The 223,948-nt window shown below is 44.0% G+C and overlaps 4 protein-coding genes across 6 annotated transcripts; 1 reads left to right on the top strand and 3 right to left on the bottom strand.

Annotated features, from left to right (window-relative positions):
* Positions 1-46,092: 46,092 nt before the first annotated feature.
* On the top strand, positions 46,093-72,701 carry LOC125458489 (protocadherin 18-like). Its single transcript, XM_048543781.2, has 6 exons — positions 46,093-46,485; positions 52,196-53,673; positions 62,214-62,302; positions 64,446-64,609; positions 65,243-65,735; positions 68,983-72,701. The coding sequence occupies exons 1-5, from the start codon at positions 46,131-46,133 to the stop codon at positions 65,731-65,733; spliced, it is 2,577 nt and encodes an 858-aa protein (XP_048399738.1). The 5' UTR covers positions 46,093-46,130; the 3' UTR covers positions 65,734-65,735; positions 68,983-72,701.
* Positions 72,702-73,427: 726 nt separating this feature from the next.
* On the bottom strand, positions 73,428-85,327 carry LOC125458561 (transmembrane O-methyltransferase homolog). 3 transcript variants are annotated; one of them, XM_059650561.1, is made up of 5 exons: positions 85,031-85,327; positions 84,059-84,492; positions 76,063-76,330; positions 74,340-74,536; positions 73,428-73,841 (listed from the first exon to the last, which is right to left on the bottom strand). In XM_059650561.1, the coding sequence occupies exons 2-5, from the start codon at positions 84,140-84,142 to the stop codon at positions 73,506-73,508; spliced, it is 885 nt and encodes a 294-aa protein (XP_059506544.1). In that variant the 5' UTR covers positions 84,143-84,492; positions 85,031-85,327; the 3' UTR covers positions 73,428-73,505. The 3 variants fall into 3 exon arrangements, with proteins under 3 accessions (XP_059506544.1, XP_048399907.1, XP_048399908.1); XM_048543950.2 differs by lacking the exon at positions 84,059-84,492 and having other exon boundaries at positions 85,031-85,324; XM_048543951.2 differs by lacking the exons at positions 84,059-84,492; positions 85,031-85,327 and adding an exon at positions 79,615-79,862.
* Positions 85,328-88,287: 2,960 nt separating this feature from the next.
* Positions 88,288-114,134, bottom strand: dele1 (DAP3 binding cell death enhancer 1). The gene is made up of 13 exons (XM_048543873.2): positions 113,920-114,134; positions 108,995-109,115; positions 107,761-107,872; positions 105,622-105,766; positions 102,037-102,195; positions 98,559-98,641; positions 98,346-98,442; positions 97,488-97,630; positions 95,809-95,967; positions 93,879-93,971; positions 92,926-93,085; positions 92,280-92,393; positions 88,288-90,257 (listed from the first exon to the last, which is right to left on the bottom strand). Exons 1-13 carry the CDS (start codon positions 113,948-113,950, stop codon positions 89,923-89,925), a joined length of 1,752 nt encoding a protein of 583 aa, XP_048399830.2. The 5' UTR covers positions 113,951-114,134; the 3' UTR covers positions 88,288-89,922.
* Positions 114,135-118,404: 4,270 nt separating this feature from the next.
* pdgfrb (platelet-derived growth factor receptor, beta polypeptide) lies at positions 118,405-211,645 on the bottom strand. The gene is made up of 23 exons (XM_059650560.1): positions 211,232-211,645; positions 172,700-172,761; positions 169,629-169,886; positions 168,341-168,607; positions 164,003-164,130; positions 161,010-161,169; positions 158,165-158,354; positions 156,855-156,970; positions 154,987-155,110; positions 153,360-153,571; positions 151,816-151,910; positions 145,418-145,550; positions 141,576-141,680; positions 139,938-140,048; positions 138,855-139,008; positions 135,250-135,416; positions 132,547-132,665; positions 129,441-129,563; positions 126,528-126,639; positions 125,520-125,619; positions 124,589-124,694; positions 123,549-123,793; positions 118,405-122,366 (listed from the first exon to the last, which is right to left on the bottom strand). Exons 1-23 carry the CDS (start codon positions 211,273-211,275, stop codon positions 122,231-122,233), a joined length of 3,267 nt encoding a protein of 1,088 aa, XP_059506543.1. The 5' UTR covers positions 211,276-211,645; the 3' UTR covers positions 118,405-122,230.
* Between the last annotated feature and the right edge of the window lie 12,303 nt (positions 211,646-223,948).

Here is a 223,948-nt window from a genome sequence, read left to right as displayed (position 1 = left end):
ATACTTCCCCACATTGTATTCCATCTGCCAATTCTTTTTGTTCCTATCCTGTTCAAGTCCTTCTGCAGCCTCCCCATTTCCTCAATACTATCTGTCCCTTTATTTAACTTTATGTCATCTGCAAACTGAGCAACAGTGCCCTTAGATCCTTCTTTAGCTTGTTAAAGTATAACATGAAGAGCTGCTGTCCTATTACTGACCCCTGTGGAACTCCTCCAGCCATCATGAAAATGGTTCCTCACTTTCTGCCTTGTATCAGTCAGCCAATCCCCTCTCCATGCCAATACCTTGTATCTAACACCACAGGATCAACTTATTTAGCATCCTCCTGTACAGCACTTTGGCAAAGGCTTTTTGAAAATCCAAATAGATCACATTCACTGGCTCTCCCTTTTCTAATTTGCATGATACCTCCTCTAAGACATCTAAAGATTTGTCAGACATGACCTCCCCTTGACAAAGTCATACTGACTTCTCCCTGTGTTACTGTGCACTTCCAGGTATTCCACAATCCTATCCTTAATAATGGATGGCAACATCTTGCCATTGGCTGAGGTCAGGCCAACTAGCCTATGATTTCCTATCTTCTGCGTCACTTCCTTCTTAGTCAGTGATGTTACATTAGCCATTTTCAGTCCTCTGGGGCCTTTCCTTATTCCAGTGATTCCTGAAAGATCACCATCAACTCCTCCACAATCTCCTCAGCTATCTCCTTCAGAACTCTGGGATGCAGTCCGTCTGGTCCAAGTGATATATCCACATTCAAACGTTTCACCTTCCCCAGCACATTTGCCTTAGTGATGGCCACAGTGCTTATCTGGCCACAGTGCTTATCTCTGCCCCTGACTCTCTTGTAGTCCTGGTATACTTGCTTGTGCCTTGTACCATGAAAATTGACGCAAAGTACCTATTCATTTCTTCTGTCATTTCTTTGTTCCCTATTATACTTCTTCAGCCTCTTTTTCCAGCAATCCAATGTCTACTTTTGCCTCTCTCTTAACTTTTATGTATTTTAAAAAATACTCTTGCAATCTTCTTTTATATCACTAGCAAGCTTACTCTCATATTTCATCTTATCTCTCTTTATTGCTTTTTTGTTGTCTTCTGCTTTTTTTTTAAAGACTTCCCAATCCTCAAGCTTCCTACTAATCTTCACCACATTCTAGACTGTCCCTGATTTCCCTTGTTGGCCATAGTTACCTCATCCTCCCCTTAGAATGTGTTTTCTTCCTTAAGATGATACTGTATTATAGTCACTGGCCCCAGGAGTTCCTTCACCTTAAGCTCTGCTATCAAGTCTGTCACATTACACATCACCAAATCTAGAATTGCCTGATCCTTGTGGTTTCTATCACAAGCTCCATAAAACATCTTATAGATACCATACAAATTCCTGGGCATCTACATCCAACTTGATTTTCCCAGTTCACCTGCAAACTGAAGTCCCCTATATCTATTGTAGTAGTGCCTTTCTTACATGCCTTTTCTATCTCCTGATTTATTTTCTGCCTTACATCCTTACTCATGCTAGGAGGCTTGAACATTACTCCCATCGGGGTCTTTTCTACTTTGCAGTTCCTCGACTCTACTTACACAGATTCTACACTTTCCGACCCTATATCTCTACTTGTTGTTGATTTATTTCATTTCTTACCAACTATGCAACATAGGCCCCTCCATCGGCCTGTCTTTTTGATAGGACGTACCTCCTTGGATATTTAGTTCCCAGCCTCGAACCCCATGCAGCCACATCTCTGTAATACCCACAACACCATACCTGCCAACTTCAATCTGTGCTAGAGGCTCATTTTACCTTGTTTCTATACTGTATGTATTTAAGTACAAAACCCTTCATCCTGTACTGACTGTCCTTTTCTCATAGCTGTCCCCATATCTGTTGTGCCTGAGGTTAGATTCCTGTTCCTTTCCTTACTCTCTGTCCTATTACATGTTCTGGAAACTTCAATAACCTTTGCTGAGCCCTGCCCCTTTCACTAGTTTAAAGTCCTTGGGACCATCCTATTTAGCCTTTCCACTGGGATCCTGTTCCCTGATCGGTTCAGGTGGAGCTTGTCCCAGCCATACCATTCATTCCTGTCCCAATACTGATATCAGTGAGTGGGCAGCACGGTGGCTCAGCGGTTAGCACTGCAGCCTCACAGCACCAGAGACCTGGGTTTGATTCTACCCTCAGGCAACTGTCTGTGTGGAGTTTGCACATTTTCGCTGGGTTTGCTCTGGTTTCCTCCCACAATCCATAGATGTGCAGGCTAGGTGGACTGGCCATGCTAAATTGCCTGTAGTATTCCGGGATTTGGGGCTTAGGTGGGTTATAGGGGGATGGTTTGGTGTGGACTTCATGGGCCAAAAGGCCTGTTTTCACACAGTAGGAATTCCACGATTTGAAATGAAATCCCTCTGTCCTGCTTTATTTCTTTAGCCACATGGTTACTTCCCTAGTTCTCTTATCTCTATGCCAGTTTGCACATGGCTCAGCTAGTAATGCACAGATTATAACCCTCAAGATCCTGTTCTTTCATTTTTTCTTCCTAACTCCATATATTCCCCAAACATGACCTCTTGCCTACTCCTGTCTATGTTGTTGGTGACATCACAAACCACAACAACTGGATTGTTCCCCTCCCTCTCCATTATCCTTTCAAGTCATTCCAAGATATCCCTTACCTTGGCACCAGGTAGGCAACACACCATTGATCCTGCTGACAAAAGAATCCGCTGTTATTGAATCCCCCCACCATTACCTCTTTTCATTTTGCTCCCTCTGCTTGAAGAGCTTCCTGTACCACAGCGCAACGGTCAGTTTGTCCATCATCTCTATACTCCTTTCCTCGTTCATACAGCAAGCAAGTGCTTCCTACCTATTGGACCAGGTCAGAAGCTGAGACTCCTCCAATGCTAATGTCAGGATCCCTCTGCCTGCCTCACTTGTAGTCATGCCCTCCTGTCCCTGGTCAATTCGAAGTAATTAACCTACAGAGTGTGACTTCTTCCTTAAACATATCGTCCAGGTAATTCCCCTTCCCCGGTGTGTCACAGTGTTTGAAACTCAGACTCCAGCTCATTAACTCTGAGCCAGAGCTCCTCAAGCAACAAACACTTGCGACTGATGTGGTCAGTCACAATGGGGATCCCCATCTCCCACATCATGCAATTACAACACATTGCCTGGCCCTCCATCTCCAAATTATTAAATTAGTTTTTAATTTGAAATTCCTACTGATATTTCATTTTTATTCTGTAAAATATTTCTCCAATTTACCTTTAATCTTAAAGCAACTTAGAATAGGCATTTGCCCTGGAAATAATGATTCAGATCCCCTTTGAAAGACTTGACTGACCCATATTCTCTGACAGTGCGTTCCAAATCCTGACATCAGAACGGTTTCATCTTGGTTCTTTTGCTTCTGCCTTTTAGCCCTAGATCTAATTCCTTCTTGAAGGTACCCAATGCATTGGCTTCAATCATGTTTAGAGGGATATTTGGAGTCAAACACATTGATATGGGTCTGGAGTCACGTATTGGGTAAACAGGGCAAGGGTGGCAGATTTCCTTCTTTAACAGACATTAGTGAATCAGAAGTACCATGGAATCCCTATAATGTGGAAAGAGGCCCTTGGGCCTAACAAGTCCAACCAACCCTCAGAGCACCCACCCAAACCCATCCCCTATAACCCAGCTAATCTACACATCCCTGAACACTATGGGCAATTTAGCATGGCCAATCCACCTAACCTGCACATCTTTGGACTGCGGGAGAAAACCCACGCAGACACGGGGAGAATGTGGAAACTGCACACAGACAGTCGCCTGACCCAATCAAACCTGGGTCCTTGGCACTGGGAGGCAGCAGTGCTAACCACTGTGCCACCCCATTTTTTAAATAAAATTTGACTAAGACCAGCCTTTAATTCTAGAATTTTTTTAATAAACTGAATACCGCCATCTACTGCTGGGCGATTTGGACACGTGGCTCTAGGGCATTATTCTGGGCCCTAGGATTATTGGGCGAGTTAAAGAACCAACAAACCACCATCTCCCCAGAAATTAAGGTTAACTAAGAAGGACTTATAAGAAGAAGAGTCACAAGGTGGGATCAAATGGATGAGTCTGATGCCTGGATTTGAAGATTATGCTCTTCCACTATTTAATATGTGCATAGGTTTATGGGCTAAGAAAATTCAAATCTTTTATTGGAAAAATGTTTATATCCATGAAAGAAATGGACAAATCGTTATGATCAAACACAAAACATTTGAAAGCATAGTGAACAAACTTTCAGGTGTCAAGATCATGTGCCGCTCCCCAGGGTTTCATTGAAAGAACAATATCACCATCTGTTGGTTGAATGTTGCTTTGTCTTAAAAAAGTAAAACACTTGAGCAAGACAAGGCCACTCAGCCCTGTATCTCTGTTACACAGGAGCAAGATGAGGCCACTCAGCCCTGTATCTCTGTTACACAGGAGCAAGACCAGGCCGCTCAGCCCTGTATCTCTGTTACACAGGAACAGGAAGAGGCCACTCAGCCCTGTATCTCTGTTACACAGGAACAGGAAGAGGCCACTCAGCCCTGTATCTCTGTTACACAGGAGCAGGACGAGGCCGCTCAGCCCTGTATCTCTCTTACACAGGAGCAGGAAGAGGCCGCTCAGCCCTGTATCTCTGTTACACAGGAGCAGGAAGAGGCCGCTCAGCCCTGTATCTCTGTTACACAGGAGCAGGAAGAGGCCGCTCAGCCCTGTATCTCTGTTACTCAGGAGCAGGACGAGGCCGCTCAGCCCTGTATCTCTGTTACAAAGGAGCAGGAAGAGGCCGCTCAGCCCTGTATCTCTGTTACACAGGAGCAAGACGAGGCCACTCAGCCCTGTATCTCTGCTACACAGGAGCAGGAAGAGGCCGCTCAGCCCTGTATCTCTGTTACACAGGAGCAGGATGAGGCCGCTCAGCCCTGTATCTCTGTTACACAGGAGCAGGAAGAGGCCGCTCAGCCCTGTATCTCTGTTACACAGGAGCAAGATGAGGCCACTCAGCCCTATATCTCTGTTACACAGGAGCAAGACCAGGCCGCTCAGCCCTGTATCTCTGTTACACAGGAGCAGGAAGAGGCCACTCAGCCCTGTATCTCTGTTACACAGGAGCAAGACCAGGCCGCTCAGCCCTGTATCTCTGTTACACAGGAACAGGAAGAGGCCACTCAGCCCTGTATCTCTGTTACACAGGAGCAGGAAGAGGCCACTCAGCCCTTCTTCAATCTTCTTACGCAGGGAATGGAGGAAGGCATTGAGCCCCTAACTCTAAGGAACAGGAAAAGGCCATTCAGCCCTTAACCCTGTTACATAGGAACAAAGTGATGCCATTCAGCGCCTCAGTGCTGTTACACAGGAACAGGAGGAGGCCTTTCAAACCCTCAACCCTGTTACACAGGAACAGGAGGAGGCCTTTCAAACCTCAACCCTGTTACACAGGAACAGGAGGAGGCCTTTCAAACCCTCAACCCTGTTACACAGGAACAGGAGGAGGCCTTTCAAACCCTCAACCCTGTTACACAGGAACAGCAAAAGGCAATCAAGAGCAGTTTGAGGCCATCAGCCCTTTCAAACTTCTGAAGAGAAACAGGATGAGGCCAAACATCTATTCATTAATTTGTCTATCTATCCATCTATCTTTTTAATTATCTCCCTATTTATGTGTCTGTCTAACTAACTGTCTGTCAATTCAACTACCTCTAGCTATCTGTCTGTTTAACTACCTCTATTAAGTATCTATCTATCTATCTGTCTGTCTGTCTATTTAATTACTTCTCTCTGTGTCTGTCTATTTCTTTGTCTCTGTCCATCATAAATATGTAACTTTATTCCAGTTGGGTCTGGAATCTCCTGGCCTTGATGCTTAGGAGTGCTATGTGGTTGGGTGATCTACTGCAATGAGGCAAAGTTCGGATCAGGGCAACACTCACATTCAATGAAATGAAAGGATTACATGTGGCAGCTTGCACTGTGCAAGCGATCAATTCTCCACCCTTTCAGATTGTTGAAAATTCACCATTTTTTTAAGGAAGGAAGTTGACAGTTTTTAAGGGAGGAGCACCGGGCCCTGGGGAACTGTCCAGGAGATCAAGAAGGAGACAAGGGAAGCTCTGGGTGGCATAAAGAAAGAATTGCATTTGTTTAGCACCTTGTACAGGGTACAGTCCTTTTACAGCCAATGATACAACTTTTAATTGTGGTTCTAGTTGTTATGCAGGAAATATGATGTCCAAATTTGCGTACAACAAGCTCTCACAAGCAGTAATGTCATTTCAACCACAAAATCTGTTCTTTATTTAGAACATTTGCAATAAATGAATGTGGGTCAACTATCGCTTTGGATATCAGGAAGAATTCCAAGCATTTCCGCTTCGAAATTGAGCTGTAAATCTTTCACTTGAGACAGCAGGACTCCATTTAGAGTTTATTCTGAAAAGCAGAAGCATCAGCAGTGCAGTGCTCCCTCAATATCAGAGAGACCTGTCCAATCTTGGTACTGGGACTTGAGCCCCTGTCTTCCTGAGAAGTGAGCGGGCTACCCAGAGAGCCATGGCTGCTTTTCTCCGATGCGAGAGAAAAAATTAAACACAAGACGATCTGCTCAAAGATAGGAAGAACTGCAGATGTTGGAGTCAGAGACAACACAGTGTGGAGCTGGAGGAATGCAGAAGGCCAGGCAGCATCAGAGGAGCAAGAAAGCTAACGTTTTGAGTCGGGACCCTTCTTCAGAAATGGGGAGGGGGAAGGGAGCTCAGAAATAAATAGAGGGGAGGGGTGGGCCAGGATAGGTAGGTGGAATGGCGATAGGTGAGTGAGGGTAGGGGGTGGTGGGGATTGGTCAGTGAGGCGGGAGGGGCAGATAGGTGGGAGAGAAGATGGACAGGTTGTGTCAGAGCAGGGCAGTGGGGATGAGAGGGAGGGTTGGTTATGGGATAAGGTTGGGGGTGGGGAGATTTTGAAACTGGTAAACTCCATGTTGAGGCCACTGGGCTCCCAAGGCAGAATATGAGATGCTACTCCTCCAGTTTATGGGTGGTGTCCATATGACACTGGAGGAGGCCCAGGGTATCACTGCGACCCCACCACTGCTGACCTGCACTCATCTACCACCATCCCACCTACCTTCCCTAGCCCCGCCTCTCCTCTCTCTATCTATTTCTGAGATCACTTTCCCCTCCCGCATTTCTGAAGAAGGGTCCTGACCCGAAACGTCAACTTTCCTGCTCCTCTGATGCTGCCTGGCCTGCTGTGTTCCTTCAGCTCCTCACTGTGTTATCACAGGATGTTCTGCTACTGTTTCAGCACCACCCCGACCACCTCCCCCTACCCCCACTGCCACACCCCACTCCACCCACCCACCACCTGCTTACAGACGAATGGTCTGTCCCATTTGTGCTGACAACCAGAATGCTGTGTGACAAAGATGCAGCTGGGGAGACTTGGATGGGTTGCAATGTTTCCTAAAAGCAGTTCTTCAACAGACTGGTGCATCAATGCTGTAATGACGTAACGACAATGCTAGACAAGGTCAGGCTCCTTGAACCTCATCCACCTGTTTGGACATCCTTGGTGGCTTCTGTCCATTGTAGGCAGGAACAACCGAGGCTCATTGGTTCTCTTTTTGTAAGGTGGAGCCAGCCAGAAGCAGTTTTGCAACCATCAGGCAAGAGTAAAAGATTTGCCATTCCCATAGCGCCGTTTTCCACCTCAAGGCAGCCTAGAACACTTTGCAGCCAATGAGCTACTTTTGCAGCACAGCGACTGTTGTAATGTTAGGAAATGTAACAGCTTGCAGCAAGATCCCACAACTAGGGGTTCTACGATTCTATGAATATCAATATGATAATGGCCAGTTCATCCAGATTTTTAGTGGTGCTGATTGAGGGAATAAACATTGGCCCCACAAGGTGACGGAGGGAGGGGGCAGAGGGGGTAGAATTTCCACGCTCTTTTTTGAAGTAGTGGCTTTGGTGTGGCATGGTGGCACAGTGCTTAGCACTGCTACCTCACAGTTTGATTCTAGCCTCAGGCAACTGTCTGTGTGGAGTTAGCACGTTGTCTACACGGGTTTCCTCCGGGTTGCTCCAGTTTCCTCCCACAGTCCAAAGATGTGCAAGTTAGGTGGAGTGGCCATGCTAAATTGCCCGTAGTGTCCAGGGATCTGCAGGCTAAGTGGATCAGCCATGGGCAATGCAGGGTTATAGGGATGGGTGGATCTGAGGGGGATGCTCTTTGGAGGGGCAGTGTGGACTTGCCGGGCTGGATAGCCTAATTCACCACCATAGAGATCCTATGAATGACAATGTGATACCAGCCAGATCATCTGTATTTTTAATGATGCTGATTGAGGGAATAAACATTGGCCCCACAAAGTGGGGTGTGGGGGTTTACAGAGGAGGTACAGTTTCCCTGCTCTTCTTTGAAACAGTGGCCTTATGGTAATTTGTACTCAGTGAGTAGGTAGACTCTTTTCAGGCAGGAAGGGATTTTGGGAAGGGGTGGCTGGTCCTGGACTCATGTACAAAGTTCAATTACTTATCAAGTTGCCTACATTTTAGACATTTTCCAGCCTGGGATTTCCACAAGGCAAAGAAAGAAGAGGCCCCTGTGAACTCTGGCTATCCCAGAGTGACCTGGATATGTGTCCTCGGGCGCATGTAGCCTGTAGGGAATTGGTGCTTCCTGAGACAGGATGTGGGTTAGACAGTAGCCAAGCGCAAAATTAAACAAACAGCTCTGTTCAGATCAGAGGAGGGAAGAGAAGGAATTGATCGAAGGGAGAGACACCAGGACTCCACTGAGGACAAATTGTAGGCGCAAAGGGAGTGCAACAGAGCAAACTGAGAAAAATATGGGCTAAAAGAAAGAAATCACAAACCTGAACTGAAACACAATCTGATTGTGAATCTCACTGAGCAATAGCAAGTTGCATTTATATAGCACCTTTAACACAACAAGAGTTAAGGTTGCCAATTGAGGCTGGTTGTATTTCTGAACCACAGGAATTTCAAACATGTTCCCCAAACCGTCCTCCTCATGGTGTTCTACGTATACACACACACACACATACACACACACACACTCGCCATGTGAAAGCCAATATGTACGTTTTATGGTGCCCTGCCTTCATTCACCAATTAGAGAGCAAACAGAGTCTTAGATATCTGGTCATTACTGATCAATCAATAAAGGTCCTCTTCATCCTCCTATGTTTTTCGTAGCAACCAAGTCAAAGAATAAGGTGCATAACTGTTCATACGCCTGATCGATTTTCTCCAGGATTATTCCCAGCCATGCCCAGGAGATGAAACTTCAATTCCTGGAGACGTGACAATCCTTAACAGAACACCCCAAGTATTTCAAGGGGGCATTACAAAATAAAACACCGAATTGCACATTAGTAAAGGAAAACTCAGCCTGGTTTAAGGAGCATTTTTAAACATGCATAGGGAGGCAATAAGATGGAGAGGTTTAAAGAGGAAATGCCAGAATTTAAGACCCAAGTCACTGAAGCCATGTGCCCCTCCCCTCAGCAGTGGAGAGGTTAAAAACGCAGCTTTCTCAAGAAGCCAGAATGCAAGGGGATTACATAGTCAGGGGATGACAATGAGGCCACAGAGGGATTTGTAAGAAGACTGGGAATTTTAAGATTGAGACATTACATGATGTGGATACAATGTCAGTCCAAGGGCACAGGGGTGGGATGGGAACAGCTTTTCTCTGACACAAACCCAGTAGGGGTTTGGACGACACCAAGTTTACAGAAAGTATGGTGTGGGAGACATGCCAGGAGTGATTTGAAATGCCCAAATCTGGGAGTTATTGAAAGTATTACAATTAGCGAATCCCTACACTGTGAAAGCAGGCCATTGAGCTCACATGGACCCTTCAAAGTGCATTCCAGCCAACACCCATCACGCCCTCCACCCTATCTCTGTAACCCCACATTTACTATGGCTAACCCAACTAGCCTGCACATCCCTGTACACTACAGGCAATTTATCATGACTAATCCTCTTAACCCGCTCATCTTTGGGAGGGAACTGGAGCACCCGGAGGAAACCTGTGCAGACACGGGGAGAATGTGCAAACTCCACACAATCGAATGCGGTTGCAATTGAACCCAGGTTGCACAAAGGTGATCCTGATGATCAGAAGCTCCTTTTGAGGTCAGATATGCCAAGTCTGGTTCAGTCTGGGGCAGTTGCCAGGGGGATCCGACAGTCAGGGAACAATAGGTTGGACCTTCCCAACATTTAATTGGAGAGAATTTCTGACGATTGATAATTGAAAGGCTGCAGAGGAGTCGAGAGCAGTCATAGACTCAGAGTCAGAGTCACAGCACAGAAACAGACCCTTCTGTGCGACTTGTTCACGCCAGCCAGATAGCCTAAATAAATCTAGTCCCACTTGCCAGCATTTGGCCCATATCCCTCTAAACCCTTGCTATTCATGTGCCCATCCAGAGCCTTAAAATGTTGCAATTGAACCAACTTCTACCATTTCCTCTGGCAGCTCATTCCATATTTGCACCACTCTCTGTGTGAAAAAGTTACCCTTCAGAACCCTTTTAAATCTTTTCCCTCTCACTTTAATCTATGTCCTCTGGGTTTGGACTCACCTACCCTGAGAAAAAGACATTGGCTATTCACTCTAGTGAAAGAATTATTGGGCATTCCATTCCAGGAATGGGGCCTGACATTGTGGGCACTTCTGGGTCTCACCCTGCAGTTTGGCATCAGAAGATGATTGGAACTTTTGGAATCAAAGAGCTGCTAATTGGCCACATTCATGTTCATTGACCGATTAGTGATGGCAGGAACAAAGGGTGGGGGTATAGGTCACAGGCAGCGATGATCTGGTTTTAAAGGCCGGTGGCAATTTCCACCTTTCTCCTTCTGCACCCCCGTCCAGCAGCCAACTTCCCATTGGTGAAGAATTTCAGTTGAGGCTCTGGGATGAGGCTCTGGGCCTCTGTCAAAAGTATCTGAAATTTGGTAGCGATTACTGAGACATGGTTACAAGGAGACCAGGTCTGGGAATTTGAATATCCAAGGATACTTGGCATTTCAGAAAGATAGACTGAGAGGAAAAGGAGGCAGTGTAGCTTTGCATGTGAAAGAAGGGATCAGTGCTGTAATGAAAAGTGACATAAGCACAGGAGATCAAGATGTGGAATCGCTCTGGGTAGAAATATGAAATAGCAAAGGGAAGAAGTGCTTGGAGTACTGTAGGACCCCTTACAGTAGTTCTGAAGTGGGGCACAGTATAAACCAGGAAATATTAGAAACTTGCAAAAAGGTATGGCAATAATCATAGGTGATTTTAACATGCACATAGATTGGAAGAATCAAATTGGCAAGGATAGCATGGAGGTAGAGTGATTGAATGTATTGGAGATTGTTTCTTGGAGCAGTCTGTTGTGGAGCCAACCAGGGTACAGGCTGCTCTGGATTAATTAATTAATTGGAGGAGAGATTAATTGATGATATCTTAGTTAAGGATCCTCGAGGGAGTAGTGACCATACTATGATAGAATTCATAATTCAGTTTATTGATGAGAAAGTCCAGTCCCACTGTGGTGTTCTGGAAATGAACAAAGGAAATTACATAGACATGAGGACAGATTTGGCCTGTGTAACTTGGTCAGGAAGGCTAATAGTTAAGACATTGGATGAGCAGTGGTAGTTATTTAAGGAGCTACTCAATACCTCACAACTAAAATATATCCCCGTGAGGAAGAAAGATGGTAAGGGGAGTAGAAAAACATCCACGGCTGAACAAGGAGGTCAGGGGCATATAACATCAAAAACTAAGTCGCAAAGGCTAGTGGCAGCAGGAGGATTGGGAAACTTTCAAATATTAACAAAGGGATACTAAAAAATAAATAAAAAGGGTTGTGGTAAATTACAAAAGAAATCCAGCGCAAGGTATCAGAAAGGATAGCAAAAGCTTCTATAAGTATGTAAATGGGAAGAGAGTCGCTGAGGTGAATGTTGGTCCCTTGGAAGAATAAACTGGAGAGTTAATGGTGGGGAACACTGAAATGGCAGAGATGCTAAATCAATAATTTGCCTCAGTTTTCATGGTGGAGAACAATAATACCATCCCTATTGGATGGGCAAGCCAGAGGCAATAGTGAGGGTAAAACTTAGAGCAATCAACTTCGATAGAGAAAAGGTAGTCAACAAACTGTTAGGATTGAGGCCAGGCAAGCCCCCCGGGCCTGATGGTCAATATCTTAGGCTATTAAAGGAAGTGGCCACAGGTTATGGGAACAAGGCAGGAACAGGATACTGATTGTGGATGATCAGCCATGATCATAATGAATGGTGGTACTGGCTCGAAGGGCCAAATGGCCTACTCCAGCACCTATTGTCTTTTGAGATAATGGAGCTATTGGGTACGATATTCCAAAATTCCCTAGCCATGGGAAAGGTTCCAGTGAATTGGAAAAATGCGCAGAAAGGAAGGGAGGCAATATGTGGGAAATAACAGAGCAATTAGTTTAACATCTGTTGTTGGCAAAGTGTTGGAATCAATTATCACAGAGGCAATATCAGGACACTTAGAAAGTCAAAACATTATCCATTAGAATCAGAATGGTTTTATGAAGGGCAAAACATATTTGACTCCTTTGAAGATGTAACAAGCAAAGTGGATAATGGGATTCCTGTAGATGTAATATATCTGGGCTTTTGGAAGGTGGATGATAAGGTGCCACAAAAGGTTAATTCACAAAGTCAGATCACATGGGATTAGAACATAGAACATAGAACAATACAGCGCAGAACAGGCCCTTTGGCCCTCGATGTTGTGCCGACCTGTGAACTAATCTAAACCCCTCCCCCTACACTATCCCTAGATTATCCCTATCTATTATAAGTAATTTATTAGCTTGGATAGGTGTCTGGCTGATGAACAGAAGGCAGAGAGATGGGATAATTTTTTTCTGCAAGGCAAGAAGTAACTAGTGGGGTGCAACAGTGTTTGGTCCTTGGACCCCAGCTATTCACAATCTATATTAATGACTTGGATACACGGATCGAAGGCTCTATAGCTAAATTTGCGAGCGACACAAAAATAGGTGGGACAGTAAATTGCAATGAGGAAATAAAACCCTTACAAATAGCTAGAATGGAAGGGTGGGCCAAAATGTGGCAGATGGAGTTTAATTTGGGTAAGTGTGAGGTTTTGCACTTTGGTCGGAAAAATAGGAAGGTGACCTATTCTCTGAATGGGGAGAGGCTTTGAGGTGCTCCGGTGCAGAGGGATCTGGGAGTCCTCGTTCATGAGTCACAGAAAACTTGCATGCAGCTACAGCAGATATTAAAGAAAGTAAGTGGAACGTTGGCTTTTATAGCTAAAGGAATAGAATATAAAGGTAAGGAAGTATTGTTGCAGCTATACAGGGCATTGGTAAGGCAGCACCCTGGAGTATTGTGCACAGTTTTGGTCCCCTTATTTGAGGAAAGATATTGTGGCATTGCAGGCAGTTCAGAGGAGGTTCACTAGATTGCTGTCAGAGTTGAAGGGTTTGTCATATGAAGAGAGGTTGAACAGTTTAGGCCAATACTCTCAGGAATTTAGAAGAATGAGGGGAGATCAAATTGAAGTATTCAAGATGATAAAAAGTATGGATAAACTAGATGTGGAGCAGATGCTTCCTTTTGTGGGGCATTCTCGGATGAAGAGTCATAGTCTTAGGTTAAGGGGCAGCAAATTTAAAACAGAGTTGAGGAGAAACAACTTCTCCCAAAGGGTTATGAATCTGTGGAATTTGCTACCTCAAAGTGTGGTGGATGCTGGGACAGTGAGTACATTTAAGGAGGAGTTAGACAAATTTTTAATTGGTAATGCGTTGAAGGGTTATAATCATAGAATCCCTACAGTGTGGAAACAAGCCCTTTGGCCGAACAAGTCCGCACCAACTACCCAGGCCCATCCCTCTATAACCCTCTAATCTACACAGCCCTGAACTGAGCAATTTAGCACGGCTAATCCACCTAGCCCGCATATCTTTGGACTGTGGGAAGAAACTGGAGCGCCCAGAGGAAACCCAGGCAGACACGGAGAGAATGTGCAAACTCCACACAGACAGTTGCTTGAGGGTGGAATCAAACCTGAGATCCCGGTGCTGTGAGGCAGCAGTGCAAACCACTGAGCCTAATGCCAACCCAAGAAGAAGGCCGGAAAATAGGGGTGAGGATCCCATCAGCCATGATCAAATGGCAGAGCAGACTTCGATAGGCCGAATGGCCTAATTCTGCCACTTTATCTTATGAATTTAACAAAAAAATTTCCAACACCTGTTGGTTCTGGAAAGAGTCACATCAGACTGGAAACTTGAATTGCATTCCTCTTTCCACAGATGCAGCCAGACCTGCAGACTTTCTCCGGCATTCTCCCAGGTTTGCCAGTGTTTCTCCTCCACCTCAGAACTGCTGCCTCAGAGGAGCATGAGAAACCATGACCCCAACATGGCTCAGATAGATGTAAGAAAGGCTGCAGGAAAGACACATGTAGCGCATGGGCCGCTGGTGAATATGTCTGTCCCTGTCAATATAGCCTTCTTTTCAGTTTTCCCTTGTGTGGTCATTCAAATGCAATGCATTTTACATGCAATATGATTCACCACAAGCACTCTCCCTGTGGTTGAGAGTTCCACATTCTCACCACACTCTAGGGAAAGTGGTTTCTTCTGAATTCCCCATCTGATGAGTTTGAATGAATAATTTATTGGCTCTCCATCAAGTGAAAATCACCCTAAAGTTCCATCAACTTCAATAGAATCACCAGGCAAATTCCTTTGATATTTCCCACTACTGCTAGTCACAACTTCAAATCGTTTGCAATCAGCTGCTAAGCTCTTCAATCCGGGGTTAATCTTCAATGTGGGAACAGTTCCCACATTTGGGAAAGCTGCCCAATGTTTAACAGATTGATATCCGTAGGTTGAATGAGGCAACAAAGGAAGTTTCAGAGATTTTCAAGGGTCTTATTGTGAATCTATAGCTTAGGCATAATCACCAGTTTCCTCTGTTCCCCTTCTGGACGCTTTCTCTGCCCTGCAGCAACTCTTCAATGGTGAAGAACCTTAGTGCTTTATTTTTAAAAAAAGCAAAAACTGCCCATTAGGGGGCATAGTAATGAAAGCCTAAAACAAAAACTAAAAGGAAAAACTAGGGGGAGACAAAGAATGCCGCTTTCTTTTTCAAAAGGATAAGCCCATTTAGCAACTAAATAAATTGCACAGATAACAAATAACAAACACTGCCTCAGCCCAGGGCTACCTCGTGGTGCCAGGGACCTGAGCCCGATTCCAGCCTCAGCTGACTGTGTGGAGTTTGCACGCTCTCCCTGTGTTTTTGTGTCTTTCCTTCATGTGCTCCAATTTCTTCTCGCAGTCCAAAGATGTGCAGTTTAGGTGGATTGACTAGGAACATAACAGGTTATGTGGTTTAGCCACGGGAAATGCAGGGTTACAGCATTAAACTAAAATCAAAGGTGGAATAGCAAGCAGGTTGGGACTTAATTGAAATAGTATTGGAGGGGGAAATACTATACCCCAGTCCATGGTGCCCGCCTGAATCTAAAAGCTTCAAAGTTACTCATGTGAAACATATAGTCCCTCTTCAAGGATACCCAGATACAGACATAGCCATGGAAAAGAGGTAGGCAGCTGGGAATCATGACCCCCTCCATGGCCTTCTGCCTGAACTGGTTCAGGAGCCAGGATCAGGCCCACAAGAAAATCTAAGGTCCCAGTTTCCTTTTATTTTAAGAGCCCACCACTGATTTATCAACTCAACCGATTAAGAGGGGCCAACCCCTGCCCACCAGCAGCAGTGTGAAAATAACGGAATTCAAAAGATGCATGAAAACAAGGAGGGGACAAATTCAAAATAGGTGCTATTAAGTGAAATAATGCACCCTGGTCTCCAGTGTGGTGCCCACTTATCTCAAAAAGTTTTGAGGAGGAACTCAGCTCGTTTTCTTGTATATTTGTAATCAACTTGTCCGGGCATGCTATGACGCACCTCTGGAGTGAGTGGAACCTGAACAGAAGCATCTATCCCTGAGGAAGAGACTCTAACAATACCCCGCAAGAACATGGAACCCAGCCGTTATTTTTTTTTGCAAGTAAAGCACCACCAAATCATTCGTTCGAGCAGTTAAAAGGATTTGGGGGAGAAACAATGCGACCCAGGCCTTGCAGTGCCCACCTCAATTCTCTAAATGGGAACCGAGCTGTCTTACAAAACCCACCACTCAATCGCCCATGTCACCAGGAAGTTGTTATTTTAACAAGCATTGTCCCAGCTGGGGAGAACCCAGCTCGTTTTTAAAATTAAACAACCACCAAATCATCTGTGTTATTTAACTAAACAAATAATGAATATTGTTGGCCGGGGCAGTGTAACAATACCAAATATAAAGCAGGGTAGGAAGAAAGGGAGGAGATTACATTGAAAAGAAGTTAGAGGGAGGAGCCCAGTTCTTAAATACAGAGTTCAATGAGCACACCGCCTCAATCAATTCTGGAGCTGTTCAGTTTGATCCTTAAGGAAACGAGCATTTCGAACACTGACTCCTTATGGGTGCAAAACAAAAACAGCTTAAAGGGAATTCTGGGCTGGAAGGGTTATCAGTGTGTGTGCATTGACACAACTCCCTTCAAATGCACACAGAGTAGGAAATGGAGCTTTCTCAGCTTTGACACAGGAAGCAGGTCTGTCGTGTCAACATTGGCCGGTGAAGCACCAGCCCCAGGTCCGGCTTCCTGTAGGCTGGGCTCAAAATTCAGCCAAAAAGCTTCCGACTCCTGATCCTGTTACTTTAGATCCATGAGCAGGAGTATTCCCAGGAGAAAGCTCAGCTGACTTTCCATTTACTTCTTAGCACAATATTTTCCAATTTCCATTTTTTTCATCCAAGGATTGTGGATGTCACTGACACTCTTTGACTCATTTCAGAGTTGGTGACGATGGCTGTCTCCTACAGCCACTGGATTGGCTGTGCTTGATACACTTCACACAGGCTTTATAGAGTTAGCAGCTTTGCTGCAGGACTGGAGTCACATATAGGCCGAGAAAGGATAAATTCAGCAGGCTTTTTTCACAACAAGGACAATAGTGTCAATTTCAAACTGATCCTTCTGCCCTTTTCCTTCTTGTTCATCTGGTACCTTCCTAATGAAGACCATCCCATGGCTTTGAGCGCTTCTCGATATATCCTACTTCAGGAGCTGGTAGTAACGCCAAGTCAGGGCACCTGCTCATAAAGTCAGAATGAAGTGCCCAATTTCTTATCCAGGTCTCAATTCCAAATTAGTTCCATTGCCCCATTCTTCCCAAAGACCTGTGATTAAAGTCAAAGATTTGCAAATGGTTAGAAGTGTATGAGCAAAGAGATTTCGGAGGGCTGGAAGAGATTACAGAGAAATGGAGCTGGAAGTGATTTGGAGAGAGTGAGGATATTGAAATCTACATGCCCCTGTACCAGGGGTTAAAGTAGGTCAACAAAGATCAGAGGGGTGAATGGGACTCAGTGAGTTAGGACATAGACAGCAGAGGCATTAGAGTCATTGAGATGTATAGCACAGAGATAGACCCTTTGGTCCAACTTGTCCACGCTGACCAGATGTTGTAACTTAATCTAGTCCTATTTGCCAGCACTTGGCCCTTATCCCTCTAAACCCTTCCTATTCATATAGCTATCCAGAAGCCTTTTAAATGTTGTAATTGTACCAGCCTCCACCACTTCTTCAGGCAGCACATTCCAAACCTGCACTATCCTTAGGTCCCTTTTAAATCTTTTCCCTCTCACCTTAAGCCTATACCCTTTAGACTTGGACTCCCCTATCAAAGGGAAAGGACCTTGACTATTCACCCTATCGATGCTCCTCATGATTTTATAAACCTCTATACTGTCACCTCTCAGTCTTTGATGCTTCATGTAAAATAGCCCTAGTTTATTGCTTTTGGATAATGTTTACAGAGTATGGAAGGCAGGAGACAGGTCAGGAAAATACTTGCAATAGCCCACTCTGGATTGGTGATGGTGGCATCTGGTTTGGAACTTCAAAGAGTTAGTATTCCTCCAGGGTGATGACTGATAGGTTATCCTCACTGGCTCTATTGTATTGGCAGTCCCTGCCTCCAGTGTCATGTTGGAATCAGAAACGTGGGGGTGGAAGTCAGAGTCCACTCAAGATAGGCAATAAATGCTGACATCCTAAGTATGAAGGGAATACATTCCTGCTGGGTAGGTGAAGAGTTTCCACTTGGGGACTATATGGTATTGGACAGAATGGGAACAGGAGATGTCCCTGTTAAGGAAGCAGGCAGGAGAGCTAGAGAATAGGGAGGCAAATTAGAGGAAGGGAATGGTGAAAAGAGCTGACCAATTGGAGTGGAGGAACAAAAAGGACTAGAGATTGCACTGAATGGGTGGAAGATCAATCAAATCATCGCTGATATTCTGGTACAAAGCAAGCAGAGGTGCATTAAACTGCAGCGACAAACTATATCTGGAATAAGTTCACAAGATCTCATCCGTTTGAATTATTCACAGATGAGGATGTTTAGGATTGAAACTGTGGAGGCAGATACTGCACAGATTTTTATTTTTAGCAATTTTGAATAAACAGGACATTAAAGTAAAGGCTGTAGCTAAAAATACCTCCGTCAGCAATTCACAAATTGTTTGTAAGCCTTTTTCTAATAAACAACCTCAGAAATCTATGAATGAATATCCGCCCATGCTTTTGCGTTTAGCTAACATTTTGTCCTTTATCCTGTTGTTGGTGTGTCTTTAGAATCATTGAATCTTACAGCTGGGGAAGGCTATTTGGCCCATTGAGCCTGCATTGGCTTTTGAAAAGGGTTAACTAATTAGTCCCACTGTTCCTTCCCCGTAGCCTGGTAATTTTCTGTCTCTTGAGTTATCCTATTCCCTTTTCAGTTTTGCTGCTAAATCTGCTCTACAAACTTTTTCCGGCAGCACATCCCAGGTCACTACAACACAATGTGTAAAATCACCTCATCTTTAATTCGTCTACGAATGACCTTAATTTGAGTATTGCTGTGAAAAAAAAACACTTCATCAAAGCTTCTTGTTTCATGTTTAACAGGACATTTTACACTCTAGAAAAAGTAATTGCTGATTGGTTGAGGTGTTAACATGATGAAGTACGAGTTAGATGATGGCAGACAGTTAGCTGCCAATTTTGTTTAAATTTAACCCAGGCAGCTTGTTCTTTATCGATCGATGCATTGCTATGAGAAATGAACCACAGAATGGCTGTCGAGATAATGGGAACTGCAGAAGCTGGAGAATCCAAGATAACAAAGTGTGAAGCTGGATGAACACAGCTGCCCAAGCAGCATCTTAGGAGCACAAAAGCTGACGTTTCAGGCCTAGACCCTTCATCAGAGAGGATGAAGGGTCTAGGCCCGAAACGTCAGCTTTTGTGCTCCTAAGATGCTGCTTGGCCAGCTGTGTTCATCCAGCTTCACACTTTGTTATCACAGAATGGCTGTACCCTATTTTGCTAAATTGACGTGGGCACAATGCATGTGAATGTTGTTTTTGTTTGCAAAGAGCAGGACACTCTATTTTCTGCATATAATCATTCCTGATTTCTGTTTACTCTGATTACAAATCATCCTGCCAATTAAAACTCTTTCTCTTTATTTACTCCTTCTCTTAGGGTTACATGGCCATTTTATTCTGTCATAGAATCATAGAATCCCAACTGTGTGGAAATAGGCCTTTTGACCCATCAAGTTACACTGACCCTCTGAAGAATATCCCACCCAGACCTACCTCATCCCTGTAACTCTGCATTTCCCATGGCAAGTCCACCTAGTCTGCACTTCCCAGCATACTGTGGCCAATCCATCTAAACTTCACATCTTTGGACTGTGGGAGGAAACCAGACCACGTGGAGGAAACCCACGCAGACATGAGGAGAACATGTAAACTCCACACAGACAGCAGTCCAAGGTTGGAATCAAAGCTGGGTCCCTGGCCCTATGAGGCAGCAATGCTAACCACTGAGCCACCGTGCTGCCCATCATGAGATGTGGGTGTTAGTGGCACATCTAATCAATGTTAGTTTTGTGTCAACTATTACTGAGACTAATGTCAGATTTATTGATTGAATTGAAATTAAACTAGCTGCTGTGGTGAGATTTGAATCTGTATTCCCACAGCATTAGTCTGGAGCTCTGGATTACTACTCAAATGGCATTAGCACCATGGGACTGCTTATCCTCCCTCCCCATTTCAAAGTAAAACTATTGTGGTGGTCATTGCTGCTTTATGTTGTGGAGAAAATTTCATGATTGCCCCCATTGAGAAGGTTACTACCCTGGCACGGATGAAGGTTTCACTAAAATTATGAAGAAGGTGGCTTAGAGTGCCGTGTGATTTGGAAAAGTGCAGATGCAGAAGCCCAATTCCCCCCACTACATTTTGACTGTAAAGAAAAATAAACCTGTATTTCTACAGTAGCTCGCTAACTTCAGGATGTGGCAAAGTGCTACTTTTTATGGGATCTAGGTGTTGTTAGCAAGGTAGTCCATTGTTGCCCTTGATCTGAGTGGCTGCCTTGGTCATTTCAGAAGGCAATTAAACATCAACCACATTGGTCTGGGTGTGGAGTCACATGTAGGCCTGACATCTTGTAGATTTCATTCCCTAAAGGAAACCAGATAGCTGTTTATAACAGTCAATGATTGTTATCACAGTCACCATAAATAGATAGCTTCATATTCTACATTTATTAATCTAATTGAAAATTCCATGAGCAGAATGTGAACCCATGTCCCTACAGCATTTTTCTGAATTACCAGTGACATGACTACTACACCACCATCTCCCCAACGTTTACAGCCAACAAAGTACCTCTTGGAGTGTAGAAACTATAGTAATGTAGGAAATTTGATGATCGGTCTGCACATAGCAAGATCCCACAAAGAGCAATGTGATAAAAAATATCTAGATAATCAGTTATGGGTGCTGTTGGTTGAGGGATAAAATGTGGGCAGGGCATGGAGGAACAAGTCCTGTTACTCTTCAGCATATGGTGACCATCTTTGACATCCAATTAAGAGGCAGACAGAGGGCCTTCATTTAACATCTAATCTAGGACAAGTGAAGCAGACACAGCAACATTAAACCTTACTACACTGGCCTGGGAAATAACTCAAGAATTCATGAATCAGTGATGCTGCCAAGTAATACAAGTGAACTGTCATTAATTGAGTATTGTCCAAGTGGTGTACAGAAAGACCTTGTATTGATGGTAAAGTGGAAACTGATGGCCTTCTCAACATTAGATTAGATTAGATTCCCTACAGTACGGAAACAGGCCCTTCGGCCCCACACCGTCACTTGAAGCATCCCACCCAGACCCATCCCCCTATAACCCACACACCCCTGAACATTACAGGCAATTTATCATGGCCGATCCACCTAACCTGCACATCTTTGGACAGTGGGAGGAAACCAGAGCACCCAGGGGAAACCCACGCAGACACGGGGAGAATGTGCAAACTCCACACAGACAGTCACCTGAGGCTGGGATCGAACCCAGGTCCCTGGCGCTGTGAGGCTGCAGTGCTAACCACTGAGCCACCATGCCACACTAGACTCTAGAACAGATCAATTGCAGAATGAGGGAATCACCTTCAGCTTTAGAATTACTTTTAATGAAAGGAATTTTGGAGAAATATCATTAAATTCCTCGTGACCTACATCTTGGGGTTTACCATTGACCAGGAACTGAACTAGACTAGCCATATAAATACTGTGACTACAAGAGCAGATCAGTGGCTAGGTATCCAGCAGGAATAATCTGACTCCTCAAAGTCTGTCCACTGTCTAGAAGGCACAAGTCAGGATGGTGATGGGCTACTTCCCACTTGCCTGGACGAGTGCAGCTCCAACAACATTCAAGAAACTTGACTCCATCCAGGAGAATGCAGCCCATTTAATTGGGTCCATATTCACAAACATTCACTCCCTCTATCACCGGTGCTCAGTAGTGGCAGTGTGCACCATAATAAGATGCACTGCTAAAATTCATCAAGGTTCTTTGGACGGAACCTTTCAAACTCACAACCACTTCCATCTGGAAAGACAACAGCAGCAGATATATGGGAACACCAACATCTGCAAGTTCTCCTCCAAGCCGCTCATCATCCTGACCTCGAAATATATCACTGTTCCTTCAGTGTCATTGGGGTCAAAATCTTGAAATTCCCTCCATCGAAGTATTGTGGACCTACCTACTGTAAATGGGACTTCAACTGTTCAACAGCTCATTATCACCTTCTCCGGCAATACACCCTCTAATCTTGTTTCTTGATGCACAGAACTCCAAGGTCTATGTGCAGCATTGGCATCTGAAACCGGAGGTCAATTGCCAGAAGAACCTTGGAGTACCAGTGTAGACTAGAGAGAATGTTGCCTCCACAGCAATTAGGAATGAACAATTAACCCTTGCCCAGCCAGTTAATAATAGGAATCAATGAATAAAAGGAAGCTACTGACATACAGTTAGTTTAATTTTAATGGTGGGAAAGTTTCCAGAGTCCATCATGAGATTGAATGAATGAGCCAATCAAAGAAGGCCAGACTAGATTTGTGAAGTAGTCATTTCGTAGTAAACAATTGAAAATTTTCAGGAGGGTGCTATATGGTGGATGGGGGTGAATGTGAATATTATCTGTGTTGATTTACAGACAGCATTTGATAAACTTCACACATGAACTTATCAGAAAAAAGAAGAGTTTGCATTTACTAGAAGTTTCAATGAGGCATGCCCAAAGTGTCTTATAACTAATGATATACTTTACTGTAGCCAATGCCATAATGTAGGAAACACAGCAGCCAATTTACACACGGGAAGGTCCCACAAACAGTAACAAGAGGATGACCAGATTATCTGTTCTTCAGAGTTCTTGTTTGAGTTTCAAATACTGGTCCAGGGAAAATTCTCATGGTCTTCTCTGAAATAGTGACTGAGGGTTCCTTGTTTGCAAGTGTAGTGGAAGAATGGTACCACCACAATGCAGCAATGACAGTGTCACATTTTTGCATGGAACTTGAACGCATGACTTTCTGACTCAGTAAATGCTGCGTGTCAAGCCCCAGCTGTGATCAAAAACAAAACTATATGTTCATGGGGTCAGAGATAATTCTGCAAAATGCGTTGGAAATTTCGTGAGAGAGCTAGATTAAGATAAAGATTAAATGCTCTGATTGGCAAATTTTGACGAGAAATCTTCCCCAGCGATTTGTATTGATGATTAATGACTTTCCCCACATACTTAAAAAGAATGGAGAACCATAAAAATAAATTTGCAGACATGTTAGAACGTGGACAGAATATGTGAGTGGATAAAACTACGGCAGATGGAATTCAATGTAAAGAAATATGAGGTTACTTATTTTGAACTCTAAACAGTTGAGTATTAAAGTATTTTCGTAATAATGAGTGGCTGTGTTCAGGAGCAGTTAGTTTTTTAGTGTCTATGTATACATAAATCAGTAAAAACCAGGACAGAGCTACAAGAGAGTAATGAAAACATTGAATGAAGTTGAGACGTTTATCTCAAAGTGGTGTGGGTTACAAAAATAAGAAAATTCTTCAATTACTTTGATTGGGTTGTGTCTGGTTTTTAACAAAAAGGTTCCAGCTAGCATTGCACCTCAGGAAGGAAGTGTTAGCCTTGTGGATGGGATTGGGCTGGAACACAGATTCACTGAAATTAATATGGAGCTGAAAGGGTTATATTATGTGCTGTGATTATCCAAAATGTTGAAATGTCCTCTGCACGTGTGCAAACGTGGCCCATGATGTCAGCTGTCCTTTTATTGGTTCATGGGATGTGAACATCACTGGCAAGACCCATATTATTGACCATCCCTAGTTGCACTGTTGGTGTTTGATCCGAGTAGCTCTCTAGGGCCATTTCAGAGGGCAGTTAAGAGTCAATAACATCGATTGTGGGTTTGGACTCTCATGTAGGGCAGAGCAGGTAAAGAAATTTCCTTCCCTAAAGGGCATTAGTGAAATAGATGGGTTTTTATACAATTGACAGTGCGTACATCATTGCCATTAATCCAGCTTTTAATTCCAGACCTTACTGGAATTCAAATTTTACCATTTGCCATGGTGGGATTTGCACCCACGTCCCCAGAACATTAGGCTGGGGTGCTAGGTTACTAATTCTGTAGTCTCGGGGCGAGGGGAGGCAGTGCTGACAGAGAGGAAATTCCCCTTCCTGCTGGTGCCTGTCCAGTAGGTCCATCTGGTTGCTCTTCCCTTGCTGTGCGTGCCCCACTGCAGCCGGACTGTTTTTAGCACTGTGTTACCCAGTCAGGAAGTCTACCTGGAGCTCAGAGGGTGTATCAGGAGCCAAGATCAATGCTGTTGCTGTTATGCCTGTTTCCTCAATCTACTGGACCCCCTCACATTGCTGTCGAAGGAGTGAACCACAGGCCAAAAGAAACAGTTTCTCTATATTCCAGTCAGAGACCACAAGGTGCATGCTGCAGTCACAGTGCAGTTCCTGTTAATCCTGTTATAGAGTCCTATTATAGTTCCTGCTATAGAGTTATAAAGCACAGAAATAGACCATTTGGCCTGACTTGTTACTGCTGACCAGATATCCCAAACTGATCTCTGCCCATTTTCCGGCAGTTAGGAAGGCAAATGTAATGTTAGTGTTCATTTCAAGACGGCTAGAATACAAGAGCAGAAATGTTGCTGAAGCTGTATAAGGCTCTGGTCAGATGGCATTCAGAATATTGTGACCAATTTTACATTGGAGGGGGTTCAGAGGATTGTAAGAATGAGACTGGAGATACAGGGCTTGTCACATGAGCAGTGCTTGAGGATTTGGTCTATACTTGATGGAGTTTAGAAGGATAAGGGGAAGGGGATCTCACTGAAACTGACAGAGTACGGAGACATATAGGAGGAGTGCGTGTAACAAAGGTGGCATACTGTTTAGCACTGCTGCCTCAAGATCCCAGGAATCCGGGTTGGATTCCAGCCTTGGGTGACTGTCTGAGTTGGAATTTGCACCCATGTGTGCATGGGCTTCCTTTGGGCACTCCAGTTTCCTCCCACAGTCCGAAGATGTGTAGGTTAGGTGAATTGGCCATGCTAAATTGCCCAAGTGTCCTGCGATATGCAGGTTATATGGATTAGCCATGGGAAACACAGGGATAGGGTCGGGGCCTGGGTCAACTACAGAGTGAATGGATGATCATTTACAACTGAGATGGGAAGGAATTTCTTCAGCCAGAGTGAATCTGTGGAACTCATTGCTGCAGAGAGCTGTGAAGGTTGAGTCATTGAGTGTAGTAAAGATAGATAGGTTCTTGAGTAGTATGGGGATCAAGGATTCTGGGAAAAAGACAGGCAAACAGGGTTGAGAAAAACATCAACCATGATTGAATGGTGGAGCAGACTTGATGGGCTGAGAAACATGAAACTTATCTATATTTATAATCTGATTCTAACCTAAACTTTATACTCCTACATATTCTCAGTAATCTCTCATAATATCACAACTGATGTGATAACCTCAACACCACTTTCCTAACTTGCCCCATCAACTTTGATTACAAAATCTCTCTATCTCAAGTTTGAATAGACTTAATGACTCAACCTCGATGGCCCTCTGTGATAAAGAATTCAATAGATTCATTATCCTTTGGGAGAATAAATTCCTCCTTGTCTCTGTTTGAAATGTGTGACCCATTATTCTGAGATTACGGATCCTGGACTCTCCCACAAGAGGAAACAACTTTTCAGCACATAACTTGTCAAGTCCCGAACACTTGATACGAAACATTAACTGTTTCCCTCTCTACAGAAGCTGCCCTGACTTGCTGCCTTTTTCCAGCTTTCTTTCATGATAGATTTGGATTTGGATAAAGTATTTAAGCATACTAGAGCTGAGGCTGGTAAATGGAGTCAAGGTACATAACAGCCATAATCTAATTGAATGGTAGAGTAGCCTCTAGATGAATGGCCTCCTCCTTATGCAATGCTTTACTGAATGTGAAGTTGAAGCTATTCTAAGAATCACACATAATAATAAAATGTGAGGTTGGATGAACACAGCAGGCCCAGCAGCATCTCAGGACCACAAAAGCTGACGTTTTGGGCCTGGGCCCTTCATCAGAGAGGGGGATGGGGTGAGGGTTCTGGAATAAATAGGGAGAGAGGGGGAGGCGGACCGAAGATGGAGAGAAAAGAAGATAGGTGGAGAGAGTATAGGTGGGGAGGTAGGGAGGGGATAGGTCAGTCCAGGGAAGACGGGCAGGTCAAGGAGGTGGGATGAGGTTAGTAGGTAGGAGATGGAGGTGCGGCTTGGGGTGGGAGGAAGGGATGGGTGAGAGGAAGAACAGGTTAGGGAGGCAGAGACAGTTTGGACTGGTTTTGGGATGCATTGGGGGGAGGGGAAGAGCTGGGCTGGTTGTGTGGTGCAGTGGGGGGATGGGACAAACTGGGCTGGTTTTGGGATGCGGTGGGGGAAGGGGAGATTTTGAAGCTGGTGAAGTCCACATTGATACCATTGGGCTGCAGGGTTCCCAAGCGGAATATGAGTTGCTGTTCCTGCAACCTTCGGGTGGCATCCTTGTGGCACTGCAGGAGGCCCATGATGGACATGTCATCTAAAGAATGGGAAGGGGAGTGGAAATGGTTTGCGACTGGGAGGTGTAGTTGTTTATTGTGAACCGAGCGGAGGTGTTCTGCAAAGCAGTCCCCAAGCCTCCACTTGGTTTCCCCAATGTAGAGGAAGCCACACCGGGTACAGTGGATGCAGTATACCACATTGGCAGATGTGCAGGTGAACCTCTGCTTAATGTGGAAAGTCATCTTGGGGCCTGGGATAGGGGTGAGGGAGGAGGTGTGGGGGCAAGTGTAGCATCTCCTGCGGTTGCAGGGGAAGGTGCCGGGTGTTGGAGGGCAGTGTGGAGCGAACAAGGGAGTCGTGGAGAGAGTGGTCTCTCTGGAAAGTGGTCTCTCATCTGACCCCACCACCCAAGACATTTTTCCATCCCCACCCTTGTCTGCTTTCCGGAGAGACCACTCTCTCCGTGACTCCCTTGTTCGCTCCACACTGCCCTCCAACCCCACCACACCCGGCACCTTCCCCAGCAACCGCAGGAAATGCTACACTTGCCCCCACACCTCCTCCCTCACCCCTATCCCAGGCCCCAAGATGACATTCCACATTAAGCAGAGGTTCACCTGCACATCTGCCAATGTGGTATACTGCATCCACTGTACCCGGTGTGGCTTCCTCTACATTGGGGAAACCAAGCTGAGGCTTGGGGACCGCTTTGCAGAACACCTCCGCTCGGTTCGCAATAAACAACTACACCTCCCAGTCGCAAACAATTTCCACTCCCCCTCCCATTCTTTAGATGACATGTCCATCATGGGCCTCCTGCAGTGCCACAATGATGCCACCCGAAGGTTGCAGGAACAGCAACTCATATTCCGCTTGGGAACCCTGCAGCCCAATGGTATCAATGTGGACTTCACCAGCTTCAAAATCTCCCCTTCCCCCACCGCATCCCAAAACCAGCCCAGTTTGTCCCCTCCCCTCACTGCACCACACAACCAGCCCAGCTCTTCCCTTCCACCCACTGCATCCCAAAACCGGACAAACCTGTCTCTGCCTCCCTAACCTGTTCTTCCTCTCACCCATCCCTTCTTCCCACCCCAAGCTGCACTCCATCTCCTACCTACTAACCTCATCCCGCCTCCTTGACCTGTCCATCTTCCCTGGACTGACCTATCTCCTCCCTACCTCCCCACCTATACTCTCCTCTCCACCTATCTTCTTTTCTCTCCATCTTCGGTCCACCTCCCCCTCTCTCCCTATTTATTCCAGAACCCTCACCCCATCCCCCTCTCTGATGAAGGGTCTAGGCCCGAAATGTCAGCTTTTGTGCTCCTGAGATGCTGCTTGGCCTGCTATGTTCATCCAGCCTCACATTTTATTATCTTGGATTCTCCAGCATCTGCAGTTCCCATTATCACTAAGAATCACACAGTTGGCCATACTTTAAAGACTTGGCCACAAGTTAACCCTAACCCCAACACAATGAGTTGTGCCAATATTTATTCCTCATTTAATATCACCGTTGATGCTTGCAGGAGCTTGTTAGGTGTGTAAAGGACCTGTTCTGTTTCTGACATTACAGTGGTGACTGCACTGCAAAAAGCCTTGTTTAATTTTGATCCATGACTGCATTATTAACACCTTAACATATTCCTTCCGATGTCCTGAGGTCATGACAGGCTCTATCAAAATGTAAGCCTTGCTTTGTGTACAGGAACCCTACGTGTTGCTGCAGGGAATGATTTTTATTTGCAAGCCAGCACCTGCGGGATGGGCACGGAACTTGATGTTTTAAAGATGGACAGCAGAATAATGGTTGCACACAGCTGTGCAGGAAGAAAGGACTTTGTCAAAGAGCCAACAGTGTAGTCATTGATAACATTTAAACAATAGTTTTTTTTTCTCCACGGTCCCTTTTAAGTTTTGTTGAATTTTTCTTTGCATAAATCACGACTGCGTTTAAAAATCCTGATCTGCTTTGTCCGCATTGTTCACCTGACAGGTCCCTGAGGAAGGGGTTCGGGCATAGGTGGGGGTGGGAGTTGGGAGAGAGTGAGAGTGCAGTGTGTGGGACACATTATTGCACCCCTCTAGCTTTCATGTTCAAAGCATTCTCCTTTGAATGTGGAAACTGAAGAGTGCTCAAGGACACAGGGTGGAAAAATAAAAGCTGGATGTGTTACCTGAGTGGTGTATTGTGTAATCCAGCTGCAAGATGAATGGTAAACTCTCACACTGCAGTAGCTAACAATGCTCTTCATGATCTCACTTCTCCATCTGTAACCCACCCCGCTCCAGCCTCACAACCCTCTAACATGTCTGCACTACTGTCATTTAGGATATTTTACCTTCTTTCCAATTTTAATCACCATATCAGTGGCTGTCGTGTATTCAGTCACTTGGTTATTAAACTCAAGACTTCTCTCCTTCAACCTGTCTTCTCTTCATTTGCCTTACCAACCTATCTCTTTGACAAAGCTTTTCATCGCTTTGTGTGACTCAGCTTTCAATTTTTGATTCCTGTTACTGTGGCACAGCAAAGTCAGGGTGATTTTTATTTTTATTAATTCACAGGATGTGACTATTGTTGGTTGGGCTTCTGTTGCCTAGAGGGCATTTAGGAGCCAACCACATTGCTGTGGGTCTGGAGTCATGTAGGACAGACCAGGTAAGGATGGCAGTTTCCTGTGTACCAGATAGCTTTTACCAACAATCACTCTTAATTCCAGATCTTTGCTGAATTTAAATTCCACCATCTGCCATGGTGAGATTAGAACCTGGGTCCTCAGAACATTATCTGGGTCTCTAGATTTATAGTCCAACAAAAATACCACTTGGCCATCACCTCCCTTAAAGCTACATGATAAATACCAGTGGTTGGTGAATCATTCACTAAGCTTCCTTAAATAGTTTGATTTTAGTGAAGATGTCTGCAATGCGAGGTGTTGTCAATGAGGCTTCTGTCAACTTTTCCTTCCCAGAATGCTTTGCAGGTAATGCCAAGGTGAGAAAGCTCATTACCCACGTACAGTGACTTGAATCTCAGCTATGAGATTAAAACCATGAATCACAGGATGTTCCCACTCCCAGAAGTTTGATTTTGTTGTGGATATTTAGTGTCAGCAGTAGCTCAGTGTGGAGCAGTTTCACCCCTCCCAGGTGTGAACTGTTGTGGATGGTGTGGGAGGTAAGCCCAGGGGCTCTGACACAATATTTTAATTCCTCTCTGTACACAAGGAAGATGACTGGAGGACAGCTAATGAGGTTCCACTTTTCAAGAAGGGTGGTAGACATTAACCAGGGAATTACAGACTAGTGAGTTTTACATCAATGGTAGGGAAACTGCTGGAAAATAAATTCTGAAGGAGAGAATTAATTTTTAAATGAAGAGGCAAGCATTGATCACAGATAGTCAGCACGGCTTTGTCAGGGGAATCCTATGCTTAAAAAAACTTGATAGAATTTTTCAAGGCAGTGATCAGGCATGTACATATGGTTGATGTAGTTTGTACGGATTTTAGCAAAGCCCTTGTCAAAGTGCCACATGACAAACTGAACAAAAGGCAAAAGCTCATGGTATCCAGGATAACTTGGTAAGTTTAGGCCAAATTTGGCTCAATAGTAGGAGACAGGGAGTGGTGGGAGAAGGCTGTTTGTGTAACTGGAGGCCAGTGTCCAGTGACATCCCACAGGGATCAGTGCTGGGTCCTTTATTGTTTGTGATAACATTATAGATGGGAATGTTGGTGGACGACAGGGAAGTTTGCCGATGACACTAAGATTAGTTAGATGGTTAATAGTGAGGAAGAAGGTCTTAGGTTACTGGAAGAAGTAGACAGATTGTTCAGATGGACAGATCAGTGACAGAATGGAGGTGTGTAATAGTGGTGCCTGACGGTGGTGTATAAGATAATGAAAGGTGTAGACAGGGTGCAGCTGTTCCCCTTAACTGAGGGGTCACTCATGAGATGGTGTAATTTTAAAGTGAAAGGCAGGGGATTTAAGGAATTCCTTTTTCACCCAAAGGGTGGTGAAAATTTTGAAATGCACAGCTTGAGGAGGCCTCACAATCTTTGAAAAGTATGTGGATGAGTATTTGACATGTCATAACATTCACGGCAATGGGCCAAGTGCTGGAAAGTGGGATTAGTGTTGATAAATATAGCCGATTGGGCTGTTATGGGCTAGAACAAACACCCTCAAAATATATTAAGAAGATGGCCTAGGCTCCAACTTATTCTTATTTTTACAGTTAAGTATAAAGTGCTGTATTGCAGAAACAATTCGATTGGTCAAACAACCACATTTGAAGCAAAACACACACTTTATTCTTATGCTTTAGTTAATAATAAAGGAAGGAAGGAATTAGAATAAATTAACTCTATTGGAAAACTGAACAACATGATAGATTATTTAACTATTAAACAGCAACTATTCCAATGTAGCAACATCCCATAAACACACCCCTGGCAAAGGCAAATTCAGCAAAATAGATTGCCTCACATGTAATTCTCCAGTCTAGGAGAAAAGAACATCAGGAAAAAACTATGCGTGGGAGAGAGAAAGAACTTGAGCATTTTTGGTGTAGCAGAATGAGATGTACAGCAGCTTCCAAAACCCGCAGCTACTGAAAAATAAAATGTATTTCCTGAAGAAATAATTTAATGATTCAGAGGCTGAAAACAATATAGGAAGCACTTCATCAGATGCTGCAATGAAAATGGGTCAATTCCATCGGAGAGCCTGCTAACAATCTAGTGTTTGGAAACTTGCATAAAAATCAAACACCCAATCTGATCGCTAGATCTCCAGTAATTGCTAGAGGTATAACACGGGGTGGGGAGGAAGAACCCCAACAATGAAGGATAGCCAAACAGCATTGGCCATTGTGGAGGGGTACCCTCATGAACCAGAAGAGAGAAAATATCTCCACAAATCACTTTTGTGTGTGTGGGTGTGGATTTCCTGTGAGAAAGTCAACTGCTATCTTATATGAGATAACAAGGTGTAGAGCTGGAGGAACACAGCAGGCCAAGCAGCATCAGGGGAGCAGGAAAGCCGACGTTTCGGCCTAGACCTTTCTTCTGAAGAAGGGTCTAGGCCCGAAACATCAGCTTTCCTGCTCCTCTGATGCTGCTTGGCCTGCTGTGTTCATCCAGCTCTATACCTTGTTTTCTCAGATTCTCGAGCATCTGCAGTTCCTACTATCTCTGATGTCTGGTACGGGTGGGTTGGCCCTGAAAATTCGTTGCGCTTATGTAGATGACTGTTCATGTGATTTATGGTCCTGGAGGAAAAAAAATTGGGCTTGTTGGGATGAAGGTGCCATTTCTTGTTTTCTAATAATAACAAAACAATTGCAGCATCTGAGTACTTTGAATGAGGTTATGTTTGTTATGAAGGAAGAAGAGAGACTCTTTAAAGTGTTAACTTCCTCCAGTTGAGTATTTCATTCAAAAATAAGACTTAAGGCAACATCCTGGTTTTGTTGCCACGTCACAGGATCCTTAGCCTCGGTTACTGTATCATAATTATTGTAAACTCATGAACAATGGCGCAGCTGGGCTCATGAGCTAAGCACCATGGGACATACACACATGCAACTATTAATTGACCATACTGAGCTCTTAACTAGTGGGAAACGCAGGAAGGCTTCTAGATCATCAATTTGTTTAACAGAAAATGAAGTACTTTTGAAATATAGTCTTAATTGTGAATTAGGGAATATGACATCTATTTCCCACAAGACATAAATAACGACTAGATCATCTGTTGGTTTTAATGGTGTTGTTTGAGGCATTAATATTGGCCTTGGAAAACTGCAGATTACACTTCTGGTCTTTGAACCAATGGCTTAGGTCATCAATCTAAGGAGGTGGATAGGACCTCAGCTTAGATAACAAGGTGTGGAGCTGGATGATCACAGCAGGCCAAGCAGCATCTTAGGAGCAGGAAAACTGATGTTTCGGGCCTAGACCCTTCATCCAGCTCCACATCTTGTTATCTTGGATTCTCCAGCATCTGCAGTTCCTATTATCTCAGGGCCTCAGCTTAATGTCTTATGCAAAATGCACCATCTCTGACATTGCAGCACCCCCTCAGTACTGCTCTGGATTATCAGCTGCAATTTGTTCTTAAATTCCTGGAATGGAACTACAACCCACAACTGGGTGATTGAAGGATAGTAAGTGCTGCCTGCTGAGACTCAGCTGTCACAAGGGGTTATGATCTGGTGATATTTCAGTTGACAAAGCACATCCAAGTGTTAACTATGATGTGGAGGTGCCAGTGTTGGACTGGGCTGGACAAAGACAGAAGTCAAACGACACCAGGTTATAGTCCAACAGGTTTCCTTGAAATCACAAGCTTTTGCTGTGCTGCTCCTTCTTCGTTGACTTGCAATTGTGACACTATGGGCTAAGTGCTGAAAAATGGGCTTAGAATAGTTAGGTGCATGTTTTTGACCGGTACAGACTTGACAGGCCTAATAGCCTTCTTCTGTGCTATAGATCTCCCCTTTATGGTGCCAGACCTGCTGAGCTTCTCCAGCACTTCAGAAGTTTCCAAAATCATGAGGGGTCTGGATAGAGTAGAAAAGATGAAATCATTCCCACTCATGAAAAGATCAAGATTTAAATTAATTTGCAAATGCAGCAAATGCAATGTGAGGAAAATGCTTTTCACATGACTAGTTTGTATCTGGAATACGTTGCCTGGAAGTGAGGTGGATGCAGGTTCAATTGAGGCATTAAAGAGGGAATTGGATAAATATTGAAAAAGAAACAATATGCCAGGTTATTGGAAAAAGGCGGAAGACTGTATTTATCCATGATCTGGCGAGCCAGTGCAGATGCAATAGACTGAATGGCTTGAGTCATAGATCAGAAGAGCATGGAAACAGACCCTTCGCTCCAACTCATCCATGCTGACCAGATATCCCAAATTAATCTAGTCCCATTTGCCAGCATTTGGCCCATTTCCCTCTAAACCCTTCCTATTTGTATACCCATCCAGATGCCTTTTAAATGCTGTAATTGTACCAGCCTCCACAACTTCCTCTGGCAGTTCATTCCTTATATGCACCACCATCTGTGTGGAAAACGTTGTCTGTTAGGTCCTTTTAAATCTTTCTCCTCTCACCTTAAACCTATGCCCTCCAGTTTTGGATTCCCCTGCCCTGTGGAAAAGACCTTGACTGTTCACCCTATCCATGCCCCTCATGATTTTATAGAACCCTATAAGGTCAACCCTTGGTCTCGGTCACTCCAGGGAAAAGTAACACTTCTGTGACTCTGTAATTACCTGATTCTGCTCTGGGGGAAGGTGCTCACCAATTTAACTTTATCTTGTCTGGTACCGTTTCTGAACTTTCTTTTTAAACTTGTTTTTAGCTGACATTTCACATGAGCCCTCCATAGTAAAATCTGAGAGGGAAATTCTACAAACATAATCTTTATAACTTTAAAATTGCAATGCTGTAACAGATGCAACGTGTTTAGCAGCCATTAAAGAAACCTGCAGTTATTGTCGTAATGTGAGAAACTCTGCAGTCAAATTGCAAACAGGAAGGACGCACAAAATAGCAATGTGATAATGGTCAGATAATGTGTTTTTAAGTGATGTTGATTGAAGGATAAATAATGGCAGGGGCACCTCTTCTGCTTTTCTTTGAAATATGACCTTTAAGATCCTCCTGAGAGAACAGTTGAGATCTTGGTTTAACACCTTATCCACAAAACTGCTTTTTAAACAGGGCAGTGCTTCTTCAGTACTGTTTATGTTAGGTGATTGTACCACTTGTGGGGGATTTGAATTTCTAACCTTCTGACTCAGATGTAGTGGAATTAGTTGATGATAGCTTTATAACATTTGATTGTCATAATCCAACACTAACAGTTCCATCAAATCATGCACCTCCTCAATAATGTCTTCTGAGATGGTGTTGCAGCCCAGGGCTTAGGTGCAAATGCAGTGTGGGACCAGTTTGTGCCTACTGGAACCCCACCCCAGCTACCTACTCAAACCTCTCCAGATTCATAATGAATCATCTCCAGCCAGACTGCATTATTCTTTAAGTTTCTTTATTCATTCATGGGATGAGGGTGTCACTATTTTTTTAGGCAGCATTTATTGCCCATCCCTAATTGCAGCTGAGAGTCAACCACATTGCTGTGGGTCTAGAGTCACATGTAGTTCAGACCACGTAAGGATGGCAGTTTCCGTCCCTAAAGGACACTTGTGAACTAAAAGGGATTTTCTGACGGTTGGCAATGGATTCATTTGATATCGATAGATTCTTAATTCCGATTTTTTAAATTGAATTCAATTTCCACCATTTGCTGTGGCAGGATTCAAACCCAGAATGTTATCTTGGTGTCTGGGTTAACGGTCCAGCAATAATATTACTAGGACATTGCTTCCCCTCAATTACAAGCTAAACAACAGAACTGGGATTCACTCCATTTTAAACAGCCACATCCTGCAGTGGGGAGAGAGAAAATGGGAACTGTAGATGCTGGAGAATCCAAGATAACAAAGTGTGGAGCTGGATGAACACAGCAGGCCAAGCAGCATCTTAGGAGCACAAAAGCTGATGTTTTGGGCCTGGAGGTGTCATGCTCATGTCACTGGGCTAGTAATCCAAATTGAATTGAATGATTTATTGTCACTTGGATTTAACAAATAAACAAAATGAAAAATGTAACAATGTTGCCACACTCCAGCACCATTTTGAGTCACCGACGATAGAACTAAAATCAGAGTTTTTCCTTCACATGCTCCACTTGACCTCAGAGATTGCAGAGTGTCTGGCTCTGGGCCCATATTCTCTATTCGGCCTCTGGGGTGGGTGGAGTCTCCACAACTGGCTCTGGGCCCACTAATGCCCCCGCATCACAGTTCATTCGAGGAGTCCCGCTGTCAGACTACTACCGCTGCCAAAGCTCCACACTGGGCCTACCACACTGCTGCCAAAGCAACCGCTGCTCCTGCCAATTCACCAGGAGTACCGATTCAGGCCTACGGCATTGCCACTGTTGACCAACACCGACCATAGATATCGCCTTCTTTGTAGACTGCAGAAAGACCCCTGGGTAAAGTTTTAATAATGAAACCAAAATACTGTGGATGCTGGAAATCTCAAACAAACGCTGAGAATATTAGCCATTTGAAATGAACACAGAGAAAGTTTTTAATCTCCTGGTAAGATCTAATAGTTTTATCAGGAAGTGTGTCCTGTTGAGCACTTGTACTTCTGTAGCACCTTACAGATCCTGTAGATGTCCCAGAGTGGTTTATATCCAACAAAGCTCCATTAATGTTGTAATCTAAGGAACTTGGCAGACAATGTGCACAGAGCAAACTCACACGAACAACACTGGTTTGAGTTTGGCCTTCAACAGGGTATTCTACCTCATAAGGCAATATAGTGGCATGGTGCCTTACAGTACCAGGACCCAGGTTCAATTCCAGCCTTAGGTGACTGCCTATGTGGATTGTGCGCAATCTCCATGTGTCTGCGTGGGTTTACTCTGGGTGCTCTGGTTTCTTGTCACAGTACAAAGATGTACAGGTTAGGTGGATTGGTTGAGTCTGGGTGGGGTGGTCTTGAGAGGGTTGATGTGGACTTGTTGGGCTGCATGACCAGTTCCCACACTGTAGGGATTCTACGGATAGAGCTGTACAGCATGGAAACAGACCCTTCAGCCCAACCCATTCATGCTGATTAGGTTTCCTAAGCTGAACTAGTCCCATTTGGCCCACATCCCTCTAAACCTTTCCTACATTATACAAACTCAGAAATTATTAGAAAAACTTGGTAGATCCAGCAGCATCTGTGGAGAGAGAAACAGAATTAAATTTCTAGTTTGATTTGACTCTTTAGAATTGAAAGGGGTTTGGAACTGATGGTTTTTAGGCCTTTGACAGAGGCAGAGGAGGAACCGAAGAACAGATGGTGCAGAGCCATAAAAATGTACAGTATGAAAACAGACCCTTCGGTCCAACTTGTCCGTGCTGACCACATATCCTAAATAAATCTTGTCCCATTTGCCAGCATTTGGCCCATATCCTCCAACCCCTTCCTATTCATATATCAATCCAGATGCATTTTGGGTCTAATGCAAAATACAAAGGATTTGCTATTTGGGCTAAAGAGAAATAGAGTTGTGAAATGAATAAGAATTAATGTGTGGAATGATCAAAATGACTGCAGGCAAGTCATTCTCTTAGGGGAGGGGAAGTAGAGAATGTAAGAGAAAATGTCTGAGGGTTAGGCTGCGAAGTTATGGCATTCCGTATTGATTCTGTGAAGCTGTAAAATCCCTAAGTGAAAGATGAGGTGTTGTTCCTGCAGCTTGCATTGTGCTTTGCTGGAATATTGCAGCAGGTCCAGGACAAAATTATTAGCATGAGAACAATGTGATTACGTTTATGTTATCCCTCATAGCATGACAAGCTGGATTTCATGGAACTTAAGAATCCAACAGACACATTGTAGTTAACAATTATGTCATTCTTCAGGTATAGAGCAACATTGCAGCTCAGTGGTTAGCACTACTGCCCCAAAGCATTGGGGGCCCATGTTCAATTCCAGACCATGGGAGGGTGTCAGTAAGTGCAGGTGCAGCAGGTGGTAATGAAGGTAAATGGTATGTTGGCCTTCATTGTCAGAGGTTTTGACGACAGGAGCAGGGATGTGTTGTTGCAGTTGCACAAGGCCTTGGTGAGACCACGCTGGAATACTGCGTGCAGTTTTGGTCTCCTTTTCTGAGGAAGGATGCTCTTGCTCTCAACGGAGTGCAGCGAACGCTGTTACCAGGCTGTTTCCACGGATGGCGAGCCTGATGTATGAGGAGAAATTGACTAGGTTGGGATTGTCTTTGCTAGAGTTCAGATGAATGAGGAGGGAATGTCATAGAGACTCATAAAATTCTAACAGGATTGGATAGGGTAGATGCAGGGAGATTGTTCCCGATGGTGGGTGTGCTCAGAACCAGGGGTCACAGTATGAGGATTCAGGGTAGAACATTTAGGATGGAGATGAAGAGACATTTCTTCACCCAAAGACTGGTGAGCCTTTGGAATTCACTGCCACAGGAAGTAGTTGATGCCAAACTATTGAATTTATTCAAAAGGCACTAGCTATAGCACTTGTTGCAAATGGGATCCAAGGTTATGGAGAGAAAATAGGATTAGGGTAAAAATGGTGGAGCAGGCTTGAAGGGCTGAATGACCTCCTCCTGTTCCTATCTTCTATATTTCTATGTTTCTATGTTCTCCCTGTGTCTGTGAGGGTTTGCACCAGGTGCTCTGGTTTTCTCTCACTGTCCAAAAAAGTGCAGGTTAAATGGATTGGCCATGTTAAATTACCCTCTAGAGTCTAGAGATATGCAGGCTAGGTGGATTAGCCATGGTAAATGTGCGTATAAGGTGGGATGCTCATTGAAGGGTTGATGCATCCTTGATGGGCTGAATGGCCTCTAGCTGCACTTTAGAGATTCTACATAAGTATCTGGTTTTAAACTTAAGCGGTTAGATTACACACAGAAGCTACTTCTAACAGACTGTCATGTTTCAAGAGATCCCACGGTAGGATGGAATCTGAAGCCTTATCCCCACAGGTCACATACTATGAATCAGTGATATTATCGTGAGGAGGTATTGCAAAGATATACTGATATACCAATCATGAGACAAAACGGCAACAACTGGTCAGATGATCTACTTTAGTGATCAGTATTGTCCAGAGTACTGACAGAATGCTTGTCTTTGAAATGGGTGTGGATTCTTTTACTTAATTAGAAGAAATTACTGTGGATGTTGGAAATGCAACATAAAAATAGCTAGTGCTGGAGAAACTCAGCATGTCTGGCAGCATCTGTGGAGAGTGAAACAGTGTTAACATTTCAAGTCTGATATGTCTCTCTTCAGAATTTGACTGTTTTACATCCACCTGAGATAGCAGGAAGTTCAACGTTTCATCAAGAAATAACATCCCCAATATTGTTGCACTCTGTCCTAGGATATTAAAGGAAATAGATACAGAGATAATGGAAGCACTGGTAGTAATCTTTCAGGACTCCTTAGAAGTCCCTTGAAGGTCCCAGAAGATTGGAAAACTGCCACTGTAACACCTTTATGTAAAAAAGGGACGGAGACAAATTCAGGTAGAGTCACACAGTCTACAACACAGAAACAGACTTTTTGGTCCAATTCGTCCTTCCTGACCAGATACCCCAAACTTACCTAGTCCTATTTGCCTGTGCTTGGTCCATATCCCTTGAAACCTTTCCTATTCATTTATCTGTCCAAATGTCTTTCAAATGTTGTAATTGTACCTGCCTCTATCACTTCCTCTGGCAACTCTTTCCATACATGCACCACCCTCAATGTTAAAAAAGTTGCTCCTTAGGTTCCTTTTAAACCTTTCTCCTCTCACCTTAAACCTGTGCCCTCTAGTTTTAGGCTCCCCTACCTTAGGGAAATAAAGACCTCAGCTGTTCACTTTATCTTTGCCCATCACGATGTTATAAACATATATAAGGTCGCCCATCAACCTCCGACACTCCAGGAAGAAAACTCTCAGCCTATCCAGCCTATCCTTATAACTCAAATCCTATAGTGCTGGCAACATCCTTGTAAATTATTTCTGACCCATTACAGTTCAACAACATCCTTCCTATAGCAGGGCAATCAGAATTGTATGCAATATTCCAAATATGGCTTCACCAATGTTCTATACAGGTGCAACATGACATCCCAACTCCTGTACTCAGTGCTCTGACTGATGAAGGCAAGTGTGCCAAATGCCTTGCCAGTTAGTTTAACGTCTGTTTTTGTGAAAATAGTAGGGTCTATCATAAATGGCATAATAGCAAAACATTTAGAAATACAAAATATGACCAAGCAAAGTTGGCATGGCATCATTAACGTGAAATTGTACCTGACAAATTTACTAGAGTTCTTTGAGGATGAAACAAGCAGCATAGATAAAAGGGAAACAGTGGATACAAAATGTTTGGATTTGGGATTGTGCTGGGAACATGATCATTTATAATATATGTCAGTGAAGTGAATGAGAAAAGTTGATGTACTAAAGACAAGTTTGTGGATGATGCAAAAACAGTTGGGATGACAAGTGGTGAAGATGACAGACAGAAAGATTCTGCAGAGAGATGTAGACAGATTAAGTGAGTGGGCAAAAACCTGACAGATGGAGAAATGCACTTTGGCAGGAAGAATAGAGGAGCTGAATATTATTTAAATGGACATAGACTGCAGGAAGCTACATGATTTGGGAGTCCTTGTACATGAGTCACAAAAAGCTAGCATTCAAGTCCAACGAGTAATAGGGAAGGAAAGTAGAATGTTGGCCTTTACTTCAAAAGGAAATGGAGTATAAAAGTAGGAGATTTTGCTAAAACTATACAAGGCACTAGTCAAACCAAAGGTTGAAATACTGTGAACAGTTTCTAAGGAAAGATATACTGCAATTGGAGGCAGTCCAGAGAATGTTCGCTCGGCTGACACCATATGTGGGGGAATTATCTTATGAGTAGAGGCTCAGTAGATTGGGCCTGTACCCGTTGGAATATTAACAAATGCTAAGCAACCTTATTGAAACATACAAGACGCTTACAGGAATTGACAGGGTAGATGTCCAAAGATTGTTTCACCTTGTGTAAGAGTCTAGGACCACGGGATATAATTTCAGAATAAGGGGTTGAATATTTTAGGCAAAGGATTGTGAATCTGCAGAATCCTTTTTTAAAGGGAGCTGGTGAGGTTGGGTTGTGAAATATATTCAAGGCTGAGTTAGATTTTTAATCAGTAAGAAAATCACAGGTTAACAGGGGTGGGGGGGGGGAAACAGGAAAGCGGAGTGGGGGTTTAACAAATTAGCCATGATCTCACACAATAAGCTGAATGGTCTACTTCTGCACCTTTATCTTATGATCTTACTCCATGGCTGTGTCAGCCTGGATCACATGCTCATGTTTCAAGAATGGGACTTGAACTCATGGATGTCATTCTCAGAGGGAACAGTGCTACCAACTGAGCTAACATTGACACCCAATCAGAGTAATTAACCATAATTAGTCACGGAAGGTCAATCTTTATACAATAGCTCTGTTTAGGCACACATTGCTTCACACTGGTAGAGATCGACAGTCCACACTTGGTCCCTCTGAACCACCTATTTGGCGGATTGCCAGTATAGACAATCTGACTAAGTCTCCTTGTTGTGTCTCTGACTTTGAGTCATTAACTTATTCTAATAGGTTTGGAGGAAAAATAACAATTCACACATTGTGTTTCTCAAATAGCTTCCAGCTCTAAAAACAAACCATCTGTCAGAATTAGAAATAAACCAATCACTGATCCTGCAATTAGAAGGATTATATTACAAGATCTATTCAACAAAGGGGGAACTGAAACAATTAGTAGATTTCAAGATAAGATTCTTAAAAGTTGTTATAAAACGTTTGTCAATTAAAGAAAGCTTTGTGTATATATAACACCTTACAAGTTTTCAGATAATCCCAAATAAATACAATACCAGATTAAATTTTTTACAGCTGTTTTAATATGGCAAAACTTCAAAAGGTGCAGAGTGGGAAGGTTTTCAAACAGGTTTTTGACATTATTATACATAAGGAGATATTATGGCAAGGCAGGAATAATCTTGTCATTTGTCAGAGCAGTCTCGAAAGCCAAGTGGCTTTTGTACAGGAGGCCAGAATTTGTAGCAAGAGCTGGGCTTTGAGGAGTTTCTTGAGGGTACAGGGAGACCATTCAGGGACTGAAATGCACAATTAAGGACCCAGACTGTTGAAAGCACATTTATGACTGGTCAGTGACAAAAAATTGGGGGATTCTCAAAAAGCCAGAAATCGGAAGAGATTGGAGAGTTGTTAGGCTTACAGAAATAGATAGGATTGAAGCTATAGAGGGAGGTTTTAAAATGCAGACTTTTAAAATTGAGGTGTTGCTGTTCGGAGTCAATGCAGATCAGTGAGAACAGGAATTGATGGGTGAATGGAACTTGATGTGAGTTAGAATATGGTTGGCATGAGTTTTGGATGAGCTATAGTTTATGCAGGGTGGAAGAGAGAAGACCGTCTAGGGGACAGTTGAAATAATCAAGTCTACAGATAACAAAGACTTGAATGAAGATTTTGGAAGGAGGTAGGTATGGAGTCAGATGATTTTATATACAAACATACAAATTAGGAGCAGGGGTATGCAACCCTCAAACCTGTTCTGTCGTTCAATAAGATCACGCTGATGTAATTATTACATACTCCCCAATCTCTGATAAACTTTCACCTCCTTGTTTAATAAGATTCTATCTCCCTTTGCCTTACAAATATTCAAAGACCGTGCTTCCATTGCCTTTTGAGACAGAAATTTTCAATGGCTCATAACCCTCCTTGAGAAAAAAATTGCTTAATTGCTGTCTTGAATGGATAACCCACTATTTTCAAACTGTTACTCATAGGTCGGGGTAGGATTTACTGTGATATCAAGATTCCAAGAGGTCTATTTCAGCCTCAGAAATTGCTACAGAGACGGCTGTCAATTAGATACTTTTGAAGTTTGGCTGCTATTTCAATATTGGGAACTTGGTAGTCAACTTGCACAGAGCAAGGGCCCATAAACAGCAATGAGACATGTAAGGAGACAATCTGTATTTAGGCATTAATTGAGGAATGAATATTAGCCAAGATGAATGGAGATGCTATGAATCTCAGTTTATAGTGAAATGTTTGAGTGTGGTAGGTCAATAATGTGGGAAACAGGAAGTAAAGGATCTAAATATTGTCACCATGTGCTCCTAAGATGCTGCTTGGGCTGCTGTATTTATCCAGCCCCACACTTTGTTATCATCATCAATGTGACAGCTTTCTTGGTTCTTGGCTCTTAGTCTCCGTATCTCTGTTATCAAGTCATAGAGTCATACAGCATGGAAACAGGACCTCTAGTCCAACACATCTGCATCGGAGAAGAGGAAGACAGAGGATGTCAGTGCTGGACGGCTTGAAAATTGAAGGAAGTTATTGGCGAATGAACAGACAGGCACAGCTGCATAGTTTCTTGAAAGTGGAGTCGCAGGTAGACAGTGTGGAGAAGAATGCATTTGGCACGTTTCCCTTCATTGGTCATTACATTGTGCATAGGGGTTGGGATGTCATATGGCAGCTGTACTGAACAGTGCTGAGGTTACTTTCAGAATGCTGTGTACAATCCTGATCACCCTTCTATAGGAAAGATGTTGTTAAATCTGACAGGGTACTGAAAATATTTACAAGAATGTTGAACTAACATTCTGAACCCAATCTGAACTAACCCCATCTGCCAGCATTTGGCCTTATCTCTATAAACCCCTCCTATTCATGTACCCATCCAGATGCCTTTTAAATGTTGCAATTGTACCAGCCTCCCCACTTGGTTTGGCAGCTCATTCCATACATGTACCATCCACTTCATGAAAAAGTTGCTCCTCAGGTCCTTTTTAAATCTTTCAGCTCTCACTTTAAACCTATGCCCTCTAGCCTTAGACTTCCCTGCCCTAGGGGAAAGACCCTAGCTATTCATCCTATCTATGCTGCTCATGATACTACAAACCTCTGTAAGGTCACCCTTCAGCCACTGAAGTTCCAGGGAAAAAGCAACAGTTTATTCAGCCTCTCCCTATAGCTCAAACCCTCCAATCCTGGCAACATTCTTGTAAATATTTTCAGTACCCTGTCAGATTTAACAACATCTTTCCTATAGAAGGGTGATCAGGATTGTACACAGCATTCTGAAAGTAACCTCAGCACTGTTCAGTACAGCTGCCATATGACATCCCAACCCCTATGCACAATGTAATGACCAATGAAGGGAAACGTGCCAAATGCATTCTTCTCCACACTGTCTACCTGCGACTCCACTTTCAAGAAACTATGCAGCTGTGCCTGTCTGTTCATTCGCCAATAACTTCCTTCAATTTTCAAGCCGTCCAGCACTGACATCCTCTGTCTTCCTCTTCTCCTGCTTTTTTCCTTTATAATGTCTGTTACACATCTGCTTCAGCTGCAAATGGAAGGTGTAACAAAAAACTAAGAACAAGGGAAAAGGCCTGCAAGTGACAAGAGACATTGGTAGGACAGCGGAATAAAAAGACAACTTCAAGTAACTTGGAAAGAGCTTGATTTGGAATAGCATTCAGTGTGGATATGTGATTTGACAGTTTTGGAAGGTGGAGGCCAACTTGTTAAGTAGTTTCAAGATGTCAGTTTGAGGAGAATGGAGAGGATAAACTAGATAAAAAAATGACAGGTTATGAAATGTAGAGAAAAAAATGAACAAAGAAATTTGCTGAACATTATTAAAAAGAAGGGGAAATCCTGAGATTTGAATGTCCCTTTAGAACCCTCAAAAACAATAGCAGGGTTCAAGATCTGAATGGAGAGTCCCTCGATCCATAAAATGGCCTATCTGATATCTACTCTTCCCGGAGACAGTGTCCTGTTCACAATAATCTCAAACACTCCCAGTAACGACCTCCTCCACCCATCGCTGTCATCCCCTTCAATATCCCCAATTAGAGTTATACAGATGTACATCATGGAAATAGTCCCTTCTGTCCATCTCATCCACGCTGGCCAGATATCCTAAATTAATCCAGACCCATTTGCCAACATTTGGCCCCCTAAATCCTTCCTTTATATACCTATCCAGATGTCTTTTAAATGTTGTAATTGTACCAGCCTCCACCACTTCCTTTGGCAGGTCATTCCATACAAGCACCGCCCTCTGCGTCAAAAGTTGCCTCTTATGTCCCTTTTAAATCTTTCAACCTCACCTTAAACCTACGCTGTCTAGTTTTGGACTCCCCTACCCTGGAGAAAAGACCTTGACTATTCACCCTATCCATGCCCCTCTTGATTTTATAAACTTCAGTCTCCAAAGCTCCAAGGAAAATAGCTCCAGCCTATTCAGCCTTGCCCTGTAGCTGAAACCCATCAACCGTATCAACATCCTTCTAGTCTTTTCTAAACTCTTTCAAATAAAACAACATCTTTCCTATAGCGGAGAGACCAGAATTGGACGCTGTATTCCAGATGTGGTCTAACCAATGTCTTATACAGCTGCAACATGATGTTCCAACTCCCATACTCAATGCATAGACTAATAAAGGTGAGCATGTCAAATGCCTTCTTTACTACCCTGGCTACCTGTGACTCCACGTTCAAGGAAGTGGAATTCTGAAGAATAGTCCCAACCCAAAATGTCAGCTTTCCTGCTCCTCTGATGCTGCCTGGCCTGTTGTGTTCCTCCAGCTCCACACGACTGTATCAGATCATTGCTCTGCGCCATTTTTATGTTTAAAAAAATTTCAAGGTTTCTTTCGGAATTCTGCAATCAGGTCTCCTTCAGAAACGCCTGGCTGTACTTTATATCAGAGGTGCAGGGTCGTGAGGGGAAAGCAAACTGTGGTCCCTTTTTCCACTGCTGTCAGTTGCCATACTCTGTGATTTAAATGTCTAGCATTACAGACAGCCACTTTAACAACTTCTGAGATAAAGGCAAGTATGTTAGAATGTGCCATGTACCTCGGGTGATATGGTGCCAGACAAGTGGACTGTCAGGCAAATACGGGGCCAGGTGAGTATGGTGCCAGGGCACGAGGGAAGGGGCACAGATAAGTGACAGACTGTTTGGGTTAGGTCAGGGTGGGTGGGAGATAACTGGTGCAGTGCAGGAGGGAGAATGTCTGGTCCTGGTGGAAGGGGTGGGAGTGTGTTAGGTCCTTGGCACACATGGGTGTAAACAGTGACAGCGAGTGGGAAGGGAGGTTTGGTTAGGAACTGAGAGAACAAAGGGGTCTGTGGGAAATGTGTGGTAATTAGTAGTTATCCAGCAGTTAAAACTTGTTTTTGGGGGGGGGGCACTGTTATCTCAACTGTAGCAAGACTGTCAGGATTCACAGATTTAAATGAAAATTGCTGGGAAAACTCAGCAGGTCCATCAGCATCTGTGGAGAGAAAGCAAAGTTAACGTTTCGGGTCCAGTGACCCTTCTTCATTTAAATGGATCCTCTGAGAGGGCTCCAGGCATAGGGGAATTGCTGAGCGGAATGTTCACTTCCTGGGACAATTCCCTGATACCATCAGGGCTTCAGTGGGCACTGAAAGTACAGGTTATTTATTGCCAGCAACTCCAATGTGAACTGAGGGGGGAGAGTAGCTGCTCGAAGCGGCCCCGCCCCTTGTCTTTTAAACCCCGCCCTTGCCTTCAATCTGCCCCGGGATTGGATCAAAGTTTCCCTTGGCTGGGCGCAGAGGCGCTGATTGGTCAGAGGTGCGGGGATGTATCAAAATTAAACTTTGGAGAAAGTTTGGGGCGAGAGGCGGCACCTGGAGGCGGAGATGGGGCGGAACGGTAGCGAGAGGAGGCGGAGCTGTCAGGTCCGGGGTACCGGTTCCTTCCTCGCATGGTACGGGGATTCCTGTCCCATTACCGAGCAGCTCAACTCCGGCACCGCCGTCATGGGACAGGCGCTGCTGCTCTTTTGCTGCCTTGTCATTACAGCCTGTCCTTGGGATGTGTCGGGGGCGGGGGCCGCTTACCGGCGCCATCACCAGCAGCGGGAGGACCGGGGGGAGGACGCTGGGGTCCGGCCGCTGTCCCCGACCCGGGAGCCCGCGGACTGGAGACGCCGAGAGCAGGAACCCGGAGCCCGGGAGGACGGTGGTCCCGCTCACTGCCGACTCGGCCGGAGAGGTAACGGTTTCAGCGGTCCTGAGGCTAACTGGGAGGGAATGGGATCAGGGTCCGGGCGGGGGATGTGGTCACTCGGAATTCTGCTGAAGAATAAAATCCCTTTCAATCAGACACCAAACCATCTGAAAGAACCCAAATTTTTTACCCACCTAACCCAGGGAATTTGCGACATTCCTCTCTCTTTCATCCCCCACCCAACTTCCTCCCAAAAATACCCCAGTCCCCAAGCACCCTCGCCCACCCCCAATCTAAGCCCTCTTCTCTTAATAACCTCACTCTTTCCCCACTTACCTTGCCGCCCTCCCATCCCTTCTTGCCAACTCTTTCAACCTGAGACTACCTCTTCCACCCCATTTCCCAGTAGAACATAGAACATTACAGCACAGTACAGGCCCTTCGGCCCTTGATGTTGTGCCGACCTGTCATACTGATCTCAAGCCCATCTAACCTACACTATTCCATGTACGTCCATATGCTTATCCAATGACGACTTAAATGTACCTAAAGTTGGCGAATCTACTACCATTGCAGGCAAAGCGTTCCATTCCCTTACTACTCTCTGAGTAAAGAAACTACCTCTGACATCTGTCCTATATCTTTCACCCCTCAATTTAAAGCTATGCCCCCTCGTGCTCGCCGTCACCATCCTAGGAAAAAGGCTCTCCCTGTCCACCCTATCTAACCCTCTGATTAGTGTTGGAAAGCCTGGGTGCGGATGGGAATGAGAGAGAAGCTGATATCAGGACAGAACAGACCGGGTCCAAGAAGGGACGCAGACCAATAGAGGGAGGACACCAATTTGTAATGGGTCGCTGATTCAGGGTTTGGTGAGGGTGGGGTGTCTGAGGCGCGGGGGCGATAAAACAGAGAAATGGCCAGATAATGGACTCTCAAAGTCAGCACGGTAACGCCAAGGGAAGTCTACAGAAGGCTTGTGTTTGTGGATCACTTGTCTGGTATAATTTTGTATGGAGTGTAAAGATAGCCAGGTGTTTCCTGGTAGTTTCGCAGTGATCGCTACCCGCCCACCAGCGACAGGAAATGCCCAGGAAATATCACTGACCTCAGCATGTGCTCGATAGCAGTAGGATCTTGTAGTCTTGCACTTAGGTGGCATTATCCAACCTATTGGGAAAAGCAATGCCCCATCTATTTTATGAAAGAGTGAACTTGGCACAGGCAGGAGCGACGCCCATTGTACACACCCACCTGACTTTCCATCAACTACCCTGTCATGGGATATAGGAACTCAAAGAACTTACAATTCAGAGGACTGTGACAGCCCGTTAAAGAGCTGTTTCAGGCATAAAAACAAATGCATTTGCTTTAAGTTAGGAAAACTGAGCAGAAGTGTTGTGCACATCAAGACTGTGTGTGTGACTGGCAATCTTATTGTTGGTGCTGCATGAAAGAGGACTGTGAAGAGAATACTGATGTACTAAATTTTACAAACCTGTTATGACAGATAATTCAATTGTGCTGATATCTTATACAGAGTACAGAAGACGAAAGATTTATTTCACATCTGACAATATATGTTGATATGGATGATAGTATACGGTAGGGGTGGGGGTTAGATAGACCTTAGGATTAGCGTAATAGTTCAGCACAACATCGTGGACCAGACAGCCGGAACTGTGCTGTACTGTTCTGTGTTCTATGTATGGCCACTAGATCTGTTAGAGGTCGTACCATCAGTAGGGACCCACCTTGATTTGATTTTGATTTATTATAGTCACATGTACCTAGGTACAGTGAAAAGCTTTGTTTTGTTGGCTGTACAGGCACATCATAGCAAACAAGGGCAGAAAAGATCGCCTATTGACTTAGTTTCCCAATACTTCATCTAACATCTAGTTTTACAAAAGAAATGTTATCGTACCATTCTTCCATGAAATTGAAGCTAATTGATGGAAAAGATTTTGGCTCAGGAATAAACAGAAGCATTACGATTAGCTCCTGTGTGAAAGATGTCAATAACTTATATTATCACAGTTAATTGTGTTTAACAGGCTAGGACATCTGGCAATAATTTTAAAATAAGTGTGGAGGAAAAAAGCTCCCATGTGCTGTACTGAGCTAGTAACGTTAGACCTCTTTTGTGTTTGTGCCAATGCCTTGTTGACCAAACAGTTTGGCCAGCACAGTAAATGTGTGGTCATTCAAAGTTTTGTTGAGGATATTTCCCACAAATGGAGAGTGAGACAAAGCTGGAATCGTTCTCCTTGGAGCAGGGAAGGTGAAGGGAAGGTTTAGTTATGACTTCTAAAATAGTGAAAAGTTTTGATTAGTTAAATCAAGGTAAAATTTCCAATAGCAGATCAGCAATGAAATCAGATTTAGTCAAAAGTATCAGAGATAATATTGACTTTTTATGATTTAATATGTCCAGTCTGGAAGATTATTCACTCTTAACTTAAAAGGACAAGTTTCTAAATGGTTGAAGAGGTCAGACTCCCTGACTATGGGGCAAGAATGGCTTACTTCCTTCAAATGGCATTGAGGTGATGGGCTGAACAGCCTCCTGTTTGTTTTGTACAATTCCTGATCCATACTGACCAGGAATATTTCATTGGATTGAAATCACAGCATAGATTTGGGAATTAACTGAGAAAAGTGCAGAAACCCCATTACCACTATATTTAGATTCTTCACTCTATATCCTGAAAGTAAGTGACGTTTCTGATGCTGACGTAGTCCAGGATTTCCTGCTCACTTTTAGAGACTCTGACTGCCAAGAAAAGTTTTTTTTGTCAACTTTTATGACCTTTAATGTACATTGCCAAAGGTGGAGCTATGAAAATCAGTCAGTTACATGGGCCCCAAGGTCTGGAATTCCTAGATGCTGGAATCAGAGATAACAATCCCTACTTGCACTCACCAGTCACCATCCCATCTACCCAGCTCCACCTCTCTTCTCTCCATTTATTTCTGAGCACCCCCACCCACCCCCCCAAATTCTGAAGAAACATTCCAACTTGAAATATCAACTTTCCCACTCCTTTGCTCCCTGGGCTGCTGTGTTCTTCCAGCTCCACACTGTTATTTCTCTCTCTTTCTCATTCTTCGTTTTAAGACACTCTGTTTCAATCTGCTTTGTTGACCAAGTTTTTGTCATTGGCCCTAATCTCACCATGTGTGGCTCTGTGTTAATTTTGCTGTGTTCATTCATGTTCATGGGCTGTGCTAATTGCATTGAGATGGTGGTAGTGCCTTGAACCATTTATGTTCATGTGCTGTAGGGACACTCTCATTATTGTTAGAAGGAAATTCCAGAACTCTGTACCCAGAAACAGCAAAGGGACAGTGACCTGGTTTCAAATCAAGATTGTGTATGAATTTCAGGGGAACCTAGTGGTGGTCCCATTGTTTCTGGGACCCTCTGCCTGTATCCTTATAGGTCATAGAGGTTGAGAGTTTAGAAGGTGCTTTCAAAGCAGCCACCGAGAGTTGCTGCAATGCATCTTGTTGATAATACACACTGCTGCTACTGTGTGTTTATGGTGGATGGAGTGTGTGTTAAAGATGTTGGCTAGAGTGGCAATAAAATGGGCGGCTTTGCCTCAGATGGCTTCAAGCTTCTTGGGTGGTGTTGGATTTGCACTTATCCAGGCAAGTGGAGAGTTTTCCATCACACTCATGACTGTGTCTTATGGAGGTGAACAGGCTTTGGGAGTCAGGGTGCGAGTTACTCATGGCAGATTTTCTAGCCCCTGATCTGCTGTTGAAGCAATAGTTGCCCTGTCAAGGTTTTGGCCATAGTAGCCTCTAGAATTTTGTGAATGAGGAAGTAGGTGATAGTAATATTACTGAATGTCAAGAGAAAGTGCTTAGATTCTCCCTTAGGATGTTACCATGGCCTGGTACAATGGTTATGGATTAATGGGACAGTGAGATTTAACCAATAGGACAGCACAGGTTTGGATGACCTCAGTTTTAGAAGGTAAGAAGTTGGTAGGAGAGTGTTTTGGGGATTCTTGGCAATTGTGTCTGTGGTAGGAGTTGGAAGTGTTACGTTGAGACTAGAACTTTGGGAGTTGGTGGGGCTGGTGTGCAGATGTGGCCAGGTTTGCTCAGTCAGAATTGTGAGGATAAGATGGCTTTGGTGACACAATTAGTGGATGCCTGAGGTTCTTTTTTTGGGGGGGGGGGGTCTAATAGGTCTTCATGCTGCACTTTCAGCCAATGTAGTTGACCAACCTGATTACTGCACTGTCTCTGCTAACTATTGCTTCCGTCATCTGTCCGCCTTCCCTGTTCGAGTCACCATTCTACAATGTCAACAAGTTGGTTACCTGGACCAAGAAGTGTTGCTAGCTCTAGTTGCAAATGTTCCTGGAGGTCTGGCCCTGGTTAACATCCCAGTGTACTGCAGTATGAGTACTGCACTGTTAGTGGTCTGTCTTTCAGATGCAAAGTTAAACTGCAATCTTGTTTGCCCTCAAAAGTTAACATTAAAGTTTTTGTGACACTGTTTTGAAAAAGACCAGTGGAGCGCTCAGTTGTGTTTGGCCACTATTTATTTCTTGGGCAGCATCTAATCAAGTCTGTGCAGTACATCTGAATGACTCTGACTCTATTGTCACTGTCTGAGGTTTCTGTCCCCCTTCCATATGGTGAGATTTTTATGGATTTTGTTTTGAGTGCAAACTAGCTATTGCATCTCCTACATTCTAATGTTGACTACATTTCCTAAAGTAACTTAATTATATGTCAAATTCTTGGGATAGTCCTGAGGTTTTGGTATATAGTGCTATAGAAACGAAAGCTGTTCTTTAAAAAGTTAAGGAAAAATTCGAAAGAGGACATTCAAAATCAGGAATGGCTTTGTTGGAGTAAATAAGGAGGAAACATTTTCGGTCAAAGGGTTGCAAAGTTAAGAGGTTCAGTAAAAGTGAAAAAATTGATGGATATGAAGAGATCCGTTTTAACACAGTGAGTTGTTTGATCTGGAATGTGCTGTCTGATAGAGCAGCATAAGCAGGAACAATAAGAACTCAAAAGGGAATTGAATAAAAATTATGGAAAAATCAGCTGGACCATTGCACCTGGCACTAATTTCTAACTCTTTGAAAAAGCTGATGCACGTGCAGTGGTTTGTTCTTGTTACATTGGTCAATGAGGGTTAGTAATGAGATGTATACAGACCATAATGGGAATTGAGCAGAAGTAGAATATGGAGGAAGGGCAGGGTGACAATCACGTTATAGAGGTCATACTTGACCTCTGTTGTACAGTGGCAGACCTGCACACTGGTAACTCAAGTGGAAAGTTTGAAAAGTGCACTCACCCACTATTGGACTTCGGGGATGTGTGCATATAACATCTACTACATTAAGTCTATGCAAATTGGCAGAAAATTATCACATCCTTCCTTCCTAATTCCTCGTCACTAAGATCCCCTTCAGATCCCTGTGTCCATCCAATTTAACCTCTTGTGCATCCCCGATTTCTATTACCTCCCCATCGTAGCCAATGTCTTCTGCTCTGGGATTCTCTCCTCAAGCCTCTTTTGTCATTCCCCTACTTAAAACTAACAACATTGTCCTCACCCAACTAGAAACACCTCCAACTCTCCTGATGTGGTTCATGTCAGCTTTAGTTTGACCATCATTCCTGTAGGACCTTGGGAACTGCTCTGGAAACATGAAGTACCCTTGTTAACTCAAATCACATCTTTTTGTTTTAATATGTTTCTATAATCTCCTAGCTCCAGGCGATGGAGTCAGACCGCCACTCGCTGGCCCTGAGATTATCATGGTGCCTGAGGGAGTTGCAGCAAACACAGCCATTGCTCTGGTTGAGGCTGGGAGCCGGTGGAAATGCCAGCTTGAGGTCCAGGGTGATTTTAAGCTTGTGGAAACTTACCAGGGGAACTACCTGATTGTGACCCAGGCCAGCCTGGACCGGGAGAAGACGGCTGAGTATCACCTGAGGCTGGTCACCCTGAAGGACGGGAGTCTAGTCTTCACCTCACCTGTCTACATTACCGTAAAGGTCATTGATGTGAATGATAACGCCCCAGTGTTTGGAGAGAGCGCCTATCAAGTGTCCATTCTTGAGAATGAAGCTCCCAACACAACAATCCTGACTGTGAGGGCCTCTGACAGGGACCTGGGTGCCAATGGCCAAATCACTTACTCCATTCTGGACTCTTCTTCCTCGGGGGTCCTTGTCTCCTCTTTGATTGGCATTCACCCCGAACTGGGCACCGTTTACACCCGGGTGTCATTCGATTATGAGCAAGTGAGCGCCGTGGACTTTGTGGTGGAAGCCAGAGACGGTGGTGACCCACCCACCAGGTCCACAGTGCCGGTCAGGCTGGACATTGGGGACCTAAACGACAACCGGCCAGTCTTCACCTCTCCGGAGACGCCAGGGATCACTGTCCCGGTCGGACCAGCAATGGCAGCGGCTGGGGAGTGCGAGCCAGGGACTGTTGGAACCCCGAGTGGACCGCCATCGCAGCGCAGCGTCTACACGGTGACCACGGTAAAGGCAGAGGATGCCGACTCGTCTGCAAACGGCAAGGTGCTCTACGAGCTGCTGGAAGGAGTGGAAGTCTTCGACATCGACAGGAGCACTGGGGAGATCCACGCTACCGTCTGCAGCCCCGAAAAGCTGCTGTCTGCAGACTGGGCCATCACGGTGCGGGCTTGGGACTGCGGGAGCCCACCCCTATCCTCCGAGGCTGCCTTCACCCTCTCTTTCGTGCCCGCCGGCGACCCAATGCTCGCAGGCCAGCGGCTAGGCTCTCCGACCGTCACGGTGCTGTCTCTCGGGGTGCTGGGGCTCACCCTGTTGCTGCTGTCTGTCCTGCTTGCTGTCCGGGCCCGGTGCGTGGCCGAGAAGCGGGACTCCCGTGCTTACAACTGCCGCCAAGCCGAGACCGCCTACCGGCTGCAACCGAAGAGGCCCCCCCGGCAGATCCAGAAGGCGGACATCACCCTCCTCCACCCGGGTGGGCGGAACAGGCAAAGGGCTGCCGCTGGGACAGCTTCTCCCCCACCTCCCCCTCCGCCCCAGCAAATCCCGGAGGAGAGACCGGAGCCGGAGAAAGCTTATCCCACCCTGCGGAGGGAACGGGACTGCCAGCACCGTCAGCTGCTAAGGGAGCTGGTTCGGTTGTCCATGGCTGGCTTCTCGGATTGCACCCTGGAGCTCACATCTGTCTCACCACATGTTCAGGTAAGAGAAGCTGGTCCCAAAATCGGACACCAACCGAGTGGGAATCACTGTCTAATTCATTGACGTTGTTACTGGACTTGAGCATCCCCCTGGTCCAGAGGTAGAGAACTTCCACAGCACCTTAAGAGTCGCTAAATGCTTACCAGTATTTTTATAGTCTGAGCAGTGTGCCCACTGTCTAGATATTTTCCATTCAGAGATGTTATGGCGTACCCTTTGGGTCAGATGGGACTTGACCTCCTGGCTCAGAGGGAGGGACACTGCAAGTGATGGACTGAGCTGGAAACTGCTGCCAGTGTGGGATCTGCATCTCTGATTGAGGAGAAGGTGACACAGAGGGCCCTGCTAAGCCACTACTCACCAGTCCCACCATACCAGCTGGTGAAAATTGAGTTCAATTAATTAAAGCTGGCCACAATGGTGACCATGACAATGATCGTTGATTTGTTGTAAAAATCTGTCTGCTCTGCCACCCTTACCTGGACAGGCCTATATGTGACTCCCAATCCACAGCGATGTGGTTTACTCTTAGCTGCCCTTTGAGCTGGCTGAGTGAGCCAGAGAGTTCAAGAACAACTAAGAAGGGGCAACAAATGCTCATATTTTCCTCCCATCCCATGCCAGAAAATGTGCGGCATGTATGAATGATATGTTTTGGAGTTTCAGATGCCTTTTTATGATGGGAAAGGGTTTTGAAATTCTGCAGCAATGATGCTGGTGCATGAAATCTCTGGGCTGGCTGGTTGTAGGCTTTACTGAGGCTTTATTATCACTATAATAATCACAACAGGAGGAAATGAGGGTATCCAGATTTCATCCTGACTTGACTTAGTGGATTTCTAATATTGCATGGTCTCTGTGTCATAGTGTGGTTTTTATTATTTAAAAGTTGTTAAATGGTATTTCAGTGTTGCCAGTGAGATTACCCCCCAGCTGCTTTCTCATAATCCTGTATAGAATTTACACATTATTCCTGTCTTGTTGATGAGCCTAGATAGATTGTTACCTTGCATTCTCTTTCCCTCTACATCATTTGAAATGAATATCAGATCATTGAAAATCTGGATCCATGAAGAGTCAAAGAAATGTGGAGATCAAGGGACACATCGCTTGTTCTTTGTATTCACAAAATTATATGGCCAGTCATTTCAATTCCTGGTCCATGGCAACTCTGCCTTTCTTTCCTCGCCTGTCTCTCTCTCTCTCTTTTGTTCCTCAACTGTCTCTCTCTCTCTCTCTTTCGCTCCTCGACTGTCTGTCTTTTGCTCCTCACTCCACCAAGGATATTGAGAGTGAAGAAGTCAGAGTTGGTAATATTTAGTGAAAGTCATTGGGGATTCACTTGTCATGTGAATATTTACAACATTCAATATTACTGTACTAAAAGTTAGTACATGATTACAAGCAGTAATCATGTACTAAAAGTTAGTACATGATTACAAGCAGTAATCAAAAGTACTGGTAGATTGTTGCGTCTAACTCCTGCACTGGAATGCAAAGAAGTGTTAATTCCCCATCCGAAATACAACATGCATTTCTGGACAGTGCCCTTTGAGAGGTTTGTTGACGTTGCACAGAATGCAGTTCAGAACAATTTACAGACCAGGACATGAAGACTGGCTTGTAGTCCCTTAAGTACTATAGATGAAGTGTTTAAAATGCTAAAATATTCAACAAAGATAAACACAATGTGGCACAAACTGTTTTTGAAGTAGTGTCAGGAAACACATCTTCACGACAAAATGGTGGAAAACTGGAACTTTCTTTTCCCCAAAAGAACCTGTTACTATTTGGATTCATCTGGCTTTTGACAATTGAAATGATTGGGTTTTTGTTGGGCCAAAGTATTATGGGATATGGAGCTAAGGTTAGAACATTTTAAATTAGAATTAGAACTTTTTAAAATCACTGTTGGGACGTGACATTGGCTGGGCCAGTATTTATTGCCCATTCCTGGTTGTCCTTGAGAAAGAGGTGATGAGTTGCAATTTTGAACCACTGCAGTCAATGTGCTGTCAGTTGACCCACTATGTTCTTCGGGATTTGACCCAGTATCGGTGAAGGAACGGCAATATATTTCCAAGTCTGGATGGTGAGTAGCTTGGAGGGGTACCTGCAGGGGGTGGTGTTCCCATGTGGCTGCTGCCCTTGTCCTTCTAGATGGAATTGGCTGTAGGTTTGGAAGGTGCTACCTAGGGATCTTTGTTGAATTTCTGCAGTGCAGTTTGTAGATAGTGCACATTGCTGCTGCTACTGCTACTGAGTATCAGTGGTGGAGGGAGTGAATGCTTGTGGATGTAGTGACAATCGAGTGGGCTGCTTTGACCTAGATGGTGTCAAACTTCTTCAGTATGAGACCTGCACTCTTCCAGACAAGTGGGGAGTATTCCATCACATGCCTGACTTGTGCCTCGTTAATTTGTAGACAGGCTTTGGGGGATCAGGAGGTGCGTTACTTGCCTCAATATTCCTAGCTTCTCACCTGCTCTTGAAGCCACTGTATTGATATGGTGAGTGCAGTTCTATTTTGGGTCGATGGTAACCCCCAGGATGTTGATAGTGCTCTCATCACTGAATCCCCGATTATCAAGTGGTGATGGTTAGGCTATCTCTTCTTGGAGATAGTTGTTGTAAGGCGTGAAACGTACTTGAAACATTGATTAGCTCCACCATTCAGTATAATCATGACTGATCAAGCACTTCAATGCTTTTACACTCTATCCCCATAATCTTTACGTGGTTAGTAATCAAAAAAATCTATTGATCCCCATCTTAGTTCAGGCTTTGAGTGAGTACATTTAAGGATCAGCCATCATCTAATTGATTGGGAGAACAAGCTAAATACAGCTCACTCATCTCCATTTTTTCCCTTGTACCTGCAATTTTATAGTTCATTCAGAGTACTACTGGCTGTAACAACTATTCAAGTTGCAGTCTGGAGCTATGAATTGTGATTGTCAAGGCTCCAATATCTTTCCATCTGATAATGGGCCAGGAGACTCTTCTGCTCTTGCTGTCTGCCATCAGAGTGTATTGTAACAACTTACAAGTTGATATTCAACCTGTTTGGCCTTTCCTTGTCTATCGTGTCCTGAGGTGGGACTTGAACTGAAAATGTCTGACTTGTGGGCAGCGATAGTACCCATTGCACTACAAGAACCCACCCCTGTTCCTGTGCGGCAAATGGAAAATGCTACAATGTCTGGTTAACTGTTTCTGGATGACATTGATGTTTGGAAAATCCCACCTTGATTCCAAATGCTTTTTTACTTCATCCGGTTTATTCACTCACTTCACTAACAAAAAACTGGCAGGATCCATGGTCAGGGAATTGACCCTGCGGGAGTCCTCGTACAAAGCAGGATATGCTCTCCACCTAATTCTCCCAGCAGTGAATCTCCACTCCAGATGTGTACAAATAAAGTTCTGCCAAGGCCAGTGGAGGTTAATTAAATTTCCTGCAGCTCATGGCCTCATGTCCCAGTGTCAACATTGCGCTGGCTGTGGGTATAGATAATCTAATTGAGGTGTTCAAGGTAATTAAAGGAGTTGATGGGTGGATACAGAGAAAGTGTTTCCTCTGGGGAGATATCCAGAACGAGGGGACGTACCCTTTAAATTAAAGCCAGGCCATCAGAGGTCATGTCAGGACGCACTTCTTCATACAAAGGGCAGTGGAAATCAACAGCACACTCTTTCTCACATCATTCCCCCCCTCCCTTCCTTTCTTTTTAAAAAAAACAAAAAGTTGTTAAAGTTGGGGGCCAAGTGTTCCCTTTGGTATTCAAGGGATTGCCAATCCAGTTAACGTGACCTGGCCTATATTTAATCTTTTTCGCGTTGGCATCAGTATGATGAACCACGTCCTTCTTGAGGCACAGTGCCTGGGAATGCAATATTCAGATGGGGCTAACCAGAGTTCTAAATGGCTTTAACACAACTTGCACCCATTGTCATATTTGTATTCCAGCCCCCTTTTTAACGTAAAACCCAATGTTCCAGTTGCTTTTTCAATTACTTCCCTTGCCCAATTGTACTTCACATTTTCTGTACGTGGGCCTCTTCCTACAAGGGTCACTAGAATTTATTGACCAGGTTTAATGCGACTCGTGAGGTGGATAATGCCACCTTTTTTAAAGAAGCAAGTTGAGGCTAACCATGATGAAAATATTTCAATGCCGGAGCTCTCACTATAGCCACCTCATCTGGATTGACTGACACTCTGATCAGAAACCATAAGAGATAGGAGCAGAATTAGGCCATTTGGACCACTTAGTTTGCTCCATCATTTGATCATGGCTGATATGTTTCTCAACCCCATTCTCCTGCCTTCTCATAACGCTTGTTCCCCTTACTAATCAAGAACTTATCTATCTCTGTCTTAAATACACTAAATTTCTTGGTCTCCACAGCCTTCTGCAGTAATGAGTTCCACAGATTCACCACTATCTGAAGGAGTTCCTCCTCATCTCAGTTCTAAAGGGCTGTTTCTTCACTCTGAGGCTGGGTCGTCAGGTCCTAGTCTCACCTACTAGTGGTGACATCTTTTCCACATTCTCTCTAACCAGGCCCTTCAGTATGCTGTATATTTTAATAAGATCTCCTCTCATCTTTCTAAACTCCTTTGAGCGCAGACCCAGAGTCCTCAGTTGCTCCTCCTGTGACAAGCTCTTCATTCCTGGGATCATTCTTATAAACCTCTTTTAGACCATCTCCGATGCCAGTACGTCCTTCTTTAGACATAGTGTCCGAGCCTACACTCACTATTCCAAACATGATTAGAATGATGCCTTATACAGCCTCAGCAGTATCCCCTGCACTTGCATTCATTTCAAGAGGGCTAGAATACTAATATTGCATTTGCCTTTCAATTGTAAACTGAATGCATGTTAACCTTTAACAGAATCCTTAACTAAGAGTTCTAAGTCCCTTTGTGAGTCAGCTTTCTGAAGCCTTTCACCGTGTAGAAAATAACCCATGCCTCTCATATGCCTATCAAAGTGCATAATCTCACACTTTACTACATCTGCCCACTCTCCTGGCCTGTCCAAGTCCTTATGTAGCTTCGTGGTCACCTCCACACTATCTGTGCTTCCACCTGCCCCTGTGCCACTTGCAAACCTAGCAGAAATACCCCCATTCCTTTGTCGAGATTCATAATGTATAATATGAGTAGGTGATGTCCTAACACTTACACCTGTGGAACTCCACTAGTCACCGGCTGTCATCCTGGAAAAGGACCCCTTTAACCCCACTCTCTGCCTTCTGCCCCTCAGCCACTCTTCCATTCATATCAGTACTTTATCCCCAACATCATGGACCCTATCTTATTTAGTAGCCTCCTGTGTGGTATGTTATCAAAGGCCCTCTGGAAATTGAAATAGATCATGTCCACTGACTCTCCTTTGTTTAACTTGCTCAATACCTCCTCAAAGAATTTTAACAGATTTGTCTGACATGACCTCCCTTGACGTACTGACTCAGCCTATTACAACGCACTTCCAAGTATTCCACAATCTCATCCTTAATGGACTGTCACATCTTACGCGGGTGGCGATGGCCTGGTGGTATTATTGCTGGACTGTTAGTCCAGAGACCCAGATAACATTCAGGGGACCCGGGTTCGAGTCCAGCTATGGCAGATGGTAGAATTTGAAATCAATAAATATCTGGAATTAAGAATCTAATAATGACTGTGAATCCATTGCTGGTTGTCTGGAAAAACAACCCACCTGGTTCACTAATGGCCTTGAGGGAAGGAAACTGCCATCCTTACCTGGTCTGGCTTACATGTGACTCCAGACCCACAGCAATGTGGTTGACTTCTAACTGCCCCCTGGGCAATAAATGCTGCCTGGCCAGCGATGCCTTCATCCCGTTAATGAATAAAGAAAAAAATAAAAATTTTGCCAATTATCAATGCCTGTTCTAACTGGCCCATCTTTTGCCTTCCTCCCTTTTTAAACTGATGTTATATTAACCATTTTTCTGTCTTCTGGAACTCTCCCTGACTCCAGTAGTTCTTGAAAGATCACCATCAATGATAATCCATAATCGCCTCAGCTATCTCCTTCAGAACCCTGGGCTGCAGCCCATCTGGTCCAGGCAGTTTATCCAACTTCCGGCCTTTCAGCTTCTCCATCACCACCTCCTTAGTGATTGCCACAACGCTCATCTCTGCCCCTGAGTCACATGAAGTCCTGGTATGTTGCTGGTGTTTTCTACCATGAAGACTGAGGCAAAGTACATATTCAGTTCCTCCATCATTTCTTTGTTCTGTATTACTACTTCTCTAGCCTAATTTTCAAGCTGCCCAATGTCCGGTCTCTTACCTTTCTTTCTTACAAAACTCTTGTGCTCTTATCTAGCTGACTATTATTGAGTTTGCCCTTGTATTTCATTGTCTTATTTACCCAAACCCCCACTGTGTTCTTTTTAAGTTATCCTCTGATGGTTTCTAAGGTCTTGTCAATCTTCTGTCTTCTCACTAATGTTCACCACATTGTATGCTTTTCCTTTGTGCTGTCCCTGGATTCTTTTGTCAGCCATGGTTACCTTCTCCTCCTCCTCCTCCTCCTCCCCTTAGTATGTTTCTTCTTTCTTGGGATGAATTTCTGTTATGCCTCCTGAATTACCTCCAGAAATTCTTGCCATTGCTGCTCTGTGGTCTTCCTTACTAGGCTACCCTTCCAATCAACTACCACCCTTCCCCCCCCCCCCCCCCCCCCCCCCCCCAGTACTTCCCTCATATCTGCTTGTAGGGTGGGTATTTGAAGGTTATCCTGTGTTTTTGGTGTATCCAACGTGGTATCAGACAGTTTTTGAACGAGCTTCTGCGTTTTGCCAAATGCTATTCCTGAATAGTGAGGGAGAATATGATGTGTTTTTCTGATTATCGCCTTTCCTGTGCAACTCGACACGATTGATCTTCCTCAATTCCTCAGTTTCCTTTTGAATTAAAAAAGATATAATGCTTTGAGTCATACTGTGAAAGGTCCTGTGTGAATTTAAGTGCTTTCGTCATGAGAGATTGCCACCGTGAGGTCGAGGTTTGGTCAGAAGGGATGAGCAAACTCGTGTGTGTGTGTGTGTATACGCGCGCGCGCGCACACACACACATTGTGTTCCTGATTTTTAACATCCGTTCCCTGTATGCAGGCTACACTGCTGCCAGTAATTTGATTTCCTTTTCCTCCCTTCATTCTCTTCCACCTAGCCTCTGGCTGTTCTTCTTGTTAAAAGGAAAATTTAATTAGGAGGATGGTAGAGTTCAGAACTGAGCTGCTTGTGGCGCTTTACCACCACCTTTGGCCAAAATAAAATGGATGAAACTAATTTGGCCCTGATTGATCTGTACGTTTCTTTTCTTTAGGAATTCATTTATTTTTCACTCATGGGCTCTGGGTGACGCTGGCTGAGCCAATATTTATTGCTCAGTCTCCAATTGCTGTTGAAAAGAGTGGCTTGCTGAGCCAGTTAAGGGAGGGCAGTTACAGTTAATCTCATTGAGGCTGGAGTCACATGACCCATAAGGATGAGACAGTATGTTGGCAAATTTACTTTAGTTAAGGAGACAGTGAAGCAGATGGTTATTTCTGAGAATCAACAACAGTTACCTTTTTAAATTTGTTAATGGACGCGGATGTTATGTTTTTGCCCTTCGTTGTGGTGAGCTGCCTTCTGAAATCCATATGCTGTGTGTGGACGCAATATGCTGCTTGGCAAGTACTTGTTAGGACGTTGACCCAGTGACGCTGAAGAAATGATGCTATATTTCCAAGTCAGGATGGTGAGTGACTCGGAGGGGAACTTTCAGGTGGTGCTGTTACCATGTATCTGCTGCCTTTGTACTTCCTGGTGGTAGTGGTTATGTGTTTGTTTTGTTTTATTGTTGCCATTTGACTAGCTTTTTAATTCCAAACTTTTATTGAATTCAGGTTTCATCATCTGCCATTGATTCAAACCCATGTCCCTAGAATGGGAGTTTGGGACTCTGGATTAACCCCATTGGTGTTATAACTGTGCCATTGGCTTCCCTTTCCTATCGGTAGTTACCCTCAGAAGGTGTTGGTGGGCCATACTCTTAAAACATTTGGTAGCAAGTTTGATTTCAGTCGTCTTACCAGATGTTAGGCAAGAGTGACACATGTTGTGTATAGCTGCAGTCCTTCATCAGATTCAGGCCAGTCTAGGTTCCTTCCCTAAATTGACATTAAAGAACCACCTGGGATTTAGAGACTATCCATTACTTCCTGATCACTTTGGATACCGCTGACTATTTTATTTCCACAATGTTTTTAAAGTTACACTTCCTGACTAACATGGTAGGATTTGAAATGCGGTCTTCTGGCTTGGGATTCTCCAGTATTAGAGATGGTTCCGATACATGGTAAGACTCATACCCACTCAGCTGCTCATTTTGAGCGTGCTTTTAAAAGGTAAGATCCTGTAAGGTTATTGTTTCCAGGAATGAGTAGGCTGTGTGTGTAGAGAGGGACATAGCAACATTTAATTCATTTTTTCCCTTTTCTGTTTTATAGCAAATCTCCCAGCTACTGTCCTTATTACACCAAGGACAGTTCCAAGCTAAGCCAAATTTTCGAGGAAATAAATATTTGAAGAACTACAGGTATGTTCTCCTATAAAATCTCCTTCCCTTTCTCTACTAAAAGATGCAACGCTGGAATACTTTTATAATTCAAGGAGATACAATGTGAGACTTACTCATATTGAAAGTGCTTAGGATATGGAATTATAATGCAGTGGCTAACAGGGCCCAGGATAGGGAGTATGTTAGGGCCTAATAATTGCAGCTCGGGTTGACTGTGGGGTTGCTATACTCTGATCAGGGGTCAGTATCCTGAACAAGGGCTCTCGAAATCTGCCCATGGTTACCTTGTAAAAGGATCTGAACTATTATTAATGAGTGCCACAAACAGCACCCACTCTGATGTTGCCAAATGGACTAGTGGGCAGAATACCTTGTGATTTCAATGGAGTAAGGCCGAACATCTGATCCATCACCAAAGTCTCTGTAATAATGTTGATCAGGTCAATGTAACCTGCAACTGCTTGCTAACATGCAATAAGCTATATCTTGTTTAAACCAGGTGACACTTCTAGTTAGATCAGGAAGTGCTTTTTCTCGACAGGAAATTAAGCAGACCCTGAAGTTGCTTATACTTTTAAAGGGGATGATAGCAACAACAGTTCAGACGCTGCCTTGATCTTGCATGCCCATAGAACAGTTACTGATTCAAGGCAACTACTGAAAGTGAGAGTAATTTTTTTAAAAAAATGGAGAGACAAGTTGCCGGGGAATGGGAAAGAGCGAAGCAGTGGAAGTAACTGGGCTGCAGTACGAAAAAGTGGGAACATGGGCTGACTGTCTTTCTTTTACTGTATTCTTTTGATTCCATGAATGGTTGTGTGGAACTTTAAAGAGTGAAGGTACTTTCAAGTGATGGCATTAGTCTTGGCTCACTGTCTCCTCTGGGTCAGAGAGTTAGAGGTTCAAGTCCCACTCAGACACTCCAGCTCATCATCCAGTTCCACCAGCCCATGAGGCTGTACTTTGTTGCTGGAGACACCGATGTTCAGATATGTTGCATCACTCCAGCTCCAGTTTGCTCTCCTTGAGTGTCCATGATAGATTCCATGTACGGGAATTCTCCCCAGTGTCCTGGATCAATATCTATCTCCCAAACAGCATTACCAAAAAAAAATTATTCAGCTGTGATCACATTGGGATCTTGCTGTGTGCCAACTTTGGCTGCTGTCTTTCTTGACTGTGAAATTCTTTTGAGAGCCCCTGATGTTGCAAAGTGATTTTAACCTACTCCAGGTTTGAGTTTTGGTTGGATGGGCGCGGTGTTGTTACAGCCACATTCTCTTTGTAGCTCTCAGACTGGCCGAGTTCCCTGTCGCACCTGCTGTGGAGAAGCTGGACAGAAATCCTGGGGTAACATGGAACCAACTTTGTCCTTGAAGCAAAGAGTGAGAAGAAGATTGTCCCCTTTTCTCCCTCTTCAAAGACATCCAGACTGGGTTTCGGCATATGTTCTTGGCTGCCAAGCAGCAGGTGCACTGCATTGCTGATAGGGTGAAAGACTTGCATTCATGTGGCATCCTTATCCAAAGTGCTTAGCAGGCAGTGAGGTAGCTTTGAAGTGTAGTTACAGTTGCTGTGTAGAGAAGCATAGCTGCCAATCTGCACACAATAAAGTCCCACAAATGGTGTTGAGATAAGTGATCAGATAGCCTGTTCTTTTAGTGATGTTAGTTGAGGGATAAATGTTGATCAGGATGCTGCACAGAATTCCCTAGCCGTGGGCATTAATTTCGTATTTAGTAGCATAACGGTATTTAAGTCACAAAGGGCATCTTCTGCAGGGGTGGTCACAGTGAGACATCCCTTTAACGTAGATATACTTCCCCTCCAGTACCTACCTGGTTGCACTGCCAAGGCCTGGTTCGATGTTCAACTGCCTACTTGCATCTGTGGAATGAAAAATCCTGTATAAACTCAAATTAGTTAATTAAAATGATAGAGCACAAAAACAAGCTGTATGGACCGTTGAAAGAGTAATGCAATTTGATCGACATTCTCTTTCTCCGTAGCCCAGCTCGTTCCCTCTTTCGGTTCACACACACACACACTCTCCTTTTACCCCTTCCCCAATTATTTTCCGGCTTTCCAAACTTTAAATCTCTTTTTTTTCCTGGTCTTGTCAAATCAAAGTTGGTTGTTGTCTCTCTATGTGTTGTCACAGGGCAGCAATGCAGGAAGCCGACAGGACGAGTCTGAAGGACAGCGGTCAAGGAGAGAGTGAGGAGGGAGACAGTGACTGTGATACTGGCAGAAACTCGCCCATTGACCGCCTGCTTGAAGAAGGACTGAGTGACCTGCTGTCCAGGGGAAGCTGGGCAACGCCAGGTGAGGGGAGTCTCTGGGTCGGCCTGACCCTGGCAGTCTTGCATGTGCTCCAGTTACTGTGGTTGAATTTGAACCCAGAGAATTGTTATCAAAATACTGAGTATGTTGAAATTCTGAAAAGCAGAATATAGGCCTGACAGTACGCATGGAGAGAGAAAGAGCTAACGCATCTGGGTTTGATATGAGACAGTAGGAACTGCTGATGCTGGAGAATCTGAGATGACAAGGTGTAGAGCTGGATGAATACAGCAGGCCAAGCAGCATCAGAGGAGCAAGAAGGCTGACGTTTCGGGTCTGGACCCTTCGTCAGAAAATAAAGAAATGTCCAGGCCTGAAACATCAGCTTTCCTGCTCCTCTGATGCTGCTTGGCCTCCTGTGTTCATCCAGCTCTAAACATTGTTATCTCTGGGTTTCATATAACTTCTTTAGAGCTGTTGGACTTGAAACATTCACTCTGTTTCTCTCCCAGCAGAAGCTGTCAGACCTGCCGAGTTTCTCCTTGCATTCTGGTTTGTACCCCAAAGAATTAGCCTGTGCTTTTAGAGTATTATTCCAATGATGTTCCTGCTATAGTGTCACCTTGGCATGTTTGGCCCCTTCCAGTTTCATTTATTCCATTTCTTGTGTTCCAGTACTGGGAGCGAGGGCCAGTACTGGTGAGGAGCTGAGTCTAGAGGAGCTATGTTGGATGTTGCCATCACCGTTACCCTTTGATTACAAGGAGAATGTCTTCAAGCCTGAGCCGACCGAGAATTCTCCACCCATTTGTGATGGCGAGAAGACCACCTTTTCAACCTTCGGCAAAAACTCGATGGAGCTTTATCCCGAGACAGGGGAGTCTGCTGTCAAAGGGTCCCTCTTGACTGAGATGAGTGCCCTTTTCCAGCTCCTGCTCTCGCAGAAAGCCGAGGCATACGCAGAATCGAGCCCTGAGCTGCTCTTCAATCTGTCAGGCCGTAGGAGTGTTTCCAGCAGCAGTGAGGGAGAAGGGAGTGGAGCGCCACCCGGGGGCAGGTTTCCTGGATGTGGTCATCCCAGCAGTGGAATCAAGCATCTCCCTGTGGTGCAGGAAGCCACAGAGCAGCGAGATGGAACAGAGCTGGACCTCCATCAGCTGGTTTAATGGTGAGTGAGTGATTGTCAAGTTACTGAGTATTTGCAGAATTCCCAGTCACTGGAACTGCGCTTACTCTCTTCTCTCGTAGCCAAAAAAAATCAGAAAGAACTGCAGATTCTGGAAATCGGAGACAAAAACAGGAATTGCTGGAGGAACTCAGCATCTGTGGAGACAAAGCAGAGTCAACATTTTGGATTCAGTGACCCTTCGTCAGAACTGTTCTGATGGGTCACTGGACTTAAAACATTAGCTCTGCTTTTGTCTCCAGAGATGCTGTCCGACCTGCTGACTGTTTCCAGCAATTTGTTTATTTTTAAATCCTCTTCTGTTTCAAAATGCATTTGTTTGCATTTTTTTGCTTGTCTTTTAAAACCAAAAAATAATTTTCTGTGATGTAGGTATAACCGGCAAGACTAACCTCTATTGCACATTGTTCACTGCCTGTTAAAGTGTTGGCCATCTTTACTTATTAAAATAAATTTAATTGCTTGGCTATCACTAGTATTTGTTGCCCTTTTCTAACTGCCCAGAGGGTAGTTAAAAGTAATCCCTGTTGCTGTGGGCCTGGAGTCACATGTTAGGCAGACCAAGTAATGCTGGCAAATTTCCTTCCTTGAAGGGCTTAGTGAACCGCATGGGCTCTGACAATTCGGTGGTTATGTGGTCACCATTACTGAGACTAGCTTTTACATTCCTGATTTATTAATTGAATTTAAATTCTGGAAGCTATGGTGGCTTTTGAACGAATGTCCAGTGGTATTCCTACTATAGCACCATTTTCATGGCTGGCAATGATCTTTATCAAAGTGCAGAGTTTGACCTGCTGATTGGTGTGGAACTAGTCATGTATAGGTTCAGGCCAGATAATGACAACTGATGTCCTTCTGAAAGGAAACATTTGTGAACCAGTTGACCTTCTGTCAACTTTGCAGGTTTTTTATTTTTGCTGAGGCTTTTTTTCAAAAAATATATATTGCCATAGTCTTTTTAAATGGCTGGAGTGAGATTTGAACTTGTGTTCCTACTTTCTAGAGCCATTACAGTGCACACTATTAGGCACTATCAGAACTTGCACAAATTGTAGATTTGGATTTGGGAGACAACTGAAGACTGTAGGATGAACAAAGAAAAATATTAACTTTTATGGGAGCAAGTTCACTTGAGATTTAGGACTCGTGACTATGCTTCAAATTCCCTTGCCCACTGGTGGAAAGGTGGAAGGTGACCTATCCTGTAAGTTTAAACTATTGAGATTCTCCCCAGTATGCAATCAAAATCAATATAATTCTTCAAATCAAGGATACTGTACAGAAGAAGTCTGCTTAGCTGATTGAGCTGTGCCAGCTCTTCACTGGAGCTCTCCATTTGGACCCATGCCCCACAGTTCTTTCCCCTTAGCTGCTTTTTCCCTTTCAATACATAATGACTTACGTTTAGTGTCAATGCCAGGTGTTTCCTTTGGCTCACTGAGGGTGTGGTTGTTATAGTCCTGTTGTCAGAATGGATGTGTTTTTGTCAGAGGTATTCTCACAGACAATCTGAGTGACACAGAAACAGTGCCTGTGACTTCCCACAGAGACTCTTTCCCACTGAAATGATCAAATTTACCTCTTAAAGCTTGTCAACATTTTCAAACCGGGCAGGTTGCCACTGTCATGTCAGCCTGTTTTGAATTCTCCTCCTTTTTCTAGTGACCTACAGCATTTACACTCCTGTTCCAGAGATGTGCCCCATGATCCAAGATGACACTCCAGTGCTGTGCTGTGAGTGCTGCACTGTTGGTTGAGTTGTTTTTCAGATGAGAAGTTAAACAGTTTGTCCTCTCTGGTGGATACAATTTGTGGCTATGGCACCTTTCTCTTCAATGAGGAATGGAGGATTCTTCCACCCCCAACCCCACTACCTCCTCACCCACCAACAATATATTCTGATCAATTTTACCACTTAATCTGTTAATTTAAAAATGTTAATTATCTAGTCATTATCAATTTTGTGGAAGCTTGCTGTGCAAAATTGGTTATCTAGATTTCCATATTACAAAAGTGATTACACTTCAAAAATAATTTATTGGCTGTAAAGCCCTTTTGTGACTCTCAATGGTCGTGATGGGTGCTTTGAAAATGCAAGTGTTTCTTTTTCTTGTTACTGCAGATACTAATTGCTGCAGCATTTAAGCAATTACGTCAACGACTACATTTTGTTGGCTGTGTTGTCTTTTGTCATATTCTGAAATAATGGAAGGAGCTTTCCAAATGGGAAGTTGGGTAAATGCATGAGTGAGAAAGAAGGACAAACTAGTGGGGATGGTACAAAGTGTAAAAAAGACCCATGATGTATAAATACTGGCCTGTGCTAGCGGGTTTTGAGAAGATTTGTAGCTCAGGTTGAGGTTCTGGATGTGAGTTTGCTCGCTGAGCTGGAAGGTTAGTTTTCAGACGTTTCATCACCATTCTAGGTAACATCAGTGAGCCTCCGATGAAGCGCTGGTGTTATGTCCCGCTTTCTTTATCTGTTTATTCCTAGAAGCATGGCATTCCAACCGGAACTCCATCAACAAACACATTGATTTGGAGCCAATCTACCATCCTCTGAGAAAAAGAACAGGAAATGACACCACCAATGCAGGAAATGACATCACCAACCCAAGGAAACCTAACCAGATAAATAGAAAGCGGGACATAACACCAGCGCTTCGTCGGAGGCTCACTGATGATGTTACCTAGCATGGTGACGAAACGTCTGAAAACTAACCTTCCAGCTCAGTGAGCAAACTCACATCCAGAACTGGCTTGTGTGCAGTTGTGCCTGTGCTACCCATTGTAGTCATTTTTTCTTAGCATAGGTATCAATGCCACTTAATATTGACATTCTACTTGTACTTTGGGGTGGCACGGTGGCTCAGTGGTTAGCACAGCAGCCTCACAGCGCCAGGGACCCGGGTTCGATTCCAGCCTCGGGCAAATGTCTGTGTGGAGTTTGCACGTTCTCCCCGTGTCTGCGTGGGTTTCTTCCAGGTGCTGTGGTTTCCTCCCACAGTCCAAAGATGTGCAGGCTAAGTGGATTGGCCATGCTAAATTGCCCGTAGTGTTCAGGGGTGTGTGGGTTATAGGGGGAATGTCTGGGTGGAATGCTTCAAAGGGTGGTGTGGGCTTGTTGGGCCGAAGGGCCTGTTTCCACACTAGATAATCTAATCTAAAAGTCCATTCACGTGATCTTGATCTTTTACGTTACTGATGTTGCTATTTTCTGTTCTAGATCTCATCAATCATTTGTTGTGAAGAGCCAAATGAATCTGGATGAGGTTGGGTGTCTATATCGAAGGTCATATCCGGTGTTCCCTGAGTGGTTTCTCAGGAAACCTTGGGCCAAAGAGATCAGATGGGGTTAACAATTGAGACCATAACCTTGCTGCTTGAAGTACCTAATCTGGACTGACACTCAATGACTTTCACCACCCTCTGGGGGCTCCTACAGTCTTGTTTATGCAGGGTGGTGTGTGCGCTTGTGAACTGATGGTTAGAAACAATGAAGATATCCACATGAAGTTTTGACCTTTGTGCCTCACTGCCCCAGTAGGGGGTTAAATGGTAGTTTTGTGTGCATTCATTGAAAGGATTTTGTAAATATTTCCCTGAATTTTACATTTGTTTGTCTATTACTGAAAGGAAGTTGTTTGGTGAACGTTTGAACTTACCCTTTGTCTATCACAGTTAAGGACTGCAGAATATTTTTCTACTACTATTTAATGATTTCTCCCTGACCCAATGATCGTGATGTTTTTATATGTGTGTTTCTGTTGCCTTCCTTTTATTGCTTGAGCTGCCTAAAGTATATTTTGTGCTTTACAATAAAACTTGTAGAACCTTTTCAGTAATTAAACTGTGACATGAGTTTTCCGGGAATATGGAAAATTGCAGTAAAGATCTGAAGCTATCGCCTGCTCATTCTGGTATCCTGACCACATGGCTAGTCCTTGCAGGAAAGTATTAGCAAAGCTACTCCCCTCTGGCAGCATCACAGTTGACATTACCTCCCATGTTACACAGAGAAATCAGACAAATCCAGAAAAATATTGTGCAGTGAGCTTTGAGCCCTGTTTTTCTATTGGATGCTATTAGCTTAAAGCCGAACTAGAGACTGGAAATATAATTGTCAGCTGAAATTTCATAGGGATGAGCATGCTTGACTAAGTTTATTGGATTCCTGGTATTAGTAAGGGTAGATGAGGCTAAGTGGCCGAAGTCAACATTAACTTGTCCGTGCAGAGGGCTGTGGACAGTCACTGTGCCTATTTGGCGGCTCCTCTTTCGTGATCATGTCTGTGGCCCTTTTGAGAGGGAGCATGTGGTGTTCAAGATAGAGGCATCGAGACCAGTGTACACTGCAGAGGCTGGAGTGACAATGTTATTTTGATTTGTTAAGTTTTCATTGCAGCTCTATAGGTTACTGACAACTATTCGATACTGTTCTTTTGTACAGCCCCACTAGGGGCAGTCTAAAATGTTAGTTTATTATTTTAAGAGTTATTGGGAATAATGAAGCAGACGTAATACACAGACTTTGAAAAGCTCTTTAGTTAATGCATTATGGACCCCATGACTTAGATCTGAGCATGTGCTGCTGAGATCAGACAGCTGAATGGATAGCAAAGTGTCAATAAAAATAAAAGCAGAGCAGAGGGATTTCGAGTCACTGTTCAGACTGGCAAAAGGTGGATACTAGTATTTTTAAAGGACTAATGCCAGGACAAAAACAGCTGTGGATGCTGGAAATCTGAAACAGAGAAACAAATTGATGGAGAAACTAAATAGGTCTGGTAGATTTTGTGGAGACAACTCAATGTTTTGGATTCAGTGACCCTTCTTTAGAACAGAATGTAGCTAGGAAAAGACTGTGTATATGTGCTGAAGACAGTGATTTGGGGGTTGGAAGGGAGGACAAGGTGTATGCAAAAGGTAGAGAGAGAGCCCAAAGAGAGGGAGTAGCTGTTGGGCAGGCAAAGAAATGGATAATGGAGAGTCAGGGAGAAACAAAAGCTGCTAATGGGTACTGTTAGCGAACGCAAATGTCTGTGGTGAAAGCAGTTCATGTTCACAATGTATGGGATGCATTTCCTAACTTCTGTTCTCACCCTTCCTCTTTCCCCTCATTACAGTGATTGGGTATCTCTAATCCTTATTTATCTCACCAGCATCCACATCCAGAGGATCATTAGCCACAATTTCCACCACCTCTAGTGGGATGCCACCACCAGACACACAATCTCCTCCCCTTGTCAGGCTTCTGCAGGGACTGTTCCCTCCAGGACACCCTGGTTTATTCCTCCTCCACTCCCAATACCTTCCCACACAATCAGAGAAGCTGTAAAATGTGCCTGTTTACTTCCTCCTTCACTATCCAAGGTCCCAGACATACATACCTTCCAGCTGAAGGACCAATTTATCTATAGTTTGTGCAATCTAGTCTACTGTACTCACTGTTCAATGCTGTCTCCTCTATATTGGACAGACAAAACACAGACTAGGCAACCGTGTTCGCAGAACACCTATGTTCTATCTGTTTAAAACAACCTTGAGGTTTGTTGCCTGCCACTTCAACACACCACCCTGCTTCCTGACAATACCTGTTCCTGACCTCCTGCAGTGCTCCAGTGAAGGCTGGAAGAACAACAACCTCTTTTCCATTTGGGGACCTTGCAGCTTTCAGGAGTCAATATTGGGTTCAAAACTTTGGCCTAAACACCTCCAATGTCCTTTACCCAACCCTCTCATCCGTAGCCATGTTATCTCATTGGCTGCTTTCAAAATGCTCCCTAGTAGCAACTTTTCTTCCTCCCTGGCCCACCATTATCCATTCCTTAATCTGCCAAACTGGGGGTGTTCTCATTCTTGTGCTCTCGCACTTTCTCCACCTTGTGCACTCTTTCTACCACCCCTGCCCCCATCCCAAGTGTATGTGCCATCTTATCAGTTCTGAAGAAGGGTGACTGAATCCAAAACATTGACTCTGATTTCTCTCCACAGATGCTGCCAGACCTGCTAAATTTCTCCAGCAATTTCTGGTTCTGCTGCTGGACAAGTGTTTTTCACAATTTGCATAACAAGTTGAACTTATTGGAAGGTCAATTTGAAAATAGGCATTATCTGAAAATTTAAGGTATCCATTCAATGGAAGATTGTGACAAAATACAGGGTGTTAATAACATTGTGGATGACTAATTTGGCAAATGGATTTCAACATAAGTGAGTTAGTAGATTCTGGTTGGTAGAAAAAGGAACCAACATAATTGCTGTGAAATAAGGGTCTAAGTAGGGTAAAGGTGCAAAGTGATTTTGGAGTTGCGGAAAAACAAGTCATAAAGTAGCAGTTCTGTTCATAGGACTAAAGAAAGTGCCAGAATGAACTGAAAGGCAAAGAAATTACTTTAATGTCCTATAGTTCCTTGGTTAAACCACACATGGAGTACTATGAATGGTTCTGCTCTCCACTTTACAAAACGGATATAGAGACCTGGAAATACAGCAAAGAACCACCACTTGGACAATACCAGAACTAAAAAGAGATACCTATCAGGAACTATTGAGCAGGCTGAAACTGGTGCCTCCAGGACTTAATGGGTGTCTTTGTCCTGATAAACCCTTCCATGATTTTAAAGGTAGAGAAGAATTTTATTCTTATGGGGAGTCCAAATCTTAGATCATAAATACAAGATTGTAACAAATAAATCCAGCAGTGGAGAGACTAACAATGCTGAGCCAGTAATTCAGAGGTCCAGTCTACGAATATTTGATGTGGGATCATGGGTTCAAATCCTACCACAGCAGCTGGTGGAATTTGAGTTCAAATTGCCTATAACCATTCGTAATGGTGACTGTGAAGCTGTCAATGATTACTGTAAAAACCCATCTGATTCATTAATGATGTTTAGGTAAGAAAATCGAATCCAGTCTGGGCCACATGTGGAACTAAACCCACAATACAAAAGTGTAAATGACACTTAATAACTGAGCATGGCACTCAGTTCAAGGACCATTGGATAACCAATGCTGGAATAAAAACAAACTGCTGATGAACTAGAGTCTGGCAGCATCTGTGGAGAGAAAACAGAGTTAATGTTTTGAGTCCAGTGACCTTTCTTCAGAACTTGGCAATGCCTCCCACATCCCAGGAGACAGCTTTGTTTTATATTTAAAAACGATTCTTGACTGAGTGAGAATGGGACTTTGGAAGGGATCGGGATGAAGACAGAATCCAGTTTGCCTGAGAGGAAGAAGCTGAATGGTGAAAGATTTTTTTCTAAAAATTTGTTTATGGGATGTGAGGTCTAATTGCCCAGAGGGTCAGTTCAGTCTCGAGTTAGCAGATTCCTTTTATGAAAAATGTTAGTGAGTCAGGTTGTCATTTTGTGGTTATGTGGTCACCATTAAGCCAGATTTCATTAAATTCAAATTTTACCATTGGCCACAGTAGGACTCAAACCCTTGGAACATTAGCCTGGTGTTTTTAATTGCTAGTCCAGTGACATGACCATTTCCTCAGTGAAGCTGCTGTATTAGTTTTCTATCGATGTCTGTATAGTGTGATGTATTTTGATTTTCAATATTTAAGGCACAAATATTTAAATGAAGGAATATTATCATGAATAACAAATGGAAGTTCTTACAAAGACTTTTATTTTAAGATATTTATTTTGAGCCATTTCTGAGAATGAAGAAAATTGCTCAATGAAAACATACTGACCACTTTTCTCTAGCTCCAGGAGAGATGTGAGGTACAACTTAATTTCTTTTTCCATCGTCCTTGAGGAAAACCAACTCTTCCATGCCATCTGTGATGTCCTTCTCGTAAGGAGCTGTACAGGGGTGGAATGAGGTGCGATAATGAGGGTCACCACGGACCGTGCTGAGGAATCCAGCTGCCCCTGAGTGAGTTACACTGTTGGCCAGGATCACCGAGCCTTTTGACAGCAGTCTCTCCTCCTCCAGCTGACACAAGTCCTTCAAATAGTCTGTACCTTGCCCCTGGTTCAGAAACACAAAATCGAACGTCCCCACCCCAAGCGATTTCTTGAATCGAGGAATGGCCTCAGAAAGAGATCCGGTGATCACTTGGAACTGGGGAGATGAGACACGTGTCAGAACTGAATGTACAGTGGGCCCACATTTACTTCAGTGAGCGGGGCCTCAGCAGATCAGCGCTTGACAGGAGATAACAGGATTCAGTGGATGGGAAGACAGAATTGTCAAGGTGGCTGGTTTCCATGGTTCAGGAAGCAGTGCTCGCCTCTCAGTCAGGAAGTCATGGGTTCAATCCCTATTCCAGAGATTGGAGCAAGACACTGCAGTAGGAGAAAGCTGCACTGGCAAAAATGCAAGTTTGATGTCAAGTTCAAATGAGACCCATATGTAATGAACAAGTGAGTGGAATGCCTTCCTCCTGTTCCTGAGTAACAGGCTTGACTGAGCTGAATGGCCTCCTTCTGCCAATGTTCCTCTTCATGAGAACTAGGAGACAGGACAGGGGTATGCTTTTATGATTAGCGCCACCCCACCCCAGCCCCAAAACCCCAAATCTCCAGCACTGGGACTCTGGTAACAGACGATCTTAGATACCTGTGTGTGTTTCAGTCCTGCCACCAACATCATTTCCTCAGCCACTTCAGCAGTTTTGGGATCTTGCTCCAATGTGTACAGCTTTGCTCCGGGCTGCAGTAGCCTCGCAATGCGAATGGCTGAGTAACCACAATTTGTTCCCAGCTCAAGAGCCCTGACCGGGCCACTGCGCTGTACCACTGATTCGAGGATCTGACCTGCAACACATCCACAATTACAAACAGCAGCCTGTGACCAGTTTTACACAGGCTAGAAGGATGCTCTTTCAGCCCATAATGCCTGTGCTGGCACTCTGAAAAAGCTAGTCATTTAAACTCACTTCCCCTGTATTTTGAGTGGGTGACACTGTCTTTCACCGCGAAGGCAGAAGGTTGTGTGTTCCAATCCCACTTTGGAGGCTTTGAGCACTGGAGGCTGATATGCCCAATGCAGTACTGAAGGAGTGCTGCACTGTCAAAGGTGCTGACCTTCAGATCAGACAACAAAGTGAAACCACAGTTGCTCTCTTAGGTCATGTGATTACTTTATGGAAAAGAGCAAGAATGTTCCCTGAACGCTCCAGGGCCAACATTAATCCCTCAGCCTGCATCAGTACAACTGCTTTGTATTGTACTGCTGTCTTTGGCAGTTTGCTATGCACATTATGACTGTGACCATCTTTATGGGGAAAATGGAATAAATATGAGGCATGGGAAGATACAAAACTATGGGGAGAAAACTGGGGCAGTGGGATTAGTTTGAGTATTAATACAGGTTTTGGAGAAGAGAGTGGGATAAGTTTTATGATTCAGATAGATTTATGGGGAGAGGGCAGTGGGATTGGTTTTTATGGGATGATGCAGAGCTATGGGAGAGTCTGGGATTAATTTTGTGATTCATATAGGTTTATAGGGAGATGGTGGGGTAGTGAGATTGACACAGGCCTAAGGTGAAAGTGAGGGACAGTTTGATTAATTATGGAATTGATGTATGGCTACAGAGCAATGGGATCAGTTTGGCATTGATCCAAGGTTATAGGGAGGGTGTGGAGCAGTGGGATCAATTTTGGAATTGCCATAGGTCAATTTTTTTTCCTTTTATTCATGATTGGAATAAGGATATCATTGGCTGGACAGCATTTATTGTCCATCCCTATTGCCCAGAGGGCAACGTCACAGTCAACCACATTGATGTGGGTACGGAGTCACATATAGGCCAGACCAGGTAAGGATGGCAGTTTCCTTCCCTAAAGGACATTAGTGAACCAGATGGGTTTTTCCTAACAATAAGCAATGGATTCATGGACATCATTGGATTCTTAATTCCAGATTTTTAAAAAAAAATCGAATTTCAAACTCCACCATCTTCTGTGGGCAGGATTGAAACCCGCGTCTACCGGAATGTTATCCGGGTCTCTGGATTAACAGCCCAGCGTTGATACCAGTAGGCCATTGCCTGCACAGTGGGGAGTGAGATTAGTTTGGGTTTCATACACAGAGTGTGGGACAGTGGGATGAGTCTGTGATTGAGACACAGCAAAGGGCTGTGGGGCAGGGGAATTATTTTGGATCAATACAAGGCTATGGAGGAAATGTGAGGCAGTGGGATTGTTTTGGGATCAGTCTGTAAAGCAGGGCTGAAAAGTCCTGAATAGTTTTATGGCCGTGTCATCTTCCGGGATAGTCGGAAGGTTTCGATACAGGGGTGTGTACAGGGATACCGTGACTATGTGAGTGGACCTAACCTTTGGCGGGGCCGGTGCTTGTCACACGCTCGTATTTGCCACACCACTCGTCCAATGTGCTTAGTACACTCTCGGGCTTCCCGTGTGTCGAGTTGGTCAAAACGTAACGGAACGCCCGTTCTTCCGGGGACATTCCGGTCAGGCAGGTCTTAAACCAGCCCAGGAATCGCTGACGGTAGAAGCGGATCAGCCGGTGGTGGCATCGGTTCGCCAGGGCAGTGCAGACAGGCACCAAGATTGCAGCCAGAACCGGAAGCCACATCTTCAGCTGAGAGGAGCAGGATACACGGAGCGTTATTAAATCTCTGCGGAAACTCAACATCCTGCAGCAATCATTCGCCAAATCGTTTTCCACTCAAAAGTATCCATTGTTGCTCGGTGAGTAGAACTCTCTCGCCCCCTAGCCCACAGGGCGTGTATTGCACATATGTTTAACTAACCTCAGATATCTTGCCTGTTCCTCCGGCTCCGCACTGTGTTACCTATATTTAACTAACCTGTTCAGATGTGAACAGATAGTCACATCTTGAATCTGTTCTGATGGCCGGACAGGGAGTACAGAAGATCAGAGGGACCTTGGTGCGTATGTCCGTGGATCCTTGAAGGACTTGTAGACAAAGTGGTTAAGAAGGCAGGGGGATTCTTGCCTTTATTAATTAAGGCACTGAATATAAGAGCAAGGATGTCGTGATGGAGCTGGAGTACTGTGTGCAGTTCTGATCACCACACTGCAGGAAGGATGTAATTTTACTGGAGAGGGTGCAGTGGAGATTCACCAGGATGTGGTCTGGCCTGGAGCAATTCAGCAATGAAGAGAGACTAGAGAGGCTAGTAGTTGTCCTGACAGCAGAGTAGGTGGGGTGACTTGATTGGGGTGTACAAAGTATGAGGGGCATGGGTAGGGTAGATAGGGAGAATTTTTCCCCTGGCAGAGGGGTCAGTAACCACAAGGCTCAGTTTTAAGTTAAGGAGCAGAAGATTTGAACAGTAAAGGAATTAAAGGTTATGGTGAATGGGCAGGTAAGTGGAGCTGAGTCTCAAAAAGATCAGTCATGATCTTATTAAATGGCGGGGCAGGCTCGAGGGGCCAGATGGCCTACTCCTGCTCCTAGTTCTTATGTTCTTATTTAGAGGGGATTTGAGAAAATGTCTTTTCACCCAGAGAGTGTTATCGACAACATACTGCCCATAAGGGCACTAGGGGCAGGAAACCTGGACTACAGGCCAAGTGCTAGAAAATGCCATTCAAATAGATAGATGTTATTGACTAGCACAGACACAATGGGCCAAAGTGATTCGACTGTAAAAACTTTGATGGTATGTGTTATGACACATCTCTCAAACAGGTGGGACTTGAATCTGGACCTTCTGGTTCAGAATTAGGGACACTAACATTGTACTACACCAACACACTTCCATGTGTAAAGACCAAAGGAGTGCTGCACTGACCTAGGTCAGTACTGAAGGAGTGGTTCATTGTTGATTTGATTTGATTTATTGTACCTCAGTACGGTGAACTGTTTTGTTTTGCGAGCAGTACAGATAGATCGTAACATACAAGGACACAGGGTGTTTAGACAGAGTGAGGCATACAAGGTTATGGCTGCACAGGAGGTACACAAAAGAAAGAGCAACATTAGATTTGAAATTAGAGAAGTCCATTCAGCAGTCTCATAAGAGCAAGGAAGAAGGGATAGTACTGAGACAGTGCTGCACTGTCAGATGGTCAGAACTGAGTGGGTGCTGCACTGTCGGATGGTCAGAACTGAGGGACTTCTGCACTGTCGGAGGGCCAGTATTGAGGGAGTGCTGCACTATTGGCTGGCCAACAGAAGACAGCGTGTGGTAGTAGAAGGAAAATATTCTGCCTGGAAGTCAGTGGTGAGTGGGGTTCCACAGGGCTCTGTCCTTGGGCCTCTACTGTTTGTAATTTTTATTAATGACTTGGACGAGGGAATTGAAGGATGGGTCAGCAAGTTTGCAGACGACACAAAGGTCGGAGGTGTCGTTGACAGTGTAGAGGGCTGTTGTAGGCTGCAGCGGGACATTGACAGGATGCAGAGATGGGCTGAGAGGTGGCAGATGGAGTTCAACCTGGATAAATGCGAGGTGATGCATTTTGGAAGGTCGAATTTGAAAGCTGAGTACAGGATTAAGGATAGGATTCTTGGCAGCGTGGAGGAACAGAGGGATCTTGGTGTGCAGATACATAGATCCCTTAAAATGGCCACCCAAGTGGACAGGGTTGTTAAGAAAGCATATGGTGTTTTGGCTTTCATTAACAGGGGGATTGAGTTTAAGAGTCGTGAGATCTTGTTGCAGCTCTATAAAACTTTGGTTAGACCGCACTTGGAATACTGCGTCCAGTTCTGGGCGCCCTATTATAGGAAAGATGTGGATGCTTTGGAGAGGGTTCAGAGGAGGTTTACCAGGATGCTGCCTGGACTGGAGGGCTTATCTTATGAAGAGAGGTTGACTGAGCTCGGTCTCTTTTCATTGGAGAAAAGGAGGAGGAGAGGGGACCTAATTGAGGTATACAAGATAATGAGAGGCATAGATAGAGTCGATAGCCAGAGACTATTTCCCAGGGCAGAAATGGCTAGCACGAGGGGTCATAGTTTTAAGCTGGTTGGTGGAAAGTATAGAGGGGATGTCAGAGGCAGGTTCTTTACGCAGAGAGTTGTGAGAGCATGGAATGCGTTGCCAGCAGCAGTTGTGGAAGCAAGGTCATTGGGGTCATTTAAGAGACTGCTGGACATGCATATGGTCACAGAAATTTGAGGGTGCATCCATGAGGATCAATGGTCGGCACAACATTGTGGGCTGAAGGGCCTGTTCTGTGCTGTACTGTTCTATGTTCTATGTTCTATGTTCTATTGGAAATTCTGACTTTTTAGCGAGGCATTGAGCTCAAGCCTCAAAAGGATATAAAACTGCATTTGCTAAACAATGGATCAGGACCCCATTGGGCTGGCAATGAATACCGCAGAGCTCAGATTGCTTATAGTTAGGTGTGAAACTGTTTTAAACCCTGGTATTTCTTTGTTGTTGGTGGACATGGCCTAATGGGTTATTCTCTGATATCCAATTGCTGCTGCAAAACAGCCAGTGAAAAGGATTCGTTGTTTCTTTCACAGAAACCCTGCCTGTACATTCACGTCCAAAGAGTTCAACCCTGTTCTCCCATATCCAGCCCTAGACAAGAACAAAGACTCCCGAAACCCCATCCACTTAAATCGGAGGCATTAAAATGGACGCAGGAAAATATTTTGTATTTGAAATAAAAAATCCTGTTTTGATGAAGACCAGAAATGTTGCTTGATCTTGATCCAGTTTCAGTCACTACACTGCACATCCTTAAGTGCTGAAATATGAAAATCTAACATGCTAACATGAACTATGTAACATTATGGTACCACAAAGTTTTCACAAGAAACTTGAGCCATTAAACAAATACTTTGTTACTCCCTTAATAGTAGAAGACAGAAGAAACATTACTGAAATAACGAGGAACCAAGCTGAACAAGATTAAGAGGCACATCAAGTCCTTACCCTGAACGAGATAAGAATATTCACAGAATAGTCTGTCAACCTTTACTCTCTCGCTGGCTGGGATTTGTCCTATCTGGAACAGTTTGGGTTCAGAAGCCAGTTTAATTGCTGTGCTTGTTAGCTCTGAGGACCCTTTCTAGCCTGCAAACCTTCAGCTCAAAGCAACATCAGGTGCAGCTGACAGCTAGTGTCGGTCCTTGAACAGAGATAACTAGCAATTCCAACTGCACCCACTGTGCAGTCTTTCACGAACAGAGTGAGGAATTGGACAATGAAAAGGTCATTTCAAACCCTTGGGTCTGTTCAAACATCTTTTTGGATCATAACTGATCTGTAGTTTATATCTATTTATCGCATTTGATTCATATTAATATCCTGGATGAGCAATAAACCATTTCATTCATGAATGCTGTAACTGAACACCAGTCTTTGCAGCTTTCTCAAGACAGACAGTTCCAGATTTACACAGTGTTCAGAATTCTTTTCTCTCAAGAATAGTGGGGGCTAGGTCGTTGAATATGTCCAAAGCTGAGTTAGATGGATTTTGGATTGTCAGGAGAATCAAGAGATACATGGGGATGGGAAGGCTGGTGGTGTGATAGACAGTAATGTGGTGTTGAGGCCAAATCAGATCAGCCATAATTTTAATAATGGTGGGGCAAGGTCAAGGTGCTGAATGGAGCCCTTCTGTCCCTATTTCTTGTGTGTGCCTGAGAACCTTGATCCATCTTGATCCCTAGCTAATGTCCCCACATGTAATGGTCACGTGAAACTCAAGATAGCAAGAAGATTTGTCAATCTAGTGGAACATCACATCCAAAGCCACCCTCTGTCTATGTGCACACTCCTCTGCAAGCAAGAGCACCTTGGTATTTGACCAGCAAGGTCATCTCAATAACATCTTTGACTTACAGAGCACCTTTCACATATTCAAGTCTCTCCAGGCACTTAACAGGACCGAAACAAAATTTGATTCTGAGTCACATATTAGATCAGGCAACCAAAATTTGATTGATGAAAGAGGTCATTTTTAATAAACATCTTAAAAGAGGAAAAAGGTAGAGAGATTTAAGGAAGAAATTCTTAAACTATGTCCCCCAGTTTTTAGATAACAAAGTGTGAAGCTGAATGAACATAGCAGGCCAAGCAGCATCTCAGGAGCACAAAAGCTGACGTTTCGGGCCTAGACCCTTCATCAGAGATGGAGATGGGGAGAGGGTTCTGAAATAAATAGGGAGAGAGGGGGAGGTGGACCGAAGATGGATAGAGGAGAAGATAGGTGGAGAGGAGAGTATAGGTGGGGAGGTGGAGAGGGGATAGGTCAGTCCAGGGAGGACGGACAGGTCAAGGAGGCGGGATGAGGTTGGTAGGTGGGAAATGGAGGTGCGGCTTGAGGGGGAGGAGGGGATATGTGAGAGGAAGAACAAGATGCTGCTTGGCCTGCTGTGTTCATCCAGCTACACACTTTGTTATCTTGGATTCTCCAGCATCTGCAGTTCCCATTATCTCCCCTAGTTTTTAGTCTAATTTTTGGAATAAGATGTCTCCCTCTTAAGATGGAGATGAGGAGAAACATTTTCTCTCAGATGTTTGATGGAGTGTGGAATTCTCTTGTTCAGCAGGAACAGAGGCTGGATCTTGAAATTTATCTAAAGTTGAGTTAGGTAGGTTTTGATAATGAAGGGAGTTAACGCTTACGGAGCTTAGGCAGAAACTTGAGCTTAGACAACAATCTGATCAACCACAATCTTATTGAATGTTGGAGCAGGTTCGAAGGGCCACGTGGCCTACTTCTGCCCTGTTTCTTCATAGGACCCAGGCAGTTGAAAGTGCAGGGCATTGGTGAAATCACACCTTGAATACAATGTCAGTTCTGGTCTCCTTATTTAAGAAAGGATAAGAATGCATTGGAGATAGTTCAGAGGAGCTTTACTCAATGCCTGGAATGAGTGGCTTAGAACACAGAACATAGAACAATACAACACAGAAACGGGCCCTTCGGCCCACGATGTTGTGCTGAACATATGATTCCGGATTAAAATAATCGCTTCTGTTGGTTCATATCCCTCAATTCCTTGCATATTCATGTGCTTATCCAAAAGCCCCTTAAACACCCCTATCATATCTGCCTCCACCACTATCCCTGGCAGCATGTTCCAGACTCCTACCACTCTCTGTGTAAAAAATCTACCCCCCCACACCCCCACTCACCTTAAATGCATTCCCCCGAGTATTAGACACTTCAACTCTGGGAAAAAGATTCTTACTGTCAACCTATCTATGCGTCTCATAATTTTATAGACTTCTATCATGTCACTGGCCCCTCCTCCTCAGCCTCTGCTGCTCCAGAAAAAACGTGAGTTTTTCTAGCCTTCCTTATAACTCATATCGTCTACTCCAGGCAGAATCCTAGTAGACCTCTTCTGTACCCTCTCCAAAGCCTCCACATCCTTCCTGTAATGTGGCAACCAGAATTGAATGCAATACCCCAAGTGCGGCCTAACCAAAGTCTTATAAAGCTGCAACATGACATCCTGACTCTTGTATTCGATTCCCTGAGGAATGAAGGCACGCATGCCAAAGCCGTCTTTAACACTCTCTCTACTTGTGTTGCCACTTTCAGAAAGCTAAAGACTTGAACCCCAAGATCACTGTGTACATCACTGCTGCTCAGGGTCCTGCCATTAACTGTATACTTTTCCTTAACATTTGATCTCCCAAAGTGCAGCACCTCACACTTATCTGGGTTAAACTCCATCTGCCATTTCTCTGTCCAAAACTGCAGCTAATCTATATTCTGCTGTATCATTTGACAACATTTTACACTATCCACAACTCCACCAATCTTTGTGTTGTCTGCAAACTTACTATCCCACCCATCTACATTTTCATCCAAGTCATTTATATATCACAAATAGCAGAGGTCACAGTATGGATCTTTGCAGAACACCACTAGTCATTGACCTCCAGCCTGAAATACACCCTCCCTTCACTACCCTCTGCCTTCAATGGGCAAGCCAATTCTGAACCCAAGCAGCCAAGTCACCGTGGATCCCACACATTTTTAGCTGCTGGATGGGCCTACCATGAGGGACCTCATTGAGATCTTACTAAAATCCATGCAGACATCATCCGTTGCTCTACTCTCATCAATTACCTTCGTCACCTCCTTGAAAAATTCAATCAAGTTAGTAAGACATGATCTGCCCCTCACATGGCAATGTTGACTGTCCTAATTAGGCCATGTTTATCCAACTGCGTGTAAATCCAATCCCCAAGAATTCTCTCCAATAGCTTCTCAACCACCAATGTGAGAGTTACTAGGACTTCTCCAGTGGCTAGCTAGGATGCAAAGATCTTGGTCAAGGTCCTAGCAATCTGCTCTTTTGCCTTTCTCAATAATCTGGGGTAGGTACGACGTGGAGATGCCAATGTTGGACTGGACTTCACCTGATGAAACAGCAGCGCTTTGAAAGCTTGTGACTTCAAATAAACTTGTTGGACTATAACACCTGCTTTCATGTGATATCTGACTTTGTGGTAGATACCATCAGGTGCTGGGGACTTATCTGCCTCAGTGCTCTTCAAGAGATCCAATACCACTTTTTTCTTGATCTCAAATGCCCTTGCATATTAGGATGCTCCACACTCCTGGGTGAATACCAATATGAAGTACTCATTTAGGATCTTGCCCACATCCTCTGCCTCCAACCACAAGTTCCCTCCTTTATCCGTGAGTGGTCCTACTTTCTCCCTCGTCATCCTCTTGTTTTTAATGTATGTATAGAATGCCTTTGGATTCTCTTTAACCCTATTTGCCAAGGTCATTTCACAGCCCATTCTTGTTCTCCAGTTTCCTACTTATGGGTTGTCTTTCGAGGACAGACTGGGCAGCCTGGGCTTCTTTCCTTTGGAGTTTGGAAGAGCGGGGTCAATTTAGTTGAAATGTATAGGCTCCTGAATTTCACATCGTGGGTGAGGAAAGAATGTTTCCTGTTCTGGGTCTGTCCCAAAACTAGGGGGCACTGTTTCAGGACAGAAATGAGGAGAATTGTTATTCCCTCATAGAGTTGTGTAACTTCGAAACTTTCTGCCTCAGGAGTCGATGGAGTTGGGGTTATTGAATAGTTTTAAGACAGAGTTGGATAGATTTCTGTGACACCAAGAGTTATTGGGAGTTGATGAGAACATGGAAATTGAAATAGAGATGAGCCATGATCTTATTGAATGGTGGACCGGGGGAGCATCAGAAGTCAGAATTGGTCAGCTGCTGATGCCTCAGAAGGCTGTAGAGCATGAAAGATGTGACAAAGATTAGGAAGGTTGGGAAACAAAAGGTATATGAACACAAAAGATTTTAAAATTTAAGATAACAAAGTGTGAGGCTGGATGAACACAGCAGACCAAGCAGCATCTCAGGAGCACAAAAGCTGACGCTTCTCACCCTCTCTGATGAAGGGTCTAGGCCCGAAACGCCAGCTCCACACTTTGTTATGTTGGGTTCTCCAGCACCTGCAGTTCCCATCATCTCTGATCACAGATTTTAAAATTGAGTTTTTTTTTTGGAGCAGGATTCATTGCTTTCCTGGGTCTTCCATCATCCAGACGAGACACAGAGAGATGTGAGATTGCCCGGCTGAAGATTCAGGAGGATGTACAATTTACAGAAGAGGTTCCCTTCCACAGTCAGGTGGAGGCTGGTTCGTGAATGGAGTGTGCGCATGCGCCACAGCCAGAGGGCCAATTCTCCATCGCACTGCCTTCTGGGATATGAAGTCCGCCATTAACACCGTGGGCAGGCCGAACAGCAAACATTCCTCCCGCTTTCGAAACTATGATCGTAGGACCGGAGCACCATCTGGAAGCAACTGCTGGACTCTTTAAACATTAAGTATTTTCATGTATTTCTAAATATATAATTTATACTTTCAATCCTATATAAATAAACATGAGTAAAAAAGAACAACGCTGTCAGTGGTACATAAAACAACTGGACTCAAAAGCAATTCTAACATTTCAATAGCCTTGCTGGGAAGAAGAGATCAATCTGACTGGATCAGGTTGGAGGGGGTGCTCACTTCTGTCATCAAGAGTGTTCAGAGAAAACTGCTCCTCGGATAATAGGAACAGGAGCAAACCATTCATTTCCCCGAGCCTGTTGCGCCACGTAACGAGAACTTCCCTGATCTATGGCTTTAACTCCAAATACCATGGACTATAGACCAACTCATGAACTTTCGCCCATATCCTTTGGAATCTTTGTTTAACATAAAAAAACCAAATTAAATTTTAAATTAACAATCAATCTAGCATCCGTTTAGGAAATCCCAAATTTAGATCAACTGGTAAAGATTAAAATTCATCTCTTGAAAATAACATTAAAACCTTTATTTAAAACTCGAAAGGAGAAACTTACCGTTTAGGTCCGGTTGCTACGGGGATTCCTCAGACGGAAGAGCCATGCAACATGACAGAGCGGAAGGCTTATCAAGTTAAAAATGTTCCGGGAACATTAGGCGCCCTCCAGCCGAAAATGGTGGAATAAATTTGTGCCTTCACGGCCTCTCGCGAATTTTAATTATTCTATAAAATGAGTGAATTAGTTTTATTGTCACTTATAATCAAAAGCATACAAGTGTACAACGTGACAGACCGGAAGGCTTATCAAGTTAAAAATGTTCCGGGAACATTAGGCGCCTTCCAGCTAAACGTGGCGGAAATAACTCGCAGAATCCTTATAGTGCAATGCAGGAGGAGGCCATTTCACATATCGCGTCTGTATCGGCGCTTAGCGTTTTAACCTCGTGCCAGTTTTCCGCCTTTTCCCCGCGAATCTGCACATTTTTTTTCTATTTAAATAATCATTTACACTTCGAGACAGTGCATTCCAAACCGTAGTGAGAACTTTCTGCACTTCCTGCATTTTTTTCTTTATTATAATCTTTATGATTGTGCTAAGATAATAAAATGTGAGGCTGGATGAACACAGCAGGCCAAGCAGCATCTCAGGAGCACAAAAGCTGACGTTTCGGGCCTAGACCCTTCATCAGAGAGGGGGATGGGGAGAGGGAACTGGAATAAATAGGGAGAGAGAGGGAGGCGGTCCGAAGATGGAGAGTAAAGAAGATAGGTGGAGAGAGTATAGGTGGGGAGGTAGGGAGGGGATAGGTCAGTCCAGGGAAGACGGAAAGGTCAAGGAGGTGGGATGAGGTTAGTAGGTAGCTGGGGGTGCGGCTTGGGGTGGGAGGAAGGGATGGGTGAGGGGAAGAACCGGTTAGGGAGGCAGAGACAGGTTGGACTGGTTTTGGGATGCAGTGGGTGGGGGGGAAGAGCTGGGCTGGTTGTGTGGTGCAGTGGGGGGAGGGGACGAACTGGGCTGGTTTAGGGATGCAGTAGGGGAAGGGGAGATTTTGAAACTGGTGAAGTCCACATTGATACCATATGGCTGCAGGGTTCCCAGGCGGAATATGAGTTGCTGTTCCTGCAACCTTCGGGTGGCATCATTGTGGCACTGCAGGAGGCCCATGATGGACATGTCATCTAGAGAATGGGAGGGGGAGTGGAAATGGTTTGCGACTGGGAGGTGCAGTTGTTTGTTGCGAACTGAGCGGAGGTGTTCTGCAAAGCGGTCCCCAAGCCTCCGCTTGGTTTCCCCAATGTAGAGGATGCCGCACCGGGTACAGTGGATGCAGTATACCACATTGGCAGATGTGCAGGTGAACCTCTGCTTAATGTGGAATGTCATCTTGGGGCCTGGGATGGGGGTGAGGGAGGAGGTGTGGGGACAAGTGTAGCATTTCCTGCGGTTGCAGTGGAAGGTGCTGGGTGTGGTGGGGTTGGAGGGCAGTGTGGAGCGAACAAGGGAGTTTATGATTGTGCTGTCTGGTTTTCGATCCTTTTATCAATGGAAAAAAGTTTCTCCCCATCAAATCTGTCCAGACTGCATGTGATTTTGAAAATTTATACCTAAACTCTAAATCTTCTCCTCCACTCTTTTCTCAGGGCTCACGTGTTTCATCCATGAAACCATTCTAGTAAACCGTTTCTGAATTCTCTCCACTGTTTTCATGTTCTTCCTATAGTGTCAACTTCAGAACTGTACATAATACCCCGGTTGAAGTCTAACCAGTGTCCTTTGTATGTACATCTTAACTTCAAAGTAGGTCAACTGGCTGGATGGGTGATTAGAGAAATTATAATGAAGAAATTGATAGATTGAAGGTTGATAAATGCCCAGGGCCTGATAATCTACATACCAGAGGACCGAAGGAAGTAGCCCTACAAATAATGGATGCATTGGTGGTCACCTTCCAAAATTCTTTTGACTCTGGATGGCTAGTTTGTGATGCTGAGTGATGCCAACAGCATGGGTTCAATTCTCACACTGGCTGAGGTCACCACCAATATCTCAACTGGAACAACTTGACCAGGACACAGCTAATTTTGAAACAGCAGCCTTCAGGACTAAGACAGATGTTTCCATGAAGGAGCCTTGCAGTTTTCCATGCCTTCAGCCAATCCTTGATATTATATGAAGTGAATTAAATTGGTTAAAGATACATTAGTGTCTGGCACTTGTGCAGCATGCATGTTATTTGCCATTAATCAACCCAAGCTTGAATGTTAACATCTGAGGGCTTGTAGATGGTAATAAATACTGAAATCATCAGCAAAGATCATTGCTGTAGATGCTGAATGTGTTTGGGCCTAAGACTCTACTCTGAGGAAGTTCTGCAGCAACAGCCTGTGGTGTGGTGATACTCGAGTTAAATTTTCCACCCTCTAATGTTAAAAATTTGTTATGCTTATGACACTATTAAATAGACCTCTCTACTAATCCTGCTTCCTTTAATGACTTGTGTACTTACACATCCAGGTCTTTCTGCTTGTGCTCACCTATTCTATGATTCATCTTGACCTCCTCCTGAGGTTCCAGCATCACTAATGAATCATTAGCCAAGTTGATTCACTTCACATAATATCAATGGCGATGGAAGCAGTCATCAACAGTGCTGTTAAACAATACTTGCTCAGTAATAAGCTACTCACTGATGCTTATTTCTGGTTCTACCAGGGCCACCTGCTTTGTTCAAACCCTGAAAAGATGTTGAATTGAGAGTAACTGCCTTTGACACCATGGCATCATTTTGACTGAGTGTGGCACGAAATAGCCAACAACAGTGAAGTCAATGGTAATTGAGGGAAGACTCTCCACTGTATAGAGTCATATCTAGCACAAAGGAAGACGGTTGTTGTTGACCAGTCTTCTGAACCCCTAAATGTTGCTGCAGGAATTCCTCAGGGAAGTGTCCTCAGCCACAACACATTCAGTTGCTTCATCAATAAGCTTTGTTTATGATTTCAGTATTTATTATCATTCACAACTCCTCAGAAATTAACATTCAGGCTTGGGTTGATCAATGGCAAGTAATGTTCATGCCACACAAATGCCTGCCATGACCATCTCCCCTTGCCATTCAATAGTATTACTATCATTTAATTTCGTGTTGTCAACATCTTTGGGTTGGAGGGATGTTCCTATCATTTAACAAGGACATAACTGGATTAGCCATAAAAGAATTGTGGCTCTGAGAGACAGTCAAGGGTTAGGTATGCTGCAATGAGTAACTCAATAAATTTTGCAACAACACCAAGTTGCATTTCTAAGCCCTTTAATGTCATAAAACTTCACAGGAGCAATTGTCAAACAAATCCTGATTAAAGCCACATAAAGACTTATTGCACAGGTAATCCAAAGCTTGATCCAAATAGCTGGCTTTAAGTAGTGTCTTAAAGGAGCAAGAGGGAAATGCAGAGGTATTTAGGGAGAGAATTCCAAAGCTGACAGGAGTTCAAATAAGGAAATCTCTTACTCTTACACAGATCAGTCTGAAGGAAACTCTTGTTCCACCAAGAGCCACATAATGAGCAATTCATTCATTTTGGTGACCTCTTCAAAGACTACAGACCAAAGCAGGAGTGCAAGATCACATCACTCAGCAGCAGAAATTCATCAGCAACCGTTTGTTACCACCAGGAGCTGAATGTTACAATTGAGAAGTTACAAAATAAATGTGCATGATTGGCATTCAGCATCAGCATTAGCACTAACAGTTATGTTTGATATTTCAACAGTAACCAAAATAGAAATATCTTATTACCCATAGGTATTCCACTACAGTGCAAACCATCAACAATGCAGCAGTTTTAGCACAAACATTTAATTCTAAATTCCAACCAAACTAATTGCTAGTGAAATTTTAGTTCAGATACAGTTATTAGGAACAAACGTGAAAATGCGTACTGCGTTCAACTGATGGAAGATATTCCAGGTTTGAATGGCACAAACTTCGTTTGATTACTTCCTTTCAGGGTAGGAATTTCAGGTCGCTGATTTGTTTGCCGAGCTGACATGTTTTCATTCAGACATTTCATCACCATGCTAGGTAACATCATTGGTGAGGCCTCCAATGAGGCAATGTAGTTCTACTGCACTTGGAATCTATACTGACCGGTCCGTTATGGTGAGTAGTGTCATTTCCGTTTTGTTCTGAATGGGTTTGTATATGAGGTCCAATTCTATATGTTTGTTGATTGCATTATGGGTTGAGAAGCATGCCTTTTGGAATTCCCAGGGACAATGAAGGCCATCAGTTTAACTGGGACAGCATAACCATAGTGGCCCAAGCCAAGTATGGACATGCACGGGAAATTCCTCCTGTGTATTATAGTTGTACATTATAATAAGACTGTGGACGTCAAGAAGTCTGGAAGAACCTGTGGGAAGAAAGCAGAGTTACAACTCAAGACCAGTCACTCTTCGTCAGAATTGTTCTGATGAAGAGTCACTGATCTTGAAATAATAACTCTGCTTTCTTCTTACACATACTCCCAGACCTGCTGAGTTTCTCCAATAATTTGTTCATGTTTCAGATCTCCAGCATCCTGAGTTCTTTATTTTACATTAAAATAAGATGCTTGAGTTCCAGGAAAGTAATCTTGTGTGCGTGTTGTGTTGTGCGCAAATCTCTGTGGAAAGAGCCATCTTGCTTCCCCAATAGCTAAACATGTACCTGTCTGCAGTCTGGTATTTTATAGCAACAGCTAGTGGCAGTCATGGCAGTATGAGAACATTTGTTGCAGGAAATCCCTCCACTCTGCTGCTCTTCAATAGTTGTACAATCTTTGGTGTTGGACAAGCTGTAAATACACTTAGAACAAGTGACCATAGGACATTATAAGCCTTGTGGCACAAGAACTGTCCAGTCACAGAACACAGAGCAGCATGAGGCCACCTCTCTATTCAGATCATCCCACGCCTGTGACACCACTGCGGCATGCTTGCCTGCCTGCCAGGGCTTCCGAATGACGGTGCAAGCAGATGGTACTCGCTGATCTCAGTCGCCCATCCTTGGAGAGTAGGCTTCTATTGCTAAGTGGTGAGACATGAAGACTGCCCATGCTCCACGAGTGTGCTAGATCTGAAGCCTTGCCTGCCTGCAGCTGGGAACCTCCCCAGTCTTCAATGACTCCACGTGGACGTTCCTGAGGGATTGGCAATCTGGGACTAGCCAAAGAAGGAAGACAAGGGGAGGACATCGCCGACCTCAGGACAGTATGCTCTTTGGAGAAACTGAAACTTCCTGGCAAGGAAAGATACATTATTGGTAACAACTAATTCAGTCTCCTCAGCCTTACTTATTGGAATTTATACTTGAAATCCCTTGGGTCTTCCATCGCTGTTCACCTTGAAAAATTATCCTTTTTTCCCCCCCTCACTTAACCTTTCTGGATTGGTCTGTACCCATCTCTTACCAACACCCATTCACAAAATACACATACACACCATGAAAAATCATCAAATGAGGTCATATGGGTAGAAGTATAAATCCCTAAAGAGACAAACATACTGTTGGGTGTTTACTACTGGCCCCCAAACAACCAGGGGGAAATAAGAGGGTCAAATGTGTCATCAAATTCCAGAGAAATGTAAGAATAATAAGGCAGTGATAGTTCCAGATTTTAAGTAAACAGATATTAACTGGGTTAGTTGCAGTGTGCAAGATAGGGAGGGAACTATATTCTTAACTTGCATCCAAGAGAACCTTTTTCAAATAAGCAAGTAAACCAACAAGAAAAGAGGCAGTTCTGGTTCTAATGTTCGGAAATGAGCTCAGGCAGGAAGAAGGCATATCAGTAGGGCCTTGTGTATATTTAAGGCTGAGATAAATATATCCTTGGTCTGTAGGGGAATCAAGAGTTATATGGAAAGGGAAGAAAAGTGAAAATGAGGAACATCAGATTAACCATGATCCTACTGAATGGCGGAATATGCCCGAGGGGCCAAATGGCTTTCTCCTATTCCAATTTCTTACAGTCTTATGGACAGTGACTTTGGCAAGGCTTTTGATAAGGTCCCTTGTGGTACACTGGTTAAGAAAGCTAGAGTCTACAGGTTAAGGGAAAGTGAATCGCTGGATCCAAAACTGACTGAGAAGCATAATGCAGGGTGTAGTGGTTGAAGGGCATTTCATTGACTGAAAGTCAGTTTCCAGAGGGGTTCCCTCAAGGCTCAGTTGTTGGATCCTTGCTGCTGATGGTGTATATTAACGATTTGGACTTAAATGTAGGAGGAATGATCGAGAATTTTGTGTACAACGTTGGAATGGGTGGGTGGTAAATAAGAGGAGGATAGCTGTAGATTGCAGGAGGATATTAATGGACTGGTCAGCTGGGCACAGCAGTAGTGAATGGAATTCAACCCGGAAAAGTGACAGGTAATCTACTTAGGGGCAGCTAACAAGACAAATGGCTACACTATGAACAGTTGGATCCTGAATAGTATACAGAAGACCAATATAACCTTGGTGTGCATATTCATAGATCCCTAAATGTAGCAGGGTAAGTACACAAGGTAGTTGACAAGCCATACGGGGTATCTGCCTTGATTCGCTGAGGCACAGAATACAAAAGCAGGAACTGCTGTTGGAACTACATAAAATGCTGGTTAGGATACAATTGGAGTACTGCGTGCAGTTCTGGTCACCACACTGCAGGAAGGATACGACTGCACTTGAGAGGGTAAAGTGGAAATTTACCAGTATGCTGTCTGGGCTGGATGGTCTGAACTGTGAGGAAAGATTGAATAGACTGGGTTGTTTTCCTTGCAACAATGAAGGATAAAAGGGGACTGGCTAGAGGTATATAAGATGATGAGGGGCAGAAGTAGGGTGAATAGGAAGTATGTTTTTTATTTGTAGAAGCGTCAACAACAACGGGGCATAGAGGTACAAGGCTTGAAGGGGAGTTGAGGAGAATGCTTTTCCACTCAAGAGTTCGGTGGGATTCTGTTACTCATTGCCTGAAACAGTGATTGTTATCAGAAACTCTCATAATACGACTGTGTTTAGATATTCACTTGCATTGTCATTGCTTCTGGGCCATAGACCAAAAACTGGAAAGCAGGACTAGTTTAGGCAGATTTTCGTTGACTGACACTGACACAATGGGCTGAATAGCCTCCTTCTGTGTTGTAGGAGTCTATTAGAGTATAGAAATTGTCTGACACAGTAGAAGGCTGAGGCTAGAATCTACAAGTCCCTTGTCTCAAGGGGGATGAAAGCTACGTCCAGGTCTTTGACTAGAACCTGATGGACATCATTTACCTTTGATCTGGAGATTTTCCATCAGGCACTGCAGGTTATGTGCAGCCTCGTCACTGCCTGAGTGAGCTGCTCTTCGATACAACTCAATGGCTTTTGAAAAACTTACTGGGAGGCCTGAGGAAAAGGAAGGAAGAGTTTTGTTAGATTGATTTGATGAAAGGAGTTGTTTGCTTGCTCGCTAATCTGGAAAACCTGCACTAAAGCAGGGGAGGGGTTGCTGAGCTACCATCAACAAGCCACAACCACACCCCATTAGGGAGATAGTGATGCAAAAACAAAGGAAGAAGGATTATAGTAATTCACTCCCAGTTTGGAATCCCAAAGGAGGCTCCTACTATGTAGTCAAATCCAGTACTATGCACCTCAAAGCAGACAATGTTAAGGGAAAATTTAACAGAGATGTTTTGAACGGCCAGTTCAAAAATACCAGAGTGGACAAATTGGGGTAAATAACATTAAAACAATGGGAAAATATGGTAAAGCCCTGGATATCTTCTGCACTTATTCAAGTGAAGGATGTGGGTGCTGGAGAATTGGAAACTTGTGTGTTTCAGTCCTGTTTGCTCCTGTGATTTCTGATTTGCTGGGATCCCTGTTTCGCCCCACTACCTTGATGAAGGTTTAACGCTCTGTGATAGTACAGTACCTCCTAGTCCTTGCTGGTACAACATTCCCAGAGCACACTGCGCGTCAGCATGTTCAAGGGCTGCAGCCTTTTGATAGAGTTCAGCAGCTTGTTGCAAGTCCATCATCACACCCCAGCCTTTCTCATAGCAAATACCCAGGTTGTAGTGACTTGCAGTATCCTGCAAAGGACAGGAAATGACTCATTCTGCTGAAAGTCAGTGCAGTCAATAAAAACAAAATATACCCTGGAGATATGTTGGTATGGAAACCAGCCATATTGAGAAGTTGGGGCCCCAGGGGCTTCTACGGGTAGCAGTGTGCAGTGAGGCGCTGAGGATCAAATACTGTGTTCTACATCCTTCCAAACCTTGCGATAATTCTACTCATTTCTCTCCATTAGCAATGGCTGTGTCTTCAGTAAGTCAAAACCCTAAAACTTCTGGAATTCAATTAACCTGTGAGAATTAGTGTTTCATGATGACATAGCTCCTGGAAAGATGACTCCAACATAGGAAATATAGTAGTTGGAATAAGATAATCAAATCCTTCAACCATCTCAAAGGCGTCAAACACAGGAAGTTCTTCACACTGCTCTGGAATTTTGGAATGCATTGAGAGCACAGTATGAGGAAAAGCTTCGTTTTTTTTGAGGGATTAACAGTGCTCCAAAATGTGGACATTTTCTAACTGATATGAATGACCTCTAGAAGGAGGCCATTTAGCCCGGTGTCCTTAAACCTTTAAAGTAAAGGTAAAGTCGTCATAGTCTGACCAGACCACTGGATTGCACTCTCAGACAGAGATGACTAGTGGTGGTTTGACTTGAGGGTCATCATGCCTCAGGTGAGGGAGAGCTTGAGAAGGATGGTCCTTCATGATAACCAGGGAATTGAATTAACCAATGCTGTTGGTGTCACTCTGCATCACAAACTAGCTATTCAACTAACTGACCTACCAAACAAGACATCTTACCCCACTTTCCGATGCCATCATCAGGTATCTGGCAGCTTGATGTAGATCTTTGTGGGGCTCTTTTGTAAAGAATACACCAAGATAGGCTTGGGCCTGAAATGACATGAGGATAAATTGCATTTTTTATCACTTCAGAGCAGTACTTTCACTGAGATTATTTCTTCCCCATCTCCTGGTCCTTCCTTCCAGATCCTGTTTTATTTTCTCTGGCACGTCAGAGAAAACTTCCATTTCTACAACACAAGTCACAACCTCAGGAAGTCCCTAGGTGCATTAAAGTCAAACAGTAGTTTTGAAATGCAATCAGTTATAGGAAATAATGTTTTTTCTTTCATTTAAGGGGATCCAGATGACACAAAGTTGGGTGGCAGTGTGAAACGTGAGGGGTATGTTATGACTTGGACAGGCTAGGTGAGTGGACGGATGCATGGCAGATGCAGTTTAATGTGGATAAACATGAGGTTATCCACTTTGGTGGCAAGAACAGGAAGGCAGATTACTATCTCAATGGAGTCAAGTTAGGTAAAGGGGAAGTACAACGAGACCTAGGTGTTCTTGTATATCAGTCAATGAAAGCAAGCATGCGGGTACAGCAGGCAGTGAAGAAAGCTAATGTCATGCTGGCCTTCATAACAAGAGGAATTGAGAATAGGAGCAAAAAGATCCTTCTGCAGCTGTACAGGGCCCTGGTGAGACCGCACCTGGAGTATTGTGTGCAGTTTTGGTCTACTTATTTGAGGAAGGACATTGTTGCTATTGAGGGAGTGCAGCGTAGATTCACAAGGTTAATTCCTGGAATGGCGGGACTATCATATGTTGAAAGATTGGAGCGAATGGGCTTGTATACACTTGAGTTTATAAGGATGAGAGGGGATCTGACTGAGACGTATAAGATTATTAAGAGATTGGACACTCTGGAAGCAGGAAGCATGTTTCCGCTGATGGGTCAGTCCAGAACTAGAGGACACAGTTTAAAAATAAGGGGTAGGCCATTTAGAACAGAGTTGAGGAAAAACTTCTTCACCCAGAGAGTGGTGGATATATGGAATGCTTTGCCCCAGAAGAGGCCAAGTCTCTGGATACTTTCAAGAAAGAGATGGACAGAGCTCTTAAAGATAGTGGAATCAAGGGTTATGGGGATAAGGCAGGAACAGGATACTGATTGTGGATGATCAGCCATGATCATAATGAATGGTGGTGCTGGTTCGAAAGGTCGAATGGCCTACTCCAGCACCTATTGTCTATTGTCTTTCAGTTGGTGGTGTTTCCAAATATCTGCTGCCCATGTGCTTCATGTAGTGTAAGGAAGCCACGTTCTTGTGCGCAAAAAAACAGCCACAAACCATGTCATGATGACCAGGTTATCTATTATAAGCGATGCTGCTTCAGTCCATAACACTTAGTTTAGCTTCTTTCAGATGAAGTGGCATCTCAGATAGTGTCCCATCCGCATCCCTCCATTGATGCACTAGGTGTGCCATTCTAGTTTTTTTTAATCTCATAGGGCTGGGGTAGATGCCCCAGCAAGTTGGACAGAGGCATGTGAAAGGTCTATGTTAAGCAGCAGACAAAGAGGTTTGATGAACTTTTCCCAGCATCTTTAATTACGATTGTCAGATAAGTATAGTTCGACCTCCATGGTAATAGTCAACTACCATGTCAAAAGTCAAAAAAAGGCAGAGATGATTCGACTACTGTTCAACATAGCTTCAGTCTCTTTGAAAAAGGAGAATGAGGACAATAAAATAAAAGTAAAAAGAAGTTTAGTACATGCAGTCTTTTTGTACAGGCTTGCGTTCCATAACAGCTTCTTCTGAAAAGGAGCAAGACTCTTCAAATTAATGCAGCCCTCTTGAAGAAGCTGAGCAACATACCTGAACTTTTCTGCATATACACAGCCTTATTCTTTAATTAAAAGATGATCTCTTGCCTCTTTGTGTCCAGATTTTGCTGCCTTTTCCAACTGTCGCACAGCTTCTTGGATATCCCTGGTCTGTTTTTCTGGCTTGACATGCAATAGGTACCGGGCCCAACGGAACTGGGCCATGTTGTGTCCTTGGGCAGCAGCATAACTGTAATACAAAGCAGCCTGGAAGGACAGGGGAGGAAAGTGAATAAGATTGGACTTGATTGCAATACATCTGAGAGATTGTCCTGCTTTTGAAACACAAAAGACACAAACACATGGTGGAGATTGTTCTACTTTTGAAACACAAAAGACACAAACACATGGTGGAGATTTCAGTAGTTTACGTCCTATTTGTGTTCAATGGTTTGTGGGAATGTGGTTCATTACTCACTTGTTAATGAGTTTTTTGAAATTAAAAGACAGTAAAAGAGTGCCAACACTGGTGTACAAGGTGTTGAGAGGGATGGATAGAGTCGATAGCCAGAGACTTTTCTCCGGGGCAGGACTGACTGCCATGAGGGGTCATAATTTTAAGGTGTTAGGAGGAAGGTATAGATGAGATGTCAGAGGGAGGTTCTTCACCTAGAGAGTTGTGAGCGCATGGAATAGTTTACCAGTGGTAGTCGTGGAAGCAGAGTCATTAGTGACATTTAAGTGACTGCTGGACATGCACATGGACAGCAGTGAATTGAGGGGAATGTAGGTTAGGTTATTTTATTTTTAGATTAGGATTATTCCACGGCACAACATCGTGGGCCGAAGGGCCTGTACTGTGCTGTACTTTTCTATGTTCTATGAATCCCTAGCTGCCTTGAGAAGGTTGTGGTGAACTGAGTGTCTTGTTGGTCTATATCAGAGGTCTGTTAAAAGTCAGACATGTTGATATGGACTGTAGTCATAGGAATGTTAGCTCATTGCCCATTTTGTTGGTCTAGAACATAGAACATGGAATTGTACTGGCCCTTTGGCCTATGATGTTGTGCCGAACTATTATCCTACTAAGGTCAATCTACCCTGCATACCCCGGATCTTAGTCCAGTAATCCAAATGTTTGGGCTAATAATCCAGGGATAGGAATATAGTCCCAGTAGGACCTGACAATTTAAATTTAGATAATTAAATAAATTGGCAATAAAAACCTAGTATCCGTAATACTGCAAATGAAAATATCTGACAGCCTAGGGGGTGAAACGGGCTGTCCTTACCTTGTCTGACCCATGAGTGACTCCAGACCTACAGCAATGTGGTTGAGCAGTAAATGTCAGTGACAACCACATTCCATAAATTATTAAGTAAATAAAACACAAACTACATTTTGTAGGGGCAACAGGTTTCTTTCTCAGTTGATGCGGTGAGGTTTGATCTCAGTTCAAAATAACCACATTCAGCGGGTGAAGGAGGAAAGTTGACTAGGGCATCCAGAGAACTCCTTGCAGGCTCGACAAATAGTGTAAGGTAACTTTAACATTCATCTCAACTACAGATGCCCCGATTTAGTGTTTATCCAAAATACAAACATCCACTACTAAGGAGCACTTCTGTAGTACTAGAGGTGAAATTTACATCTTCATTTTGTACTCAAGACTCAAGTGAGGTTCAAATCCACAAACGCCTTGCCAATAACATAATGTACGGCAAGAAAGGCAATCAAAACAAAGTTAATATATAAAAGGCAAGTTTTTTTTTAAACAGATTCCTACCTTCTTGATATCTTTGACAGTGCCTTTCCCCAGTTCATAGCAGACTCCAACATTGTACTGGGCTTTGCTATAGCCTTGGTTGGCTGCTACCATGAAATAGGAGAAAGCCATATCGTAGTCTTTGGCTTTCATATTTTTCAGCCCTGTTCAGAAGAGATTTAACAAATAGAAAGATCAAGGGCGTATAGCTTGCCCGAGAGGAGATTCTTTAGAAGTCAAAGTAAACATCAAGGTGAACAGAAGGTGGTTAGCTCAGTCAGCTGGACAACTGGTTTGGGATGCATAATGATGCCAACAGTGTGGATTCAATTCCCTATACAGGCCAAGGTCAACATGAAGGTCCCACCTTCTTGCCCTTCCTCCTCACATGAGGTGTGGTGATCCTCAGGCTCTCTCTCCCTAATGAGTGAGCAGCCTTATGATCCTCTGAGTCTGTTGTGACTTTACTAAGGTGAACTGTTTAATTGCCATCTCCATTCTATCAATTGCAAACAGCTATCAGAGACTTCGTGTACATATTTGTGGTTATTCTGTAAGAAAAGGGTCTGTTTTGCTTATAATACCCTTCATGGCTAAATGGCCAACAAATGGTCATTGCTTTGACATGCACTTTAATAACCTTCTCTGATATGGGCACCACTGGCAAGGGTGGCTATTGTTCACCCACTGGTTCATCCTTTTTGAGAGCTGTTGACCTGTCTTCTGATTTTCTGCAACCTCTGTCTGAAGGCAGTACAGCCACATTGATATCAATGTTGTGAGATATCAAATTAAGTATGTTCATTTCCATAAGGTATCCTGTATATCTTAGACAAGCAATTCAGGACAGAGAGGATTCTGATCAGTAAAATTGCTTACCAATAATGTTTAAAATTGAAGAAATGCTGGACTTTGCAGCTCCCTGCAAGTTAGATGTGGCTCGGTTTAAAATTTCTTCTGGATTTGGGTCCTCTCTCTGACAAAAAGAATCAGAGAGAGCGTTGTGATTAACAGTTAACCGAGCCAAGCTCAATACATTTGTGGAATCACTCAAGTTGAAATTGGTATTAAATCACTAATGGAACAAGTTACCTGTAGGTCTCCTTGCTGGCCATTTTCACTTGTTGAACCAGAGCATAATGAGTCTTGTATATCTTTTATAAACAGTGGCTCATCTGCAACACAGAAGAAAATCTATGGATAGACATACTTTGAAACTGACAGAACACTGTGCAAGGTACTTGTAGTATAAAAGCAGAAATGCAGATGAGACTGTATGGAACAGCTAAGCTACAACTGAACTCCCGAACAATATTCTAGAAATCCTTAAAAGAACAAGAGGACAACTAGATAAAGAGCAGAGCCAATAGGAGACCAAAAAGGTAATCTGTTACCTTTGGTTATAGATGGTTATATGGTTCAGAATGAACACTTTGCTTTTGTTTTTGTACAAGGGAGTGAAAATTAGAGACTAAGGAGGACAAGTGTGGATTATTGAGTGGGGTAAATATAGTGAGGGAGAAATTATTGGAGTGTCTAACAAGGTCTAGATGAATTGTATCCCAGGGTCCAAAGAAAAGCAAAGGGAGAAAAGTTGGAGCTTACACCATCTTTTTTCCAGACACAGGCATTATGCTGGAGGAATGCAGGACAGCTAATGTTATACTATTGTTTTAAAAGACTGGAGGGGATAGACTAAGTGATTTTAGTCCAGTCAGCCTAACCTTGGCGATAAGCTAGTTATTGGGAAATAAAATTCAGAGGAACAGCATAAATCATCATTTAGTGAGACACAGAATAATCAAGGAGAGTCAGCTAGATTTGGTAAGAGATGGTTACATCTGATTAACCTGATTGGGATTTTTGAGGGAGTAACAATGAGGATCAATGACAGTAACACATCTGTAGTCTAAATGGGTTTTAGCAAGACTACTGGCAAGGGCCTACACTGCACAAAGCTCACAGCATCTCTAGGAAAGAAGCTATCAAATTCCATCTCACTCACCTCACAGATAACCATTTGATGGACTGTATATGACTAGGTGCCTCAAACTACACCCCATACTTCATGTACAGTCACAAGTGTCATACTGTGCTTTGGTGAGTAGAGTATGAAATGAATTATTATATTTACTTGGTTTTAGATTTGTTTAACATTAAAAGTAAACTATTTATTCTGTATGTTCCTACGGTTTGCACTTAAATTCAAAAAGTGATTTTGTGCTATTAAGGTTGGAGATGACTGGTGTATGGGGTAACATATTAGCATGGATAAGAGGTTGAGTGGCTGATAGAAGTTTCATAAATGGGTCTTTTTTCTGATTGGCAGGATGTTATGACACAGGGGTTTGTGCTGAGGCCTTTTCACATTTTGAATCAGTGAATTAGATATAGGAATTGAAGGCATGGCAGCTAAATTTGCAGACAACATAAGATGACGTAAGGAAGTTGCAGATGGATATAAATAGATTGAGCAAAAAATCAGGCAAATGGAGTATATTTGCGATACCTCATAGAGGCTGGCATCCAAACATCGAATCACCCTTAATTTACATGTGGAGAGTCCTTGACACTGATCCAGCTTCCTCAGAGTTAGCGCTCAGTGAACAGAATCTCTGACACTCCTGTTTATATCTGTCAGCCAGGGCTCCCTGACTGGACTAGATTAACAGCCCCAATTGGGCAACTCGTACTCCATGAGGTCCAACTGGCTAACCTCATTACAATCACTGCAATAATGTTGGAAATTGTGAAGTAGTTCAATTTGGCAGAAAAAAATTTAAAAATGCAGAGTATTACTTAAATAGTGAACATCTACAGAATTTCAAGGAGCAGTGAGCTATAGGTATTCTAATGCAGCATGGACAAAAAAGTTAGAATAGAGATACAGCAAGAAATTAGAGTGATATAGCAAAGAAACAGACCCTTCGGCGCACCATATCTATGCCAACCAACAAACATCAAACTACACTAATCTCATATCTGCACTTGGTCCATCGTCTACAATGCCTTAGCATTTTAAATACTCATCTAGATGCTTCTTGGATGTTGTGAGAATACTCGCCTCCACAACCACTCAGGCAGCAACGTCTGTGCCCCTCATAATTTTGTATACCTCAATCAGATCCCTCTTCAACTTCCTCTGCTCTAAGTAAAACAAATCCAGCATATCCAATCTCTCCTCATAACTGGGACTTTTCATCCCAGACTACATCCCGCTCAATCTCCTCTGCACCCTGTCCAGAGTAATCACGTCCTTCTGATAGTGTGGTGACCAGGACTGCACATAGTATTCCACCGGTGCCTAACCAATGTTTTATAAAGTTGTAACAAGACCTCCTTGCTCTTATACTCTATGTCTCAGCTAATGAAGGCTAGCATCGAATAAGCCTTCTTCAGCATCCTATTTACCTGTACTTTCAGGAATCTATGGGCTTATACACCGAAGTCCATTTGTTCCTGAGTTTTCCATAGAAACCTAGCGATCCTTCCTTATTAAACCTCCCAAAATGCATCACCTTACACTTATTGGGATTAAATTCCATCTGCCCAATTTTCCATTCAATCAATATCAGACTGCAGCTTGCAAACATCCTTCTCACTATCTCCAACATGAATTTTCACATCATCTGCAAATTTTCTAATTATACCTTATACATTCACATCCAAGTCATTAATGTATATAACAAACAGCAAGGGTCCCAGCACTGGAAACTGTGGCATAATGCTGGTCACAGGCTTCCAATTACAAAAGCAAATCTCCATCATCCCCCTTTGCCTCCTATTTCTAAGCCAATTTTGAATCGAATTTGCCAACTTGTCATGGATTCCATGGGTTTCTACGTGGGTAATTAAGTCATCTAATGAAATTCTATCTTTTATTACAAAAGACATTAAATATAAGAGTATGTTTTGTTTAGTTATACAGGGCATTGGTGTGATGAAACATACATACTGTATGTAGTTTTTGTATCCTTATTTATGTGAAGCATGTTGTTCAGTGGTTTATGATGATACTTGAAATGAGCTGCTTGTTTTATGTGGAAAAATTGGACAGACAAGGATTATTTTCACTGAAGCGAGAAATGACTTCATTGAAGCATATAAGATCCGGAATGGTCTCAACGAGGTGGTTTTGGAAATGATGTGCCCAGAACTGGGGCACAATGTTTTAGAATTAGGGATCTCCCTTTCAGGACTGAGATGAGGAGAAATATTTTCTCTCGGAGGGTTGTGTGGCTCTGGAACTCCACCTCTGAATTTTTTTTTAAAGTTACACAAAGATAGATTCTTCTTAGGCAAGGGAATCAAAGGTTATCGGGGGTGGATGGAAATGTGGAATTCGAAACATTAGCAGATCAGTCGTGGTTCTGTTGAATAACTGACGCACCAAATCACTTTTGCTCCTCTTTCAGATGCACAGATATATATATGCACATACATTGCGAGGCAAGGCATTGCCTTCTCAACGGCAATTAGGGATAGCCTAATTTTGCCATAGAATCCACTCATGGAATATGGATGTCAATGATTTCGCAGCATCACTAAGAAAATTCTTCATGACTCGTACCTTGCTCAACACTTTCATTATGCTCCTGTTGCTTGGTCCTTGAATACACGGCTTTGACATTTGCAGGAGGGGTTGATCTTGTTGATACAGAATTCTCAACTCTCGGGTTATTGATGGAGTGTGGAGTTACACATTGAGGCAAAATGTACTGTTTGAACTCTAACAACGAAGCAAACAAAAAATACTAACAGTCAGAGGAAGATAATACAAGAAGGGACAAGATTTCTGCAAAACAAACATTTAGGGTGGTAGCACTTGACCGCAGAACCTGAACTTAAATATACAAAAAAAATTAATTATTTTAAAATTTTCATGTCAAAAGCATCTCATACCATCAATTACTTGAGGTGCAGTGCCTACTAGAGTGAAACATGCAACGGTTTAAATGTAACATCAACTCCGTGGAAAGATGTTTAGAGTGATGGATTTATGTACTGAAGTGTGTCAATTATTTTATTTTAGAAAAGCATGTGGTGTTAATTTGTGCCTTTTGTATTGTGTCAATCTAAGTATTGCAGTATACAGGAAATTAATGCCTTCCTTTCCATGTTTAATACAGCAGTGACAATCTTTGGGTATACTGATGAATTCTTCTACTTCTACTTCTAAGAGCCCAAATCCCATAAGTGAAACCACAAACGCTGAAACTCGTGTAACCCAGAAATATCCTAACAGTGTTACATCTGTGGTGCAAAGCCAAAAATTTGCAAGGCTGTGGCCTCAGGAAGCCACTAACAGTCTCAGTTGTTCTAGCCAATCAAACTAACTGCATTAACATGATTCATTGTCCTGGTCTGGTAGGAATGCAAATTCTGGAAATGAGAAAAAAAGATCCAAGAGGTTGCCGTGTTACATGCACATGATTAAAACTCACAATCACCAGCTAAGGATTGACCTGGGGGAGGGGTATAGGAGATTCCAGTTGGTGTGGTGTCAGATAATGAAGAATTGCTTGTAATCCCTGACAGCTATCTAATGGTTCTTGATACAAAATGCATGTATGTTGAGATTTTATTTTTTAAAATGGGGTATGGAACAGAGAAAGGATGTGTAATTACTAAAAGAAGACAGATTAGCTTGGAGTTAGATGAGTACACCTGGTGTTGGGCACCTCTCTTTTGGTGGGATACAAAGTCATGGGTGTTGAAGAGATTCAGAGATAATCCCAGGGATCAGAAGATTTTGTAATGAGGACAAATAAAGACACCAGGTACATTTCCATGTGAGCACAATCTAAAAACAGATCTGATATGACTGTTTGAAATTATCAGGGGTGCCCATAGTTGAATCAGGAAAAAATTATTTGCACTGTCCGTTAGGTAATTATCATCATCAACTTAAAAAACGTCACAAAAGAGGAAGAGGCAAGATAAAGATGATAATAAATGTTGGCCATTTGGTGGGTACAGGGACACTGAAGATTTTATAAGGCAGAGGTGAATAGATTTTTAACTTAAAGAGTGTAAGGGTAGGCCACAATCAGCTCAAACATGATCTTAGTGAATGGCAGAGTAGGCTTGACGCTCTGACTAGACTATCCCCACACCAATTAACAGATTTTTCAGAATGAAAAGCAAGTGTTGCTGAACCCCTCTCTCAAATCAGGTCAGCTGACCATTTATGCTTATTTTCTTCACACATATGAAAATGGGAGTATTTGGGTCAGGTATGGAAAGCTCAGATGCCCATTACTTATCCCAGCCTGAAACAGTACCCTAAGGAAGGGTGAAACAGTTCAAGTGTGCAGGATATCATTTAAACCTCTTTGCATTTAGGTGATGGAATTCTTTGTAAAGCATCCTACTGTTTCCAAAGGAATAGTAAGAACTGCCGATGCTGGAGTCTGAGGTAACAGTGTGGAGATGGAGGAACACAGCAGGCCAGGCAGCATCAGAGGATCAGGAAAGCTGACATTTCGTGTTGGGACCCTTCTTCAGAAATGGGAGAGGGGAAGGGGGCTCCGAAATAAACATAGAGAGGAGAGGGCGGAGATAGCAGTTAGCTAGTGGAGCTGATAGGTGGAAGAGAAGACGGACAAGGAGCCAGGGATGAAGCTAGTAAAGATGAGCGTAGGTAGGCAGTGGGGATGGGGATTAGTCAGTGAGGTGGGAGGACCGGATAAATGGGAGATAAGATGGACAGGTCAAGGAGGCAGGGATGAGAGGGGGTTCTGATATTGGGATGAGAGGGGGTTCTGGTATTGGGATGAGGTTGGGGGTGGTGAGATTTTGAAGCTTGTAAAGTTCACATTGACACCACTGGGTTGTAGGCTTCCAGGGCAGAACATGAGGTGCTGTTCCACCAGTTTCCGGGTGGCATTGTTGTGACATTGGAGGCGGCCCAGGATGGACATGTCGTTCAGGGAGTGAGAAGGGGAGCTGAAGTAGTTGACGACTGGGAGATGTTGTCGTTTGTTGCCAACCGAACATAGGTGCTCCATAAAGCAGTCTTTGAGCCTCCGCTTGGTCTCCCTGATGTACAGGAGGCCATATTGGGAACAGCAGATACAATAGGCCACATTAGTGGATCTGCAGGTGAACATCTATTTGACATGGATAATTTTTTTGGGTCCTGGGTGGGAGGTGAGGCGAGAAGTGTAGGGGCAGGTGTAGCACCTCCTGTGGTTGCAGTGAAAGGTGCCGTGGTATTGGGGCTAGTGGGGAGTGTGGAGCAGATGAGGGAGTCATGGAGAGGGCATTCGCTCCGGAAGGGAGATAAGGGTGGGGAGGGAAATATATCCTTTGTAGTGGGGTCAGATTACAGGTGGTGGAAGTGGCGGACAATGATACATTAAATTTGGAGGTTGATGGGGTGATACACGAACACAAGGGAAAATCTGTCTTCGTTTTTATTATGGGGAGGGGGTGCGAGGGCTGAGATGCGGGAAACGCAAGAAATGTGGTCGATGGCATTTTCAACCACTGAGGGGGGGAAATTGCAGTCTTTGAAATGTGAGGACATCTGCAATGTCCGGGAGTGGAATGCCTTATCTTGAAAGCAGATGCGGCAGTGGCAGAGGAATTGGGAAAAGGGGATCGCATTTTTGCAGGAAGGTGGGCCTGAAATAGATATCAGTTTCAAGGTGGTCACCAGAGATGGAGACAGAAAGGTTGAGGAAGGAGAGCGAGGTATCAGAGATGGTCCAGGTGAACTTGAGGTTCGGGTGGAAGGTGTTAGTAAGGTTGATGAACTGTTTGAGCTCCTTGTGGGAGCATGAGGTGGTGCCGATACAGTCACTGATGTAGCGGAGAAAGAGGTCGGGGATGGGGCCAGCGTAGTGGTGAAGAGGGACTGTTTCACATATCCTAAGAAGAGGCAGGCATAGTTTGGGCCCATGTGGGTACCCACGGCCACCCCATTCTTCTGTAGGAAGTGAGAGGAATTGAAGAAGTTGATAAGGGTAAGGACGAGTTTGGTTAGGCAGATAAGAGTGTTGGTGGAGGGAGACTGGTTGGGCCTGCGGGAAAATTGTTTCTAAAAAACAGGTGCTGTGCATTGTGACTGTGTACTCACCTTATCGACAGCATACTCTAGACACACTTTATTTGCTCAGACTTGCGAATATCTAATAAACTGTGCACTTACTTATTCCGGTTGGTCCCAGTGTAGATGTAACGATGCTCTGAACAGAGAAAGACAAGGCTGCATCACTTTCCTGGGGACCACTGCGGTGACAGAACTGACGATGAAGGTGTCTTGCAAACTGTAAAAGCACCACAGCAGCAGCACCCTGGAGGAAAGCAGAGCAGGAACCACAGTCTGAGAAGCTTGTACAAAGATCAACTATGGACGTGCACAACACAGTTTATTGGGCACTGCAGCAGGTATGATACAGCCGTGGTTAATTTATTGATTAACAGCACAGAACTGAAGAGTTCATATCCAGCCAAGGCAAGCTGTTGAGCTGAATTCTACAAATCTGGGAGCCTCAGAAAGACTGACCAACTGGTTCACTAAATGTCCTTCAGGGAGGGAACCTCTCATCACTTCCCAATCTCGTCATCGTCTAATATCACTCTCTGTGGAGGACTCTGAGCTGGCCTTCCCAACTGGTCAGTTGTAAAGGTTGATGAAATAGATCTCTGCTTTATTCAGGTAATTGAATTAGGCCATTTGGTCCATCAAGTCTGTTCTGCCATTCAATCATAGGAGATATGTTTCTTACCCCATTTTCCTGCCTTGTCCCCTACCCGTCGATTCCGTTACTAATTAAGAACCTATCCACCTCTGTCTTAAATATACTCTCAGACTTTGCCTCCACCGCCCACTGTGACAATAAGTTACCCAGACTTACAACCCTCTGGTTGAAGAAATTCCTCCTCATCTCAGTTCTAAAGAGTCATCCCTTCATTCTGGGGCCATGCCCTTGGGTCCTTGTCTCACCAACCAGAGGAAACATTTTCTCCACTTCCACTTAATCTAGGTCTCTCATTGTGCAAGTGGTCAACCCTCATTCTTCTAAACTCCATCGAGTACAGACCCATGGTCCTCAACTACTGCTCTTATGACAAACCCTATGTTACAACGTACTTAACACAGAAAACAGAACAGTATAGAACAGGAACAGGCCCTTCTGTTTGCCCTTGGTTCATACTTCTCCATTCCTTGCATATTTATGTGCTCATCTAAAAGTTCCTTAAACGCCCAAATTGTAACTGCCTCCACCACCACTCCTGACAGCATGTTCCATACTCCTACAACTCTCTGTGTAAAAGATTTCCCCCATATCTCCTTTGAACTTACCCTCTCATCTTAAATGCGTGCTCTCTACTATTAGACATTTTAACTCTAGGAAAAAGATTCCGACTGTCAACCCTACCAATACATCTCAATTTTATAGACTTATACCAAATCTCTCCTCATCCTTTGCTACTTCAGAGAAAATAACCTGAGTTTTTCTAGCCCCTCCTAATAGCTCATATTCTGTACTCGTGGCAGGATCCTGGCAAACTTCTCCTGAGTACTCTGCAATCCCATCCTTAATAACCAACTGAGGTCAGACGAACTGGCCTTCAGTTTCTTGTCTTTTACCTCCCCAGCTTCTAACCATTTTTCAGTTCTTTGGGACCCTGCCTGATTTCAGCGATTCCTGAAAGATTACTACCACTGTTGCCACAATCTCCTGAGTTGAGGAGAAATTTCTTCTCCTCAAGAGAGTTGAAAATCCTTGGAACTCCTTGTCACAGTGAGCTGTGGGAGCAGAGACCTTCTGTATATTTACGGCTGAGATAGATTCTTGATCAATAGGGGAATCAAAGGTTACGGGAAGGGGATGAAAGTGGACGTGAGGAATGTTGGATCAGCCATGATCTCATTAAACAGCAGAGCAGCTTCAGGGAGAAATGGCCTATTTCTGTTGGTCTTGTGGACTGATGGCTCCCAGATAGGAGAGTCACCTTTACAACAAGAAAAGACAAAGACTAAGTGACCAAGATAGGAAATGAACTGGAAATGACCAGACTGAATCGTTAAGATTTTGCAGATTGGCAAGTAATTAGAGACCAATAAAGATCTTAAATTTTCTTGAAGAGAGGCTAAAGAAAGAGTTAGCAATGTTTACATTCTCCACTCAGAGGGATAGTTGGCAATATTGTTACTTACTCTGTGAATATTGCCGAGTCAATAAGTGGATCAAGAAATCAGCTGAACACTAAAAATTATTGCAACCAAGACTGGTGATGAGTTCAAGGACTGAAAACAATATTCTGTTATTTGTGTTCTCACCCATCCTACAGCATCCAATCCAGAAAAACGAGGTAACTGCTTGGAACAAAATCGAGCGTTCTGCTCTTTTTCTCTCTTCTCTCTCTCTTCTTTATTTTGAGAATCTGTTGAGCTGAAGAACATATAAAAAGAGAATTAAAGCTGTAGGATCAGGATGGTGATAGATAAGATATATGTCACAAAAAACAAGGCATTCACCCAAATTAATGAACTTGAGTCGCCTCACATTCCACCTGCCCCACCTCAACCTTCCAGCATCTTTCCATTTCACTTCTTGTTACATACTTATCTAGTTTACTTCTAAAATAATCCAAGTTGTTCCTTTCAACCATTTCCTGCAGTAGCAAGTTCCACGTTTTTACTTCTTTTTGAGTAAAGAAGAAACTTTACAAGAACATAAGAAATAGGAAAAGAACACTGGTTAGCTCCTCAAGCTTGCTCCACCATTTAATATGATCATTATTGATCAACATTCACCTTGCTGTCTGCTCCCCATAATACGGTGACCCTATGGCTCAAGAATTGGTCTCCCTTAGTCCCAAATACTGTCCAATGAATCAGCCTTCACAACACAGAGGGGTGCAGAATTTTCAACACTCAGCCATCTGACAGAAGGAATTTCTTCTCATCTCGATCTTAAACGGGTGACCTCAAGTGATGAAATTAAGTCCACTAGTTCTGAATTTCTCCATGAAGGGTAATTTTTTTCAGCATCCACATCATTAAACTCTCTTCAAACCTACGTGTTTCAATAAAATCTCCTTTCATCCTCTCTAAATTCCAGACACAAGTCAGGAGTGCTGAGGCTAATGTGCTGTGGGTACACTCATTGCAGTTAGGGAGCAAGTTCAAAGATTTTAATCCAATGACAGTGAGGAAATGGTGATATACCTCCAAGTCAGGATAGTGAATGGCTTGGAGGGAAACTTGGAGGTGGTGTTCCCATGTATACTGCCCCTGTCCTTCTAAACAGTACATGTTTTGAGTTTGGAAGTGGTTTGGAACAGCAGTGCCTTTTGTAGATGGAAAATGCTGCAAAAAATGTGTGGCAACAAAAAACGGAGTGAGTGTTGAAGGCAGAAGGTGCCAATCAAGCAGGCTGTTTGGTCTTGGATGGTGTTGAGATCCTTGAGTGTTATTGGTGCTGTACTTATCCAGGCAACACTTTTAAATTATACTCCTGATGTGCACCTTAAAATAACTATCAATTGCACGTGGTGGATTAATGACTTACCTGCTTTTGAAATGAGATTGCGTTGAAACCAGAGGGGAGTTTATCGCATCATCTTCAGCAGAGTGAGTAGGAGGCAGGCGCAGTGAGGATGATGGGCCAGTAACAGTCCAGCGGTGAAATACTAAGTGGAAGAACAGTGAACCAGTAAACGAAACAGCTTTTGGTAAACAGGCCACCCAGTGGTATGCAAAGTTTGCAACAATTCAAGATAGAATCCCTTCACCAATTTCCCAGGTCCTAAAGTGTTAATTTATTTCAGGGGATATTAGTTGAGGGATAAATATCACTCCAGGACCAGTGGGAGGGGATAGTTCTTATTTAAATTGTAGCATAGGATCTGTTACTTTCACCTGAGAGGGCAAATGCTGTCTTGGTTTGATCCAGAAGACAGCACCTCCAACACAGAGCACTCCCTCAGATGTGCCAGCTTAGATTTTCTGCTCAAAGCTCTACTTTGTGATTTGAACCCATGATATTTTGAGATGGCTACCCACTGATCCACAGCCAACACAATTCACTATTATGAGGACAAGTTGTCAAATACAGACTTTTTTTGGTCATGTGATGTGAGTTGGGTGTTCCAGTAGCAAGATTGGCATTTCTTATTACAATACAGCACCCCCACCTAGTGGTAAGGGTTATATACTAGCACATACGCAGGGACTGAATTCACCAGGAACAATGAAGAACAAACTTCTCCAGACTCAGTGATAATGAAGTGTGAAGCTGGATGAACACAGCAGGCCAAGCAGCATCTCAGGAGCACAAAAGCTGACGTTTTGGGCCTAGACCCTTCATCAGAGAGGGGGATGGGGAGAGGGTTCTGGAATAAATAGGGAGAGGGGAGAGGCGGACCGAAGATGGAGCGAATTACAAGAGAGTTGCAGTGGGAGAGAGATTCCCTGAGGTTGGTCCGGAGGGAGGAGGGTCAATTCTTCAGGTTAGGCATGCCTGGAAGAGGCTCTGCTGTGACGTTAAAATTGTATCAGTGATAATGGGAACTGCAGATGCTGGAGAATCCAAGATAACAAAGTGTGAAGCTGGATGAACACAGCAGGCCAAGCAGCATCTCAGGAGCACAAAAGCTGACGTTTCAAGCCTCTTCCATTCCCCTCTCTGATGATAGGTCTAGGCCCGAAACGTCAGCTTCTGTGCTCCCGGGATGCTGCTTGGCTTGCTGTGTTCATCCAGCTTCACACTTTGTTATCTTGAATTCTCCAGCATCTGCAGTTCCCATTATCACTGATACAATATCTCCAGACTCAGTGTTGTGTGCGTGTTAAAAGGGGCTGATTAATTTCCTGGCTCTTCACACCCCAAAAAAAATGGAAACCACGCTTTATAAACATTCAGGCTGATGGAGAAAGTGAAGTCACATGGGGTCCAGGGTGTGCTAGCTAGATGGATAAAAAACTGACTGGGCAACAGGAGACGGACGGTAGTAGAAGGGAGTTTCTCAAATTGGAGACCTGTAACCAGTGGTGTTCCACAGGGATCTGTGCTGGGACCACTGTTGTTTGTGATATATGTAAATGATCTGGAGGAAGGTGTAGGTGGTCTGATCAGCAAGTTTGCTGATGACACTAAGATTAGTGGAGTAGCTGATAGTGAAGGGGACTGTCAGAAATTACAGCAGAATATAGATAGACTGGAGAGTTGGGCAGATAAATGGCAGATGGAGTTCAATCCGGGCAAATGTGAGGTGATGCATTTTGGAAGATCAAATTCAAGGGCGAACTATACAGTAAATGGAAAAGTCCTAGGGAAAATTGATGAATAGAGGGATCTGGGTGTTCAGGTCCATTGTTCCCTGAAGGTGACAACACAGGTCAATAGGGTGGTCAAGAAGGCATATGGCATGCTTTCCTTCACTGGGCGGGGTATTGAGTACAAGAGTTGGCAGGTCATGTTGCAGTTGTATAGGACTTTTGTTCGGCCACATTTGGAGTACTGTGTACAGTTCTGGTCGCCATATTACCAAAAGGATGTGGATGCTTTGGAGAGGGTGCAGAAGAGGTTCACCAGGATGTTGCCTGGTATGGAGGGTGCTAGCTATGAAGAGAGATTGAATAGATTAGGATTAATTTCATTAGAAAGACAGAGATTGAGGGGGGACCTGATTAAGGTCTACAAAATCATGAGGGGTATAGACAGGGTGGATAGCAAAAAGCTTTTTCCCAGAGTGGGGGACTCAATTACTAGGGGTCATGAATTCAAAGTGAGAGGAGGAAAGTTTAAGGGAGATATGTGTGGCAAGTTCTTTACACAGAGGGTGGTGGTGCCTGGAACGCGTTGCCAGCAGAGATGGTAGACGCAGAAACGTTAGCGTCTTTTAAGATATATTTGGCCAGGTACATGGATGGGCAGGGAGCAAATGGACACAGACCGTTAGAAAATAGATGACTGGTTAGACAGAGGATCTTGATCGGCGCAGGCTTGGAGGGCCGAAGGGCCTGTTCCGGTGCTGTAGGTTTCTTTGCTTCTTTGTTTCATCGTGTGAAGGTGAGATAACAAGGTGTGGAGCAGGATGAACACAGCAGGCCAAGCAGCATCAGAGGAGCAGGAAAGCTGATGTTTTGGGTCTCAACCCTTCTTCTGACAATTTCATTTTCTGAAGAAGGGTCTAGACCCGAAACATCAGCTTTCCTGATCCTCTGTTGCTGCTTGGCCTGCTGTGTTCATCCTGCTCCACACCTTGTTATCTCAGACTCTCCAGCATCTGCAGTTCCTACTGTCATGAAGAGGTTTTTACTGTTCCGCAGAATTAAGATGGACTGTAAGCTAGATGACTCATGAAAGTCACCCTTTTCCCAATACTAATATGTGGTACATTGGGTACTACCCCTACCCCTTAGGCCAAAGCTCCATACCGCGACACTACTGCCTTACAACATGGTCAAGTAGATTATCAATATGCAAATCCTTCTGATACAAATGGCAAATGGAATGCAGTCTGGATAAATGTGAGGTATTGTATTTTGGTAGAACAAAAAGGGTAGCGCTTATACAATTAATGGTAGAGCTTTGTATAGTGTTGTAGAATAGAGGGACCGAGGAGTTCAAGTACATAATTCTTTGAAGTTTATGTCACATGAAGACAGGGTGGTTAAAAAGGCATTTAGCATGCTTGCCTTCATTGCTCATTTCTTTGAGTGTACGAGTTGGGAAGTCATGTTGAGGTTGTTCAAGACATTAGTGAGGCCTATTTTGGAATTTTGTGTCCCATTGCGGTCACCCACTTACAGGATGGATATTAAGGTAGAGAGGATTCAGAAGAGACTTACCAGGATGTTGTCAGGTATAGAAGGCTTGGGTTATAAAGAAAGGTTAGATAAGCTGGGGGCCTTCTTCACTGAAGCTTTGAAACTTGTGACAAGACTTTACAGAGTTTATAGGGTCATGAGGGGTATAGATAGTGTTAAATGTAGTTATCTTTTACCTAGAATGGGGAATTTCAAGTCTAGGGGACACATTTTCAAGGTGACAGGAGAAAGATTTACAAAAATCATGAGGGGCAAATTTTTAACAAAGAGGGTAGTTCAAAACATATGATTAGGAAAGATTTGAGCCAGGAGCAGGAAAGTGGGAGTAGTTCAGCTTGGGATTATGGGCTGGTTGGACTGAAAGGTCTGTTTCTGTGCTGTATGATTCTATGGCAGGTAGTAAGTGCGCAAAACTCTCCTGGTCAGCTAGAGCAGTATGGTAGCTGAGTATAGAAGCCTCTTCACATTAAAAGACTCCATGTGCAGGTTCTTGTCATTGTACAGCCTCCATGGCAAGTGCCTCCTTGATTGAGATCATCCCTCAATCATACTGTACAAATGTGTTCAAACATGCCTCCTCAGCAGGTGGGACTTGAACCTGGATCTTATGGCTCAGAGGTACAGGTACAACCACTGTGCCACAACAGCCCTTATTGTCCAATGAATAAGTTTGTCAAACCCAGCTCACAACAAAGTGCTTGCTTTAATAAGCTATACTCTGTCTCAATTACTGCATGGTGGAGGGGAACTTGCAGGTGGTCATGTTCCCTTGTATCTACTACCCTTGTCCTTCTAGATGGGCACAATCATGGGTTTGGAAGGAGCTAAGGATCTTTGGTGAATTTTTGCAGTGTGTCTTGAGGATAGTGTACACTGCTGCTACAGAGCATTGATGCTGGGCAGAGTAGATGTTTGTGGGTACAAGGCCAATCAAGAAAGCTGCTACGTGCTGGATGGTGTCAAGCTTGAGTGTTGCTGAAGGTGCATCAATCCAGGCAAGTGGGGAGTATTCAAATCACACTCCCAGCTTGTGTTTTGGAGATGGCAGACAGGTTGTGGGCAAGTCAGGAGGAGAGTTATTTGTTGCCGTGTTCCAAGCCTCTGATCTGCTCTTGTAGTCACTCCATTAACGTGGAGAGTCCAGTTGAGTTATAGGTCAATGGTAATCTCCAGTTTGTTGACAGTGGGAGCTAATTTGATGATAAAAAAACATCACGTGAGCACAGCTAGAAAGTGATTGTAGAAAAGAAAGAAATTTTTAAAGTTTATTTGTCAGTAAGAGTCAGCATGAGGGAGACTTCACCGGGGCGAGCTAGTGGCCAGGTGAGTGTATTGGACTCCAAAGTTGAAAGCAGGAATCCAGTTAAAGCGGGAGAAATGAAGTGTACAGAGTGGGGGGGGAAATTTGGTGAAAGGGGGAAGGTATTGTTAATCTTTCATCCACACATTAAGCTCGAAGTATTGGTATTAAGGACAGCCTTTAAACTACTGCCACAACAAACTTGTGATTGTCAGGCCGGGAGGCCTAGGTTCAAGTCCCATCTGCTGCGGGTGGGGGCGGGGGTAGATATGCACAAGAGTTGAGTTGGGAGCGCAAGTGGTATTCCCACCCGGGCCTACCCCAGCCTCGTCCTGTCCTGACCCGCCCTGCCGCGTCCTCACCTCTCCCCGCCGCGGCCTTTATCCTCCACATTCCGCCGGCGCTCGACGCCGGTCCCCCGCGCGCCTCCGATCGCGCCAATCAGCGTCCGGGATCGCCCGGCATCTGTCGTCACCAGGCCTGGGGCGGGGCGGGGAGGATGAGGAGGGGTGGGGTGAAACGACCCGCTTACGTCACTCCCGTTCAGCCGTCCTCCCCTCTCTCCCGGTCCGGACCGTATTCGCGGTGACGTCACCTTTCCCCGCCCACCCACTTCCGATCGCCCTGGTGGAAAGTGGAACTGGGGAGAAGCTTTCCTTTCGCTTATCTCTCTCCGCCCCCCAGCAGACCCCGCTAGCTTTCCTAAGATTCTCCAGCGCTTTCTGTTGTCTCCCGGTACCGCCTACGTTGGGGGTTGTTTCTTCAGGTTAGGCATCCTTAGAAGAGGCTTCGCAATGGGGTTAAAATTGTGGTTGCTCCCTCCTTATCTATCAGAATGATGTTCAAGACCCACCTGCTCCAAAGATGAGTAATTAAAGCTCTGAACGGGCTGATGGAAAAAAAAACTTTCATATAATAAAAGACCGAAAGAACTGCGGATGCTGTAAATCAGGAACAAAAACAAAGTTGCTGGAAAAGCTCAGCCGGTCTGGCGCCATCTGTAAAGCGCGGGGGGGGGGGCGGGGGAACGTTTCGGGTCCAATGACCCTTCCTCAGAACTGATGGTGGTTGGGAAACGTCAGTTTATGTGCAGAAAATAGGGAGGTGGGTGGGGTAGGGAGTAAACGATAGGATAGAGCCCAAAGAGAGAGAAAGACAGTTGGACAGACAAAGGAGTTGCTAATGACCAGGCTGGGAGGGTGAATAGTTGTTAATAGGGGCTGTTAGTGACTAACAACAGGGGGTGTGTAGTGGCAGGCTACGTGGTAACAAGGCCTGGTGTGTGGTGCAGGGGGCTGGGACATGGGAGAGTTTAGGCCCTAATATTATTGAACTCAATATTGAGTCTGGACGGCTGCAGGGTTCCGGAGTGGAAAATGAGTTATTGTTCCTCTGGCTTGTGTTGGGCTTTGCTGGAACACTGCAGCCAGCCAGCCAGCCAGAGACAGATGTTCGCCAGGGAGCAGACTGGTGCGTTAAAGTGGGAAGCAACAGGTAGAAAAGAACAGATCATTGAATAGAATCCCTACAGTGTGGAAACAGGCCATTTGGACCAACAAGTTCACATCACCTCTCCAAAGAGCATCCCATGCAGACCCTTTCCCCTACCCCTGCTTTTCTCTTGTCTAACCCAACTAATCTAAACATACCTGGGCACTATGGGCAATTTAACATAGCAAGTCCACCGACCCTGCACATCTTTGGACTGTGGGAGGAAACCAGAGCACCCACACACAGGGAGAACGTTCAAACTCCACACAGACAGTCGCTTGAGGCTGGAATCAAGTGCAGGTACCTGGTGCTGTGAGGCAGCAGTGCTGATCACTCAGCCATTGTGCTGTCCAGGTAGTTCAGGGTCTTTTTTGCAAACAGAACATAGATGTTCTGCGACGCAGTTGCCAAGTCTGCGCTTTGTTTCTCCAATATACGGGAGACCACGTTGTGAGCAGCGAATGCAGTAGACTAAATTCTGGGAAGTGCAGGTGAAGTGTTGCTTCATCTGGAAGGTATGTTGGACCATTGGATATTGTGGATGGAGGAGGTAAATGGGCAGGTGTTGCACCTTCGCTGGGTACAGGGGAAGGTGCCATGGGGCTGTGCGAAGGTGTTGGGGGTGAACGAAGTGTGGACCAGAGTGTCCCGAAGGGAACGAGCCCTGCAGAAGGCAGACAAGGGAGGTGAGGGGAATATGTGTCTGGTGGTGGCACCTTGCCGAAAGTGGCAGAAATGGTGTCTGATGATCTTCACAAAAACTTTTGTACTGTGTTCCCGACAAGGACCCACCTGGAAAATACTGAACTCAGTCGCCAGGGAAGGTGGTTGCATAGCAGTAATATCATCCAGAGGCCCAGTCTAATGCTTTGAATTTAAACCCCACTATGGTAGCTGATGGAATTTAAATTCAACTAATAAGCCTGAAATTAAAACTGGTGACCATTGATTGTTGTGGGAATCCATCTAGTTAATGCCCTCCCTTCTGGGAGAACAGTCCCTTGCTCGTATTGGCGTACATATGAATCCAGACTCTCATGAATTTGGTTGACTCTTAACAGGTCCTCTGAAACAGTCCCAGGAAGTCATCAGTTTAAAAGAAAATTAGGGATTTCCAGAAAATGCTGGCCTTACCAGTAATCCCACATCCTTGTGAAAAGTTTGCAGCAAAAATATATGATCCAACTGTGATGTTCACCTCTGCAATGCTATTTACAGGTATCTTCAGCTTCAGTTGGAAACTGTGAACAATGATATTTTAATTTAATGAATTTTAAGCACAACAATCACCCAACAAATTGGCAGAAGTGGAATGTAACTTTAATTGATTTGTTAAAGAATCTGGAATTTTAAAGAGGCAGTGTTGGCCAAGCTAATGGGGCTAAAAGTAGACAAGTGTCCTGGCGCTCATGAAATGCATCCCAGTTTAGTAAAAGAGATGGCAGTTCCAGTATATTGGAGAACAACAAATGTGATATTGCTCTTTAAAAAAAGGTGGAAAAAAGGCAGGTAACTATGGGCCCATTAGCTTAATTTCTGCAGTGGGGAAAATGCTTGAATCTATAATCAAGGAATAAATAGTGAGACATCCGGATAGAAATTGTACCATTGGGCAGACACAGCATAGGTTCATGAAAGGCAGGTCATGTTTAACTAATTTACTGGAAATCTTTGAAGACATTATGATTGTGTCTGACTACAGGGAGCTGGTGGATGTGGTGTATCTGGATGTCCAGAAGTCATTTGACATAGTGCTGCACAAAAGGCTGCTGCATAAGATGAAAGTGCACAGTGTTATGGGCAATGTATTAGCAAGGATAGAAGATTGATTTACAGAAAGCAAAAAGTGGGGATAAATGGGTGTTTTTCTGGTTGGCGACCAGTATTTAGTGGTGTGTCTCAGGGATGAATGTTGGGGCTGCAATTGTTTACACTTTACATTGATTTTGAGTTGGGGACCAACTGTAGTGTGTCAAAGTTTGCAGATGATACTAACATGAGCGGTAGAGCAAAGTGCGCAGAGGACACTGGAAGTCTGCACAGGGATATAATTAGGTTAAGTGAGTGGGCAAGGATCTGGCCAATGGAGTTTATGTTGGCAAATGTGAGATCAACCATTTTGGTAGGAATAATAGGAAAATAAACTACTACTCAACTGGTGAAAACTTGCAGCATGTTACTGTGCAAAGGAGCCTAGGTATTACTGTGCATGAATCACAAAAAGTTCATTTGCAGGTGCAGCAGGTAATTAGGAAAACAAATAGAATATTGTCCTTCATTGCTAGAGGAATGGAGTTTAAAAACAGGGAGGTTGTGCTGCATTTGTAGAGGGTGCTGGTGAGGCCAAATCTGGAGTATTATGTACAGTTTTAATCTCCTTACTTGAGAAGTGATGTACTGGCACTGGAGGGGGTATGGAGGAGATACATTAAATTGATTTCTGAATTGAGAAGGTTGGCTGATGAGGAGAGATTGAGTGCAGTCGCACCGTTCTCATTGGTATTTAGAACAATCAGGGGGAGGAATCTTACAGAAACATATAAAGGGAATAGATAAGATAGAAGTAGGGACGTTGTTTCCACAGATGGGTGAAACTAGAACTAGGGGCATAGCCTCACAGTAAGGGGGAGCAGATTTCGGACTGAGTTCAGGAGGAACTTCTTTACCCAAAGGGTTGTGAATCTCTGGAATTCCCTGTCAGAAAAGTAGTTGAGGCTCTCAACGAACGTTTTTAAGGCAAAGATACATAGATTTTTGAACAATAAAGGATTTAAGGGTTCATAGAATCCCTACAGTGTGGAAAGAGGCCATTTGGCCAAACAAGTCCACACTGCCTCTCTGACGAGTATCCCACCCAGACCCATTCCCCTACATTTCCCATGTGTAACCCAACTAATCTACATATCCCTGAACGCTATGGGCAATTTAGCATGGCCAATCCACCTAGCCTGCACATCTTTGGACTGTGGGAGGAAACCTGTTCAGGCACGGTGGGGGTGGGGCAGGGAATGTGCAAACTCCACACAGACAGGTGCCCGAGTCTGGAAGCAAGGAATTTGATGCCTTTTGTGGACCATGTTTGTGTAGCTGAGAGTTCTAGAAATGTGCAGATAAACTGGAGTTAAGGGGCTGTTTACAAATGAAGCTGGCCCAATGTCAATTCATATTTGATTGCATCCTTGGGAATTAAATTAGGACATCTTTACGCATTAAAAACATCAGAAAAATACAATTTGTTGCAGTGACAGTTTTTCCCAGTGCCCATGGTACCTGTATTATGATTGAACCAAGGTGCACAAATGGTCATTTCTGAACCAAATTTTAAACATCAATTATTTAAGAGAAACAAGAAAAAGTGCTAGAAAATAACATGTTTATTTAATAGTGAATAAGGTAGGTGAAAAGTATATTACTGACCAACAGCACATGTATCTAAATACTTTTCACAACCAACACACGTATACACATTCAGAATTAACATTCAATGTTAAAACTCATTTAAAAATATTGATCTGTACCATTACTGATAAAGAATATCCATGTGAACACAATTAAACCTCCCATTTCATACACAGTCATCTTAGATCATTTACAAATAAAACTTATTCAAGGCAGTTTATTGCTGTACTTTTAAGGTTGATGCAAAGAAACCATAAGTCTGAATTTGCTCTGATGGGACCTGATTTTTCAGATGACTAGTGGCTAGAGAAGAACAGGATAAGAAGCTATACTATTAAGCCTGCATTGACACGAACAATAGCCCCAATACTTCAACTGCAATCAACGCATTTTGTTTGGAGGGTCACACTTAATGTAATTGTGTACGATGACCCAGGGAGTGATGAGGGACACAAATGGCCCCTACATTTAAAGGGTGTGAGGGAATTCCAGTGAGGTTGACACACAAAATTCTGTTGGATATAATTTTTTTCTGTTACAATTTCCTCTGCCTACATAACTGACCAAATTGAAGAAGGCTCACTGGACTTGGAAGGTTTACTCTGCTTTCTCTCCACAGGTGTTGCCAGATCTGCTGTGCTTCTCCTGCAATTTCTTTTTTTGCTTCAGGTTGACAGACTATTCAACTGCTGAGCAGGGAAACCAGGGACACAAGTTAAATTCAATCAAGCTCCCACTCGCAGGTATGCTTGGGCAGTCCAAGGGAGTGCTCTCTTGCCCACATGTTTCACTTCTTACCCTCAAAGGATAAACAAATGACATTGGTTAATCTGCAAGAAATATGTAAAAGGGCGATGTCACAAACTGCCACAACTACAATAATCGGCACTAAGACATTTGTTTCCTTTCTAATTGCCAACAGAAGACAGCAATGCCTGTAGAATTAACCAATATTGTGCTGGGATGGAACAATTTGAAAAGGGAGGTCTTGTAATAAAACCTCCAGGATTACATCCAATTGAAGGTGGAGATCTTTCATTAAGAATTGACAGAACATGCTTTACAACACAAAGAGTTCTATTGCTATTCACCAGAGGGTTGCCAGATAGGAAATCAACTCAAGGCAATTAGTGAAAGAACCAAGGACAGCATGAGGGAAACCATGTTTCGGAACTGAAATGCCATGTCTGAGAGTGTGGTTGAGACAGATTCGATTGTGGTTTTCGAAAGGGAATTGGATTATTATCAGAAGGGAAAGTTTTGCAGGGCTCTGGGAAAAGGTGGAGGCCTGATACTGCTGAGTACAAATCACAGAGAAATAATCTGGAGAAAATAGATCAAATGGCCACCTTACTTCTGTGCTGTAGCCATTCTATGTTTCTAAACATCAACGCCCTTTGCACCAACTAGAGAAAGGATGGAACAAAAGTGTGTAATTTATATCCCATCATAACATCACTATTTAAAACACACACACACACACACACACACACACGAACTATGAAGAGGTTGCATTATTACTGTGACATTTTCAATCAAGCAATGATTCTGAAGGCATAAGGCTAGGTATCACTAAAAGAGATTTAAACTATAGTAGTTTACAGAGCCAGGTGGGATGGTGGGTTAGCAAAATGACCTCTCATTCTTGTTTAGAGATAGAACCCATTACACACTCATGGGATGACAGTGCTCTGTGTTGCTAGAAGAGCCTTGAGAGACTCAACCAAGTTCGGCTGTGTATCCATTTTAAAAGGCTTTCGATAACTGGGATAAGGGCTGAGATAGACCTGTTTTCAACTAGTAAGTGAATCAGAGGTTAATGGAAGACAGCAGGAACGTGGGGTTGAAGATTACCCGATCAGTCAAGATCCCATTGAGTGGAAGAGCAGACTCAACGCGCTGATTTGGCTACTTCTGCTCCAATGTCTTATGGAGAGTGGAGATTAAAATAGGAACAGAATGATGTTGCTGGTGGTGGCTGTGTCCACAAAATCCTCTCCACCTTCATTCAGATGATCCACTCAGATGAATCAAATGGTAAAAAACTGAAAATAAGGTAAATCTGCAGCAAAATGTGTAGGAATCTAAAAATAATGAAACAAGAACAGCCACAGACCAAATTTCAGATAATTGCCAACAAATGCTCACAGAAATATCAGCAATCTTTGAATGGATGTTTTTGACATTCCTGATCAGTTCCCCTGTGCAACGGAATGGAGTTATTTTCGAACAAATGGAATTCTCCAATGATTGACAGCTCAGAAAATGGCCATTCAGCTCAGTGTACCATTCTGGTGTTAATCTTCATCAAAAGCCTGCCCTTAATCTATCAGAAAAACCTTCCACTTTATTTCATTTGCTTCTCTCTCAGCACATCCACAATATTCAACTCATCAACTCTCTTCAGGAATCTTTGGTCAAGGGGAAAAAAAAATGACCTTACAGCTGCTGAAATCTGAGGCCTCCCGTACATGTGGTCTTGGTTATGATTCTTGATGGTTTAACTGCATGAGTTACATTATTATTAATTCATTTTGCACGGAGATTATGATTAAATCTCCCCTGCATCTCTCACACACAGACAAGAGCATCTGAAGACATTAACATCATGGAGCAACAACACTGCAATATTTCAAAACAAATAAAATGGCACGACAAACGTATATGTAAAATATTCACTTAAAAAAAGTAAAATATTTCTTTTATATAGTCTCGATTGTGCAAACATTGCTACTTATAAGGTGAAAATGTAATGGAAAGGACTAATCTCAATAAAGGTAATATAATACAAATGTAATAACTGCTCCGGCTTCTATCTATATGATGTTGCCCTGAAAATATTTCTACTCTGGATCAGAACCAGAGTACGGTCCCACTGTGAAGAAACAAACCATTCTGAAGTTGAGTTGCTACAAAAATAGTTAAATGGCACTAAAACAGTTTCTCATTTGGATCAGTGGGTTCAAAGTGTTGTATAATAGCGCATATCCCACAGCAACCTCTTCATATTCTCCATAATAATAACCTGGGCTGAGCTACATGTATCTTAACAAAAGATAAGCATTCCAATTCAATGCCAAGTTTAAATTTCACAGATTCCAAAACCAGGGAAGATTGGGATGCACTGGAGTTCTCCTAAGAAGATGGAGAAATCTCGATAATGACTCAAAGCCCGATACGTGTAGGACATTGAGAAAAAATGCAACCAGACAGGGTGCAGAGCTGAATTGGTGACAAAGCTGGGTTTGAGAACCTCACAAATTGCAAGAGGAAAGGAAGCTGAGGGACAAATGGAGTTTTATAATTTGGAGGGGAGACTGAGGGTCTGACAGTTTGGAGGTAGGAAGGAAGGGATGAGTTCAGAGAGTGGAAGATACAGTGAGACTCCAGGGAAAAGCAAGAGGGGGTAGGATAAGGAGCTGGAAATTTCATTCAAACATTGTGACTCAATACAAAATCCTAGTCCAGTGATAATTTCATGTATAGCAAATGATACGTGAAATGAACGATCATGTATTCCCCCACCCTGGATGCAGATGCACATTTTCAAATCTAATGCCTGGTCCGTGGGTGATGGAAATGTTTACAGAAAGGACTCATTGTATCTTGAAGATTTTCACATTATTATCCCAATATTCTACACATATTCAACAATCGCTTTTAGCCTAGGGATTGCTCAGGCAATGCATTGAATTGGGATTTTCTCACACAGAGTTTGTACTTTAAGTGAAGCTGAAAGTTCTGAGGAAGTTCTGCAGTGAAGGCAGTACCAGAAGGTGAAGGTCACAGGAAACTGTCCTCGACATCAGGCAGACTAGTGTCAGCTTCAGTGTCCTCCTCAGGCTCCTTGACATCTTCAGTCACTGGGGCAGAATCACTGGAGTCAGCCAGCTCTCCATTCTCCCCACACACAAGGGAGCTGAAAGGTGAGAACAGAGTAGACAGTAATCCCTGTTTATTCAGCAATGGAGTCAATGTTCTCTTTTGAATAATAACCTTCAAACAAAGGACCAATACATACAATTTGGAAGATTTTCAGTTTGCAAACAACAGGAGAGAGAATATTGGTTTCGTCAGGACGCGATAATGAGAGCAGATCAACAAAAACAACAGAACTTATCTTTCTACGGCATCTTTCACACCCTCCCCACGTTTTACAGCCAAAGGATTGGTTCAACAAGGCAGCTCACCACCACCTTCTGAAGGTCATAAAGGGATGGGCAATAAATGCTGGTTCAGCTATGGACACTCACCTCTCACAAGTGAATAAAAAAAGCACTGTTGTAAGATAAGAGACACAAAACGTCTCCGAGCCAATTTGGCATAGCTAGCTGTCATAAATAGCAATATGATCATTACAAATAATGTATATTTTGTTTGCTAATGTTGGTTCAGACATCCATGATACCAGGAAGAGCTCTGCTGCTCTCCTCTGCCATGGGATCTTTTCCATCAACCTGCAACAGCAGAGAGTGCAATGCCTCCTTTGAAATATGTGACCTCCAGCAGAGCAGCACTCCCTCAGTCCCACACTGGGGGATAACTGGATTTTCGGAGAGAAACCAAACCTACCATCTTCAAACCAAGAGCTGGGACAGAGTACTACTAACTTAGCCTGGAAATAATCAAATGAAATATTAATGGCTGTTCACAACCTTGGTGCCACTTTTGACCCAGAGAGGAGTGTTAAACCAAATACTAAGCCATCATGAAGATTGTGAAGTTAACTCCTCTATTTCATCATCCACCTTTGTTCCTGTTTCAGCTGATCTGCTGCTCCATCCCTCTTTCATGTCTTCATTTCTCTGCACTGTATTATTTTAATACACTCCTAGCTGGTCTCCCACACTGTCCCTGTCCTACTACATCCAAACTCAATTAACAAAGCAGTGCAGGGCAAAGCTAGGGCAAACAGTTTTACCGAAAATCACCAAAAATATAAGAAGTAGTAATAAAAGAGTTAATAGAAATAGACAATTGATACAACAGAGTGGGAGACAGCACAGGTACTTTGGGCTGAATGGCCTCACATAATCCTGTTTGAATTTTTATCACCCTGCAAAGCTTTGAGGATCCGTTGAATGTTGGCATGGTTCTTTACCTTGGCCTTGTTCCTGCAGCAGACTCACTTGGGGAATTCTCCATTGGACTGCTGGTATCTGCTGATAACTCATGGGGCTCTGGGTCCGGTAGTGGGATGATATAGCCGTTATTGGTGCCATTGGGCAGGCTCTCTGTACAGTTGGAGTAGATCACATTGTCGTTAACTTGGAAGAACTTAACCCCAGTGCGACCTATGGCTGGGTGATCACCCTTCAGAAAGTCTTGGTTAACCTGGGCATATTTCTAGAGGAGGTATGGGAGGATGGGAGGATAAGGGAGGAGAGGAGGGTGGGGCAGAAGAGAATAACAAACAGAAAATAAATCAACTTTGAGGCATATGATAAATTTCGCTCTATGTTTCCCCATCAACGACACCATATTTCATCATTCATAGAATCACTACAGTGTGGAAGCAGGCATTCGGCCCATTAAGGCCAAACTGACCTTCAAAAGAGCATATCACCCAGATCTGGGCTGCAGGTTTGGAAGGTGTTGTTGGAGGAGCCTTGGCAAGTTACTGCAGTGCATCTTGTAGATTGTACACTCCTGCTACTGTGTGTCAGCGATGGAGGGACTGAATGTAAGGTGATCAAGGGACTGAGTAGTGGAAGGAGTGTGTGTTGAAGGTGCAGGGGGGACTGTGTGTTGAAGGTGCAGGAGGGACTGTGTGTTGAGGGTAGACAGAGGGAATTTGTGTTGAGGGTCGGGGAGGGTGTGAGTGTTGAGTGTGGATAGAGGGCATGAGTGTTGAGGGTTGATGGAGGGAGTGAGTGTTGAGGATGGTGGAGGGAGTGAGTGTTGAATGTGGGAGAGGGAATGAGTGTTGAGGAGGGTTGGAGGGGGTGAGTGTTGAAGGTGGCGGAGGGAGTGAGAATTGAGGGTGGGAGACGGGGTGAGAATTGAGGGTGGTGGATGAGGTGCTGATCAAGAAGCTGCTTTGGCCTGAACATCCAATATACGAATGGTGTCAATACTGGCAAAGCTGGCAAGATAATATTCCAAAAATAAAATGTGCATTTCACTCAATATTATCATTACCTTCTTGTAGCCCTCACTGAGCTGGTTCCCCATGTAGGTTACTAAATTTGAAAATGAAGGTCTTTTCTCAAATTCATCATTCCAACATTTTTGCATAATTTGATATCTGAAAAATAGTTTCAAACGCAAATTATTATATGCAAGTCCCATTAGCAGCTCTAGTAAGCTTAGCATGGAGGTCAGGTCACTGATTATTATGGATTATGAGTAGTTTATTGTATTCTGAATATATTCTGGGGATGTGGGTCTCAGCATCTTTCATTGTCGTGGACAAAGTGGGTACTTTATCTGTGTACGAAGACCTGCAGTGCTGTTGGGGTGGAAGTTGTAGGACCTTGGCCCAGTGACACTGAGGGAATGGCAATATATTTCCAAATCAGAAAGGTGTGAGACTCAGAGAGGAACTTGCAGGTGAAGGTGTTCTCACACAGTATGGGTTCGGAAGCAGTTGTCTTTCCTTCTTTCTGTGGAATCTCTCCCTCACCCTCAGTCTCTCTTCTGAAGTGTGTGACATTTCCCACTCCCTCAGCCCCCTCTCCTTGCATCTCACTTTCCCTAAGTCTCCCCTTCTTTCTGCCTCCCATCACATCAGATGAGCCTCTCTCTCCTTCAGCCTCCCATCCCCTCAGGCCTCTCTCTTAGCTTCAGTGCCCCTCAGCTGCCCTCCTTCCTCAGCCACCCTCCTTCTGCAGCATGCCACTTCTGAAACCTGTAGGGCTTTCAGTCTCCCCCCTCACTCCTATGACTTGCGGGTTTTTAATAAATGGGACATGGTGATCTCCCCATCCTTCTCTCCCCCATCTGCTCCTTCAGATTTTCTATTCCAACTTTTTCAATCCAAGGAAATCTTTGTGTGCCTTCTCTTCTTCCTAATTGTCAATCATTCTTGTCTCGTCTGCTTCTGAATCAGCAGCTCCTGACTTTTACTCACATTTCATCTGAGGCGTACTGAGGTTTGGGCATTCTGTACCCATGCCTGATAGCATTGTAGAATTGGTCGTTGACAGGAAGGTCTGGATATGGTGTTCCACCTTGGAGAGAGATAGAAAGACAAAAGGCATAAATTTAAAAAGGAAACGGAGAGAGAAAATGAAAGAAGATGAAGAAGTGAGAAAGAAAAGAGTAAAGGAGAATGGAATGAAGGCAGAAGATAAGGAAGTCATTGTTATTTAGGGATCAACCACCAATTTGATGTCACCCATGTTGACGCAAGGCTCAGTCTAGTCATTAGTTCTAATTCAGAAAAGTCTTACATTTATATAACACCTTTCACAGACTTAGGATACTTTGAAGCCCTGCAGCCAATTAGAAATCCTAGAAAGCCAGGTACTGCAGCCAATTTGTGTGCAGAAAGATCCCACAAAAGCTGAGGAGACATTTTTGATATGTTAAACTCATATTGGTTGAGGGCTAAATATCGGTTCAAGATCTGAGGAGAAGGCATTTACTATTGTTTGAAAGGTCAACGGTGGGATCTTGTAAGCCAGCTGCATAGCTTTAGTTTAACCCCCTTTAATCTGGAATCTCCTTTGACAGTACTGCAGCCCTCCCTCAGTCCTGCACTCAATTATGATCTCAGGTCTCTGGAGCAGAGAAGAAAATCAACACCTTCCTGACTGAAAGAGAGTGCCATCAATTGCACCACTGCTGCTAACCAACTCATTTCCAACCACTGGATGCATCTGTGGAGCTGAGATAGTCACCGTCAAAGGCCAACTGAGAACACAGGAGGCCGATCAGCCCTCCAACACTGCTCTTCCATCTAATGGGAGCGCAGTTGATCTGTATTTTAACTCCAAATGTTGCATGATGGAGATATAACACAAATTAAGGCCAGGAGGGTTGCAAAATCAGCCTGGTCTCCCAAACACTGAAGTGCCATTTATGATGAAGGAAGTCAGAGAGGGAAGACAGATGTTAGGTTTTTGAGGGTCCTTACCAAGAGTGAAGATCTCCCAGAGGAGGACTGCGTAGGACCAGACATCGCTCAGTGTGGTGTACAGATTGTTGAAAATGCTCTCCGGTGCCATCCATTTCAGAGGCAAAAAGGTCTGGGAACCAGATCAATAAATAGTTACTAATCTGTTAGTTTCCATTTAAACAAGCAATAGTTCATAACAATTACATAATACATGTCTTAGGTGTAAGGTTAGCCTTTTTTTCATTTGTTCGCAGAAAGTGGGCATCACCGGCTGGGCCAGAATTTACCTTTCCTTAAAGAACATTGACAAATCAGATGAGCTATTGATTATTTTATTTTGATAGATTGATATTTTTTATTGTCCCGTGTACTGAAATACAGTGAAGGCACAGCAGCTAAAGTTGTAGGTAACACCAAGATAGGCAGGCAAGCGTGTTTTCAAGAAAACAGAAAGAGGTTGCAAACAGATATGGAACAAAAACAAAATTGCTGGAAAAGCTCAGCAGGTCTGCCAGCATCTGCGAAGGAGAAAACAGAGTTACCATTTCAGGTCCGAAGACCCACTGAAGAAGGGTCTTCGGTCCTGAAACGTTAACTCTGTTTTCTCCTCCACAGATGCTGCCAGACCCACTGAGCTTTTCCAGCAACTTTGTTTTTGTTCCTGATTCACAGCACCCGCAGTTCTTTTGGTTCTTATTGCAGACAGAGATGGATAGATTGAGTGAGTGGCCAAAAATCTGACAGATGGAGTACAATGTGAGAAAATGTGAAGCTGTTCCTACTGTGATAGGAAGATTAAAAAAGCAGGATATTACTTAAATAGAGAACGGCTGCAGAATTGCAAACTACAGAGGGATGAGTCACAAACTGTTAGTATACAGGCTCAGCATGTAATCAAGAAAGCTAATGGGTTGCTATCGTTTATTGTGAGTGGAACTGAACATAAAAGTAAGGATCACTTCCGAAGATGGCTCTCTGGACCTGAAACATTAACTCTGCTTTCTCTGCATTGATGCTGTCAGGCCTGCTGAGATTATCAAGCTACTTCTGATTTTGTTTATAAAAATAAGGATGCTGTGCTTTATTTAAAAAGGGCAATGGAGAGACCATACCTTGAATACTGTGTGTGGTTTCGGTCTAAGAGACCTCGTTAAAGAAGGAGATAACTGCATTTGAGGCAGTTTATGGAGGTTCAATGGACTGATAAGTGGAATGGGCTGGTTATCTTATGAGAATAGGTCAGACAGGCTGGTATTATTTTCCCTGGAGATTACAAAAGTGAAGGGTGACCTGCTTGAAGTTAAAAAGATCCTGAATGGTCTTCAAAAGGTGGATGTGGGAAGGATGATTCCTCTAGCAAGTGAGTGCAGAGCTAGGAATTAATGGTTAGCCTTTTAGGACAGAGATATGGAGAATTATTTTTTCCATAAAGGGGTTGTGAGATTTCAGGACTGTTTGCCTCAGAAGGTGGTGAAGGTAGAGTAATTGAATATTTTTAAGACAGAGGTGGGTAGATTCTTACTTGGAAAAGATTAAAGGATTTTCAGCATTAGATGGAAAGGTGGAATTCAAAACTCAAATAGATCAGTCTTGAACTTACTGAACAGCAGAGCAGGTATGAAGGAGTTGAATGGTCTACCAGTGTCAACAGTTGTTACATGCTCAAAATTGCAAGTCTAACTCGAGAGAGCAGGAGAGAAAGAGGGGAGAGAGGAAAGAGACAGATGGGGAGGGAAATAGGGAGGTAAAGAAGATAAGAGGAGGAAGGAGAAAGGGGGGGAGAAAGAATGGAGGACAAAGGACAGAGGGAATAAAGGGAGAAAGAAAGAAAAAGAAACAGATGGAGGGTGTGTATGAGTGATCAGGGGAAAGATAGAAAGCAGCAGATAAAGAGAGAAAGTGACTACTTACATTTCTATGTCATATTTCACTACCTCTGGCCATTCCTCAGTGCTTTACAACAATGAACAGCAGAGTGAGACAGAGAAATGAGGGTGAATGATTGATAAATATTTCCCGACAGTACAATTGGTGCATGATGTCATAAACCTCACAGGGATTAATTAACTCACTGCAATATTATAAGAGTATAATAATAGAAACACATAAAAGCAAATTTGAATGACTAAACAAAACAGCGATTGATCAATCAGTGAACTGATGGCTTGATTATTGATGGATCAACAAATTGAAGGATCACTGAACAGATTGATAAAGCAGCGTCAGATTGATGGAGAGGTAACAACACAGGATTAATAAGGGTAGCCACCCATTATGGAACAGTTATATCACAGAAGGAAGTCATGCAGTGTCACAGTAGTATTGTTCCTACCCTTGAACCAGGAGGCCTGTATTCAAGACCCATCTCCTATGGACATGTGTAATAACATGTCTAAGTAGATTGACTGAATATGGAGCAAATGGGGTAAGCATCTGGCAAGATGATTGATAAAGAGAGGCCACAGTTTGCAGAGAGAAAAAAAAAGTCAATGGGAAGGGCCCTCTTGGGGCACAATGGTACTGCTCCCACACCTGGACTGGGAGGACTATATTTACATCCCACTAGCTTCAGGGGTGTCTAAATCATCTCTGAAGAGGTTAATTAGAAACACAAGTTAATAAAGAAAGGTCATTCAGCCCATCCTATCTGTCACTCCTTATGGATACTGTTGGACTTACATGTCAATGCAAACTGATGCAAGAAAGATATTCATATGGATCACAATACTTGTACAAAAAGAATTTTTAGAGATATCAATAGTTACACAAAATGTGATATTCATACATATGGACAGCAATACTTATACAGTCCATGATACTTAAGCAGGTTGCTTATTAAAACAGAACATGATATTTACACAGAGGAAACTATTTCATGGACTGCGATAATAATACCATTTGTGATATTTGAGCAGATGATGAGATACTCACACTGCCTCTTGAAATATAATTGGAATCATTCATTATGTCCCGTGCTAATCCAAAGTCACAGATTTTTGCGAGTTTTCCTTCACAGATCAGTACATTCCTCGCAGCTAAATCCCGATGGACGCACTAACAAAACAAAAACATTAAAATCAATCTGCCACATCGTCACAATGATACCCCAGGAACCCAGTGATATCATCAGGAATTGGAAGAGGGGATCCCAGTGACATTATCAGGTGTGACAGCCAAGGGATTCCCCAGAAATCTAACGATGTCATCAGGAATGACAGCATACTTGAGACTTTCAAGTGGTGCACTGCACTCACCTGGTTCAACCCGGTTTTAATATCCTTCAGGGAAGGAAATCTGCTGACCTCACCTGGTCTGGCCTATAGGTGAATTCCAGACCCACTGCAATGTATTTTACTCTCAACTGCCCTCTGAAATGGCCTAACAAGCTATTCAGTTTTATCAATTGTGACAAAATCTCAACCGGACAGACCACCTGACACTGACCTAGGCACCAGAAACAACAATGGTAGAAACAACCCTGTTGACCCTGCAAAGTCCTCCTGACTAACATCTGGGGGATGGAGCCAAAATGGGGAGTGCTATCTCACAGAGTAAAAAAGCAATAGCCTGACATAGTCATGCTCACGGAATCATACCTTATATACGGTGTCCCAGACACTACCGTCACCATTCCTGGATATACACTGACCCATTGACAGGACAGACCCAGCACAGGTGGTGGCACAGTGGTATAAAGGGAGTTTCCCTGGGAATCCTCAACTTTGATCCCACAAAATCTCCTGGGTTGAGGTAAACAATAGGCAAGGAAACCTCCTACTGATTGCCACATACTGTTCTGTCTCATCTGATGAATCGGTACTCCTCTATGCTGAACAACACTTGGAGGAAACACTGTCGATGGCAAAGGGGCAATATCCGCCAGCAAGGGTAGCTTGGCATCGCTACTACTGATCGAGCCCAAAAGAACATAGCTGCTACATTGGGTTTGTGCCAGGTGGTGAGTTAACCAACAAGATGGAAAAGCATACTTGACCTCATGCTTACCATTCTGCCGACTGTGAATGTATCCGTCCATGACAGTATCGGTGAGAGTGACTACTGCATAGTCCTTGTGGGGATGAAGTCCTGCCTTTGCACTGAGAACAACCTCCATTGTGTTGTGTGGCACTATCACCGTGCTCAATGGGACAGACTTCAAACTGATCTAGCAACTCAAGACTGTGAGGCTCTGTGACGCACTGTGGGCCATCAACAGTAGCAGAATTGTACTCCAGCACAATCTGTAGCCTCATGGTCCAGCATATTCCCCACTCAACCATTTCCATCAAGCCAGGGGATCAACTCTGGTTCAATGGAGAGTGCAGGAGGGCATGCCAGGAGCAGCACCAGGCATACCTGAAGATGAGGTGTCAACCTGGTGAAGCCACCAAACCAGACTACTTGCATGCCAAACAGCATAAGCAGCAAGTGATCGACATTGTGACCCTCAATCAACAGATCAGATCAAGCTCTGCAATCCTGCCACATCCAGTCATGAATGGTGATGGACAATTAAACAACTCACCAGAGGAGGAGGCTCCACAAATATCCCCGTCCTCATTGATGGAAGGACCCAACACATCATTGCAAAAAGATAAGGCTAAAGCATTCACAGCAATTTTCAGCTGGAAGTGCCGAGTGCAATAGCCATCTCGGCTCCTCCAGTGGTTCCCAAAATCAAATGTATCAGTTTTCAGCCAATTTGATTCACTCCACGTGACGTCAAGAAATGGTTGGAAGCACTGGACACTGCAAAAGTTATGGGTCCTGACAACATTCTGGCAACAGTACTGAAGATTTGTGCTCCAGAGCTTGCTGCTCCCCTATCAAGCTCCTCCTGTATAGTTACAACACTGGCATCTACCAGACAATGTGGAAAATTGCCCAGGTATGCCCTGTACACAAACTCCAGATGGTTCCTTGCATAACCAACTCAAGAAACAGCATATCCCATAATCAGGGTCACCACTCCTTCAGAAATGGACTGTGGTCTCTGGGGATTAATGAGCAATCTTTGGGATGGCTGTGTGGAGAAATCAAGGACAAAAGTCTTGAAGGCATTACGTTTTTATACCTTAAGAAGTGTTCCATTTGACTGAAAAGAAAACTGGGGCAGGTCAAATCCAACCTGGCTAATTCCTGCCCCATCAGTCTACTCTCAATCATCATTAAAATGTCATCAATAGTTCTATCAAGAAAATCCGGCTCAGCAATAACCTGCTTAGTGTTGCCAAGTTTGTCAAGGCCACTCAGCTCCTGACCTCATTACAGCCTTGGTCGAAACATGGATAAAAGAGCTGAATTCTAGAGGTCAGGTGAGAGTGACAGCTCTTGACATCAAGGCTGCATTCAACTAATGTGAGATCCAAGAGCCCGACCAAAATGGAACCAATGGGAATCAGGGGGCAAAATCTCTGCTGGAGGGTGTCATAGCTGGCACATAAGAAGATGGTTGTGGTTGTTTGAGGTCAGCCATCTCAGCTCTACATCACTGCAGGAGTTCCTCAGGGTAGTGTCCGAGGCTCAACCATCCACAGCTATTTCATCAATGATCCTTCCTCCAACTTAAGGTCAGAAGTGTAGACATTCGTCAACAGTTGCACAACATTCATCACCATTACGTTTGGTCTCAGTGCGTGAAAATGATGGCACAGACCCCATCAGACACACTAGGCAGCGGCAGACACAAACACATACATGGGGGCAGAGAGAAAGAGACAAGAACAGAGACAGAAAGAAAGAGAAAGACTGAGACAGAAAGAGAAAAGCATGGAGAGAGAAAGAAGGAGATAGAGACAGAAAGAAAGGTAGAGAGGTAGACATACAGAAAGAGATAGACAGGGAGAGAGAAAGACAGGGAAGGTGAAAGAGAGAAACTGAAACAGAGACAGACAGACAGGCAAAGAGTGAAAGAGAAAGCAAGCAGAAAGATTGGAAGAGAGTGACACAGACCGAGAAATTCAGAACGTGGAAAGACAGTAGACAGGAAGACACAAATAGAAACAGAAATGTGGAACCACAGATTTGAACGGCTTACATTTTTCAATGATAGGAATTCCATTCCTTGTGCCACCTGATAACTGATTCCAACCAGGTCCATGTAGCTCAGGACCGGAGACTCGCTGATCAGTAGTTTATCCTCTGTGACCTCGTGCTCTTTCAAAAAAAAAAGACAGGACTGTGTAAGGGCCTTGCAATCATAATGAAATTTCATTTTTCTGAAGCAGATCAATTTATGCAACAAATAACCAATTAGTTTGACTTTGGTTGCTTGCTGTTATGTAGTCCTGCAGCCATCTTATGCATAGCAAGATCACATAGCCACCACATGCAGCTAACCTGTGCTTCACTGTTGCTGAGGTTGTCAGACACATCTTACCTTAGGATTTGGGGAGAATCAAAGGTTTCCTTATCATACCTGGGGTCTTTAATGTCCTTTTAACCCCCCAGATGGTTCCTTGCATTACCAACTCAAGAAACAGCATATCCTATAATCAGGGTCACCACTCCTTCAGGAATGGACTGTGGTCTCTTGGGATTAATTGATCAATCTTTGGGATGGCTGTGTGGAGAAATCAAGGACAAAAGTCCTGAAGGCATTACGTTTTTATACCTTAAGAAGTGTCCCATTTGACTGAAAAGAAAACTGGGGCAGTCATGTCAGGATGATGATGTTCTTCATAATCACTTTGAAGTAATACTGGATGTTCTAATGTAGGAAACAAAACGACTAATCTGACAGCAGCAAACAGCAACACAATAATGACTAGATCACTTTATTTGATCTGGGAGGGAGCTCTCTTGTTTGCCTTGGTTTAGTGATAACACTCTCATGTCCGAGTTAGAATGTTGTGGTCCCGTTCCAGGCCTCTGGGCACCAACTGCAGACTAACACCCTTGATGCAGAACTGACAGAATGCAACTCTGTTGGAGGTGCCCTCTCTTTCTGGGGGGATTTTTAACCAGATCCCCCTGCTACCCATGACTATAAAAGATCAGAAACTGAACTGAACCAGCAGTATGATTACAGGGTCAGGCCAGAGCCTGGGAATTCTGTCACAAGTAACTCACTTTTTGACTACAGTAAGTCTGCCCAGCATTTACAAGGCAACAGGTCAGGGGTGTGATGGTAATTGCCACTGCTTTGATGAATGAAGCTCCAGGAGCACTCAAGGAGCTCAAATCAACTAGGACAAAGTAGTTTGCTTGATTGACATTACCACCCAACACCTTCAACAATCATGCCCTCCACCATCAAGAAACATTAGCAGCAGTGTGTGCCATCCACAAGATGCACTGCAGAAATTCGTTACGTCTCCTTAGACGGAGACTTCTAAATCTGTCATCTGGAAGGGCAAGAGCAGCAGATGTATGGCTACTCACCATCCTGACTTGGAAATATATTGCCGTTCTTTCACTGTCATTGGGTCAAAATCCTGGAATTCCCTCCCTAAGGGCATTTTGGGTCAACCTACAGCACATCATATGCAACAGTTCAAGTAAACAGCTCATTACCACCTTCTCAAGGGGACACGCAAATACCCCATAAAAAAATTAGAAGCATTGTTGATTGTGAGGTTTTGCTCTGCAAAAAATCTGTCACAATTCCCACATGAAGATGTGAAAGGAATATAAAAATACAGATCACTCCTTGACCCTCCAATTGTTCAGGTGGAGTTTGAAACTTCCCGGTTTCACACAGTCGGAAAGGACCTCTTTGATGTTTCAAATATATTCATTGACATCTCTTGTTCATTAAATCTGCACAAGCAACAGCCTGCAGTGTAAAGCAGCTGCCAGTTAGTGGCAGTCACGGTTTGTAGTTCAGGAGGAAAGGAGCAGAGACAATGGAGAAGGCGCAGAAAGGGAGTCAGAGAGATAGAGTCTGGTATAGGTAATGATTGAGAGAATGAGATTGAGATTGAGAGAGATAGAGAGAAAGGTAGGCATAGATAGGGATCGAAGGATTAAGAGAGAGAGAGAATTACCAGTGGCTGTCCTGCGAGTAGTTGCATGTTCTACACAAAACACTCGAACAAAATAGTACAAGATAAAGAGGTGGTGACTGAAAGAGAGTGGGGGAGATAAAGGAAATTGTGGAGGCGAGAGGCAGAGGGTGAGCTAATAGTGACAGAAGAGAGGGGTTGGGAGAGGATGTATGAGGGGAGGGGTGGGAGAGAGAAGGGTTTAGGACAGAGACAGGTGGGAGAGAAAGGGTTTGGAGTGTGGCAGAGGGCAGCAGGAGAGAGAGAGGTTGGCGTGTGGAAAAGAGAGGCAGATAGGGGGCGGAGAGAGACAGCGGACAGTGTTGGGAAGAGAGAGAGTGTGAGGGAGGGAGAATGGTGTAGGAGAGGAGGGGTGGAAGAGGAAGATAGGTCAGCACCTGATAACCAGGCTTTGGGGCTTTAGGGGCCTCAGGTTAGGAGCTGGGAACCAGGATCTCTGAATTTTCTCTCTTACTCAGAGAATAGTGAGGGGAGAGGGAGAGGGAGAGGGAGTGGGAGAGAAGAATGAAGTGAAGGAGACAGGGGAAGATATAGGCAGTGGGTGAGGAAACTGGAAGGGAACAGGAGAGAAGGGGCAGGATAGAAGGAAGTGGCAGGAGAGTACGGAGGGGCAGGTGACGGGACAGAGAGAAAGAGCGAGGGGAAAAGAAGGAGAGAAAAAGACAGAAAAAGAGAAAGAAACATGACAAGGCGGTTTAGGAGGGAGGTTGAGGTTAGAGAGTGAGGGGAGTTACCAGTTGGGGGGCTCATCTCCTGTGAGTATGGCCTGTCGTAATCAGGGTGTTCGATATCAGCATAGTTTGGTTCATGTTTAGCCTCCAGCATTGGCATGTACTCAAGCTGCTCATCTTTAGTCATGTCCATGTATCCTCCATCATTCTCAAATGCCAGGGCCACGTAACTGTGGGTGAGGGTGAGAGGGGTGAGGAGTGAAAGACAGTAAGAATGATCATTATCGTGAACGATACAGTACAAGGACCTGCTTCCCTGTTGGTGAAATAAAAACCACATAACAGGGAAGCACAGAATGAACCCACTCAATCCACTGTTTCTCTCTGGAAGGGCTATCTCATGAGTCTCATACTCCTCTCTCCCTGCATCTCTGTAAATAATAATTTAACATTGAATGCGTTCTGTTTTCTCCAGTCCCCTTTTCAAAACTGTAATGTAATGTTTCCACTGCCCTTTCAGGCAGCACCTTCAGGATCACACCAACTCACTGGGTAAAATAAACCCTTCCTTCTCTGGTCCTTTGGCCATTTCCATCAAAAATTGGTTTGAGTGTGCCGTCGAGGTCCATGGCTAATGTGAATAAGTCAACCTCAGCTCTCTATGTATCTATGAGGAGGAGGGGGTTTTAAATCAGGGAGCTTTCCCTGACCCTTCATCCAACAAGTCCCAGAATTGTCCCAGATTTTGGCAACGCCGCTGCTCGAAGGATGTGCTGGTGTATCTTGGTGGGCCTTTGGCAGGTTATGGCAATTGTGGATTTTAAGGTTTAATGGAATTTCCTGTTGCAGTTCTCAAACTGTTAACCCCTAACATTTACTGTATTGTCTATTGCAAACATTGACTAGAATAAAGGACCGGGAGCATACCAGAGACCAGTGTACAGAGTGAGAGAGAGAGAGAAATGATTGTGCAGAAAGAGTGACAGTGCAACGAGAGACAAGTGGGGAGGTGATGCGCCCTAGTGGTATTACTGTTTGACTGTTAGTGCAAAGATTCAGGTAATGTTCTGGGCAGCTGTGCCAAATCCTGCCACGGCAGATAGTGCAATTTGATTTCAATTTAAGAAGAAAATCTGGAATTAAGAATCTAATGATGACCATGTATCCATTGTCGATTGTTTGAAAAACCCGTCCAGTTCACTACTGTCCTTTAGGGAAGGAAACCTGCTGCCCCTACCCAGTCAGTCTGGCCTACATGTGACTCTAGAACCGCAGTGATGTGGTTGACTTTTAACTGCCTTCTGGGCAATTAGGGATGGGCAATAAATGCTGGCCTAGCCAGCGATACCCACAACCTGTGAATAAATAAAAAAAAGTGGACAGAGAGACAGATGACCACAAACAGAGAAACAATTGCACAGAGAGGGCCCTGCATGCTGAGAGATGTGTTGCAGCCTATAAAACATGAAGAGTGGTGTCTAACTGCAACTGCAGGAAGTCAGGAGGATGGGTTGGTCTCTCTAACCCGTGGGGTTTGACACTGTTCTGACTACTTCTGGAACAGAGCCAAAACAAATTCCAAGAAAAATAGAAATTGAGAATCGGAAACTATTTCCACAATTACACACAGGATAGAAATAACTGGTCATTTGCATAGGTTGTGTTAGGAATTCAAACGCCCTTCATTGTTACTCTGAAGCCTGGCTTAGAAATGTTACTAATCCCTTCAGTTTGATCCACAAAATTCTCCCAGAACAAAACTGCTGATGAGAGGGAACGTCACAACTTAAAATCTCAGTTATTTTCTGAATCCTCTTTATGCTAAATTTCCTTAAAGGATGATACTGTAAAACAGGAATGATTGAGGGGGATAACGAAAAACTTTCCCATTGTCAGGAATCCAACATTTGGGCTGGTATTTGACTGTCCAATCTGTATGGTGCCAATCACAGTCAGTACAGTACTCAGCCAAGTCTGAATATGATGGAGTATTACATGCAGTTTTGCTCTCCCTACCTAAGAAATGACATTAGAGATAGTAGGAACTGCTGAGGCTGGAGTCTGAGATAACACAGTGTAGAGCTGGATGAACACAGCAGGCCAGGCAGCATCAGAGGAGCAGGAAGGCTGATGTTTCAGGTTGGCAATTTTCTGAAGAAGGGTACAGACCCAAAACGTCAGCCTTCCTGCTCCTCTGATGCTGCATGGCCTGCTGTGTTCATCCAGCTCCACACCTTGTTATCTAAGAAATGATATACTTGCCATAGAGGGTGTACTGCAGAGGTTCCCTAGGCTGACACAGGGGATGGTAGGACTGTCCTGTGAGGACAGATTAGTTTGATTGGGCCTATATTCACTCAAGTTTAGAAGACTGAAGGGGGACCTATATAAAATTACAACAGGGCTGGACAGATTAGATGCAGAGAGATGTTTTCCCCAATTGGCGAGTCTAGAATAGAGGACAGAGTCTCAGAATACTGGATAGATTATTTAGGACTGAGATGAAGAAATTTCCTTTTATTCAAAGTATGGCAAACCTGTAGGATTCTCCACAACAAAAGGCTGTGGAGGCTAATTTACTGAATATATTCAAGAAAGAGAAAGATAAAGGCATCAAAGGGTATGGGGAGAAAGTGGGAACATGGCGTGAGATTGAAGATCGGCTATGATCATACTGAATGGTGGTGTCATTTGAATAAATAAGCTTCATTTATTCCTCTATATTAAAGTGAATTGAAGCACAATTATATTTTGTTTTGTTGTCATGTAAATAGCTTGATTCCTTAAGCGTAAGCCTTTTGTTTAGGAAAAAAGAGGGGATGTTGTTACTTGATGAGCATGTATCTTTAAGGAGACATATCTTAAACCACTGACAATGATTACTTACTTGGACAGGATGATATATATATTGGTCCCATGACTTATCAGTATGTTGCCATCAGCAGGTCACAAATCAGATTAGTGTTGCAATAAATCTACCTGACCTTCAAATAAATAATCTTTATTATTATTTCACCAATTCTGGGTGTGCCTTGACATCAAAGAGAATAAGGATGGAACAGGGTGGGCAGGAATTGGCACTTGATGGGACAAAGTTGTAACTGTCACTCTTTGACCTTCTTAATTGTCTTCTATTTTAAAATTCTGATGATTCGTTTCAAATCCCTCCACAGCCTTGTTCCTCCCACTCTCCTCCAGCTCACAACTTCCAAAATATCTGCACTCCTCAAATTTTGGCCTCTTGTACATCCTTGCTTGTTCTTTCTGCATCACTGGTGGTCATGCCTTCAGCTGCCCAGGTCTCAAGCTCTGGAATTCTCTCCCGGAACTTCCTTCCCTGCCCTTTATTCATGTTAAGGCCTACCTCTTTGGCTGTTTTCAATATTCGCACTTGGAATGTGGGCATGAACGACAAGGCCAGCATTTGTTACCAAACCCTAAATGCCCTTGAAGTGATGGTGGTGATCTGAGTTCTCAAAGTGCCGCTGACTATCTATTTCTCAAAGACAGTGAGGAACTGGCATCAAACATTGTGCCTTGGCTAAATGTCCTCATCTCACGGAATCATAAAAAACAGAAGGCCCGCCAACTCTCCTGGCTGTTTTGCTCTTTTGAAGGTGCCATACAAATTGACGTTGCTGTATTTGAATGGAAAAAGGCAGCATTACCTCTTCATCCTCTCGTTGTAGGAGTTTGTGATGACGTTGCTTGACTCTCTCTGTCCTTTGTCAGCGTAGTGTTGTAGGAAGGTATGTTTGTTCCTGTACAGATAATCCACTAGATCGCCATGGCGACAGTACTCGGTAATGATGTAGATTGGACCTGCCCAATACAAATTCAAAATCTCTCACCGAGCTTAAGGAATCCATCAGCATCTCCCCATCACAGTCTGATTGGTCAGTCCCTGTTACAGTGCCTCTGTCACACACTCTCAGACTGTGGACAGAACTGGGGGAAACTCTGGTCTTCCCAGACTGATCATCTCTCCTTACAGTTTTGACTCCAAAATTAACATTACAGCAATAACATCTGCTTAATCATCAAAATCAGATTCGCTCATGAAATATTGGATACTGTACTTGGAGTACGTTCAGTTTTGGCTCCATTATCACAACAAGGATATTGAAAGGGCTGAAGAGCAGCTTCCTGATCTATCACGGTTCTGTATGAGCTTACTGATAACATGCATTAGCATCTATGGACATTGACACATGTTTGGGTTCTGGTCCCCTGATCCACATCAGGTCTTGGAACAAGTTTGGCTAAGTTTGATGTTCCAGAGTTCCAGATACGCGGTACACGTGAGGGCCTCTGATTCAAGGTAGGCCTGAGGGCCCTTGATCTAGGATACACCCATGGACCCTTAATCCAGGGTAGGGCCAAGGGCTACTGATCCAAGCTCAGCCAAAGGGCCCCTGATCCAAACTAGGCCAAAGGGCCCTCTATGCAGGGTAGGCCTGAGGATCCCTGATCCAGGATAGGTTTGAGGGCCCCTGATCCAGTGATGACCCAGTGTCCCAGCTGCAGGGTAGGATGGTGTCCAGATCCAGAGTAAATCCTGTTTCTGGGTAGGCTTCAAGCCCTAATCCAGGGCGTGTGCATCTTAACAACAATTACTTTTGCCTTGCAATTTTTGTGGGTCATTAGTGGCTCGTCTACTACACTGGCTTTGAGAGTGCAAGCAGTTTTATTTCCTCTGAATGAGTTTAGCACTACAGATGAGAATTGCTCTAAGTAAACTTGGTTCTTACCTCCTTTGGTACAGGCTCCCAACAGGTTTACAATATTTAAATGAGGACCAAGGTGACTCATAATTTTCAGCTCTGACATCAGGGCTTGTTTCTCACTGGTCCGAGCAGTAGCTGTAATTCAGAGACAACCAATCAGGCTTTTACTTGCAGCAAGATGATTGGGAGACCTTCAAGATGATGAAATCAATATGTTGATGTATTGATTTAATAGTAACGTTATTAACTGCCCACTCCTTCCAACATGAATACTCAGTAGCAGCAGAGTGTACAGTCTACAAGACACCCTGCAGAAATCTGCTAAAGATCCTTAGACAGCACCTTCCAAACACATGACCCATACCGTCCAGGAGGACAAGGGCAGCAGGTATTTGGGAACACCATGGCCTGCAACTTCTTCTTCAAGCCACTCACTACCTTGACTTGGAAGTATATTCCTTCAGGGTCCTAACAGCAGTGTGGTTATGTCTACACCCTAGGGATTGCAGTGTGTCAAGAAGCCAGCTGATCCAGGGCAATCAGGGATGGGCAATAAATGCTAACCTAGCCCACAATGCATTATACGTTCTGGGGCAGAGATGACTAACCTCCAAAAACCACAACCATCTTCCTCCGTGCAATGTTTCACTCCAAGTAATGGAGCGTTTTTTCCGACAACATACTCCAGTTTTGCTACAGCTCCTTGATGCCACACTAGGTTGAATGCAGCCTCGATGTCAAGGGCTGTCACTGCCACCTCATCTTGAGAATTCAGCTCTTTTGTCCATGGTTGAACCAGGGCTGTAATGAGGTCAGGAGCTGAGTGGCCCTGGTGGAACCCAAACTGGGCGTCTCTGAGCAAGGTATTGCTGAGCAGGTGCTGCTTGATAGCCCTGTAAGTGACACCTCCCATCACTTCACTGATGATCAACAGTACACTGATGGAGTGGTAATTGTCCGGGCTGCGTTTGGTTCTGCTTTGTGTACTGGACATACCTGGGCAATCTTCCACATTGTTGGGTAGGTGCCAGTGTTGTGCCTGGGCTGAAACAGCTCCTCCACACACCATACTTGTGACTGTGGACATACCTTAAAAGTAAGGGCTTATCGCTGGATAGAAAACTGAACAGTTGTTTGGACATTAATAGACACAACATCTATGGGGAAAACAGTTCCACTTTCTCAGAAGGCAAGCGACTATGAAACCATAAGCTATACATAGTTCGAAGGTTGCTTGATGGGATAAATTAAACTTTGCTAAAGGGCATTTGAGAATTTCAGTATAACTTTTAAAAATCAGGTAGGTGAGGCTGGTATTATTAAAGTCATCATGAGGCTGTTAATTTCTTGTAAATATCCAACTGGTTCAATTTTGTCCTTTAGGGACGGAAATTTGCCAATGGTTTGGCCTCCATGTAACTCCAGACCAATGGCCCAACAAGACCTGAAAACTTGTGTCAAACCTGTGATCAATGTTTCTCAGACCAATTAGGAATTGGTAATAATTGTTAATCTGTGCCACATCCATCCCAATAGTGGATAAGCAATGAGCCTGTATGCGAAATAAAGTGGAAAGGACAGAATTGCCCTTCAGACTGAAGAGAGGGCTCCCTTGCAATCAGACCCTAAATGAGACAAAATGTTATGACAGTGAAGACTCACTCTTCAGCATCTTTACAGCAACTTTCATGGTGGAGTTAGAGTGACCAAGTCCATGGGCCATTGCTTCAACCACCCGACCAAAGGCTCCAGAGCCCAGCGTCCGACCTGAAAAAGACAACAAGCAAGGATCAATTCCATTCAAAATCCACAATCCCAATACCCAGTTAACCATTCCGATGCTTTCCCAGCTGACCTTCCACCTCCCAGAAACTCCAGGTGGTACAAAACTCTGCCGCCCTGTATTCCTTGCATCATTAGCTAATTCACTAGCTTGTCATCCTTAGGCAGCCTGTGTGACTCCTGCCTCACAACGTGGCTGATCTATAACTGCATTCATGAGCCACTCAAACTGTTACAGGTGGACTGGTTCCTTCTCCAGGGCAATCAGAGAAGGACAACAAATACTAGCAGGGATGTCCACCTCCCACAAAAAAGTAAAACTGAAGGTTCAAATCAAGTTTAATATGACTTCTCTGATTTTCAACTCTCTTTCTTTGGAATCAAAACCCAACCTGTCAGCAATGGTTGGTGGAATCTTCATCAATTCGATTTCTCATTTCCTTCAGTTCTTGTAGGGAGTCCAGACAATCAATGTTTCAATTTGAAGAGCAGTAATCTTTTCAGTTACACATGATCAAGTGAAATATTTAGGGGAGCAGGGGTAATGTCAGGTCAGGAGATAATTGGGACAGGGAAACTCAAGAAAAATTCAGTCAAAGGAACTCAAGAGGTCATTCCACTTCTCAAACCTGTTCTGACAGTCAATGAGACAATGGATGAACTGTAACCAGATATCACATATGTCTCTTATCCCTTAAAATAGTTATTAGTTAGAAAGTTATATCAATCTGAAGTTTAGGATTAACAACGGGGAGGTGGTTACCTACTAGTGTTAGAGACCCAGGTAATGCTCTGTGGACTCGTGCTCAAATCCTGCTTCGGTAGATAGTGGGATCTGAATTCAATAAAAATCTGGAATTAAGAGTCTCATGTGTGTAAAACATGTTTTGTGATTTCACCCCGAAAGGATTGTTTCTAATTTTTTAGATGATGTGCTCCCCAGATCTAGACTCCACAACGAGTGTAAATATGTTAGATACAGAGAAACTCTGTATTACCCTCACTGTCTTGATAACATAAGCACTGTTAAACTTTTCACATTCCTGGGAATACAATCCTTATTTGTATAAGCACTCCTAGAATTTTTACCTGAGAATTTGGTAAATAAATCCTGCACTTCCTCCAAAGTCAGTAGCTGTTTTCCAAGGCACTGAGAATGGTCTGCAGTGCTGCAGCTATGGTCTAGCCAGTGTTTTTGTTCAGTTAAAGCAAGAATTTTTCCTCCTTTTTGGTTCCATTTTAATTCATCCAGTGGAATTTCAGGTCGGAGAAAGGGGCTCTTGAATGACATCTGCAGAGCCAGTGAGAGACTCATGTCACCTCCACTGGGAAATCTCTAGTGGCCAGGTGAGGTGACTTTCAGTGGAACCTCATTCCTTTACCAATCACAGACTGAACTAGGGGCTCCCTTCCACCAGAGCAAGGTGAAGCAAGCAAACCCAAGTTTGGGATTCCCTTGTAGGAAAACTCCACCTCCTGTCCATGGGTGAATATCAGTGATGGTTGGATGGAGCCCTTAAGCGAGGCATACATGGAAGAAAACCATCAAAGAGTGTGCTTCTCCCAGACTCAATCGAGCAGAGAAGAGAAAATGACAGACACCCCACCCTGCATCCTCCTGCCTTGATTAAATTCCACCTGCCTCAAAATTGGCCCCTCCAGAGGTGGGGCATTGAATGGTGTTCCCAGGCATTATGTTACTAATTAAGTCCTATTGAGGTTTGAGGGTGGAGACCGAAAATATAAACAAGTCACTCTCTACTAACTGAATCCAGCTTGCAAGCCACAAAAAACTCTGGAATGTAACCATTTAGGCAGAGACCACATCTGGATGCAACTAAATTCACCAGAGAGCAACATCTGGATGTTGGGACAAACTCCACGCTAAACATCTGGATACAGTCATACGATCTGCAGACACGGCTGGGCAAGGGCAGCCATGGCACAGGCAACATCTGAATGCAGCTGCTCAGGCACTGGTTGCAGCTGTAAAAACTGGGAGCACGTCTTGATGTGGATATTTGCAGACAACATGAAGAGAATGTGGGGAAGTCGAATCCAAAGTCTGATCTACCCTCACTCCAAGTGTGGCTCTGCATGTCAATAAATAGAGGAGGGAGTAAATGTGAGACCGATGTAGACTTGCAGCTCTAATCCCAAGGCTACGTCTCACATACCTGCTGTATTGTCAAACTGCTTGGCACTGAAATTTCATCCACATGTGCTCTATCACTTTTGTCTTGAAATTTTTCTTCCTTCCAGCTTTTAATTTCCATCCTCCATAAACATTATCACATACAAGCTCAACCTGGTCTACAAGCTTCAAGAATCAGCTCACTGACCTACACTGCTCACCATCCCCCCTCCCCAAGTAAGCCTGAGTCCCCCATTTAAAATTCTCATCACTCCAACCTCCCACTCTTTCCCTATCTCTATAGTTTCCTCCAGAATTACAACTCCCTGTGCAACCTGCAATCCTACCATGTGTGTGCTCCTCCAATTCAGGCCTCTTGTGCATTCCTCAATTTAATCATTGCACTATCAACTCAGTAGGCCAAGTTGTGGAATTACCTCACTCCCCAAATCTGTATAGAATGTACCAAAAAGGAACAGACCATTTAGTCTCAGTTCTGAGGAAGGGTCACCGGACCCAACACGGTAACTCTGTTTTCTCCTTCACAGATGCTGCCAGACCTGCTGAGCTTTTCCAGCAACTTTGTTTTTGATCCTGATTTACAGCATCCGCAGTTCTTTTGGTTTTTATTAGGCCATTTAGTCTTGCCTGTTCATGCTGATTTTCAGGTTCCACTTGAGTCTTCTTCCCTCTTTTCTCCTCTAAAACCACCATCAACTTCCTTCTCACTAAATTTCCCTTAAATACATCTACAGTATAAGGTTCAACCACTGTTTTCTGGCAACAAGCTCCATGCTTATTTTTAATCATTTGAGGGGTCTGGACATTGCTGCTGGTCAGCCTTTATTGCCCTTACCTAGTGCCCTTGAGAAGGTGGTGGTGAGCTTCCTTCTTGAACTGCTGCAATCTCGTCACTCTCTGGGTAAAGAGGTTTCTTCTGAGTTTAAAACAGGATTCCTTCACGGGGCACGCACATCCCTGGCTGGGCCACCATTTGAGACCTGTCACAAACTGCCTTTGAACTGAGTGGCTCAGAGGGCAGCTGAGAATCAATCACATTGTTGCGGGTCTGGAGGCACATGTAGGCCAGACCAGGTAAGGATGGCAGATTTCCTTCCCCTAAAGGACACCAGATAGGTTTCCATGACAATCAATCTGTGTTTCATGGTCACCAACACTGAGGCTAGCTTTGTCCTTCTGCATTATTATTGATTCATTGATTGAATTTCAATACTCCAGCTGCCTTGCTGAGTTTTGAACCCAGGTCGTAGATCATTAGTCTAAGCCTCTGGATTACTAGCCCAGTCACATTATCGCTGTGCCTCCACAAATTCTTTGTTGAGTTTTTTGGGGTCTATCGTTTATTGATGTTAGGCTCTTCCCTACAAAATGAAGCATTCTTTCTGCACTCACTTTTTCAAAACCTTCTCATTCTATCAAATCCCCTTTCCTCTTTTAACCTCCTCTAACATCTATGCTCAACCTTCAGATTCTGCTCCCTACATTACAAGATAACTTACTATGTTGAAGGCGTTATACAAATACAAGTGATATTTATTTTCCTGGATGGATCACCGTGGTTTCATACCCAAAGACAGCTGGCTCCTGGGGAACTCCCAGCTTGAGTCGTACGGAAGCTGCATTGGGTCAACGTAAATGTACTCGTGTCCATCTGAACTGATGGATTCAATGACCTTCCAGCGAATTTCATAGCGAGGTTTCTGCACAAAGCATGGAGAAATAAAAAAACTGGTTAAAGAGACTAAATTAATACATAAGTGCCTGGAAGACCTCACTCCCACTCTTGAGCCTCCTCCGACAGTTAATTGATCTGTAACAACTCAATTTCCCCACCTTTGTGCCACAGGATTTTGTTCAATGACGGTTAAAAGGGCTCTCAACCTCAGTTTTAGAACATAGAACAAGTTTTGAACATTTCAATTGACTCTTACCCTATCAAATCCCTTAGACGCTTCAGTAAGGTCACATCTTAATTCCTTTTACTCAAAACTAGCTTTTGCAACCTTTCAGTATAATTTGCACTCTTTTTATTTTAAGTATATTCCATGGAATCTTCACTGTTTCTGATGTGGCGTCCATCAGTATTGCAGATAGGGTTTAGCCACAGCTCTGCAACAACTGTAGTACAACCTCCATCCCTTTGTGATAAATGTCAATATTCCCTGAGCCTTCTTTACCACTTGCTCAGAATCACTAGAGGGGTTCGGTGAGTGACACACACGCGCACACACACGTGCGCACACACACACACAGACACACACACACGATATTGGGTGAAAAGGAGCCAAGCTGGGTTTATATTACCAAAAGGATTCATCAGTCAAGCCAAGGGGAGACAGAAATGGGTTGTATATAGTGGAATAAATGTGCAATTGAGAGCCACTGTCCATAGAGTCTGTGTCCTAGAGGTAGTCAGTGCCTGTCAAATGTGGACTGTAGCAGTTTCAGGAAGGTAGCTCACCACCATCTTCCTAAAGGCTTGCTCAGCATGTGATAACCATATACCCTGAGTGTATCAAAAAAAGGCAATGTGTGTGGAACCCAAATCCCAGTGAAAGTCAGTGTGTGGGAGCCGTAGCCCACTGAGCGTCAGTGTGTTTGTGGGACCCATACCCCTGTGACATTCAGTGTATGTGTGGGACCCATACCCCTGTGACATTCAGTGTATGTGTGGGACCTGTACTCCAGTGAGAGTCAGTCTGTGTGGGACCCTGTACCCCAGTGAGAGCCGGTGTGTGGAACCTGTACCCCAGATGAGAGTGGAACTGGAAAACATGTGAGAATCAGTGTCTTTAACTGGAAAAGAAAGAAAATGTGTTTTTCATTAGTAAGTACCGAAGAGGCCCTCAGCCAGAATTGAAACCTGCTGCTCTTGAAATAATGAATTTTTCTGCAACATTTTGGAACGATCAGCTGACTATCGCTAGCATTGGTATCAAATTAAACAAAGTACCTCTTGTCATTTAACATTACACTCACAAATCAGAAAGAACAGAAATACTGGCTTTACACCAGGTTCTTGCTCTTGAAAATATTACCATGAGGAAATGACTTTACTGGTCTGCAATGTACTGATTTTATTACTGATAATATCAGTAGTGGAGGGGCAGATGCTGCACTAGTGCAATGAAGGATGACATCAGAGAGAGGCACGTGCTGGCACGGTGAGGGATAATACCAATAATACCAGAGGGAGGCGCTATCTGGTGCAGTGGATGATAGTTTTAATGAGCGATGTTGTATGAGTGCTCTGTGTTTATGTTCCAAAGAAATATTCCTTTGCGAAGTTTAACTTGCAAATGAGCCAAATACATATGACTACACACTCTCTGAACTGAAGCACTCTTTCTGCAGATTTTTCTGCAGATTACCCTGTGCTAGATACATCAGTTTAGCAGTAAATAAATTCACTAAATATCTTCAAGAGCAATGGTGCATAGTAACTGAATAGGTCAATCAGTCTATTGAACCTGTGCCACTATTTAATACGACTGTGGCTGATTGTGCACCTCAACGCCTTTAATTGACAGTACCTCCATAATCCTTTGTGCCATTGGCCATCATAAGTCTATCCATCCCCGCTTACATGTGCTTAGCAAACAGAATCGACGTACCTCAATTGTGTTACACTTAGATAATGAAAGAATGTTATCACAAGGTGCCCAGCTGGGACTTTTTAACAGAACAAAGAAGACAGAAGGATAATAAGGTTGAAAGTCAGGGTGGGCAACAGAAATCAAAACATGACAATGATCCACAAGTCCTCACTGTACAGAAAATGGAGGAAAATAAGATTTACCCACAAACTGAGAGTATCCGAGTTGGCTAGGTTTGGGCAAGCAGATGGTCATTCTATTTCGAACCCATCTATTCATGGGGTGGTGAAGGCCTAGTGGTATTGAACTGTTAATCTGCTGATGCAAGGAAATGCTCTGGGGACCTGGGTTCTGATCCTACCACAGCTGATGGTGGGATTTGAATTTAATTAAAAATAAATTTGAATTAAAAGTCCAATGGTGCCCATGAATCAATGGTCAGGAAAAGACTATTTAGTTCACTAATGCCCTTTGGGGAAGGAAACAGCCATCCTTATCTGCTCTGGCCTACACGTGGTTCCAGACCCACAGCGATTTGGTTGACTCTGAACAATTAGGGATGAGCAAAAAATGCTGGCCGAGCCAGTGATGCCCTTATCTCACGGCTGAATAGAAAGAATCTATTTCAAATTTGAAAGGTTGTCTGGAGTCAGTCCCATACTGAACTAAGAAAAATCAAGGCTAGATTTGAACAATAATAAAAGAAGACTGCATTCAGGAACGCAGCAGAACCAACTGAACAAACCTTAAAGCAAGTTTTAAACCGATATTTATAAAGGAACATTAAACATCATGCTGAAAGCACAGAAGGAGTGTGTTAAATTAAATGTAAAGTGAATTTATAAAAAAAAAGGAATAATACCAAATCTCCTACTGAACTGGAAAGCCATGAATCTCTCATCTGAGTTCAAACTTTTGAACCAAAGGATTCAGCTATACTTCACCGAGCAAGGAGATGAAGAACTGCTTAGGCAAACTGAAATGTTATTCATTGCAGCTGGTAACAAGGACTTATACAGAGTTAATACATCAGAGTTATCAGAAAAGGGCCAGAAAGATTTGGAAAGTGCGAGAAGATCAGCTGCATGTAAGATCCAACTTTGGAATTCATTGCTAAGAATTGATGCCCCACAGGCAAAACCACATGAATTAATAGATCTGTTTGTCAGTAGATGCTATAAACAAGGGTAATGAATGAAATTTTTCAAAGGCTGAACTGTTGGACCAGATAATGGAGTTGGTGATTTCCTTAATTCCTATTGAAATCTTCCAAAATGACCACATTGATTCAGTCCAGGATTTACACCCGTTGTACTTAACCAGATTTGCTGCTACGTGAAATGAAACAACTCCACAGAAGCTGGTATCCTATCACCAAATCTTCATTTATATGTGGTGAGTAGTTGACCCTGATCCTGCTCCCTCAGAGCCAGCTCTCAGAGTGAACAGAGCCTCTGACATTCCTGTTTATATCTGTCAGCCAGGGCTCTATGGTTGGGCCAGATTAACAGCCCCAATCAGGGAACTCATATTTTATGAGGTCCACCAGGCTTACCTAATGGGAATCATTACATGAAGTTTCAAAAGGCAATGCCAACTTGCACCCCACAGAAGATGCAATCCATCATTTAATATTGCCAGAGAGTGTACTGATCACATATAAGAAAAGATTAAACAGGAACTGGATTACATGGAATGCAATGGCATCATTTGCTATGTGGGTCACTTCACAGATGGGGGCAGTACAAATATTTGCACATGCAAGAAGGAAAGTACACTAAAGGTATGTCAAGGTTGAAGACATCTAAAGCTCCCCTTAAAGTCCAGAAAGAAATTGAATCCCAAGTTCACAGGAGCTGAATTCTTTTCCAAGCTGGACGCAAAACATGGATATTGGTCAATACAATCCATACAATGTCAAAACAGGACATTTGGCCCATCAAGTCTACACCAACTCCCCAAAGAGAATCCTACCCAGAGCTACCTCTTTGCTGTAACCCTGCATTTTCCATAACCAATCCGCCTAGCTTGCACATTATGGGCAATTTAGCATGGCCAGTAAACCTAACCTGTGTATCTTTAGACTGTGGGAGGAAACTGGAGTACCTGGAGGAAACTACACAGACACAGGGTGAATGTGCAAACTTCACACAGACAGTCACCTAATGATCCATCACGTCACCACTCACTGAGCAATGCAATAACTATGGAATCTCAAAATTCGGAACACCATTTGGAAAGTATTGATTCCAATGACTAACTTTTGGTTTATCTATCAGTTAAGGTTTATTCCAGCATGATTTGGACAGACTTGTAGAAAATGCTCCTGGATGCTAGTGCATTATGATTAGTATTGCGTGAATTGATGAAACCAAAGAAGAACATGATGCGGGCATTCACACCCTATTGGCAATTGCTCATTTTCAAGAAATGCTGGGTGAATGCAAGTTGAATCAATATTTTCAACATAATCAGGTTGTAGAATGTGTCCTGACCCAGGCAAAGTTGAAGAAATGTCACAAATGCCTACCCCACAAGACAAAGTAGAACGGCAGAGGCAGCATGGATCTTTCTTGGACCAACGCGTTCCCAAATTTTCTGACAATACATCATCAATGAGAGAGCCCCTAAAGAAGAACTTACCATATGCATGGCAGGAAGAGCCAGCAACATATGCACAAATTTCACAAACAGACATACTCAGCAGAAAACTGCACACTGCGGTGCTACAATTCCGCAATCACAATGCTGCAACTCAAGGTTTCACAGATTAGGCTAAGAACATTCATCATGCAAGATTACAAAGGAACTGTTTTTAGATCCAAAAGTCAGTTGTAAGGATTTATTCCCATGAGAGCATGAAACAGTTGATCTAATATTTGGCATCGCAGGATTCCATATGTACCTATTAAGTCAGTAGTTCACTCTGGGAACACATTACAAACCACAGGAAATGATTCAGTGCAGCCATTGTCAAGTGCATTACCTTTTACCACAAAGACTTCTGGTAAAAGTGCAGGGATATGACCTTGACATTTGCTGCAAACCTAGCACCAAAATAACCTCGAAAAGGAGGAGCAAAATGCCTGTCCCGAATGTGAATGCAGACCCAAAAACAGAAGCTGCTGGAAAAGCTCAGCAGGTCTGGCAACAGAGGAAATGTTTCAGGTCGAGTGGCCCTTCCTCAGAGCTTCCCAGAACAGTTCAGAAGAAGGGTCACTTGACCTGAAACATTAACTCTGATTTTTCTTCACAGATGCCGCTACTGACTTGCTGAGCTTTTCCAGCAATTTCTATTTTTATTTTAGATTTACAGCATCCACAGTTCCTTCAGTGCTTTGGATGCAGACACCACTGACATTCCATCGGATCTACAAGAGTTAGCATGGACATCACATGGATGATGTGCTCAAAACCAGCCTGCTGCACTTTGGTCAACATGAATATGTGCAACTTCAGCTGGAGTTAGAAAATGACCCACAATTGAAGACACTGTGGAAAGTTAATATAGAAGGATAGCCTGCTCTTTTATCCCCATTTTGATTTAGTCCCTTCCCCTCCCCTTTGATGATTTGCAATGCACCTAATGGGCTTTGCATATAAATTGATCAGTTGGAAATACGGGTGATTTACTGGTGGTGGTTAATCAATGAAAAAAATTGCCATGGGTGATTTGGTGATGGGAAAAACAACAGTGTGTAAGAAAACGTCTAGTTACAGACATAAATCCAAGAATAGTCAGAGGGCTCTTGTGGCCTGGTGATAGTTCCCCAACCCCTGAGTCAGAAGGCCTGGGTTCAAATCCCACCTGTTCCAGAGATGAGCTAAAATGCATCCTCATAGGTTGATTGGGAAAGTATCTATAAAGGGAGGCTCTGACTTGATAAGGGAGTTGCCAGACATCCTCCAATGTTTTTGGCCTTACTGAGATGAGCTTGATATCTCAAGTGGCATTACTTTAAAAGAAAAACAAGTCATTGTGGACGAAGGGCATGTGGGCATAGGTGGCTAACCCATGATACTGTCTATTGGGCAGTTGACATTGAAACATGTGGGCCATGCCCAAACTCTCAGGTCACTTTGACCCAACAAATCTCTTGTGGACCATGTAAGATAGACAGTGGGAGAATTGAATAATAAACTGAAGAGGAACATGGACAGACAGGGAGTAAGGTTAAAAGAAGAGCCATACGCAGAGCAAGAGTGAGAGAAAGGGACAGGGTAGAGGAGGAAGGAATTGAAAGTTAGAGGGCACATAAGGGTTGTTCACTACACTGAGGATTATGGCTAGGGTTAAGGGTTAAGGCTTGCCATGGTCAAGCCTAGTGAGTCTTCTCATTTTCATTATTTTTAAAGTTTAATCTCTTACCTTCCGCCAAACCACAACCAGGACCACTAATGAGATGACAATGATGACCAACAAAACCAGGATGGTGGCCACAGTGACCAGTTGAGACTGGATACCTAATGGAGGAAAATTTGGGAAAGATGAATTGTTTCACTCCGTAAGGAAGTTTGTTAGATATTGTAAACAACCAACAGTGGTTCTGTGCCATGAAACACAGGGAGACATACATGGCATAAAAGAAAAATCTTGCATTTCTGTGATGGCATGCACAAACTTTGGATGCCCTGCTATACTTTTCAGCTAATGTTGTAATATCAAAAATGGGACAGCTCAATTTGCACTCAGCAAACTCCCCAAATAACAACAGTTTTCCCAAGAAACTGTGCAACACTGGCTGTGGAATAAATATTAGTTCCAGGACAGCAGGGAGACCACACCGACTCATCTTCAACCAGCAGCCATGGGATCATCCACATAAGAGGGCAGATAGAATATTTGTTAATTCATTCTAAAGGCAGTGCAGCACTCTCCCTGTATGGCACCGGAGTGTCAGCCTGGAATAGTCACTGAGGTTTCCAAAGTAGGCCATGAACTCAGAACCGACTGGTTTAGAAACAAGAGGTCTACTTTCACTGAGTCACTGAAAGGCCCGAATATTTGGATAATTTCACCATTTTGCTTTGTTAGTGAGGAACCTCAGCCATTATTGTTCAGTATCAAACACTGCACTCTCTGTTCTAGAGCAGTATGGGTACAGTCACTGATCGACCCACAAGGACCACACAAAGGATAAAAATGGTTAGAAACACTCATTGGATGAGACAGTACAGTATCTATTCAAACAATGAAGATCATCATGACATATGGAGACTTTTATCATTTATACCTAGTTTCACAGCATTGGGATCACAACACACACCTGATATTTAATTATATTTGGCAATAGAATCTATACAACGACATTCTGTTAAGTCTGGGGCCACAATATCAAACAATGAGTTGTGTTCCTACTCACTGTCAGATATTTTCACACAGGATTTTGGGATGTGGGTGTGTCATTCTTCTTCCTATCCAACACTAGTGACCCCAGTTGGGCAGCTGATAGTTGTCAATTGGAGACCAGACAGTTCCACATGAGGAAGACGAAGAATTGCACACTCCATAGTTACATTAAGCTGGCATGTCCATACAATCTGCTTTCATAAAGCAACCCTTTTAGCTCCAGTAAAACTACACTGGACTCCCTCAAAGGATAATATATCTATCCTGAGGTCCAGAGTCAAGAATTGAATGCAGATATTCTAGATGGGATATCACCAGAGCTTTGTATGGCTGTCATTTAACTTTCAGACCTTGCTATTCCAACTTTGTGAGTGGGAGCTGACCCATTGCTTCTCTCCAGGTCTGTCATTATTCGCTTGTCACTGTGATCTATCACTCTACTCTTCGCACCTCTGTTTTCTCCTGCCATCTCTCTTTACCACTCCACTGTTTTGGTCCCCCCCACTCCACCCATAGCCTGTGGCATCCCCATTCCAATTCCCAGCCCAGAGTATTGTACTCACCATGGGAAATAAGTTTGACATCTCGGCTCACAATCCCAAAGCCATTCGTGGCAGAACAGCGCATCGCAGCAGTTTCATCTAAATTCTTCCGGATTAGGACACTCTCTACACGGAAGACCCGGTTTCCTGGCAGCTCAGAGGTCCGTTTCTTCACCTGGATTCCACTCGAGTTGATTTTCAGTGGACTCCACTTCCCCACCTTATTGTTGCACCTGGAATAATTTATCAGATTCCATGGGAAGGGAATGACTGTAGTTGAGGGAAGTTGGATCAAAGGAAGAATGGCCAATGCTCAGTACACCCTCTAACACAAGCTGGCAGAAGTTCAACAAAGGAGCAGGGACCAGGAAGAGCTTATTCCAACCTTTGAGCCCTTGTTGTATCCAGTTCAGTCATGGCTGACCTGTATCTCAACTTCTTCTGCCTATTTTCATTCCATTATCCTTAATACCCTTACCCTAACACAAATTATCATTCTCAGTTTTAAATTTTTCAACTGGCCATCTTTTTAAAAACTTTTATTGGGTTCAAAATTTCTCAGAACCTTTGTGAAAAGATTATCTTGAACATCCTGGCTCTGAGTATTAAATAATGTCTCTTTATTCTGGACTGCTGTTGAAAGTGTAGTGTTTTTCTCTTTCCAGCCTATCAATTCTATCAACATCTAAAACACCTCAATTAAATCTGCATCCTAATCTGCTAAACATGAAGGAATACAAATCCAGGATATGCAACCTGCCCTCTGATTTTAACCTGTTTGGCCCTGGTATCATTTGGGTACATGTGATTAATAAAATTAAGAAATGAATTTTTTTAGCAAATTTCAAAAGAACCATGAGAAAGAGAAACCCATGGATAGGGATTTCTAGTCAAAGTTCTCTCGCTCCTTACCCCAATTCAATTACGAGAAGATTGAACATGTATGACCTGCCGTCTGAGCAGGGAATTTTGGTAAAATCTGCAAACCATGACAACTTTACCCCAGGTGCCTTGTGTTGCGATCTAGAAAGAGGAGAGTGTACACTGTCTAACCCTAAAAAGTCTTACAGTGCCTTGGAGCAGCGGAACTTTTCAGTTCATTCTCAGGATGTATATTTCTCTGGCAAGTGCAACATTTATTGTTCATTCCTAGGTTCTCCAAGAGAAAGTGGTGGTAAGCTGTCTTCTTGAACTTCTGCAGTCTGTGTGATGTAGGGACACACAGAGTGCCACGAGGGACTGAGTTCCAGGATTTTGACCCATTGATGATAAACTTAGCTATCTGTGGACGTGAGTTTGCTCGCTGAGCTGGAAGGTTAGTTTTCAGATGTTTCGTCACCATTCTAGGTAACATCATCAGTGAGCCTCCGACGAAGCGCTGGTGTTATGTCGGAGGCTCAGTGATGATGTTACCTAGAATGGTGACGAAACGTCTGAAAACTAACCTTCCAGCTCAGCGAGCAAACTCACATCCAGAACCTCAACCTGAGTTACAAATCTTCTCAAAACTCGTTAGCTATCTGTATTTGTCCAGTTCAGGATTTAGATGGGGGCTTGGTATTTCTTACTTCATCTGTCCGTTTCACCCTTGTCTTTCTCGATTGACAGTCAAATATCAGGTAACTTGAGAATTTTCAAACTTGCTTACCTTTTTAGGTCATGGCATGTGTACCAAGTGACTTCTGGTAAAGGCGATCCCTCAGTAACACAGGTCACAGTTTGGATACCACTGGGTTGGTGAAAGTCATTGAGTTCCAGGATCCTTGCTGGCACTGTGTGTCGAAGGAAAGGCAAGGGGAATGATAAATCAACATATCAGATCCCATTCACTGTCTTAGATTCTCGTTATACATTACTCTCTATTTTCTCCTTTTGAGTTCTTTGGACTCGGAAACTGATGAGATTGTTTAAAGCTTGATGTGCAGGGAACAGCAGTGGTGGAATCAGCAGGATTCACTTAGTTCAGATAAAATCTGGAATTTTTACAAAATCCTGGTTTGTAGAATTAATGGGAAAAGTCAGGGAGAGGAAGAGTCCCATAATTCGGAGGGAAGATTGATGGAGAGGTCCGACAGGTTGGAGAGGAGAATAACAAAGGGGTCCCACAGTTTGGAGGGAAGGTTGAATGAGGGAAATAATCCCGCAGTTGTAGGGCATAGGTTGGCTGGCCAGAATTTGCTGCCCATCCCTAGTTGCTTGAGAAGGTAGTGATGATCTGTCTTGTTCAACCACTGCAGTGAAGCATATATCTCCAAGTCAGAATAGTAGGTGGCTTGGAAGGGAACTTGTGCATGGTGCTGTTCCATGTATCTGCTTCCCCTGTCCTTCTAGGTGTCAGAGATTGGGGATTGGAAGGTGCTTTCTGAAGATTTTTTGGTGAATTTTGGCACTGCAACTTGTAGCTCATCCACACTGATACTACTGACTGTCATTAGTGGAGGGAATGGATGTTAGTGGATGTGGTACAAACGAAAGGTGTGACTTGTCCTGGATGGAGTCAAGCTTCTTGTGTGTTGGTTGGATCTGCACCCATTCAGGCGAGTAGGGAGTATCATAGAATCCCTACAGTGTGAAAACAGTCCATTTGACCCATCAAGGCATACCAACCAGCATCCCACCTAGACCCATCCCTTTCCCTATTCCTGTAACCCCGTATTTCCCATGGCTAACCCACCTAGCCTGAATATTCCTGGACACTACGGGCAATTTAGCATGGCCAATCCAACCACCTTGCACATCTTTGGACTGTGGGATAAAACTGGAGCACCCAGAGGAAACACACTGCTGCTACCAAACGAAGATGGTGGAGGGAATGGATGCTTGTGAATGTAGTACCAATCAAGCAGGCTGCTTTGTTCTGGATGGTGTCAAGCTTCTTGAGTGTTGTTGGAGCTGCACTCACCCAGGCAAGTGGGGAGCATTTGTCACACTCCTGACTTGTGCCTTGTAGCTGACAGACAGGCTTTGTGGAGTGAGGAGGTAAGTTACATTCTGCAGTATTCCTAGCTTCTGGCCTCCTTTTGAAGCCAGTGTATTTTTTAAGGTGAGTCTTGGTGTTAGAGGTCACGGCATTGCAAATCATTTCACAATAAAGTATTTTGTGAAGTGTTGTTGACAACATAATCAAGGAAATTAAACAGCCAATTTGTGCATGGTAGGATCCCACAAAGTGTAATGTGATAAACAACCTCTTCCCTGGTGGATACTGTTTTAAGTGAATAAGATAAAGAATTGAAGAGAAAGAGTTTGTAGGACTATGGGAAAAGAAGAGGGTGTGGGGATAATTGGATAGTCTCTTCAAAGAACCATCACCAACAGCGATAGCCAAGAGGCCACCTCTTTCTGTGCTGAATGGTAATTGGTTGAAGAACGAACGTGGGTCAGTGCACTTCTATAATAAACTGTGAGGGTATCTTTTATGTTTCTCTGGGAGAGGCACCATCTCTCTTCCCCCTAGCAGCCAGAGTTGTGAAAGGTAATGGGTTCTTTCACAGCGAAGTAGCATAAATTTCTTACCATTTACTCTTAAAGAGAAAGTAAACTCCTTTTTGCTGTCAGCATTCCAGACTTGAATGCTGTAATTCCCAAAGTCTTCCTCCTTCACACGGATGAGATGGAGCACGCACTGATACCTGGTGATGGAGGGGAGACGGCAGGGAATGATATGTGTTAGTGAGATACAGGAATATTTAGCAGGAGAGGGAATAGGATACTGTGACCGAGATTAAAACAGTTTAGTCTAACTGAGACTTGAAGACATATTTTGATTACAATGTTACCTTTCTCAAACTTCTCCACTGTCTCCACACAAAGGGAGATATTTAACTCACTGGGCAGGAACCCTGCAGACTGGGGTGGAATTACCAATAACAAAGTGTGGAGCTGGATGAACACTGCAGGCCAAGCAGCATCTCAGGAGCACAAAAGCTGATGTTTCGGGCCTAGACCCTAGGCCTGCTGTGCTCATCCAGCCCCACACTTTGTTATCTCGGATTCTCTAGCATCTGCAGTTCCCATTATATCTGGAATTACCAATAATGCCTTTTATTGATTCCTTCCTGTCCACTCTCTCTCCCCATTGTTACCCTGTCCACTTCTTTTTACCTTTCACAACATATTCAAAACATTATCTTTCCTTTGACGTACAGAGGGGAAATGGTGAAAGGCTTCGCAGGCTGATCAGACTGTTCAACTGCATCATGAATACTCCTTTGGTGTCAATATGTTCTGCAGGGACTTGAATCCAGAGATTCCGACACTGAGGCAGTGATGCTACCTGTGTGCCTCAGACCTCTGCACCCTACCCCTGTTACCATTTGTGGATTTTAATGGAACATAAAATTATGCAGGTGTAAAACCGTTGTCAGATTGAATCCATGAGGTGAGTGTTAATTCCCCTCAAATATATTATTTTCAGAATGCAATACCCTGACAAAAGCAAATACATTGATCTTAGTCTTGAAAGCTCCTGTTAACACCCAGCACCCATCGTCTTTGTAGGCAGAGAGCTCTCAACATTGTGGAATCTTATAAGTCAGTATGAGGCCATTCTCATAGAAAGCGCGATTCACTGCCTCACTCTTTCTCCACAGCTCTGCAATGCTACTATTCTGTTCCCTCTCATGTGTTTATCCAGTTCCCTCTTAATTCCATCTATACTGTTTGCCATACCTACTTCCCCCATGGTGATGACTTCCACATTTTTGCCAGTCTTTGGGTAAAAACACAATTTCTCCTGAATTCACTACTGGATTGATTATTGATTATTATGCATTTTTTTGCCCCAAGAAATGTATGGAACAAATGGAAATAATACAAACATTTACCTGTTTTTGCTCAGGGATTTGTTGCTAAAGGTGACTTGATTGGACTTTTCGTTGAATGGTATGTTGTTCTTCAGCCACATGACAGTGGGGGCTGGGTAGGCCGTTATATTAACTACAAACATTTTCACCTCTGACAGCTCTGCATACTCAGTGGCACTCAGATTGGTGTTGAGATGAACAAATCCATTTTCTGTAAAGCATTACACAGTATTACAGCACAGAATGATGCCATTCATTGTGCCTGTCCTAAAGCAGTGTAGACCAGATTAGACAGTTACCCAATTAGTTCCACAGCCTCTAGCCTTTTCTCCATGCTGTTCAGCAAAGATTCTCCTTTCAAGTGTTGATTCATTTCCCCTTCAAAATTTACAAATAATCCCACCTTCAACAACTTGTTGAGTGAAAAATATACCTATACATTTTCTCTGTGATTCTTTTGCCAATTATTTTAACTTGGTGGGCCCTGTTTACTAATTAATCTGCCACTGAATACAGCTTCTCCTCATCAAAATGCTGAATGATTTTGAATACTTCCAATAAAACTCCCCTTACTTTCCCCTGTCTGAGAAGGATAGCCCAGATCCTCAAGACGGTTTCACCCCATTTAAGATCTTGTGTAGCACTGGGGTGTACAGGGTTACAGTTCATTAGTATTCAACATAAAGCAGTCTAAACTAGGAACATCTGAAAGATAGTGTTTTGTCTTCTGGTCATTGTGATGGGAGACCTTTCTGACTCTGAAATGATTCTGCCTTGGGCCAGGGATATTTTAACAAGAACTTTCATTCTGGGAAGAAAGAAAGATCACTTGAGTTCACAGGGCTTTCTCATCTTGACTGATCTAAATTCGACAAATCCACCTTCTCAATTTATTCTCCAATTCCTACATAAAAACGTGGGTGGTCTCTTTGCCCGAGTTATACCATCCTCTTTCTATGCTTCCCTGGTTGCCTAAACCACAACAGGGTGCTTACCAGGGAGGCAATGGCCTCGTGATATTATTGCTGGACTGTTAATCCAGACACCCAGCTAATGTTCTGGGGACCCAGGGTCAATAAATTCTGGAATTAAGAATCTAACGATTGGCCATGAATCCATTGCCGGTTGTTGGAAAAGCCTATCTGGTTGACCAATATCCTTTAGGGAAGGAAGCTGCTATCCTTCCTGGTCAGGCATACATATGACTCCAGGCACACAGCAATGAGGTTGACTCTTAACTGCCCTCTGAGCAATTAGGGATAAACCCTGGCTAACCATGTTGAATTCTTAAAACGTTACCCCATCTAAAAGTCTCCAACCATTAAGTTACATTCCGATGATTTCTGAACCCTTCCATCAGCATTTTAGGAAGAAGGTGAAGACTTGGTTCAGGCATTTTTAAAAGTTTCATTCATGAACTTAGATGATGGTGATGAGATGTCTGGAGATCTGTTTTAAACCACTGAGGTGAAGAGTTCAGGGTATTAAAAAGGAATGTGGAGAGAACAACAGTGTTGTTGCTTAGTGACAGGGGTCCAATAACATCTGGTGAAAGGCAGAACAATCCAGAAAAATCTGTCAGTCAGTCATGTGATGCACGCCAGAAAATGTAGAAGTGCTGAACACTACGTTTAGGGCACTTATCTAGGTGATCTGAAACTAAAGTAATAGTGAGTTTAGTTTGTAGATTATTTGCACAGTCTCAGGCAGAGACTCTAGGTGAAGGGACAAAATGTTGAGTGGCTGCACCGAAATTCACTGGGAGGAAGCCAATTGCAGCTGTCCCAGCTGGAGTCTGACTGAGAAACTGGAGTGTGGAGATGGTGGTGGATCTTCGTTGAGCTTTGGATCTTTGCAGGGATCGTGCTTACATGAGAGAAAGGGGCAGTATGAGTTAAATCTTTTTCTGATATTTGAAATGAAATCTTTCCAAATTTTTGTTTAGTTCAAATAGCTTCATTTTTTCTTCTCTCGTTTAATAAATATTTTATTCTTCATGTTAAAAATACATAGATAGCCTCTTACGAATGTGTTCAGAAAGTGATCTCTACTGTTATACAAAATTAGGACCTAACAAGCCAAGTTTTACTCTAAGCTCTGACTTGTCCAGTATTAACATCAGCTGGGATCATTCTGCATGTGACAGAAAGAAACATAGTGGATATTTCAACGAAGTTCATAACGATCAAATCACTATTAGAAGCAGGAGTCCACACTGTTAATTATTTTCTATTTCATAATCAACCTGTTCAGAGACATTATTGAACACCTCTGGAGCTTGTGGGATGTAAGGCCAGGCCACCTGGCCCAGGGATAGGGACAGTGCCACTGCACCACTAGCAACCTAATATAATGTTAACAATATCATTGGTGTTAAGTATATAAAGTTGGAGGCATTGATTAATTGTAACTTTACTGACACAGGGTGAGAGTTAAGTTACTTGTACAGATTCGAACTGAATAAATCTTTAGTTGTTTGGTAGTTTGTGTAGTTTGTAAGAAAAGGACACATTTTGAAGTCTATTCTTGTTGTTAATTAAATCATATATGTATATATTTTTGTCTGAAAGGGTGAAAGATTAAAAATTTTGATGAATTGTGTCTTTTTTCAGCAACGCTCAAACCTTGACTGACAAAGATTATTTCTAGTTTCTTCTTTCTGTCAGAGTAGCTGATGGAAGACTCAGGCAAAGTAAAGTAACTTATGTTTAACATGAAACCAAGCCAACTCAATCGATAACCAGACAGATTTACTAGTACAGCATGTACAATAATTCCCACCCAGACTGACCACTATCCCCCACAATCTACACGCTTGAAGGGATAGCAGTGAAGCTGCCAATTTCATTGAAAAAAGCTTACTCACTGACAACTGTAATTTGCAGAGCCTTCTCTTCAAATTGATTTTGAGCGTAGTACCCTATAACGCTGCAGTTGTACCATCCAGAATCTTCCAGTGTGGCGCTTTCCAAGTAGACGGTTGAGTTCACTTCCTGAGCCCCGTCAGACACAATTATTTGAGCTTCCTGAACAAGGAAGGGCAGAGAGTTTTGGTTTTAATTCTACTACTAGGAAGTATCAGCTGGCAAGATATAAAAGGGAAGGAAGCTCTGTGGGAGAGTCGGAGGGGCAGTATGAAGCCAGTGTTGATTTGTTGCAGGCTCCACTGAGGGAGTGCTGCACTGTCAGAGGGTCAGTACTGAGGGAGTGCTGCACTGTCAGAGGGTCAGTGCTGAGGGAGTGCTGCACTGTCAGAGGGTCAGTACTGAGGGAGTGCTGCACTGTTAGAGGGTCAGTACTGAGGGAGCACCGCACTGTCAGAGGGTCAGTACTGAGGGAGTGCTGCACTGTCAGAGGGTCAGTACTGAGGGAGTGCCGCACTGTCAGAGGGTCAGTACTGAGGGAGTGCCGCACTGTCAGAGGGTCAGTGCTGAGGGAGTGCCGCACTGTACAGAGCGTCAGTACTGAGGGAGCGCTGCACTGCCAGAGGGTCAGTACTGTGGGAGTGCCGCTCTGTCAGAGGGTCAGTACTGAGGGAGTGCTGCACTGTCAGGGGGTCAGTACTGAGGGAGTGCTGCACTGTCAGAGGGTCAGTACTGAGGGAGTGCTGCACTGTCAGAGGGTCAGTACTGAGGGAGTGCCGCACTGTCAGAGGGTCAGTACTGAGGGAGCACTGCACTGTCAGAGGGTCAGTACTGAGGGAGTGCCACACTGTCAGAGGGTCAGTACTGAGGAAGTGCCGCACTGTCAGAGGGTCAGTACTGAGGGAGTGCTGCACTGTCAGAGGGTCAGTACTGAGGGAGTGCCGCACTGTCAGAGGGTCAGTACTGAGGGAGTGCCACACTGTCAGAGGGTCAGTACTGAGGGAGTGCCGCACTGTCAGAGGGTCAGGACCTAGGGAGTGCTGCACTGTCAGAGGGTCAGTGCTGAGGGCGTGCCGCACTGTCAGAGGGTCAGTACTGAGGGAGTGCTGCACTGTCAGAGGGTCAGTGCTGAGGGAGTGCTTCACTGTCAGAGGGTTTGTACTCAGAGTGTGCTGCACTTCAGATGGTGCTGCATTCCTGTTGTAGCTGTGAGGGTGGGGTTAATATTCAGGTACAGCTGCACTGTTGGAGTTGCTGTCTTTTAGTTAAAACGCTCAACCATGAAACAGTGTCTCTTCTAGGAAACTTCCCTCCCAGGAAATTAGTTTTCTAAAAGCAAGTGCCCTGGCTAATATATCTGCTATGGCAATGTTTAGCGGAACGGGTTAGAGGAAGCTTTGCTCTGTTTCTAACCCTATGCTGTACCTGTCTGCGGAGTGTTTGATAGGAACAACATCGGGACAGCTTTACTCTGTTTCAAATCCCTTGCTTTCCTTGCACAGGGCATGATGTTGGGGACAATATAGGGGTTACTTTACTCTGTATCTAATCCCATGTTTTTCTTTGCCTGGGAATGTTTGCTGGAACCAGCTGATATATTTGAGATATTATTGCTTGATCTTTCCAACTTAGCTGGTTATGTTAATAAAGAAAACAATTTTCCCTGAAGATTTTTAACTATTTTTAAAGTGTGTCACTGTTGTCACATAATGATTATGGCATGGTGGCTCAGGGGATAGCAAAGCTGTTGCGCAGTGCAAGCCCCCTCAGTTTGATTCCACCCTTAGGCAACTGACGGTGTGGAGTTTGCAAATACTCCCCAAGTCCGTATGGGTTTCTTTCAAAGATGTGCATGTTAGGTGGATAGGCCATGCTAAATTGCCCTGTAGTGGATTAGCCGTTGTAAATGTGGCATTACAGGGAAATGTAGGAGACTTGGTCAGGGTGGTTTGCTTTTTGGAGGGTTGGTGCAGACTTGATGGGCCAAATAGCTTCTTTCCACATTTTATGATGAGCATGCTAAAGGTGTATAGTATAAATTATCATCATTTGGGAATTTGGATTATATTAAAATAAAGTTGGGCAGATTTTGGTTTCGGCTATGTAAAGGAATTTTTATACGAGATCAGAAAGTCATTTGGCAAAATGTCCTAAATACATCACTTTCAAGAACGCACATGACTTAGTAAGTGTCTGGCCAGATAGCTGTGGTGATAATTGATGATGTGATTGAACTGCTGAGTTTATAACATACAGAGAAAGCAAATGATCAGGAAACTTGTACTTTTGTTTGGGTTCAGTTCAAAGAATGAGATTCCAGTTTCATCCCAGCAGAAGAAGTGCAGAGATCTGATTTCATTTTAGCCACAGGACAACTTGTTGGGCTTGTAGAATCTCCAGGTTTTGAGAGTCTATAGCAGTGTTTGCCTGTCAGAGCTAAAGTGTAATCCCTGCCATCAAAACAAGAAAGAAGTCTTAAACCTTGCAGCATATTGAAAACTGGAAGTGTCACTTACATAAGAAATAAAGAGTTAATATTGGTTCGATATTTTCCTGGGATTGAACATCTGAAAAACATGTTGCTGGTAAAAGTTTGAATCACTGCTTTTGCTATTAAGATTCTTTTACATTGACTTACATGTATATGGTTTTGCTTGCTTTTTCTTTTATGTCTATTGTAGCATTATTCTGTTTAAAAAAACAGCCTCATGACAATATGTTCAATGGGTGGTTACTGTGGGAGATATTTTCTAAGTCAACCTGCTCAGAGATGTCATAACACACTTCTGGAGAATAGCAGATGGGACTTGACCCCAGGTCTCCTGGCCCAGAGGTAGGGACATGACCACTGGACTACAAGTACCCTTTCACCACTATGATAACCCCATTGAAGACATAAAATACATGATCTATCAAATCGGGTTTCAGTGCGAGATCTGATTGATCATACTAACAATTGGGACCATAACACTCATTAAACCTTTCACAAACTCACCTTCAACCTCGGACAGTTCCATTTAAAGTCCAGCAAGTTGGTATTTGCGGTGCAGGTAACACTGATGGGTTCTCCCAGTTTGACCACGGTGCTTGAAGCATGAAGTTCAATATAAAGATCATCAGGTGCTGAGAAAGGGAAATGGCAATGGTCTTTACATTGTGGGCAGATTACATGTTGTTGTCAACGTAATGTAAAATATTGTAAGCTGCTTTGCTGGAGGGTTATCAGAGAAATTTTGCCCCACCTAGAACAAAGTTTCCTGCAAGTGGTTGTGTGGCTACTTAGAGGTTCCATAAACAGTGATTGGCATGAGAATGCACTTCAGAAGTCACTGCCATACACAGACATTGAGGTCACTGCATCAGCAGGAACAATGACAGGGAATGCAGATAAGGAAGTAGCAGGATTGGTGACAATAAGCAAAACCAAATGAGCCCTAGCTTTAAGAGCTTACCTAAAGGAGGAGAGAGAAGCAGTGATGTTTAGCAAGGAAATTTTCGAGCTAAGGGCCCAGGCAGATTAAGGCGGTTTCCATTAATGGTGCTGTAAATAAACTGGGGATGAGAAAAAGGCCAGATTTGGAAGAGTGTGGACGCCTTGGATGGCTGGACAAGATTGCAGAAATAGATTCAGAGGGAGCCACGCAATGGAGGCAATTTAAAAAGGGATGTAAATTTTAACTTGGACCTATTGCCGGACCAGAAGCCAATGTAGATCACTGAGTACGGGGGCGATGGGTGATGGGGCTTATTGAGACTAAGGCCACGGGAAGCACAGGTCTTGGATGAGTTCAGGATTACAGACAGTGGAAGATAGTAGGCCACCCAGCAGCACTCAAGTCTGGAGGGATGACGGCTCCATAGGCAGTGATGGGTGATGTTATAGATATGAATGTCTCTGAGTGGGCACAGATATTTTGAAAGGGGAGGGTGAGGAGCCCCAGGTTATGGTCCACATAGGTACTAACAATAGACAGAAAGGGAGATGAGGTTGTGCAAAGTGAATTTAGGGAGTTAAGTAGAATGTTGAAAAGCACAATTTCCAGAGTTGTATATGTGAGATTACTCCCTGTACCATGTGTTAGTGGTGCCAGAAATAACAAGACACTACTGATGCATGTGTGGCTGAAGAGCTAGTGTAGGAGGGTGGGCTTCAGATAACTGAATCCTTGGGATCTCTTCCAAGGCAGATGGGACCTGTATGAGAAGGGCAGGTTGCACTTAAGCTGGAAAGGCACTAATTTCCTGGTACGGAGGTTTGCTAGTGCCACTTGGGGAGGGTTTAAATTAGTGTGGCAGTGGGCAGAAAGCAGGGCAGAGGGTCAGAATGTGCAGTTCCTGAAGAGAAGATAGAGGTTAAGCCAATTAAGTCTAATAGGAAGAATAGGCAGGGCCAGGTTAACGAAACAGCAGAATGAGTGGTCTGAAGAATATTTATTTTAATGCAAGGAGTAAGTAAAGCAGATGAGCATAGAGTCTGGATTAGTACATGGGACTATGATATGGTAGCCATCGTACAAACTTGGATGACAGAAAGGTATGTCTGTTGGCTCAATGTCCTCGGATTTAGAAGATTCTGATATGATAGAGAATGGTGTAAAAGGCATGGGAAAGTTACAATACTGATAAAGGAGAATGTCACAGCTGGTACTGAGAGAGGACATCTTGGAGGGCTCATCCAGTGAGGCCATATGGATAGAACTCAGGAATAAGAACCACGCAATCGCTACGATGGGATTACAATACGGGCCTCCCAATAGCCAGCGGGAGATGGAGGAACAGTTATGTAAGCAGATCAGGGAAAAATGTAAAAACAGCAACGTTGTTGTTGTGGGTGATTTTAACTTCAACCAACATTGGCTGGGACTTACTTAGTACTAGGAGCTTAGATGAAGAAGAATTTGTTAGGTGCATTCAGGAGGGTTTCTGGAAACAACATGTAGACAGTTCAACTGGGGAAGGGGCCATACTGGACCTTGTATTGGAGTATGAACCTGGTTAGGAGACTGAAATTTTAGTGGGGGAGCATTTTGAGAACAGTGATCATAATTCAGTAAGATTTAAGACAGTAACGGATAGGGTAAGACTGGTCCTGGGGTGGAAGTGCTAAACTGGGGGAAGGTTATTTACAATGGTATTAGGCAAGAATTGGAGAAATTAGATTAGGGGTAACTCTTTGAGAGTAAATTCATATCTGACATGCGGGAATCTTTTAAAGATCGGTGGATCAGAACTCAGGACCAGCATGTTCCTGTAAAGATGAAATATAAGGATGGCAAGATTTGGGAACCTTGGATGACAAGACATTTTATAAGTTTAGTCAAAAGGAAAAAGGAAGAATATGGAATATTTAGGAAACTGAACTCAAGCAAGGCCCTTGAGGAATATAAAGGAAGCAGAAAAGAGCTTAAGCAAGAAATTAGGAGGGCTAGAAGGGGCATGCAATGTCCTTGGCCAGTAGGATTAAGGATAGCCCCAATGCAATTTATAACCAATATTAGGAGCAAGAAGGGAACTAAGGAAAGGGTAGGTCTACTCAAGGACAAGGGAAGGAATTTTTGCACAGAATAGGAGGATATGGGGTGAGGTCCTTAACAAGTCCTTCACCTTGGTAATCTCTAAGGAGAGACACATGGATGATGGTAAAAGTAAGGAGGAGTATATAGATATTCTGGGGCATGTCAATATTAAGATGGAGGTGGTGTTTGGTGCCTTGGAAAACAAGTAGGTAAGTCCCCAAGGTCTAATGGGATATATCCCAGGATACTGAGGCAGGCAAAGAAGGAGATTGCTCGGCCTTGAAAGAGATCTTTGTATCCTCTTTAGCCATAGGCAAAGTCACAGAGGACTAGAGAATGGCCAATGCTGTTTAATAAGGGCAAAAGGGATAATCCAAGAAATTACAGGCCGATGAGTCTTACATCAATGGTATGGAAATTAATCAGGAAGATTCTGAGGCATAGGATTTACCTTCATTTGGAAAAGAATGGACACAACACAGAACATAGAAAAATACCGCACAGCTTCACGCCCTTCGACACTCTTAATAGGGATGGATAGCATGGATTTTTCTATGGGGAGGTCTTGTCTCATGACTTGATTGAGTTTCTTGAGGAAGTGACAATAATGATTGTTGAGGGTAGGGCATTGGATGTTGTCTACATGGGCGTTATTAAAGCATTTGACAAGATCTCTTATGGTAGGCTGGTCCAGAAGATCAACACTGTGGAATCCACAGTGAGTAGTCAATTGAATACAAAATTGGCTTGGACTGAGAAGACCAAGGGTATTTGTGGATGGGTGTTTTCTTGACTGGATGTCTATGGCCAGTTCAGGAAAGATCAATGCTGGGGCCTCTGTAATTTGTAATATATATATGATTTAGATGAAAGTGTAGAAGATATGATTAGTAAGTTTACAGATGACGTGAAATCTGCCAGAGTTGTAGATAGTGAGGAAGGTTATCAAAAGATATAGGTTATAGATACGGAAAGTTGGATGTAGAAATGGCAGGTGGAGTTTAATCTGGACAAGTGTGAGGTGATGCATTTTAGACGTCAAATGCTAAAAGAAAGTATACAGTTAATGGGAGCACCCTTAAGAGCATAGGTATACGGAGGTATCTTGGGATGCAAGTTCATAGCTCCCTGAAAGTGGTAACACAAGTGGATAAGGTGATAAAGAAGGGGTACAGCGCGATTACCTTCATTGGTCAGGGCATTGAGTATAAAAGCTGGCAAGTCATATTGCAGCTGTATAAAACTTTAGTTGGGCCACCTTTGGAAAACTGCATGCAGTTCTAATAGCCACACTATGGGAAGAATGTGGAGGATCTGGAGAGGGTGCAGAAGATGTTTACCAGGGCGTTGTCTGGATTGGTATGTTTTAGGTATAAGGAGAGGTTGGAGAAATTTGGATTGTTTTTGCTAAAACGTTGGAGACTGAAGGATGACCTGATAGAAGCATGTAAATCTGTGAGAGGCATGGATAAAGTGCATAGTTGGAGTCTTTTTTCCAGGGTGGAAATTTCAAAACTTGGAAGTATAGGTTTAAGGTGAGAGGGGAAATGTTTAAGGGAGATGTGCGAGCAAAGTCTTTTTACACAGTGTGGTAGGTACCTGGAATGCACTTGGAGGCAGTAGAAGAAGATACATTAGCAATGTCTAAGAGGCATTTAGAAAAACACATGAACAGGCAGAGATTAGAGGGATACAGACCATTTTTAGGCAGATGGGATTAGTTTAGAATGGTGTCATGGTTGGTACAGACATGGTGGGCTGAAGGACCTGTTCCTGCGCTCTGTTTGATGTTCTATACAATCCTGGATAAGGGTTACCTTCATATGTTTCCACAATGTATTCCTCAGACTCTCGTTCCACCCCGTTTAGCGTGGCTTTGCACACATAGGTCCCATCACTGAATTTTCCAAAAAAACCTTGCTTGTTGTTGTATGGCAGGTCTATGAGGGTGTTCGTTTCCACGTGTAGAAGAGTGACCTGGAGATCCGGGTTGGACACCAGACACGGGATGTTAAAAGGCACTGATCTTTCCATTAGGATGATCATTTCGTCTGGGCGTTGTGGGAGGAACCACATGTCAGGATCTGTGAAAGAAACACAATTTATGAGGTTTTGTTTTCCTTTCAGAGTAATGGAGCTGCTGAGAGATTTGGCTGTCCAAGCACAGAAAATACTAAAAGTTAGAGTGCAGCTACAAAAAGAAAAAATATGGTAAGGCTGATGGAATGTTGGCCTTTACCTCAAGAAAACTGAACTACAAAGGGGACAGCTATGTTAACAGCTATATCAAGCTCTGCTTAGGCACCATCTGGAATGACTGTGTTTGGTTCTGGATGCCATGTCCCAGAAACAATACATCTGGCCTTGGACAGAATGTAGTCTAGATTCCACGAAATGACAACAAGTTAAAAACTTTGAGAGTTCACAGCTTAGATATGATTTCCTTTGTGGTTATGAGATGGAGGGGTAATTTAATTAAGGCATTTAGACACTTTCTAACCAACTTGTTCAGAGGCGTCCCTGCACACTTCTGGAACAGCCAGATTTGAACCCGTGCACCATGACTCAGAGGTAAGGCCACTAACACTGTACCACAAAGGTTTGGATTTGATTTATACTTGTGGGAGAAGTCGATAATAACACAAGAACTATAGCTAAGCAGTTCAAGGGTCATGGCATGAAACAACCTTTCACACAAAGGGGAACTCTGGATTTGAAAACAGTATTGAAATTGAAATAAAACAAAAAGTGCTGGAGATGTTTTGCAGGCTTGGCAACATCTACAGAGGGAGAAACAGAGTTACGATTTTAAATCCAATATGACTCTTCTCTGGAAGCTGGTGTAGATGTACAGCTGAACATTTCAAAACTAAAACTCATATATTTTCATATAGTAAGTCTCTAAAGAGATTCAGAACCAATGCAGATGGAGCTGATACAGATCAACAGCAATTGAATGGAATAGGGGACAGGCTCAAGGGGGCTGACGAGCTACCTCCTGTGATTTCCATGCCTGTTTGTGTGAAGAATTTCCTTGTTTCATTCCTGAAGGCTAATGTTAAAGGAAGAGAATTCAGCCGACTGAGATGGAACAATTTCACTGACCTGGCACAAAGACGTAGAAGCTCATTATCTCAGTTTTATTGCAGGAGCAGACATACTCTCTGTTGTGATAAATTGTCGCGCTGTGTATGTGCAGAAAATGGCCATCAGGATAAACATCGGCAACTTTCTCATAAGTCCAATCAATGTGGCCGTTCCCAAAACATTTCAGAGTGATATTGGAAGAAGGTTGCAGAATGATCTCTTTCTGTTCCAACTGACTTTGAGAACATTCACCAAGTGTGAATGTCAGTAGGTATACTAGAATAAATACAGACATTACAAACAAGCCGTTATTATATCATTATGAATCTCTGCCTCTGATTAAAAGGAGAAACTCAGTGTCACTGACATAATACCAAACATCAATACTTGAGGATGTAATTGTATCAGTGATAATGGGAACTGCAGATGCTGGAGAATCCAAGATAATGAAATGTGAGGCTGGATGAACAAAGCAGGCCCAGCAGCATCTCAGGAGCACAAAAGCTGACGTTTCGGGCCTAGACCCTTCATCAGAGAGGGGGATGGGGTGGGGGTTCTGGAATAAATAGGGAGAGAGGAGGAGGCGGACCAAAGATGGAGAGAAAAGAAGATAGCTGGAGAGGAGAGTATAGGTGGGGAGGTAGGGAGGGGAATAGTCAGTCCAGGGAAGACGGACAGGTCAAGGAGGTGGGATGAGGTTAGTAGGTTAGTAGGTAGGAGATGGAGGTGCGGCTTGGGGTGGGAGGAAGGGATGGGTGAGAGCAAGAACAGGTTAGGGAGGCAGAGACAGGTTGGACTGGTTTTGGGATGTATTGGGTGGAGGGGAAGAGCTGGGCTGGTTGTGTGGTGCAGTGGGGGGAGGGGACGAGCTGGGCTGGTTTTGGGATGCAGTGGGGGAAGGGGAGATTTTGAAGCTGGTGAAGTCCACATTGATACCATTGGGCTGCAGGGTTTCCAAGCGGAATATGAGTTGCTGTTCCTGCAACCTTCGGGTGGCATCATTGTGGCACTGCAGGAGGCCCATGATGTACATGTCATCTAAAGAATGGGAGAGGGAGTGGAAATGGTTTGCGACTGGGAGGTGCAGTTGTTTATTGCGAACTGAGCGGACATGTTCTGCAAAGCGGTCCCCAAGCCTCCGCTTGGTTTCCCCAATGTAGAGGAAGCCACACCGGGTTCAGTGGATGCAGTATATCACATTGGCAGATGTGCAGGTGAACCTCTGCTTAATGTGGAAAGTCATCTTGGGGCCTGGGATAGGGGTGAGGGAGGAGGTGTGGGGTCAAGTGTAGCATTTCCTGCGGTTGCACGGGAAGGTGCCGGGTGTGGTGGGGTTGGAGGGCAGTGTGGAGCGAACAAAGGAGTCACGGAGGACCGTAACTTTCCCCCCACAGTGGTCGAGAACGCCCTTGACCGCGTCTCCCGCATTTCCCGCAACACATCCCTCACACCCCGCCCCCGCCACAACCACCCAAAGAGGATCCCCCTCATTCTCACACACCACCCCACCAACCTCCGGATACAACGCATCATCCTCCGACACTTCCGCCATCTACAATCCAACCCCACCACCCAAGACATTTTTCCATCCCCACCCTTGTCTGCTTTCCGGAGACACCACTCTCTCCGTGACTCCCTTGTTCGCTCCACACTGCCCTCCAACCCCACCACACCCGGCACCTTCCCCTGCAACCGCAGGAAATGCTACACTTGCCCCCACACCTCCTCCCTCGCCCCTATCCCAGGCCCCAAGAGGACATTCCACATTAAGCAGAGGTTCACCTGCACATCTGCCAATGTGGTATACTGCATCCACTGTACACGGTGTGGCTTCCTCTACATTGGGGAAACCAAGCGGAGGCTTGGGGACCGCTTTGCAGAACACGTCCGCTCAGTTCGCAATAAACAACTGCACCTCCCAGTCGCAAACCATTTCCACTCCCCCTCCCATTCTTTAGATGACATGTCGATCATGGGCCTCCTGCAGTGCCACAATGATGCCACCCGAAGGTTGCAGGAACAGCAACACATATTCCACTTGGCAACCCTGCAGCCCGATGGTATCAATGTGGACTTCACCAGCTTCAAAATCTCCCCTTCCCCCACTGCATCCCAAAACCAGCCCAGTTCGTCCCCTCCCCCCACTGCACCACACAACCAGCCCAGCTCTTCCCCTCCCCCCAGTGCATCCCAAAACCAGTCCAACCTGTCTCTGCTTCCCTAACCTGTTCTTCCTCTCACCCATCCCTTCCTCCCTCCCCAAGGCGTACCTCCATCTACTACCTACTAACCTCATCCCACCTCCTTGACCTGTCCATCTTCCCTGGACTGACCTATCCCCTCCCTACCTCCCCACCTATACTCTCCTCTCCAGCTATCTTCTTTTCTCTCCATCTTCGGTCCGCCTCCCCCTCTCTCCCTATTTATTCCAGAACCCCCACCCCATCCCCCTCTCTGATGAAGGGTCTAGGCCTGAAAGGTCAGCTTTTGTGCTCCTGAGATGCTGCTGGGCCTGCTGCGTTCATCCAGCCTCACATTTCATTAACTTGAGGATATAACTTGTTTACAATTTAGTTGTTCATGGGATTTGGCATGAATCAATTGTTGGCAATCCTTAATTGCTCCTTGATCTGAATGGCTTGCTCAGCCATTTCAGAGGGCAGTTAACAGTCAGCTACATTTGCTGTGGGACTTGCATGTAGGTCAGACCAGGTTAGGACGGCAGACTTCCTTCCCTGAAGGCCATTAGTGAACGAGATTAATTTTTATGACAATCAATGATAGCTTTATGGCATCACTACAGGTGACCAACTTTATATTCCAGATTTACTTACTTAAACGCAAAATCCAACAGTGGTTAGGTTTGAAGCTGTGTCCCTTCTGTTTTGGGATGGGTCTCTGTATTCCAGGCCCATTGACATTAGAACTGTGCCACCACTAACTGGCACTTAACTCTGGTACATATACCTCGACCTGAGCCTGTCATTGACCATTTACTCCCATATTCCAACTCATGGGCATGGTTGCCAGACAGAAAAAGAACAATATTGCTTCTTCGTCTGAGCACTTCATCCCCAAAAGATACATACCAGCAATAAAAAGACTCCATTGAGAGGTAGATGTCCTCAGATATAACCATGGGAACCAGATGCTGAAAACCAAAAGAAAATATTCTTAGTTTCATTCTGTTAATCATGAAAATTCAATTTTACAGTTACCATGAGGAACAGCAGCAATTTACTAGGACATTATTAGGGTATACTTGGGGGAATATTTACCTAGTATAGCAACATCATCTTGCAATTATATGCCACTTTTATTGTAACATTATTACATTGAACTCTACTGCCCACATGTTAAACCACAGAAAGCCCCAACTCCCTTTCATCACTGTGCTCACTGCCTTACATTGGATCCTGATCTTGACTTTAAAATTCTCATCCTAATAATCAATGAAGGTAGAGCAGTGGATGTGGTGTATAGGGATTTAAGCAAAACATGATAAGGTTCCACATGGTAGGCTCATTCAGAAAGTAAGGAGGCATGGGATTCAGGGAAATTTGGCTGTCTGGATATAAAACTGGCAGACCAATAGAAGAGAGTGTGGTACTAGATGGAAAGCATTCAGCCTGGAGCTCAGTGACCGGTGGTAATCCACAGGGACCTGTTCTGGGACCTCTGCTCTTTGTGATCTCTATAAATGACTTGGATGAGGAAATGGAAGGGTGGGTTAGTAAGTTTGCTGATGACACAAAGGTTGGTGGACTTGTGCACAGTGTGGAGGGCTGTTGCAGGTTGCAATGGGATATTGATAGAATGCAGAGCTGGGCAAAGAAGTGGCAGATGGAATTCAACCAGAAAAGTGTGAAGTCATTCATTTTGGAAGGTCGAATTTGAATGCAGACTACAGGGTTAATGGCAGGATTCTTGGTAGTGTGGAGGGACAGGGGGAATGCCAGGTGTTTGATAAGGTTCCCCACAATAGGCTGTTGAACAAAATGCAGAGGAATGGAATTGTGGGAGATATAGCTGTTTGGATCGGAAATTGGCTTGCTGAAAGAAGACAGAGGGTGGTAGTTGATGGGAAATGTTCATCCTGGAGACCAGTTACTAGTGGTGTACCTCAAGGGTCGGTGTTGGGTCCACTGTTGTTTGTCATTTTTATAAATGACCTGGATGAGGGCGTAGAAGGATGGGTTAGTAAATCTGCAGACGACACTAAGGTCGGTGGAGTTGTGGATAGTGACGAAGGATGCCGTAGTTTACAGAGAGACATAGATAAGCTGCAGAGCTGGGCTGAGAGGTGGCAAATGCAGTTTAATGCAGACAAGTGTGAGGTGATGCACTTTGGTAGGAGTAACCGGAAGGCAAAATACTGGGCTAATGGTAAGATTCTTGGTAGTGTAAATGAGCAGACATATCTCGGTGTCCATGTACACAGATCCTTGAAAGTTGCCACCCAGGTTGACAGGGCTGTTAAGAAGGCATACAGTGTTTAGCTTTTATTAACAGAGGGATCGAGTTCCGGAACCAAGAGGTTACGCTGCAGCTGTACAAAACTCTGGTGCGGCCGCACTTGGAGTATTGTGTACAGTTCTGGTCACCGCATTATAAGAAGGATGTGGAAGCTTTGGAAAGGGTGCAGAGGAGATTTACTAGGATGTTGCCTGGTATGGAAGGAAGGTCTTAGGAGGAAAGCCTGAGGGACTTGAGGCTGTTTTCATTAGAGAGAAGAAGGTTGACAGGTGACTTAATTGAAACATATAAAATAATCAGAGGGTTAGATAGGGTGGATAGGGAGAGCCTTTTTCCCAGGGTAGACGGCGCGCACGAGGTGGCATAGCTTTAAATTGAGGGGTGAAAGATATAGGACAGATGTCAGAGGTGGTTTCTTTACTCAGAGAGTAGTAAGGGAATGGAACGCTTTGCCTGCAATGGTAGTAGATTCGCCAACTTTAGGTACATTTAAGTCATCATTGGATAAGCATATGGACGTACATGGAATAGTGTAGGTTAGATGGGCTTCAGATCGGTATGTCAGGTCAGCACAACATCGAGGGCCGAAGGGCCTGTACTGTGCTGTAATGTTCTATGTTCTATGATCTTGGGGTCCATATCCATAGATCCCTCAAAGTTGCCACCCAAGTTGATAGGGTTGTAAAGAAGGCATATGGTGTGTTGGCTTTCATTGGCAGGGGAATTGAGTTTAAGAGCCGTGAGGTCATGCTGCAGCTCTATAAAACTCTGGTTAGACTGCATTTGGAATATTGTGTTCAGTTCTGGTCACCTCATTATAGGAAAGATGTGGAAGCTTTAGAGAAGGTGCATAGGAAATTTACCTGGATGCTGCCTCGACTGGACGGCAGGTCTTATGAGGAAAGATTGAGGGAGCTAGTTCTTTTTTTATTGGAGAACAGAAGGATGAGAGGTGACTTGTTAGGGTGTGCAAGATGATGAGAGGCTTAGATAGACAGGTTAGTCAGAGATTTTTTCCCAGGGTGGAAATGGCTATTACAAGGGGACATAATTTTAAGGTTATTGGAGGAAGGTATAGTGGAGATGTCAGAGGTAGGTTTTTTACACAGAGAGTGGTGGGCATGTGGAATGCGCTGCTGGCAGTGGTAGTGGAGTCAGATAATTTAGAGACTTTTAAGTGACTCTTGGATAGGCACATGGAGGATAGTAAAATGTAGGGTATGCAGGGGAGATTGATTTTAGTAGGATAATAGGTCGGCACAACATTGTGGGCCAAAGGGCCTGTACTGTGCTATACTGTTCTACTTTCTATGTTTATCTTCAAATCTATTCATTACTCACCCCTCACTATCTCTATGATCTCCTCCAACCTCAATCTTCTGACAGGAATCTACACTTCATTAATTCTGGCCACATGCAGCCCCAATTATAATTGCTTCACCATTGGTAGTTGTGCTTTGAGTTATCCAGGCCCCAGTCTGTGGGATTCCCTTTCTGCACCTCTCCAGCTCACAAACCTCCTTTAATCACTTGTTCAAACCTACCTCTTTGACCAAGCCTTTTGTCATCTGATGTAATAGTGCCTTCTGGGTTTGGGCTCAAGATAGGTTAGTTCAAGGAGAAGGCAAGGTGAAGAACTATCCTTGGACTTGAGCTTCTTTATAACACAAAGGCCATGTATCATTTGCTTGGATCATTTGTTTAGAGGCACGATTTGATGAATATGCAAATAAGCATCTGAAGGGTGTTGTGTTGTAACTGTGACCTTGGTAACCATGTGAGAGAGACTCTGCTAGAAGGTTGGGATAAAACAGCTTGAGACAGACATGCCTGTTGCTAAGTCATATCAATATTGATCATAAGTTCACATCAAGGTCTGATCTGAACTTCTCTGAAGAACAGGTGAACTCATAGCATAACAGTGAGCCACAATGATAGTCAGGACAAGCTACGCTACTTTTTAATGGGTCGATTAGGACCTGAGTCCTAGTTGAGATGCGAGCACATGTGTCTCTGGGTCAGAGGGTTGTGTGTTTAAAACCCTCTCTCGAAGCATTACCTTTCAAACCCTCTGATGTTTGCTGTCTCAGCTGGAATAAAGATGATCCTCCAATTACTCCAATGAAGAGCAGTAGACTTCATTCCAAAGCCAAAAGATTTAACCAACATCATGAAGAGGACATAATATGGCTATTAGCATAACTACTGGGATGTGAGAGCTTGATGTTTCCAAATTTGCTGCTACTTTTCAACAACTTGTCTTTGTATGTCACTTTTCAACATAAGGTGACCTTCCAGGGCACTTGACAGGAAGATTATCAAATAAAATGTGTCGCTGAATCACATTAGTGCATACAAACATGAAGCTGGGTCAAAGGGGTTGCTTTTAAGAAATGCTTTCAAGGACTAAATGGAGACAGAGCTTTAGGGAGGGAATGCCAGAAACTAAGACTTCAGAATCTTAAAGTACAGCCTCCAATTGTGGATGGAAACTGTGAATGCTCAAGAGGCCAGACTTGGAGGACCATAGTTATTTGGGACCGGGAATCTTGTGGTGCAGAGGATAATGGCGCCACCTCTGGACCAGATTCTGTGGGCTCGCAATACTGCACCAGGACTTGTTGGCCATGTACAGTGCATTGGTGACATGCCCAAACAGCCCGTATAATGATCATCAGCTTGTAAATCCTTCCAACAGGTGTAGAGACAGGTGGTAAGCATGGGCAACCTTTCTGCCCAGTCCATGCAGAAGGCAATGGCAAACCACTTTGCCCATAAGTATGAGCCAAACCAACCTTAACAATCTGGTTAGGAGAAGGGATGGCTAGACAATCATCCAGGAGGGTTGTGGGGCTGGAGGAGGATGGAGGCATCTGAAAATAAGGTTAAAATGTTTAACATCGAGGTGTTGCTAGATCAGTGAGCTCAGGGGTGAGGATTGAAGAGACCTGAGATGACCTAGACTGCAGGCAACAGAAGTTCAGATCAGTTGATGCCTATGAAAGTTAAAGAAGTTTGGAGCATTGAACAGTTAAGTATGTAGGCAACAAGGTTTGGAAGAAGATTTGTGGATCAGCTAAAATGCACTTGGATGAACATTTAAAATGTCATAACATCCAAGGCTACAGGTCAAGTGCTGGAAAGTGGGACTAGTGTAGATTTGGTGTACAGACTTGATGGGACGAAAAGTAGTATATGATTCTGAGCTTCTAAGTTGAGAGTTGTTGGGTAAGGTTTTGAAGGTTGAAGCAGGAAATCTCAATGATAGACTGGGCAAATGGTTAGAAGTGCATCTCAGGATCAAAAAAGTCACCAAATTCACAAACATTTTTGTAGTTTCTTACAACAGTGACTGTGCCTGTTTAGAAATTGCCTTAATTAGCTGGTAAGCCACTTTGGAAGTCCTGAGGATTGGAAAGTTACTATATAAATGTAAGACTAATCTATGAATCTAATCCATGGCTTTCCTTGCTTTGAGTGTTCAGTACAGCAGGGGGAGGCCCGAGACACAGGACTGATCCTCCCTGTAGATTCAGACTTGGCTTTGTATCAGCTTCAGTGGGAAATTCAGATTCCCAAAATTCCTTGGCCTCTCTGTAAAAACACACAGTGTGACTCAAGAACACATTGATTGCCAGAATTGCCTCACAATCCCACATCCTCTGTCGGTGTATTTCTTTCCCCTTTGACTGATCTCCCTCACCATGGCCGCTACCTTGCATCCTCCTCCGCTGGCCCTCATTTTCATTACAGAGGCAGAAATCTCTCAAAATCACGTAAGCTTGCAGTTGCCATGACAATCACAGTAAAATTCAACCTTAGTCAAAGCTTTGAAGCCTCTTCAAACTCTCTCGTACTTTGCTACACTTCCAACTGCTCATAGCAGGGGTCAGGGGAACAGCACTTAATTACTTCCTGCCTTCGATATATATAACCTAATGATTGTTCCCTGAAGTCCAGCAGCAACAACCCAGATTCCTTATATGTTTTCCCTTTCCCTTAGATCTCCAGAACCCCTCATAAAAATAATAATACTCCAGTTAAGTGCCAAATTGGTTTGCTTTCATTCTGTATTAGAAGGGGGTGTGAGTTGCTTCTCTTACAAAAATAATTTGTTCCCAGAATGTGGGCTTCACTGGAAGGAGAACGTTTATTGCCTATTCCTCATAATTGCTCTTGAGAAGGACAGTGACACCAGTGAATGCATAACCAGGCTGCTTCAGCAGGCAATTAAGAGATAATCACCTTGGTATAGGATTGGAGTAACACATTGGCTCAACTGTGTGAGGATGGCAGGTCACCTTCCCGAAATGAATCAGTGAAATTGTGTTTTCTTAAGATAATAATTGGACAGTTGCCTAGTCATTTTTACTGATGCCAGTTCCTTTTTAATTTTCTGAATTCAGATTCTGAAATGCCCCTTGCTCATATATGAACTCCCACAATGTCTAGACTTCATCCACTCTGCTAAGCAAAGCCTCTTTTGGGGCAGAAATTTAACGCCAGCCTTCCATTTTGTGCATGAAAATTGGATGTCACAGGTTGGTAGTCTCAGTTCCTCCAAAAAACTGTTTGATGTAGAAGTGGACCATTCAGCCCATCAAGTCTGCTCTGCCATTCAATAAGATCATGATTGATCTGATTATCCTCAATGCCATTTTCTTGCTTTGTTCCCATAACCCTTGATCGCTTCACTGATTAAAAATCTGTCTCAGCCTTGAATAAACTTAATGACCCAGTCTCTTTGTAGTAAACAATTCCACAGTTTCACTACCCTCTGAGAGAAGCAGTCCTTTCCAACCTCAGTCTTAAATGGGTGATGCCTTACACCCTCTGATCTTTTTTCATTCACTAGTGGAATGTGGGTGTCACTGGCTGGCCGGAAATTTTTTAAATTGTTCATTCCTAGTTGCTCTTGAGAAGGTGGTGGTGAGCTGCACTTTTGAACAGCTGCAGTCCATGTGCTGTAAGTTGACTCACAATTCCCCAATGGAGAGAGTTCAACAATTTTGACCCAGCAACACTGAAGAACCAGTGATATATTTCCAAATCAGGACAGTGAGTGGCTTGGAGGGGAACTTACAGGCGATGATGTTTCCATGTACCTGCTGCCATTGTCCTTCTAGGTGGAAGTGGTTGTGGGTTTGGAAGGTGCTATGTAAGGATCTTTGGTGAATTTCTGTAGTACACCTTGCAGGAAATACACACTGCTGCTACTGAGCATCAGTGGTGGAGGGAGTTGATGTATGTGGGTGTGGTTCCAAACAAGTGGGTTGCTTTCTTCTGGATGGTGTGAAGCTTCTTGTGTGTTGTTGGAGGCAACTGGGGAGTATTCCACCACATGCCTGAATTGTGCCTTGTAGATGGTGGACAGGTTTTGAGGAGTCAGGAGGTTAAGTTACTTGTCACTGTATTCCTAGCCTCTGACCTGCTCTTGTAACCATTGTATTTATATGCTAAGTCAACTTGAGTTTCTGGTCAATGGTAACCCCCAGGACAATGGGGATAGTGGGGGAATCAGCAATGGTAACACCATTGAATGTCAAGTTGGTTTGCCTCTTACTGTAGATGACCATTGCCTGGCATTTGTGTGATGCAAACGTTACCTGCCCCATTTGTCAGCCCAAGCCTGGATATTGTCAGATCCTGTTGCATTTAAACACGGACTGCTTCAGTATCTGAGGAATCACACGTGGTACTGAAAATTGTGCAATAATCAGCAGACAGCCACATTTCTGACCTTATGGAGGGAGGGTGATTGATGAAGCAGCTGAAGGTAGTTGGGCCTAAGATACTACCCTGAAGAACTCCTGCAGAGATGTTCTGGAGCTGAGATGTCTATGAACCTGTACTCTAAGGTCTCTTTGTTCAGCAAACCTCCCCAGGATGTTACCATTAAGTGTAGAAGTCCTGCCCTGATGTGCCTCTCCAAAATACAGCACCTTACATTTATCTAAATTAAACTCTATCTACCATTCATCTACCCATTGGCCAAGCTGATCAAGATCCAATTGTAGTGTGAAGTAACCTTCATCGCTGTCCACTACACCTCCAAACTTACTAACTATACCTCCTTTATTCACAACCAAAGGGATTTTGTATCCATAAGGGACAATGGGAAATGCAGATGCTGGAGAATCCAAGATAACAAAGTGTGAAGCTGGATGAACACAGCAGGCCAAGTAGCATCTCAGGAGCACAAAAGCTGATGTTACGGGCCTAGGCCCTTCATCAGAGAGGGAGATGGGGAGAGGGAACTGAAATAAATAGGGAGAGAGGGGGAGGCGGACCGAAGATGGAGAGAAAAGAAGATAGGTAGAGAGGAGAGTATGGGTGGGGAGGTAGGGAGGGGATAGGTCAGTCCAGGGAAGACGGACGGGTCAAGGAGGTGGGATGAGGTTAGTAGGGTGGAAATGGAGGTGCGGCTTGAGGTGGGAGGAAGGGATGGGTGAGAGGAAGAACAGGTTGGGGAAGCGGAGACAGGCTGGGCTGGTTTTGGGATGCAGTGGGGGGAGGGGTCAAGCTGGGCTGGTTTTGTGATGCAACCCTGCAGCCCAATGGTATCAATGTGGTCTTCACAAGCTTCAAAATCTCCCCTTCCCCCACTGCAGCCCAAAACCAGCCCAGCTCATCCCCTCCCCCCACTGCATCACAAAACCAGCCCAGCTCGACCCCTCCACCCACTGCATCCCAAAACCAGCCCAGCCTGTCTCCGCTTCCCTAACCTGTTCTTCCTCTCACCCATCCCTTCCTCCCACCTCAAGCCGCACCTCCATTTCCTACCTACTAACCTCATCCCACCTCCTTGACCTGTCTGTCTTCCCTGGACTGACCTATCCCCTCCCTACCTCCCCACCTACACTCTCTCCACCTATCTTCTTTTCTCTCCATCTTCGGTCCGCCTCCCCCTCTCTCCCTATTTATTCCAGTTCACTCTCCCCATCCCCCTCTCTGATGAAGGGTCTAGGCCCGAAATGTCAGCTTTTGTGCTCCTGAGACGCTGCTGGGCCTGCTGTGTCCATCCAGCTTCACACTTTGTTATCTTGGATTCTCCAGCATCTGCAGTTCCCATTATCACTAAGAGTATCTTTAGTTTGTTTAGTACATCCTCATCAATGGTGTGAACCCTTGATCTCTTACATATAAACTCTATGTCTGATACTACCTCTCTCACTAACACTTGAAGGAGGAGTAAGGCTTAGGAAGCTTGTGTTTTCAAATAAACCTGTTGGACTACAACCTGGTGTTGTGTGATTTCCGGCTGTGTCCACCCCAGTCCAGCACTGGCACCTTTACATCTTTTAACTGATACTGTCATGGACGTATGCATCTGCAGCTGTCAGATTGGTGAGGATGAGGTCAAGTGTGTTTTCTTCCTCTTGTTGGTTCCCTCAGTACCTGCTGCAGACTCAGTCGAGCTGCTATGTCCTTTAGGAGGCAACCAACTCGATAAGTAGTGTTGCGGCCAAGATGCTGTTGATGGTGGACGTTGAAATCTCCTGCCCAGAGTACATTTTTCACCCATGAACAGGTGGAAACAAACTCTGCACATCCACGTTGTCAAGTCCTCTATGAATCTTGTAGGTTGCAATAAAGTTGCCTCTTATTCCTCTATATTCCAAGGAGTACAGACCCAATCTACTCAAACTCTCTTCACAAAACAGTTTTTCCAACGAAGCCTGAGTCCGACCTGATGCCATATTTAGAGGGGCAGTAAGAGCTCTCATGCCTGAGAGTGAGGCGAAGCAGTAATCAGGAAGTTTTACATAATAACACATTTCCTAATTTTTTCATTAGCCCAAGTATGTTTCAATTGACTGGGCACTGAATCTCTGAAATTCCCTCTCTCTTCCTTTTGGGCCATCTATTAAAGGCTACTACCTTGAACCAAGCCCTTCATCACCTTTCTGAATATCTGCTTGCTTAGTTTCAAATTTTTGTCTGATTTGGGACAGTTCACTGTGCTGAAGGCCCTACACAAATGCAGGTTGTTGTTGAGCATCATTGCCCAGTTTGGAATTCAATTCCCTAATTTTTGTATTGAACCTGCCCTGAATATAGTCACTGGGCTGTGTGAAACGCAATTGGCTCCCCAGCACTGCATTATAAAGAGATGTCACATTCACATACAACATAGACTGATTTGGCATAGAAAGAAGTAGCAAACACAGGAACAAAACTAAAGTTGCTGGAAAAGCTCAGCAGGTCTGGCAACATCTGTGAAGGTCAAAAACAGAGTTTAAAAAACAGAGTATAACAGAGAAAATAGAGTGAACGCTCCTGAGGAAGGGTCACTGGACCTGAAACGTTAACTCTGTTTTTTCCTTCACAGATGCTGCCAGACCTGCTGAGCTTTTCCAGCAACTTTGTTTTTGTTCCTGATTTACAGCATCTGCAGTTCTTTCTGTTTTTATTTAGAAAGAGGTAGCCATTGTTAATGTGCTGCCTCTTTGATCAAACTGATCCCACTCTCCAGCTCTTTCATCATTATCCTGAAAATTATTTCCTTCCATTTATATATCCAATTCCCTTTTAAAAATTACTACTGAACCTGTTTCTGCTGTCCTTCCAGGCAGGGGGTATCCCAGATCCTAACAGCTTGCTGAGAAAATAAATACTTTCTCATTTCTCCTCTTTTAACAATCGCCTTACATCTATCCTTTGGTTACAGCCCCTCCTGCTGCTGAATAAAGTAACTCTTTATTTAATGTATCAAAACACTTCACAATTTTGAATACCTTTGTTAACTCTTCCATTGGCTTTTCTCTGCCTTAGGGAGAACAAACCCAGCTTCACCAATCTCTCCATGGACTTCAGTAAACACCAAGCAATGAGTCACTGCACAAAATTATCATGGAGACTCACACTTTCAGGATACAGATATCATTTGCATTTAGGAGACATTTAAATCTGAACACTGGTGAAGTATTTGGTTAGAAATCATTGGAATGCAATGAAATGATTAAAGATACAATCAACTTTCACAATGCCTGATTAGCCTAAGGGTGAGAGAGCAACTGCTGGTTGGGGAAAATGGTCAGGATTGAATTATGAAGCTGTGAAGATCGTTGAATATGGTGAAGCTTGGTTTGATTATCTTTGGAAATTTGTGATTGAAAGATTAAATAGGTGGTTAGAGACTGTATTGGGATACAAAGGTAAAATCATCATAGTCCTAGTGGATTATAATGTTGCTCTCGCATTAGAGAGCAATGACTTGGTACTGATCTAACCTGAGGGTCACCATACCTCAAGTGAGGGAGAGATTGACAAGGACAGTCCTTCACAGTGACCTCTGTTGCCGAGGGAATTGAACACATGCTGTTGGCATCACTCTGCATTTCAAGCCAGCTATTCACCAACTGAGGTAACCAATGCAGGTAGTGGGTAAATATTGGCCCAAGACATTGGGCAGCATTTCCTGTTCTTCCATGAATTATGCAACATAATCTTACCCGAGAGGCCAGACGTGGCCTCAGAATTTACTGTCTCATGTGAACAATAGCACAGGAGATACAGTCACACTCTGTTGGTACTGTCAGTCCTCAGTAAGGGGCTCACCTTTGTCCCCCTACAACCACACATCAACGAATACCAGTCACGGTTGGACGTAGAACAGTTTTTCCGCCGCCTTCGCCGCCACGCCTACTTCTTCAACCAGGAACCTAACCCTCCCTCCACTGACCCCTTCTCCCACTTCCAACACAAGTCCTCCTCCTGGACACCACCCCCAGGCCTCCTATCTTCCCTCAACCTCTTCATCTCCAACTGCCATCGAGACATTAACCGCCTCAACCTCTCCACCCCTCTCACCCACTCCAACCTCCCCCCCGCAGAACGGGCAGCCCTCCGCTCCCTCCACTCCAACTCCAACCTCACCAGCAAACCCGCAGACAAGGGTGGCGCAGTGGTAGTATGGCGCACTGACCTCTACATCGCCGAGGCCAAACACCAACTCTCCGACACCACCTCCTACCGCCCCCTCGATCATGACCCAACACCCGAGCACCAAACCATCATCTCCAACACCATTCATGACCTCATCACCTCAGGGGACCTCCCACCCACAGCCTCCAACCTCATTGTTCCCCAACCCCGCACGGCCCGTTTCCATCTCCTTCCCAAAATCCACAAACCTGCCTGCCCTGGTTGATCCATTGTCTCAGCCTGTTCCTGCCCCACCAAACTCATCTCCACCTATCTGGACTCCATTTTCTCCCCTTTGGTCCAGGAACTCCCTACCTACATCCGTGACACCACCCACGCCCTCCACCTCCTCCAGGACTTCCAATTCCCTGGCCCCCAACACCTCATTTTCACCATGGAGTTGGTGTTTGGCCTCGGCGATGTAGAGGTATGAGTTGCTGTTCCTGCAACCTTCGGGTGGCATCATTGTGGCAGTGCAGGAGGCCCATGATGGACATGTCATCTAGAGAATGGGAGGGGGAGTGGAAATGGTTTGCGACTGGGAGGCGCAGTTGTTTGTTGCAAACTGAGCGGAGGTGTTCTGCAAAGCGGTCTCCAAGCCTCCGCTTGGTTTCCCCAATGTAGAGGAAGCCACACCGGGTACAATGGATGCAGTATACCACATTGGCAGATGTGCAGGTGAACCTCTGCTTAATGTGGAATGTCATCTTGGGGCCTGGGATAGGGGTGAGGGAGGAGGTGTGGGGGCAAGTGTAGCATTTCCTGCGGTTGCAGGGGAAGGTGCCGGGTGTGGTGGGGTTGGAGGGCAGTGTGGAGCAAACAAGGGAGTCACGGAGAGAGTGGTCTCTCCGGAAAGCAGACAGGGGTGGGGATGGAAAAATGTCTTGGGTGGTGAGGTCGGATTGTAAATGGTGAAAGTGTCGGAGGATGATGCGTTGTATCCGGAGGTTGGTAGGGTGGTGTGTGAGAACGAGGGGGATCCTCTTAGGGCGGTTGTGGCGGGGGCGGGGTGTGAGCGATGTGTTGCGGGAAATACGGGAGACGCGGTCAAGGGCGTTCTCGATCACTGTGGGGGGAAAGTTGCGGTCCTTGAAGAACTTGGACATCTGGGATGTGCGGGAGTGGAATGTCTTATCGTGGGAGCAGATGCGGCGGAGGCGGAGGAATTGGGAATAGGGGATGGAATTTTTGCAGGAGGGTGGGTGGGAGGAGGTGTATTCTAGGTAGCTGTGAGAGTCGGTGGGCTTGAAATGGACATCAGTTACAAGCTGGTTGACTGAGATGGAGACTGAGAGGTCCAGGAAGGTGAGGGATGTGCTGGAGATGGCCCAGGTGAACTGAAGGTTGGGGTGGAAGGTGTTGGTGAAGTGGATGAACTGTTCGAGTTCCTCTGGGGAGCAAGAGGCGGCGCCGATACAGTCATCAATGTACCGGAGGAAGAGGTGGGGTTTGGGGCCTGTGTAGGTGCGGAAGAGGGACTGTTCCATGTAACCTACAAAGAGGCAGGCATAGCTGGGGCCCATGCGGGTGCCCATGGCCACCCCCTTTGTCTGTAGGAAGTGGGAGGAGTCAAAAGAGAAGTTGTTGAGGGTGAGGACGAGTTCAGCTAGGCGGATGGGAGTGTCGGTGGAGGGGGACTGGTCGGGCCTGCGGTACAGGAAGAAGCGGAGGGCCTTGAGACCATCTGCATGTGGAATGCAGGTGTATAGGGACTGGACGTCCATGGTGAATATGAGGTGTTGGGGGCCAGGGAATTGGAAGTCCTGGAGGAGGTGGAGGGCGTGGGTGGTGTCACAGACGTAGGGGGGGGGGGGGGTTTGGGATGTGGTGGGGGAAGGGGAGATTTTGAAACTGGTGAAGTCCACATTGATACCATTAGGCTGCAGGAGTTGTGTTCAGTAGTAATTCTGGAGTCAAAAGATGAAGTATGTTTTGAGTCATCTAATATTTACAAAAATCAATCAGCTGATTTTTTTTGGAAAGAATGCAGTCTAAATCTTTTTAAAATGATTCAAGATGGGTCTTACGGCTTATTGTCGCTGAATTGGTGGGGGCCTATTTGCTGAAGGTTGTCTAGTAACAGCCTCTGAACTGAAGTTTCTGATTCTCAGTCCACTTCTCGGTGTGTTGGTTGAAGGAATAAACCCTCAATAAGCTGGTCACAAAAAGAAAGATATCTGTCTTATCTGAAAAGCAAAATCTTACAATGGGACAAGTTGTAAATATCTCTCAATCAAATATCTTCTGGGTGCCTGAGTAAGTTGCAGAAATGAATATTTTAACTTCCTGAAACACTGAAAGCAGAACTGTTGCTTCTAAATGATACTCATCTGAAGAGAAGTCTGATTTGAAGATTTCATCAATTGTACAACTATAACATTTGTGATCTCAATGACAGGAAATTGACTGGACTGCATAAGGTCTTCCCTTTTTCAATCCCGTGTGTTTGGATGTTTGGCCCCACCAGGGCATTTTTTTTCCCCAAACGCCTCTTTTTAAAAAAGCACATGTCATATCTGCAGAGTTGAATTGGCTTGTCTCTCATGTGAATACATGTGTTTAGGATTAGGGATATAAAGTGTAATTCTGAATCATGATTTAGTTGTTATCCAGATTTTCCATTTGTTTAGATATTGAGTTTGTTTATAATAATTTGTTTTTGAGTTTATTGGAGAAATATGATGAAATTTTCTTTTGCTTGATGTACCAGTAATAAAGAGAAACAAAGGGAACATCTTGGTGATTAAATTAAATATTTACACTTTTGCAGAGAGGTCAGCCTTCACCATTAGTGTATTAATCCGTTAGAGTCAGAACGCTCTCATCTTAAGATTATACTCCATCTCATTTTGAATACCCCCAACAGAAGGAATTGATTTTGTTTCAATTTCTTTCTACATTTATTGACCTGAACAAATCCTTTTTGTTTTAAACATTTAGATTAGGTTGCCCCTCAATCTTCTAAGTTTGAGTCCAACCAGCAGCGGTTGCTGGGATTCAAGTTGTTTAAAGTGATGGTGCGGCAAGACTATGCATGAACTATTAAATCAAATGTCCAGTCTGAAGAGATGACATACCATTAGAGGAACTCAGCAGGCCAGGCATCATCAGAGGAGCAGGAAAACCGATGCTTCGGGTCTGGGCCCTTCTTCAGACGCCTTTTTTTGAAGCAGGGTCCAGACCGAAGCGTTGCCTTTCCTGCTCCTCTGATGCTGCCTGGCCTGCTATGTTCCTCCAGCTCCACACCTTGTTATCTCAGACTTCAGCATCAGCAGTTCCTATTATCTCTGGCATACCATTAGGGCAGGTGATAAAATGTCAACTCAATTGATAGAATTTAGAATTGAGATCAATGAATTGGAAACTCAAGGGAGGATCTCCTAGATACCTGTAACATTATAACATGAATGGGCAGGGTAAGCGAAGGGAAGATAATTCTCAATAAGCCTGTTCTGGACTCCCTGGTCAATGTCTGAGGATATATGAGAGGCCATTTAGGACTGAGATAAGGAGAAATTTTCTTCACCCAGAGAGCAGTAATCCTTCAGAATTCTCTGCCACAGAAAACATCTGAGGCTGAAGTATTGTTTTCCAGCAGGTGTTAAGTACAGTGCTTTGGGCTAAAGACCAAAGAGTATGGAGAGGAAGTGGTAACAGGAGATCGAGTTGTGATCCATGGTCATAGTGAGTGGCAAACCATGCTGTAAGGGCAAATGAAACTGTCGTCATCATCGAAGCATGGAAATATTGAAGACAGGAGCAGGATTAGACCATTCTACCCCTTAAACCTGTTCCACCATTCATTACAGTCATGGCAAATCATTGAGCTCAATGCCCTAATCCTGCCCTCCCCCCATTAACCTTTATTCTTTCAGCCACAAAAAAGATATCTGCCTCCTTCTTGTAAACATTGCTTTGGCCTCAACCACTTTCTGTGGTAGTGAATTGTACAGGCTCACCTCTCTCTGGGTGAAGAAATTTCTCCCCTCTTTGTCCAGAAAGGTTTCCCTCTTATCCTTAAACTTTGACTCCTGGTCTTGGATTCTCCAACCACTGGGAAAATCTTTCCTGCAGTCCTGTTAGAATTTCAAAGGCTTCTATGAGATACCCCTCATTCTTCCAAACTTGAGTGAATAGAATCAAAACAAACTCAGTCTCTCCTCACACATCAGTCTTGCCAACTGAGGATTCAATTTGCTGGACACCTGTATAGCAAGAACATCCTTCTTCAGATATGGAGACCAAATTGGCACAGAATATTCCAGGTATTATCACACCAGTGCTCTGTATAATTTTAGCAAGGTATCCTTGTTTCCGTGCTCGAATTCTTTCCCTTTGAAGGTCAATAAATAGTTTGTCTTTCTTATGCTTGTTGCACCTGCACAATTACTCTCTGGGACTGGTGTACACGAAACCCCAGGTCTTGTTGAACATTCCCCTCTCCCAATGTACAGCCACTCAAATAATAATCTGCCTTCCTATTTTTGCTATCAAAGTGGGTACCCTCACATTTATCCACGTTATACTGCCAAGCATTTGCCCTCTCACCCAGCCTGTCCAAATCACACTGCGACACCTCCACATAAATTGTCAGAAAACTACATCTGGTTCTAAACCACTTTTCGGAGGAAGAAATATGTTGCCGTTCACCGTATCTGGCCGTAAGACGACTCCAGACCCAAAGCATCACGGCTGCCAAAATGGCCAAGTAAGGCACTCACTTCAAGGAGTAATCAGGGATGAGCATCATGTGGTGACACAGTCAGCCCATCCCTGGGGAAAGAAGAAAGAAAAGCTAAATACTTATGTGAATTGGAAAAAGACATCTGTTCAGGCATCAACCTTTCTCAATGTTTCAAATCATAGTTGCCTCCTTCCCACCCCCACTTACACTAACAAGCAACATTCTCTCACCCGCATGGACGCTGTTCATGACAACCTTTCTCAAGAAAGACTCAGGGCTAGCAAGTACCCTGGCAAGTATCCGAAGTATTTATTGAATAAACTAACCTTTTCCTGACAAACACACAAGGAAAAGAAAACATGGGAATAACTACAGGATCTGTCTTAAAAGAGAGAGAGATGTTGACACAGCCCATCTGTGGGGGTGACAAGCACACAAACAGTTAGTGTGCTTAACCGACTCATCAGTGTCTGGGAATAAAGTTAAACCCACAGAGACGTGGGAGTAAGGTTACTGTAAAGAAAAACAGCTGTTTTTCATCGTCCCAAGAGACCATGTTTCTATGTAATGGCTGAATTAAACAAAATGAGGTGCAAGGGGATTCGAAGCAAAGCAATTCCACCGAAAGGTTTGAGAGATGAGGGGGTGGGAAACCGCAGGGCAAGCAGGATTTGACCCTCACTCAGATCATCAAGATTTTATCAACAAACTTCATGAAAGACAGGAATGCATTGGGAGAGAGTGCAGAAGAGGTTTAAGAGGTTGGTTCCAGGGGTGAGGTATTTCAAATAGATTGGAGGAGTTAGGACTGCCTTCCTTGGAGATGAGAAGGCTGAAAGGGGTTCTAATTGACATAGTCCAAATCACAAGAGCTCCAGAGAGAGAAAATGTTCCCACTTAGTGAAGGGATGGAGAATGAGAGGGCACAGATTTAAAGTAATGAGCAAAACTGAAATATTTTCATGCAGTGGGTGATAATGCACTGCCCAACAGTGTGATGTAGGCAGGTTAAATTGAGGCATTCAGATGAGGATTCAGTTGAATATTTGAAGAATCCACAGGATTATGGGGAGAAGGCAGTTGAATGCAACTAAGTGAGATACTTGTCTGGAGAGGCAAGGTAGACATGATGGGCTGAAGGGCCTTCTTATGCATCACAATGATTCAATAATAAACCTGAGCTTGTGGGAAGGATGTTTCAGTTGTAAGGGGTTCATGACAAGCTTAATTACCTTCCTATTAAAAGTAAAAGCAGAGTTTCATCAACTGCTCACATTGAAATAAAGAATGAATTTGCATTTTTATGTCATCTGTTGTGACGTCCACATCATTTTGCGGTAGCTAATGGGCTATTTCATTTTGAAATGCAGTCACTCTTGGAACATAGGAATTCCTCAAAAGACACTTAGAGATAGAAGATCTAATTATCCAGCATGTTGCTGTTCATTGGAGCTTGATCTGTACATATTGGCTTCTACATTTCACATATTTCAATACAATGTTCCGAATCACAACTCGGGGCTACCCCGAGCTTGTGAAATGCGCCATATAAATTGAAACCTATTTCGGGACTTAAATTGTAATATCTGCACTTGTGCTTGTAAGTGTCTGAGAGTGTTTCAACTCCTTGACATCAGGGCAAGTAATATCTCAAAGCTACGAGAATGGAAGCTGGGAAGGGACGGTGAACAATGTTTTGTTGAGTATATTCAGAAAACGAGAGAGAGAGAATGTGACAGATGTATGGTCCATTAGCAATACTGCAATTGAATGCCCTCAAGACAAGCTCCAAATCCTGCTCCAACTCTAGTGTTGTTACAGAGTCGATATGGCACACAGGCAGCCCGCAGAATAACCTAGTCAGTCACGTTCTCCTGTTCAAGTGCTGCAGTCCTGACCTGCTATTTCCTTCAAATTCCCAACCAATTCCATTTTGAAAATCATTCATTTTCCCCAGTTCCATCATCCTCATGGGCTGCCCAGTTTCAGGTCATCATCACTCACGGTGTACACAATGTTCTTCCTCACACCTCCATTCTCCATTACATTCTCTTCCCAAGATCTGTGCTACCCAACCCCCACCAAACATCTTGTACCATCAGCTTTATCCACCTTAATGGAACAAATCATTATCCATCTATCGAATCTTCCCTCAATCTCCTTTTTCTAATTCATTCACAGGGTCTGGCCTGGCCAGCATTTATTACCCATCCCCAGATGCCCAGAGAGCAGGAAAGAATGAACCACATTACTGTATGGTCTGGAGTCACATGTAGGCTCAGACCAGGTGAGGGTGGTAGCTTGCTTCTCGAAAGGACAATCAGCAATGGTTACATGGCCATCAATAGATTCCTAATATCAGATTTTTATTGCATTTAAATTCCACCTTGTGCTTTAAAACTGGGCTCCGAGACCATTATTTGCATCTAATAGCTGAGTGATAATATCACTAGGCCAACAGCTCTCCACAATCTCCTTTGCTCCAAGAAGAACAACCTCAGCTTCTCCATCTTAACTTTGTAACTAAAATCTCCTTAACCTGGAACCATGCTGGTACAACTTCTCCACAGCCTCTCGAAGACCTTCAGATCCTTCCTAAAGTGCAGAGACCAAATTAGAATGCAATGCTACAGTTGTGGGTGAACCAGGATTTTTTCAATGGTTTAGCTTTTGTATCCACAATTTATTGACTCCAAGGCATCACATACTTCACTAATCACTCTCAATATCTTCTGGCACCTTCAATGAACATCCACCCTGGTCCCTCTATCTCTGCACAATCTTTTAGAATTATGGCATTAAATCCAGATTGCCTCTCCTTACTCCTTCTGCCAAAATGTGTAGCCTCAACAGTGAATTGTTTCCGTTCCTGTCTGCCCATTCCACTAGATTGTCCAAGTACTGTGCAAACTCCCAAACATTGTGGGTCAAAGCAGGACCAGTGGCTATCTAACATTCCAGCAGTGGTCGAGAGGGGTATGGAATCGGGAGGATGGGTGGTAGGGGCTCGAGGGTCATTGAACTGCTTGCATCTCACATAGGCTTCAGACTGCACAATTTAAAATTGCAGTAACAGCCGTCAAGAGTATCTATTTATCTTAATCGTCTCTGATAATCACAGGACTTCTGTCTGCAAAGGAATTGCAACTTAGTGCTGAATAAAGGCTCTAAATTTATTTCCTGTCATTACTGCCACCCACCCCCCATTAAATGAAGGAGTTGACTTCAGCATATGCAACAACAAACTGTGATTTCACACAGAATTATTTAAAGTTTTCAGCGTCCTTACAGGATATGTGGCCCAACTGTTCCATGCCAGTATTTATTACACACAGCGTCTTCATCCATCTTTATTTATTGCCTCACGCTTTTACCTAGCATGCCCTGACTTAAATACATCAATGCTAATCACTTCAGCTATTCCTCTGTGGTCATGAGCTTCAAATTCTCTCTACTCTCTGGGTAAAGGCATTTTGCCTGAATTCCCTGTGGATTTGCTATTATCCAACTTATACCTGTGGCCCTTAGTTTTGGTCTTCCCTGATAAATGGAAATACCTCTGAGTCTAATCAAACCCATCATCATTTTAAAGACCTTTATCAGATCATCTCTTGGTCCTCTCTCTCTTTTGAAAGACAGAGGGAGCTCTGGCCTGTTCCTTTTTCGAAGAGATGACGCTACATGTGACTCAACTACCTCACAACGCATGTGTGATGTAGACACTGGAATCTGCAATCGGGGTGCCATCAGGGAGTGTGTGATCATGGAAAGGGCCCTGAACATCTGTAAAATCTGAAATACCCACCTCCCCTGAAATAAATACCTGCTTAGAAGAGACGGTGGGGGACCTAGTTGAGGGAACGTGACTGGGCGCATGTTGAAAAGGACATTTTGACTTGTGGGAGAATCTAGTAATAGGGGTCAGAGTTTAAAATTAAGGGTTGCCAATTTAAGACAGAGTTGTGAAAAGGGTTGACAGTTCCCTTCCTCCAAATACAGTGGACGCAGAATGCTTAAATAATTTTAAGGTAGAGGTAAAGAGTTTCTTGAATACTAAAGGAAATAAAAGATGTTCGGGGATATGCAGGAATATAGAGCTGAGATTAAAATCAGATCAGTCATGATCTTATTGAATAGGGAAGCAGGCTCGAAGGGCCGAAGGGTCTATTCATTCTCCTTATTCAGATCTTCATATGAGGCTGAGATGTCAACTAAACCATTCAAACATGAGAATGATTGTACGTTGAGTAAGAATTAGGGAGCCAAGGCAGGTAGGCAGAGTTATGACACAGCACAGCCAACATCTCAATGAATGATAATACAGGCTTGTGGGGCTGAATGGCCTGTTCATGGTCCATGGATGATCATTGGTTTGCGTCATTAATTATAACTCAGTGCTGATTAGCACTGGGAGTTAACTTACAGTCAATCATCATCAGGCTGGGATAACACAGAGTGAAGCTGGATGAACACATCAGGCCAAGCAGCATCAGAGGAGGAGGAAAGTTGACGTTTTGGGTCAAGACCCTTCTCCTCTGATGCTGTTTGGCCTGCTGTGTTCATCCAGCTTCTCACTATGTTATCTCAGATTCTCCAGCATCGGTAGTTCCTACTAACTCATTACCAGGCTGGGTCTGGAATAGAGGGAAGCAGTTTTCTACATGCCTGACTATACTCAGCTACTCTCTCTCACAGAGATGGGATTTCGCTTACAAATGCAACAAAATGTTCTCGGATTGAAGAATCCTCAGGACAGGCAGTATGGAGAGTGGGCAGTTTTGTTAATGATGAGATTTAAAAGACAGTCTGTCCTTGCTAAATCAGCTGCTGTGTACTTTACATATCAGCGGCTATGGGATTGGTGACAGATGAGATTCACTGAGTTAAATCCCATTAAACTATTTGGTTTTTCAGTTGTTGCTGCAGCTGCCCAAGTCAGGAGAAGTAGCGGACAACAGGAGGAGTGTCTTGCTTTTGGCCTAACCTTTGAAACAAGGTGAGGGGGTGATTTTAGGAGGTGGGGAAACACAGCCAAAGACCCAACACTATTGTAGGGGAGGCACAGGTACAGACCCACGTCCCATCATCGGATGGGGAAACTCAGGCTCTGATATACTCTGTCCTATCTGTCCTGGGAGAATCACATATCCACATCCCATTGCTGCCTGGTGGAACCATAGATCCAAATCCCTAACCAACACTGAGTGGGGAAGTCAAGACAAAAGCACTTTTTATCCAATCTTCATTATGGAATCACAGAAGTATACCCACATCACACTGAGTGGCTCAATCAAACACTGGGATACACCCGTCTCATCTCTAATAGCCAAAATTACAGAAATGGACCCCAAGCCTAACTCTACTTGGGAGAGATTGTATTGTCCAGAAGGTTAATCTCAAATTCTCAGACACTTTCAGAATCGTGGGCAAGCAATAGCTGGAGCCCAGATTCCATTTGTATCAAACAGAGAACCCCCTTGGTTCAGCCAGCGATCAGTGGGAATAGGCAGCACCATCAAACAGCAATTGAGGAATCACATATCCTGTGCAATCCCTCTCTATCCAATCCTGGGGCTGGCGGCTGGAGACAACAGGAGTGGAAGAGTTAAGATTAAAAAGACAAAGACAGAAAGATCCCAATCACCGAATGCAGACAAGGGAGACAGGAGTGAGGCAACAGTAGAGATTTCCTTTCTCAGGCTACAATTGGAGGGTAGGTCCTGACCTTGTGATTACTGAAACTTCAAACGGCCAGCTCCATGATACTGCGATGTGTTTGAAATCTTTTTCACGTTGTTCTCGGCTGAGAACACAAAATTACACAGAGACAAAACATAAGCTGTACAAGGACACAGGTTGCAGTAAAGATTCAGGAGCCAATTACTGCAGATGCTGTTACCTCCCCCCGCCCCCCCCCCCACCCCCAACACTTCATGTCAGCTCTGATGAAGAATCATCTAGACTCAAAACATTAGCTTGCTTTCTCTCTGTCTGATCCACTGTGATCTCCAGAATTTTTTGTTCGCAGAATGGATTATTCCGTTCAACTGATGCAGAGAGATCAAAGTGTATGAGGAGAAAGTGGGAAGAAGGGACTGAAGTGGATGATCAGATTGAATGCAGGAAAGGGCTAAAATAGCTGAATGGCCTACTCCTGTTCCTATTTCTATGTTTCTGTGTCTGTGTTGGGTCTCCTCCCACATCCCTCTATCTCACCCCATTGGCAAATCCTTCCATTTTCCACATGTATTCATCCAGTTTCCCCTCAAAAGCATCTATGCCTTTGGGCCCAAGCACACTGTATGGAGTTCCCTATTCTCACCATGGCCTTTGGGTCTCTCTTGGATTTATTAGGGATGGTCCTATATTTATGACTCCCTAGTTTTTGTTTTCCCTTCACCGCGAACGCTCTGTTTCACTTGCTAGCCAAAGGAAAATCTAAATTTCTTTCCCAAATATTTCATTTTTAAATAAAACGAAACCCCAAACAAAAGTGTCCCTCGTTATACAGATGAATTTTTTTTGGGGGCTGTCACAGTTTCAAATGATATGACATCTCCCAATTCAGAAGGAGATAAGTAGGAATCTATTGCAGTCAGAGAGGATCATTACATTTTGGAATTCACAGGACTGAGGCTGGGTCATTCAATAGCTGAGCTAAAGCATTGATTGATAAAGGAATCAAGATTTATGGGGTGGTAGACAAGAGAATGGAGTTGAGACCACAGTCAGTTCAGCCATGATCTTATCGAATGGTAGAGCAGGCTCACAGGGTTGAATTGCTTTTAATTCCTATGATTGAATGTAACGATAGAATCTTACAGCACAGAATGAGGCCATTTGGTCCATCCTGCCTGCACTAGCTCTTTGAGTGAGCTCTCCAATTTAGTCCCACACCGCAGCCTTTTCACCTGATACATTGCAAATGAGCATCTTCAATCACATTGCCTTTCCCCGTGGAAGGTCCTTGTGCAAAACTTTCAGGTATATGTCCAGGGTTTGTCACAAACCTCTCCATCAGCAACTTGCCCTCGATTCTTCTTCTTTTCTTTTGCCAATGATCTTAAGTCTCTGCCCACCTATCAGTTGAGGAAACTTCTAAAACCCACTAACATTGCTGAAGAATGGAGTGCAAACACCAGTTGGACTGAACAGCCTGTTTCAGTGCTGGAAGCACATCAGAATGGGCACTTGAGTCTACGCAATATGGAACTGCAGGAACACAGCAGGCCAGGCAGCATCAGAGGAACGGGAAAGTTGACACTTCAGGTCAGGACCCATTTGCAGTAGAAGGGCCCCAACCCGAAACATCAACTTTCCTGCTCCTCTGGTGCTGCCTGGCCTGTTGTGTTTCTCTAGCTCTACACTGTGCTATCTCTGACTCCAGCATTGGCAGCTCTTGCTGTCTCAGAATGGATACTTGGGAAGGTTTGCTGGACCTACAGCTCACACACAAGTCAGTGGACTTTGTGTTAAATTCTCTTTTTAGAATTATTTTCCTTCATTGTATTATTGTTATTCTGAACATTTATCTCTTTATTTGTCTAACTTATTACTCTGATTCTGTCATTTTGAAGGTCTGTAATGCTGTACTTTTTATTTCTTTATTTTATAATTTTTCCCTAATATTTTGTGCTCAAGAATCTGTGCCTAAGATGGTGTTGTAAGTAGCAACTTTTCACTGTGCATAAGAACATAAGAAGTAGGAGGAGAAGTAGGTCATCTGAGCTCATTGAGCCTACTTGAGGGGAGTTGATCGCTCAGTGGTAATATCGCTGGACTATTAATTCAGAGACCCAGATATTGTTCTGGGGACCTGGGCTCGAATCCCGCCACGGCAGATGGTGGAATTTGAATTCAATAAAATATCTGGAATTAAGAGTCTAATGATGACTGTGAATCAATTGTCAGAAAAACCCATTTGGTTCACTAATGTCCTTTAGGGAAAGAAACTGCCATCCTCATCTAGTCTGGCCTACATGTGACTCCAGATCCACAGCAATGTGGTTGACTCTTAACTGCCCTCTGGATAATTAGGGATAGGCAACAAAATGCTGTCTGATCAGTGACACCCTCATCCCTATGAATGAATAAAGGAAAAGAAAACATGCTCCACCATTCAACAAGATCATGGCTGATCTTTTTGTGGACTCAGCTCCATTTACCCATTCACCGTAACCCTTAATTCCTTTACTGTTCAAAAATCTATCTCTCTTTGCCTTAAAATAATTTCAATGAGGCAGCCTCAACTGCTGCACTGGGCAGGGAATTCCGCAGATTCACAACCCTTTGGGTGAAGAAGTTCCTCCTTAACTCCGTCCTAAGTCTGTTCCCCTTATGTTGAGGCTATATCCCCTCATTTTCATGTCAGTACATGTGACAATAAAGCTAATTCTAATTTTACAGGTTTTATGTCAGCTTCAGAGGATGGAGAAATACCACTTCTCCCCAGGGAGGAAGCTCAATCTCACTCTTTGTGATATATCCACGTCAGATCATGCTGTTTTAAACACTGTGTGTATAAACCAAATGGATGCACGTGGTGTGTGTGTGTGTGGATGTAGGTGTGTGTGCGCGCGTGTGTGTGTGCGTGTGCGTGTGTGTGTTTGTGTGTGTGGGGGGAATGTTGATATGTGGGAGATGGTATGTATGTGTGGGGGTGTGAACACATGGCAGGGTGGTGAGTATATAGGCATGTCATGTATGTGTGGGAGGGAGGGGCGTGTATGTAGGATAGAGAGTTGTGTGTATGTAAGAGGAGGTGGGCACATATATGCGCATGTAGGCAAGAGCGTGTACATCGATGCACCCAGATGAGGAGGGGTAAGCCACTCCCCTCTTTCCAACCCCCTGGCCATTCTTACCAGATATTTAACAAAGTTTTGGACACACGGTTATATCAAAACAAAGCTTGCTGATATAAATGAAGGAGCCATGATGAGGTCTTGCTGAGTGCAAGTAAAAAAATACTTGTTATTTACTAATCCTGCAAGTAACAATAAAATGTAATGTCAAACATGGAGGATTTTTTAAAATATTCATTCAAAGGATGCAGGTGTCACTGGCTAGGCCATCATTTATTGCCTAACCCTAATTGTCCAAAGGTAGTCAAGAGTCAACAACATTGGTGTGAGTTTGGAGTCACATGTGGGAACAGCAGTTACCTTCCCTTAAAGGGTATTAGGTTTCTATGATAATCAACAGTGGTAAGTATGAGAGTTTTTTTAAATTTCAGATTTACAATGAACACAAACTTAAGCATGTACAATGGTGGGATTTGAATCCAAGTCCTCAGAATGTTAATAGATAATGGGAACTGCAGATGCTGGAGAATCCAAGATAATAAAGTGTGAAGCTGGATGAACACAGCTGGATGAACATTAACCGCCTCAACCTCTTCATCCCTCTCACCCACTCCAACCTCTCCCCAGCAGAACGGGCAGCCCACCGCTCCCTCCGCTCCAACCCCAGCCTCACCATCAAACCCGCAGACAAGGGAGGCGCAGTGGTAGTATGGCGCACTGACCTCTACATCGCTGAGGCCAAACGCCAACTCTCCGACACCTCCTCCTACCGCCCCCTCGATCATGACCCCACCCCCGAGCACCAAACCATCATCTCCAACACCATTCATGACCTCATCACCTCAGGGGACCTCCCACCCACAGCCTCCAACCTCATTGTTCCCCAACCCCGCACGGCCCGTTTCTATCTCCTCCCCAAAATACACAAACCTGCCTGCCCTGGTCGACCCATTGTCTCAGCCTGTTCCTGCCCCACCGAACTCATCTCCACCTATCTGGACTCCATTTTCTCCCCTTTGGTCCAGGAACTCCTTACCTACGTCCGTGACACCACCCACGCCCTCTAGATCCTCCAGAACTTCCAATTCCCTGGCAGCCAACACCTCATTTTCACCATTGACGCCCAGTCCCTATACACCGGTATTCCGCATGCAGATGGCCTCAAGGCCTTCCGCTCCTTCCTGTCCCGCAGGCCCGACCAGTCCCCCTCCACTGACACCCTCATCCACCTAGCTGAACCCGTCCTCACCCTCAACAACATCTCTTTCGATTCCTTCCACTTCCTACAAAGGGGGTGGGCATGGGTAACCGCATGGGCCCAAGCTATGCCTGCCTCTTTGTAGGTTACGTGGAACAGTCCCTCTTCCGCACCTACACAGGCCCCAAACCCCACCTCTTCCTCCGTTACATTGATGACTGTATCGGCGCTGCCTCTTGCACCCCAGAGGAGCTCGAACAGTTCATCCACTTCACCAACACCTTCCACCCCAACCTCAAGTTCACCTGGGCCATCACCAACACATCCCTCACCTTCCTGGACCTCTCAGTCTCCATCTCAGGTAACCAGCTGGAAACTGATGTCCATTTCAAGCCCACCGACTCCCACTGCTACCTAGAATACACCTCCTCCCACCCACCCTCCTGCAAAAATTCCATCCCGTATTCCCAATTCCTCCGCCTCCACCGCATCTGCTCCCACGATGAGGCATTCCACTTCCGCACATCCCAAATGTCCAAGTTCTTCAAGGACTGCAACTTCCCCCCCCCCCCACCCCCCGCAGTGGTCGAGAACGCCCTTGACCGCATCTCCCGCATTTCCCGCAACACATCCCTCATACCCCGCCCCCGCCACAACCGCCCCAAGAGGATCCCCCTCATTCTCACACACCACCCCACCAACCTCCGGATACAACGCATCATCCTCCGACACTTCCGCCATCAACAATCCGACCTCACCACCCAAGACATTTTTCCATCCCTTGTCTGCCTTCCGGAGAGACCACTCTCTCCGTGACTCCCTTGTTCACTCCACACTGCCCTCCAACCCCATCACACCCGCACCTTCCCCTGCAACCGCAGGAAATACTACACTTGCCCCTACACCTCCTCCCTCACCCCCATCTCAGGCCCCAAGATGACTTTCCATATTAAGCAGAGGTTCACCTGCACATCTGCCAATGTGGTATACTGTATCCATTGTACCCGGTGTGGCTTCCTCTACATTGGGGAAATCAAGCAGAGGCTTGGGGACCACTTTGCAGAACACCTCCGCTCGGTTCGCAATAAACAACTGCACCTCCCAGTCGCAAACCATTTCCACTCCCCCTCCCATTCTTTAGATGACATGTCCATCATGGGCCTCCTGCAGTGCCACAATGATGCCACCCGAAGGTTGCAGGAACAGCAACGCATATTCTGCTTGGGAACACTGCAGCCAAATGGTATCAATGTGGACTTCACCAGCTTCAAAATCTCCCCTGCCCCCACTGCATCCCAAAACCAGCCCAGTTCGTCCCCTCCCCCCACTGCATCACACAACCAGCCCAGCTCATCCCCTCCACCCACTGCATCCCAAAACCAGCCCAGCCTGTCTCTGCCTCCCTAACCTGTTCTTCCTCTCACCCATCTCTTCATCCCATCTCAAGCCGCACCTCCATTTCCTACCTACTAACCTCATCCCACCTCCTTGACCTGTCTGTCTTTCCTGGACTGACCTATCCCCTCCCTACCTCCCCACCTATACTCTCCTCTCCACCTATCTTCTTTTCTCTCCATCTTCGGTCCGCCTCCCCCTCGCTCCCTATTTATTCCAGAACCCTCTCCCCATCCCCCTCTCTGATGAAGGGTCTAGGCTTTTGTGCTCCTGAGATGCTGCTTGACCTGCTGTGTTTATCCCGCTCCACACTTTGTTACCTCAGAATGTTAACCTGTCTTTCTGGATTGCTAGCTTAGTGACACTATCACTACACCATGGCCAGTATGAAAGCTTAAGAGGCGAGTGTCAAGGACAACAGGCAGTTAAAGAATATACAGTTTGTTCATTAAATAAAGTTTGAGTCCTTGAGTTGTTATCATGAATCCGCGATCACAGCTATTTGTTGATCTTATCTACAGCAGTAACAACATTCACAGAATCCTTGAGTTTTCAGTGAATGAGTATTTCTCCAATTTGATTAGTCACCCAGGCTGGCTTTTGGGATGATGAAGAAGAAACATGGAGACAGACAGACAGAGAGATAGAGAGAGGGAGCTTTCTAGTGTTTTATAAATGTATTTTCATTTTTTCTTTTTTTTTCTCCTCTGCTGCAGTGCCAAGCATCTACTGAAATATAGGTCGTTTGTGCATTCCAAGCCTGGGTCCATTGTCTTTCCATGTTAGATAATGGCAGGCAACCCTTTCCGGTCCGATATCTGCAACTTCTCATATAAGTGCAAATTAAAGCTTGAGCTGAGTGTTTCTTTATGTCTAACTCAGTTGATTTCATTCAATGTCTTTCAGCAAAACAATAATTTTAGTTCAGATTATTTAATTTATCCTACATTAGTTTCCTAAACTTCCTAGATCTATGGTCAGGTGCTTGCTGTAAGTCATGTTATGCTTGCCTGGATATTCCCTCCATCACATGGTCAGAAGTGGATATTTTTGCTGAATTGCATGATGTCAAGTACTATTCATGGCTCCTGAGATACCGAAGCAGTCTATATCCAAATGCAGAAGAACGCAAAAACATCCGAGCTTAGACTGGCAAGCGGCAAATAACATTCATGCCATACAAGTGCTAGGCAATGGCCATCTTCAAACAAGACAGTATCTAACCATTACCCTCTGACATTGAAAGGCAATACCATTGCTGAACATGCTACTATCAAGAACCTGGTTCTTACCATTGACCAGAAACCAAACTGGACTAGCCACTTAAATACATATAAATAAATAGTTACAAGAGTAGGTCAGAAGCTAGGAATCCTGCAGTGAGTATCTCATCTCCTTATTTCCCAAAACCTGTCCACCATTTACAGTGGACCTCACTTGCCTGGATGAGTGCATCTCTAACAACTGTCCAGGACAAAACAGCCTGCTTGATTGGTACCACTATCTACCTCGACCACTGCTGTGTGTAGGATCTGCAAAATGCACTGCAGAAATTCATCAAAGAGCCTTAGACAATACCTTTCACCCCCACAGGCACTACCATCCAGAAGGACAAGGGCAGCAGATAGATGGGAACACCACCCCCTGCAAGTTCCCTTCCAAGCCACTCACCATCCTGCCTTTGCAATATATTGCTGGTCCTTCACTCTTGCTGGGTCAAAAATCCTGGAATTCCCTCCTTAATAGCATGGTGGGTTTATGTGCAACACAGACTGCAGCTTTCAAGAAGGCAGCTTTCACCTTCAGGTGACTGTCTGTGTGGAGTTAGCACATTGTCTGCAGGGTTTCGTCCGGGTGCTCCAGCTTCCTCCCACAGTCCGAAGATGTGCAGGTTAGGTGGATTGGCCAGGTTAAATTGCCCACAGTGTCTCGGGATTTGCAGGTTAGGTGGGTTAGCCATGACAAATGAGGGGTTACCAGGATGGGGTAGGGGGTCTGGGTCAGGGTGGGATGTTCTTCAGAGACTCAGTGTGCATTCCACAGGCTGAATGGCCTGCTTCCACCCTACAGGGATTCCATGTTTCTATGGTTTTCTTGTCCATGTATGTCTATTTATGTGAGGGATAATGTGCAAGACAGCATATGTTCACAAGTGTGAGCAAATGAGGTGTGCGCATCATAAGAAAAGCAACATACTACAGATGCTGAAAGCCTGAAATAAAGGGAGAAAGTTCAGGAGAAACTCAGCAGATCTGGCAGCATCTGTGGAGAGAGAAACAGAGTTAGTGTTTCAAGTCTGATATGACTTCTTTAGAACCCCAGCCCCGAAAGCGTTTCTCTTTCTCCACAGATGCTGCCAGATATGCTGAATTTCTTCAAAACTTTGTTTTTTTTCCATATATATCCATCCTTTTTGCCTGCATTATCATTGCGCGTCAGGCTGTGTCCTTAGCTCATTGTCATGTTTCTGTTCGTCCATCTCACTTCCCCTCCCTCTGTCTCCTCTTAACCCCTTAGCCTCGCTGTAGCTGTTTGTGCTGTTATCTTTTGAACCATCACTCTACAACCACGGTTTATATTTATATAAGTCCTTTCATGCAGAAAAGCATTGAATGAATAAAATTCAATAGAATTAAGAGAAGATAATAGGACCAGTGATCAAAAACTTTACAAAAGAGGTAAGTTTTAATGTGTGTCTTAAAGGAGGAAAGAAAGGCAGCGAGATATTTAAGGAGAGAACGCCAGAGTTTATGGGGCTCAGGCAGCTGAGGATATGGCCATCACTGATGGATCAATTAATCTCAACGATGCAGAAGAGGCCAGAATTAGGAGGCTGTGGAGATCTTGGAAGGTTGTTGGGCTGGAGGAAGTAAAACACAAAGGCAAGAGGGAGACCAGGGAGAGATCAAAATACCATTCTCTCTCTCACACGCTCTTTGTCACAACCTAATTGTATCTATGCGTTTCTCCTGTGTCATGTAGGGATTTTTCAGAAAAAAGTCTCTGATCGCACTTAGTATAGGAAATGAATTAACAAAAATAAGTGAAAATGCCTAGAAGCAAAGAACACTGAAACACACAATAACAGTGATTACAATGAGGGTGTTTTGAGAAAGAACAGTTCTGTCAGGCTGATGTTAGTGTGTGAAAGGTTTCCCCACCACCAGGAATGTTTCATAAATCAGCAACTGATGGGCATTTGCAGAATAAATACACACTTGCCAAGCCAGCCCCACCTCTCCATTTTTCTTAATGTGAGAACATGTAGGGACTGGGAGAGACAATTAGTCTTGTTGGAAGTGGCTCAGTTGACGGCACATTCACCTCTGAGTCAAAAGGTCATGAATTTGAGCCTCAACATCTCCATCTCTGTGCCATGTTTGCGTGGAGTTTGCACATTCTCCCCGTGTCTGTGTGGGTTTCCTCTGGGTGCACCGGTTTCCTCTCACAGCCTAGAGATGTACAGGTTAGGTGGATTGGTCATGCTGTTTTACCCATAGTGTCCAAGGAAGAGCAAGGTAGGTGGATTAGCCATGGGAAATGCAGGGTTACAAGGGTAGGGGGGTGGTGGGTTTGGGAAGGATGCTCTTTGAAGGGTTGGTGTGGACTTGATGGGCCGAATGGCATGCTTCCATACTGTTGGGATTCTACAAAATTCTATGGAAGGGTTTAGATGATGAATGGGTGGGATTGGTGCATATGTCCTCCCAACATTCATCTCCTCAACCCCACTGGAATTCAGCATAAGAAGGCTACCTGCCCTCTTTGCTGAGCGGACTTGGAGGGGGGGGGGGGGGGCGCTAATTTTAATGATGGAGACCCAGTGAGGGTTCACAGTTTCAACATTAACCATAGCTTTGAGAAACGACAATTTTAATATTGCGTCTTCAATGCAACTAAAATATCCCAAGATATATTAACAAGCAAGTGTAATATTTGACCCAGAGACCAGTTTCCAGGCCCCATATGTATCATTACTAAAATCACTTATTTTCACCTCCAAACATCACCAAACCTTGCCTCACTGCTGCGACTGAAAATTCATCCAGGTCTTTATACTTATAGATTGGTGCAATTCATTGTTATCCTCCTTGTTCTCCCATCTACCTGATACTGTTATCGATTCATGGGATAGGGACGTCATTGGCTAGGTCAACTTTTATCCTCCCTTAGCACCTAGAAGGCAGCTAAGAGTCAAACACATTTGCTATGGCTCTGGAGCACAGGCCAAAGGAACTGAGGTGAGCAGATTTCCTTCATAAAGAATATTAATGAACTGGAAATGTTTTTACAACAATGGACAACGGTTGCCTTGAGCCAGTTCTTTATTCCAGATATTTCCTGAATTCAAATTTCACCATCTACCATGGTGTGATTTGAATCCATGTCCCCAGGACATTGGGCTGGAGTTCTGGAATGCTAGTCCAGCTACCAAGCTACTTTTGCCCCGTGCTCATGTGACTTAGTTTCAACTTCTGTTTACCATTACCGCGCCTGGTGATGTTTAACCCTGCTGACAGTGCGAGAAAAATGCAAGATGTTTCTGATTATAACAGGTAATTTGATACATAAGAGGATGCAGACGCAGGTGATGGAACTAAAACCTGGTCAACATTAAGAGGTCTGCTTTTGAGAGGAGAAGCGAGGAGGTGGAAAAGGCTCAGCATGGAATTCCAGGATTGAGGCAATTGAAGACACAGCTGCAGTTGGCAGAGTCAGGAATGGGTGAAAATGGGAGGAGGGCAGAAGCCACACAGGGTTAAAGAGTTAGGCAAGGTTGCACAGGTGAGGGATGAAACAAGTGGAGGGATTTGAAAGTTATTAAATTTACATACTTGGGAAATGATGTTTTGTTGGAGAAGGATTGACTCCTACAAGAATATCATGAACCTTTCCTCTATCTGGACTCCCCTACCCATTACATATAGTCAGCAAAAATATTCCCTAACCCTTTGACAATGCATGCTCCCTTGGCACTGGCCCTCTGGCAGCACTTCAGTCCTTCACTACTCCTCCATCAGAGAAATAATCTTTCAGCGGTGAAGTGGATGCATTAACCAGTATTTTGTGTTCAAGTCTCTGGAATGGGCCTTGAACTCAGCTCTCAGACTCAGACATAATGTGTTATTACTCAGATCAGTTACTTCATTTCAGACTGGAGTTATCAGCTGGGACCACAATTGCTTCTGATGATTACTAATAGGCTGGAGGGTATTTTACTCACTGGTGCAGAGACCACAGAAATACGGTAAAGAAGGCAGCCATTTCATAGAATCCCTACAGTGTGGAAACAGGCCATTTAGCACATAAAGCCCACATTACCCATCTAAAGACCATCCCACTCAGACCCCGAGATGACAAAGTGGAGCTGGATGAGCACAGCAGGCCAAGCAGCATCTTAGGAGCAGAAAAGTTGACATTTTGGGCCTAGACCCTGCATCAGAAATGGGGTAGGGGAAGAGGGTTCTGAAATAAATAGGGAGAGAGAGAGTGGTGGATCGAAGATGGATAGAGGGGAGGATAGGTGGAGAGGAGACAGACAAGTTAAAGAGGCAGGGATGGAGCCAGTAAAGGTGAGTGTAGGTGGGGAGGTAGGGAGGAGATAGGTCAGTCCAGGGAGGATGGACAGGTCAAGGGGGTGGGATGAGGTTAGTAGGAAATGGGGGTGCAGCTTGAGGTGGGAGGAGGGAATGGGTGAGAGGAAGAACAGGTTAGGGAGGCAGGGACACAAGCGGGGGCAGACCCGTTTCCCCTTACCCTATCCCTTTAACCTGCATTTCCTGAGGCCAATCTACCCAGCCTGCATATCCTTGGATATTATGGGCAATTTGGCATGGCCAATCCACCTAACCTGGCCAACTTTGGAATGTAGGAAGAAACCAGAGCACGTGGAGGCAATCCACACAGACACAGGAAGAATGTGCAAACTCCACACTGACAGTCGAACCTGGGTCCGTGGCGCTGTGAGGCAGCAGTGCTAATCACTGTGTCACCGTGCCGCCCTTCATTTGTCTACTCGAGTGTATTAGCTTAGTGGAAGAGTAAACCAATTGGTTTTAATTCTCTCAGCTAGAACCCCACAATTGTTTGCTTCAAGTCTTTATTGAGCTCCTTTTTGAACACTACCTTCTCTATCAATTCCACATTAATCTTCCCTGCTGCAATGAGAACACTCCCAGCTTTGCCACATAACTGAAGACCCTCCTCTTTGGTGTCATCCAGTAAATCTTGCCTGCATCCTCATCAAGGCCTTAACATCCTTCCTAATGCATGGTGTCTATAATCAGACTCGATTTTTACGGTTAATTAGTAAATTATAAAAAAAAATTCAAAATTTCGTGGTCTAGGTCTTTATTGAGAAGGCCAGATCGATTTCACTTGGTTTCAGTGAAAAAACACAAGCTTGACCCAATCACCTGCAATAATCTGTGTACCTCCAGGTATCTGTGTTACTGCACCCCCTTGAATAGAGGCTTCCCAAATTTCACAAGCTCCTAACTTATTTGCATGGTGACAAACGGCCAGGAATTTTCCTGGAACAACCTTCCTCAATTTCTTTCAAAAGTCTGGCAGCATCTATTTGATCAACTCAAAATTTTCAACACAGCCCCCTATCCCTCCCCAGTCTCAAAACTCAGCTGCCTTCCTCCTTCTTAGCCCTATAACAGCCTCTTCAAAGGATAGTGCATGGCTTTAGAGCCACTGTGTTCCAGATATCTCCTGTCCCATTCAATACTCCAACACCTCAGTCTCTCTTGTAATCAGTCTGCTGGATCAATTAACATTGACTCCCTACTGATTCCTAGGTCATTTACTGATTTAATTCACATTTATTCAGTGCGTAACATTCATAATTTCACAATAATATTTTGTGTGACTGTATTATGGTGTTTTCTCCCTCTCTTTCTCTCTCTGAACTTTTTCACTCAGTTGACCCCATTATCCTCTTCCAATGTCTCTCTTCTGTGGTGCTACCACTCTATTGGTAGCCATAATCCTACCACAAAAATCTCTGCTAGTGTTTTTCTTTGTAACTTACTTTCACATTATTACTGTGCTCTGTAAGCTTCAAATGCCTTTTTTGGGTCTACACACAACCTTTGATACTGCTCCCTTTGTACCAGACTGCCACTCTTGGTCAGTGATAATGGGAACTGCAGATGCTGGAGAATCCAAGATAATAAAATGTGAGGCTGGATGAACACAGCAGGCCAAGCAGCATCTCAGGAGCACAAAAGCTGACGTTTCGGGCCTAGACCCTTCATCAGAGAGGGGGATGGGGTGAGGGTTCTGGAATAAATAGGGAGAGAGGGGGAGGCGGACCGAAGATGGAGAGAAAAGAAGATAGGTGGAGAGTATAGGTGGGGAGATAGGGAGGGGATAGGTCAGTCCAGGGAAGACGGACAGGTCAAGGAGGTGGGATGAGGTTAGTAGGGAGGAGATGGAGGTGCGGCTTGGGGTGGGAGGAAGGGATGGGTGAGAGGAAGAACCGGTTAGGGAGGCAGAGACAGGTTGGACTGGTTTTGGGATGCAGTGGGCGGAGGGAAAGAGCTGGGCTGGTTGTGTGGTGCAGTGGGGGGAGGGGATGAACTGGGCTGGTTTTGGGATGCGGTGGGGGAAGGGGAGATTTTGAAGCTGGTGTCTCTACAACCCGACCATAATCCTCCGACACTTCCGCCATCTACAATCCGACCGTTCTCACACACCACCCCACCAACCTCCGGATACAACGCATCATCCTCCGACACTTCCGCCATCTACAATCCGACCCCACCACCCAAGACATTTTTCCATCCCCACCCTTGTCTGCTTTCCAGAGAAACCACTCTCTCCGTGACTCCCTTGTTCGCTCCACACTGCCCTCCAACCCCACCACACCCGGCACCTTCCCCTGCAACCGCAGGAAATGCTACACTTGCCCCCACACCTCCTCCCTCACCCCTATCCCAGGCCCCAAGATGACTTTCCATATTAAGCAGAGGTTCACCTGCACAACTGCCAATGTGGTATACTGTATCCATTGTACCTGGTGTGGCTTCCTCTACATTGAGGCTTGGGGACCGCTTTGCAGAACACCTCCGCTCGGTTCGCAATAAACAACTGCACCTCCCAGTCGCAAACCATTTCCACTACCCCTCCCATTCTTTAGATGACATGTCCATCATGGGCCTCCTGCAGTGCCACAATGATGCCACCCGAAAGTTGCAGGAACAGCAACTCATATTCCGCTTGGGAACCCTACAGCCCAATGGTATCAATGTGGACTTCACCAGTTTCAAAATCTCCCCTTCCCCCAACGCATCCCAAAACCAGCCCAGCTCGTCCCTCCCCCCAATGCACCACACAACGAGCCCAGCTCTTCCCCTCCACCCACTGCATCCCAAAACCAGTGCAGTCTGTCTCTGCCTCCCTAACCTGTTCTTCCTCTCACCCATCCCTTCCTCCCACTTCAAGCCGCACCTCCATCTCCTACCTACTAACCTCATCCCACCTCCTTGACCTGTCCATCTTCCCTGGATTGACCTATCCCCTCCCTACCTCCCCACCTATACTCTCCTCTCCACCTGTCTTCTTTTCTCTCCATCTTCAGTCCGCCTCCCCCTCTCTCCCTATTTATTCCAGAACCCTCAACCCATCCCCCTCTCTGATGAAGGGTTTAGGCCCAAAACGTCAGCTTTTGTACTCCTGAGATGCTGCTGGGCCTGCTGTGTTCATCCAGCTCCACACTTTGTTATCTTGCCACTCTTGGTCACTCATTTCATTCGTTCATTGTTATGTTAGAGTAAGGCTCTATCACTTTATTCAATACATTAACACTCTATTTACATTTATGTTTGCACAGATAACTGAATTTGTCTCTCAACTGTATATCTTCCACTTGTTTCATTACAAGCTTCTGTCTGGTCTGTTCTCCTGCCCTACTGATATCAGAGTAACATAATCAGTTACATATCCACATTCCATTGTACAACATGCTGCATGCATGATTCAAATCACTGTAAGCTCCAGTAAGAATCTAGCCTTGGTTCCCCTCCTGTAGTTTCTGATTTAAACAAAAGCATGTCCATTTTGAGAATCTATGCATGCAGAAATAGATAAATAAAACAAATCACCAATCTAATGTAACATAACCTTATGGCATAAATTCGCACAAGTGAGCACAAAGCTGATGGTATGTCACAGAAATGCAACTGTTATATTTCAGGGAAGAAAATCAGTCCTTGTAAAGCTCCTCTAACAACGTGGTTGACTCTAAACTGCCCTGTGAAATGGCCTAACAAAGATAGTGCTTATGTTAAGCCTGTTAACAAAAAGACACAACGTGGGCTACTATGCTTCAAGAAGATGGCAGCTACAACCATCATTTCTCAGGGTAATACAGATGGGTCACTATTTCAGAAACTGACTTCCAATTCAAGATTTATTTCTTATCAATAGAATATAGAGGCCATGAGGTGCCCTGGTGAGATCTGAACCAGCATCCCAAAGAATAAGCCTGATCCTCTAGCATGCTAGTCCATTGCCATAGTCTTCCCATATCTGAGCCAGTTGCGAAGATCTGAGGATAAGTGATCAAAAGTTTGATCGAAGTGGTTTCACTCTGTGGATAATGCATGCCATTTGTCCCAAATTCTCCACCTTGAGGAACAGGTCATATGTATGCCTCTTAGTGAGCTTTTTTGCTCAGATACCAGCACATTAAGGGTCTTTATTTCTCAAGCATGAGTATTTAACACTTTCATCTCCTCATCAACAGGTAAGTAATAGGGTAAGGAAGTGAAGATAGCTTGGGATCCATGACATATCAGTCTAAACATGTGACCCAGCATTTCAACTTCCGGCATCCAGGCCTTGTCTCTGTGTGCTGTCAAACTCCAAGAATAATCTCCAGTGAAGCACTTAGATCCCAACAGAGACACGCCAAGCTCACGACAAGACCTTTTACTCATTCAGCAACAGACTTTTAAAAACTCCCTTTTCCTGTTTCGAAGGCAGAGAGAGAGAGAAAATCCCAGGCAAACTCATCGTTAAGATCTGGCGGAAGAAGATGACAATTTGCAGAAGAATGCAAATAATTAAAGCCATCATCAAAATCTGATCTAATTTTTTTTGTGTTAGAAACATACATATAAGGAGCTGTCCTCTTGCCGACTCTGCACATTCCACTAATTCATTGCAGCTTCTAACAATAATAAAATGAGGAGCTGTGTCATTGAACCAGTCAGCACAGACAATGACCTCTTGGCCCAACATACCTATACTTCCTCTTTTATCAAGATATTGGATTTGTCCCATCCTCTCTATTCTTTCCCCATAGCCATGCCTTTTAAACCTCTATCAAATATTGCTCCAACTTCCAACTTCTTATTGAATGTGCTTCCATCTCCCTCTCAGGCCAGTGGAGGACTCTCCTGACCATAACATTTCTCATCGCCTCATTTGGTTCTTAGAATAATTCAGGACAGAAGAGGCCCTTCAGCCCATCAAGTCTGCATGGACCAACCTAAATGGACACATCCCACTTTCCTGCACAGCCTTGAATGTTATGACATTTCAAGCGCTCACCCAAGTACTTTTTAAAGGTTGTGAGCTTTCTTGGCTCAACTACCCTCCCAGGCATTTGCATCCCTGACCCTCATCACACACTATGTTAGAGGATTTTCCTTAAATTTCACCTAAGCATCCTGCCTTTCACTTAAAATGTAAGCTCCCTTGTTACTGACCCTTGGACTAAGGAAAACTGCAGCTTTCTATTCATCCTGTGTCCCTCGTAATCTGATGCACCTCTACCAGGAGGACCCCCTCAGCCTTTTCTGCAAAACAACCCAGACTTGTCCAACCTCTCTTCATAGCTGCAATACTCCATCCCAGGCAACATCCTGGTGTATCTCCTCTACCCCTTCCCTTGCAATGAAATCTCCTAGTGAATCTTCAAAACTCCCTGACATCTGTGATCAAAAGAACAAAAATCGCTCCCCACCTCAAGTGGAGGTGACTTGTAGACACCAAGGGGTTAAAAAATGCAAAGGAGGAAATTCTCAATCCAACTAATCTTCAGAAGTTTCCCATTTCCACAAAACTTGAGGGGACAAGCCACACCAACCGAGCCCAGAATGACCAGCCAAGATTAACTCACCTGGAGATCTCGGCGGTGGGAGACTTGCCTTTGAGGGAGTCCATTCCTCAGGAAAGGCTCAGGGAAGAGGTCTGGAATAACACTGGCAGCCCAGTCTCAGCCTCCTATTGTAGAATCGCCTGGTTGTAACGGGGGAGGAGGGGACAAACACACACAGAGAGAAAAAAAATGCTTCTCCAAACACTTTTTTAAAGAGCAAACTCCGCAGGAGAGGCAAGAAACTGCTCGAGTTTGGTTGAGGACGGCACCGTGTGTGTTTTAAAAATACATTCCGAGAGAGAAACAGAAAGGAAATCTTCCTGGAACTTATCGGGGGGAAAAAAAAACCTCTAGTGCTGGGACGGGAGGATTGAGAGCAGTGCTGATTTTCTCTTGAGTGCTCCAACTCTGAGACAATTCCCTTTGCAGTCTGGCAATTTGCCCAAACTTTTTTTTGTGTATGTGTGTGGGATTTAAAAAGGATGTCGAGAGCCCTGCCTCTCCATGCCAAGAGTTGACTCACGGTCAATGAATCGACTTCAAACCTTCTCTCGCTTTATTCTTGTATGTTATAAGCCAATCCGTGCTGTTTTATCCCTTCGAAAGTGCGAGTTCTTTCTTAAACACAGTTTGACACGAAATGTCGAGATGAGGCACATTGCTAACAAAACGTAGTGACTGGAATCACAGATTCAAACGCATAGCCCCTGGTTAGGGAGATACTGACACGTACAAGGTTACATATGGAAGAAATTAAGGACTGTGGTGAGTTTATAAATTCCTAGTCCATCCTGATTTTAACCCTCTGTCAGCAAGGAATGTTGCCCCGTGCCTATTTCTCCCTTCACTATTCAGGAAGTCAAACTTAATTCGACTTTAATTCCAATATTCTTCAAAGGGAAACGTCTTTAATGAATAGTTTAATCTGGTCTGCTTGCAATATTTAAATTACTCTTTGCTTGGGAATCGGGAGTATGTGCAATTTTTAGGTAAAATGAGATGACATTATTAAATCAAGGTTACATATCCAGTGTAATCCCCATTTTAACAGGCACTGAATTCACAACTAACGAAAACCGAAAGAACTACGCATGCTGTAAATCAGGAACAAAAACAAAGTTGCTGGAAAAGCTCAGCAGGTCTGGCAGCATCTGTGAAGAATCAGAGTTAATATTTCGCAGTTTAAAGTTTAAAACGTTAACTCTGATTATTTCTTTACACATGCTGCCAAGCCCGTTGAATTCACACTTTTGTTTCTTCTTTAAATTTGTTAGAGGCTGGAAAAACTTCATGTAAACATGTCACGCTGTAAATTCTGACCACTTGGTGGTGCCACAGCACCTCTACTGGTAATAGCGACTAATTGTAGAGGGACCATTGGACCATTAGTTACACACGGTGTGTGCCTGGAGGAACACAGCCGGCCAAGCAGTATCAGAGGAGCAGGAAAGTTGATGTTTCAGGTCTGAAATGTTAACTTTCCTGCTCCTCTGATGCTGCCTGGCCTGCTGTGTTCCTCCAGCTCCATACTGTGTTATCTCAGACTCCAGCATCTGCAGTTCTTACTATCTCTGAATTAGTTATACAGTCAGTTTGATGAAAGCATACTTTAAAAAATCTTGGAATGTCTGCATCTTTAGCAAGACTAGCATTTATTGCTTATCCTACATTTCCCATTTATTTAGCAAATGTGAAACCTGATGCCAAGCCGTAGCCTCTTCGTTTGCTAAGTTCAAGGTTATTGGTCTGGCATTTAGGATGTAGAGGGAACATTCCTCCATAATATGCAGCATTGTTTGAGTCTCTACACAACTGGCAGAAGAGGCCCCAGTGAAGAAGGTTGACTGCAAAAGAGCGCTGACCTGTTCTGAACTTGTTTAGCTGAGGCCACTCTTGTAATGGTAGTTCACATTTGATAGATGGGGTTTGTCACGAGGAAATTGTTCATGGCTTCCATTGCTTGGTCCGAGGGATGTATCTTGGTGGATCTGGTTCAGAAAGGTTGCTCCATGTAGGATGGCTAGAAGGAACAGGCCATCAGCAATTGGGTAAGTAGGTTCGGCACAAATAGTTTCAACCAGCCTTGGAGGTTTTCATCAGTCAGCGGAAGTGTTGGACAGTGATGTTTGTAATATTAGGAAGCCAGGAGAAGAGTGTGTGAGTTCCCATTAACAAGTTGGTAGTTGATCTACTTCTTAAAACCACTGAAGTCCAAATGGTGCAGCTACTCCCACAGCATTGTTGGAATTCCAGCATTTTGACCTGGCTTTGATGAACAAGGGACCAATATGTTTTGAAATGAGGATTGTGCATGTGTCAAGTTGCACGGTGCCTCAGTGGTTAGCACTGCTGCCTCACGGAGCCAAGAACCTGGCTTTGATTCTAGCCTTGGTTAACTGTCTGTGTGGAGTTTGCATACTGTCCCCCATGGCTCTGTCGGTCTCCTCCATGTATTCTGATTTCCTCCCAGAGTCCACAGATGTACAGGTTAGGTGGATTGGCCATGCTAAATCGCCCTGTAGTGTGCAGGCTAGGTGGATTAGCCATGGTAAATGCGAGGTTATAGGAATGATGTGTATGGGATGCTCTTTGGAGGGTTGGTGTAGACTTGATGGACTGAATGGCCTCCTCCCGCCCTGTAGGGATTCTACAGGGATTTTGTAAGTTATGATGTTTCTCTGTTTTTGCTGTCTTTGACTTTCTTGACATAAGTGTATGTAGTACGGAAGTTAATATCAAAGGACCCCTGATGATTTGCTGCTGTGATACTTGTAAATGATGTGTGCTGTGGCCATTGTGCACTGAAATGAAATGGAATAATTGTTAACATAATTTATCAAGACTTTGCTTCCATTAGCAAGCAATGGTCTTGAGGAAGAAAAAGGTAAAATTGTGCCAGCACCTGATTCACAATTTGGTTCTGAATTTCTCTCTTAGAATCCACAGTGACCCTGTTCACATCTGTTCACTACCCCCTTAACAGTATGGGTTACAAAGTTTCAAGGGGCTTCCAGGACATTTCTTAGATGAAGATGAACACAATGGCACAGAGGTGTGAGAAAGCAATGGATCATCTGATCAGCTATCACATTGCTGTTTTGCGGGAGCTTGCTGTGTGCAAGTTGACTATCATCTTTCCTACATTGCAATTTCCAAAGTACTTCATTGGGTGTTCAGCATTTTGGGAATGCTGATGTCCTGAAACATGCTTTAGAAGTTATCACAACCACTCTCCAGGGGTAGTCGCCCAATTTTATTACAGATCCAGATGGACTACTGCAAACTGTCAAACTCCGGCTTGAGGGAGGGATGAACTGGCTCCCCTTCCTTATTCACCTAGGTTCGGCTGCCACAAGGTTAATTAAAAATGATTCCCTTCCTCGCAGATAATTTTCTCCCAGACCAAGTGGATTTGTCAGTGATAGAGCTGTACAGCAGAGAAACAGACCCTTTGGTCCAACTTGTCCACGCCAATCATATATCCTAAATTAATCTAGCCCCATTTGCCAGCATTTGACCCGTATCCCTTTACATTCTTCCTATACAAATACCCACCCAGTTGCCTTTTAAATGTTGTAATTGTACCAGCCTCCACCACTTCCTCTGGCACCTCATTTTATACACGCATCACCCTCTGCATGAAAAGGTTGCCCCTTACGTTCCTTCGAAATCTCTCCCCTCTTGACTTAAACCTATGCCTTCTAGTTTTGGACTCTGCTACACAGGCCAGAAGACCTTGGCTATTCATCTTATCCATGATGTTATAAGCTTCTATAAGGTGAATCCTTGTGTTTTAAAATGGAACCAATTTAGCCAGGCTCTCGAGTTAATGAGAGAGAGTTTATTTTTGATGAATTATGGGAAGAAATAATAATGTAATGCACATACCATAGATTAAAAAGGAAAGATAAAAGTTATAAGATATACAGATCGGTCTCTGCACCATTTGGGAAGATGAGGCGGTGAAATGGTAGTAGATTCGCCAACTTTAGGTACATTTAAGTCGTCATTGGATAAGCATATGGACGTACATGAAATAGTGTAGGTTAGATGGGTTTGAGATTGGTATGACAGGTCGGCACAACATCGAGGGCTGAAGGGCCTGTACTGTGCTGTAATGTTCTATGTTCTATGTTTTACGTTGTGCAGTTCTGGTAGTGTTGACGTTGATAGTTGAGAAGGCAATATTGAGATTCTTGGCATTGTCGGTTTCCTTTCAACTGGCTTGCTAACTAACTTTCAGCAATCAGTGCATAGAAACATAGAAAATAGGAGGAGAGTAGAAATCCTTTACCTGCAACTCCAGGGTGTCTAGTGGATCGTTCTTTGACTTTGAGCTCTACAGCACACTCACATTCAAACCAGGTTAGTACAAATTAACACTATTGTCCACTAGTACACACAGGCCATGGTTGCTATGATGTGGAGGTGCCAGTGTTGTAATGGGATAGACAAAGTCAGAAGTCACACAACACCAGATTATAGTCCAACAGGTTTATTTGAAATCACAAGCTTTTGGAGCTCTGCTCCTTTGTCACTTCACTCAATGAGGAAGAAGCTCTCTGAAAGCTTGTAATTTTAAATAAACCTGTTAGACTATAACCTGTTGTTGTATGACTTCTGACTTAGGCTAGTGTTGAAACTGCCTTTCCTTGATCATTCTTGAAAAGGGAAACACCCAAATATGTATCTCTGACAGCTGTCTTTTCTCTCTTCATGTTCACAGTCTGAGATACTCACAGGAAATCATAATTCAGTTTGCAGTGAATTTTTCTCTTCTGAAACTTCCTATACACCTTCAGGTATGACATCCTAGTGCTCCTTTCCAGGCAGCCTCCTGTATCTCCTCTTTTAAGAAAAGAACTCACATTGTCAGGGATAGTAAGAACTGCCGATGCTAGAGTCAGAGCTAAGCTGGATGAGCACAGCAGGCCAGGCAGCATTACAGGAGCAGGAAAGTTGACATTTTGGGTCAGGACCCTTCTTCAGAAAAGGGTCTGAAGAAGGGCCCTGACCCGAAACGTCATCTTTCCTACTCCTCTGATGCTGCCTGGCCTGCTGTGTTCCTCCAGCCCCATGCTGTGTTATGACATATGTCAGGGTTTTGGTGGGATCACATCTGAAATACTTTGGGCAGTTTGGGTCTCCATGTTTAGGAAGTGATACGTTTACATTGGAGGTAGTACAACAAACGTTCATTAACTTAGCCTCTTGGATTGCCCTAGGATGTGAGGTTGCACACATTGCTCCTATATTGCAAACTAACATATAAATAAGATCAGAAGTAGACCAATCAGCCTCTTGAGCTTGCTCAGACATTCAGTAAGAACAGGGCTTCCTGTTTGTGTTATGAAATCCACAACCTATTTACCCCGAATAGCCATTGATGCTCTTGCCTAATAAGAATCTCTCTGCCTCAGTCTCTAAAATAACCAGTGACTTCCCCCCCACCCCGCTTCCAAATTCTACTGCTTTCTAAGACAAAGAGTTCCAAGATTGCACAAATGCCTCAGAGAAAACAAATTCTCCCTGTCCCGGCTCTAAAAGTGCGACGTCTAACCTTAAAGCAATGTCCCCTGGTTCTGTACTGATCCAGAAGAGGAAACATCCTTTCCACATTCATCTCATCAAGAGCATTCAGAATCTTACACATTTCAATCAGGTTGGCCCCCCCCACCAACTCTTCTAAACCCAGTGGAAACAACCCCAGCCCAGGAACCTGTCCTCGGAAGACAACGCACTCAGTCCAGGTATCAATCAGTAAACCTCCCCTGAAGCAGAAAGAAATGAAAGGTTATCTCATTGCAATGTTCAAGTTTCTGATGAAGATTGACATGATAGATTCTGAGAGATTGCTTTTGCTGATTGGAAAATTTAAAACACAGGGACATAGTCTCAGGACAAGGGACTGGGTCAAAAATCTTACAACACTAGGTTATAGTCCAACTGATTTATTTGAAAACATTAGATTAGGAGAAATTTATTCACCCAAAGGGTTGTGAATCTTTGGTATTTTCTACCTCAAGAACTTGTGAAGGTTTTATTGTTGGATATGTGTAAGGTATATTTTATCATCTTTCAGGGAATCGAAGAATATGCGGAGTAAGTGAAGTGACTTCACCTGGCGAAGGAACAGTGCTCCAAAAGCTTGTGATTTCAAATAAACCTGTTGGACTATAACCTGGTGTGATGTGACTTCTAACTTTGTCCACCCCAGTGCACTACTGGCCACTCTACATCATGATAGTATTGAACGGTTGGATCAGGCTTTATGGGACGAATGACCCACCCCGATCCAATTTCTGTTGCTCTTATTAAGGCTTTAAAGCCTCTGGTGCGAGGTTTGAGATGATGAATTCCTGAACCTAAGGTTAGAGACACGACAGAGACCAACTGTTTTCGGTGGGTCTGCTAACTCAGTACAGAACAGGCATTGAGTGTGAGAGCCCACGCAGTCTGCTTGGCTCAGCTTGAACTGTGTAGATTTCTGGTCTCCGAGTACCTACAGTACACTGACGCCTGTCAGATCTGCCAGTTCCTGACAGAAAGTACCTTGTCCTGTAGTTAGTCGGTGGTTTTTAATCCTGGAGTAACATGTACAAACAGGTTAGCTGGTCTAAAATATTCAACCCTCCTTCCCCCAAACTTTATACTCTGAAAGAACGAAGGGTACTTAATGTAACCAGCAGAGAAAGGTCACGGTTTTCCATTCAGAAAATTCAATATTTGAAGAGGCAAGATCAGAATTTGGAGCCACAAATGTAATGCAGAGAATCTAGGAGAAATTTCTTCAACCAAAGAGAAGTGAGAAAATGGAAATCGCAAATGTAGATGCAATTAATGGATAAGCCAGTGGTGGGATGAATTGAAGAAGGAATGGAGGAGATTCGTGGAACAGGAATCCTTAACTTTGTTGGACTGAATGGCCTGTTTCTGTTGTAACTGCTTTGTAATTCACCAGCCCATCTATTCTCCCTGATATGTCACCTGTTCCTCCTCTTGGTGGGGTCTTAAAGTCAGTTTGTTTTTCGATTGATTCTAAATTTCTCTGAATGTTCCAAGTTGCTTACTAATGTAGAGTTGACAGAGTATACACAGACCATTCAATCAAGCTGGTCATTGGCAGATTTTTTTATGGATTCTGTAAGCCTCCAGCCTTTTTTTTCACCTGTATAATGAAAATGCCATTAAAGAAACAGTAATTTACATCTATGTAACGCCTTTCACAAAGTAAAATGCCCCAAAGAACAATGTCAAACAAAATTTGATACTGAGAGGTGAGAGTCAGCGAAATACAGAGACCTTTGAGGATTGTGACTCTGGAGGTCTTTAGAGATGTTGATAGCCTACTCCTGGACTGAAGGGAATTTCTCATTTGCTGGCTGGTTCTGTGAGATTTGTGATGTTCTGGTGCGTAAGGGCATCAAAGGGATATTGAGCAAGAGCAAGTATGCGGAGCTGAGATACGGATTAAAAAAGTAATTGAGTGATGGAACAGGCTGAAGGGTCTGAATAGACTCCTTCTACTTTTACTTTATGCCTCTAATCTCTCTCCATCTCTTCTTCTTTCTGTCACTCTGCTTTTCTCTCTCTGTTAGTCTCTCCATTTGTTCTGTATGTCACCAATATCTTACTTTTTGCCTCAGGCTCTTGCCTCCATTTTGTCCTTTTGTCTCTCTATCTCCCTCTCTTTCAATCTTTCTCAATCCCTCACTGCATTTCTGTCTTGTACTCACTCTCTGACTTTTGGGATCCTGTTACCCAATGTCTAACTTTTCTGCCTTTCCAGCTCTTCCTCCTCTCTACTTCATCACTCACCTGTACACCTTTTCTCAATATCTCCAAACTCTGGAACTCCTATCTTCTCAGTCTTCTTTACTTCTCTTTTCCCTTCTTCTGTTCCCAACTCCCCTGTTCCCCACTTCCCATTCCCTTACCCCTCTGCTTCCCCACCACTTCTTCCCATTTCCCTCTCTTCCCCCTCACTGTATTCTCCCATCCTCTGTCGCCCTCCCGCTCTGACTCCCTGTCCCACTGTATTCTATCCAAACTGTGGGACACTTCCCTACCCCCTTCAAATCTTAAGAGTCTTAAAACGTAAGCTACGTGTCAATTAACTACATGACATTACATTGACATTATGATGTCCGTGGACATTGTCGGCCACAGTTCCAACCGCAGTGATGTCCTGTGTTCTCTGTTCTTTGTCTCTGGCTCTTGGGCATCCCATCTTAAACAGATACCTCATGGAGAAGCCTGACTACAATGGGTCATTGTAAGAGCGTTCCTCTCTTTGATTCAAAACCCTGTGTGTCCAGCCCTCTGACTGCTGCAGTCTGCAATTGCAGGCTGTAAGGCAGCCGGAATTGGGTATTACACTCGTCAGTGGGAGGGAGGCAGGTGAGACGATTTCTGTTTTCCCCTTTTTGAACACTGTAGCTGGCTCTCTGTCTAATGTACTAACTAGCAGTCTGCTCTGCAAATTAGAAGCTAAGTTGGAAGCCTGTGTCTCATTTAGCTTGTGGCTTTCCTTAGCTTATTATTTTAATTTCACTTCTGTTTCCTGTTTCTATCTCTGGTTCTCTTTGCTCCCTTCTGATTTTCATTCAGCAGCTATCCAACCACAAATTTCACCTGTTGTTTTTTTGACAGTGCTGCTATATGCCAGACGCAATGGAACATGGGCTATGGGTCTAAATACAAGGACAGGAGCAAAACGACCTCAGTCAGGCCTGCAAGCCTGTTCAACTATTGAATGAGATTATGATTGATCTGAAGCCTAACTCCATTAATGGGCATTGACACCCTTTGGTTACCAAAAATCTCTCACATTTGCAATTAACAATTGTTTGAGCATAACTTGTTGCTTGAAGAAGAGAGCTCCGAATTTCAACATACTTTTCCACTTAGTTATTTCCTAATTTCACTCTGGGTTTTTTAAAAAGAAAATTCATTAACAGCATGTGGGCATCACTGGCTAGGCCAGCATTTATTGCAAAATCCCTAATGTCTCCGATGGCACTGAAGAGTTAACCACATTGCTGTGGGCCTGGAGTTATGTGTAGATCAGACTGGGTAAAGACAGCAGTTTCCTTCCCCTTAAGGACACTAGTCAATCAGATGGGGGTTTGTGACAAGTTACAACAGTTTCATGATCATCATTAAACTCTTATTACCGGACTTCTAAATAAAAAATTGGACTCCCCCGATCTGTCATGGCCTGGGTCTCCAAAACATTGAAAACAACAAATGCCGGAGATCACAGTGGGTCAGACAGCATCCATCAGCTCTACTGAAGAGTCATCTAGACTTGAAATGTTAGCTTGCTGTCTCTTGATGGATAATGTCTGTCTCACTATGATCTCTGGCATTTGTTGTTTTCAGTACGGATTTCAGCATCTGCAGTAATTTGCTTTTCCAGGACATTGCCTGTATCTGTTTATTAATTATCTAATTAATGTTAGTAATATCACTCATGTCAATGCTTGGCTGCATTTGTATGCCTAGTCATTCACTCCCTAACTTACAGACATCATTTTCCCATATGATACCCATGAAGACTGTAATCTAGTGTGGGTGACGAGAGGTTTTGTCCATAGTGAGTATCCAACACCATAATATGCTAATGAGGCACTTACTTGGGCTTCGTAGGGCCTCATTAGGCAACTAGAAGGAAGGAATTGCTTCTCCAGGGGCTGCTGGATAGGACCTTGGAGAAAAACAAGCGTGGATGGGATCAGGGTCACAGGTGATCAATGGGTGAGGCAGGAAGCATGGACAGGAGTAAGAGGTAAGGTCAGCAGACAGGACCTAATGAAGGCCCCTGCACGTCCCTCCCCACTCCTTTCCCAATGCTTGGTTTCTTGACTGAAGTCCTGGATTAAATCTGAGGTAAGTGGGAAAACAGGAATCTGCTTCCTCCCTCTTGATCCCAATTTATAAAAATGTGCACAGCATAAAGCTGATTTTTAAATAAATCTATTTTTTGAAAAGTTTTCCTCTTTATTTAGAAATCATTCACCTTTTTTCCTCATTTTTAAGAGCTTGGTAGGTTTCTGTCACATGCATTCGGTTGGTTAGCTCAGTAGCTGGATGGCTGGTCTGCCAAGCAGTGTGATGCCAACACTGTGCGTTCAATTCCTGCACCTGGCAGAGGTTACCATAAAGGACTATTCTTATCAACCTCTCCCCATCCCTGAAATGTGATGACCCTCATGTTAAGCCACCACCAGTTATCTCTTTCTAATGAGAGAGTGACCCTGCGGTTTGTTAGAACAACGGTGACTTTTTTAATTTCAAATTTTGCTGCTGCTGTCCTGGGGGACAGCACACACATCCTTAAAGTAACAGGATACGACTGGAGGTGAGAGTGGGATTAAAACAGATGGTCCTGGATAAACAGAGCACAGCAACAGAGTTAATGCGTCAAGTCCAATATGACTCTTGGATTGATTGGGATTATTAAAAGTTCAGGGGAGTGAACAATGCAGTGGCATTAGTTTGGTTGGGATTCCGAAGGAAATGAGGAGTGAGCAGGGGAGTGTGATATTTTTGGGTGTTATGACTGAGTTGCAGAATAGGCTGGGTGGAAAATTAGGCATTTTCGAGTGGACTAAGGTGATCTTTTAAGAACTGGTTACAGGATATGGGCATTGAGAGCTAGGTCAGCATTTATTGCCCATCCCTTATTAGTTCTGGTTTACCACCTTGTTGCCTGTGTGTAGGCCTGTCCAGATAAGGACTGCACATTTCCTTCCCTAAAGGACATTAGTGAACTGGATGGGATTTTTTTACATATATGTAAAATACTCTTTCGCAAAACTGAACAGCCTTTTTTCCAATCTCAGTGGTATTTTTTGCTTAATTTCCAACTCCCACATGTCTTCAATTAATCTAATCCATGCAACACAAGCCCGTAAGGCTGAGAGGTACATAGGGAGCCAGGTGGGTTTTTATAACAATCAACGGTAGACAACAGTAGGTCAGCTCTTTACTCCAGATTTTATTAGATTCAAATTTAACCATCTGCCATGGTGGGGTTCGAACCCACATCCCTAGAGCATCAGCCTGGGTTTTTGGATTGCTAGTCCAGTGACATTCCCTCTGTGTCACCACCTCCCATATTATCAGGTAGTGGGGAGTGACAGGAGACTGAAATTTGATTGTGGGATATCAAAGGACAAGTGAAGTGAGGAGGAGAATGGAGTTAGCATGGGTGACTCAGACAGAAAAACTCTCACGCCTAAATGTGCTTGACTGCTTGTTTTGCCTCTGTTCAGGAATATATTTTGCTTTGTTGCTGTCCTACTCTGTGGTTTTTCACTATTCATCCTCATGATAAAAAGTTCACTGACGTGCATTTTCCAACTGTGAATTGCATCTCTCAAATTCCTCCATCAGAGCAGTGTGGCTCGGAGATTTGCCTGTGTCCTGATGCATTCCTAGATCTTCAGTGAATTACAGCCTCTGGGATTTGGGAATGGAAATTCTAGCTGACTCCTGACTCCCAGTGAGCACCCTGGGAGCGGGGGATTAGAATAGAGGAATTTCTTGCAAACTCTTTTCTCCTTATCAGCAGTGTTTCAATTTGGCTGACTTCCCTGATTCAGAATGGACCATTACAATCCTTTCAAGAAAATTTTGACCATTAAGGAGGAGAAAGGGAGTGATTTTAGAATCGGAAAGTCCAACTGGATAACATTTCTCCCTAAAGTTTATCACTTACTTTAAGTCCTTGTATCATTGTGCCTCAATCAGGCGACCCCCCCCCCCCGCCATTTTCCCCTGCTCCAAGGAAACCAACCCCAATCTGTCCAAACTGAGGCAACATTCTAAAGAAGGGTCATTGGGCCTAAAACTCTGCTATTTCTCCACAGATGCTGCCAGGCCTGATGAGCTTTGGCAGCAATTTCTATTTTTGTTTCTGATTTCTAGCATCGGCAATTCTTTGGATTTTTTTTTCCAGTCTTTCCGATCTTTCTTCATCTCTAGCCAGAGGATTTTGGTGACCTTTTCACACACAGACACCAACAGGAATAAGAATGCCTCTGGGTCAGCAGCAGTGAGAGGGAGATGGTGGAGAGGCTGTGGAGCGAATGGGCTCAGGGCCATGCCCTGTGCCACTTTAAACCATGGGTCGCCATGATCCCAACATCATACCAGCCTCCAAGGCATGCGCAGTGCCATTCTCTGAGGCGGTGGCTGCTGTTTTTGGGACAAGTGATTCATAGCGCCATACAGCGTGGAAACAGACCCTTAGGTCCACCTTGCCCATGCCAACCAAATTTCCCAAACTGTGCTTTCATTACTTCTCTACTCCTGCTGGGACCATTAGGTATGGTTAGGGCTTCAGAGAGCTCCATTGTCATTCCACCAGCAGCTTGCACATTGTGCTGGACGGCAGAGCAAGGATGAGCTGAAGGTTGAGAAAGAAAACAAAAGTTGCTGGAAAAGCTCAGCAGGGTTGGCAGCATCTGTAGAGAAGAAAATTAGGGTTAATGTTTTGGGTCTGGTGACCTCTCCTCAGAACTGGGGGTTGAAATGGGTAGAATGCAATGTTACCCTGCACGTTTTCAATGATGGCGAATGCTACCAGTTGTACCACATATCTCCACGATACTGAAAACCACCTCCTCCAGGAAGTATGGCCATCCTTGTCCCTTGGCTGACGTGATCTACTTCCTTCTGGTTGAGCCTCTCTGCCCAGCAAGAGAGCGATGTTGCTGCATGGGTAGCGGT

This window comes from Stegostoma tigrinum, chromosome 13 (genome assembly GCF_030684315.1).
Source record: "Stegostoma tigrinum isolate sSteTig4 chromosome 13, sSteTig4.hap1, whole genome shotgun sequence".
NCBI classification, from domain to species: Eukaryota; Metazoa; Chordata; class Chondrichthyes; order Orectolobiformes; family Stegostomatidae; genus Stegostoma; species Stegostoma tigrinum.
Note: the sequence above shows the minus strand (reverse complement) of the source record. Positions and strands in the feature narration are given on the sequence as shown.

Excerpts from the sequence above, each read along its gene's own strand:
- LOC125458561 (XM_059650561.1), bottom strand. The coding sequence starts at position 84,142 with ATGATGGGAACTGCAGGTGCTGGAGAACCCAACATAACAAAGTGTGGA. Across the intron at positions 76,331-84,058 it reads TAGACCCTTCATCAGAGAGG|CTGAAGATGTGGCTTCCGGT; the intron begins GTGAGAAGCGTC and ends TGCTCCTCTCAG. Across the intron at positions 74,537-76,062 it reads AAGCACCGGCCCCGCCAAAG|GTCAGATCCTCGAATCAGTG; the intron begins GTTAGGTCCACT and ends GATGTGTTGCAG.
- pdgfrb (XM_059650560.1), bottom strand. The coding sequence starts at position 211,275 with ATGGACTCCCTCAAAGGCAAGTCTCCCACCGCCGAGATCTCCAG. Across the intron at positions 151,911-153,359 it reads TGTCAAACTTATTTCCCATG|GTATCCAGTCTCAACTGGTC; the intron begins GTGAGTACAATA and ends TTCCTCCATTAG. Across the intron at positions 135,417-138,854 it reads TACAACGAGAGGATGAAGAG|TTACGTGGCCCTGGCATTTG; the intron begins GTAATGCTGCCT and ends CCTCACCCACAG.
- LOC125458489 (XM_048543781.2), top strand. The coding sequence starts at position 46,131 with ATGGGGCGGAACGGTAGCGAGAGGAGGCGGAGCTGTCAGGTCCGGGGT. Across the intron at positions 46,486-52,195 it reads CTGCCGACTCGGCCGGAGAG|CTCCAGGCGATGGAGTCAGA; the intron begins GTAACGGTTTCA and ends ATAATCTCCTAG. Across the intron at positions 62,303-64,445 it reads AAATATTTGAAGAACTACAG|GGCAGCAATGCAGGAAGCCG; the intron begins GTATGTTCTCCT and ends GTGTTGTCACAG.
- dele1 (XM_048543873.2), bottom strand. The coding sequence starts at position 113,950 with ATGTGGAGGATAAAGGCCGCGGCGGGGAGAG. Across the intron at positions 98,443-98,558 it reads GCCAGCAAGGAGACCTACAG|AGAGAGGACCCAAATCCAGA; the intron begins GTAACTTGTTCC and ends TCTTTTTGTCAG. Across the intron at positions 90,258-92,279 it reads GGAAAATCTCCAGATCAAAG|GAAGTTTCAGTTTCTCCAAA; the intron begins GTAAATGATGTC and ends TTTCCTTGCCAG.